At 43.0% G+C, this 288,358-nt stretch overlaps 4 protein-coding genes across 6 annotated transcripts in view; 1 reads left to right on the plus strand and 3 right to left on the minus strand.

Annotated features, from left to right (window-relative positions):
• Positions 1-14,427: 14,427 nt before the first annotated feature.
• Positions 14,428-194,955, minus strand: shank2b (SH3 and multiple ankyrin repeat domains 2b). The gene is made up of 27 exons (XM_052474714.1): positions 194,802-194,955; positions 190,591-190,811; positions 172,653-172,747; positions 155,973-156,200; positions 153,314-153,520; positions 149,631-149,702; positions 148,518-148,626; positions 147,803-147,954; positions 138,175-138,342; positions 133,894-134,010; positions 130,517-130,594; positions 127,724-127,790; positions 115,849-116,164; positions 107,028-107,188; positions 106,191-106,307; positions 93,397-93,478; positions 88,262-88,344; positions 86,718-86,842; positions 33,004-33,139; positions 32,001-32,087; positions 29,948-29,974; positions 25,277-25,404; positions 24,576-24,723; positions 21,872-24,305; positions 19,668-20,211; positions 19,456-19,555; positions 14,428-17,067 (listed from the first exon to the last, which is right to left on the minus strand). Exons 4-25 carry the CDS (start codon positions 156,189-156,191, stop codon positions 19,683-19,685), a joined length of 5,562 nt encoding a protein of 1,853 aa, XP_052330674.1. The 5' UTR covers positions 156,192-156,200; positions 172,653-172,747; positions 190,591-190,811; positions 194,802-194,955; the 3' UTR covers positions 14,428-17,067; positions 19,456-19,555; positions 19,668-19,682.
• A 1,180-nt stretch (positions 194,956-196,135) lies between these two features.
• acte1 (actin, epsilon 1) lies at positions 196,136-202,671 on the minus strand. The gene is made up of 8 exons (XM_035797997.2): positions 202,506-202,671; positions 201,472-201,623; positions 199,783-200,022; positions 198,317-198,401; positions 197,966-198,127; positions 197,426-197,617; positions 196,686-196,867; positions 196,136-196,463 (listed from the first exon to the last, which is right to left on the minus strand). Exons 2-8 carry the CDS (start codon positions 201,598-201,600, stop codon positions 196,320-196,322), a joined length of 1,134 nt encoding a protein of 377 aa, XP_035653890.1. The 5' UTR covers positions 201,601-201,623; positions 202,506-202,671; the 3' UTR covers positions 196,136-196,319.
• A 12,538-nt stretch (positions 202,672-215,209) lies between these two features.
• zgc:101566 (Transmembrane protein 263-B-like) lies at positions 215,210-270,364 on the plus strand. 3 transcript variants are annotated; one of them, XM_052474715.1, is made up of 3 exons: positions 215,210-215,358; positions 217,154-217,265; positions 268,476-270,364. In XM_052474715.1, exons 1-3 carry the CDS (start codon positions 215,287-215,289, stop codon positions 268,754-268,756), a joined length of 465 nt encoding a protein of 154 aa, XP_052330675.1. In that variant the 5' UTR covers positions 215,210-215,286; the 3' UTR covers positions 268,757-270,364. The 3 variants fall into 3 exon arrangements, with proteins under 3 accessions (XP_052330675.1, XP_052330676.1, XP_035653891.1); XM_052474716.1 differs by having other exon boundaries at positions 215,253-215,352; XM_035797998.2 differs by lacking the exon at positions 215,210-215,358 and adding an exon at positions 216,177-216,397.
• Positions 270,365-285,771: 15,407 nt separating this feature from the next.
• LOC118400719 (carbohydrate sulfotransferase 1-like) overlaps positions 285,772-288,358 on the minus strand; it is a 3,525-nt gene continuing 938 nt past the window's right edge. Inside the window, exon 2 of the mRNA XM_035797730.2 lies at positions 285,772-287,713. Within this exon, the coding sequence (XP_035653623.1) occupies positions 286,388-287,680 (1,293 nt within the window). The 5' untranslated portion in view covers positions 287,681-287,713 and the 3' untranslated portion in view covers positions 285,772-286,387. The remainder of the gene's footprint in view (positions 287,714-288,358) is intronic.

Raw genomic sequence — 288,358 nt, forward strand, 5'->3', positions numbered from 1 at the left:
ATCCTATCATAACCGCTACACACAGCCTACATCGTTGACCCCATATTAGCTAATATGCCATAGCCATATGTACTGTGTTAGTAAACCAGCTACAATCATGCAGTAACGTTAGTGTTCAGCCAGTAAGCAGATTAGCACTTACACCGGGCGGGCCCTGGTGGCAATAAATTAGTAAAACCAAAAGCTTACCTTGACTTGGAACAGTTCCAGTGTTGTGTTGGATTGTCATAGCCAGCTAGCTGACATAGCATCCCTCTGTTTGAGCAGGCTAAACTAGCTAGCTGCATTTGCTAGCTAAGTAAGTAAAACTAAAAGTGAAAAAATGTATGAAATATCTCTATCTTGCTTCTCCTTCATTTTTCTTGATCTCTCTTTGAGTCAGGTACTCACAATATGTTATGCACTGCAGTGCAAGCTAGCTGTAGTTTACACTTTCAGTACGAGCTTAAATTCTCTGATCCTTTGATTGGGTGGACAACATGTCAGTTCATGCTGCAAGAGCTCTGATAGGTTGGAGGACGTCCTCCGGAAGTTGTCATAATTACTGTGTAAGTCTATGGAAGGGAGAACCATGTATTGAAGTCAATGTACCCAGAGGAGGACGGAAGCTTGCTGTCCTCCGTCTACACCATGTTGCTACCCTACAGAGTGCTGTTGAGGCTACTCTACACCTTCATTGCAAAACCGTGTGTTTTATTCAATTATTTGGTGACATGAGATTAAATTTAGTATAGTTTTATCTAAAAAGGATCACTTTTAAAATGTTTTGCAATTTTTATTTTTATGAAATTCACTGAGGAGGATGGTCCTCCCCTTCCTCCTCTGACGAGCCTCCACTGGTTGTAACAGCACTTAATAAAGATTTGTGTAACACCTTGCCAGAGACTGGGAGCACTAACCCGGAAAAGAGTCTTTATATTCAGAAGAGGGTACATGGCATGGAAGGTTGTTCTGATGGATTGAATCCCAGTACAGTTTAGTTAGATTATATGATTGACAGTTGATAGTTCAGTTGACATTCTGATTCTTGTCTTGATTGCTCTTGGTTACAATTGGCCAGCCCGTGTGTTATGTAGTTTGTATGTATGCTTTTCTACAGGGAGACAGAGAAATAGCAAATAATAACAAGCAATAATTACAGTTTATCAATGCATAATTAGGTTAACTTAACTTCTATAATATTAATACATTGCAAGACCATTGGTACACTAAATTGGTAGTGGCTATTTAGTGTACCATATAGCATGTGTTGCATGCATCATCAAACACTAGGTGAAGCTTATACAGTTAGTAGGCAAGCAAGCCAGCACTATTAACTAAATAGCAACATTTGCATGAAAAACAAGTGCACGAAAGGTGCAAACAATGACATGTGTCGATTAACAACTACACGTAGCATCAATAAAACTGATCAATGAATCAAAATGTTTGTTTGACTTCGACTATTAGCGCACGTTTTAATTTACGCATCATCTCTTGGATTGTTTCGGAGAGTTTCGTCTGAGCATTTGGTGCTCTCACCTGTATGAGTTCAGGAAGAACCCAAACACAGGGGAGGTGCCTGCAAATGTGTTTGATACTTTACCACCTCCATGCCTCAGACTGGGGTAATGCTGAACAGTACCGCAGCACAATGTTTGAAGTTCACATTTTTCCGATAATCTAAACATTTGTCTTACGATATGGGGGCCCACATTCTTCATACGGCATGTGGCTGTGGTTGAGAGGGTTAAAATTCAGAAGAAATGTGCCATCTTACTTCCTTCACCCAGCAGTCTGGGGCTCAATTCCCACGTCCAACTTTCATTCCTGTTTCTTATCTGTCTAAACAAAGCACTGAAAAAATAAAGGTGGGATTTTACAGAAAAATATTCTCCTTAGGCCCTATTCAGACTTGCGATAAGTTTATTTAACATAGACTTTAAAAATGTTTTTACTTAAGTCTATGCTTCATTGAGTTCCTGTTAAAGTCTACTTATCTCAAGTCTGAATCGGGCTCCATTTGCTCAGTGTTACAAGGGTGGTTCAGCACAACAGTTCAGGCTTGAACACTGGCTGAGTAGACTAAGGCATATTGTTCACAAGTGGGAGACCAGGGTTCACATCCACCTCTCACACGAAGGCCCACTTTATACATGTTACCTCTGCTATAACTTACATAGCCCTAAACATTTTATTGTAACATTATTTAGGATCTCACAATGGGCCTGCCTATAATTAGTGGCATTTTCTACCCTAGGAAAAGTATTACATTCCCCTGTGTCTTCTTTAAAATGTTAATCAAAATATTGACTGAAAATCATTGTCAATAAACAGTTATACCTTAAACCATTGGCAATTTAAAACCATTTCATTGTATGAGACAGTCTTCCAAACCAGTATTTTACATGCACAAAAAAAATCTTAAAAACACAATTTATCAGATTGAAGCACTAAGTTGGGTCTCTTTTTCAAACACTTTCTGCGTATCATAACACTTACATTCAAACACCCTCCAAACACCAGATCTCATTTTAGATTTAAAACACCCTTACATTCAAAACACCAGATCTCATTTTAGATTTAAAACACCCTTACATTCAAAACACCAGATCTCAGTTTAGGTGCACTACTTTTCATGGTTTTTCGACACAGTGATGGTGGTTTGAGTCTTTCTATTTTAACAGTGAACAATAGCCTAACCAATCCACTGATAGCTAGGTGCTCCCCTTTGTAAAATGTAATAAGGTCCACCGTAAGAAAATATGAGCTCTGACTGTTGTATTTAGATCTCTCTGAATCTCTATCAAACAGGTGCATCCTACAAGAGAACCCTGACGTATCCCCCGCCTTTGATATTTGTCTCAAGTGCATTCCATTAAGGGTAACTATGTAGCAGCTCCTTCATTCAACTCATACACTCAACTCTAATTGATTGCACTAGATCTGTCACCTCAACCTTTGGTGTGATAGAATCAACTATTTCAGGAAACCCTTGTTAGTCACGCACAATGATTACAAGCATCATCGTTAAGGTCGCTCTTGTTAGTAGAGAATCTCACTTGCTTACGGCTTGTCATTAGTTATATGAGTTCACCTCAAATACTAAGATAGAGCTTTTCTTGTCCATGCGACCTGAGCAGGTAAAACTCTACTTGAGTATTTGAGTTGTCATTGAACTCGCATGACTTCAAGCTAAACAATGTAAGGGAGATTCCCTCCTAAAATGATTATCCCCAAGGCCCGAGGCTTAACATTTGGCCAACATTCTTACAATTAAATGGCAATTGAATAATATGATTTGCCTTCACATACGCAGTTCAAGCAGACAAAACACAAGTGAACAATTAGAACAAGAATTCAGTGGCCATGCCACAACATTATTAAAGACTGGAACTTTAACACTTTAGAGTGAAGCAATCTGATAGTTTCTTGTTCTTTGGTGCAATATTAAGTGGTTATACAATCAATAGAGCCACACAACACATTTTGTGACATGGTAGAGTGAACCCAAGAGCAGAGGATGAACCAGACCAGCAATCAGCGACTTGGAAAAAACCTAAATACTTGAGAACGTAACAATACAGGAAAAAACTCAAAAACTCAAAACACACTCGAAAACTAATGTGGGGGAAACATTCAGGGAACTGAATTCAAGAGCTAACAAAGGCAAACAGAAAACAAATAATGAAATGATAAGACACACCTGAGTAACAATGTATCTAAGGCAGTCTCTGGTGCCAGGAGGAACCATGACAGTACCCCCCTTCTAGGAGCAGCTTCAGCAGCGGAGCCATGACGACCACCACGTAGTCGGTTGAGGTTTCTAACAAGACCACGCCTGCTCCTCGGGACCGTAGCCCTCCCAGTCCACCAGATACTGCAGGGTCCCTCGGAACCGACGAGTCTCCAACAGACACCGGACAGTGTAGGCTGGGTGGCCATCCGCAAGTCGAGGGGGAGGAGGAACAGGTATCTGGGATCTGGGAAGCTGGAGACGATAGGTGACCGGGTTGATGCGACTCAGGATCTTGAATGGTCCTACGTAGTGGAGCGAGCTTCTGCGAATCCATCTTTAAGGGAAGATCACGGCTGGACAGCTACACTCGTTGACAAGGTCTGAAGAGCCGAAGAGGTCTTCGGTGCCGGTCTGCCTGATGTTGATGTCGAGCATAGGAGCGGAGTAAGGAGGATCGCGCTCTGATCCAGGTGCGGCGACATCGTCGAATGAACGCCTCGGCTGATGTCACCCCTGCTTCGGCCTCTTGGGGGCAGTGTGTTATGAGCATACTCCGCTCAGATGAGGTACTTGCTCCAGTTGTTGGTCTGAGTGGAGACGAAGCGACGGAGGAACTTCTCTAAGACATGGGATCAGCCGTCTCCACTGAAGGCAACTTGGGTAAGGCGATGAAATGGGCTACCTTGAAGAACCGATCGACGACCACCAGGATAGTGGTAAGTCCTTGAGATGGAGGTAACCCAATGATGAAGTCTACAGACAGATGAGCCCAGGGCCGGTTGGGAAGGCAGAGGATGGAGCAACCCAGCCGGTCGCTGACGTGAAGTTGGGTGAATTTTGGCCCATTCCTCCTGACAGAGCTGGGGTAACTGAGTCAGGTTTGTAGACCTGTTGCTTGCACATGCTTTTTCAGTTCTGCCCACAAAATGTCTATAGGATTGACGTCAGGGTTTTGTGATGGCTACTCCAATACCTTGACGTTTTTGTTCTTAAGCCATTTTCCCACAACTTTGGAAGTATGCTTGGGGTCATTGTCCATTTGGAAGACACTTTTGTGACCAAACTTTAACTTCCTGACTGATGTCTTGAGATACTGCTTCAATATATCCACATACTTTTCCCGATTCATGATGCCATCTATTTTGTGAAGTGCACCAGTCCCTCCTGCAGCAAAGCACCCCCACAACATGATGCTGCCACCCCTGTGTTTCACGGTTGGGAAATACTTATTTTCCACCATAATTTGCAAATAAATTCATAAAAAATTATACAATGTGATTTTCTGGATTTTTTTCTTCTCATTTTGTCTGTCATAGTTGAAGTGTACCTATGATGAAAATTACAGGCCTCTCTCATCTTTTTCAGTGGGAGAACTTGCACAATTGGTGGCTGACTAAATTATTTTTTTGCCCCACTGAATGTATATTTACCCCCAAAATATATGGGGGATTAGAAAAGATGCAGACAATTACATTGATGCAATATTAAAGCTGATCCACCCCTTTAAAAAACGAGTCTCACAGTGGTTCAGTGGAACCTGCAGTAGAATGAGTTTGATCTGACCCCTGACCCCTGACCGGAGCTAATGGGGCGTCCATCGAGGGCTTGAATCTGCAGAGGGATGGGACATTTCACACAAGGGGATTTGTAAATCTCTGGTGAAGTCTTGATTCATGAAATTATCTGCGGCCCCGGGTTCCACAAAGGCTTGAATCTGGTGCTGAAGGTTGTCCCAGTGGAGGATTGCAGGTAGTGACAGACGGTGTCTGGGTTGCCGGGAGGTAACTGCACAGCTCGCCAGGGTCTCTCCCGGTCCTGGCAAACTCTGGTGTTTCCCGTCAGCTCTGGGCATGTAGCACGGAGATGGCTGAGACCTCCGCAGTAGACACAGCAGCCTTCGCGCATGTGCCTGTCACGCTCCTGTGGACTCAGACGTGTGCGACCCAGCTGCATGGGATCATCCATGCTGGACTCGGTGGGCTTGGGGTGCTCAGGAAACCGGAATGCTGGAGTGTTGTCAAAAGGGCGCTCTCTCACCCGTTCTCGGATGCGGTTGCCAATCCTGATTGACAGCGTTATCATGGACTCGAGATCCTTTCCCAGTTCTCGAGCGGCAAGTTCATCCATGATGGAGTTAGACAGTCCCTGGTGGAAAGCGGTAACCAGTGCCTCCGTATTCCACCCACTCTCGGCGTCACCCACTGGTCTGGCCCCTTGGCGAAGGTTCAAATGGAGAACATAAACAACACAGGGAAACAAAAAACTCTAAACAACAAACACCAAACTCACGTGGGGGAAACATACAGGGACCCAAATTCAAGAGCTAACAAAGAGAAACAGAAAACACACCTCTCTTAAAGGGGAAACAATAATGAAATGATAAGACTCACCTGAGTACCATAAAAAGTCTCTAGGGCGGTCTCTGCCGCCCCCTGGTGCCAGGAGGAACCATAACACATTTAGAGCATTCAATTCCCACATTTGGTTATTTCAGTTGGTTTATCTAAATCAAATCAAAATCAAATCATAATCTAACCATCTAGCTTCTTCTGAGTTGAGTTCCACAGGTTTCCTTTTTTGAACCAGTATGTTTCCTGACTAGAAGCTGTTTCTGTCTTTGATTAACATAAATACACATATGGTAGTCTATGTGGCTGCCCTGCTACTCTCTGTCCACAATGCACCACTGTGCAAACAAATGTTGAGATTGACCCTGGTTGAAGAGACTGTATAGTTACTGTTTGCTACCTTAACCCCTTGTAAAAATGATGACCTGCCCATCCACTGAAGCCAACAAACGTCAGTCTAACAGTCTTTCATGGTCCATGGCATGGCATTGATATAACTGAACTGAAGAAATCCACTGGGGTTGTCTGGCTGCCAGCAAAAAAAACACCATAAGATGCAATTACATCTCTGGAGCATCCATGGGTTGAATGCTATTTTTAATCTTTCAAATAGTTTTAGCATTTGCTTTAGCCTGCCAGGAGTGCCAGAGTGGGAGGGGTTAGACTTTTTTGACTATCCAATTGGTTCTATTGTGCCAGGCATGCTCAATCAAGCACAGCTCAAGTATTTGAAATCATTTCGAATAGTATTTGAACCCTGGTCTGCTGTGGCGATAAACAGATAGCAGAGGCCTTAGGAAAGTTTAAATAGTTCATGTTTAATGGCACACATTCTACAGCCACGAAGGTCAACGATGAGGTCAGATATAATCAGTAAAACAACGAAGAGGTAGAATGCATTGTTTATGTATGGTTGAGAAATGTTAACTCATACAGATTTGAGATCCCACAAATCTCCCTGTTTGATCTTTTTCCACGAATTGGTCTTTTGGCCAATCAAATCAAGGCCATGTTTCCCAGTTGCGATGTAATTTAAGCATTACGATGATCGTACCATATGCATCCTTATTTACGAAGCAACTTATTAAGAGTGTTTCCCAAACAAGCACGTAGAGAACATTCGCAAAGTGCGTCATTAGACATGGGTCGATAATGATAGGATCGAAAGAAAAGCAGCTTTATCCATTCAGATCTTTCAGTGACATTAAAATGATTCCATAATACTGACGACAGATCAGCTCCTAGAGAGATATTACCACCTATATCTTTTGGGGTGGTTTATTATGCTTACCCAATAATAATGCACTAAATCACATATTGGGCACATCATTGCGCACATGTTGTCACACATCATGAAACACATTTAGGCAAAACATTTAAGTAGCCTAGTCGCAAAATAGAACTCAACTGACTATGTAGGCCGACATTTGATGTAATCACCTCTGTATTCATCTGAAGCATAATTTTGCCCTTCACTTGTTTGTAACAATTGCAAATACTTTGGCAACTTTGGATTTGTAGTCAACTTCGTTCTGAAGTTATCGGTAGTAACAGTCAGACAGACAGCATAAAAAAATAAAAAATCTTGATTATATCTTTAGTGGATAACTTCTATGAATAAAGTGTATCGTTATTTACGAGCCAACTTTTTCCCAAACAAGCAAGTGGAGAGAACGTTCACTGAGTGCGTCATTTGACCGTGTGTTGATATTGATAGGGTAAAAATCACTTGCAGATGTGCAAAGGGTTTTTATTACGAGCTCTGGGAAACACCACCGCTACTAAAGATACATCGTAAGAAGGTTCTAACGATGATCTTAATGCTAGGAAGGCTCTCGGAAACGAAGGCAATAATTAGGAAAATAAATCTGAATTGGGCTGCCAGTGTAAACAAACCCAGCCTTTAAAAGTTAGACACATGGTTTATGGCTAAGACTATGGGTTTATTATGATTTGGGGCTAAGATTTTAAAACCTAATTCATAATAGATATACTGTGTCCGTGTTTAAAGAAAATGTGAAATTAGACACGCTGGGACCAGCAGGCAGTCAGTCACCTGTGTGTGAAGTTATTCCCTTTAATCATAATACTCTTTCATCTTTTAGTTGAGGAACAACAGTAGAACCACACGTGCCTCTTTTCACGCAGTATACTTTGGACTGATTTCAAAATAAAGTATACCACCTTACCACCCAACACATTATTATCCTTAATCTGTCCAAATAACTCATCAATTCACCTCATAATGTTGAAATAGATGTTTCCTAAACCTCTATGCAGTCGGTTTATTTTCCACCAGTCTTTACTTCACTGCCTGGAAATAGAAGCATGGGATGCTATATATAAATGACTAATAACTCTTTTTCCCCCCCTTTCTTTTTTTTCAGATACTAAAAAAACATCTGTTGTCTGAACTTGTGGCGTGGGACCATGTTAACCAGTAGAGTATGTTCGGTTATCAGCTGTTTGTTTTCGAGATGAATGTGAATATGCCGACCCATATATTTCAACGTTTTCATTTTATTTCACTGAATAAACCAAAATCCATTTTTACCGACTGAATGTTGACTGTTCCATTGTCTCCAAGTCACATTTAAACATGTTATTGTTGGCGGTTGTGAATGCGTGTGCTGATAACTATTGTACCCTTTTTGAGGGAAAATGTACTTGCTACGATCGACTTCTTACCTAGCCATCTTAAGAGAATTGCACAAAGGTAGGTCGCTCTGGATAAGAGCATCTGTTAAATTACAGAAATGTCAATGTAAAAATGGGTTGGGGTGGGGGAGTTTTAATGCTGATATGAGAAACACAGGAAGTGGAAACATTAGGGCAGGGATTGTCAACAAGATTCAGCCCCAGGCCGTTTTTTTTTCGTGAGCTGGATCATAATAACAAATCATTTGTAGACAGCAAATTGATCGCCCCGGACATATATAACTTTTGACGAAAGCATATTCATTTCAAACATTGCTTACATTTGTATACGACCACATACAGTAGATCTCTCTATTATGTGAGGGAATACCTTGGAACCAATTTCCCAGAATGAAATCACTTGGAGCTGATTTGCTGGCATTTCTTACAGTGTTCTATGTCCAACAGTTGGGGAACCCTGCATTAGGATATTGCTTCAGTCACATTACTTTTACTGATGATATACATTTTTTTGACAAATGGAATTGTAAACTCCGTGTTTACAACCCACAGCCTTATAAAAACCAGCACTGCAGTGAGTGAGCTAACTCTGAGAGCCTTCTATGTTCCTGTCATTGTCCCAAAGGACTCTGAAGGAGGATGGGTTAGTGATGAAGTGAGTCCTTCGAAACAGCTGGATGTGGATGTAGGAACACACAGAGTGATCTGGCAGAGTTCAGCCAGCCTCCAGAGACTGCCGGGCCAGCCTCGGGTCAAAGGTCACTTAGAATGACCAATGCTAGCGTGATTCTGCGACCACCTCCTCACGCACATCATGGACTGTGTCCTAAATGGCACCCTATTCACTATATGGTGCAATACCTTTGACCAGCGCCGGTCAAGAGTAGTGTACTATGTAGGGAATAGAGTGCTATTTGGGACGAAGCCCATAATAGACTACAGCTCTCTCACCAAAACAAACTGTAGGCGTTCTGCTATTTTTAAACAGTCTAGGGATCCTTAAGTAAAATAATTTTGAGGTTTCAACATACACAGTAAAAACCGGGTTAATCAAATTAAAAGGCAGTGCTTTAATTTTGTTGAGAACATTGAGACCATGAATATACTATAGGTGAAAATCTAGATCTCTATGGTTGAGATTGGTTCAAGTGGCTCATTTGAATCACAAATTAGCCCTACAGCTGTTTAATGCAGTTTCAACCGGTATTATAATTTCTACATAAATGCACACTAATTGGTTTCCCCTCCTCTTGTGTACACACATTACAGATTAGTCTTGGTAATATGTTTCCTTTCCACTCCTCTGCAGGGTGTGTGTGTGTTCATGTGTGTGTGTGTGTGTGTGTGTGTGTGTGTCTATCCGCATGCACAATATCAGTCAAACGTTTGGGCACACCTACTCATTCAAGGGTTTTTCTTTATTTTTTACTATTTTCAACATTGTAGAATAATACTGAAGACATCAAAACTACGAGATAACACATATGGAGTCATGTAGCAAATCTAAATATATTTTTAGTTCAGAATATAATTATTCTGTTGGCTCCAAATGGACGATTACCCAGGTGCTCACACAAGGAGTAATTATCCTTCAATTAAAATGATTATAAATCAACAAATGTCACACTAAAATGTATATTACAGCAGAATAATATTAGATCACACACACACACACACACACACACACACACACACACACACACACACACACACACACACACACACACAGCCAAATACTTGCTTAATATTGGACAAAGGTGTAATCCTGAAATAATTTAAAAGGCATCATTGGAGAGACACTACAATAGCAACAGCTCAGTATATCAGAAGGTATAACTTTGGCACAGGATTAGGTTGGGTGAGTGGAGTACTGTATATCGTACCTTTGATCAAGCTGCAAGGGTAGTAGAGATGATGACCTATGTCCAAACCTCCTGTGGATTGCATCACATCCATATATCTAAATGATTGAACACTAGGCTGATCTCAGATCTGTTTCGGCTGTCTTGCCAACTCCGATAATAATTTTCAAGCCAATCATTAGCCCTGTTTATACCTGTTGCTAATATGGGTCCTTTGTCCTGATCTTGTCTACATTGTGATTGTGCCCACATTTCCAGAAATGTGTCTACACATTGTATTAAAATGTGTCTGTTATCCACCAACTGTGTCTGTGTTGTGACCAGATATCCTGGTCCCTTCCTTTATGCAAATTATTTCACAGCTATTTCTTCAAAATACTATTTATTTATTTGTTAGACAAATATTGATGTAATCAGTTAATGGTGCCACCTGTAAATGATTTTAGAGGGCGGAATAATGATGATTTAAATTGTTTCTCTGTCTACACTCGTAAGATATGCAGACGCAATACGCGTCTGACTACCTCCCGGAGGTGGGCAGGTTGATCTGATCACAATGTGTCTTCTGATTGTCTCCACCGGTCAAAAAATGTGGACAAAATCAGGACAAAGGAGACAAGTTAGAACCAGGTATAAAACAGGACTATATATATATATATATATATATTAGATTCTTCAAAGTAGCCACCCTTTGCCTTGATGACAGCTTTGCACACTCTTGGCATCCCTCAACCAGCTCCACCTGGAATGCCTTTCTAACAGTCCTGAAGGAGTTCCCACATATGCTGTGCACTTGTTGGCTGCTTTTCCTTCACTTTGCGGTCCAACTCATCCCAAACCATCTCAATTGGGTTGAGGTCAGGTGATTGTGGAGGCCAGGTCATCTGATGCAGCACTCCATCACTCTCCTTCTTGGTCAAAAAGCCCTTACACAGCCTGGAGGTGTGTTTGGTCATTGTCCTGTTGAAAAACAAATGATAGTCCCACTAAACGCAAACCAGATGGGATGGCGTATCGCTGCAGAATGCTGTGGTAGCCATGCTGGTTAAGTGTGCCTTGAATTCTAAATAAATCACAGACAGCATCACCAGCAAAGCACCCCCACACCATCACACCTCCTCCTCAATGCTTCACAGTGGGAACCACACATGCTGAGATCATCCATTCACCTACTCTGCATCCCACTAAGACAAGGCGGTTGGACCAAAAAATCTCAAATATGTACTCATCATACCAAAGGACAGATTTCCACCTGTCTAATGTCCATTGCTCGTGTTTTTTGGTCCAAGCAAGTCTCTTCTTATTATTGCTGTCCTTTAGCAGTGGTTTCTTTGCAGCAATTCAACCATGAAGGCCTGATTCATGCAGTCTCCTGTAAACAGTTGATGTTGTGATATTTCTTGTTACTTGAACTTTGTGAAGCATTTATTTGGGCCGAAATATTTGAAGCTGGTAACTCTAATGAACTTATCCTTTGCAGCAGAGGTAACTCTGGGTCTTCCTTTCCTGTGGCGGTCCTCATGAGAGCCAGTTTCATCATAGTGCTTGATGGTTTTTGCCACTGCACTTGAAGACAATTTCAAAGTTCTTTAAATGTTCTGCACTGACTGACCTTCATGTCTCAAAGTAATGATAGACTGTCGTTTCTCTTTGCTTATGTGAGCTCTTCTTTCCATAATAGGGACTTGGTCTTTTACCAAATAGGGCTAACTTCTGTATGCCATCCGTACCTTGTCAGAACACAACTGATTGGCTCAAACGTATTAAAAAAGAAAAGATATTCCACAAATGAACTTTTAAGGCACATCTGTTAATTGAAATGCATTCCAGGTGACTACCTCATGAAGCTGGTTCAGAGAATGCCAAGTGTGCAAAGCTGTCATCAAGGCAAAGGTTGGCTACTTTAAAGAATCTCAAATATAACATATATTTTCATTTGTTTAACAATTTCTGGTTACTATATGAATCCATATGTGTTATTTCATAGTTTTGATGTCTTCACTTTTATTCTACAATGTAGAAAACACCTGTAATGAGTAGGTATGTCCAAACTTTTGACTGGTACTGTATGTGTGCATGCATACGTGTGTGTATATGTGTACGTGTGTGTATGTACACCCATTGGGTATATAAAGGAACTTTCTCACAGTATCGCAATGGGCGTCCAGTTTAATGAACCCCAGCTGGACGTGCAGCTGTCCTTAGAGACCTGATGACCACTGAGGGATGACTGGCCTGCAGGGTGTGTGTGTGTGTGTGTGTGTGTGTGTGTGTGTGTGTGTGTGTGTGTGTGTGTGTGTGTGTGTGTACCTCGTGCCAGCAGAACCACTGACCAAGGCCACTCCAGGTCCCTGATTGGAACCCTCCAGTGGCTCAAGAGGTTCACCCCAAAAAAGCTACATTCATAAGTTATTACAGTGTAATTACAATTGAATTTGCATGTACTTTCAAAGTAAATGCCTTGTGAGGAAAAATAATCTCCTATTCTTCAGTGTAACCTATATCTGTGCGATATATTCCGTTAGGATTGAGTTCTTCTATCCTAATTTGTGCAAAAATGTAATGATGGATTGAAGGGCATTCAGGGGCAATTTGTCAGAATCATGATAACCACTAGAGGGCAGGATTCTCCATCTATATACAGGGCACCTAATTCTAGAAGGATAGAGTTCAGAATATAATTATTCTGTTGGCTCCAAATGGACGATGACCCAGGTGCTCACAAAAGGAGTAATTATTCTTCAATTAAAATGATTATAAATCAACAAATGTCACACTAAAATGTATATTACAGCAGAATAATATTAGAGCACACACACACACACACACACACACACACACACACACACACACACACACGCTGCCAAATACTCGCTTAATATTGGACAAAAGTGTAATCCAGAGATAATTGAAAAGGCATCATTGGAGAGACACTACAATAGCAACAGCTCAGTATATCAGAAGGTATAACTTTGGCACAGGGTTAGGTTTGGTGAGTGGAGTACTGTATATCGTACCTTTGATCAAGCTGCAAGGGTAGTGGAGATGATGACCTATGTCCAAACCTCCTGTGGATTGCATCACATCCATATATTTAAATAATTGAACACTAGGCTGATGTCAGATCTGTTTCGGCTGTCTTGCCAACTCCGATAATAATTTTCAAGCCAAACATTAGCCCTGTTTATACCTGTTGCTAATATGGGTCCTTTGTCCTGATCTTGTCTACATTGTGATTGTGCCCACATTTCCAGAAATGTGTCTACACATTGTATTAAAATGTGTCTGTTATCCACCCACTGTGTCTGCATTGTGACCAGATATCCTGGTCCCTTCCTTTATGCAAATTATTTCACAGCTATTTCTTCAAAATAATATTTATTTATTTGTTAGACAAATATTGATGCAATCAGTTAATGGTGCCACCTGTAAGTGATTTTAGAGGGCGGAATAATGATGATTTAAATTGTTTCTCTGTCTACACTCATAAGATATGCAGACACAATGCGCCTCTGACTACCTCCCGGAGGTGGGCAGGTTGATCCGATCACAAAGTGTCTTCTGATCGTCTCCACCGGTCCAAAAATGTGGACAAAATCAGAATGTGGACAAAATCAGGACAAAGGAGACAAGTTAGAACCAGGTATAAAACAGGACTATTGAGAGATGCAAAGCGACCATATGATTTACCATAGGCGTCGGCAAGACAGCACAAAACAGATCTGGAAGCAGAATAATTGAACACATCGTTAGAAGTCATTGCAACACCCACTGTATCAGTTGTCAATCAAACATGGACAAACATGTCCTTTCAAGACAAGAAAGCAATACAACATCAATGTGATCAAATATTGCGCAATATTACATTTATTAACCTTCATAAAATGTTGGTTTGTGAACTTAGGGGAAAGTGCAGTTACAAATACTTATGTTCCTTTGATCTCGATAATATTAATTTCTCTCTAAAGTAACTGAATTGTTTGTCGCATAAAATTACAGCAACATATATAGCATGAAAAGGACGTTGACAAAAAGCAGAGTGATTCTGTATCTATGAAGAATAAAACAAGAGGACATAACGCTTGGAGCTGATGCCTGTCGGTGTACGGCATCTTAACATGTCCAATGTAGCCAGACTGCATTGTACTACATTTCACCATTGTTTCCCAGTGGAGTGAAATAAGACCTGAAATAAAGCAGAATTCAGTCTGGATATCTATGCTATGTTCCATTGACAGCATACTACGGTGGCCCTACAGGGCAAAGTAAGGAAAAGTAGCTTTTAAAATGTTTGCCAAGGTACAGAAGCATAGCCCCATCTCCTGATTAATTGACTTTCCTTGAACCTCTTTGAGCCTCAGATGCCTTATTAAGTATATAGGTCTAGTCAGCTTCACTACTAAGCCTTTAGGCCTGTACATGACCTCAGTGCAACGTGCAGCCGTCAACTCTACTGTATATCAAATGTCACATTCAGTGGTGTGCTTTTCTCTTGGTCATATAGTGGTCATATAACGCTTTCTATAGCAAATAGTGTAGAAATGTACAGCCTGAGAATCTTCATTTATACACACGTGATGCAAAAACTATGCAAATCAGTTTATATCAGCTTTTAATAATTACAGAGGCTTTGTAAATACATGACTATCAATTGCTAAAAGTTTCAAATATGCTCTATAGGAATATGGATTATAACACAATTATTTATGTCAATTTTAAAAATAGAGAGACTTGAAATCCTGTTACATGTATAATTATTCCCCTGGAAAAGAATAAGAAAAACAACAACTTGAAACAGAATTGATATTATATTGCTTCTTAACCATATTTCTCTTCTTTTTTGGAAAACCTAACCACAGCTCAGGGTTGATATGGCAACAACACGGATAGGAATATATCCTAACATTAAATATCTCTGCGTAATCAAAAAATACTGTGCTCTTTCTTGTTCCTGTGGTTCTTAACATAAGATCTCATCTCAACGTGTGCCCGCGTGTCAACAGTGACAACTGACAGGTGACAAGTACCCCTCTGCAGCCTATCGCACTGGAACTTTTCTGTTATGAGGTCATACTACAGTCATCGGACAGTCGTAGATTAATACCGTACACATTAAGTATGCTTTAGGAAACATCCTTTTGATTGCGGAACATCACACTTTTTAACAACTTTTTTTGTTTTACAAAGTCATCAGACAGTCATATCAAAGTCATCAGACAGCCATATCAAAGTCATCAGACAGTCATATCAAAGTCATCAGACAGTCATATCAAGACATCAGACAGTATGTCGTCCCCCCCCCATCACATCATTAGATCACACACACATCCCACCCATACACTGAATTTGTTGTGCTCTGGGATGTCAATCCAAAAGAATGTTTCGTAAATACTGATGTTAGAATTTTAGCTAGCACCCTCATTGGGGGGGGGGAGTTTACACTGCAAACTGAGTGAAAAATACCACTTCAGAAAGAGAAAAAAACAGTGGAGAGAGTAAATTACATTTAAACTCATCAACATTACGACGAGCGAATCCCTGTCCTTTTGAACTGGCGATGGTATTGAGGAGACTTTGCCTTGAGAACACGGAGGGAAATGATGCTGCACTTCAGGACATTCTTATTCTGGTGATACTGTTTTGGATTTGGCCAGTTTCAGACGTGTTGTATAAAAGAGACCTGTCAACGAAGTCCAATGGCACATGGTTTAGCAAATGTCCCGTAGCTCCCATGTGTTCCAGAACAGCAGTCACTGGGAGTAAAAATCCCCCCTAAAAGCATCACCTAATTCTATAAAGAAGCTATCATCCTGTTGAGCTCTGTGGGTATCTACAACTTTCTTCCTCATCAACAAAACACATCAAAACACCATCATAGTATTTATTCTATCTCTAATACTTCAATAATCATACAACATTTCTAGCAACTTGATTCTTAGAGGTATCTGCCTCTCTTCGATTGCCAAACAAGTTGAACTATTCCTATTCTAGGGGAAGGGGAAAAGGAAATTCCAGCTTTAGTGTTTGTTCGCCTACTTCTTCTCATCGTTGCATAAACGTGACTGATGTTCGTCTTCAGAAACATGCCTATTCTGCAGTGTTGGTTTAAATTCCTTTTAAATTCAGGAAGTAAACTGACATTCTCTTCAATGCTTCTCTATGAGAAACATTTAGAATTGGAATTTCACTTTACTTCCTGAATTGAAATGAAATGGACCCCATCCCTGCTACTCTGTTGAACTAGGGTAATCCATTCCTGAGTCTTCAATCCCAAAGCCCTAAACGTCAGTTCAGGGTATAGTAATAACCTAATGTGATAATGTGTGTATTATTCCTCTCAGAGGACATAGAAGACTGCGAAAGAAAGGATGATGGTTGGTGATAACGATTGGAAAGCCCTGACTGCCAAGCTCTGCTCTCTCTGCCATGTCATGTTCAGAAGACAACAGTAGGGAGAGCTGTTGGCACACATTTCAGCTTCCTGTGGAAGACAGTATAATGATTTAGAAACTGAATTTACATTGTCAATATGTATTGTGTTCCACTTTCCATCCGCAAGTAAAACATAACTACAAACAAATATTAAAACTCCAAAGTATGTTGAAAACATGGCAAGTTAAATCTAAGGGCAACAACTTGCTACTGTACCTATTTTGAAATCCATCTGATGTGATCTCCCTTTCAGGAGTAGAAATGTGCAATATGTCGTAAAAAAACATTTGAACCATTTTCCGTGTTTTTATGGGTATTATAACGAGTCCACTTGTGGCGTATAATTTATTTGACTGAGACGGGCGCCGACATAAAGACAGCATCAATCTCAGATAAAGCATCCGAGAGAGCGAAACAGCGCCCCCTCTGTCTCAGTAGGTGCAGCCCACATATGTGACTGTGTCTGGAATTAAAGAGCATGGCATGTCATTCTCTTTTTTTGTTGCAAGATCTCATCAGATACATCGGCTACATAGAGTAAGACAGAGGAGCGCTGTCTCGCTCACTCGGATGCTTTTTTGGACGAATGCACGAAGGTAACCTATCTCTTGAAGTGATTTGCTGGACAATCGGATGAAAACATCATGACTGGTTGTGGTCATGCCACATTAAAAGGTCATACATTTTTACAGCTAAATGTCTTTACTATAAAAGCCCACACGAGCACCGCTAAAGTGGTCATTTGGACTGCTCATTCATTTAAAACATGCACTACTCCCCTTTCGTCCTTGACCTTTCCTAAATAAGTCTATAAAACACACTGTTGTTGTTAGAACCAGTTTTATCATGTCCCCCCCAATTGCCTACTGCCCTGCCGACAGTAGGGCCTGATCCCCTTCTCCTGATAGTCCCATGCCCAGTTGATAACCACCCCGATAACGGTCTCGAATCTGAACCTAAACTATACTGAAACTAATTTCACACATACCACAGACTCAATAAACGAAGTAAAGCACGATGTGGGGAATGGGTGAGTTGATGAGCGAGGGGAAGCGAACAATACATAATTATACAATCCCCAATTGTGAATGAAGAACAGTGCGGAACATTCTATTGTATTGATCTATTCCAATTATAACCTCAAAATAGTATGTACCCTATATCAGTTCACCGAAACCAAGCAGTCTTTTCAGTCCTATTCTGGCCTACTTGGAGTAAACAGCGAGAGCGTGCGTCATTTAAAATGGCAAGCGTTGCTACAAAATCTGAATGGAAAACGATTCAGATGGCGGGGAAGAAATGAATCACGATGAAATCTCTGATGATTATTCTTCTGATTCTGAGCCTCAGGCTGAATCTACACCTCCGAGGCGTAAAGGCCAAAAAAAAAAAAAAAAAACAGAATGGTGCACACTGAACAGGTGCCTGCGCCACCAACAAGTGAAACGGTGAGACAGGGGAGAGGAAGGGATGGCACCGCTTGGAAAAGAACAAGCCGGTGACAATGCTACAGGCCAAATAGCAGCACAAAATGTCGTCACTGAAAGAGCAGGCCTCAAGCGCTGTCGTTGTTTATATGAGATGGACATTCTCCAACTGACAATTGACCATTTCTTACGGCTGTCACCGACACTTACTGTATATCCATTGTAAAGTGCCATTATTGCTTTGCGATGATTTTCACTGTTTATCAAGCACACTTGGCGCTTATATGGTTAGGCTACTGATGTTTTCATCGTTTGACTGCACACCGCGCGTCTTGGTGGTTGGGGTGTGTTTTATTTTGTTGTCATAAAAATAAGCTGTTACCGCGTTCCCACACCTCTGCTTTCTGTTTCATAGTTGTAACAAAGGCACTCCACGAATACAATTTATTGTTTTTCTGTCGTTGTGTTTTTCAGCCTTTTACATACTGTATCCCACGGTAACATAAACTAATGAAAATGTGTTTTTTGAAATATATTTGTTGTATTCTAATGTTACTTAAGACCTCCATAAACACAAGCCAAATTATTATTTTGTCGATAGCATATATTAAATGTATTAATTACACTGTTAGAATGTTGCAGTCAGACTGACTGCTCAATTAGCTTGAGGGGGGTGGGGTGGGGGTGGGGGGTGTACCTTGAGGCCAAGCACTTACACACATAGGAGGTCCCGTAAAAAAAAATGTGCCCGGCCAACTGATTGGTTCTTCCACCCTTTTTTCCTGAAGAGATCAGTCTTCACATTCTTTCTAACAGAGATACAATAGAAAATGAAACCCCTGCAGAGCTGACTCTGGTTTTGCATTCAAATGAGGTTGATTTCAAAAGTCCTTAAGTCTCGTAGTGATTAGGCTGCCGTTCTGTTTGATAGTGTAGTGTATTTCACATCGCAGCCAGGTCCCTGTGTGTCTGCTTCCTTACTTTCTACTGACAGAGCGGCTGTGTCTCACCTGGGATCGCTCTATCCCACCCTGGGGGACTTTTGTGCTTATTCAGGAAACTGCAGTGCTGTTTCAAGTTGCAGTTTCTTCAGGATACATGAGGATATTCCTAAGTTTCAACAAAACAAGCATCGTCATAAGAATTATACAGTAAGTATAGTTTAAAATAAGTAAACGTAAATAAAACTATTATGTGAAGTTGTTGTGTTGGAGACAGAGACCTCTATCCTCTCTTCTCATCTGTCCATCAGCAGTTTCAAAGCTCTCTCTATGTTCATCCGATGGCCGACTCTGGTCACCCCGAGATCTATGAGGTCGTCCTTCTGCAGGCTGGGCAGATGGGAGCCCTCGATGTCGTTGTCCATGAAGGTGTCTCTGTGCTCTGCCAGGTTTAGGCTCTCCAACCAGTCGGCCACATCGTGCTTGCTCCACATCAGAACCGGCTTGGTGGCAAAAGGCTTGTTGGAGACTGCCTGCATGAGGGTGAGAGGGGAGGGTGAGCGGCTGCTCCCCGTGCCCAGGCTGAGAGGAGGGGTGGGCAGGCCGAACACATCCGAGAGGGTGGGGGAGGTTGCGGGGAGGGAGGAGGCACAGCCGAGGCCTGAGTCTGGAGGAGAGAGGATGGGGCTGGGGGCTCGGTGGTGGGGGAGACTCTCGGTCTCTCGTTTTGGAGATGGGGCCGGCACGCTCGGGCCGAGCTGGGCAGCAAAAGTGACTGTGGTATTCCGCTGTGTACCTGAGGCAAGGGACCCACCGTCTGGACCCCTACAGAAAGTACAGAACGCACCAGTTTAGAGGACAAGAGAGGGTGTTGTTTATCAGAAAATATTGAACTTAAACATTAGTAAGAGACGCTAAGTCAGCCTGACAAACAAACTGAAATATTCCACAACCACACCTGGATGCAAACAAACACAGTACATAACCCCTGTAGTATAGACATTCATCCACTAATCCTGCCCCCTCCCTCACGGACTGCTCTGACGGGGCCAGTAAGAGACGGACGCTTTGATGTCTCTCCTCCTGCGAGGGGACGGGAAGAAGTAGTCTACCTGACCTGACAGACCTACTGGAGAATAAAACAGTCTTTCCCTATACTACCCCAACTCCTGCAAAACTGCAGACTGGGAGTAGGCTACAGTGTGTGTTTGTTTGTGTCAGAGGAGAGGGAAGTAAAAGAAGTTAAGAATAAAAACAAAAGAGATACTGCATTCACTCCTTTGTAAGTAGGAAGTGGGGAATTCATTCCAAATACCAAATGAACGAACTGTGTTTTTCTTCTCATATAAAGTGACAGCCATTATTTTGAAAGCGTCAGAAGATCTCTATGCTATTCATCTATTCACACTATGAATCCGGTTGAATCAGGTTAACCTAATGTCTCACTCAGATCACACGGCAGGGATGTGCTCTGCTCTGCAGCATAGTCAGCTTGTAGCCACCACAAGCAGAACTTTGCTGGTATAGCCATGCATTTTAGGGTTAGCCTCGTCTGGTTTGCTCTGTAAATAACGGCAGCTTTCCATAATAAGTGCTGCTATCACAGGGGACTGCTGTGGTGAGGAACGCGCGGTGTCTAAGAAATGCCACGCAGGTTTAGGTAGGTAGCCTACTGTACAAAACAGATATATGCAATTTACACAAACGGACAAACGGCAACTATTCACACACCAAATAAACAAACGTACAGAGAAACCTGTGTAGCCGACAAAGCTGGTGACATAAATACACACGCAGAAATATGTTTCCACACTGGCAAAAACCGACCACACAATTACAGGCTACAATCGTACATCGCACACACACAACACCGCATAGCCTACATCTGTTGGAGCCTCAATGTATACACACTTCTAGTCTACAACGCCATTCTACTTTAGTAATCTGACGTGACTGGTAGAGGAATGAAGAGGAGGGTTAACTGAAGAGAGCCCCGGCTGCTCATAGATATCTCACATACTCTGGGTTTGTTGAAATGATAGATGATAAAGAGACAGGTTACACACACCATCCACCCCGGGTTTAAAGAGACTCTGGGTGGGTCTCAAATTGAACACTACTCCGTATTTCCCTACAGGCCCTGATCAAAAGTAGCACACTAAATAGGGAATATGGTGCCATTTGGGACGTAGCCTCTGTGCTATTTTGAACCGTGCTGCTTGTGACACACACAGTGACACATGGCACACCCCTTCCTTCGAAGCGCTGTGGCAGGTTTGGTCTCTATGATAATCAGACCGACATGACGTTGTTGCTCATCTACTCCTCAAGGCTGCTGCTCTCATTATTAGGTTGCTAGGCAACTCTTTTTGCTCTCCAGTAGAACACACACACACGCACGCACAAAAACGCGGACGCACACACAAGCATGCTTAGACACACACACATGCACGGCATGCACACACACAGCAAAAACAAAGATTACCTTGATCCAAAAACGGTCCTACATCCTGAGGAAGAAGAGTCTATCCCATCCCCTGGCTTTGGTGTCTTGTCCTTGTTCTGCATGTCATAGGGGTTAGAGCCTGGCGGGTCTCCCCACAGCTTTGAGGTCCTTTGCGTTGGTGTTCTGGGGGGCTCTGAGTGGACGCATGCCCCGGGGGGAGGTGGCGGGACAGAGGAGGGCGTTCCGAAAGTTCTCAGGTTCTCTTCTCTATCCATCAAGGAGGGGTCCTTGTAAAGTGCATTACTCTTGTTGGCGGCAGGTTGCCTGTTTTTTGGCTTTGAGGTCCGGTCCACCAAAAAGGCCTGTCCGTCTGCATAGACTGTGCAAGTGTTGTCCAGCATCTCGCCACCGTCTGACGACAGCGTAGAGATACTGGACACAGTGGATACAGTGCTCGTAGTCTCCATCTGAGGGTCTCCACTACTGCGGCTGTCGGGCTCCACATCGATCCCAGAGTCACTGATAGGCTCGTAGCTCTCTAGGACGTTGGGGGTGAAGCTGGGGGGCATACAGTTAGTGAGCACTGCAGGCCGTTTGATCATCGTCTGGTCAGGGTGGCTTGGGGTGTTACCGTGATGGGGGTAGAAGGGAGCTAGAGACGATGAGGCTCTGCCAGCGTTTCGATGCTGTTTGAGCAGTTCAGCGATCGCCCCCTTCTGGTCCTCTGGGATGTCGAAGCTGTTGGCGAACTCCAGCGGCGGTGGCAGTGGGTCAGCGAAGAAGTCATCGTCGATGTCAACAGAGGGAACGCAGGGCGGAGGGGGGATGCCGAAGGGGAGTTTGACCGGCTCATCTACTGAGGTGACGGTGATCATGGTCTTACTACCTCTGGGACCAGGGCCCATAGAGTGGGAGTTATGGGGGTTAGGGGAGGACATTTTGGAGTGGTTAGGCTGGTTGGGATCCCGGAGCTCGCTGGGGGTGCTGTCCGGACTCACTGCCCCGTCCCTGTCCCCCTCAGACAGGCTGTTCTCCTCAGACCTGGCTCCGTCAGTGGTGTGAACCATTAGCAGACCAGCAGACTTCTGCTGAGACGTGTCCACGTTGTCTATCAACATGTTCTTCTTCTCCTCTTCTCTCTCAGGCCGGGATAGACTCTTGTCCTGGTCTTTAGCCAGCGGGTGGTCGTATTTGGACTCTGTCTCGTACTTGGCCTCGGTCATCTGCCTGCGAAGCCCTGCCCTGCCTGGTCGACCCATGGTGGCCGTCGCGGAGAAACTCGCATCCATGCCAGTCCTTAGCTTAGTGTCGATGAACAGAGGCTTGTTCAGGTCAGGTTTGGGTAGCTCAGTCTTCAGTGGGAGAGGCTGGGACTGCTCTCTCATGGCCCGGTCCCGTGCAGCTAGAGCCAGTGCAAGAGGGGAGTTAGGGTCCAGAGGCTTCCCAGTTACTGGGTGGACATAGTGTCCGCTGCTGGAGGTGTAGGTCTTGTTTGGCAGACTGACTGGGCTGTGGTGACCAGTGCGGGTGTGGAGTGGCTCCCTCACCATGTTGGGCTCTGAGGTATTGAAGTTTGTCACATTGCCTCCTCCTTTGGGGATGTTGAGGAGAGAGGCAGGTGGGGCCATGATGCGGCGCAGGCGTTCATCACTACTGAACATCCCCTCGTCGATGGACTTGGAGTGGCGGAGGCGAGGGGTTGGGGCGGGAGGCGAGTCTTCATCACCCTGGTCGGTGAACCTGTAGGATGGGGAGTTCTGGTGAGACTCCACCATCCTCCTCTCGCGCTCTCGAACGGCGCCCGCCATGGCCGTGGCAAAGGGGCTGCTGGGGTTGTGTCCGTCGTCGGGCCGGAGCTGGTCGTGGGCACCAGTTTCTATCTCCATGCTGCTGCCCTGGCTGCTCTTACCACTGCTGGATGTAGACGGCTCCTTGATAATGATGGTTGGGATTTTGATGGTGCAGATCTTTTCAGGGCTGTCCTCGATCTTGTCCTGCTTCACCAGCATGCCCTTCCTCCTCTGGGGCTTGTTGGGGGCAAACAGCCCCAGGTTGCCCATCTTCCCCAGGTCTGAGTAGGGGTTCTCAGGGATCTGGGCCCTGCGGTTCAGGAAGCTCTGCTGGGCTGTGAGGCCCTGGCCTGGGCTGTGGCTTCCCTGTTGGTGGTGGTGGTCCTCAGACTGGTACTGTTCCGACTGGGGCTCTCTGTAGTACATACCCCCCTGCTCCCTCCACCCATCGCTGCCGCCTGCGGTGAGGTCCCCTCGCTCTGGGGCGGTGCCTTTAGGAGCAGAGTGTCTGATAATGCCGTAGCCTCTGCCCTGGGGGTTGGGGACGTTGTTGTAAGGGGGAGATGGAGGGGAGACGGCGGGTGGGGGTGGGATGTCTTCTGATGTGTCCGGCATGGAGAGGCTCCTGGTGAATTTCAACATGGGAGGGGTCAGAAACTGAGGGGTCTCCTCTTCTGTTATTCCTAAAAAAAAAGAAAAATACATGATTAATTACAATACATCGATGGCAATTATACAATTGAAACCATCAAGGGTGTGTGTGCAAAAAGGTAATTTCCTCATTATTTTGCTCTGTCGATTACAGGGATTCACCCACAGATGTGTGCATGTGTGTGTGTGTGTGTGTGTGTGAGTGTGTCCACACATTGGTTCTACATGTGTGTACCATACAGTATGTACTGTATGCAGGTTCAATATTTAGCCTTGACAGAAACATGTTGATATGTAGTTACCAGATGTTCCTATGGACTTCTGTCGTCTCATGGTCCCCTGTCTGTTTGGCACCCCCAGGTAGGGTCCTCGACCTCTGGGACTGCCTGGATCTCTGGGTTGGGTCTGGGTCTGGGTCTGCATCAACATATCCTGGCTCTCACACATGGACTGCAACACAGAGAGAAGACACTGGGTGCCTGGACTGATCTGTACTACATAGTATTAGAGGTATTTTTGAGGTACATTAAATCAACAATATCCAACTGTGTTTGTTAGTCCTCAACGTTGCAGATAAACTTGTGAAGGAAATTAAGGACAACAAAGAACAAGAAGCTGTTTAACCTTCATATACTCTTCTGAGACCAAGCAAATCAGGGAATGCAATTCCCATCAGGGCCATGTACAGCGTCTAACAAAGGAAGCCAATCATGCATTTATATTACCAGCCAGAATAGAGCAGTAACTTTCAATAGGCAATGGGTGCAGCCGCCAGAATTCTCTGAGCACTAACTTTAAAAAAAAAAATCCAGAATCCCCAGTTTTTCAAAAAATGGCTATTGATTCCCAGTTGGATTTTCAGTCCCAGCTGATTTTGGGAAAACCTGGGAAGTTTGGGAAATGTTCCAGTGTTTTTCAACCCTACTCAGCGTAGACCTTTCTGGTCTCACTCCTGTGCCACGCAGCCAACAAAATGTACACTGACGGTAGGGTTTATACCTACATTCATCTCGGGGCTCATGGCGAAGCACCTGCTGTTGGGCCGTGACTTGACTGTGTTAGCGACCCTTACGTCAGCATTGGAGTTCTCATACATAGGCTTCTGAGGAGGCATGTTCTCGTCCACTTTATCTGGAACACAAAGTAACACACACCTCTACTGTCAGTACAGGACACTGTAGCCTACATCTGTCTCTAAGCTAAAACGAGCATTGATCTCAGGCAATGGCAATCCAGGCCCGTAAGTAAGAACTGATATCAAACCGAGCAGAAAGGAAAAGAAAGAGAACAGAAATAGTCACACTGACATTGGTCAAAGTCAAAGCCGTGCAAGCTTCCCTTGCTAGCTCTACCTCCATCAGGCTTTTCCTTTTGTTTCTATGGTTTAGCTATCCTGGGTGCCAGTCTATTTCTGCTCTCTTTCCAACTCCTTCCCGTGTCCCAAACGGCACCCTACTTACTACACATAGTGCACTACTTCTGACCAGGGCCCATTGGTCTCGGGTCAAAAGTAGCGCAATATGTAGGGAACAGGGGTGCCATTTAGGACACAGCCCTTAAATAATATAATAATATATGCCATTTAGCAGACGCTTTTATCCAAAGCGACTTACAGTCATGTGTGCATACATTCTACGTATGGGTGGTCCCAGGAATCGAACCCACTACCCTGGCGTTACAAGCGCCATGCTCTACCAACTGAGCTACAGAAGGACAAGTGACAAGTGACAAGAAGTCGGTAAGATAGCACAAACAGATCTGGGAATATGTTTATGGTTCAGCAGCCACAGTACAACCAACATGCTAGTTTTTGTTTTGTTTTGTAGCTTTGTAGCTCCCATGCATGGGACAATTACTTAGAGTGACTGAGAAAACAATCCTCTTCTTTAGACTCTCATTATCGGAAGACTGATCATCTACAACAGGAATACAGTGGAAGAAAAGGCATTCAGATACGGACATGCATCCTTATTCTATAGCTAGTGATGAGTACATTCACACACACTTGTCCCTCAAGTCACTGCTGTCAAAACCTGTCAACGGAGGAGAGAGAAAGCTGTAGGCTACATACATCCCCCAAGAGCAGACGTCCCCACGCTGTAGTGTTTTTGCGGACATAGTATTTACTGTAGTGTTTTTGCGGACATAGTATTTACTGTAGTGTTTTTGCGGACATAGTATTTACTGTAGTGTTTTTGCGGACATAGTATTTACTGTAGTTTTTGCAGACATAATATTTACTGTAGTGTTTTTGCAGACATAGTATTTACTGTAGTGTTTTTGCAGATATAGTATTTACTGTAGTGTTTTTGCAGACATTACAGAAGTATTTACTATAGCGTTATTGTTTTATTCGCTTTGACATAGAAGTGGAGTTCTTTCTCCTTGAAGAAACCTAGTGGAGAAATACTGAAAGAGCAAATCATGTATCATAACCTCTAGGCAGGTAGGACTGAGGTCTGAACCAATAGTTCAGAGCTTTTGCTCTTTTCTATTTCCCTGAAAGGGAACACAATATATATATATTTTGTTGTTGCTATTTTACTAGGCAAGTCAATTAAGAACAAATTCTTATTTACAATGACAGCCTAGGAACAGTGGGTTAACTGCCTTGTTCAGGGGCAGAAAGACAGATTCTTTTACCTTGTCAGCTCTGGGATTCCTTTTGGTTACTGGCCCTAACAAATTGGGATAAGGGGGAAGGGAATGGGCAGAGTATAGGCAATTAAATACTTTAGTATTTACTATAGTAAAAAAAGCTGTTGTGTTTTTGCGGACATTACTGTAGTATTAAATACAGTCGTGTTTTTGCAGATAACATTGTAGTATTTACTATAGTATTTCACAGCATACTACACAATTCTATAGCAATAACTAAACATGATCAAAGGATTCTCAGTGTGTAGTATAGTATTCCATGGTACACTACAGTTTACTACATAATTCTATAGCAAGTACTGTAATATTCTGTAGTAAACTGTAGTTTTTTTAAATGTCAGTTTAGCTGGATTTTTGATGTTTGTTGTCTTTTTTTGCATTGACAGATACTGTACAGTAGAATCAGTGTATCGTAAATAATAAGCATGGTTGTTATTCTCGTTAAGCCTCCCTTAACTTCCCCTACACTTTTAGAAAAAAAAAGGTGCTACTGGTTCTACCTGGAACCAAAAAGCCCACAGACACCTTGGAACCCTTTTTTCTAAGAGTGTACATCTTAAGTATACATCTTGCTCTCCCTCTGTCTGCATACTAAGCTTGAACACATGCCCATGTGTGTGCTGTAGGATTAAGATGGAGAAGATTCCAAGGCTGACCCTCTCCTCTCCACCAACCCACCCACCAATCACGAACCCACCCCCTCTTCCTAAAGCCATATCTGCCTCTCAATTCAATTCAAGGGGCTTTATTGGCATGAGAAACACATGTTAACATTGTCAAAGCAAGTGAAGTAGATCATATGCAAAAGTGAAATAAACAATTAAAATTAACAGTAAACATTACACTCACAGAAGTTCCAAAAGAATAAAGACATTACAAATGTCATATTATAAATATATATAATGTTGTAACAATGTGCAAATGGTTAAAGTACAAAAGGGAAAATAAATATGGGTTGTATTTACAATGGCGTTTGTTCTTCGCTGGTTGCCCTTTTCTTGTGGCAACAGGTCACAAATATTGCTGCTGTGATGGCACACTGTGGTATTTCACCCAGTAGATATGGGAGTTTATCAAAATCGGGGTTGTTTTCGAATTCTTTGTGGATCTGTGTAATCTGAGGGAAATATGTGTCTTTAATATGGTCATACATTTGGCAGGAGGTTAGGAAGTGCAGCTCAGTTTCCACCTCATTTTGTGGGCAGTGTGCATAGCCTGTCTTCTCTTGAGAGCCAGGTCTGCCTACGGCAACCTTTCTCAATGACAAGGCTATCCTCACTGAGTCTGTACATAGTCAAAGCTTTCCTTAAATTTAGGTCAGTCACAGTGGTCAGGTATTCTGCCACTGTGTACTCTCTGTTTAGGCCCAAATAACATTCTACTGTGTACTCTCTGTTTAGGCCCAAATAGCATTCTAGTTTGCTCTGTTTTGTTGTTAATTCATTCCAATGTGTCAAGTAATTATCTTTTTGTTTTCTCATGATTTGTTTGGGTCTAATTGTGTTGCTGTCCTGGGGCTCTGTGGGGTCTGTTTGTGTTTGTGAACAGAACCACAGGACCAGCTTGCTAAGGGGGACTCTTCTCCAGGTTCATATCTCTGTATGTGATGACTTTGTTATGTTTTTTGCAGAATTCTGCATGTAGAGTCTCAATTTGGTATTTGTCCCATTTTGTGAATTCTTGGTTGGTGAGGGGACCCCAGACCTCACAACCATAAAGGGCAATGGGTTCTATAACTGATTCAAGTGTTTTTAGCCAGTTCCTAATTTGTATGTCGAATTTTATGTTCCTTTTGATGGCATAGAAGGCCCTTCTTGCCTTGTCTCTCAGATCGTTCACAGCTTTGTGGAAGTTACCTGTGGTGCTGATGTTTAGGCCAATCAGCAACCTCTCTCTCTCTCTCTCTCACTCGCTCTGTCACATCCTCTGGCTACAGTAACGCTGCAGTATTTATGACAGTAAGGAACACTGGTGGATTGATGAAGCCACTCATTCTAGGACACCTCAGTGTCTGGTGTCACCACACATTCTAGAAGCATTCCTGCAAATCTCCAGTGTTGTGGTTTAAAGCAGTGAACACAGAACGAGGCCAATACAGCTGAAGAACGTGTCTAAGAGTAGGAAGCTGCAGGACTGTAGAGACTATTCTTTTGCAGGTACTATGCTGTGCTGCTACAGTATATTGGACGACACACTATACTGTATGCAGCATTATTTCCATGGCAACACCTTGTTTCCGTATGAGTCAAAGCCTATCGGTAGTGGGCTCATTGTATAATAGTGTTGTGCCCTTAAAGTTAAGTCACAGTGTATTCTGAGAAGGTAGCTGGCTGCTCTTTGAAATGTGCAGCTGACTGTTGTGCATTACCTAGGCCCCTAGTTCTTATTCCATAAAGGTGTTTCAAATCCTTTTATCGTTACAGAGAACAGTGCAACTATTTCGGAAGGATAAGAATCCGTGGTGAGCTGAGCTCGGCATCCCAAATGGAACCCTATTCCTTTTGTAATGCACTACTTGTGACCAGGTCCCACGTCAAAAGTAGTGCACTGTAGAGGGAATAGGGTGCCATTTGGGATGCATGTGAGATCTCGGCTGTCGTTTTTTTCCCTGACCTTGCATAACTGTGTTTAAAAGAGGGGCAGAGCAATGAATAATTCATGGAAATAGCATTGCACTCTCACACCGAACTGAAGTACGTATGATGTGAACACTGTGAAAAGCTAAGGACATATCAAGTGTTGTGATGTGCTAACAAGTCTTTAAAAAGCTTCTAGTTCAGAAGGGCACTTTCTTATGTTCTTAATGTGCTTGCACGCCCGTTTACAACCCTGAGACGGCGAACATTAGTTGACCTTCATACCTGCCCGCTTACAGTTTTAGTAGAAACATGCACAAATTGCGTTGATAAAGAAATAAGGGATCTAGAGAAAAAGTGAAAAGTGCATCAAGCATTTTGTACTTTCCACGGGCGTACAGATAACATGTAAATGTATGAAGCATGCCGATCACACTTACCACCGGTCACTTTTTTCCTCAAAGTGGCTTAGAAAAAACGAGAATATACAAACGTATGTAACAAATGATGATCAAAAAGAAATCAACAAAAAGTATCTCTCAACAAGAACACAGGCTATTATGCAAAAAAAGAGTGGAATATTGACGTTTAAAGCAGCGTAATATAAAGACCACTACTCATCACTACTTTGCCAAATGTAAGCCATGGGGATGGTCAAAAGTATATGGACACCTGCTCGTCGAACATCTCATTCCAAAATCAAAGGGCATTAATATAGAGTCGGCCCCCCCCTTTGCTGCTATAATAGCCTCCGCTCTTCTGAGAAGGCTTTCCACTAGATGTTGGAACATTGCTGTGGGGACTTGCTTCCATTCAGACACAATACCATTAGTGAGGTCGGGGACTGATATTTGCCGATTAGGCCTGGCTTGCAGTCGGCGTTCCAATTCATCCCAAAGGGGTTTGATGGGGTTGAGGTCAGGGCTCTGTGCAGGCTAGTGAAGTTCTTCCACATGATCTCAACAAACCATTTCTGTATGGACCTCGCTTTGTGCATGGGGACATTGTCATGCTGAAACAGGGAAGGGCCTTCACCTTTGCCACAAAGTTGGAAGCACAGAATCGTCTAGAATGTCATTGTATTCCCTTCACTGGAACTAAAGGGCCTAGCCCGAACCATGAAAAACAGCCCCAGACCATTATTCCTCTACCAAACTTTAAAGTTGGCACTACAGTATGCATTGGGGCAGGCAGCGTTCTCCTGGCATCTGCCAAACCCAGATTTGTCTGTCGGAATGCATCCTAGGTTGAAACATTCAGTACCCCTTGGCCATGGGAAACCCATTTCATGAAGCTCCCGAACAGTTCTTGTGCTGACGTTCCAGAAACACAGTAGTGAATGTTTCAACAGAGGAGAGGTGATTTTTACGCGCTACTCACTTCTGCACTCGGCAGTCCCGTTCTGTGAGCTTGTGTGGCTTACCACTTTGCGGCTGAGCCGTTGTTGCTCCTAGACGTTTCCACTTCACAATAACAACCCTTATAGTTGACTAGGGCAGCTCTAGAGCAGGGCAGAAATTTGACAAAGAGACTTGTTGGACTGAGCTCTTCAGTAAGGCCATTCAACTGCCAATGTTTGTCTATGGAGATTGCATGGCCGTGTGTTCGATTGTATACACCTGTCAGCCACAGGCGTGCATGACATAGCAGCAGCCACAATTTTTGAAGGGCTGTCCACATACCTTTGTATATATAGTGCATTTTCGTAAAGCAATTGTATACATGTTTAAAAGCTTCTAAACATGACACCTGACAAATAGACATAGAATGATCAACCCTTTCATGCCATTTGTACGACCGGCCCTTCAAAAAACACCTACTGCAGAACAGTTATAAGCGACAGATGAGTCAGCAATAAGGTGAAAGCTTTTTCAAATGGTGAAGTTAAATCAAAGCTATTTACATACTTTATACGGCTCCGAGTTAAAACAATCAAACAATAAATGAAATGATTAAGTAAATGAATAATCCAAAGTTCATTAGGTTAGATGTATGATGACATAGAATGGAATTATGCAATTTTTATGATCATTCAAAGTAGTCAAAATGATCAGTCACGCTGCCTAATGAGCTCTTTATCACATTAGATGATTCCGCACTGTCGTTAAAATGTTTTCTCTTCAGATCAAATGGTACAGAGCAGAACACCTTAGAACACAATTATGCAAAGTGCATAATTGCCTATGCCCCCTCAAAGTCGAGTAAATATAGTACTATATTAAATGGAGGAAATTAACATTTAAAAATGAGAGAACAAAACTATTTTAAGACAGTTGCGAGCAGCTGTGACCAAACAGTAGCTACTGTATGCTGCGTACCTTTGTCCACTGTAGTCACAGGTATTGACAAACAAATCAGGAGGACATAATTACTTTAAATTTTTATCTTCCAGAGAATAACATCACTAAACAAACACAGAGAACAAACTAAGAGGATACAAAATGCATTTGACCTCTTGGAATTACAATCTCCCATGCACGGATGGTTTCTTACCAAGCTCCTCCAGCTCTGATGTCATGGATTTGGAGCGCATGGCCATGGACAGGGCAGTGGAGGGAGCCCTACGCGGAGGTGTGGGCACTGCAACAACACAGAAAAGCAGGGGTGTATTCAGGGTCGTGTTCTGAACGTTGCAGATAAAGATAGAATGAATAGAGCTGACACTATTCCCTATTCCATCTGACAAGAAAATCATTTCTGCTTTATGCCATAAGCCTATATTTCTACGTGAGCGTTCTGTAACGTTACATCATCCTGAACAAGCCCCAGATGAGAGAACGACAGTATACAGCTAGGCGTGTTAAAAGGTTCCTTTCCAAAATGCTTGTATGTGCTTCAGCAACGCTGAGTTGTTAATGTGACAACTTCACAAGTCTCGTAGGGTGACCCCAAGCAAGCAACCAAGTTCAGCAATCATCTAACAATATACCTTACAAATGCCCTTCAAAATATGCCCCTGACAGTTGATGTACATCAGCTTTGAAATGTTTTTACCTGTGCTGCAGTACAGGCAATTCTTTTGAATGCCCCCAACTGTAAAACCTCCGTCTTAACTTCAAGGCTGAAAATCAGCACAGTCATCAGGAAAAACTGCAATGTGGTCAATGCTCTTCTAGCTCGTCAGCTTCTAGCTTCCCGATGCACTACAGTACAGTACAGTACGAGGACGAGCCAAGACGGTTTAGAACAGACCTGGGTTCAAAAACTATTTCACATTTTTCAAATACTTTGAACGTTTGCTCTAGTCTGCCCAGAATGCGGGGTTCGCAGTTTCGGGCCTATCTATTGGTCAAGCACATATGAAGTATTTGTAATAATTTCAAATAGTATTAAACCCAGTTCTGGTTTGGAAGGGTGAGCTGGGAGCCTGACTGTGGCCTCACCCCAACTAATCAGACATTGATCCTGCTGGCAGGGTGTTGTAGGGCAGAGCAGCAAGGTGGGAGAAAGAGAGCGAGAGAGCGAGAGAGAGGTAGAGAGAGGATAAAAGGCTTACCTTTCTTCCTAGCCGTGTCATCAGGGTCCAGATTCCTGCTAACCGTCACCACTTTGATGATGAGCCGGTTTCCCCCGTGTCGGATCGTATTGACCACCTGTTTGTGGCCCACCTTCACCACATTTTCCTGGTTCACCTGCAATACAGAAGACAAGACACCTAGGGTACAGTCTACTTCGCTACATCACGCAATGACTGGGCAGAAACATAGCATCACAACCCTAAAATGCAGGTGAAACAACACGTATTCCCACGGCTGTTACATCTTTTAACAACAACTCACTATCAAGCTGATCTAATCTTCGCAAAGTCAACATCCCTTCATCACTCAATGACTGGACAGAAATATAAAATCACAACCTGAACTAAAGCCTCTTAGCCATTACGGTGTTTTGACATTGAGTGGTTCTGGACCAGTTCCAACAGACATTTCTGTGTACAGCACTCTGTGAACGACACAATGTCCATTCCTGTGCACTCTGTGAAAGGTCTGGTTGTCCATTCCTGTGCACTCTGTGAAAGGTCTGGTTGTCCCGCTTCTGATGCCGTCTCCGACTCACCTATGAGATCCACTATTTGAAACCTGACACCAAATTTGCACGGCGAGAAACACGTCACATTTCCTGGCCTATCTAGACAAAGGATATTTTTGCTCGGGATGTGGAGCACGCGGCTCCGACTGCGATTACAAGTGAAACGGAAGAGTCTAGCGATTTGAGCAAAAAGCAGTCTCATTTCGCTGTGATGTTCTCAGATGGATTTTAGAGCTTTCAGCATGAAAAAAATATGAATTTCATTTAGTAGAATTGAAAAAAAGACTTTCTCTTTTGTTCACAGAAGGACCAAAACCACTGTGCGATTAGAGCAGAAGTTGTAATGAGTCTACAGCCACTTGAATGGTGTCTCTGCATCCCTCAAGAGGACGTTTTGGAGAAAACTCTCTGTAGTCAGTTACGTGACGCCAATATTGTACTGTCATAAAGCATGATCGTATTTATTAGAAGGTTGTAAGACAGGTGGAATCCGATGGTAGATCATTTATCATTTCAATGTTACTATATCTAGAAGGCACTGCAGTCATTTCGTGTCACACCACTTTTGTTGAAGAGGAAAAACATCATATGTTGTACTACGTATTTGACCTTGTGTCCTCAAAAGTGAGTACACCTAAGCAATGTATAACTATTTGTCATCAGAAAGGTGAGTTCCAGAACTTTCTAAAAGTATGCAGCATTACTAGATATTGTTTATGGGCAAGTCATGAAAAAATAATTACCTTGGGGCATGTTCATTTAGGTGGCGATCTACATTGTCCCTTAACGTTCAATAAAGTATGCTATAACAGCTCCTTAACCACACGGATACAACTCTCCAACAAGTTGATCTGAACTTGGCAAAGTTATGAAATCAGCATCTCGTCGTGACTCAATGACTGGCCTGATATACTGTATAAAACCACAACCCTTAAAATAGAAATGCAACAACCCAGAAAAACATGGCAAAGTACTGAGGTCTGACTGACATTCAAGGTGATTAGATATCTTCAGCTCTATTAGCCGTGACATTTCTTGTTGTATGGTGTAGGCTAGGTTTCTCAGCATTTCCTGCTCAGAGGTATCTTGTGGTGATTCAGCCAGGTTTTATGTACTGTTCTCAGAACAGTATTTCATACTTGGAGGTCTCTGGTGGTGTTTCAACCATGCTGTATTACACTGTGCTGCTTTGTCTAATTAACGGTATATGGACTGTTCTCAGACCTGTATTTGCTGCTCAGAGGTGGTCACTTAGGTATTCAACCAGTCTGTAGTACCCTGTATATCATTATTTCAAGCCACTGAATCAGGTCCATTACTCTTCCTGTAACACCATGTTAAATCTGCAGTCAGTATTAACAGGCTGCTCTGCTCACTGCACAGGCCTGGTCAGTAATGGAGGAGGGGGTCCTTCTATTGATTCCACTTTGTCATCTGGCAAAGGCAAAGACACACCATGTTCACGTGTGCGTTTGTGGGATTTGGTTTATTCAGATCCCCATTAGCTGTTGCCGAAGCAGCAGCTATTCTTCCTGTGGTCGACACAAAAACATAAAAGACGACAAGTAACAAAACACTGATCGACCGACAGACAAGAACATTCACACAAATTGAAAATACAACAATATACAGACAATACATCTAAAGAATAATGTGTGTATATTGTGTGTGTTAGAGTGTCAGTGTGTGTGTGTGTGTGTGTGTGTGTGTGTGTGTGTGTGTGTGTGTGTGTGTGTGTGTGTGTGTGTGTGTGTGTGTGTGTGTGTGTGTGTGTGTGTGTGTGTGTGTGTGTGTGTTGTGTTGTGTGTGTCATTTCCCAATCCCTATAGTGCCATGAGATGTTTTTTATTAATTTTTTAAATGGAGTACATTTTGCTGTTTGCTTATGGCTCTGTATATGTGCATTGCCGAGAATTCGTTTTGGACATTGGGACTGTGAAGAGACCCCTGGTGGCATGTCTTGTGGGGTATGTATGAATGTCTGAAGAGACCCCTGGTGGCATGCTTTGTGGGGTGTGTATGTTTGTCTGAGTTGAATGTTATTTGATTATCTAGACAATCTGGAATTATAATCACAGTTATATTTATCATAAAAACTAGAAGAGAAGCAGTCAATCTCGAGTCAACCCTCAACCAGGAAAGACTGGCATGCATGTTGTTGATGTTAGTTCTGTATGTGCAGTTCAGGGCACGGCGTGCTGCTCTGTCTTGAGTCAGCTGCAGCTTTTCTGCACTTGACCATATTACCAGACAGCAATCAAGATGGAACAAGACCAAAGCCTGAACAATTAGTACAGTTGATTTTTGTGTCAAAAACGCAGACCATCTTTTTATAACATCTCTACAAGAACTTTGTCAAAATTACTTGACCATGATAATTGACCATCCAATTTTATACTTAGGAGTTTAGCTTCCTCAACTTGCTCAATGGTCACACCTCGGGCTGTGATGGTCATGACATTTTGTCACCCGGTGATAGTCATGTAAATAGCTGCCAGTCTCACGGTAATTGACCATTCACTAACATAAACACGTTTAGCATTTCCTGGCTTCCATGCATAGCCTACAAGCTACTGATGCAGACCATTGGAACATCTACATTTAATTAAAAAGTCTAATAAATCTATTTAAACAGGCCTACACCATCACAGCCCATTTCAGGAGAACAGAATAGTATATTCTGAGTTGTCCTTATGTTAGGTCGTGATCTGGCTATGCCGACAATATTTGCTTAGTATTCATTGGCATTATTTTATAGTAAGAAAAATACAATTGAACATTGCAGAATAAAATAGAAAGGTGAGGTGAGCACATGCGGCTTTTCTATGTTGAGCAGATAACAAAGAAAAATGTCCTCATATATGCTTAATGTAGAGTTATTTATGCAGCTTTAGTGATACAAACGTTAGGCTGTGTGTTTAGATTGTTAATACATTCGAAGGCTGCATGATGCGACTCTAATGATGATTTGAAAAAAGTCGCATGAGAGGCATGTGCTCTTCTCTGTTTCTTGCGAAGGCTGCACACACTTCATCAGTCTCTCATTCACAATTTGACTATCACTTTGTAATATTCTCACCCTTCAGACTAATCTCAATTTAATCTGTTTTTCTTTATACCTATAACCTACTAATAGCCTATATGTGTGGAATTATTTTTAATTTTCGAATGGCGCACAAAAACTAAATATGTCATCCATAGCCTGCACTCGAATAGTGAATGGAGGTTACACGTGGTTACAATAAGCCTAGGGAAAGCTAAGCTTCCCTAATGTAAAGTGAATTAAATTGCCAAAATTATTTAACCTAATTAGATTACTCCTTTCTATACAGAAATACATTGAATCATTCAAAATAGACTACTAGAGCTTGGTTTGGCCAGAGGATGAGTTGTGGATTGTTTTAAATCTGCCTTTCCTTCTACAGTGAGAAAGAAAGGCAGTGCACGCAAAGTAAAGAGATCAACCCAGGCATCTCGCAATATATTTCTAAATATAATCACGGGAAAACAGTTTGGAAAGAATATGGTTATTGCTGTAAAGGGAAGACAATGAAAACACAAATCTGTCTTTTAGTATTCAACATTTGCAAAATGAATTGTTTTAACAACAGTATAGCCTATCTTATTGGCACCAGCAGAGAGCATCGGCAATATCCCTGGTGATTCCCCGTGCGCATATTCACTATTTATCATTGCTGAGTCAGTGCTACTTCAACGTTTGTTTTTGGACAATACATGTCCTCCAGTTAAGATGGACGTCATATTGTATTTGTCTCCCCTTCAAGTCACTTTAATTGGTTTGTCAGTGTCAGCAAAGTAGGCTACCCTTTCATTTGTAGTATTAAAAAAGATGAATCTAATGTCTCCAGTCATCGAAAGTGTTGTAGAATTGTATTTATTTATTTTTTACCTTTATTTAACCAGTTAAGAACATATTCTTATTTTCAATGACGGCCTGGGAACAGTGGGTTAACTGCCTATTCAGGGGCAGAACGACAGATTTGTACCTTGTCAGCTCGGGGGTTTGAACTCGAAACCTTGCGGTTATTAGTCCAACGCTCTAACCACTAGGCTACGCTGCCGCCCCAAATGTGTTCATAAAAGGCCACATTTTCCCATGCAAAGAATGAAGAAATATATCTTATATAGTCTTTAACCTAGGCCTACTCTAAAATATACGCACTCAGACAAGCATGGAGCGATATAGTTTGCAAACAGTGATTGAGTTATATTATTAGCCTAAATTATGACTATCCAATCTACTCAATCACAATAGGGATAGCAGGCTATCTTACTTAAGTCTGCAAATGCGATGATGCACGTAATGCTTTATTATAAAGGTGCATTTCTATGGTGAAAATGTTCTTCCCCAAACTTGAAACTCACAGGCCTATGTAGGCCTATGCCAGTTAGGCTACACCGGTTGTAAAGTGGATTCATGTGCTTGATTTGAAGAATTGAGCAATAAATATAGCAGCAGGAGAAAGCTGGGATCCCCTTTTAAATAGTGGCTAGTCAAAACTCTGTTTTCACGCGCGATTGTGCAATTGGGCTTCACTGGGTTCTGTGCTCTCTAACTGTGTTCCAGGGGTCCTAGGTCTATAGGTCTATGGGCGATCATAACATATAGGCCTATGGTCAATCAAAACATATAGGTCTATGGGCGATCATAACATATAGGTCTATGGGCGTTCAAAACATATAGGCCTATGGTCAATCAAAACATATAGGCCTATGGGCGATCAAAACATATAGGCCTATGGGCGATCAAAACATATAGGCCTATGGGCGATCAAAACATATAGGTCTATGGGCTATCAAAACATATAGGTCTATGGGCGATCAAAACATATAGGCCTATGGGCGATCAAAACATAGGCCTATGGGCGATCAAAACATATAGGCCTATGGGCGATCAAAACATATAGGTCTATGGGCGATCATAACACATAGGTCTATGGGCGCTCAAAACATATAGGTCTATGGGCGATCAAAACACATAGGTCTATGGGCGATCAAAACACATAGGTCTATGGGCGATCATAACACATAGGTCTATGGGCGCTCAAAACATATAGGTCTATGGGCGATCAAAACATATAGGTCTATGGGCGATCAAAACATATAGGTCTATGGGCGATCAAAACATATAGGTCTATGGGCGATCAAAACATATAGGTCTATGGGCGATCATAACATATAGGTCTATGGGCGATAAAAACATATAGGTCTATGGGCGATCATAACATATAGTTCTATGGGCGATCATAACATATAGGTCTATGGGCGATCATAACACATAGGTCTATGGGCGCTCAAAACATATAGGTCTATGGGCGATCAAAACATATAGGTCTATGGGCGATCAAAACATATAGGTCTATGGGCGATCAAAACATATAGGTCTATGGGCGTTCAAAACATATAGGTCTATGGGCGAACAGAAAAACATATAGGCCTATGGGCGATCATAACATATAGGTCTATGGGCGTTCAAAACATATAGGTCTATGGGCGTTCAAAACATATAGGTCTATGGGCGATCATAACATATAGGTCTATGGGCGATAAAAACATATAGGTCTATGGGCGATCAAAACATATAGGTCTATGGGCGATCATAACATATAGGTCTATGGGCGCTCAAAACATATAGGTCTATGGGCGATCAAAACATATAGGTCTATGGGCGATAAAAACATATAGGTCTATGGGCGCTCATAACATAGGTCTATGGGCGATCAAAACATATAGGTCTATGGGCGATCAAAACATATAGGTCTATGGGCGATCAAAACATATAGGTCTATGGGTGATCAAAACATATAGGTCTATGGGCGATAAAAACATATAGGTCTATGGGCTATCAAAACATATAGGCCTATGGGCTAGGCTACATGCGACTCTGATTTGAAAAAGTAGCACAAAAAAAGGCATGCGACATTTATTGCCTTAGACTGCACACGCTGGGCATCATTCACAAGCCATGATGCATCATTCACAAGTGATAACATTGTCCCCTATCAGACTATTGATATTGTCTTTACATATCCTAAATGATATTGTTGTGGAATTAGTTTTGATTTAGAATGGACCACTATCGTGCGTCTGTTGGAACTGGAGTAAAGAAATTGAAAAAGCTATATTTTGGTTCCCTCTATAGCAACTGCCTCCGGGAACAATAAAAAAAACAATATTTACATCTTACAGTTAAATGAGAAAACGAGGAAAAGGAAGGAAACAACCATATGTACATAACTGCCAGGCGGCACAGTATTTGGAGTTTCAGTACAGAAAAATATCATAGCGAATGGAGGCTGCTTTTCCAGCGGTTCATTTCCATGCCAGCCAGGTAGGCAACTCCTGTAAAGCAATGTGCTTCATATTAGGAAAGATGAGAAATAAATATAGTAGGTCTAGCCACTAGAAAGCAAATGGGATCCTCTTTTTAATAAAGGCCATCAACAACAAAACAATTCTCCCGGAATTGCATAGCCTATAGAAATGTTGCGCAACATGAGCTCATGGGATCTCATGAAGTGTCTGATTTCAGTTTTGATTGCATTTGCATTGATGCCAAATGATTATAGAGGGATTAGAGGGACATGTCATTAGCGACAGGCAGTTAGCAAGTTTGGTAGGCTACTAATGACCGTTATTAGCATCAGAAGCACAGATTTGGAGAAGCCGAGTTACCGTGACTACACGTTCACCTGGAATTTGACTGTGTTCATGACTCGTAACAGCTGGTGTGGCAGTAATATGGTCACCATAACAGCCCTAGTCACACCCTTAATACACAACTCCAGTTGAGGTTTAGGCCTTAGAAAATGTTCTGAACCAAATACAATGCTTTTAGTTTTAGATGCCTTTAAAGCTGCAATATGTAACTTTTTGGGCGACCCGACCAAAATCATATACACTGAACAAAAACGCAACATGTAAAATGTTGATCCCATGTTTCATGAGCTGAAATAAAAGATCCCAGAAATGTTCAATATGCACACAATGCTATTTTCTCGGAAATGTTGTGCACAAATTTGTTTACATCCCTGTTAGTGAGCATTTCTCCTTTGCCACGATAATTCATCCTCCTGACGTGTGGCATATTAAGAAGCTGATTAAACAGCATGATCATTACACAGTTGCATCTTGTGCCGTGGACAATAAAAGGCCACTCTAAAATGTGCAATTTTATCACACAACACAATGCCACTGAAACAGGAACATTTATGTCTGTAATAAAGCCCTTTTGTGGGGAAAAACAAATTCTTATTGGCTGGGCCTGGCTCCCCAGTGGGTTGGCCTATGCCCTCCCAGGCCCACCATGGCCCCGGCTCTACCCAGTCATGTGAAATCCATTGATTAGGGCCTAATTTATTTCAATTGCCTGATTTCCTTATATGAACTGTAACTCAGTAAAATCGTTGCATATTGCGTTTCGATTTTTGCTCAGTATAGAAATATGAATTACAGATCTGCAAAGTCTAAGAATTGCTAGACTGGTCCTATGTGCGCTATTTCTATATTCCAATTCTTAAGTTCAGTTTTTGCTTCTTTTAACTTCAGTTTTGTACACCAGCTACAAACAGCTAAAAATACAATATTTTTGGTTACTTAAAATATATTTCACTATACAATACATTACATTCTATACAATACATTTTGTCACATACACTGAAACTATTATAATTTTAGCAACCAGGTAAAATGGTCCTTTACTATTTTTAGGCAGTGGAATTACTTTAGTTTCCGTCCACGCCTGTGGACACACGCTCCTTTAGGCTTTAGGTAAAGATATAGCACATAGAGTTGCTAATACAGTCTGCTACCATTCTTAATAGTTTACTATTATGGTTGTCTATACCTGGTGGGTATCACTATAGATGGATAAGAATCGCTTTCCCACCACTCCCATACCAACTTCACCAAATTCAAAAGAGCAATCCTTCGCTTTCACGATTAGATGTTTTATACAAAAAAATATGATGATTCACTGCTCAATGTTGATTATTTATTGATTTGCATCCCCATTAGCTTTTGTAGAAGCAGCAGCTACTCTTCCTGGGGTCCATTTTTTCCCACTTCACTAGTGAAATAAGAGTTGAACAGATTGGTAATATCGAAAGGTTTTGTTATAAATGACCCATCAACTTCACTGAACAATTGTGTTTTATGTCATTCATGTTGGTTTGGTGATCACAATATGATTTGCTGGTTTTAAGTATTAAACTTTCAAATAGCTCTTTGTTGACTGTTGCTGGGTGCTATCGTCCCCCATCAGCCCCGGCTGTACCCTACCTGCCCTAAGCTCTCTCCTGGCCCCCTAAGCCAAGTCTGAATTTCTCCTGCTAGGTGACCTAAACTGGGACATGCTTAAACCACCTGACCAAGTCCTAAAGAAATGGGACTCCCTAAATATTTCTCAGATTATTACCAATCCCACGAGGTATGACTCCAAACACCCAGAAAAGGCTACTCTTGATGTTATCCTCACAAATAATCCTGATAGGTATCAGTCTGGTGTTTTCTGTAATGACCTTAGTGATCACAGTTTTACAGCCTGTGTTCATAATGGCTGCTCAGTGAAAATGACCTGTCCTGGTTAGACAGACACTTGCTAAAAAAAAGTCAATGAGCAAGCCTTCATTCATGAACTGGCCTCTGTAAAATGGTATAGAATCAGCTGGATCCCCTCTGTCGAAGATGCTTGTGCCTTCTTTTTTTATATTTTCAGTGGTATTGTTAACAAACAACGCCACCATAAAGAAAATTAGAATTAAAAACAGGTTCAGCCCCTGGTTCGACCGTGATCTTGCAGAGTTACTCCACCTCAAGAACTGCATTTGGTGAAAGGCTCAACACACGCATACTCAGGCCAAAGTTAGTTACTTTAAGGAGCAGTTCTCGCCATGTGGGTCTAACCCCAAAAAGTTCTGGGAAACGGTTAAAGACCTGGAGAATAAACCCTCCTCCTCACAGCTGCCCATGTCCCTTGATGTTGATGATGTGGTTGTTACTGACAAGAAGCACATGGCTGAGCTCTTTAATCACCACTTCATTAAGTCAGTATTCCTATATATGACTCAGCCATGGGGAAAAATAGGAATTTTGCCCGTCCAACATTTCCTCATCTCCCACCCATTCGACTGCGACTATCCCCGATGCTTCTCCCTCTTTTTCCCCTGCCCCGCTACAAAGTTTCTCCCTGCAGGCAGTCAATGAGTCCAAGATGCTTGAGGAGCTCCTGAAACTTGACCCCCAAAAAACATATGGGTCAGATGGTTTAGACCCTTTCTTCTTTAAGGTTGCTGCCGCTATCATCGCCAAGCCTTTCTCCAACCTTTTTAACCTGTCTCTCCTTTCTGGGGAGGTTCCCATTGCTTGGAAGGCAGCCATGGTTCGTCCTTTATTTCAGGCTGATCCTAACTGTTATAGGCCTATTTCTATTCTGTCGTATTTATTTATATTTTTAAGTGTTGGAAATACTTGTCAACAATCAACTGACTGTCTTTCTTGATGTCTATAGTATTCTCTCCAGTATGCAATCTGGTTTCTGCTCAGGTTATGGATGTGTCACTGCAACCTTAAAGGTCCTCAATGATGTCACCATTGCCCTTGATTCTAAGCAATCTTGTGCTGCTATTTTTATTTACTTGGCCAACGTGTTTGATACGGTACAGCATTCCATTTTTGTGAGCCGGCTAAGGAGTATTGATGTCTCTGAGGGGTCTTTGGCCTGGTTTGCTAACTACCTCTCTCAAAGAGTGCAGTGTATAAAGTCAGAAAATCTGCTGTCTCAGCCACTGCCTGTCACCAAGGGAGTACCCCAAAGCTCAATCCTAGGCCCCATGCTCTTCTCAATTTACATCAACACAGCTCAGGCAGTAGGAAACTCTCTCCATTTATATGCAGATTATACAGTCTTATACTCAGCTGGGCCTTCCCCGGATTTTGTGTTAAATGCCCTCTATCCTTAACCTTGTTCTGAACACATCCAAAACAAAGGTCACGTGGTTTGGTAAGAAGAATGCTCCTCTCCCCACAGGTGTGCTTACTACCCTTGAGGGCCAATGCTCCTTATAGGACACATCACTGCACTCTACACTCCTCTGTAAACTGGTTATCTCTGTATACCAGTCTTATTTATAAAACCCTCTTAGGGCTCACTCCCCCCGATCTGAGATATCTACTGCAGCCCTCATCCTCCACATACAACACTGCCTGTCACATTCTGTTAAAGGTCCCGAAAGCACACACATCCCTGGGTCGCTCCTCTTTTCAGTTCGCTGCAGCTAGCGACTGGAACGAGCTGCAAAAAAAACACACAAACTGGACAGTTTTATCTCAATCTCTTCATTCAAAGACTCAATCATGGACACTCTTACTGAAAGTTGTGGCTGCTTTGCGTGATCTATTGTTGTCTTTACCTTCTTGCCCTTTATGCTGTTGCCTGTGCCCAATACTGTTTGTACCATGTTTTGTGCTGCTACCATGTTGCTGACATGTTGTGTTGCTACCATGCTGTGTTGTCATGTGTTGCTGCCTTGCTATCTTTTTGTCTTTAGTCTCTCTTTATGTAGTGTTGTGTTGTCGTGATGTGTGTTTTGTCCTATATTTATATGTAATATATTGAAAATTCCAAGAAAACAAAATCTGGAGACATATGTTGACATATATTATAGAGGCTATTTATACTGGAAATTGGTATACAACCCATGCAGACTGTATTTATAATTATATGACAATATTCTAGGTTGACTATAATTCCATTACAACATTTCTGATACATCACAAGCCTTACTATTATTTTCCTGCATATGCAAAATCTGGATAATGCCTCTACTGCCATTCATTCAAATTAGACTGTTTAGGATTTCTCCCTGACCAAGATGGCTGTCATTTTTTGCACTATTATGGAACTTTGAGGCTTCGTACATAGCCTCTATAGTAATTTAATATGATCTCTATGGATTCAATACATTTGGAATGCACTCTAGTTGATTGAGCAATAACCTGAGTCATATTGCAGGCATTAGTTACAATTAGACGCGTCCTCTTGGTAGGATAGCTAGTTGCTAACCAGTCAATGTTCAGGTTACCCAGAAAATAGACATCTCTGTTGACATCACACGCATTATAAAGCATTGCACACATATTGTCCAAATACTGACTGTTAGCACTTGGTGGCGCATAGCAGCACCCCAAAGGCTTTAGATGAGGCAGGTGCAACCACAGCACTTCAACAACATTTGACGTGAGATCCTCTCTAAGCTGTACAGGAACATGGCTCTGAACACATACAGAAAAGCCTCCCCCATGTCTGTCTTTTCTGTAGATGTTATATCCTTGTATTGCTACTGCTGTATCATCAAAGGTATTATCTCTGTAGAGTTTCAGAGATGGACAGTATATGAATGTTATCTGATGTTAGCCAAGTTATTGATTTCGTGAACCTTATTTCTAAGGCTACCTATATTCATTTGGGCCACTCTTAGCCCTTTCCTGGGTAGCTTATGGGAGATAGACATGATATTTGTGTATGTGTGTCTGTGTTTGGCTGCGAGGAATTAATCTAGTCAGCGGTATTGTGAATTTACACCGGCCAATGCTTCTTCTCTTTATGTCACTGGTGATAAACAGATCATTACTGTTAAGTACATAAATCATGAGGGGATTGTGGTGCTGGAACTATGCAGCAATAAACGCTAAGGCTTGCCAAAGAGACTGTTCGTCTTATTGACACAGCATCTTTTAGCCTTCTGTTTAAACTGGTCAAAACCATGGTTGCGTCAAAATGGCACCCTATTCCCTATGTAGTGCATTACTTTTGACCAGGGCTCATAAAATATGGTTAAACTTGGATAGAATCCTAAGCACCAACACAAGAAGCCAAACACCAAGCTCTGACAACGTTCAAAAGCCTTCTGCACACAGCAAACTATCCCCCAGCTTCCAGCTAGGCTAATCACACACCCAGAATGCATTGTGCTGTAGCGAACCTCCATCATAAGCATGTACACCGAGTGTAGAAAACATTAGGAACACCTAATACTGCACCCCTTTTTGCCCTCAGAACAGCCTCAATTCATCGGGGCGTGGACTCTACAATGTGTCGAAAGCGTTCAACAGGGATGCTGGTCCATGTTGACTCCAATGGTTCCCACTGTTGTGTCAAGTTAGCTTGATGTCCATTGGGTGGTGGACCATTCTTGATACCCACGGGAATCTGTTGAGCGTGAAAAACCCAGCAGCGTTGCAGTTCTTGACACACTCAAACCAGTGCACCCGGCACCTCCTACCATACTCCGTTCAAAGGCACTTAGATATTTTGTCTTGCCATTCACCCTCTGAATGGCACACATACACAATCCATGTCTCAATTGTTTTAAAAATCCTTCTTAAATCAATAAGGGATCATAGCTTTCACCTGGATTCACCTGGCCAGTCTGTCATGGAAAGAGCAGGTTTTCCTAATGTTTTGTATACTGGAGCTGTCAATAGCATGCAAGACTATGATCCAACGTTGGACAAAAATTCCATTATAGTTAAAAACTAAACAGAAATCAGTGGCACTAAGACAGAGGGAAATTAGACAAATAGAATACTTAAAAATACTGATTTTACAAGAGATGTCACTCGTGAATACACGCATGAAAAACTGCTCCTACTAGCAATGTCTTCACTCATCCACTTCTAATAAACACACATTACAGCATATATTTTCTGCTTATATGGCTGACACTGGAAAACACAGAATAAACATGAGCTCTGGATGTTAAAGCCAACAATCTTCTCTCGAATCTGAGGTGCTGTCACAGACACATCATATCCAAATATTACCAAACAATCTCGACCCATTTACTCATAAAAGTTCTCAATACGCATCATGAATTACTCTTAAAGTTTCCATCGCCCCGCTGGACAGCTGATATTAAGAGATCTGTGCGACTGCATTATTGTGCCAAGCCAAAAGCCAGGGGAGTGTCTTCATCATAATAGGGACAGCAAGCAATGTATTGAAGCCAAGTGTCCTCACAACCCCGATCTGCCAAAGAAGTGTCCAAATGGCTAGGATGGGTTCTGACTTCTAGATATGAAATACAGTTAATCCTATGGAAAGGAGAAGGGCCACAGTCTTGTTTCTACACCAGAAGTTAATGGTTTATCTGTAGGAGGAATGTATATGGTTGCGGTCACTGATAAGGGCGGAGAGCTGTGGATCGGTGAGGAATAGGGGCCGAGGTCAGGTCAGGTCAGGTCACATTAAGGGAGTCACTTAACTCCCTGCCTAGCAATAAAGATGAAATGTTTAGAGGGAAAGAGGAGACTTCACCCAAATTGCAGTATATATACTTGTGCTGGTGGGAACATGTTTTTGTCTGTTCAGCTGTCTGACCCATTGGGTGAATAAACTTAGTTTGCGCTTTACTACTCGTTTGAGTTTTTACTCTTTATTTAGAACAGCTAGAAGGCTGTTCACACATGGTGTTGATAATGGATGGCCAGTTTGTTCGCCCATTTTGCTCTGAGAAGGTTACTCGAACAGAGTTTGAATTGTTGAAATCATAAAAAAACATGACTAGCGGTTATGCGAGCATAATAGAATGCTAAAGCTTCTATAACGCCAGTTCCACAGTCTCAGTGTGACAGACAATGCTGATCCTTTGGGGAAGGCGAGTCTCCTCACTGACCTCTGATTCCGCATTAAAGTTCAGAAGCCTTCTGCACACAGCAATCTATCCCCCAGCTTCTAAAGTGTCCAGAAAGAGGCTACAACCAAAGCTCATGTATTTCATAATGATGATGCCTCCATAACAGAAAGAGTCCCTAGAGTGACAGGATCATGCTCATTCCATGGGGAAGGTGAAATAGTCCTTACCCTCTGTGAACCTCTGCCTTATACAAGCCACCACCACGAATCCCCTAAGGACACAACCGCCCTAATGCTGCCTTCTCTACACCACCACAACTCCCAAAAGACACAACACCCTAATACAGGGGTGAAAGTAAGGCGGTACGGTCCGGTACAGCATCCCGGCAAAATAAACAGCGGGGTTACGCTGGAAGAGTAAAACATGAGCCCATCACAATAATAAATAAAAAAATGTCAAGAAAACTGTGGACTACTTTTAAAATCATTACCGCATGTCAGAGGCATGAAACATGAGCAAATGGACTTGAAAACGGGTGGTATGGTCTACACTCCAAAATGTGATGTGGTTTGAGGAGAACAATGATATTTTGTCAAGGCAGAGAAGAGTGGCCCGACACCGAGGCACGCACAGACAGCAGTGGACGCATACATTCTAGCCTAATGACAACTGCCACATTATTGCAACTTCTTGGTGTTTAGTGTCACAGATGATTCCTTCCGTTCGCCACTAATTTGGAGGCTGTAAATATGTTTTGGATAAACGTGCACGGATAGCCTAGTAAAGGTGCCCTTTGAGGTGATTTTTGACAATCAGATGAGTTTTTTTGCCACCATAAAAATAATACATTTTAAAAGGGAAATGACAATCTTTACAACTAGGCCCACAGAGATCCTATTGAATCAATAGGGATTCTATGTGTAGTTCTATGAATAGGCCCGCCCCAGGAAGAAGTATATTCTACGTTCACCCCTGCCCTAACATCACAACCCCCTAATTCCACCACACCATAACGAGATCTCAAATCAAATTGTATTAGTCACATGCGCCCGAACACAACAGGTGTGTAGACCTTAGTGAAATGCTTACTTTACAAGCCCTTAACCAACAATGCAGTTTTAAGAAAATACCTACAAAAAAGTAAGAGATAAGAACAATAAATAATTAAAGAGCAGCAGTAAATAACAATAGCGGGGCAATATACAGGGGGTACCGTTACAGAGTCAATATGCAGGGGGCACCGGTGTCGAGGTAATTGAGGTAATATGTACATGTAGGTAGTGTTATTAAAGAGACTATGCATAAATAATAACAGAGAGTAGCAGCAAAGTAGAAGGGGGGCAATGCAAATAGTCTGGGTAGCCATTTGATTAGCTGTTCAGGAGACTTATTGCTTGGGGGTAGCAGCTGTTTAGAAGCCTCTTGGACTTTGCGCTCCGGTACTGCTTGCCGTGTGGTAGCAGAGAGAACAGTCTATGACTAGGGTGGCTGGAGTCTTTTATCATTTTTAGGGCCTTCCTCTGACACCGCCTGGTATAGAGGTCCTGGATGGCAGGAAGCTTGGCCCCGATGATGTACTGGGCCATACGCACTACCCTCTGTAGTGCCTTGCGGTTGGAGGCAGAGCAGTTACCATACCAGGCAGTGTAGCAACCGGTCAGGATGCTCTCGATGGTGCGGCTGTAAAACGTTTTGATGATCTGAGGACCCATGCCAAATCTTTTCAGTCTCCTGAGGGGGAATAGGTGTTGTCATGCCCTCTTCACGACTGTCTTGGTGTGCTTGGACCATGTTAGTTTGTTGGTGATGTGGATGCCAAGGAACTTGAAGCTCTCAACCTGCTCCATTACAGCCCCGTCGATGAGAATGGGGGCATGCTCGGTCGTCCTCTTCCTGTAGTCCACAATCATTTCCTTCATCTTGATCACGTTGTTATACTTGCACCAAAAAGTCAGGTCTCTGACCTCCTCCCTATAGGCTGTCTCACCGTTGTTCGTGATCAGACCTACCACTGTTGTGTCATCAGTAAACTTAATGATGGTGTTGGAGTCGTGCCTGGCCATGCAGTCATGGCTGAACAGCATGGCGGATGTGTTGTTGCCTACCCATACCACCTGGGGGCGGCCCGTCAGGAAGTCCAGGATCCAGTTGCAGAGGGAGATGTCTAGTCCTAGGGTCCTTAGCTTAGTGATGAGCTTTGAGGGCACTATGGTGTTGAACCCTGAGCTGGAGTCAATGAATAGCATTCTCACATAGGTGTTCCTTTTGTCCAGGTGTGAAAGGGCAGTGTGGAGTGCGATTGAAATTGCGTCATCTGTGGCTCTGCTGGTGCGGTATGCAAATTGGAGTGGGTCTAGGGTTTCTGGGATAATGGTGATGATGTGAGCCATGACCAGACTTTCAAAGCATTTCATGGCTACAGATGTGAGTGCTATGGGTCGGTAGTCATTTAGGTAGGTTACCTTAGTGTTCTTGGGCACAGAAACTATGGTGGTCTGCTTGAAACATGTTGGTATTACAGACTCAGACAGGGAGAGGTTGAAAATGTCAGTGAAGACACTTGCCAGTTGGTCAGAGCATGCTCGGAGTACACATCCTGGTAAATCGTCTGGCCCTGCGACCTTGTGAATGTTGACCTGTTTAAAGGTCTTACTCATCATTGGTTGTGCAGAGCGCAATCACACAGTTGTCCGGAACAGCTGATGCTCTCATGCATGTTTAAGTGTTACTTGCCTCGAAGCGACCATAGAAGTTATTTAGCTCGTCTGGTAGGCTCGTGTCACTGGGCAGCTCTTGCCTGTGCTTCTCTTTGTAGTCTGTAATAGTTTGCAAGCCCTGCCACATCCGACGATCGTCGGAGCCAGTGTCGTGCGAGTCGACCTTAGTCCTGTATTGACGCTTTGCCTGCTTGATGGTTCGTCGGAGGGCGAGATTTCATATAAGCTTCTGGGTTAGAGTCCCGCTCCTTGAAGGCCGAAGCTCTACCCTTTAGCTCAGTGCAAATGTAATTCATGGCTTCTGGTTGGGGTATGTATTAGAGGTCGACCGATTAATCGGATAACGAACGCAATAAAGACCTGCCTCTCGTTGCACTCCACTAGGAGACTGCCTGTTATGCGAATGCAGTAAGCCAAGGTAAGTTGCTAGCTAGCATTAAACTTATCTTATAAAAAACAATCAATCATAATCACTAGTTAACGACACATGGTTGATCATATTACTAGATATTATCTAGTGTGTCCTGTGTTGCATATAATCTGACTGAGCATACAAGAATCTGACTGAGCGGTGGCAGGCAGAAGCAGGCACGTAAACATTCATTCAAACAGAACTTTGGTGCGTTTTGCCAGCAGCTCTTCGTTGTGCGTCAAGCATTGCGCTGTTTATGACTTCAAGCCTATCAACTTCCAAGATGAGGCTGGAGTAACCGAAGTAAAATGGCTAGCTAGTTAGCGCGCGCTAACTAGAGGGACGGAAGCTATACTGTTACACTGGCAATACTAAAGTGCCTATAAGAACATCCAATAGTCAAAAGTTAATTAAATACAAATGGTATAGAGGGAAATTGTCCTATAATTCCTATAATAACTACAACCTAAAACTTCTTACCTGGGAATGTTGAAGTCTCATGTTCAAAGGAACCAACAGCTTTCTCATGTTCTGAGGAAGGAACTGAAACGTTATCTTTCTTACATAGCACATATTGCACTTTTACTTTCTTCTCCAACACTTTGTTTTTGCATTATTTAAACCAAATTGAACATGTTTCATTATTTACTTGAGGCTAAATTGTTTGTATTGATGTATTATATTAAGTTAAAATAAGTGTTAATTCAGTATTGTTGTAATTGTCATTACAGAATTGTATTTTTTTTTATTTAAAATCGGCAGATTAATCGGTACCGGCTTTTTGGGTCCTCCAATAATCGGTACCGGCTTTTTTGGTCCTCCAATAATCGGTATCGGCGTTGAAAAATCATAATCGGTCGACCTCTAGTATGTATGTACAGTCACTGTGAAGACGACGTCCCCAATGACTGATGTGGTGTGCTCCTCAATTCCATCAGAAGAATCCCAGAACATATTCCAATGTGCGCTAGCAAAACAGCCTTGAAGTTTAGCATCTGCTTCATCTGACCACTTTTTTTGTAGATCGAGTCACTGGTGCTTCCTGCTTAAATGTTGGATTGTAAGCAGGAATCAAGAGGATAGAATTATGGTCAGATTTGCCAAATGGAGGGTAAGGGAGAGCTTTGTACACGTCTCTGTGTGTGGAGTAAAGGTGGTCTAGAATTTTTTTCCTTCTGGTTGCACATTTAACATGCTGATAGAAATTAGGTAAAACTGATTTAAGTTGCCCTGCATTAAAGTCTCCGGCCACTAGGAGCGTTGCCTCTGGATGAGCATTTTTGTGTTTGCTTTTGGCGATATACAGCTCATTGAGTGTGGTTGTCGTGCCAGCATCGGTCTGTGGTGGTATGGACACCGCTACAAAAAATACAGATGAAAACTCTCAAGGTAGATGGTGTGGTCTACAGCTTATCATGAGATACTCTACCTCAGGCGAGCAAAACTTTGAGACTTCCTTAGATATCGTGCACCAGCTGTTGTTTACAAATATACATAGACCGCCACCCCTTGTCTTACCAGAAGCTGCTGTTCTATCCTGCCGATACAGTGTATAACCCGCCAGCTGTATGTTATTCATGTCGTCGTTCAGCCACGACTCTGTGAAACATAAGATATTACAGTTTTAATGTCCCGTAGGTAGGATATACTTGCTCTCAATTTATCCCATTTATTTTCCAGCGAATGAACATTAGCTAGCAGGGTGCCACTCCTCGCCTAATCCTCACAAGGCACCCTGATCATTTTCCGCTAAATCTCTGTTTCCTTCTCAAGCGAATGACGGGGATCTGACGGGGATCTGGTCCGACCCACTGAAGAAAAACTCTGTCTAATCTGAGGCGAGTAATCACAGTTCTGATGTCCAGAAGCTCTTTTCGGTCATAAGAGACGTTTGGGCTACAGTGAGAGAGCAGGATACGGACAGGCTGAGACAGAGAAGGTATTACACACATGCGCACTTGCATATTAATTAAGGGGAGAGTGTTGCTCTGTGGTATGTATCCCATAAATCATTAAACCCTGATGAAATTAAATGACTATTTACCAGCATCAAGTCACACACACAGCATCAAGTCACATTATGATGGCTTGCAAAGTGATGTCTAATTCCTATATTAGTCCCACCCTTAAGCTCCATTATACCCCTCCCATACATCTCTGAACACCATCTGGTTTTGATTGCTATTTGCCATATATTTTTCAACAGTGCTGTGATGTTTCATAAGAGTTCTTTCTAAACCTTTCTATTCTCATAGTTTCTAAATTAAAGAATTACCTTTTTTCTATGAGTATTATTATATTGTTGATCGACTGACTGACTTTTTAAATCCCCCAGCAGTGCAATTTGCAGAGTTAAAATTCTTCTATTTATCTATGTGTTGCATGAAAGGTGAAATAAATACAATTGTGTAAATGTCTAATAGTTATGTCTAGATATTTTTTTAAAGCACTGGATAGCATAAAGACACTATAAACAAGGTCCCTGTGAGAGAAAACGTAGCAGTTTTAAAGCTAGTTTCCTGTAAAAAAAAAAAAAAAAAACATATTTTTTATTTTTTAAATTTTATTTCATCTATATTTAACCAGGTAGGCCAGTTGAGAACAAGTTGACATTTACAACTGAGACCTGGCCAAGATAAAGCAAGCAGTGCGACAAAGACAACAACACAGAGTTACACATAAACAAACGTACAGTCAATAACATAACATAAAAATATATATACAGTATGTGCAAATGTAGAAGAGAAGGGAGGTAAGGCAATAAATAAGCCATAGCGACAAAATAATTAATATTAAGCATTAACACTGGAGTGATAGATGTGCAGATGATGATGTGCTAGTAGCGATACTGGGGTGCAATAAGAGCAAGAGGATAAGTAACAATATGGGAATGAGGTAGTTTGGTGTGCTATTTACAGATTGGCTCTGTACAGGTACAGCGATCGGTAAACTCCTCTGACAGCTGATGCTTAAAGTTAGAGAGGGAGATATAAGTCTCCAGCTTCAATGATTTTTGCAATTTGTTCGTTGTTGGCAGCAGAGAACTGGAAGGAAAAGCAGCCAACGGAGGTGTTGGCTTTGGGGATGACCAGTGAAATATACTGTACCTACTGGAGCGCGTGCTATGGGTGCTGAGATAAGGCAGGGCTTTACCTAGCAAAGACTTATAGATGACCTGAAGCAAGTGGGTTTGGCGACGAATATGTAGCGAGGGCCAGCCAACGAGAGCATACAGGTCGCAGTGGTGGGTAGTATATGGGGCTTTTGTGACAAAACGGATGGCACTGTGATTGACTACATCCAGTTTGCTGAGTAGAGTGTTGTAGGCTATTTTGTAAATAACATCGCCGAAGTGAAGGATCGGTAGGATAGTCAGTTTTACGAGGGTATGTTTGTCAGCATGAGAAAAGGAGGCATTGTTGTGAAATTGGAAGCTGATTCTAGATTTAATTTTGGATTGGAGATGCTTAATGTGAGTCTGGAAGGAGAGTTTACAGTCTAACCAGACACCTAGATATTTGTAGTCTTCCACATTTTCTGAGTCAGAATGTCCAGAGTAGTGATGCTAGTCGTGCAGGAGAGTGTGGGCAGCAATCGGTTGAAGAGCATACACTTAGTTTTACTTGTATTTAAGAGCAATTGGAGGCCAAGGAAGGAGTGTTTGAACTGCATTGAAGCTTGTTTGTTAGCACAGTTTCCAAAGAAGGGCCAGATGTATACAGAATGGTGTCGTCTACGTAGAGGTGGATCAGAGAATCACCAGCAGCAAGAGCGACATCTTTGATAAGAGTCAGCCCGGGAATTTAATTCTGTGGCACCCCCATAGAGACTGCCAGAGGCCCGGACAACAGGCCCTCCGATTTGACACACTAAACTCTATCTGAGAAGTAGTTGGTGAATCAGGCGAGGCAGTCATTTGAGAAACCAAGGCTATTGAGTCTGCTGATAAGAATGCGGTGATTGACAGAGTGAGGTGTGGTTGTTTGACCACGGACCCATTACGCACGCACGCAAGCAATGAGGCAGTGATCGCTGAGATCCTGGTTGAAGACAGCAGAGATGTATTTAGAGGGCAAGCTAGTCAGCATGATATCTAAGAGGGTGCCCATGGTCACGGATTTAGGGTTGTACCTGGTAGGTTCATTGATCCTTTGTGCGAGATTGAGGGCATCTAGCTTAGATTTTTGGACGGCCGGGGTGTTAAGCATGTCCCAGTTTAGGTCACCTAACAGTACGAAATCTGAAGATAGATGGGGGGCAATCATCTCACATATGGTGTCCAGGGCACAGCTGGGGGATGAAGATTGTCTATAACCAGCGGCAACGGTGAGAAACTTGTTTCTGAAAAGGTGGATTTTTAAAAGTAGAAGCTTGAATTGTTTGGGCACAGATCTGGATAGTATGACAGAACTCTGCAGGCTATCTCTGCAGTAGATTACAACTTCGCCCCCTTTGGCAGTTCTATCTTGTCGGATGTTATAAATGTTATAGTTAGGAATGGAAATTTCAGTATTATTGGTGGCCTTCCTAAGCCAGGAATCAGACACGGCCAGGACATCTGGGTTGGCGGAGTGTGCTAAAGCAGTGAATAAAACAAACTTACGGAGGTGGCTTCTAATGTTAACATGCATGAAACCAAGGCTTTTACGGTTACAGAAGTTAACAAATGAGAGCACCTGGGGAATGGAAGTTGTGCTGGGGGCTGCAGGGCCTGGGTTAACCCCTACATCACCAGAGGAACAGAGGAGTAGGATAAGGGAATGGCTAAAGGCTATAAGAACTGGTCTAGTGCGTTTGGAATAGAGAGTAAAAGGAGCAGATTTCTGGGAGCGGAAGAATAGATTCAAGGCATAATGTACAGACAAGGGTATGGTAGGATGTGAGTACAGTGGAGGTAAACTTAGGCATTGAGTGACGATGAGAGGTTTTGTCTCCAGAGGCATCATTTAAGCCAAGTGAGGTCACCGCATGTGTGGGGGGTGGAACAAAAGGGCTAGCTAAGGCATATTGAGCAGGGCTGGAGGCTCTACAGTGAAATAAGACAATAATCACTAACCAAAACAGCAATAGACAAGGCATATTGACATTAGGCAGAGGCATGTGTAGCCGAGTGATCATAGTGTCCAGGTAGTAACAAGGCGAGCTGGAGACACGGCGATTCAGACAGCTAGCGGGCCGGGGCTAGCAGATGGGCCTCCAGGGGACGTCGCAACGGAAGAGCCTGTTGAAATCCCCTCGGCCAGTTACGTTAGCAGACCAGTCGTGATGGATCGGCGGGGCTCCGTGTTGGCAGTAAAGGGTCCAGGCCAATTGGCAAAAGAGGTTTTGTAGTCCAAGAATCAGCTGGTGATGACCGCTAGCAGTGGCTGACTACTAGCTAGTAGCTAGTTAGCTGGCTAGCTTCTGATGGGGGATCCGGGTCTAAAGTATAAATAGCAGATTCGTACCACATTGGGTGAGGTGGGTTGCAGGAGATGGAAATTGAGATAAAAAATATAGACGTAGAAAACTATATAGACATGGGACGGGACAAGACAAAAACAGACATCCAACTGCTACGCCATCTTGTTGTATAAACCATAGCGTATGACGTGTTTGTTACAGGTCCAAGGATTGAGACCAGGAAAACAGATGTTTCAGGAAAAGTTCTTAATAGAATTTAATAAACATATATTTCCACAATTGCTTTGTAGAAAAATAGAAATTCACAGTTCTCATGATCAATAGAAAAATATCTACATAAAAAAAAATGTACATTCCCATACTTTCATATCCTCTATGCAGTCCCTTTCTACAGTAGATATACAGTGCTGTGAAAAAGTATTTTTCCCCTTCCTAATTCTCTACTTTTATACTTTATACTGAATGTTATCAGATCTTTAACCAAAACCTAATATTAGATAAAGTGAACCCGAGTGAACAAATAACACAACAATTTCATACTTATTTAATCAACAAAGTTATGCAACACCCCCTGTGTGAAAAATGTATTTCCCCTTACACTCAATAACTGGTTGTGCCACCTTTAGCTGCAATGACTCCAATGAAACACTTTCTGTAGTTGTTGATCAGTCTCTCACGTCGCTGTGGAGGAATTTTGGCCCACTCTTCCATGCAGAACTACTTTAACACAGCAACATTTGTGGGTTTTCAACCATGAACAGCTCATTTCAAGTCGTGACACAAGATCTCAAATGGGATTAGGTCTGGACTTTGACTAGGCCATTCCAAAACTTAAAATGTGTTGCTTTTTAGCCATTTTCATGTAGACTTGATTGTGTGTTTTGGGTCATTGTCTTGCTGCATGACCCAGCAGAGTTCACAGATGGATGGCCTGACATTCTCCTGTAGAATTCTCTGATATAGTGCAGAATTCATGGTTCTTTCTATTAAGGCAAGTCATCCAGGTCCTGAGGCAGTAAAGCATCCCCAAACCATCACACTACCACCACCTTGTTTGACTTTTGGTATGAGGTTCTTACTTTGGAATGCAGTGTTTGTTTTTTATCCAGTCAAAATGGGACGCATGTCATCCAAAAAGTTGACTCAAGTTTTCGAAAGAGCACATGGAAGCACCTGGCTGATCATCACGTTTTTAGACAACATGGGTCCAGGACTTAATGTTAATAACCCTACAGGCACCCAGTAGATCTTATGGTGATGTGGTATTCATGGCTTTGACTTTGAAAAACAGATAGCATGGAATGCAGTGAGTGATTTGCCAGGGAGAGAGGTTGTGTGAAAGTGTCTACAGGGCCCTTACATTTTTTATAAATAGGATTGTGTGTCACTTCTGGTCACTTCCAGCAGAATTAACATGTGCACTGTACTAAAAGGATGCACACACACACAGTCATTACATAATGTTGAATGTTTGCCAGCCCAATCATTAAATAACACTGCTCAGTGAACTATAGAGACCCTCGGGTACCCCTGCCCAGACCACAGAGAAAGAGAGATGATCCATTTTATATTGATAAGAAAAGAACTTGAGAAAAACAACCCAATCCAGATACAGCCAATTCAAGGAAAGGAAGAGAGATGAGATCATTATTCATTGCTTGATTCATCACCCAGTACACAGGCTCAAATGCACAGAAACCACATATACTTCACCTGATGTCTAAAATATGTATCCAGGTTATGTGTAAAAATCCTTCTGAGACAACAGGTGTGTCTTGTGGTTATGGAGTCATACAGTGCAATCAGCTCCAGCTGCCAGGAGAGAATGGATGAGTTCCAAATGGCAACCTATTCCCTAAATAATTTTGACCAGAGCACTATAAGCCCTACATAGGGAATAGGATGCCAACAAACGTTTTCTTCCCTTTTGGACAGGGATGTTATCATGTAAGAGGGGAAAAGGCCAGTGGTTGGCAATCAATGGAGTTCAGGCTGTTTCACTGCGGTTTCACTGAGCCACTTCAGAGAGCGGGAGGGTTAACAGTGGCCAATCACCCACAGTCCCATTGCAATCCCATGATCAAGTGCAATCTCCTCTCTGCTATTCTATTCTTCAGTCTTCAGGGCAGGCAAAACTCTTTTGTCTTGAGTAGGCTAATTACCAAGTGCACAGAGGAGCTGCTGGGTGTGATTACTTATCTCCGTTCCATTTTAGAGCCTTTTCTGGGTGGCCTGAATTGGAGCTACCTCAGCTCAAAGCCCATGTATTAAGAGTAGGAGTATCGTACGTCAGGCACACACAGATAAGAGACTAATGAAGAGAGGAAAGGGATCCCCACACACTGATAACATTCAAGAGAAAGCAATTACATAACCCACATTAGATACTAGGTGATGTCATTGTCGAAGAGTAAGCATATGGAAACTTAAGAATAGAAAAAAACAAAGTATCAATGGTGTACCCAATACCTGACATGTAAACACCACAATACAACATACACTGAGTAAACCAAACATTATGAACACCTTCCTAATATTGAGTTGCGCTCCCTCCTTTTGCCCTCGGAATAGCCTCAATTTGTCGGGCGATGGACTCTACAAGATGACGAAAGCGTTCCACAGGGATGCTGGCCCATGTTGACTCCAATGCTTCCCACATCTTGTGTCAAGTTGGCTGGGCGTCCTTTGGGTGGTGGGCCATTCTTGATAGATATGGGAAACTGTTCAACTTGGAAAACCCAGCAGCATTGCAGTCCGGTGCAGCGTTGCAGTCCGGTGTGCCTGGCACATACTACCACACCCTGTTCAAAGGCACATATATTTTTTGTCTTGCCCCATTCACCCCCTGAATGGCACACATACACCATGTCTTAATTGTCTCAAGGCTTAAAAGTCCTTCTTTAACCTGTCTTCTCCCTTCAGCCTGAATACATTTGAATGTTTTCTAGACTCGGTGTATAATCTCTCGCTTTGGTTTGATCAGTGCACATCTGAGATGACCTTGAAGTGAATACCGTAAAATGTAGCTAATCAGCTGAGTTAGAAATAGTAATAGCATACTGGCTGAGTATACAGGCTGTACTACAGTATACATAAGACAATAAAGCAACATTCATGGCTTGGGACACACAGCGACACATCTCAATCACACGGTCACCGAACCCCAGCCACTCGCATACGTTTTAAAAAACACGTTCAGATTAGAGTACCCAGACCGTCAGAGAGACAGAGATTTACTAGCAGCACCCTCTCGGTCTCTAACAGCTGTCTGCCTCCCTTTTATCCATCCCAACGAGCCTAGGGACACAATGTGAAGCTGGTTGCTAGGTGACCATTGTGATGTATTACGACGTGCGTGAACCCTGGATGTCCAGCAGCATGTGCAGAGAACGAATGAACAGGTCCCCACCATCGCTAATGAGATTGTATTTACAAGAATCCCCATTACTCAATGAATAGGAAGTATAATGATTCTACTGGCTATTCATTGGGTAATAATGGTGATTCCTGTAAATGCATTGTCCTTTTTTCAGACTACATCTCCCACGTTTTCCCTTTTGGGGAATGTGTAACACTGAACAACGTCATCATTCTAAAAGCTCGGATTGAATTATTTCAAATACATTTGACTACAATATTAACGAATAAACAACTAAGAGACAGTTGGAAATGTTACTAATTCACTTTCCTCCTATCCTCAAAATAGGTTACACCAAGCAGGGATATTTACTTTAGTGACAGGTTGTGTGGTTATTAGGCCATGAGGTACCTCCAAGGCATGCCCTGCATTCTCTGGGCTACCGTCCACACTCTGGGCTACTGTCCATGAGATAGTCACGGTCACAGAGAAAGCAGAGCACCTCAGAGGGCTGAGAAGGGCTGGCTGAGTGTCATATCAATACAGTACCAGGTAAAGGGAGAGAATGTGCTCAACTCTTATCTTACGCTTATTTAAATCAATGAAATGGTGTTCAAAACATGTAACAAAAAGGCCAGTTGCAATTGGAGCTTTGTTTCAACTTTCTCACTCATCTACCAAAACAATGGTGGCTTTGTTATTGTTTCATCTTCTGATTGTACCTTTAAACAGTGAAAATACGTTCCTTCTTCACACACACACACACACACACACACACACACACACACACACACACACACACACACACACACACACACACACACACACACACACACAAAATGTGTTCCTGTAGGGAACGTAACATCAGTGCTAAACATAAGCTAGATTATAGGTTATTTCAAGCAGCTGCTGTGTTCTCTGTGAGAGGAGAGGGAGCCACACAGACAGATAAGAGCTCCTCATCCAACAGGGAGCTAAAGAGCATTGGAGGGCCACTGCTAAGAGCTTCTGTATTGTTGTGAGGATGCACTGAGGCTGAGTCCCAAATGGCATTCCCAAATGGCCCATAGGGAATGGTCAAAAGTAGTGCACTATGTAGGGAATAAGATGCCATTTGGGATGAAGCCTGAGTCCTTTTATCTACACTCTCAGAGAGAGAGGCTGTTCAAACAAACAATCCTTGATTGTGACTGCCTCACATCCGACCTGAACGTCAGGTGAATATGAATGTTAAATTGTGTATCTGAGCTATCTATTGTCACGCCCTGGTCGAAGTATTTTGTGTTTTTCTTTATGTATTTGGTCAGGCCAGGGTGTGACATGGGTTTTTGTATGTGGTGTGTAGCTTAGTGGGATTGTAGCTTAGTGGGGTGTTCTAGGTAAGTCTATGGCTGTCTGAAGTGGTTCTCAATCAGAGGCAGGTGTTTATCGTTGTCTCTGATTGGGAGCCATATTTAGGCAGCCATATTCTTTGGTTGTATTGTGGGTGATTGTCTTGATGTCCTTAGTCTGTGTTAGTTTGCACCAGTTAAGGCTGTTTCGGTTTTCACTACGTTTATTGTTTTGTAGAGTTTGTGTTTTGGATTTGTGTTACGTTGTGTAAATAAACATGGATCACAATATACGCACTGCAGTTTGGTCCGACTCTCCTTCACCATTAGAAAACCGTGACAGCTATGATACACTGAGTGTACAAAACAGAAAAAACACCTTCCTAATATTGAGTCGTCCGGTGCGCCTGGCACCTGCTACCATTCCCCGTTCAAAGGCACTTACATTTTTTTCTTGCCCATTCACCCTCTGAATAGCACACATACACAATGCATGTCTCAATTGTCTCAAGGCATAAAAATCCTTCTTTAATCTGTCTATAATCCCCCCCCCCCACACCACCACTTTTACAGGCTCATAACCAATTGTTTTTTCAAATTGTTTTTAACTCATTTTGTACATAATGTCTCTTATGACCGAGAAGAGCTTCTGGACAATTACTTGCCGATTACTCACCTCGAACTGGACTTGACTGAAGGACGACACGGATAATAGAGCTGGCTGGCTGGCTTTTCCGTACATCGGCAGGACAGAGCAGCTACATCTGGTAAGACGAGGGGCGGGGGTGTGTGTCTATTTGTCAATAAGTGCTGGTGCACAATGTCAAATATTAAAGAAGTCTCAAGGTATTGCTTGCCTGAGGTAGAATACCTCATGATAAGCTGTAGACCACACTATATACCAAGATAGCTATGGATAATATAGATGAAAACTATCTATTTACCACCACAAACCGATGCTGGCACTAAGACCGCACTCAACGAGCTGTGTAAGGCCATAAGCAAACAAGAATATGCTCATCCAGAGGCAGCACTCCTAGTATCTGGGGACTTTAATGCAGGCAAACTTAAATCCGTTTTACCTCATTTTTACCAGCATGTCACATGTGCAACCAGGCGGGAAAAAAAAAACTCTAGACCACCTTTACTCCACACACAGAGAAACATACTAAGCTCTCCTTCGCCCTCCATTTGGCAAATCTGACCATAATTCTATCCTCCTGATTCCTGCTTATAAGCAAAAACTAAACCAGGAAGTGACTCGCTCAATACGGAAGTGGTCAGATGACGCGGATGCTACGCTACAGGACTGTTTTGCTTGCACAGACTGGAATATGTTCCGGGAATCATCCAATGGCATTGAGGAATATGCCACCTCAATCACCGGCGTCTTCAATAATTGCATCGACATTGTCGTCCCCACGGTGACATACATTTCCAACCAGAAGCCATGGGATTACAGGAAACATCCAAATGCTAGAGCTGCCCTCAGACGAACCATAAATAGGCAAAGCGTCAATACAAGACTAAGATTGAATCCTACTCCACCGGCTCTGACGTTCGTCGGATATAGCAGGGCTTGAACAATATTACAGACTACAAAGGCAAACCCAGCCACGAGCTGCCCAGTGATGCAAGCCTACCAGATGAGCTAAATGCCTTTCATGCTCGCTTTGAGGCAATCATCACTGAAGCATGCATGAGAGCACCAGGTCTTCCGGACGACTGTGTGATCATGCTCTCTGTAGCCGATGTGAGCAAGACCTTTAAACAGGTCAACATTCACAAAGCCGTGGGTCCAGACATATTACCAGGACATGTTCTCAAAGCATGTGCGGACCAACAGGCAAGTGTCTTCAATTACATTTTCAACCTCTCCCCTGATTAAGTCTGTAATACCGACATGTTTCAAACAGACCACCATAGTCCCTGTGCCCAAGAAAGTGAAGAAAAACCTGTCTAAATGATTCCCGCCCCGTAGCACTCACGTCGGTAGCCATGAAATGCTTTGAAAGGCTGGTCAAGGCTCACATCAACACCATCATCCCAGAAACCCTAGACCCACTCCAATTAGCATACCGCCCCAACAGATGACGCAATCTCAATCGCACTCCACACTGCCCTTTCACACCTGGACAAAAGGAACACCTATGTGAGAATGCTGTTCATTGACTATAGCCCAGCGTTCACCATAGTGCCCACAAAGCTCATCACTAAGCTAAGGACCCTGGTGCCGTCCAATACAGAGGGTAGTGCGTGGGGTCCAGTACTAGGCAGTGTCAGAGGAAGGCCCCAAAAATGGTCTCCAGTCATCCAAGTCATAGACTGTTCTCTCTGCTACCACATGGCAAGGGGTGCCAGAGCGCCAAGTCTAGGACCAAAAAGCTCCTTAACAGCTTCTACACACAAGCCATGAGACTGCTGAACAATGAATCAAATGGCCACCCGGACTATTTACATTGACCCCCCTTTGTTTTCACACTGCTGCTACTTGCTGTTTATGATCTATGCATAGTCACTTTACAAATGACCATGACTAACCTGTACCCCATGTGTATATCCTCATTATTGTTGAGCACATTTCTTGCGTTAATTTTGGATTTTATTTGTATAGTTTTTTTTTCACTTTAGTTTATTTTGTAAATATTTTCTTGACAATTTATTTCAACTGCATTGTTGGTTAAGGGCTTGAAACTAAGCATTTCACGGTAAGGTCTACTACACCTGTTGTATTCGGAGTATGTGACAAATACAATTTGATTTGATTAATCTAGTGGTGGATTTAAGAAGTGGATTTAAGAAGTGAAATCAATAAAGGGATCATAGCTTTCACCTGGATTCACCTGGCCAGTCTATGTCATGGAAAGAGCAGGTATTCTTAATGTTTTGTACACTCAGTGTATATTGTCAATTGGTTAAATTGGAGCCGGAGTATATGTGGAGGTCCGTTTGGCCATGGCCGTTCAGGCCAGCAGCACTGTCATATTATCTTCACTACCAGAGCCATACATACATGTTTATGTAAATATACAGTTGAAGTCAGAAGTTTACATACACCTTAGCCAAATACATTTAAACTCAGTTTTTCACAATTTCTGACATTTAATCCTAGTAAGTTCCCTGTTTTAGGTCAGTTAGGATTACCACTTTATTTTAAGAATGTGAAATGTCAGAATAATAGTAGAGAGAATATTTTATTGCAACTTTTATTTCTTTCATCACATTCCCAGTGAGGCAGAAGTTTACATACACTTAATTAGTATTTGGTAGCATTGATTTAAATTGTTTAACTTGGGTCAAACATTTCAGGTAGCCTTCCACAAGCTTGAATTTTGGCCCATTCCTCCTGACAGAGGTGGTGTAACCGAGTCAGGTTTGTAGGCCTCCTGGCTCTCACACACTTTTTCAGTTCTGTCCACAAATGTTCTATAGGATTGAGGTCAGGGCTTTGTGATGGCCACTCCAATACCTTGACTTTGTTGTCCTTAAGCCATTTTTCCACATCTCTGGAAGTATACTTGGAGTCATTGTCCATTTAGAAGACTCATTTGCGACCAAGCTTTAACTTCCTGACTGATGTCTTGAGATATTGCTTCAATATATCCACATACATTTCCTGCGTTGTGATGCCATTTATTTTGTGAAGTGCACAAATCCCTCATGCAGAAAAGCACCCCCGCAACAAGATGCTGCCACCCCCATGCTTCATGGTTGGGTTGGTGATCTTCGGCTTGCAAGTCTCCGCCTTTTTCCTCCAAACATAACAATGGTCATTATGGCCAAACAGTTATATTATTGTTTTATCAGACCAGAGGACAATTCAAAAAATAATAATAATCTTTGTCCACATGTGCAGCTGCAAGCCGTAGTCTGGTATTTTAATGGTGGTTTTGGAGCAGTGGCTTCTTCCTTGCTGAGCGGCCTTTCAGGTTATGTCAATATAGGACTCGTTTTACTGTGGATATAGGATACATTTGTACCCGTTTCCTCCAGCATCTTCACAAGGTCCTTTGCTGTTGTTCTGGGATTGATTTGCACTTTCCGCACCAAAGTATGTTAATCTCTAGGAGACAGAACTGGTCTCCTTACTGAGCGGTATAACGGCTACGTGGTCCCATGGTGTTTATACTTGTGTGCTATTGTTTGTACAGATGAACGTGGTACCTTCAGGTGTTTGGAAATAGCTCCCAAGGATGAACCAGACTTGTCGAGGTCTCAAATTGTTTTTCTGAGGTCCTGGACGATTTATTTTGATTTCCCCACGATGTCAAGCAAATAGGCACTGCGTTTGAAGGTAGGCCTTAAAAAACATCCACAGGTACACCTCCAATTGACTCAAATGATGTCAATTATCCTATCAGAAGCTTCTAAAGCCATGACATCATTTTCTGGAATTTTCCACGCTGTTTAAAAGGCACAGTCACCTTAGCGTATGTAAACTTCTGACCCACTGGAATTGTGATACAGTGAAAAGTGAAATAATCGGTCTGTAAACAATTGTTGGAAAAATTACAGGCACAAAGTAGATGCCCAACCCGACTTGCCAAAACTACTATAGTATGTTTACACGAAATTTGTGGAGTGGTTGAAAAACAATTTAATGACTCCAACCAAAGTGAATGTAAACTTCAACTTCAACTGTACATCCACTATGTGCATTAACTAACCATATTACAACCTGCTGTGACCATATGGGCTTCCCACTTCCTCAGTAATTCCTTCAGCATTCACCTAAGCATATACAGCCACTTAATTTGACTGCTGTGTGTGTACCTCCTGGATAGGTTGGTGTTCATGCAGCTTGAATGCTCATTTGGACCAAATGTTGAATAATTCCGTTAGCAACGAAAAGCTGACAAGCTCACTGACAACAGTCCTCTGTTTACTGGGCTTTGACAGAACGCAGGGCTATGTGTCTATCTGGAAAAACAACCGAGGAAGAGTAGGCTACAACCGTGAGGAGACAATAAGCGGAGAGGCGAGAGAGGAGACGAGATGAAACACAGTACACTGAATTGGTGCATTCAATATACATATTCAATATACATACAGAGCATTCGTTAAGCATTCAGACCGCTTGACTTTTTCCACATTTTTGACTTTTTCCACATTTTGTTATGTAACAGCCTTATTCTAAAATGGATTAAATCGTTTTCTTCCTTTATCAACATACACACGATACTCCATGAATACTACTTTTTTTTTTTTGCAAATGCATAAAAGAATACAAATGGAAATATCACATTTACATAAGTATTCAGACCCTTTAATCAGTACTTTGTTGAAGCACCATTGGCAGCGATTACAGCGATTGAGTCAATGGGTCTGAATACATTCCGAATGCACTGTATACAATATACATATACATGTGGTGTTGGTATTTTCTTTCCAGCATACAGCTATCTGGTAGAGTGCTAAATTAAGGAAACACACTGTAACAGAGACACTCAGAGACCCAGCACCACATCACAGTGGACAGCATCTACAACTTGAGCTACTGTCACAGTGGACAACAGTGGATCACCAAAGTAACCTAGACTACAGTGTCACAATAGGTTATTGGGCTATATGCCTGGCACAACCAACTACATAGCAGCACTGGTCTGCTTCTTTAAATGAAGTCTTGGCTGGCCAACATCTGTAATAAAATGGAGCAGCTAGAACCAGAGGCCACCCAAAGAAAAACTACACTCCCTGGTACTCCCTGTATTGATCTGGTACTCCCTGGTACTCCCTGTATTGGTCTGGTACTCCCTCGTACTCCCTGTATATACTGGTACTCCCTGTATTGATCTGGTACTCCCTGTATATACTGGTGCTCCCTGGAACTCCCTGTATATACTGGTACTCCATGTATTGATCTGGTACTCCCTGGTACTCCCTGTATTGATCTGGTACTCCCTGTATTGATCTGGTACTCCCTGTATATACTGGTACTCCCTGTTTTGATCTGGTACTCCCTGTATATACTGGTACTCCCTGTTTTGATCTGGTACTCCTGTATATACTGGTACTCCCTGTTTTGATCTGGTACTCCCTGTTTTGATCTGGTTCTCCCTGTTTTGATCTGGTTCTCCCTGTTTTGATCTGGTACTCCCTGTTTTGATCTGGTACTCCCTGGTACTCCCTGTATTGATCTGGTACTCCCTGTATATACTGGTACTCCCTGTTTTGATCTGGTACTCCTGTATATACTGGTACTCCCTCTTTTGATCTGGTACTCCCTGGTACTGCCTGTATATACTGGTACTCCCTGTATATACTGGTACTCCCTGTTTTGATCTGGTACTCCCTGGTACTCCGTGGTACTCCCTGTACATACTAGTACTCCTTGTATTGATCTGGTATTCCCTGGTACTCCCTGTATATACTGGTACTCCATGTATTGATCTGGTACTCCCTGGTACTCCCTGTATTGATCTGGTACTCCCTGTATTGGTCTGGTACTCCTCGTACTCCCTGTATATACTGGTACTCCCTGTATTGATCTGGTACTCCCTGTATATACTGGTGCTCCCTGGAACTCCCTGTATATACTGGTACTCCCTGGTACTCCCTGTATATACTGGTACTCCCTGTTTTGATCTGGTACTCCCTGTATATACTGGTACTCCCTGTTTTGATCTGGTACTGGTACTCCCTGTATATACTGGTACTCCATGTATTGATCTGGTACTCCCTGGATAACACTGGTAGTCCCTGTATTGATCTGGAACTCCTGTATATACTGGTGCTCCCTGGAACTCCCTGTATATACTGGTACTCCATGTATTGATCTGGTACTCCCTGGTACTCCCTGTATTGATCTGGTACTCCCTGGTACTCCCTGTATTGATCTGGTACTCCTGTATATACTGGTACTCCCTGTTTTGATCTGGTACTCCCTGTATATACTGGTACTCCCTGTTTTGATCTGGTACTCCCTGTATATACTGGTACTCCCTGTTTTGATCTGGTACTCCCTGTTTTGATCTGGTACTCCCTATTTTGATCTGGTACTCCCTGTTTTGATCTGGTACTCCCTGGTACTGCCTGTATATACTGGTACTCCCTATATATACACTGGTACTCCCTGTTTTGATCTGGTACTCCCTGGTACTGCCTGTATATACTGGTACTCCCTATATATACACGGGTACTCCCTGTTTTGATCTGGTACTCCCTGTATATACTGGTACTCCATGTATTGATCTGGTACTCCCTGGATAACACTGGTAGTCCCTGGATAACACTGGTACTCCCCGTATATACTGGTACTCCCCGTATATACTGGTACTCCCCGTATATACTGGTACTCCCTGTATATACTGGTACTCCCCGTTGGTACTCCCCGTATATACTGGTGCTCCCCGTATATACTGGTACTCCCCGTATATACTGGTACTCCCTGTATATACGGGTACTCCCTGTTTTGATCTGGTACTCCCTGTATATACTGGTACTCGCTGTATATACTGGTACTCCCTGTTTTGATCTGGTACTCCCTGTTTTGATCTGGTACTCCCTGGTACTGCCTGTATATACTGGTACTCCCTGTATATACTGGTACTCCCTGTTTTGATCTGGTACTCCCTGGTACTCCGTGGTACTCCCTGTACATACTAGTACTCCTTGTATTGATCTGGTATTCCCTGGTACTCCCTTTACATACTGGTACTCCATGTATTGGTCTGGTACTCCCTCGTAATCCCTGTATATACTGGTACTCCCTGTATTGATCTGGTACTCCCTGTATATACTGGTGCTCCCTGGAACTCCCTGTATATACTGGTACTCCCTGTATTGATCTGGTACTCCCTGGTACTCCCTGTATTGATCTGGTACTCCCTGGTACTCCCTGTATTGATCTGGTACTCCCTGTATATACTGGTACTCCCTGTTTTGATCTGGTACTCCCTGTATATACTGGTACTCCCTGTTTTGATCTGGTACTCCCTGTATATACTGGTACTCCCTGTTTTGATCTGGTACTCCCTGTTTTGATCTGGTACTCCCTGTTTTGATCTGGTACTCCCTGTTTTGATCTGGTACTCCCTGTTTTGATCTGGTACTCCCTGGTACTCCCTGTATTGATCTGGTACTCCCTGTATATACTGGTACTCCCTGTTTTGATCTGGTACTCCCTGTATATACTGGTACTCCCTGTTTTGATCTGGTACTCCCTGGTACTGCCTGTATATACTGGTACTCCCTGTATATACTGGTACTCCCTGTTTTGATCTGGTACTCCCTGTTACTCCGTGGTACTCCCTGTACATACTAGTACTCCTTGTATTGATCTGGTATTCCCTGGTACTCCCTGTATATACTGGTACTCCATGTATTGATCTGGTACTCCCTGGTACTCCCTGTATTGATCTGGTACTCCCTGTATTGGTCTGGTACTCCCTCGTACTCCTGTATATACTGGTACTCCCTGTATTGATCTGGTACTCCCTGTATATACTGGTGCTCCCTGGAACTCCCTGTATATACTGGTACTCCCTGGTACTCCCTGTATATACTGGTACTCCCTGTTTTGATCTGGTACTCCCTGTATATACTGGTACTCCCTGTTTTGATCTGGTACTCCCTGGTACTCCCTGTATATACTGGTACTCCATGTATTGATCTGGTACTCCCTGGATAACACTGGTAGTCCCTGTATTGATCTGGAACTCCCTGTATATACTGGTGCTCCCTGGAACTCCCTGTATATACTGGTACTCCATGTATTGATCTGGTACTCCTGGTACTCCCTGTATTGATCTGGTACTCCCTGGTACTCCCTGTATTGATCTGGTACTCCCTGTATATACTGGTACTCCCTGTTTTGATCTGGTACTCCCTGTATATACTGGTACTCCCTGTTTTGATCTGGTACTCCCTGTATATACTGGTACTCCCTGTTTTGATCTGGTACTCCCTGTTTTGATCTGGTTCTCCCTGTTTTGATCTGGTACTCCCTGTTTTGATCTGGTACTCCCTGGTACTGCCTGTATATACTGGTACTCCTATATATACACTGGTACTCCCTGTTTTGATCTGGTACTCCCTGGTACTGCATGTATATACTGGTACTCCTATATATACATGGGTACTCCCTGTTTTGATGTTGGTACTCCCTGTATATACTGGTACTCCATGTATTGATCTGGTACTCCCTGGATAACACTGGTAGTCCCTGGATAACACTGGTACTCCCCGTATATACTGGTACTCCCCGTATATACTGGTGCTCCCGTATATACTGGTGCTCCCGTATATACTGGTGCTCCCCGTATATACTGGTACTCCCGTATATACTGGTACTCCTGATATACTGGTACTCCCTGTATATACTGGTACTCCCTGTATATACTGGTACTCCCTGTTTTGATCTGGTACTCCTGTATATACTGGTACTCCTGTATATACTGGTACTCCCTGTTTTGATCTGGTACTCCTCTTTTGATCTGGTACTCCCTGGTACTGCCTGTATATACTGGTACTCCCTGTATATACTGGTACTCCCTGTTTTGATCTGGTACTCCCTGTTACTCCGTGGTACTCCCTGTACATACTAGTACTCCTTGTATTGATCTGGTATTCCCTGGTACTCCCTGTATATACTGGTACTCCATGTATTGATCTGGTACTCCCTGGTACTCCCTGTATTGATCTGGTACTCCCTGGTACTCCCTGTATTGGTCTGGTACTCCCTCGTACTCCCTGTATATACTGGTACTCCCTGTATATACTGGTGCTCCCTGGAACTCCCTGTATATACTGGTACTCCCTGGTACTCCCTGTATATACTGGTACTCCCTGTTTTGATCTGGTACTCCCTGTATATACTGGTACTCCCTGTTTTGATCTGGTACTCCCTGGTACTGCCTGTATATACTGGTACTCCCTATATATACACTGGTACTCCCTGTTTTGATCTGGTACTCCCTGGTACTCCCTGTATATACTGGTACTCCATGTATTGATCTGGAACTCCCTGTATATACTGGTACTCCCCGTATATACTGGTACTCCCTGTATATACTGGTGCTCCCTGTAACTCCCTGTATATACTGGTACTCCATGTATTGATCTGGTACTCCCTGGTACTCCGTGGTACTCCCTGTACATACTAGTACTCCTTGTATTGATCTGGTATTCCCTGGTACTCCCTGTATATACTGGTACTCCATGTATTGATCTGGTACTCCCTGGTACTCCCTGTATTGATCTGGTACTCCCTGGTACTCCCTGTATTGATCTGGTACTCCCTCGTACTCCCTGTATATACTGGTACTCCCTGTATTGATCTGGTACTCCCTGTATATACTGGTACTCCTGTTTTGATCTGGTACTCCCTGTATATACTGGTACTCCCTGTTTTGATCTGGTACTCCCTGGTACTGCCTGTATATACTGGTACTCCCTATATATACACTGGTACTCCCTGTTTTGATCTGGTACTCCCTGGTACTCCCTGTATATACTGGTACTCCCTGTTTTGATCTGGTACTCCCTGTTTTGATCTGGTACTCCCTGTTTTGATCTGGTACTCCCTGTTTTGATCTGGTACTCCCTGTTTTGATCTGGTACTCCCTGGTACTGCCTGTATATACTGGTACTCCCTATATATACACACTGGTACTCCCTGTTTTGATCTGGTACTCCCTGGTACTCCCTGTATATACTGGTAGTCCCTGTATTGATCTGGAACTCCCTGTATATACTGGTACTCCCCGTATATACTGGTACTCCCTGTATATACTGGTGCTCCCTGGAACTCCCTGTATATACTGGTACTCCATGTATTGATCAAGTACTCACTGGTACTCCCTGTTTTTATCTGGTACTCCCTGGTACTCCCTGTATATACTGGTACTCCCTGTTTTGATCTGGTACTCCCTGTATATACTGGTACTCCCTGTATATACTGGTACTCCCTATTTTGATCTGGTACTCCCTGTTTTGATCTGGTACTCCCTGTTTTGATCTGGTACTCCCTGTATATACTGGTACTCCCTGTTTTGATCTGGTACTCCCTGTTTTGATCTGGTACTCCCTGTTTTGATCTGGTACTCCCTGGTACCCCATAGTACTCCCTGTATATACTAGTACTCCTTGTATTGATCTGGTATTCCCTGGTACTCCCTGTATATACTGGTACTCCATGTATTGATCTGGTACTCCCTGGTACTCCCTGTATTGATCTGGTACTCCCTGGTACTCCCTGTATTGGTCTGGTACTCCCTCGTACTCCCTGTATATACTGGTACTCCCTGTATTGATCTGGTACTCCCTGTATATACTGGTGCTCCCTGGAACTCCCTGTATATACTGGTACTCCCTGTATTGATCTGGTACTCCCTGGTACTCCTTGTTTTGATCCGGTACTCCCTGTTTTGATCCGTTACTCCCTGTTTTGATCTGGTACTCCCTGTATTGATCTGGTACTCCCTGTATATACTGGTACACCCTGTATATACTGGTACTCCATGTATTGATCTGGTACTCCCTGGTAATCCTTGTTTTGATCCGGTACTCCCTGTTTTGATCTGGTACTCCCTGTTTTGATCTGGTACTCCCTGGTACTCCCTGTATATACTGGTACTCCCTGTTTTGATCTGGTACTCCCTGGTACTGCCTGTATATACTGGTACTCCCTGTATATACTGGTACTCCCTGTTTTGATCTGGTACTCCCTGTTTTGATCTGGTACTCCCTGTATATACTGGTACTCCCTGTTTTGATCTGGTACTCCCTGTTTTGATATGGTACTCCCTATTTTGATCTGGTACTCCCTGTTTTGATCTGGTACTCCCTGTTTTGATCTGGTACTCCCTGGTACCCCGTAGTACTCCCTGTATATACTAGTACTCCTTGTATTGATCTGGTATTCCCTGGTACTCCCTGTATATACTGGTACTCCATGTATTGATCTGGTACTCCCTGGTACTCCCTGTATTGATCTGGTACTCCCTGTATTGGTCTGGTACTCCCTCGTACTCCCTGTATATACTGGTACTCCCTGTTTTGATCTGGTACTCCCTCTTTTGATCTGGTACTCCCTGGTACTGCCTGTATATACTGGTACTCCCTGTATATACTGGTACTCCCTGTTTTGATCTGGTACTCCCTGGTACTCCGTGGTACTCCCTGTACATACTAGTACTCCTTGTATTGATCTGGTATTCCCTGGTACTCCCTGTATATACTGGTACTCCATGTATTGATCTGGTACTACCTGGTACTCCCTGTATTGATCTGGTACTCCCTGTATTGGTCTGGTACTCCCTCGTACTCCCTGTATATACTGGTACTCCCTGTATTGATCTGGTACTCCCTGTATATACTGGTGCTCCCTGGAACTCCTGTATATACTGGTACTCCCTGGTACTCCCTGTATATACTGGTACTCCTGTTTTGATCTGGTACTCCCTGTATATACTGGTACTCCCTGTTTTGATCTGGTACTCCCTGGTACTCCCTGTATATACTGGTACTCCATGTATTGATCTGGTACTCCCTGGATAACACTGGTAGTCCCTGTATTGATCTGGAACTCCCTGTATATACTGGTGCTCCCTGGAACTCCCTGTATATACTGGTACTCCATGTATTGATCTGGTACTCCCTGGTACTCCCTGTATTGATCTGGTACTCCCTGGTTCTCCCTGTATTGATCTGGTACTCCCTGTATATACTGGTACTCCCTGTTTTGATCTGGTACTCCCTGTATATACTGGTACTCCCTGTTTTGATCTCGTACTCCCTGTATTGATCTCGTACTCCCTGTATTGATCTGGTACTCCCTGTTTTGATCTGGTACTCCCTGTTTTGATCTGGTACTCCCTGTTTTGATCTGGTACTCCCTGGTACTGCCTGTATATACTGGTACTCCCTATATATACACTGGTACTCCCTATATATACACTGGTACTCCCTATATATACACTGGTACTCCCTGTTTTGATCTGGTACTCCCTGGTACTGCCTGTATATACTGGTACTCCCTATATATACACTGGTACTCCCTGTTTTGATCTGGTACTCCCTGGTACTCCCTGTATATACTGGTACTCCATGTATTGATCTGGTACTCCCTGGTAATCCTTGTTTTGATCCGGTACTCCCTGTTTTGATCCGGTACTCCCTGTTTTGATCTGGTACTCCCTGTATTGATCTGGTACTCCCTGTATTGATCTGGTACTCCCTGTATATACTGGTGCTCCCTGGAACTCCCTGTATATACTGGTACTCCCTGTATATGCTGGTGCTCCCTGGAACTCCCTGTATATACTGGTACTCCATGTTTTGATCTGGTACTCCCTGGTACTGCCTGTATATACTGGTACTCCCTGTATATACTGGTACTCCCTGTTTTGATCTGGTACTCCCTGTTTTGATCTGGTACTCCCTGTATATACTGGTACTCCCTGTTTTGATCTGGTACTCCCTGTATATACTGGTACTCCCTGTATATACTGGTACTCCCTATTTTGATCTGGTACTCCCTGTTTTGATCTGGTACTCCCTGTTTTGATCTGGTACTCCCTGGTACCCCGTAGTACTCCCTGTATATACTAGTACTCCTTGTATTGATCTGGTATTCCCTGGTACTCCCTGTATATACTGGTACTCCATGTATTGATCTGGTACTCCCTGGTACTCCCTGTATTGATCTGGTACTCCCTGTATTGGTCTGGTACTCCCTCGTACTCCCTGTATATACTGGTACTCCCTGTTTTGATCTGGTACTCCCTCTTTGATCTGGTACTCCTGGTACTGCCTGTATATACTGGTACTCCCTGTATATACTGGTACTCCCTGTTTTGATCTGGTACTCCCTGGTACTCCGTGGTACTCCTGTACATACTAGTACTCCTTGTATTGATCTGGTATTCCCTGGTACTCCCTGTATATACTGGTACTCCATGTATTGATCTGGTACTCCCTGGTACTCCCTGTATTGATCTGGTACTCCCTGTATTGGTCTGGTACTCCCTCGTACTCCCTGTATATACTGGTACTCCCTGTATTGATCTGGTACTCCCTGTATATACTGGTGCTCCCTGGAACTCCCTGTATATACTGGTACTCCCTGGTACTCCCTGTATATACTGGTACTCCCTGTTTTTATCTGGTACTCCCTGTATATACTGGTACTCCCTGTTTTGATCTGGTACTCCCTGGTACTCCCTGTATATACTGGTACTCCATGTATTGATCTGGTACTCCTGGATAACACTGGTAGTCCCTGTATTGATCTGGTACTCCCTGTATTGGTCTGGTACTCCCTCGTACTCCCTGTATATACTGGTACTCCCTGTTTTGATCTGGTACTCCCTCTTTTGATCTGGTACTCCCTGGTACTGCCTGTATATACTGGTACTCCCTGTATATACTGGTACTCCCTGTTTTGATCTGGTACTCCCTGGTACTCCGTGGTACTCCCTGTACATACTAGTATTGATCTGGTACTCCCTGTATATACTGGTGCTCCCTGGAACTCCCTGTATATACTGGTACTCCCTGGTACTCCCTGTATATACTGGTACTCCTGTTTTTATCTGGTACTCCCTGTATATACTGGTACTCCCTGTTTTGATCTGGTACTCCCTGGTACTCCCTGTATATACTGGTACTCCATGTATTGATCTGGTACTCCCTGGATAACACTGGTAGTCCCTGTATTGATCTGGTACTCCCTGTATTGGTCTGGTACTCCCTCGTACTCCCTGTATATACTGGTACTCCCTGTTTTGATCTGGTACTCCCTCTTTTGATCTGGTACTCCCTGGTACTGCCTGTATATACTGGTACTCCTGTATATACTGGTACTCCCTGTTTTGATCTGGTACTCCCTGGTACCCCGTAGTACTCCCTGTATATACTAGTACTCCTTGTATTGATCTGGTATTCCCTGGTACTCCCTGTATATACTGGTACTCCATGTATTGATCTGGTACTCCCTGGTACTCCCTGTATTGATCTGGTACTCCCTGTATTGGTCTGGTACTCCCTCGTACTCCCTGTATATACTGGTACTCCCTGTATTGATCTGGTACTCCCTGTATATACTGGTGCTCCCTGGAACTCCCTGTATATACTGGTACTCCCTGTATATACTGGTACTCCCTGTTTTGATCTGGTACTCCCTGGTACTCCCTGTTTTGATCTGGTACTCCCTGGTACTGCCTGTATATACTGGTACTCCATGTATTGATCTGGTACTCCCTGGATAACACTGGTAGTCCCTGTATTGATCTGGAACTCCCTGTATATACTGGTGCTCCCTGGAACTCCCTGTATATACTGGTACTCCATGTATTGATCTGGTACTCCTGGTACTCCCTGTATTGATCTGGTACTCCCTGGTACTCCCTGTATTGATCTGGTACTCCCTGTATATACTGGTACTCCCTGTTTTGATCTGGTACTCCCTGTATATACTGGTACTCCCTGTTTTGATCTGGTACTCCCTGTATATACTGGTACTCCCTGTTTTGATCTGGTACTCCCTGTTTTGATCTGGTACTCCCTGTTTTGATCTGGTACTCCCTGTTTTGATCTGGTACTCCCTGGTACTGCCTGTATATACTGGTACTCCCTATATATACACTGGTACTCCCTGTTTTGATACTCCCTATATATACACTGGTACTCCCTGTTTTGATCTGGTACTCCCTGGTACTGCATGTATATACTGGTACTCCCTATATATACACGGGTACTCCCTGTTTTGATGTTGGTACTCCTGTATATACTGGTACTCCATGTATTGATCTGGTACTCCCTGGTAATCCTTGTTTTGATCCGGTACTCCCTGTTTTGATCCGGTACTCCCTGTTTTGATCTGGTACTCCCTGTATTGATCTGGTACTCCCTGTATATACTGGTACTCCCTGTATATACTGGTACTCCATGTATTGATCTGGTACTCCCTGGTACTCCCTGTATATACTGGTACTCCCTGTTTTGATCTGGTACTCCCTGGTACTGCCTGTATATACTGGTACTCCCTGTATATACTGGTACTCCTGTTTTGATCTGGTACTCCCTGTTTTGATCTGGTACTCCTGTATATACTGGTACTCCCTGTTTTGATCTGGTACTCCCTGTTTTGATATGGTACTCCCTGTTTTGATCTGGTACTCCCTGTTTTGATCTGGTAGTCCCTGTTTTGATCTGGTACTCCCTGTTTTGATCTGGTACTCCCTGGTACCCCGTAGTACTCCCTGTATATACTAGTACTCCTTGTATTGATCTGGTATTCCCTGGTACTCCTGTATATACTGGTACTCCATGTATTGATCTGGTACTCCCTGGTACTCCCTGTATTGATCTGGTACTCCTGTATTGGTCTGGTACTCCCTCGTACTCCTGTATATACTGGTACTCCCTGTTTTGATCTGGTACTCCCTCTTTTGATCTGGTACTCCCTGGTACTGCCTGTATATACTGGTACTCCCTGTATATACTGGTACTCCCTGTTTTGATCTGGTACTCCCTGGTACTCCGTGGTACTCCCTGTACATACTAGTACTCCTTGTATTGATCTGGTATTCCTGGTACTCCCTGTATATACTGGTACTCCATGTATTGATCTGGTACTCCCTGGTACTCCCTGTATTGATCTGGTACTCCCTGTATTGGTCTGGTACTCCTCGTACTCCCTGTATATACTGGTACTCCTGTATTGATCTGGTACTCCTGTATATACTGGTGCTCCCTGGAACTCCCTGTATATACTGGTACTCCTGGTACTCCCTGTATATACTGGTACTCCCTGTTTTTATCTGGTACTCCCTGTATATACTGGTACTCCCTGTTTTGATCTGGTACTCCCTGGTACTCCCTGTATATACTGGTACTCCATGTATTGATCTGGTACTCCCTGGATAACACTGGTAGTCCCTGTATTGATCTGGAACTCCCTGTATATACTGGTGCTCCCTGGAACTCCCTGTATATACTGGTACTCCATGTATTGATCTGGTACTCCCTGGTACTCCCTGTATTGATCTGGTACTCCCTGGTACTCCCTGTATTGATCTGGTACTCCCTGTATATACTGGTACTCCCTGTTTTGATCTGGTACTCCTGTATATACTGGTACTCCCTGTTTTGATCTGGTACTCCCTGTATATACTGGTACTCCCTGTTTTGATCTGGTACTCCCTGTTTTGATCTGGTTCTCCCTGTTTTGATCTGGTACTCCCTGTTTTGATCTGGTACTCCCTGGTACTGCCTGTATATACTGGTACTCCCTATATATACACTGGTACTCCCTGTTTTGATCTGGTACTCCCTGTTTTGATCTGGTACTCCCTGGTACTGCATGTATATACTGGTACTCCTATATATACACGGGTACTCCTGTTTTGATGTTGGTACTCCCTGTATATACTGGTACTCCATGTATTGATCTGGTACTCCCTGGATAACACTGGTAGTCCCTGGATAACACTGGTACTCCCCGTATATACTGGTACTCCCCGTATATACTGGTACTCCCCGTATATACTGGTGCTCCCGTACACACACGTATATACTGGTGCTCCCGTATATACTGGTGCTCCCGTATACTGGGTGCTCCCGTATATACTGGTGCTCCCCGTATATACTGGTACTCCTGTATATACTGGTACTCCTGTATATACTGGTACTCCCTGTATATACTGGTACTCCCTGTTTTGATCTGGTACTCCCTGTATATACTGGTACTCCTGTATATACTGGTACTCCTGTTTTGATCTGGTACTCCTGTTTTGATCTGGTACTCCCTGGTACTGCCTGTATATACTGGTACTCCCTGTATATACTGGTACTCCCTGTTTTGATCTGGTACTCCCTGTATATACTGGTACTCCCTGTTTTGATCTGGTACTCCCTGGTACTCCCTGTATATACTGGTACTCCATGTATTGATCTGGTACTCCCTGGATAACACTGGTAGTCCCTGTATTGATCTGGAACTCCCTGTATATACTGGTGCTCCCTGGAACTCCCTGTATATACTGGTACTCCATGTATTGATCTGGTACTGCCTGGTACTCCTGTATTGATCTGGTACTCCCTGGTACTCCCTGTATTGATCTGGTACTCCCTGTATATACTGGTACTCCCTGTTTTGATCTGGTACTCCCTGTTTTGATATCTGGTACTCCCTGTATTGATCTCGTACTCCCTGTATTGATCTCGTACTCCCTGTATTGATCTGGTACTCCCTGTTTTGATCTGGTACTCCCTGTTTTGATCTGGTACTCCCTGTTTTGATCTGGTACTCCCTGGTACTGCCTGTATATACTGGTACTCCCTATATATACACTGGTACTCCCTATATATACACTGGTACTCCCTATATATACACTGGTACTCCCTGTTTTGATCTGGTACTCCCTGGTACTGCCTGTATATACTGGTACTCCCTATATATACACGGGTACTCCCTGTTTTGATGTTGGTACTCCCTGTATATACTGGTACTCCATGTATTGATCTGGTACTCCCTGGTAATCCTTGTTTTGATCCGGTACTCCCTGTTTTGATCCGGTACTCCTGTTTTGATCTGGTACTCCCTGTATTGATCTGGTACTCCCTGTATATACTGGTACTCCTGTATATACTGGTACTCCATGTATTGATCTGGTACTCCCTGGTACTCCCTGTATATACTGGTACTCCCTGTTTTGATCTGGTACTCCCTGGTACTGCCTGTATATACTGGTACTCCTGTATATACTGGTACTCCCTGTTTTGATCTGGTACTCCCTGTTTTGATCTGGTACTCCCTGTATATACTGGTACTCCCTGTTTTGATCTGGTACTCCCTGTTTTGATATGGTACTCCCTGTTTTGATCTGGTAGTCCCTGTTTTGATCTGGTACTCCTGTTTTGATCTGGTACTCCCTGGTACCCCGTAGTACTCCCTGTATATACTAGTACTCCTTGTATTGATCTGGTATTCCCTGGTACTCCCTGTATATACTGGTACTCCATGTATTGATCTGGTACTCCCTGGTACTCCCTGTATTGATCTGGTACTCCCTGTATTGGTCTGGTACTCCCTCGTACTCCCTGTATATACTGGTACTCCCTGTTTTGATCTGGTACTCCCTCTTTTGATCTGGTACTCCCTGGTACTGCCTGTATATACTGGTACTCCCTGTATATACTGGTACTCCCTGTTTTGATCTGGTACTCCCTGGTACTCCGTGGTACTCCCTGTACATACTAGTACTCCTTGTATTGATCTGGTATTCCCTGGTACTCCCTTTACATACTGGTACTCCATGTATTGGTCTGGTACTCCCTGGTACTCCCTGTATTGATCTGGTACTCCCTGTATTGGTCTGGTACTCCCTCGTACTCCCTGTATATACTGGTACTCCTGTATTGATCTGGTACTCCCTGTATATACTGGTGCTCCCTGGAACTCCCTGTATATACTGGTACTCCCTGGTACTCCCTGTATACTGGTACTCCCTGTTTTTATCTGGTACTCCCTGTATATACTGGTACTCCCTGTTTTGATCTGGTACTCCCTGGTACTCCCTGTATATACTGGTACTCCATGTATTGATCTGGTACTCCCTGGATAACACTGGTAGTCCCTGTATTGATCTGGAACTCCCTGTATATACTGGTGCTCCTGGAACTCCCTGTATATACTGGTACTCCATGTATTGATCTGGTACTCCTGGTACTCCCTGTATTGATCTGGTACTCCCTGGTACTCCCTGTATTGATCTGGTACTCCCTGTATATACTGGTACTCCCTGTTTTGATCTGGTACTCCCTGTTTTGATCTGGTTCTCCCTGTTTTGATCTGGTACTCCTGTTTTGATCTGGTACTCCCTGGTACTGCCTGTATATACTGGTACTCCCTATATATACACTGGTACTCCCTGTTTTGATCTGGTACTCCCTGTTTTGATCTGGTACTCCCTGGTACTGCCTGTATATACTGGTACTCCCTATATATACACGGGTACTCCCTGTTTTGATCTGGTACTCCCTGTATATACTGGTACTCCATGTATTGATCTGGTACTCCCTGGATAACACTGGTAGTCCCTGGATAACACTGGTACTCCCCGTATATACTGGTACTCCCCGTATATACTGGTACTCCCCGTATATACTGGTACTCCCTGTATATACTGGTACTCCCCGTATATACTGGTGCTCCCCGTATATACTGGTGCTCCCCGTATATACTGGTACTCCCTGTATATACTGGTACTCCCTGTATATACTGGTACTCCCTGTATATACTTGTACTCCCTGTATATACTGGTACTCCCTGTATTGATCTGGTACTCCATGTATTGATCTGGTACTCCCTGGTACTCCCTGTTTTGATCTGGTACTCCCTGTATATACTGGTACTCCCTGTTTTGATCTGGTACTCCCTGTATATACTGGTACTCCCTGTATATACTGGTACTCCCTGTTTTGATCTGGTACTCCCTGGTACTCCGTGGTACTCCCTGTACATACTAGTACTCCTTGTATTGATCTGGTACTCCCTCGTACTCCTGTATATACTGGTACTCCCTGTATTGATCTGGTACTCCCTGTATATACTGGTACTCCCTGTTTTGATCTGGTACTCCCTGTATATACTGGTACTCCCTGTTTTGATCTGGTACTCCCTGGTACTGCCTGTATATACTGGTACTCCCTATATATACACTGGTACTCCCTGTTTTGATCTGGTACTCCCTGGTACTCCCTGTATATACTGGTACTCCATGTATTGATCTGGAACTCCCTGTTTTGATCTGGTGCTCCCTGTATATACTGGTACTCCCTGTTTTGATCTGGTACTCCCTGTTTTGATCTGGTACTCCCTGGTACTGCCTGTATATACTGGTACTCCCTATATATACACTGGTACTCCCTGTTTTGATCTGGTACTCCCTGGTACTCCCTGTATATACTGGTAGTCCCTGTATTGATCTGGAACTCCCTGTATATACTGGTACTCCCCGTATATACTGGTACTCCCTGTATATACTAGTGCTCCCTGGAACTCCCTGTATATACTGGTACTCCATGTATTGATCAAGTACTCACTGGTACTCCCTGTTTTTATCTGGTACTCCCTGGTACTCCCTGTATATACTGGTACTCCCTGTTTTGATCTGGTACTCCCTGTATATACTGGTACTCCCTGTATATACTGGTACTCCCTATTTTGATCTGGTACTCCCTGTTTTGATCTGGTACTCCCTGTTTTGATCTGGTACTCCCTGGTACCCCGTAGTACTCCCTGTATATACTAGTACTCCTTGTATTGATCTGGTATTCCCTGGTACTCCCTGTATATACTGGTACTCCATGTATTGATCTGGTACTCCCTGGTACTCCCTGTATTGATCTGGTACTCCCTGGTACTCCTGTATTGGTCTGGTACTCCCTCGTACTCCCTGTATATACTGGTACTCCCTGTATTGATCTGGTACTCCCTGTATATACTGGTGCTCCCTGGAACTCCCTGTATATACTGGTACTCCATGTATTGATCTGGTACTCCCTGGTACTCCTTGTTTTGATCCGGTACTCCCTGTTTTGATCCGGTACTCCTGTTTTGATCTGGTACTCCCTGTATATACTGGTACACCCTGTATATACTGGTACTCCATGTATTGATCTGGTACTCCCTGGTAATCCTTGTTTTGATCCGGTACTCCCTGTTTTGATCTGGTACTCCCTGTTTTGATCTGGTACTCCCTGTTTTGATCTGGTACTCCCTGGTACTCCCTGTATATACTGGTACTCCCTGTTTTGATCTGGTACTCCCTGGTACTGCCTGTATATACTGGTACTCCCTGTATATACTGGTACTCCCTGTTTTGATCTGGTACTCCCTGTTTTGATCTGGTACTCCCTGTTTTGATCTGGTACTCCCTGTTTTGATCTGGTACTCCCTGTTTTGATCTGGTACTCCCTGTTTTGATCTGGTACTCCCTGTTTTGATCTGGTACTCCCTGGTACCCCGTAGTACTCCCTGTATATACTAGTACTCCTTGTATTGATCTGGTATTCCCTGGTACTCCCTGTATATACTGGTACTCCATGTATTGATCTGGTACTCCATGTATTGATCTGGTACTCCATGTATTGATCTGGTACTCCCTGTTTTGATCTGGTACTCCCTGGTACTCCCTGTATATACTGGTACTCCCTGTTTTGATCTGGTACTCCCTGGTACTGCCTGTATATACTGGTACTCCCTGTATATACTGGTACTCCTTGTTTTGATCTGGTACTCCCTGTTTTGATCTGGTACTCCCTGTTTTGATCTGGTACTCCCTGCTCCATTCTTGTGTGCCTTATTTTATTACTCTTGTGTTACTACTTAATTAGTATTGTTATTTTTAAACTCAGCCTTATTGGGAAGGGCTCATAAGCAAGCATTTCACTGTAAAGTCTACACAAGTTGTATTTGGTGCATGTGACAAATAACATTTGATTTGGTCATCTTTATATCGCAAAGTCTTATCTTGCATGCCTCGCAAATTCACCAAAGTAGCCTAAAGTTTGCCTCTTCCTCACAGGTTTTATATATTTATTTTCCTAACATTAAGGATCTCAATTTTGTTTTAACATATTAACATTCACACTCCTAATAGTAACATATCACTGATAGAGTGAAGGGAATAAGAGACAGATCACTGATAGAGTGAAGGGAATAAGAGACAGAGTGAAGGGAATAAGAGACAGATCACTGATAGAGTGAAGGGAATAAGAGACAGATCACTGATAGAATGAAGGGAATAAGAGACAGACAGGCGAGAGGGGGTGCTTAGGCACGGTAGCATAGTGGTTAGAGCATTGGACTAGTAACCGGAAGGTTGCAAGTTCAAACCCCCGAGCTGACAAGGTACAAATCTGTCGTTCTGCCCCTGAACAGGCAGTTAACCCACTGTTCCTAGGCAGTCATTGAAAATAAGAATTTGTTCTTCACTGACTTGCCTGGTTAAGGTAAAATAAATTTAAAAAACTTCACCTACACGCACCCACAACACCCGACAGGCTTTAAACCCTCCATCCCCATCCCCGTTCCCAAAGCTATCCACATCTCAAGTATTGACTGGACCATTAAACAGGGGTTTACTGGCAGCCTGCAAGGACATAGGAGATGGTCTGTTGGGGATGACCAAGCAGAGCACCAAAACACACAAGAGTAAGCTGTGAACTCCCGAGACTGCCATTGTCCTCCAACCAGGGCACAGATTTGCTGTAATGTCATCATACTATTTGACAGGAATTTACTGTTGAGCTAAATAATGTAATATTTCATGGGCAATGCTGTACATTATTGGCTAGTTGGATGACATCAAATCAAGATCAAATCCTATTCTGAGGAATAATCACCAAAAAGACGGGAGAAGTGTGACAAATCTTAAAGCTTCCCATGATTAATAGACTGTAATAGCACAACAACAACTTTGAACGCAAAATGACAATTCCCTGGGGCTATCTCTAGCTTGACTATACAGTAATATGGGAAGTGGGAGGACGATATTAGTTTAGCTGCAAGAAATACACCACTGTACTCTATTCAAAACTGTTACAATGAAGTGTTTTGTAACACCAAAACTAGTGGCAACTGAGCTGCCACCAATGCGAAGGAGATGAAACCTTAACTTTGCTGTGGTACTGAAACACACCATCCTGAGACGTTTTTGAAACCATGCAGAATTAGATCCCCTCTCTTTTGGTGTCGTTTCCTCTTTCTGTAGCTTCTAAACACTGTTATGGTGTTTCACCTCCTGTCTAGTGAAGAATTAGATCCCGTCTTCTGGAATATTTTGATGTTTAACACTGATTTATGTATCTGGTCACTTGCCAGTTTAACACATTTTGGCAGGCATTGTTGAGCTCAGGGCTCAATTTGCCAGCAGTAACTAGAGGTTTTACATAACAAATGGCAGGATACTGTAATTACCTCTACCATTTAAAGATAGAAATGCAGGAATGGGTGGTCTCATCACTCAGCGTCATTTTGCCTGACGGTTTTGATATCCGTTCATCATGATCCATTGCGCCTCATGGCACAACGAGCTGCTTAATACTCATATTGAAGTATACGTTTCTCTCGTCAAACATGCAAACAACGTTGCGGAAAATACTCATTAAGTCTGAGCATTTTTTAAACACACACAACACTTTCAAAACAGAGCAAGATCGGAGATTAGAACCAGACATCCAATGAGTTAAATCATGTCCTCTGTCTTTGGTTGTCCTCATAAAAGACACTGACATTTGGAGCAACATTAACAAAACATTGAAATGACTTGCATTCATTTATATTAATTATATGTTGCTGTTTTTTTGTTTTGTCAATTTCAACTCACCCCATAATATATTTTTTTACAGTGCGGCTGTCTGGTTGAGTGTGTACAATTACAATGACGTTCCATTTCAAGTTTGAGGTTGAATTCCCACTTCTACCTGTCCCACTTTCACTCCTTACCCGTTTCCCTCTTGTTTCTAATCTGTCTAAATAAATAAATCACTGAAAAGAATGAAGGTGGAAAAAACCTATTCTCCATCGGCCCTTATCATCAATCAATATTCTGGCTATAAACCATTTGCATTTCTAAACCACTTGACTATATGAGAGACAGTCTGCAACAAAAAAAATATATTTTTTTTTGTGTGTGTTTTGAATAACCCCTTTGGGTGTTTCAGAGTACTTCTATTCTGTTTTTAAAAATACTTTCTGTGTATCAGAACACGTACACGTTGGGTTTACGTTCAAACAACTGCCAAAACACCACATCTCAGTTTAGGTACACTACTTTTCAGGGTTTCATTACACAATCACTGTGTTTTGACTGTCTATTTTTACAGTGTAGTTGATGTCCCCCCCTTGTTTTGTAACATCATCACCGTCCTGCTCTGACAGCTGATTTTAAAAACACAGGCTGTTCAGCGCCCAATGAGTCCATGAACACGGCGTCTGTATGCTCTAGGAAGACAGATGGCCAATCGTTATCTCCCCTCTATTCTGCCTTTTAGTACAAAATGACTTCCACCCGTCCCTGTTGAAGTAACCCTAGAAATACAATCTCATTGTAGTTCTGTTGAAGTAACACACTGAAGAACACCGACACGGAAGAAATCTAGGACGTGCCTATAAAACATTCACACAGCACACGGAGTATGCTGAGTTGGAGTTCTGAATTTTTCAAGCGCAAAATGCATTTGTTTTGCTGACATAGAACTGAAGTGACAGCCATGGAAAAAAAGGATGAACTGGAACGGACCTCTCCTCTCCCTAGTCTGTTCAAGCATTCATTCATTCATTCATTCATTCATTCATTCATTCATTCATCTCAACTACTAGACCAGAGGGTCTGTTCAACCACAACCTGTTGTGGTCAAATGTTAAGACAATGAAGTAAAGAAATAAAGAATTTAGGTGAGGCACTGTCCTGACAAAAGGAAGATAAATCCACAGCAAGAGGAGGTGAGTGCTACGCAATACTACAGCATGTGCTGTGTTCAAGTGGAAATCTAATCCATGGTGACTGTCTGAGTTAGCCTGGAATTTAACTGTTCATCCTGTTACGTTTGGGGAAACTACAGTGAAGCGGAACGTATCGGTTTGGATTTCAGGCTATGCTTGGGGATGAACTCAAATCGCCTTACAACCAAAAAAGACTGACAGACAGAACTGGACAGTGTACTGCATGGGAGTGACTCTGGGCACAACTCTGAGGACGTTACAGTAGTTCAGGAGGGGACCAGACAGCGCTTCAACCAACATGAGACGAGGTGCAGCCAGTAGCGTAGTATTCCTTATTTCAGCATTAACAGAACACAGATTTCTCATTAAGTATGTTCATGAGGAATTTTTCTGGAGCTTATCCAGACTTTTATAACTCACTTTTCGAGGTTCACGTCACTTGGAGGCAGAGAAAACTATGCCAGAATTGGCTGTTCTGTTCTGAAAGCCATTATTTTCTGGGTCAAACAAAACTCTAAATGCTAAATGGAGTAAACTACCCTAAATCCCAACAAAAGAGACCCATGCGTATGGAGCTTGTCGGGCCCACATTCATAAATGCTTTCAGACAGACCTCCCATCCAGTTTCAAAAGATACATAATCATCACAAATTCTTCACACTGAAAAGGAATCTTCCAAGTTCAGGAAGGAACGTTTGAATCCTCCCATCCCATCTCCTCGCCTCCCTCTCAACCGTACTGGAGAAGTAGGCCCATCAGACCCTCTTTTCCAATGCATTTTATGGAGGAGGCAAGGAGAGAGCACACAAGCCATCGAGGAGAGATGAATTGAGAAAGACTAAGTTTCCTTACCTCGATGAGGAAGTCTCCGTTGCGAAGCCCCGCCCGCCACGCAACCCCGCCCTCGTCCACAGACTCCAAGTACTGCAAGGCGGGGAAGGCAGGGGTGGGAGTAAACTCCTCGATAGGCGTGTCCGCTGGAGGGGTGGGTGAGCAGGGCCAGGCAACGTCCCAGGTAAAGTCAGAGAGAGAAGAGAAAGTGAGAAATGCAGGGAAGCAATGTCACTGGGACAGCATCATTACTGCACATATGTAATACAGGTCATTCAATTCAATTCAACACAACAGTGTAACGTGGAATGGACACCTTTGAATGTCCACATTCAAAACAGACACCATCTGGGAAATGGAAAACATGTTTTACTGGACCAAATAATATGACGACGTTGCAGACCGTGTTGCGTACGCGTGTACGCACAAACACATGGACATGGAAGCTGTGCGTGCATTGACGATATACGGCAACACACGCAGGAACCTCATTACAGCAATATTGCAGTAACATTTGTATTTAGACGGGATCATCCTAACGCAATGTAATAATCAGTAAGACACGGAAAACATGCATGTGGAAAACAATGGCAATGTAATCACAGCTTAGTGGCATAATCATGCTGTCTGGCCAGGGACAGCGACAGAGACTGTGGGCTAGGGCTGGGGCTGCAGCAGAGGTTTGGAGCTAGGGAGACGCGTCATTCACCCCTCCAGACCTGGTCCAAATACATTCCCTGCACTGACTGTGTACAGTTCAGTAGAGAGCTGTGTGTGCGTGTGTCTCAAACTGCAGATCTGACAAACTGCAGATCTGACAAACTGCAGATCTGACAGGATCGCATGCCATATACTACACACCTAAACCTATGCAAGTAGATTTTTTTTTTTTTTTTTTTACAAATATCAGCAAAGTCACGTCAAAGTTGACTTCAGTTTAGATGTTGCAGATTGCTACAGATGTCACATGAATACTGTGTGGCATCTTTCTCTTGCAGAACTGAAGTCACAGCACCTCCAAGAAACCGTTGGTGACAAGTGACACTTGCAATAAATCAGCCATGAAGAAAACTCCAAAGGCCGTTGTTAGTCTGCTCATTCAATACAGTAGCTTATGTTCATTTCTACTCTATAGAGCAGATGCAGAAACTCTGGGTATGAGATTTGAAATAATTGTCTACTTGATCAGGCACATATGTTTGTGACGGGGAAGCTGTTTAAGTCAACAGAATATCAGTAGTTATTCAGTTATTATAGGCTCTTACAGGCACCAATATTAAACTTATTATGGTGGGCACACAAAACATGATATGGGGCAGAGCTGACTTGAGAATGAGCTACAACACAAAAACTATCACACGGTCGTCAACAGAAGGGGGGAAGTATTGGAATTTCTATGGAAGGAAAGTGGGTGTTCAAAACTGCATGGGTGCATAATAAGCAATATGTGTGTGATTCTCATCCATGATGCAACGGAAACAAATATAGCAACGTGGACCGGGGACGACACATGAACACAACAAGGGAGAAACAGACAGACACTAAGTTAAGGGTCCGTCTCCTACCTTTCGCCCCTCGCAGCACAAACCCGAATCCCTCATTATCCTTCTTCTGTAGAACTACCGTCTTCTCGTCAATAACACAGTCGCTGTGGAGAAAATTGCGCGCAAAGCGACCGTTGTTACTACATCCTATCATCCGCATCATAGCCACAGCTGCTCGCCCCGAGTGCTTCATCATGACAGCTCGTCGGCTGCACACCGAATTAATCAATTATGGTAACGAGTGATGCTCCCTGCCTGTGTCGATGTGACAGCGACAGCGCACCGTCACAGTGCTCCTCCAAAGATTAAGTCCACCTTTGCCGAAAACGTTGAGGCAAAACAAAACAAAAAACGAGTGGAGCCGGAGACAGCGGAGAGAAAACATTTCCACCCAAAGGAGAGCAAAATCAAAAGCGGTTAACATTTGAAGAAACACAAAAAAAATGCTTCTAAAAAGCCAGCGGCTCTGGGAAGGAAGGATGGATGGAGGGAGCGGTGAGGGGTAGCCTATAGGGTGCAAAGCTGAGTGGATGAATGAACGAATTAATTAATGGATGAATGAAGATAGGCGATTTGGAGTAATTTATTTCAATTTAGTGGAAGCGACCACCCATAGCCTGCCTATGAAATGTATGTCATTCCTCAGTCATTCCTTTAGTGTATGCAACCTGGTCTCAGAGATTTCGTATTATTCTGTGTATACAGCAACATCTGGATGAACATCTGTATCATGGATGAAAGCTGAGAAGAGTTAGGCTATATTAGCCTACATATGTTTGCAAAATTGCATGCAGACCAACATGCAGTAATGTGATTTATTGGAGTAAATAGCCTTTAACTAAACAAATAATCATACCAATATTGTGCCAAAAGAAATAATACACAATTTGGTGAAAAGGTTTAAAAAATATATTTAAAAAAATACATGAAAAGCGCTCACTTATTATTTTCTCAAGAAGAATTTGCTGAATTTCATTCTCAAGAACCCCTGGAGTAGAAGTAGTTAACCATTTCAGATGCATGGACAATCTAAATGTCATTCTTCCAATCTAGTAGGCCTATGCTTGAATAAAAACAGTAGGTCAGCCTGATTGTCATAAACCAGGCTACAGAAGTAGACATCATTCCAGAATTAGTACTGTGTTCAATGCTTTGGTTGGCTTCCAAGGAGAAACTTGAAGGAAGAGCAGCAGAGCTAGCAGCGTGATTGTGGTGGGATGCTCGGTTGCCATGGTAACCCGTTCTACTTTGAGCTGGTGATCAGAATGGGGGCTAGTCATAGTATTCCAGGACCAAAGTGACGCTACAGGTCATCATAGTGCAGGGTTTCCTAAACTCGGTCCTGTGGACGCCAAGGGGTGCAGGTTTGGTTTTTTCCCTATCACTACACAGCTGATTCAAATGATCAACTAATCATCATCGAGCTTTGATCTTTTGAATCAGCTGTGTAGTGCTAGGGCAAAACCAAAATGTGCTTGGGGTCCCGAGGACTGAGTTTGGGAAACACTGTCATAGTGCAACAAGGTTATGGGAGATTCTGCAGAATAACTGCAGTGGACTGCAGTTGAACTGAAGTTATACTGCACTCTAACTGCAGTTACAATGCAAAATTACTGCAGTAAACTATTTTTTATTTATTTTGGATGCAGTATTTGCAGCACACTGCGGTCGTACTGCACTCTGACTGCAATCGTTTTGTAAGGGTGTTCCACATGTAATACAGGGATTACAGACCTTCAGGAAACAGAATCTAATCATCTATATTCCAATATCCTAGTATGAACCCAGAAGGCAGCCTATGTCAATACGTGAAGCAGAAAGGAGACAAATCTCAATGCAGACAGTATTTACCAAGCTAATCAGTAGTAGTCTCCTTTCTGCTACATGTATTAAGAGATTACACCGTAGCTTGAACATCAACAGACGTTTGAAGAGATTACATTCATTTATTGGAGCAGTGCAGTGCAACAATGCAACTGGTCAAGAGGACCAATCCCCAAATATGTTGTCCGTTAAGCAAACCAGAAGCCTGGCCAAGTTTACAGAGGCTCTGTCCCTATAGCCTGGTCCCAGATCAGTTTGTTTCGGGCTGAGTTGGCAAGGCCCAGATCTGCTATGCTATGCTGAGTTGGCAAGACAGCAGCAACAGATCTGGGACCAGGCTGAAGTCCCTCACCTCTGTCACCCCCCATGCCAGAGCAGATGAGCAGAGCAGCATGCAAACAGCCATCACAGCACCGGTAACAGGGACTGTCTGTGTGTCCATGACAACCTACTTTGCTCTTACACTGGCTGTACTGGTTGGTGGGTACAGTGCATTCGGAGAGTATTCAGATCTCAAGTTTTTCCACATTTTGTTACGTTACAGCCTTATTCTATTCTTTTTCCTTCATCAATCTACACACAATATCCCATAATGACAAAGCAAACAAAGGTTTTTAGAAATTTTTGCAAATGTATTCATACTAAAAAACGGAAATATCACAATTACATAAGTATTCAGACCATTACTCAGTACTTTGTTGAATCACCTTTGGCAGCGATTACAGCCTTGAGTCTTCTTGGGTATGATGCTACAAGCTTGGTAGACCTGTATTTGGGGAGTTTTTCCCATTCTTCTCTGCAGATCCTTTCAAGCTCTGTCAGGTTGGATGGGGAGTGTCACTGCACAGCTATCTTCAGGTCACTCCAGAGATGTTCGATTGGGTTCAAGTCCGGACTCTGGCTGGGCCACTCACGGACATTCAGAGACTTGTCCCGAAGCCACTCCTACGTTGTCTTGGCTGTGTGCTTAGGGTCGTTGTCCTGTTGGAAGGTGAACCTTCGCCCAACTCTAAATTCCTGAGCGCTCTGCAGCAGGTTTTCATCAAGGATCTCTCTGTACTTTGCTCCGTTCATCTTTGCCTCGATCCTGACTAGTCTCCCAGTCCCTGCCGCTGAAAAACATCCCCACACCGTGATGCTGCCACCACCATGCTTCACCGTAAGGATGGTGCCAGGTTTCCTCCAGACCAGAGAATCTTGTTTCTCATCATCTTTGAGTCCTTTAGGTGCCTTTTGGCCAACTCCAACTCCAACTCTGTCGTGTGCCTTTTACTGAGGAGTGACTTCCGTCTGGCCACTCTACCATAAAGGCCTGATTTGTGGAGTGCTGCAGAGAATGTTGTCCTTCAAGAAGGTTCTCCCATCTCCACAGAGGAACTCTGGAGCTCTGTCAGCGTGACCATCAGGTTCTTGGTCACCTCCCTAACCAAGGCCCTTCTCCCCCGACTGATCAGTTTGGCCGGGCGGCCAGCTCTAGGAAGAGCCTTAATGGTTCCAAACTTCTTCCATTTAAGAATGATGGAGGCCACTGTGTTCTTGGGGACCTTCAATGCTGCAGACATTTTGTGGTACCCTTCCTCAGATCTGTGCCTCGACACAATCCTGTTTCGAAGCTCTACAGACAATTCCTTCAACCTCATGGCTTGGTTTTTGCTCTGACATGCACTGTCAACTGTGGGACCCTATATAGACTGTGTGCCTTTCCAAATCATGTCCAATCAATTGAATTTACCACAAGTGGACTCCAATCAAGTTGAAGAAACATCTCAAATATGATCAATGGAAACAGGATGCACCAGAGTTCAATATCGAGTCTCATTCCAAAAGGTTCTGAATACTTCTGCGTTTTTCTTATTTTTTTCTTATACATTTGCAAACATTTCTAAAAAAAACTTGTCTCGCTTTGCTATTATGAGTTGTGTGTAGATTCATGAGGATATTCTTAATTTCTTCTTCATTTTACAAGAAGGCTGCAACGTAACAAAATGTGGGGAAAAAGGGAAGGGGTCTGAATACTTTCCGAAGGCAATGTATGTTAGTACTGTTGGATGGAGGAGGATATCTCTCTGTCTCTTCTCTTGGTCTCTCCATTAAATCCATCCGGTATGTAGGCTACTGCATGGGCTGCAATATAGTCTCCTTGGGATGTTCGTTAGTTAAAACATGTAGTTACCCCATGCTTTCTCATGTGGACCGTTCCCCGAGAAGAAGCTGAGGACATTGTGAATGGAGTGCTTTCTTTCCTAGGTACACTTTTCTTACTTTGTTACTGTTTGCATAACAGTCCCGGCATCGAATGCTCAAGTGCGAAACAAGCGAGGCCCCGAGCTCAAGCATTTCTTACATCACCATCCATCTGACAGTGAGAGGTTTCACACACACACACACACACACACACACACACACACACACACACACACACACACACACACACACACACACACACACACACACACACACACACACAATCTCCTCTCCTTTGGAGACAAACACATACATGCGCACACACACACTCCCACCCAGCCAATTTCCTTCTCAATGTTCTCCACTTGCACAAGTTTGCTTTGCCATAAAAGGCTTTGGCACAGTACACTCTTGGAAATAAAAAGGTCCTTAGGACTTGCATCTGTAGAAGAACACTTTACGGTTCTAGGTAGAACCCTGTCGCCCACAAAGAACCCTTTTAGAAGCTTTTTTTTCCCAGAGAGAAGGATCCAAAGAGTCCTCTCAGAGCCCTTTCTTGTGCTGTAATCAGTGGCGCCACAGATTAGAGTGCGGTACTACTGTAGATGATCTGGCATACAAAATGAATGCGGTTGATACGAATGAATGAAATAACTGAAATATGCACATGAAAGCCAGGTATAAGGGTAACATGCAATGTCCCATATGTGCTATTCCAAAACGAAAAATAAAATACATTAAATAAAGCCAAGTGCTGTGTACACTTGAGTTCACAATTCACATTCACCCCTCGCCTCATCATCTGGGAGGATTGGCTGACGAAGACCCCCCCCCCCCAGATGAATAGCTTACTACCGTACGTGCATAGTTATTTCCTCCATTCTTTACAATTGAATAAGGCCGGTGACGCTACTTCAGATCTGTAGTCTGAAGTCAGACACCAAACATTAGGGGTTATGTGTCAGCAGCATCTTCGTCACAGAAGCTATAAACGTCTGCAAAACTTCTCATATGCTATAGCAGTTTAGAAGAAGATATCACACCCTGTAGAGTATCATGGTTCCACCAATTTCCTCTGAACATCCCCTTGAATAGGCATTCGGAAAAACAGTAAGTAAACCAAGACCAATCCTGAAACCAATCCTTACCTTGACGCATCAAAGCTGTCGTAGGATCCCACAGTGTAGTGCCTGAAGAGCTTCCTCCTCTCAGCTCTGTCTGCCCTGGCATCTGCAGTACAGACAACAAAACAATCAGTAAAAGGGGTGAACAATTCAGTAAAGGGGTGACCATGACTGTTTTCCAAAAGGCACCCTGTCACCTACAGTATACAGTGCACTACTTTTAACCATGGCCCATAATAGGGTGCCATTTGGGACGCAAGCCATTAAGTCAGTGACGTGTAAAAGGGTGACCAATTCAACGGATGAGGCATCACATCATTTCCTGCCCTCCTCATGCTCTAAATGAACATGGATGACTGGAGTACGGTACTGTTTCGAAGTAAGAGGCAGAATATAACAGCTTTTCATTTTCAAAATGAAGCTTATGGAGAGATATAAGAGATATTTTATCACATTGAACCCTTCCAAATAAATAGGTCATTATCCATGTTTATTATATGTGGCGGTTGTGTTTATGAAATCAAATGGGTACGAGTACTGCGGCAGAAAACCGACAAACATTATGACCATTACGTCATAATTGGTTGTACCGTGGCGGAGATCTTTGTGGGCTATACTCGGCCTTGTCTCAGGATGGTAAGTTGGTGGTTGAAGATATCCCTCTAGTGGTGTGGGGGCTGTGCTTTGGCAAAGTGGGTGGGGTTATATCCTTCCTGTTTGGCCCTGTCCGGGGGTGTCCTCGGATGGGGCCACAGTGTCTCCTGACCCCTCCTGTCTCAGCCTCCAGTATTTATGCTGCAGTAGTTTGTGTCGGGGGGCTAGGGTCAGTTTGTTATATCTGGAGTACTTCTCCTGTCCTATTCGGTGTCCTGTGTGAATCTAAGTGTGCGTTCTCTAATTCTCTCCTTCTCTCTTTCTTTCTCTCTCTCGGAGGACCTGAGCCCTAGGACCATGCCCCAGGACTACCTGACATGATGACTCCTTGCTGTCCCCAGTCCACCTGGCCATGCTGCTGCTCCAGTTTCAACTGTTCTGCCTTACTATTATTCAACCATGCTGGTCATTTATGAACATTTGAACATCTTGGCCACGTTCTGTTATAATCTCCACCCGGCACAGCCAGAAGAGGACTGGCCACCCCACATATGCTCTCTCTAATTCTCTCTTTCTTTCTCTCTCTCGGAGGACCTGAGCCCTAGGACCGTGCCCCAGGACTACCTGACATGATGGCTCCTTGCTGTCCCCAGTCCACCTGACTGTGCTGCAGCTCCAGTTTCAACTGTTCTGCCTTATTATTATTCGACCATGCTGGTCATTTATGAACATTTGAACATCTTGGTCATGTTCTGTTATAATCTCTACCCGGCACAGCCAGAAGAGGACTGGCCACCCCACATAGCCCGGTTCCTCTCTAGGTTTCTTCCTAGGTTTTGGCCTTTCTAGGGAGTTTTTCCTAGCCACCGTGCTTTTACACCTGCATTGTTTGCTGTTTGGGGTTTTAGGCTGGGTTTCTGTACAGCACTTTGAGATATCAGCTGATGTACGAAGGGCTATATAAATAAATTTGATTTGATTTACGTCATTAAGAATTGTTTGAAGAAGGCCCTCTTAAGCCCTGAAAATAAGCAGAACATGTACCCGTACATGTACTGCTAGAAATAACTTCACTTCAATGGCGGCTACTACCAAAAGCGCACAACAGAGCCAGTCAGCCAGTGCCACAAACCACTCAGAACAAACAGATCCCGCGTCCCAAATGGTGCCCTATTCACTACACCGTACACTACTTTTCACCCGAACCTCATAGGGATTTGGTCAAAAGTAGTGCACTATTCAGGTAATAGGGTGCATTTTGGGACTCCATGCAGAGATGGAAGACGCCGTAGTGAGATTCATAGAGGCTCTGTCACAGAAACAAGCACTGCACCATATGGCACTTTATTCCCAGGTGCTGTCTCCCAGCAAATTGAATTATGCAATATAAGCCAGACCCTGAATGTACTCAAGCTGATCAAGCAGTCAGCCCAAGCCACTGTGGGTAGCTTTAAGCAGCACGTCATTGGTATAATGTTGGAACCCAGGCATGGATCAATATTGCCTAACAATCAGTGTAGGGAGGTGTGTAATGGCTTTAGAAAGAAGTGGCTGCAAATGCTGTAGTGGATTGACGCAAATTAAATAAGGGGACAAAAGTAAGGTGTGTGTGTGTGTGTGTGCGTGTCACGATTTCCGCCGAAGTCAGTCCCTCTCCTTGTTCGGGCGGTGTTTGGCGGTCTACGTCACCAACCTTCTAGCCATCGCTGATCCATTTTTCATTTTCCATTGGTTTTGTCTTGTCTTCCTTCACACCTGGTTCCAATCCCATCAATTACATGTTGTGTATTTAACCCTCTATTTCCCCTCATATCCTTGTCGTGATTGTTTGATTTTATGTTATGTGCAAGTTATGTTCTGGTGTGCGACAGGGTTTTGTTCCCACTTTTATTATTTTGTATATTTTGGTTTTCTGAGTTTTGTGAGCACTTATTAAATGACTCCATTTATAACAAGTTCGTTCTCCTGGGCCTGACTTCCCTGCCACCAGCACGCACCCATTGCAGAATCACCGACCTGAACTATGGAGTCAGCAGGAGAAGGTACCCCGGCCATTGAGGTGGAGGAGCGCGTCCAGGAGCATGCAGTTATGCTTCACCATCTTGGCGCTGCCATGGATCGCGTTGTCCAGAAAATGGACCGCTGGGAGAGACAGGGAGTTCTTCCAGCACCTTCACCAGCACTGTCCTGAGCGCCCCTTTCCCGCCTGAACCCAGCGGGATCTGTCTCTCCTTGCCCCAGGAGTACGACGGGAGGGCTGCGAACTGCCAGGGGATCTTATTGCAATTAGACCTCTATCTGGCCACCGTCCACACGGCTCCATCGGGCTGTGAGAAGGTGTCCGCCCTCGTCTCGTGCCTCACCGGGAAAGCTCTGGAGTGGGCCAATGCCGTGTGGAGAGAGGGAGATGCGGTGTTGGACCAGTTTGAGGAGTTCAACCGCTGTTTCCGGGCAGTCTTCGACCACCTGCCCGAGGGTTGAGTGGCGGGTGAGCGCCTCTACCATATGAGGCAGGAGACGAGGAGCGCCCAGGAGTTCGCCCTGGAGTTTAGGACCCTGGCTGCCGGCGCGGGATGGAACAACAGGGCCCTGATCGACTATTACCGCCGCAGTCTGCGCGAGGACATTTGTCAGGAGCTGGCCTGCAGAGACACCACCCTCACGTTTGACCAGCTGGTGGACCTGTCCATCCGACTGGACAACCTGCTGGCTACTCGCGGATGTTCAGATCGGGATCTGGTGGTTCCATCCTCCCGCACCCCCTCTCCGATACCCATGGAGCTAGGAGGGGCGGTGCGCAGGGAGACCGGAGGGGGTTCCCGCTCGTGCACCATCTGTGGCCGCAGAGGTCACACTGCCGGTTGGTGCCGGGTTGATTCCTCTGGGAATCGAGGCAGCAGGCAGGGCGCTCTGGCGTCATCCTAGGTGAGCCGGCACCATTCTCACCCAGATTCCCCTGTTGCTCATTGTATCTGTCACGTTCCCTGAGTTTTCCCCGCATTCCCAACATGTGCTTGTCGATTCAGGCGCGGCTGGGAAATTTATTGATAGAGCATTAGCCTATAGTTTAGGGATCCCCGTCGTTCCCGTGGATGTGCCCTTCCCCGTTCATGCCTTAGATAGTCAACCATTAGGGTCAGGGTTGATTAGGGTGGTCACCGCGCCTTTGGGCATGGTGACGCAGGGGGGTCATAAGGAGAGAATTAGTCTCTTCCATATTGACTCTCCTGCGTTTCCCGTGGTGCTGGGCCTACCCTGGTTAGCTTGTCATAACCCCACTGTTTCTTGGCCACAGAGGGCTCTCATGGGGTGGTCTTGAGAGTGCTCAGGTCGGTATTTAGGGGTTTCCGTTGGTGTCACTACGGTGGAGAGTCCAGACCAGGTCTCCACCGTGCGTATTCCCCCTGGATATGCGGAGAGGCGACTCAATTACCACCTCATCGACAGGGCGATTGTGCGATAGAGTTCCTAAGTGACGCTGCAATTCCCAGGAGTCACGTGTATTCCCTCTCACAGGCGGAGACGGAGGCTATGGAAACATATGTCTCCGAATCCCTGCGTCAGGGGTACATTCGGTCCTCCTCTTCACCCGCCTCCTCGAGTTTCTTTTTTGTGAAGAAGAAGGACTCTGTTTATACCAAGTTCGTCCTCCTGACTTCCCTGCCACCAGCACGCACCCATTACAGTGTGTGTGTGTGTTAGGGATAGCACAGAGAATAATTAACACTGGATACAATCCAAGTTGTATAGTGCACATACTGTATAGCCTTTCCTAAGAACACCCTTTCCTAACTGCAATAAACACCACCAAATATTCAGTATTTGACAAAAGATTAACTCTAAATATAGACATATAATAACAACAATAAGCCAATGTAAAACCAAAAGGCCCTTTTTAAACAGAAAACATTTAGCTGTCCGATAGCCATCCAAAAGCCTTTAGAAACTAGGATAATTAATTCAAAGGATGTGGAGATGTTCAAGATGTTGTCGAAGACCACAGTGAGTGTTATTTTGGCATTGTTCTGTAGGTTCTCTATGTTGATATGTGATGATATCAGTTGTCAGAAGCTGGGCTGCGTGGGACTCAACACTTTCCCCTCCAACCTACTTCCTCGTTGTCATAGTCACTGATTTATTTTCTAAGCACAGCCTCTTTGATAGCAGGGTGAGTTATATGACTTATATTATGTGCACGTATCCTCCATGTAGACAACATGTGATGTGGGCATTACCCTATTCAAGGCCTCTTCTAGAAAGTACACTATCCCACTGTAGGTCATCCCATCTGCTTTTTCATGAAAGTCCACTATTTTAAATCTCATAGACATCTGAAATGTACATCACGGCTTAAATCACCATCTTTAGTTTAAATTTTAAGTTCAAATTTTAAGGCTCAGATATAAAACTGCCAAGCTAATATATTCTGAGATATGCCCAGATTGTAGCCTATGCACACCATGGCAATGAGATAGACTAGTAAAAGCACCTTTTTAGCACAGGTTAAATCACCCAGCCATCCACAGTACTAATGAAACACCCCGTCAGTGGTGTTGCTCTGGCAATGTCCCAAATAGCAACCTATTCCCTTTATAGTGCACTACATAGTGCTCTGGTTAAAAGTACTGCACTATATATGGAATAGAGTGCCATTGAGAACAAAGCCCCTGTCAGTGTTGTGCTGTACAGCAGCCCCCCGTGTCTCTCTTACTGCATCCCCAAATGGTACCCTACAACCTGTCAGTGATATACACTTCATGACAAAAGTCATGAAAAAGTATGTACAATAGTATGTGGACACCTGCCCGTCGAACATCTCATTCCAAAATCATGGGCATTAATATGGAGTTGGTCCCCCCCTTTGCTGCTATAATAGCCTCCACTCTTCTATGAAGGCTTTCCACTTGATGTTGGAACATCGCTGCTGGGACACAGGAACATAAGCGAGTTTGGGCACTGATGTTGGACGATTAGGCCTGGCTCGCAGTCTGCCTTCCAATTCATCCCAAAGGTGTTCGATGGGGTTGAGGTCAGGGCTCTGTGAAGGTCAGTCAAGTTCTTCCACACTGATCTCGACAAACCATTTCTGTGTGATTCATCACTCGAGAGAACACGTATCCACTGCTCCTGAGTCCAATGGCGGAGTTTAGTTTAGTTTATTAATTCGACCATTTTAAAAAAACAAGCACACATAAAACTTAAAAGCCATACATGTACGTGAATAAAATCTTTGAGGATTTTATTTTATTTTACCAGGTAGGCTAGTTGAGATCAAGTTCTCATTTACAACTGTGACCTGGCCAAGATAAAGCATAGCAGTGTGAACAGACAACAACACAGAGTCACACATGGAGTAAACAAGAAACAAGTCAATACCACAGAAAAAAAGAGTCTATATACATTGTGTGCAAAAGGCATGAGGAGGTAGGTGAATAATTACAATTTAACAGATTAACACTGGAGTGATAAATGATCAGATGGTCATGTGCAGGTAGATATACTGGTGTGCAAAAGAGCAGAAAAGTAAATAAATAAAAACAGTATGGGGATGAGGTAGGTAAATTGGGTGGGCTATTTACCGATGGACTATATACAGCTGCAGCGATCGGTTAGCTGCTCAGATAGCAGATGTTTAAAGTTGGTGAGGGAGATAAAAGTCTCCAACTTCAACAATTTTTGCAATTCGTTCCAGTCACAGGCAGCAGAGAACTGAAAGGAAAGGCGCCCAATGAGGTGTTGGCTTTAGGGATGATCAGTGAGATACACCTGCTGGAGCGTGTGCTATGGGTGGGTGTTGCCATCGTGACCAGTGAACTGAGATAAGGCGGAGCTTTACCTAGCATGGACTTGTAGATGACCTGGAGCCAGTGGGTCTGGCGATGAATATGTAGCGAGGGCCAGCCGACTAGAGCATACAGGTCGCAGTGGTGGGTGGTATAAGGTGCTTTAGTAACAAACGCTGAACGCACTGTGATGAACTGCATCCAGTTTGCTGATTAGAGTATTGGAAGCTATTTTGTAGATGACATCGCCGAAGTCGAGGATCGGTAGGATAGTAAGTTTTACTAGGGTAAGTTTGGCGACGTTAGTGAAGGAGGCTTTGTTGCGAAATAGAAAGCCGATTCTGGATTTGATTTTGGATTGGAGATGTTTGATAGGAGTCTGGAAGGAGAGTTTACAGTCTAGCCAGACACCTAGGTACTTATAGATGTCCACATATTCTAGGTCGGAACCATCCAGGGTGGTGATGCTAGTCGGGCGTGCGGGTGCAGGCAGCGAACGGTTGAAAAGCATGCATTTGGTTTTACTAGCGTTTAAGAGCAGTTGGAGGCCACGGAAGGAGTGTTGTGTGGCATTGAAGCTCATTTGGAGGTTAGATAGCACAGTGTCCAAGGAAGGGCCAGAAGTATACAGAACGGTGTCATCTGCGTAGAGGTGGATCAGGGAATCGCCCGCAGCAAGAGCAACATAATTGATATATACAGAGAAAAGAGTCGGCCCGAGAATTGAACCCTGTGGCACCCCCATAGAGACTGCCAGAGGACCGGACAACATGCCCTCCGATTTGACACACTGAACTCTGTCTGCAAAGTAGTTGGTGAACCAGGCAAGGCAGTCATTAGAAAAACCGAGGCTACTGAGTCTGTAGATAAGAATATGGTGATTGACAGAGTCAAAAGCCTTGGCCAGGTCGATGAAGACGGCTGCACAGTACTGTCTTTTATCAATGGCAGTTATGATATCGTTTAGTACCTTGAGCGTGGCTGAGGTGCACCCGTGACCGGCTCGGAAACCAGATTGCACAGCGGAGAAGGTACGGTGGGATTCGAGATGGTCAGTGATCTGTTTGTTGACTTTGCTTTCGAAGACTTTAGATAGGCAGGGATAACACACAATAAAGTCTGGGACTTATTTCCATTGTGGTCCTCTTCATTGTGGAGCTACACACCACTCCAGCTGATGGTTGGCATTGCGCATGGTGATCTTAGGCTTGTGTGCGGCTACTTGGCCATGGAAACCCATTTCATGAAGCTCCCAATGAACAGTTATTGTGCTGACGTTCCTTCCAGTGGCAGTTTGGAACTCGGTAGTGAGTGTTGCAACCGAGGACAGACACTTTTTACATGTTATGCGCTTCAGCACTCAGTGGTCCCGTTCTGTGAGCTTGTATGGCCTACCACTTCGCAGCTGAGCCGTTGTTGCTCCTCGATGTTGTTTCCAATTCACAATAACAGCACTTACAGTTGACCGGGACAGCCCTCGCAGGGCAGGAATTTGACGAACTAACTTGTTGGAAAGCTGGCGTCCTATAACGGTGCCACATTGAAAGTCACTGAGCTCTTCAGCAAGGCCATTCTAATGCCAGTGTTTGTCTATGGAGATTTAATGGCTGTGTAGTCAGTTATATACACCTGTCAGCAACGGGTGTGGCTGAAATAGCCAAATTCACTAATTTGAAGGTCCACATACTTTTGAATATATAGTGTATGTTCTGTACCCACCATCTCTCATTCTGTCTCCCTCTCAATGCTGCTGCTGTTCTCTAGAGTGCAAACACACCTCTCTCTCTCTCTCTCTGCCTCACTTGCCTCCTCTCCTTAACACACGGAGAGCAGAATTAAAAAAGACTGCTTGACAAGAGCGTGCACTGTTCTGACAGCTGCTGACACTAAATCACATCACCACGGGGGGCACTGTAGCTAGCCTAGCCTAGCATAGCACAGTCAGTGGCTAGCTTGGTAAATCCACAGAGGCTCCAACCTGACTCCTGCGTTTCAAATGGATACTGACACAGGCCAAGGATACTATGTGTTTGGAATAGAAAACCTGCACCGTGGAATAGATTCGGCCCTGAATAGATTCAACACCAGTGCTGAACTGTACTGCATATGTTAGGTGTAATCAGATGTCTACATCCTTTGAGTTACTTCAACTGAGGAAGATGAATGCCTACATGTACAGTAAGGCCATACAGTAAAGGAACATACAGTGCAGCGCATTAAAATCATTATAATTTACCATTACGAATTCTTCCGCCTCCTTTATATAAGCAGCACTATACTCAACTTGAGAATAGAATTTACCCAATCCATTGTCCACGTAATAAACTCACACACACACACACTTCCAACTAAAAACACTGAAAATAACTAACAGAAATACCACCTACATATGCCTTTCTCCCTTCCAGGTAAAACACTTTCCGTTAGGATCCCAGAAAACATTTTGAACAATGTTCACAACCAGACTACACGCGAGATATGGTCCTCGCTTCAATACCCCCCCCCCCCAACACTCACACAGTGCTGTACCTCCAAAATGAACCTTCTTCCTGGATTTGGCAGTCTCTTCCATTTGCCCCCTTCTGTCCTCTCCTCAAATGCAGTGCTTCCCAGAAACGCTCACACCTCCACCTTCAAGTCCCCGTCCTAAGTCAGGATAGCTCACCTCTCCACCTCTAGTCCTCGGGTTAGAAAGCCTTTCGTCAACATCCCCAGAAAGTTTGACCAATCCCGGTATGTGAATATATAGAGCCCATAACCATGTCCATAGACACGAAGAGAACAACTCTATCTGGTAATGACAAAATCCCACGTAAGCTCCGTTCTTAGTGCAGAGAGAGAATGAGAGAGAGAAAAAAATTGTACAAAATGAGAGAGAGAAAAAAATCTTGCCAAGGCCCACTCCTTAGCAACCGAGCTTGTACAGTGTACAGAGGACGTTTCCATGGCAATATATCAATCAGGAATGTACATGAGTGTTACAGTAAAGGGTTCATCATGCTGGTACGACTGCATGATGTTAGTAACCAAACAGAAGCACAGGTAGCCACTACTATAATACTCAGATGGTCCTTCGGTAGTAATTATTGACCTCGAGCAATAACAATGTCTGAAATCCTCTGTGCTTTATCTTCCCTTCAGGTGTATGGAAACAGACGTATTTGTGAGGACAAGACTGGATGAAAAGTACCTGCTAATTATAGCCTCATCGACATTGCATTGTCAAATAGTGAATTATCATATCCTTCACAAACTGCATTTGTACAGTAGCACGTACTGCTATAATTCACAGATTCGGTCAAAATGTACTGATTGAGTCATTGTGACTCTGTCCAGTCACTGAGTACAGCAAGTAGGTCTTTCAGGATTCACAAATAAACAAAAGAAAAATCTGAACGTAACATGTAAAGTGTTGGTCCCATGTTTCACGAGCTGAAATAAAAGATCCCAGAAATGTTGCATATGCACACATTTGTTTACATCCCTGTTAGTGAGCATTTCTCCTTTGCCAAAATAATCCATCCACCTGACAGGTGTGGCATATCAAGCTGATTAAACAGCATGATCATTACACAGGTGCACTTTGTGCTTGGGACAATAAAAGGCCAATCTAAAATGTGCGGATTTGTCACACAATAGAATGCCACAGATTTCTTAAGTTTTAGGGGGGAGTGCAACTGGCAACCAGAGCTGTTGCCAGATAATTTTATGTGAATTTCTCTACCACAAGCCGCTGGCAAAACGTCATTTTAGAGAATTTCGCAGTACATCCAATCTGCCTCACAACCAAAGACCACATGTAACCACGCTAGCCCAGGACCTTCACAGGACCGTCTGTGACAAGCCACCTGGACAGCTGATGAAATTGAGTAGTATTTATGTCTGTAATAAAGCTCTTTTGTGGGGAAAAACTCAATCTGATTGGCTAGGCCTGGCTCTCCAGTGGATGGGCCTGGCTCCCACAATGGTGGGCCTATGCCCTCCCAGGCCCACCCATGCCTGCACCCCTGCCCAGGGCCAAGATCATTTATTTCAGTTGACTAATTCCCTGAAAATTGTTGCATGTTGTGTTCATATTTTTGTTCAGTATAGACATTATTGGACATTAAATACATTTAGGCCAAAACACATTTTAAGGGGTAAACACCAAAGCTAGCCTTCTCCTATCAAGAGACCTCTCCAGTCACTGCACATTGTTCTGATACTATATAAGCCACAGGTAAGTGTCTGGAACAGACAAACACACACTGGAACACATAAACACACACACACACACACACACACACACTGGAACACACACACACAAACATGAGGGTCTGGAACATTCAATGGCATATCAGTGTTCTGTCAGAGTGGAGTAGCAGGCAGAATGACATCATAATGACTCATATTGTGATGCCACACACGCGCACACACACACACACACACACGCACGCACGCACGCACACACGCACGCACACACACAAATACACACACACACCAGACCCTCCCAGCCAATTGCATCACAGATGGTTTGCCAATGCTTCTCAAGCCTGCCTGACTTCTAATTTAAAACATCATTAATTAATTTCTGTACACCACCCTCCTAACAGTCCATTTAGAAGACACTTTTATGCAAAATGACCTACAATAGTGACATCATATATTTTGGTCCCCGGTGGGAATCCTGTATATTATTTTGTTGTTCAAGAAGATTGATAAGACAGTGATGGCGAAAGTGGAAGCGTTGAAGTATCGCTTTATTCGACTGCTGCTTTTTATAATGTGTTATAAAACGGTTGTTTGGATCCTGGATGCTGATTGGTTGATATGCGGTAGTTGTGGAACAGCAACTCCCGCAAGATCAACCTGGACTCAGGCATAGACGTAACATAGTAAAAGTTCATGTCTCTCTCTACCCATAATCCAGAAGACACACTAGGAGAGGTCAGGGAACCAAGGGTGAAACACACAGGTTATAGCATGTATGAGGTCCGCACAACCGCTTCTGTACAGGCAAAGATAGGCTACCGTAAAATGCGCGTACCCTGTGGCTTAGCCTACTGGCTGTGGACTGTGTCCTTGCTGCTGAGGGCTAATTGTGTGTGTGCCCGCCATGGCCAGAAGGCCCTTCACATATTCAGAGAGAAGTAAGAGGTAGATGTGCATGCTAGCCGTTCCGGTAGACTTCCAGTCATTGCGCTGACGCCAGTGAGAAACTTCCTTAGAACCGCATGCAGAGACATACAAATGGTCTCCATGAGTCCATCTGAATTTGGGTAGGTCGAAAATGGTTTGACAAAATCTCGCACTATCCCTTTAAGCGTTTCAATAGCTGCCTTACTATTATGTCAGTACATCAGTGCAGCCGGATCATGCAATCATGGTGTGCTTTAAACTCAAGAGAGCCCTCATCCCCTCTGGCCTGAGCAGAGCTGCATGGCCTCATAAGCTACTGAATACTGGCTGCACTGATGTGGAAGGCATTTATTTGGACCAAAATAACTTTCAACAGAATGTTGCCCCCAGGAGCAAGGGGCACACGCAGACACACAGAAGCATACACACGCGCCGCGCACGCGCGCGCACACACACACACACACACACACACACACACACACACAAACTGTACAAAAATACTGTACATGCACAAATGCAAAGGAAGAAAGCAGTCTACCAGCCAACATCTCAGAACATTTTAACATTTTCACTACAGTACTACAGCTGCATTGTAGTCTAGTCTCAGGTATCAGTGTGGCTCTCTCTACCCATAATCCAGAATGACATACTAGGAGAGGTCAAGGAACCAGGCGTGAAATACACAGGTTACGCATGTATTGAACATGAGGTCCGCATGCCCGCTACTGTACAGGCAAAGATAGGCTACTGTAAATGCATGTACCCTGTGGCTTAGCGTACTGAATGCAAATGATCCACGCAAACACTGTGTTGTGAGAGAACGCATGTGTAGGCTGTGGACTGTGTCCATGCTGCTGAGTGCTAATTGCATTACCAGCCTGCCATGGCCAGAAGGCACTTCACATATTCAGAGAGTTATCGAAGCATAAGAGAGCTAAAGCTGAGACCGAGCACAGGAGAAAAATATCTCACAAGAATCTGATAGCTTTTTTCTTTGAAGAAACGGAGTGTGTGTGTTTGAATAAAACGATAGGTCACGAAATAACTCTTGTTATAAAGGTCCATTTCCTTCCTTCATTCATATAATGGAGCCCTATTGAGTTGTAGAGGAGGAGAGGGACGGGATGCGTGAGGCGAAAAATGAGGCCGTTTGGCATCCGACTTTACACTAACAACTGTTCTACCAATCAATAAAACATCAATCCTCGTGGCGCTGCGAGCGGAGATTTAGAAGTGATTTAGAACAGCGTGGTGATCTGTCTTGAGAGGAGGCTTCTCCTAGTGGGCCTGGCTAGGGATCACACACACACACCGAGGACTTACATGGTTTCTCCTCCTGGACTTGGTTAGGGATGTTCTCCTCCACACACTCTGCTGGGAACCACCCCAAGTTACCACGGGCACTGCCCTCCCAGAAACCATTTTCCCCTATGGAGAGCACTGAGAGGGGGAGAGAGAGGAGGGGAAGGGTGGGTGAAAAGAGAGAAAGAGTGAGGGTGGGGAAGGGGGAGTGAGATAAGGGGGGAAAGACTGTGTAAGAAAAATGTAAATAGTAGTATGTAAAAGAAGAATTGACTGCATTAGTCATTATTAATCTAAAAAGACCCCAGCTCCACTCCACCAATGTGCCCGTGGTCTCTTCAATGCCACTCCAGCTTACCCAACATGACAACCTGACAGGTAAATACTATGTAACCTTTGAAAAGGCACAACTGAATTTTAAAACTCAAAAAGCACAGAGGAAAAACACACCCGTGAACAATATAGTCCTTTTCCCTAAGAGAAAGCTAAAAATAACTAGAATAGAAGTGAGAGTAAATAACTAGAGTAAATACAATGCACTGCAGTCTTTTGCATAAGTATCTTGCTTTTAACTGTTTACTTAGTTGGGAAGAATCATTTAGCTAAATCTAAGCAGGTTACTGATAGACTTCTTAATGACATCCTTCTGAGTGGTTGCCTCTAATATCTCTCTCCCCAGTGCTTAAAGTGAAATGAAAAAGGTGCCGGAACTAATACAAATGTACTGTACCGGCGCCTATACTGTATTTGAGAGCCATTATACTATAAGAACGCCCAGTACTCAAGCAGTAGAAAATGTGTCCCAATTAAAACACTACTTCGCTCTGGGATACAGCATTGATCGACCTGGATGTTTACCTTTGACCTTGTCGTTCTTGTACAGGGGGATCTCTCCTTCGGCCTGTGGTTGGTAGGACTGGGTCACCACATAGTGCTTGCCTGGCACAGCACTGTACAGCTTACGCTTGGGCCCCTGGCTGTCTATGCCATCAGAGAAAGCTTCCCGACCCCTGTGTGGGCTGGAGAGGGAGAGGGGAAAAAGATTGAGGTTAGGGGAAGGTTAGTCCGTAGTCACAAAAATAGAAACATACTTTTTTCTGTGGTCACATACAGTGATTTTATTAAATGGAGCACAGCCTTTTGGTATAAAGCACACTTTAGCAGCCTCTGCCCCCTTTAAACGGTATACTGTGGGGGGGCATATTCGGGGAACAGGATAGGGAAGAGAAAAAAAGGCATAGGTACATATAAGGTACATATTTTCACATAACAGTGAAATTATATGGGTATGTATTTAGTAGGGCTCTATAACCGTGTAACTGCAGATTATGGATGAAGACCGTCATGAAAATAAAATAACTGTCATGAGTGTTTTAATAATAACATTATTCAAAAAGAAATATCATCAACTTCCTTTTAAAGTCGAAAAACTTTACCCGAAAGCAGCAAAGTAAAAGTAAGCTTGGTTTACATTATAACAGCCGACATAAGGAGAGACAAGAGGTGGAAAAAATATCATTTTGTTTGGAAAGAACAGCTGACTGAAGACGGGACACCCGGGCATTCAAAAAGCTGTCATGTGTGGTTGAGTCCAGTCATTATTTTGTGTTTATTTATTTTGTATATATTTATAACGGTGACCAATAGTTGTCAACAAAATTCCATGATCGTCACATCCCTAGTATTTAGTGAACTCTACTCTACTCAATGAGCAGCACATCATAGCAGCTGAGGAAATTCACTGACAGGAATGAAAGGTTGTACAATGGCCCCCTCTGTTGGACTGCTGTAAAACTGACGGCCTACAATGGGAGATCAGAGCTGGAACGGGCTCATTATCCACACTAATGACAGGAGTATCATCAAATCTGTGTTGATCATCCATTTGATGTTGATATATTCCATTCCCCACTCAAAAGTCTGACATTCGTTAGCGTGGAGAAGTGAAATATGTAGCAATTGAGAGACATTACTCTTTTTTTTTTTAACCAATTCTGCCTGAATGTTTACAAATCTCAGAACACCAGTACAATTTATCAAATGATTGGATAGTGCTTGGACAATATAATTACTAAGATGGTCCACTCGTATATGTTTACAATCCATTGGACATAGCTTTATATTGAAGCCTGAGGCAGTAACGAGACTCTCCTCTTTTGAATACGAATGCTCCTTCTAGCTAATTAAAGCAGCAAACTCTCTCTGTCCATTTGGTTGTTTGGAGTTGCTGTACAGTGTCTGGGTCCCTCAACAGGGGCCCTATTACCACTCCTATCCCAGCTTGTGGTCCAGACCTACTCTCTGCACACATCATCTATTCTACAACACAATGAGGAGAACAGGGAAACCAATCAGAGCTATTATCTGCAGAGCTCTTGGCATTCACTTGCTTTGTAGAGAGAAATGACACAGGGGCAGAGGATGTAGATGGAAACATGACAATGTCTTCTGCAATACAGTATGAAGTTAAGGGCCCCAAATTGAGATTCTCTTGTGTATTTAGCACAAGAGCCTTGTACAGCAAAGCTAATTTGCATAGAAAGTACTTTGTGGACTGTGTTTAGACTTAAAACGGGTAAACATTTTTCATCTGTCAATGTCACTGATATGAACACAGTGCAATTCAACAAGATCGACACCGAAAATGACAACACATGCTGTACTCATGGAGATGATGGGGATGGTGTACTGTAAACGTCTGACAACCAAGGCAGCAGCAGAGCAGTGATATGTGATGTCCTGGTATGTTCACTTCCTGTGCTCGGCCTGGGGGACGAGAGCCTACCCACCTCGCTGCCCCACCTGCTAGCCCAGGGAAACAGCATGACACACACACACACACAGCGATAGAGGCCAGCAGAGCGGCAGAGAGAGAGAGAGAGAGAGAGAGAGAGAGAGAGAGAGAGAGAGAGAGAGAGAGAGAGAGAGAGAGAGAGAGAGAGAGAGAGAGAGAGAGAGAGAGAGAGAGAGAGAGAGAAAGAAGAGAGAGAGAGAGAGAGAGAGAAAGAAGAGAGAGAGAGAGAGAGAGAGAGAGAGAGAGAGAGAGAGAAAGAGAAAGTGGGCCAGAGGAGAAATCCAGCTGTACATGCCCTCAGTGGCTGGTGCTTCATTAAGACTCTATAGAGACTCTGTCAAAGTCACAACCAAAGGCATCCCTCATGCTAACTACCTAGTCTAGCATCACTGTAGGTACCTAGTGTAGCACAGCCTCCTCCGCTTAACTGTAGGCAGGGACTATACCTTGTCATAGCTAATGTACCCGACTGCGTGAACGTAAATGGTTTTAATCGAGCATCTGACCCGGATTCCGCAGACCAAACGAACCGAGATTAGATTTCATACCAAGTGAATCACTATTTCTGTCGAAGTCACAGCCAAAGGCATCCCTCATGCCAACTGGATAGGCTAGCATAGCATAGCATAGCATAGCATAGCCTCCTATCCTTCACACTCTTAGAAAAAATGGTTCCAAAAGGGTTTTTCAGCTGTCCCCATAGGAACAGCCCTTTTGGGTTCCATGTAGAAACCTCTGCGGAAAGGGTTCTACATGGGAACCCAAAAAGGTTTTACCTGGAGCTAAAAAGAGTCCTATGGGGACAGCCGAAGAACCCTTTCAGGTTGTAGATTTTGAGAGTGTGAAGCAGTATAAGGGAAACCATGACACATCCATTGTCTGAGCAGGTGCTGACGAGAGCAAACTATCAAGACAAGTTGGAAAGAGACTCTGCAGAGTCCACACACTGAATACAATGCAGTGTGTACATTTGACCTTCATTTAACTAGGCAAGTCTGTTAAGACAAAATTCTTAATTACAATGACAGCCTACCGGGGGAACAGTGGGTTACCTGCCTTGCTCAGGGGCAGATTTTTACCTTGTCAGCTCAGGGATTCGATCCAGCAACCTTTCAGTTACTGGCCCAACACTCTAACCACTAGAGTACCTGCCAGCCCATAAAGCATGATAGGGTCTCACCAACAATACCGACATTCACGTTACGTAACACTTTTTTGTGTAACTACACCAACACGATTTGAGATTTTATTTGACTTAGTACAGATGTTACACACTTTATAGCCTATAAATGCATAGGCCCAAAGTCACTGCCATTCATTCACTGGTAGGTCGAAATCATAAAAACGTGACCTTTGTACATGGCAACATGTATGTGTGTGTGTGTGTGTGTGTGTGTGTGTGTGTGTGTGTGTGTGTGTGTGTGTGTGTGTGTGTGTGTGTGTGTGTGTGTGTGTGTGTGTGTGTGTGTGTGTGTGTGTGTGTGTGTGTGTGTGTGTGTGTGTGTGTGTGTGTGTGTGTGGAGATGGCAGACCACTGTGACTGACAGCAGCTCACTGCCTGTTTAACAGTCAAGCTGTCACATCAGATCCTCCAGATGCTTTCGTGGCTCTACACACACTACTGTGTCGAGCCGAGCCAAGCTGTCTTGAGCTGGCTTGGTTACACATCCACCATAGTTGCTGTAAATGTGCTGGAGCCAGCACAGTATGGTTGGGGTCGACACAATTGTGTGAAAAAAAATGTAATAGTTGGGGAAAAAAAGAGTGTCTGGGGGATCTGCTAGAATAGTGGGCATCAAACTTAGCAGTGTGATGCAACCAAAATGTGAAAATGGCACCGGATTGCTGCATGATGGAAAGACTATGGAGATAAGGTTAGGCTAACAAACAGGTTGGGGTACTTTAGTGTCTACATAGTTATAGTGTCGTGTAGGGTCATTAAATAGCAACGGGACACTCTTGCGTTGCCATATACCAAATAGGAAAAACACAAGGGTATTGTACTGCGCACGTGTGCTATGGACGGTATGAGATGTAAGATGTAAGAAACTTATGAACGGGATGAATAATAGATCATAAAAAAAACGCTGACGGTGTAAATAACCCAGTGAGAGGTTTATAGGACACAAGCTACCAACTACCGGCTAGATAACCGCCCTTGTTTACCACCAACCAACCATGGTTGATGACCTGTGTCCCAAATGGCACCATATTCCAATCCCTATATAGTCCACCACTTTTGACCACGGCCCATAGGGCTCTGGTCAAAAGTAGTGCACTATGTAGGGAATAGGGTGCTATTTGGGGCACAGACCTGGCTACCAGCTACCCGCCTCAACAAACTACAAAGAGCAAGTCCTTGTTTACCAGCAACCAACCCTGGTTGGCGACATGCTCAAACCCACCAGTCTGTGTTCCAAATGGCATCCTTTCTATATATATATATATATATATATATATATATACACTGCAAAAAATAAATAAAGGGAACACTTAAACAACAATGTAACTCCAAGTCAATCACACTTCTGTGAAATCAAACTGTCCACTTAGGAAGCAACACTGATTGACAATACATTTCACATGCTGTTGTGCAAATGGAATAGACAACAGGTGGAAATTACAGGCAATTAGCAAGACACACCCAATAAAGGAGTGGTTCTGCAGGTGGTGACCACAGACCACTTCTCAGTTCCTATGCTTCCTGTCTGATGTTTTGGTCACTTTTGAATGCTATAATAATATAATATATAATAATAATATAATAATATAATAATAATATATGCCATTTAGTTTTATCTTACAGTCATGTTGCATACATTCTACGTATGGGTGGTCCCGGGAATCTACCCTGGCGTTGCGCCATGCTCTATGAGCTACAGAAGGACCATGCTGGCGGTGCTTTCACTCTAGTGGTAGCATGAGACGGAGTCTACAACCCACACAAGTGGCTCAGGTAGTGCAGCTCATCCAGGATCGCACATCAATGCGAGCCGTGGCAAGAAGGTTTGCTGTGTCTGTCAGCGTAGTGTCCAGAGCATGGAGGTGCTACCAGGAGACAGGCCAGTACATCAGGAGACGTGGAGGAGGCCGTAGGAGGGCAACAACCCAGCATCAGGACCGCTACCTCCGCCTTTGTGCAAGGAGGAGCAGGAGGAGCACTGCCAGAGCCCTGCAAAATGACCTCCAGCAGGCCACAAATGTGCATGTGTCTGCTCAAACGGTCAGAAACAGACACCATGAGGGTGGTATGAGGGCCCAACGTCCAAAGGTGGGGGTTGTGCTTACAGCCCAACACCGTGCAGGACGTTTGGCATTTGCCAGAGAACACCAAGATCGGCAAATTCGCCACTGGCGCCCTGTGCTCTTCACAGATGAAAGCAGGTTCACACTGAGCACATGTGACAGACGTGACAGAGTCTGGAGACGCCGTGGAGAACGTTCTGCTGCCTGCAACATCCTCCAGCATGACCGGTTTGGCGGTGGGTCAGTCATGGTGTGGGGTGGCATTTCTTTGGGGGGCCGCACAGCCCTCCATGTGCTCGCCAGAGGTAGCCTGACTGCCATTAGGTACCGAGATGAGATCCTCAGAACCCTTGTGAGACCATATGCTGGTGCGGTTGGCCCTGGGTTCCTCCTAATGCAAGACAATGCTAGACCTCATGTGGCTGGAGTGTGTCAGCAGTTCCTGCAAGAGGAAGGCATTGATGCTATGGACTGGCCCGCCAGTTCCCCAGACCTGAATGCACATATGGGACATCATGTCTCGCTCCATCCACCAACGCCACGTTGCACCACCGACTGTCCAGGAGTTGGCGGATGCTTTAGTCCAGGTCTGGGAGGAGATCCCTCAGGAGACCATCCGCCACCTTATCAGGAGCATGCCCAGGCGTTGTAGGGAGGTTATACAGGCACGTGGAGGCCACACACACTACTGAGCCTCAGTTTTATGGACATTACATCAAAGTTGGATCAGCTTGTAGTGTGTTTTCCACTTTAATTTTGAGTGTGACTCCAAATCCAGACCTCCATGGGTTGATAAATTTGATTTCCATTGATCATTTTTGTGTGATTTTGTTGTCAGCACATTCAACTATGTAAAGAAAAAAGCATTAAATAAGAATATTTCATTCATTCAGATCTAGGATGTGTTATTTTAGTGTTCCCTTTATTTTTTTGAGCACTATATATATATATATAGGGCTCTGGTCAAAAGTAGTGCAATATGTAGGGAATAGGGTGCCATTTGGGATGGAGCCGTGCACAAACCCACCCCTCATACGCTGAACCAAAGACAGTGATTACATAAGGATGTTAAATTTGGAAGAGGCAGTCGTGGGCTGAGGTATTTATGCAAAACAAGAACAGGAAGAAAATAGGTCCTCCAACAGCAGCATCAGCCAATGGTTGTGTCTGAATATTGTCACAATGTGTCTATTTCTGATCTACTGCTATGCTGAGGCAAAAACAGATGAGTGTTCATGTAACACTCACTGTCATGGTAAATAATTGCTTCTTTTAAGGTATCATGTCAGGATATATCAGCGTTTCAATGAAACTATAACAAGCACCGAGTGGCTCAGTTAGTAGAGCATTGGCACTTGCAACGCCAGGTTTGTGGGTTCAATTTCCCCGGGGGACCAGTATGAAAAATGTATGCACTCACTACTATAAATTGCTCTGGATAAGTTGTTGGCTAAAATGACCAAATCAAAAACAGAAGGAATGGCCTATACATGTGAGCTATTTGTCATTTATCTTTCTAGGTACAGTATGTAAACCAAGATAGAGTGTCTACTACAGTTCCAAGTAAAGCAATAATCTAGGTGAATTATCTAATACAGTTAAAATAGCAGGCTCTAACCCTGAACAGTTATTTAGCACAAGTACTGTCTACGCCTTCGAACTAAATACAGAAAATAGTGTGTTTTATATTGGCCTCTGAATCACCGTTGTCCACACGGACAACAGGAGCGTAATAGCAAACAGCAATTATCAGATCACATCCGAAATACACTACAGCTGTTAGCGCTTTGCTTTGGTCCGCAGTTGGAGGACATCATCAAACACACCGTGGAGTAAGCTAGTGAGCTGCTAAAAACACATATGCACCATATGGCAGTAATGGCCATAGCAACCACTCCAGTAACTAGGGAGGAACTAACGGCGTCCCATTTGAACCGCTCTACTCCAGTAACGGTGCCAGTAATAATGTATTCATACACCAGTAGGCCTGCTGACCTGGCTGAGAGGAGGCCGAGTGAAGGCAATCACAACAACTCATTATGAATCCTGAACACGGGCTGAACACGGGCTGAACACGGGGCTGAACACGGGGCTGAACACGGGGCTGAACACGGGGCTGAACACGGGGCTGAACACGGGGCTGAACACGGGCTGAACACGGGGCTGAACACGGGGCTGAACACGGGCTGAACACGGGGCTGAACACGGGGCTGAACACGGGGCTGAACACGGGCTGAACACGGGCTGAACACGGGGCTGAACACGGGGCTGAACACGGGGCTGAACACGGGCTGAACACGGGCTGGGGGCTGAACACGGGCTGAACACGGGCTGAACACGGGCTGAACACGGGCTGCACACGGGGCTGAACACGGGGCTGAACACGGGGCTGAACACGGGGCTGAACACGGGGCTGAACACGGGCTGAACACGGGCTGAACACGGGCTGAACACGGGGAAGCTGAAGGGGAGAAAAAAGAAAAGGTACAATTTCCATGGGATCATTTGTTGTGTGACATCTGTCATATTCAGATTCAATTTAGATGAATTTCCGTTTTCCCTTTTAGGCGAGCAGTGAGTAATTGGCGTGGCCCACTTACTGAGCCTGCTCTGCTCTCCACAGACCCCCTGCTATGGTGAAGAGATTCACACGCTCGCACGCAAACACACGTCGTCATTGACGTGGACCAAAAAATGGTCTCAACTCAAATCTGGTGGTACATCCATGGTGACAATGACAGATGTGAAGTAGGAGGGTGGGGGGTATATGTGATGAGACCGTGATCTAGGGTATATCTGGGGTAGGGGGGGTTGGAGTGTCAAATTAAGTAAACCAACCGAAAGCAGTTTGCTGAAGTAGGACTGGGGTATTGTTCACGAAGAGTAACAGTTGTCACGATTGGCATTGGGAATCCGTACACATTAACCAAGTCGCAGTGGGACAGCTGTACTGCCAAGCCTCTCCTCTGTCTGCCTGTAATTCCTCTCACCTTATTCCTTGTATAGTGTACTACTTTTGATCAGGGCCTCACTCATCCCAACAGAACAAACCCATCCCTCCCCTGTCTGCAACAGAAACCCCCACTCCGACATTGCCACTTTCATAAGGGTGACTGATTGGACCGATGGTTGAGCACATCTAGAATCTCTACTCCCCAAGATGCAGTGAACACCAGGGACTGTTTTTGGGCCAACATCCACACACATCCATGAACACACATCCACACTCTCCTGAGAGAGACGGCTCAGACCTACAGTGAGCGCCACACATCTACCATCTCTATTCCCCAGGCTGCCATGTGGACCAGGGACTCATTTGGGACATATTTTCTGGGCCAAAATCCTTCTTTGTAACTGCACTCTGTTTGTAGAGGTTCTGTAAACTACCAAGGGCACTAATTGGAAAGTCACACCCTATAGCAGTCGCACCCTAAAGTTGGTGACATGGTTTAACTAAAAGGAGGTCTAGTAAGCCTGGGCAGCCCCATAACAAATCAGGGCCCGCCCATAAGTATTGAGATATCAATATGGGCCGGGCCCCACCCTTAAAAAAAACACGATTTAACTTTGGGCACATGCAAAAGAAGTTGGGAGCCCTCAAGAGCCAATGTATAACTCAAACCCTGGTTGGTGACTGACCTGGGCTGTCGCTGAGGGGTCTGTCTCCGTGCTTCCTCCCCCAGGCGCCCCAGAGAAGGTGAGCGGGGAGGGCGGGGAGCCCCCTTCCCCATGGTCCTGACTGTTCCATTGGGGCTGGGCATCTGCTGCTGCTGGGGCCGGCGGGGGGAGAGGCTACGCAGGGGAGAGTGGCTCGGGGACGGCAGGGGTGACCGGCTGTTCACGTTCAGGTTGTTGTCGCTGTTGGAGCGCAAGAGCGTCGGCCGTGGTGCAGCGAGTGTGCTCCGTGGGGCTTGCTTGCGCCGGGCAGGTTGGGCCGGCGCCTCACGGAAAGGCACTAGAGGGAGGGAGGGAGGGAGGGAGGGAGGGAGGGAGGGAGGGAGGGAGGGAGGGAGGGAGGGAGGGAGGGAGGGAGGAGGAATTAGACCAAGTTTCATTATGGTAGAATATTACGTCAGATTCTTCATTGTTCCTTTGAAACTCAAATAGAAGCAGGTCAGTAAGCAGAATACTCCACACACACGCACACGCACACACCTTCAATTAACAACCTTGAGGCATTAAGCATCTTGAGCCTCAATGAAGAGGCTATACCAGCCTGGCTGGCTGTGGAGAGGACTCTATTCAACACCAGCTATAATAGGAGCCTTGGTGGAATTCCCCTGTGTTTGAAGCAGCTCACAGTGCACAGCTGAAGCATGATTAATGATGATGTTTATTTCTCCGCTGCCTTCTAAACACCAAGGAGGAAGAGGAGGCTTATATACAGCATCCACATGATTTAACCCTGCAAAGACAGACCACTTAGTGAGAGAGAAGACACTGCTTTGTAAAACAGCCAAAATCACAGTACACCGTCCTAGGAAAAGGGTCATCTATTTAAAACATTTCCAAAAGACGTCTTACAAAAAAAGAAGTCTACGCATTCCCCCAGAGGAAGATTCAAATCCTGATTGCACAATGTAAAGCCGTGCCAGTGAACCTCCAAAACCCGGTGAAAATGATCCACAATAAAGTGTACGCCCGTGAGGCATAAAGAGAGGAAAGGGAAGGGAAGGGAAAGGAAAAACGCCCAACCCACCACTACCTGAACAAGACAGATCCCACACCCTTTTCACCTCTCTCCCAATAACCGGTGATATCTGAATGGCCTATCATCAACGGAAGAGAGGCAAAGCGAACAAAGTTATGGCGATATGCTTGGATCTGCTTTAACAAAGTGACATATCCTAACAAATGCGTTCTCTGGTGTGTCTGCATGACAGTTCAGTTTAACTCCATCTCTTCTGCAAGAATGGTCCGATTACATTTACAATTCGCCTGTCGCAAAAAGTCCGTTCACTTTGCAGAGTCAGATATTGTGAGTTGTCGACATTGATCATCATTCGTCAAACCAACCTACAGTGCCAACAACCTAGGTTGCACTCTACAGTATATCCGGTAAACAGACATTACTTTCCCAGGCTGTGTTCTTTGAAAACCGTAGGGCCAAAATAGTTAGCATCCTCTTGAGACTTTTTGAAGCGGTTATGAAAGCAGACATCAATATTTATATTAGCAAAACAAGTTAATACAACGGTGACTATTAGTGAGTCAACAATTGCCTTAGTTAATGAACAGTTGCTATGCAACTACATGCCGATTTTCTGTTAAGCTAGAACTACCATATCAATTAAAAGGCATACCACAACGTACAGTCTAGAACTCATTGTCTCAGCTCCTGTATGCCACACAAAACTTTCAATCACAAACTCAAAACATTGAAAGCCATCAACATCCTCCAAAATCAACTACAACAGCTCACCTTCTTTCTTCAAGGCATTCAGAAAAGACTTCATTTCCCCTCTTTTCCTTATTGCTTAAATATTCATGGGAATGTGGAGAAAGAGTGAATGTGAAATGTATCCGAGTTTTGTAGCGCGAAAAAGCAGCAGCGAATAGCTCCTTTGGTATAGCGAGTCACAATGGGAGGGAGAGAGATTGACTGGGCAGGGAGGAAGGCAGGGACGGAGCCAGGCAGGCAGGCACGCTGGTGACAGAGAGAGCCCACCCCACATGATTCTGCTTGTCACTGACTATGAGGATGGGTGCACAATGCACCAGATCCACACATATCCCTTTCCCCCTCGCTCTCTCACACACTTACACTCTCTCTTGCTCACAAACACACACAGTCTCTCTCTCTCTCTCTCTCTCTCTCTCTCTCTCTCTCTCTCTCTCTCTCTCTCTCTCTCTCTCTCTCTCTCTCTCTCTCTCTCTCTCTCTCTCTCTCTCTCTCTCTCTCTCTCTCTCTCTCATACACACTCACAGACACACACTCACTCTCTCGCACAGACACACACTCACTCACTTTCTCACAGACACACTCTCACTTTCTCACAGACAAACTCTCGCTCTCTCTTTCAGACACACACTTCTCTCTCACAGACACACTCTCGCTCTCTCTCACAGACACACTCTCGCTCTCTCTCTCACAGCTTCACCCAGGTTCACGGCACATAGACAAGCAGCACAGGATATCAGGCTGGACCCGAAGGAGCAAGAATATGTCCATTATTATAATCATCACGGATGGGGAGAATTAAACTAAACCACATCAACTATGATTATCATCATTAGCACTGCCAGCTGTATCAACTAGAGTAAGGGCTGTATTAACTAAAACTACTTCAATAACAAGTTAATGATTTTGCCATAGATGACAGGACGGGCACATTTTCAATATGTGACTGTCAAACATGGCGAAGAGATGCAATCGCTTGCAATCCCATAGCACCCAAATGAGACATGCAATGTTCAGTGGGAGATGGGATTTTAACCCTTGCTTTCGCGGGAACAGCTGTATTGGAAACAAACCCTTTGTGTTGCTAGGCAACCTTAGTGAGGAAGTCTAAATTTGTCACTTGCAAGTTGCTTGTTGGTTGTGAAAGGATCTGACTCCGTATGTATATTATGGTGTGGTTCCACCGCCCTTGCAACCAATCATTGACAGTACAAGACACATTCCAAATCCAATGAGAATGTGATGGAAATGAAGAAATGTTCTGATATTATAAAATGTTATAATGTCAGACTCAGCACCTCTTCAGAATACCTTTGGGACTTTCATTGGGGAAACAACATAATGAATTCAGAGCCTGGCATTTGGTAATACTCCTACCATCAACATTAACTAAAAATGTATCTCAAACCATTGGTGTGGTCATTGGTTGCCTAGCTAAATAAATATATAGGAATCAGTCCAATTAATGCAACATTTTCACTTACTCTGATGGTTCAGGAAATGATAATGACGGCTCTATCCCGTGCCGGAAAATGTGCTGTCTATGACGGATTACAAAGCATTATGACATCAAACCAGTTTCAAATCTAACATCTAAATGACTGTAGGCTATAGGGGAACTGTGGATGGGGGAATCCCTATGGATCACCCCTTCGCATCTACGGGATACGGATTGTAAGATACAGCGCCTTGCAAAAGTGTTCACCCCCTTGGCGTTTCCCCCATTTTGATGCATTGCAAATCCAATCAAATCAAATTTTATTGCAACCTGTAATTTAAATGGATTTTTATTTAGATTTCATGTAATGGACATACACAAAATAGCACAAATTGGCGAAGTGAAATGAAAAAGGAAAAAGAAAAAGTGGTGCATGTATGCAGTTTAAAAAATATATATATATTTTACCCCTTTTTCTCCCCAATTTCATAGTGTCCAATTGTTGTAGTAGCTACTATCTTGTCTCATCGCTACAACTCCCGTACGGGCTCGGGAGAGACGAAGGGTGAAAGTCATGCGTCCTCCGATACACAACCCAACCTAGCCACACTGCTTCTTAATAACAGCGCGCATCCAACACGGAAGCCAGCCGCATCAATGTGTCAGAGGAAACACAGTGCACCTGGCAACCTTGGTTAGCCCGGCCCGCCACAGGAGTCGCTGGTGTGCGATGAGACAAGGACATCCCTACCGACCAAGCCCTCCCTAACCCGGACGACGCTAGGCCAATTGTGCGTCGCCCAACGGACCTCCCAGTCAACGGACCTCTCTGATGGCACAGCTGGCACTGCAGTACAGCGCCCTTAACCACTGTGCCACCCGGGAGGCCCTGCGTGTATACAGTTGAAGTCAGAAGTTTATATATACTTATGTTGGAGTGATTAAAATTATTTTTTTCAACCACTCCACAAATTTCTTGTTAACAAACTATAGTTTTGGCAAATTGGTTAGGACATCCACTATGTCCATGACACAAGTAATTTTTCCAACAGTTGTTTACAGACAGATTATTTCACTTATAATTCACGGTATCACAATTCCAGTGGGTCAGAAGTTTACATACACTAGGTTGACTGTGCCTTTAAACAACTTGGAGAATTCCAGAAAATGATGTCATGGCTTTAGAAGCTTCTGTTAGGCTAATTGACATCATTTGAGTCAATTTGAGGTGTACCTGTGGATGTTTTTCAAGGCCTACCTTCAAACACAGTGCCTCTTTGCTTGACATCATGGGAAAATCAAAAGAAATCAGCCAGGACATCAGAAAAAAATAGTTCACCTCCACAAGTCTGGTTCATCCTTGGGAGCAATTTACAAACACATGAAGGTACCACATTCATCTGTACAAACAATAGTACGCAAGAATAAACACCATGGGACCACGCAGCCGTCATACCGCACAGGAAGGAGACTGTCTCCAAGAGATGAACGTACTTGGTGCGAAAAGTGCAAATCCCAGAACAACAGTAAAGTACCTTGTGAAGATGCTGGAGGAAACAGGTACAAAAGTATCTATATCCACAGTAAAACGAGTCCCATATCGACATAACCTGAAAGGCGGCTCAGCAAAGAAAAAGCCACTGCTCAAAAACCGCCATAAAAAAAGCCAGCCTATGGTTTGCAACTGCACATGGGGACAAAGATCATACTTTTTGGAGAAATGTCCTCTGGTCTGATGAAACAAAAATAGAACTGTTTGGCCATAATGACCATTGTTATGTTAAGAGGAAAAAGGGGGACGCTTTTTAAGCCGAAGAACACCATCCCAACCGTGAAGCACGGGGGTGGCAACATCATGTTGTTGGGGGTGCTTTGCTGCAGGAGGGACTGGTGCACTTCACAAAATAGATGGCAACATGTGGAAGGGAAATTATGTGGATATATTGAAGCAACATCTTAAGACAGTTGAAGCTTGGTCGCAAATGGGTCTTCCAAATGGACAATGACCCCAAGCATACTTCCAAAGTTGTGGCAAAATGGCTTAAGGACAACAAAGTCAAGGTATTGGAGTGGCCATCACAAAGCCCTGCCCTCAATCCTATAGAAAAAGCGTGTGCGAGCAATAAGGCCTACAAACCTGACTCAGTCAGGAGGAATGGGCCAAAATTCACCCAACTTATTGTGGGAAGCTTGTGGAAGGCTACTCAAAACGTTTGACCCAAATAAAACAATTAAAAGGCAATGCTACCAAATACTAATTGAGTGAATGTAAGCTTCTGACCCACTGGGAATGTGACCAAAGAAATAAAAGCTTAAATAAATCATTATTTCTACTAATATTCTCACATTTCACATTTTTTAAATAAAGTGGTGTCCTAACGGACCAAAGACAGGGAATTATTTTGAGGATTAAATGTCAGGAATTGTGAAAAACTGAATTTAAATATATTTTGCTACGGTGTATGTAAACTTCCGACTGTATGTATTCACTGTCACGGTCGTCGGTGGAAAAAGGTGCGGACCAAAGCGCAACGTGGTACTCGTTCATGTTATTTAATTCAACTGAACAACATCTAACAAAGAAACAAAAAAAAGCACAACCGAAAAACAGCTCCGTCAGGTGCAACACACACTAAACAGAACGTATAATCACCCACAACTCAAGGGTGAAAACAAGGCTGCCTAAGTATGGTTCTCAATCAGGGACAACGATTGACAGCTGCCTCTGATTGAGAACCATACCAGGCCAAACACAGAAATACCAAATCATAGAAAAAGGAACATAGACAACCCACCCAACTCACGCCCTGACCATACTAAAACAAGGACAAAACAAAAGAACTAAGGTCAGAACGTGACATCCACCCCCTTTGCTATGAAGCTCCTAAATAAGATCTGGTGGCACATGTCACATAATTAGTTAAATAAAGTCCACCTGTGTGCAATCTTAAGTGTCACATGATCTGTCACATGATCTCAGTATATATACACCTGTTCTGAAAGGCCCCAGAGTCTGCAACACCACTAAGCAAGGGGTACAACCAAGCAAGCGGCAATATGAAGACCAAGGAGCTCTCCAAACAGGTCAGAGACAAAGTTGTGGAAAAGTACAGATCAGGGTTGGGTTCTAAAAAAATATTAGAAACTTTTAACATCCCACGGAGCACCATTAAATCCATTATTAAAAAATGGAAAGAATATGGCACCCGAACAAACCTGCCAATAGAGGGCCACCAACCAAAACTCACAGACCAGGCAAGGAGGACATTAATCAGAGATGCAACAAAGAGACCAAAGATAACCCTGAAGGAGCTGAAAAACTCCACAGCGGAGATTGGAGTATCTGACCAAAGGACCAATTTAGGCCATACACTCCACAGAACTGGGCTTTACGGAAGAGTGGCCAGAAATATAAGCAGAATATTTGGTGTTCATCAAAAGGCATGTGGGAGACTCCCCAAACATATGGAAGAAGGTACTCTGGTCAGAGACTAAAATTGAGCTTTTTGGCCATCAAGGAAAACTCTATGTCTGGCACAAACCGAACACCGCTCATCACCCCGAGAACATCATCCCCACAGTGAAGCATGGTGGTGGCAGCATCATGCTGTGGGGATGTTTTTCATTGGCAGGGACTGGGAAACTGATCAGAATTGAAAGAATGATGGATGGTACTAAATACAGGGACATTCTTGAGGGAAACCTGTTTCAGTCTTCCAGAGATTTGAGACTGGGATGGAGGTTCACCTTCCAGCGGGACAATGAGCCTAAGCATACTGTTAAAGCAACACTCGAGTGGTTTAAGGGGAAATATTTAAATATCTTGGAATGGCCTCGTCAAAACCCAGACCTCAATCCAATTGAGAATCTGTGGTATGACTTAAAGATTGCTGTACACCAGCCGAACCAATCCAACTTGAAGGAGCTGGAGGAGTTTTGCCTTGAAGAATGGACACAAATACTAGTGGCTAGATGTGCCAAGCTTATAGAGACATACCCCCAAGAGACTTGCAACTGTAATTTCTGCAAAAGGTGGCTCTACAAAGTATTGACTTTTTGGGGGGGTTAATAGTTATGTACGCTCATGTTTAATTCTTGTTTATTTTACAATAAAAAATATTTTGCATCCACAAAGTGGTAGGCATGTTGTATAAATCAAATGATACAAACACCCAAAAAATCCATTTGAATTCCAGGTTAAAAGGCAACAAAATAGAAAAAATGCCAAGGAGGTAAATACTTTCACAAGCCACTGTAGCAACCTGACAACCACCAACCGCCGCTCTTCTCTCCTAGGAATAACATTAACTCTTCAAAACCTAAACATTTGCAATAAAACATCAACCACTCAATCAATCAAACACAACACAAATTAATGAGCAGCTTGTGCTGGAATAGATCAATCTCAAAGAGTGTAAAATACTGAGGAACCATCTTGTTTGAGCATCACAAACCCTGAGTGGTGGATCCATAGAGATAGGAAATTAGATAGAACACTTCTGGCATCCTCATGAATCACCCCATAGATCAGTGATATAGTAGATCATACAATGACACAAAGCGGTTAATTGTTCACAGGACATTGATGTAAACAACACTAATGAGTTAAAAATGTTTTAGGAAAACTAACCATCAATGCATAGATGTATACTATATACAGAGGCTACCTCCCTACCCATGAGTCTCCCATCATCATCATCATCATCATCATCATCATCATCATCATCATCATCATCATCGAGGAACCGAAGATTCAGATCCCCTAAGCTTATTATCACATGGATCTGGGAACCATGGCAACCACTGGTATGTGACAATGATTTACATAGTTGAATGTTGAACAAGGCAGATACTATAGGTTTTCATGTACGAAGAGGTGTCATGCCCATAGAGGCCACAAGGGCACATGCCCCCTCAGATGTCCGTTTTTTAAATAAATTAAATAAATTACAAAAATGCATTTTTAAGCTGACGTTTTATCATAATAATTTTTTAAAAGATGTGTAAGCTGTATTTTGCGGAGGCCGCACACTGACTGGAAAGAGTACCCCGCCTATTCGCCCTTCCAAGGTGCACCACAGAGGAAAGATATGTTAGGCAGGACTCTAGATACTACCTACACACTAACACATATTATACTGACTCCAACACACAAACACACACACACACACACACACACACACACACACACACACACACACAAACTTTCACACTCTCTTCACATACGCTCCTGCTACTCTGTTTATTATCTATCCTGATTACCTAGTCACTTTTACCCCTACCTACATGTACATACTACCTCAACTACCTCGTACCCCTGCACATTCACTCTGTACCGGTACTCCTGGTATACAGCCTCTTTAATGTTATTTTATTGTGTTACTATAGTTTTTGTATTTTTTTGCTATTTATTTTAATTTTAATTTGATCAAGCTATGTAGCATATTGATTCCTTCTTGATGAATAAATCAAATGCAAATGTTTTGTTGTTTCTCTGTAATACTAGCCACCTAGCAATTTTATGAAGTTGGATTTAGCTAGCCAGCTAGATATTTTCCAAATCTCCCGACCTCATGGCTAGCTACCAAGCCATTTCAGGCTATCAATCAAATTAGAGTAAGTTGTCAAACTATCTTAGCTGGCATGCCGACTTGCAAGGTTGCTAGACTTTAGAAAATACTAAAATTGCTTTAATTATTGTGTTACGATACAATATACCAGTGTGGCAGTTGTACTAAAATCCTAAAAGGCATAAAAGTTCATACCCTTTCCTGCAGTCAAATGACCAAATCGCCCTCTATTGGCCTCATGGGTGAAATGTTATTAATATTTTTCATAATTTTTAAATTTATAAACTCTTTTTATTATTCCAAAAATCCGTTTTTTCTATGCCAACTGATTTTGTTACATTTCAGTCTTCTGTGTTGTATATAAAGTGTACAACTATTGGGATGCAAACATTTTATACATTTCAACTCTATAGCTGACATGGTACAGGTGTCTTCTATTTTTAAGCTCATAATCGTGTGTGAGGTGTATACGTTTGTTTAAGACTACTAAGAAACACTCTGTGTGACCCTAGTTTAGCCCACTCCAGTAATAGGTTAGAGAATCAATGTGCAACCCCCCCCCCTCTCCATGGCCATATACTTCGTGCCCCATCTAAAATAATGGGTGCATGACGCCCCTGTCTGTAGGCATGCCGTTGTACTATATCGTACAGAGTAGTTATAAATGTACTGAGGTCCACTGTTACAAAGACTTTTCAGTTTGACTGTTTAGATCAGATAGAAGATGTTCAGCAATTTACAAAAGAAGGTTACAAAACATTAAGAAGCGATGACGGAATGGAAGACAGAGAGAACAAAAATACTCTTTGGAGGTTGAAAATGCATGACAACATGAGTTAGTGCAAGTGTCAGTGCCTATTTGGAGAGGAAAAGGCAGAAATGCTCCGGCAATTGCAGAGTAAGATTGCTGGCAGTAGCATTATGTTGACAGCATGCCAGAAGGCAGAGGAGAGTTCATAATGTCAAAACCCTGGCCTAAGGACATAGGAAAGACCTGACTCCAGCAGTTACAAAGTGACAAGCAAAGAAAGATTAGAGAGAATCCCCATTACCAGCACCTTAGGGCACCTGGCAGCTTCATTAAATAATATCCGCCAAACACCAGTCTCAACGTCAACAGTGAAGAGGCGACTCCGGAATGCTGGCCTTCTAGGCAGAGTTGCACAGGAAAAGCCATATCTCAGACTGGCTAATTAAAAAAGAAAATATTAAGATGGGCAAAAGAACACAGACACTGGACAGAGGAACTCTGCCTAGAAGGCCGGCCTCCCGGAGTTGCCTCTTCACTGTTGACATTGAGACTGGTGTTTTGCGGGCACTATTTAATGAAGCTTCCAGTTGAGGACTTGTGAGGTATTTGTTTCTCAAACTAGACACTAATGTACTTGTCCTCTTGCTCAGTTGTGCATCAGGCCTCCCACTCCTCTTTCACTTCTGGTTAGAGCCAGTCTGCGCTGTTCTGTGAAGGGAGTAGTAAAAAGCGTTACGAGATCTTCGGTTTCTTGGCAAATTCTCGCATGGAATAGCCTTAATGTCTCAGAACAAGAATAGACTGACGAGTTTCAGAAGAAAGTTAATTGTTTCTGGCCATTTTGACCCTGTAATCGAACCCACAAACGCTGATGCTCCAGATACTCAACTAGTCTAAAGAAGGCCAGTTTTATTGCTTCTTTAATCAGAACAACAGTTTTCAGCTGTGCTAACATAATTGCAAAAGGGTTTTCTAATGATCAATTTATCCTTTCAAAATGATGAACTTGGATTAGCTAACGTGCCATAACGTGCCATTATAACACAGGAGTGATGGTTGCTGATAACGGGCCTCTGTACGCCTATGGAGATATTCCATTAAGAATCAGCCGTTTCTAGCTACAATAGTCATTTACAATATTAACAATGTCTACACTGTATTTCTGATCTATTTTATTTTATTTGAAAGGACAAAACAATGAGCTTTTCATAACACAGACATTTCTAAGTGACCCAAACTTTTGAACGGTAGTGTACACTCTCAGAAAAAAGTGTTCAAAAAGGATATATTTGGCTGTCCCCATAGGAGAACCCTTTTAGGAACCAAATTGGGTTCTTCAATGGGTTCTCCTATGAGGACAGATGAAGAACCCTTTTTTAGATAGCACCTGTTTTTTCTAAGAGTGTCGTGTGAGGATAAGAGAGGATGGATGTGCCCTTTGTGAAGAATAGAGGGAGATTGTCCCATTCATATCACAGACAACCACTGGAACACTGTTCTTAGTTCTCAAAGGCATGCTGTCTTTTTAGGGGTATTCTATAGTGTACTACATACAGTACACATTATACAGCAAAGTAACCTATTATAGAAAATGACACTTTATACATGTGTGTGTTTGTGTGTTCATACATGTGTTCATGCGCACATGCGTGTGTGTATGTGTGCATGCAGGATGTGTGTGACGTGTGTGTGTGTGTGTGTGTGTGTGTTCTCATCCCAGTCGCTCTACTCTGCACTATGTAGGTCAGCTCCACTGTGTACTGTGGCTAAGTGTGGAAGTAGATGTGGGATTGGAGCAGAAGACAGACTGTCTATAGGTGAGAGGAACCACAGTGCAGGTCCATCAAACAGTAAACAGCAGGGCCCATTCAGAGAGGAAGATCTTTGGTCAACAACATACAACATTTATAAAGAAGCACATGAATTGGACATGACTTGAATCCCATTCAATACAACAGATTTGATTGCAACCATTTCCTAGCCTGGTCAACCATAATGACTGCTGTGCTCAATGGTTTACCAGTCTCACCATTTCCTAGCCTGGTCAACCATACTGACTGCTGTGCTCAATGGTTTACCAGTCTCACCATTTCCTAGCCTGGTCAACCATACTGACTGCTGTGCTCAATGGTTTACCAGTCTCACCATTTCCTAGCCTGGTCAACCATACTGACTGCTGTGCTCAATGGTTTACCAGTCTCACCATTTCCTAGCCTGGTCAACCATACTGACTGCTGTGCTCAATGGTTTACCAGTCTCACCATTTCCTATATTAGAACAAGAACGTATTTTCTTCTTCTCTTAAAATACACCCAGATTAGACACACATATAAGTGTTTAGTTCAGTAACTTACCAATGTCAGTCTCTTTGTGATTCTTGATTAATTCTGCCAATTCAAAGTTCCCCGCGATGATGGCCACCTGGAACAGAAGGATAGATTTGTCTTTTAGCACTTATCACAGTACCATTTTTAAATCAAGCAAAATGGCTGACCTATGGTATTCATAATTCAAAATGCCTGACTACCTGCTCTGATGGCCTCCCACATGCGGTGCCTCAGTTATTTGCCCGAAAACAACTTAATACCCATTGTCGAAGGACTCACTTTTATGAAATGCAACCTGAAATGATTATAGCTACTAATAATAACACAACAAACAGCAGCCCGCTAAGAGTTGTACTGTCGTGGGTGGCGGACAGCCGAGCTACAGCCACAGTGGGTGAGTCAACACATATCCAGCCAGTAGACCCTGCCGGCTCAGGCCACCTTTAGCTCGTCTTACATAAGTCAGGTCAGTGGAGTAGGAGAAACGACTTGAGTCTCTGGCTGCATCAAAGCAGGTCGACCATAGTTTTAGTCGCTGGAGACAGTCCATACAAAGTCTCCACCTGAATCATACAGTACCTCTCATGAACATCCAGCTAGTTCAGTCACGGAAAAGAACAACCGCAATCACAACTTGAATCGCTACTTATCATGGAAATAAACAGAATAAACTCATCCCTCCGTTGCAAATATAAAATTGCCTCCGTAATTGAAAAACAAATAGCATTTTTCCATGAATGATGCGCAAGTGAAAATTAGCCCAAAGTATACTTCCATTTTCAATAGCACAGCTGAAATGAGTGCAATGAACCTATCACTGGAATACAGCAATGACCTTACGGTAGCTACTGTATATTGGCTTGGAGTAGTAGGGCTGTAATTCAATGCCAGCTAGAGTGTGGAACGAGGCTGTATAATCTCCAGCTGATGGTTTCACGATGATGAGAGCCAGGAGGTCCTCTCTGGGGGTGACAACACATGTCATGACTCCTGCTTCCCAGCTCATCTCCCAGAAACAACCTTCTGCTACAGTATAACCACCATGACAGCCTGCTATAGAACCCATTCTGCTAAAACGATTATACCCAATCTTAACTCTGCACAGCAAAGTACACCATACGCGCTCCGCTCTCTGCTCTGCGGTCTGTTTACCTGGTCCCAAAAAAACGTATGGAGGTAAGTTATGAGGGCTGGGCAGAGAGGGACAGAGAGAAAAAAGACCACAGAAACAGAGAGCAGAAGGAGGGTGGGAGAGAGAGTGGGAGAGAGAGATGAGAGAGAGAGTGATGGAGAGGGGGGATGAGGAAGGATGTGAGGCAGGGGAGGATTACCTTGTCCCAAACCATATGGAGATAAGGTGAGGTATGACGGCAGGGTGTACTAGGAAGTGGAGCGGGATGTGATTTTAGGATGAAAGTGGGTCAGAAAAGAGGAGCAAGAAGTGAAGTGGTCCAATTTGCTCTGAATCAGTGATGCGTCCCAAATGGCGCCCTGTTCCCTCTATAGTGCACAACTTTTGATCAGGGCCCATAGTGTACTATATAGGGAATAGGGTGCCATTTGGGATGCTGCCCTTAATCTCAGCTGTTAAATTGTCACCATCAGTCAGCAGACGCCTGTTTAACTGGGAAGACTTAATCAGAATTTGATTGGGTGTGGTGAATGCGGTTTATGGACCCCTTCAAATTAGCTGTAATTAAGGAGTCACTGAGGCAAGAAACAATTTCAGAAGTATGAAGGGATGAATGAATAATAGAGAGAATTTGAGGACGCATCAGCGCTCGGCGGAAATGTACATTGCATAAACAGCAACACTCCACTGACTCCAACGTGATGCAAGAGAAGACAGTTGGCTCCGCCGGGGATCCAACCAAGTAATAGGAGTTCAGAGTAACTGAGGATGGGTTCAGACTGCTAAGAAAGCATGAGGAGGTAAAGAGGGGATTTGGTGAAAAATGTTCAACTTTGTACCATAAACGTACCACAATGGGAGACTCTTTCCCAGAATAAACTTTATTTGTGTTTGTGTGCTTGGTACTAATGTACCTCATGCAGTAGTTCTTATTTTGCCATGCTACTTAAATAGCAATATGTCTTAGCAGCTATATGGGCCTGCTGCCAGTAAAATAAAATAGGTCAAAACAAAGTCTGTGTGAATTCACGGCTCAATTATTTGTGGGATATGGAATTACTGTATCTGCATGAAAAGTAGTACACAGTTGGTACACAGAATAGGAATGATAAATGGGAAAAATAAAACATACAGTCAACTATAGCTGGAAAGCTATTTCGACATCCATTCGTTATGTTTTACTTCAACCCCCAAAATGCATCACACCTACAGTATGACTAATTGGTTTTTTGAAAATTAGAACACCGTGGAACGCTGACACGTGCATGTAAACAACCATTAAAACATGAATAATTATCCCAGGACCACTGACTGCTTGTTCACAGCGACATAAAAGACTACCATATAAGGAACCACTGACTCATATAGTGCTTTGCTTAAATCAGTAACAAACCTATTGCATTTCCCTTCTGAAACGGCAAGTGAACAAAATGAGACCGAAAACACAGACTTAAAAATAGTATCACATACTACACTACTGTAACAAGCTCTCTACTGATGTAATTCATCTGAGAAAAGAAGAGTGATGGAAACTATGGATGACCATTATATAGCATAACATATAGAAGAAGGAAGCAGTATACTGGCCGTGTGGCATGCTCGACTGGAGATTGGAATGTAGCCATCTATACTCGACAGCAAACCTTTACTGCGAGCAGTAACGGTTTGAGGTGTGAGTCAGATCATACCTGGAATGATGTCTGGCTTCTGTAGTTCTTCACTTCCTTGTTGGCACCACGAACAAGCAGTACTCTGGCACAGTGTTCCTTGGGGAGGATAAATACAATTAAAGAGAGAGAGAGAGAGAGAGAGAGAGAGAGAGAGAGAGAGAGAGAGAGAGAGAGAGAGAGAGAGAGAGAGAGAGAGAGAGAGAGAGAGAGAGAGAGAGAGAGAGAGAGAGAGAGAGAGAGAGAGAGAGAGAGAGAGAGAGAGAGAGAGAGAGAGAGAGAGAGAGAGAGAGAGAGAGAGAGAGAGAGAGAGAGAGAGAGAGAGAGAGAGAGAGAGAGAGAGAGAGAGAGAGAGAGAGAGAGAGAGAGAGAGAGAGAGAGAGAGAGAGAGAGAGAGAGAGAGAGAGAGAGAGAGAGAGAGAGAGAGAGAGAGAGAGAGAGAGAGAGAGAGAGAGAGAGAGAGAGAGAGAGAGAGAACAGAGTAAGACACTGTAATGGTTGTGACCAGGACCTCATTCATTTAAACTCCACTTCACCTCTCTATCTCTCTCTCTCTCTCTCTCTCTCTCTTTCTGCAGCCAGCTACTGTACAGTATTACCCTCTTCTGTACTGAGCCCATTAAACGAGAGAACCAGAAACCATCTTGCTCAGGCATTCCATTCCATCAACTGATCCAGACTGATTCCAGAACATTCCAGGACTGATCATTGTCCTGGAGCTGCAGCTCACCCTGTTCTGGCTGATGATGCCCTGTGTCTGTTACCAGGTAAAACCTCAGTTCTCCAGTAAGAATCTCAGTGCAGTGAACACACGTAGTGTAAAGATTGGTGAATAAAGAGATGGAGCTGTGGTAACTGTATGTGGCACTATAGCCTGCTGCTAGCTGGATTCTGCAGCCCACCCACGGAAGACTCCACGACAAACACACACACGCACGCACGCGAACACACATATACACGTGCCCACACACACACACACACACACATACACACACGCAAGCATACACACACCCATACAATCAAGCACACAAACACGCAGGCGCCCACACACGAACAGTGCCTGCACATACACACACAAACAAACACACACACACATCCCAGTTCAAGCTAATACTCCGCCTACTGGGCGATTCCACGCCAGCATGGCCTGCATTTTTATTTAGTAACTCACATTTCAGTTGAATGCGTTCAGTTGTGCAACTCATTAGGTATCCCCTTTCCCTTTCCATGCAAATGTTATCGGGAGGAAGGATGTTTAACATGCTTTTTACATAGAAAATCATGATGAAAGTGGCCATTTTAGGTCCTTTTTAGACCAATGCATGCCTCCTGTAAGACCTTATGGACCATGAACCATACCCTATACAGACAACATCTTGATGACATTGTACTCCTTATAGTGTGCTCGAAAAATATGGAGTAAGGCTTTATTCTGAAATCTAATTTTCATGTGAACTGAGTCAACATTACCAATATTAACAACATTAACCAATGGCATCCCTCCTGTAGGATTGCGTGTTCAGAAAATGGGTAGTGCTATCCGGGATCCATGGGACGTCCCTGCCCTACACCTTAACCCCTACTCTTACCCTAACCCTAACCTTAACCATAACCCTTACCTATAACCCTAACAATAACCCTTACCTAACCCTAACCGTAACCCTTACCTTAAACCGTTATAACTTTCTACTTAATTGTGTGACAGTGGAGTTGGACGTCCAAAGGATCCCTGCTAGCAATACCCTTCAGCAAATCACCAGCAGAGGGAGTTCCCGAATCCATTTTCCTAATCACTGTGTTGGTGGTGCTCATAAAATGTATCATAACTTTAAAAGTAGCAGAGAGCCCACTCTGGAAATTTGATGAACTTTTAAAAACAATCTGCCAAAAAAAATTATCAAAATCAAAAGGGTACTTTTGAGATATGAATATTCATAGTTTTAATGTTCAATAAATTCAGAGGCATCATGTCCATAGGGGGCACAGGGGCATGTGGCCCCCTTAGATTTATCTGGTTAAACATTTTGTTGTTGGAATAATACTAGCTACCTAGAAATTGTATGAAGTTGGCTTTAGCAAGCCCAGATAGATTCCCAATCTCCCAACCTCATAACTAGCTACCAAGAAGCCATTTTAGGCTATCAATAAATTAAGAGTAGCTAGCTTGTCTTGGCTGGCATTCCTGCTGGCAATGTTGCTAGACTTTAGAAAAGCAAGCGATTACTAAATGTACAGAATAAGACTCGTTCCTTTCAATCTGCTACCCAGATTTGAGCAGAGATGCAAAGAAGCATACTTAGCATGTTCTTTTTTTATATTCTACTGCCACTTGTCCTCAGATGAACAACAAATGATGCATAAAATATGGGGCAGACATCTATAATAATAATAACATTATGTGAAGGTTAAATCAGGCTGAGGTTGAAGTACAGTGAAGTTTATCCCTTCTAGTGGCTGTCAAAAGGGCGTCCAATCAGAAAGCCACTGAGATAAACCTTGCCCGTGTAGGAGCTGAGCAGAGCACTTGAGGAAAGAGACTGCAAAACACCAAACAATGGAGAGGGAATCATCTCTCTTTCTCTCTCTCTTACTCTTTCTCTATGTCTCTCTCATCATTCCTCACTCTCTCTCTCTAATGGCAGGAGAGAGTTTTTAAAATGGTATTTTTAAATATCTGCCATATCTCATGGGAGCAGTGAACCCTACAGAGAACAGGAGAGATATCACACACACACATCCCATGCAAAAACCTCCATCTGGAAAATGTGGGTGTGTTTGTGTGTGTGTGTGTGTGTGTGTGTGTGTGTGTGTGTGTGTGTGTGTGTGTGTGTGTGTGTGTGTGTGTGTGTGTGTGTGTGTGTGTGTGTGTGTGTGTGTGTGTGTGTGTGTGTGTGTGTGTAATGCTCATATGACAGAGTGGAGGGATGAACTATAGCCATTGACACAAGGGTCAACGCACACGCACAGTAATGAATGACATTTTCATAATTGTCATCATTCGTTTCCATCGATCTCTAAGCCCATATAGAACATGATAGATGGGTACATTTTCAAATGTTAAGACAATATTGACTAGTGTTCACCCAGGATTCATCCATCGCAGTGAAATGTATCATCAGCAGCGCATCCAGTCAATCTTTATCCATGTGACGAATCAACAGGATATGTATTCATCATCATGTCCCCCTTCGCTAATAATAGCATCATTTTCAGAATCGGGGTGAATTCCATTTCAATTCAGTCAAATCAGTTTACTTCTTGAATTGCATGAATTCAAATGGAATTGACCCTATGGGCCTGTACCAAAACAATATGCCAATTAAAACATTGTAGGTGGTAGAATATAAATCCCTCTGTACTGTTGATTGACAGCTGATTGGTGGTTTGTGTTTTCTCACCTGATTGTATAGAGCACAGATGTGTAGAGCCGTGTTTCCCGAGGCGTTCTGGACACCCATGTCTGCTGCGTAGAACAACAGGTGCTCCAGGTGCTGGACATGTCCATATCTACATGCCTGCCACACAAACACAGAGACCAGGTCAAATAATGTCCATACCTACAGGTCTGACATACAAACACAGAGACCAGGTCAAATCATGTCCATATCTACAGGTCTGTCATACAAACACAGAGACCAGGTCAAATCATGTCCATAACTACAGGTCTGACATACAAACACAGAGACCAGGTCAAATCATGTCCATAACTACAGGTCTGACATACAAACACAGAGACCAGGTCAAATCATGTCCATACCTACAGGTCTGTCATACAAACACAGAGACCAGGTCAAATAATGTCCATACCTACAGGTCTGACATACAAACACAGAGACCAGGTCAAATAATGTCCATACCTACAGGTCTGACATACAAACACAGAGACCAGGTCAAATCATGTCCATAACTACAGGTCTGACATACAAACACAGAGACCAGGTCAAATAATGTCCATATCTACATGCCTGCCACACAAACACAGAGACCAGGTCAAATAATGTCCATACCTACAGGTCTGTCATACAAACACAGAGACCAGGTCAAATAATGTCCATAACTACAGGTCTGTCATACAAACACAGAGACCAGGTCAAATAATGTCCATAACTACAGGTCTGACATACAAACACAGAGACCAGGTCAAATAATGTCCATAACTACAGGTCTGTCATACAAACACAGAGACCAGGTCAAATCATGTCCATAACTACAGGTCTGACATACAAACACAGAGACCAGGTCAAATAATGTCCATACCTACAGGTCTGTCATACAAACACAGAGACCAGGTCAAATAATGTCCATAACTACAGGTCTGTCATACAAACACAGAGACCAGGTCAAATAATGTCCATAACTACAGGTCTGTCATACCAACACAGAGACCAGGTCAAATAATGTCCATACCTACAGGTCTGTCATACAAACACAGAGACCAGGTCAAATAATGTCCATATCTACAGGTCTGACATACAAACACAGAGACCAGGTCAAATAATGTCCATACCTACAGGTCTGTCATACAAACACAGAGACCAGGTCAAATAATGTCCATAACTACAGGTCTGACATACAAACACAGAGACCAGGTCAAATAATGTCCATACCTACAGGTCTGTCATACAAACACAGAGACCAGGTCAAATAATGTCCATATCTACAGGTCTGACATACAAACACAGAGACCAGGTCAAATAATGTCCATACCTACAGGTCTGACATACAAACACAGAGACCAGGTCAAATAATGTCCATAACTACAGGTCTGACATACACACACAGAGACCAGGTCAAATAATGTCCATAACTACAGGTCTGACATACAAACACAGAGACCAGGTCAAATAATGTCCATAACTACAGGTCTGACATACAAACACAGAGACCAGGTCAAATAATGTCCATAACTACAGGTCTGACATACAAACACAGAGACCAGGTCAAATCATGTCCATACCTACAGGTCTGACATACAAACACAGAGACCAGGTCAAATAATGTCCATAACTACAGGTCTGACATACAAACACAGAGACCAGGTCAAATAATGTCCATAACTACAGGTCTGACATACAAACACAGAGACCAGGTCAAATAATGTCCATAACTACAGGTCTGACATACAAACACAGAGACCAGGTCAAATAATGTCCATAACTACAGGTCTGACATACAAACACAGAGACCAGGTCAAATAATGTCCATACTTACAGGTCTGACATACAAACACAGAGACCAGGTCAAATAATGTTCATAACTACAGGTCTGACATACAAACACAGAGACCAGGTCAAATAATGTCCATAACTACAGGTCTGACATACAAACACAGAGACCAGGTCAAATAATGTCCATAACTACAGGTCTGACATACAAACACAGAGACCAGGTCAAATAATGTCCATACCTACAGGTCTGTCATACAAACACAGAGACCAGGTCAAATAATGTCCATAACTACAGGTCTGACATACAAACACAGAGACCAGGTCAAATAATGTCCATAACTACAGGTCTGACATACAAACACAGAGACCAGGTCAAATAATGTCCATAACTACAGGTCTGTCATACCAACACAGAGACCAGGTCAAATAATGTCCATACCTACAGGTCTGTCATACAAACACAGAGACCAGGTCAAATAATGTCCATACCTACAGGTCTGTCATACAAACACAGAGACCAGGTCAAATAATGTCCATAACTACAGGTCTGACATACAAACACAGAGACCAGGTCAAATCATGTCCATAACTACAGGTCTGACATACAAACACAGAGACCAGGTCAAATAATGTCCATAACTACAGGTCTGTCATACCAACACAGAGACCAGGTCAAATAATGTCCATACCTACAGGTCTGACATACAAACACAGAGACCAGGTCAAATAATGTCCATACCTACAGGTCTGACATACAAACACAGAGACCAGGTCAAATAATGTCCATAACTACAGGTCTGTCATACAAACACAGAGACCAGGTCAAATAATGTCCATAACTACATGTCTGACATACAAACACAGAGACCAGGTCAAATAATGTCCATAACTACAGGTCTGACATACAAACACAGAGACCAGGTCAAATAATGTCCATACCTACAGGTCTGTCATACAAACACAGAGACCAGGTCAAATCATGTCCATAACTACAGGTCTGTCATACAAACACAGAGACCAGGTCAAATAATGTCCATAACTACAGGTCTGTCATACAAACACAGAGACCAGGTCAAATAATGTCCATAACTACAGGTCTGACATACAAACACAGAGACCAGGTCAAATAATGTCCATAACTACAGGTCTGACATACAAACACAGAGACCAGGTCAAATAATGTCCATAACTACAGGTCTGACATACAAACACAGAGACCAGGTCAAATCATGTCCATAACTACAGGTCTGACATACAAACACAGAGACCAGGTCAAATAATGTCCATAACTACAGGTCTGACATACAAACACAGAGACCAGGTCAAATAATGTTCATAACTACAGGTCTGACATACAAACACAGAGACCAGGTCAAATCATGTCCATAACTACAGGTCTGACATACAAACACAGAGACCAGGTAAAATCATGTCCATAACTACAGGTCTGACATACAAACACAGAGACCAGGTCAAATCATGTCCATAACTACAGGTCTGACATACAAACACAGAGACCAGGTCAAATAATGTCCATAACTACAGGTCTGACATACAAACACAGAGACCAGGTCAAATCATGTCCATAACTGCATGCCTGCCACACAAACACAGAGACCAGGTCAAATCATGTCCATAACTACAGGTCTGTCATACAAACACAGAGACCAGGTCAAATAATGTCCATACCTACAGGTCTGTCATACAAACACAGAGACCAGGTCAAATCATGTCCATAACTACAGGTCTGACATACAAATAAACGAACAGAGAGGTAAAAAAATATATATTAAAAAAGGCATGTCCATATCTACACGTCTGCCACAAATACATAAACAAAGAAAATGAAACAATCTATACCTAGCCTAGCTTTCATAAGGCACACCGGGACTATCATAGAAGATGACCAAACAGGAGTCGGTAGACTACGGATATTCTCAACTGTATCGTCTTTCTCTGCACACTAGATGTCAGTCAGAGTACCAACTGAGCTGAGCTATCTTACTGTTGTTTTTGCTGCTGATGGTCTCGCCAAGCTTGCTTCTCAACCAAAGCAATTCATAAAGTGAAACATCTACCAAAAGCGGAATTATATCTAGATAGCTTATTCAAGGGAGTCCATATAATTTCAATGGCTTGGCTAATTTGCATTAGTACTGTATCAGGCGCTGTAACTTGAGACTCTCAACTAAACCAGTATGTGGAACACTTGTATGTAAAACCCTTCGGGAAAGGGGGATACCTAATCAGTTGCACAACCAAATGCATTCAACCGAAATGTGTCTTCTGCATTTAACCAATCCTCTCTGAATCAGAGAGGTGCGGGAGGGTGCCTTAATAGACTTCCACGTCATCACGCCCGGGGAGTAGTTGTTGTTGGGGGTTAACTGCCTTGCTCAAGGGCCAAACGGCAGATTTTTCCACCTTGCCAGTTTATTGGCCCAAAAGGTTACTGGCCCAAAGCTCTTAACCGTTAGGCTACCTCTATATAAATCCAATCGATTATTACACCTGGTGTATCTCGTGCCAGCCGTTCTCGTCATGGCAAGAGATGGTGGCGTGGGCCCTCAGTAGCAGCTCACAGCAGCTTGGGTCTCCCTCCACCAAGACTGTATGGTAGAGGGGGGTGAGACTCTGGCTGTCCTTGTAGTCTGGAGATGCGCCCAGGTCCAGTAGAGCCTGAGGGGGGCGACAGAGAGTATTAGGGTGAGCAATTTAGGTTTAAATTGACGTTGCTGATCTTAGGTCAGTTAAAACATTTTTTCCACTAATGGTTAAGGTTAGGTTTGGGGAAGCTGATACATCCTAGATCTGTACACGGGAGAAACTTCAGCCCTGAGCTACACTTTATTTAAAGTAACTGTCCAATGTTTCCCGATTTCTATAAAAGATGACCCATAATTAATTTACAATATGAGTGAAATAGCTTTGCTTCCAAAAAAATGGTATTCAAGCAAGTTAAATAGCCGATTTTCTGTGTTGGAATGTTGTGGGCGAACCACAACAACAGAATGGTGTGGGCGTATACTGCTCATTAAAAACATTCATGCAGTAGCCCTCTTATTGGCCGGCTCATCCTCCTTAGGATGATGACAGGAGGAAATAGTACAAAAAATAAATAAACAGTCTGTTTTTTAAGTGTTTTTTTCTCCAATTTATACACTGAACAAAAATATAAACTCAACATGCAACAATTTCAAAGAGTTACAGTTCATATGAGGAAATCAGTCAATTGAAATACATTTAGTAGGCCCTAATATATGGATTTCACATGACTGGGAATACAGATATGCAAGATACCTTAAAAAAAAGGTAGGGGCGCGGATAAATAAAAAAAAGTCTGTATCTGGTGTAACCACCATTCACCATCTCCTTCGCATAAAGTTGATCAGGCTGTTGATTGTGGCTTGTGGAATGTTGTCCCACTAGTCTTCAATGGCTGTGCAAAGTTGCTGGATATTGTTCGGGAACTGGAACATGCTGGGTTACACGTCGATCCAGAGCATCCCAAACATGCCTCAGGATCTCGTCACTGTATCAAATAGCTAGTTAGCGGAGGTGCGCGCTGGTGGAGTTTCAATCGGTGACGTCACTTGCTCTGAGACCGTGAAGTAGTGGTTCCCCTTGCTCTGCAAGGGCCGCGGCTTTTGTGGAGCGATGGGTAACGATGCTTCGAGGGTGACCGTTGATGTGTGCAGAGCGTCCCTGGTTCGCGCTCAGGTCGGGGCGACGGACGTAAAGTCTATACTGTTACACATACAGAAAATGCAATTGTGTTCATTGTCTATAGCTTATGCCTGCCCATACCATAACCCCACCGCCACCATGGGGCACTCTGTTCACAATTTCGACATCAGCAAGCCGCTCGCCCACAAAATGCCATACACACTATCTGCCATCTGCCCGGTACAGTTGAATCCAGGATTAATCTGTGAAGAGCACACTGGAGAAGCGTGAGGATGAAGATCACGCAGATGAGCTTCCCTGAGACGGTTTCTGTGTAGAAATGATTTGGTTGTGCAAACCCACAGTTTCATCAGTTGCGAGGCCTGTTGGACATACTGCCAAATTCTCTAAAACAACGTTGGAGGCGGCTTATGGAATAGAAATGAACAATTTAAATATCTGGCAAAAGCTTTGGTGGACATTCCTGCAGTCAGCATGCCAATTGCACGCTCCCTGAAAACTGGAGCCATCTGTGGCATTGTCTTATGCTCACTAACAGGGATGTAAACAAATGAATGCACACAATTTTGGATTTTTTTATTTCAGCGCACGAAACATGGGACCAACACTTTAAATGTTGCGTTTATACTTTTGTTCAGTGTGGTACAGGATTGGTATTTGACGAGTCAACATTATTTTGGTAAGTTTTAACAGAATTTTAACTTCTAAACGTGACTGTCTGGGCCAGTTCGTCTTGTTTGTCAATGTTACAAGTGTTTGTCCTGTCAGCTCCTGCCTTTTCCCAGCCTCTCTATTTCTCGTCCTACTGGTTTTTGACCCTTGCTTGTCCTGACCCTGTACCCACCCGCCTGACCCTGAGCCTGCCTGCCGCCCTGCACCTTTGCTCCACCTCTGGATTACTGAACTCTGCCTGTCCCTGACTTTGAGCCTGCCTGCCGTCCTGTACCTTTGCTTCTACTCTGGATTATCAACCCCTATCTGCCTTGACCTGTCGTTTGCCTGCCCCTGTGGTTACAATAAACATTGTTAATTCACACAGTCTCCACTTGGGTCTTACCTTGATTCCTGATACATAACTGTGCACTCTCCTCAAACAATAGAATGGTATTCTTTCACTGTAACTATACATTGGACAGTGCAGTTAAATGAACAAGAATTTAAGCTTTCTGCCCATATCACATATGTCTATGTCCTGGGACATTCTCTTGTTACTTAAAACGTCATACTAATCACATTAGCGCACGTTAGCTCAACTGTCCCGTAGAGCAGTGGTTCCCAAACTTTTTATAGTCCCGTACCCCTTCAAACAATCAACCTCCAGCTGCATACCCCTTCTAGCACCAGGGTCTGCGCAGTCTCAGATGTTGTTTTTCTGCTATCATTGTAAGCCTGCCACACACTCTACGATACATTTATTAAACATAAGAATGAGTGTGAGTTTTTGTCCCAACCCGGCTCATGGGAAGTGACAAAGAGCTCTTATAGGACCAGGGCACAAATAAAAATATAATAATAGTCAATAATGTTGCTCTTTATTTAACCGTGGTACATATAAAACCTTATTGTTCATGGAAAATGGTGAATAATTCATCACAGGTTAATGAGAAAGGTGTGCTTGAAAGGAGGCACATAACTCTGCAATGTTGGGTTGTATTGGAGAGAGTCTCCGTCTAAAATCATTTCCCACACATAGTCTGTATATAGTTTTCATGCTAGCGAGGGCTGAGAATCCACTCTCACATTCAGTAGTCTGAAGTCAGAAGTTTACATACTCTTAGTCATTAAAACTCGTTTTTCAACCACTCCACAAATTTCTTGTTAACAACTATATTTTTGGCAAGTCGGTTAGAACATCTACTTTGTGCATGTCACAAGTCATTTTCCCAACAATTTTTTACAGACCGTTTATTTCACTTATAATTCACTGTATCACAATTCCAGTGGGTCAGAAGTTTACACACACTAAGTTGACTGTGCCTTTGAACAGCTTGGAAAATTCCAGAAAATGATGTCATGGCTTTAGAAGCTTCTGATAGGCTTTTTACACCTCTTAAAGGTGTATCTGTGGATGTATTTCAAGTCCTACCTTCAAACTCAGTGCCTCTTTGCTTGACATCATGGGAAAATTGAAAAAAAAAAATAAGCCAAGACCTCAGAAAAAAATTGTTGACCTCCACAAGTCTGGTTCATCCTTGGGAGCAATTTTCAAACGCCTGAAGGTACCACGTTCATCTGTACAAACAATTATACGCAAGTATAAACACCATGGGACCACGCAGCCGTCATACCGCTCAGGAAGGAGACGCGTTCTGTCTCCTAGAGATGAACGTACTTTGGTGCGAAAAGTGCAAATCAATCCCTGAACAACAGCAAAGGACCTTGTGAAGATGCTGGAGGAAACAGGTACAGAAGTATCTGTATCCACAGTAAAACAAGTCCAACATCGACATAACCTGAAAGGCCACTCAGCAAGGAAGAAAACACTGCTCCAAAACCGCCATAAAAAAAGCCAGGCGACGGTTTGCAACTGCACATGGGGACAAAGAGCGTTGGACAAATGTTCTCTGGGATGATGGAACAAAAAAATAGAACTGTTTGGCCATAATGACCATCGTCATGTTTGGAAAAAAAGGGGGAGGCCTGCAAGCCGAAGAACACCATCCCAACCGTAAAGCACGGAGGTGGCAGCATCATGATGTGGGGGTGCTTTGCTGCAGGAGGGACTGGTGCACTTCACAAAATAGATGGCATCATGAGGGAGGGAAATTATGTGGATAAATTGAAGCAACATCTCAAGACATCAGTCAGGAAGTTAACGCTTGGTCGCAAATGTGTCTTTCAAATGGACAATGACCCCAAGCATACTTGCAAATTTAAAGACAACAAAGTCAAGGTGTTGGAGTGGCCATCACAAATTGCTGTGGGCATAACTGAAAAGGCATGTGCGAGCAAGGAGGCCTACAAACCTGACTCAGTTACACCAGCTCTGTCAGGAGGAATGGGCCAAACTTCACCCAACTTATTGTGGGAAGCTTGTGGAAGGATACCCGAAACGTTTGACCCAAGCTAAAAATTTGAAAGGCAATTAATTGAGTGTATGTAAACTTCTGACCCACTGGGAATGTGATGAAATAAATCAAAGCTGAAATAAATAATTCTCTCTACTATTATTCTGACATTTCACATTCTTAAAAAAATATTTTTACTAGGATTAAACTTCAGGAATTGTGAAAAACTGAGTTTAAATGTATTTGACTAAGTTGTATGTAAACTCCCGACTTCAACTGTAGGTACGTGGTTGCAAAGGGCAGTGTCAGTGTCTTAACAGTGCGATTTGCCAAAGCAAGATACTCTGAGCACAGCCCAATGGCTTCTGATTAAATACATTTTTCAAAGAACCAGTTGTTACAATTTCGATGACGCTCTCTTATTCAGATATCGGTAAGTGGACTGGAGGCAGGGCATGAAAGGGATAACAAATCCAGTTGTCATCCGTTTCTGGAAAGTACCTGCGTAATTGCGCACCCAACTCACTCAGGTGCTTCGTTATATCACATTTGACATTGTCCGTAAGCTTCTTCGGGATCGATTAGCATGTGGTTGTAAGTGACAAGAAAATCTCCCAGGACATAGACATAAAGTATCTGGGTGTGATCAATGCTGAATAGGTATAGACAAAGAAGAGCTCTCTAGTAGGTACCAAAACATGCAAAGACCATTATCTCTAAAGTGATGTTACAAGTTTCTCAACTTCCAAAGCAGAATTGCACCACCTATCACACTTTCACAAAAAACATGAAGACATGGCTGAAGGTCAATCAGATTTGTGAACATAATCCCTCGCTGTGTATTGCTGCTTTCCATGTTGTCTGCTGTCTGTAGCTGCTGTCTGTAGTCTGCATGCTATGTCTTGCTTGTCCTATGTTGCTCTGCGTCTGCATGCTATGTCTTGCTTGTCCTATGTTGCTCTGCGTCTGCATGCTATGTCTTGCTTGTCCTATGTTGCTCTGTCTGCATGCTATGTCTTGCTTGTCCTATGTTTATCTGTCTGCATGCTATGTCTTGCTTGTCCTATGTTGCTCTGCGTCTGCATTCTATGTCTTGCTTGTCCTATGTTGCTCTGCGTCTGCATGCTATGTCTTGCTTGTCCTATGTTGCTCTGTCTGCATGCTATGTCTTGCTTGTCCTATGTTTATCTGTCTGCATTCTATGTCTTGCTTGTCCTATGTTTCTCTGTCTGCATGCTATGTCTTGCTTGTCCTATGTTTCTCTGTCTGCATTCTATGTCTTGCTTGTCCTATGTTGCTCTGTCTGCATGCTATGTCTTGCTTGTCCTATGTTTATCTGTCTGCATTCTATGTCTTGCTTGTCCTATGTTTATCTGTCTGCATTCTATGTCTTGCTTGTCCTATGTTTCTCTGTCTGCATGCTATGTCTTGCTTGTCCTATGTTTCTCTGTCTGCATTCTATGTCTTGCTTGTCCTATGTTGCTCTGTCTGCATGCTATGTCTTGCTTGTCCTATGTTGCTCTGTCTGCATGCTATGTCTTGCTTGTCCTATGTTGCTCTGTCTGCATGCTATGTCTTGCTTGTCCTATGTTTATCTGTCTGCATTCTATGTCTTGCTTGTCCTATGTTGCTCTGTCTGCATGCTATGTCTTGCTTGTCCTATGTTGCTCTGTCTGCATGCTATGTCTTGCTTGTCCTATGTTGCTCTGTCTGCATGCTATGTCTTGCTTGTCCTATGTTGCTCTGTCTGCATGCTATGTCTTGCTTGTCCTATGTTTATCTGTCTGCATTCTATGTCTTGCTTGTCCTATGTTGCTCTGTCTGCATGCTATGTCTTGCTTGTCCTATGTTTCTCTGTCTGCATGCTATGTCTTGCTTGTCCTATGTTTATCTGTCTGCATGCTATGTCTTGCTTGTCCTATGTTGCTCTGCGTCTGCATGCTATGTCTTGCTTGTCCTATGTTTATCTGTCTGCATTCTATGTCTTGCTTGTCCTATGTTTCTCTGTCTGCATGCTATGTCTTGCTTGTCCTATGTTTATCTGTCTGCATGCTATGTCTTGCTTGTCCTATGTTTCTCTGTCTGCATGCTATGTCTTGCTTGTCCTATGTTTATCTGTCTGCATTCTATGTCTTGCTTGTCCTATGTTGCTCTGCGTCTGCATGCTATGTCTTGCTTGTCCTATGTTTCTCTGTCTGCATGCTATGTCTTGCTTGTCCTATGTTTATCTGTCTGCATGCTATGTCTTGCTTGTCCTATGTTGCTCTGCGTCTGCATGCTATGTCTTGCTTGTCCTATGTTTATCTGTCTGCATTCTATGTCTTGCTTGTCCTATGTTCCTCTGTCTGCATGCTATGTCTTGCTTGTCCTATGTTTATCTGTCTCCATTCTATGTCTTGCTTGTCCTATGTTTATCTGTCTGCATTCTATGTCTTGCTTGTCCTATGTTTCTCTGTCTGCATGCTATGTCTTGCTTGTCCTATGTTTCTCTGTCTGCATGCAATGTCTTGCTTGTCCTATGTTTATCTGTCTGCATGCTATGTCTTGCTTGTCCTATGTTGCTCTGCGTCTGCATGCTATGTCTTGCTTGTCCTATGTTTATCTGTCTGCATTCTATGTCTTGCTTGTCCTATGTTTCTCTGTCTGCATGCTATGTCTTGCTTGTCCTATGTTTATCTGTCTGCATGCTATGTCTTGCTTGTCCTATGTTTCTCTGTCTGCATGCTATGTCTTGCTTGTCCTATGTTTATCTGTCTGCATTCTATGTCTTGCTTGTCCTATGTTGCTCTGCGTCTGCATGCTATGTCTTGCTTGTCCTATGTTTCTCTGTCTGCATGCTATGTCTTGCTTGTCCTATGTTTATCTGTCTGCATGCTATGTCTTGCTTGTCCTATGTTGCTCTGCGTCTGCATGCTATGTCTTGCTTGTCCTATGTTTATCTGTCTGCATTCTATGTCTTGCTTGTCCTATGTTCCTCTGTCTGCATGCTATGTCTTGCTTGTCCTATGTTTATCTGTCTGCATTCTATGTCTTGCTTGTCCTATGTTGCTCTGCGTCTGCATGCTATGTCTTGCTTGTCCTATGTTCCTCTGTCTGCATGCTATGTCTTGCTTGTCCTATGTTTATCTGTCTGCATTCTATGTCTTGCTTGTCCTATGTTGCTCTGCGTCTGCATGCTATGTCTTGCTTGTCCTATGTTGCTCTGTCTGCATGCTATGTCTTGCTTGTCCTATGTTTATCTGTCTGCATTCTATGTCTTGCTTGTCCTATGTTGCTCTGCGTCTGCATTCTATGTCTTGCTTGTCCTATGTTGCTCTGCGTCTGTATGCTATGTCTTGCTTGTCCTATGTTGCTCTGTCTGCATGCTATGTCTTGCTTGTCCTATGTTTATCTGTCTGCATTCTATGTCTTGCTTGTCCTATGTTGCTCTGCGTCTGCATGCTATGTCTTGCTTGTCCTATGTTTATCTGTCTGCATTCTATGTCTTGCTTGTCCTATGTTGCTCTGCGTCTGCATGCTATGTCTTGCTTGTCCTATGTTGCTCTGCGTCTGCATGCTATGTCTTGCTTGTCCTATGTTTATCTGTCTGCATTCTATGTCTTGCTTGTCCTATGTTTCTCTGTCTGCATGCTATGTCTTGCTTGTCCTATGTTTATCTGTCTGCATGCTATGTCTTGCTTGTCCTATGTTTCTCTGTCTGCATGCTATGTCTTGCTTGTCCTATGTTTCTCTGTCTGCATGCTATGTCTTGCTTGTCCTATGTTTATCTGTCTGCATGCTATGTCTTGCTTGTCCTATGTTGCTCTGCGTCTGCATGCTATGTCTTGCTTGTCCTATGTTTCTCTGTCTGCATGCTATGTCTTGCTTGTCCTATGTTTATCTGTCTGCATGCTATGTCTTGCTTGTCCTATGTTGCTCTGCGTCTGCATGCTATGTCTTGCTTGTCCTATGTTTCTCTGTCTGCATGCTATGTCTTGCTTGTCCTATGTTGCTCTGCGTCTGCATGCTATGTCTTGCTTGTCCTATGTTTCTCTGTCTGCATGCTATGTCTTGCTTGTCCTATGTTTCTCTGTCTGCATGCTATGTCTTGCTTGTCCTATGTTTATCTGTCTGCATGCTATGTCTTGCTTGTCCTATGTTTCTCTGTCTGCATGCTATGTCTTGCTTGTCCTATGTTTATCTGTCTGCATTCTATGTCTTGCTTGTCCTATGTTTATCTGTCTGCATTCTATGTCTTGCTTGTCCTATGTTTCTCTGTCTGCATGCTATGTCTTGCTTGTCTTATGTTTCTCTGTCTGCATGCTATGTCTTGCTTGTCCTATGTTTATCTGTCTGCATTCTATGTCCTGCTTGTCCTATGTTTATCTGTCTGCATTCTATGTCTTGCTTGTCCTATGTTTATCTGTCTGCATTCTATGTCTTGCTTGTCCTATGTTTATCTGTCTGCATTCTATGTCTTGCTTGTCCTATGTTTCTCTGTCTGCATGCTACGTCTTGCTTGTCCTATGTTTCTCTGTCTGCATGCTATGTCTTGCTTGTCCTATGTTTATCTGTCTGCATTCTATGTCTTGCTTGTCCTATGTTTCTCTGTCTGCATGCTACGTCTTGCTTGTCCTATGTTTCTCTGTATGCATGCTATGTCTTGCTTGTCCTATGTTGCTCTGTCTGCATGCTATGTCTTGCTTGTCCTATGTTGCTCTGTCTGCATGCTATGTCTTGCTTGTCCTATGTTGCTCTGCGTGTGCTCACTGCTCATTGATTGTCTGTATTGTAATTAATTTAAAAAACCTGCCCAGGGACTGCAGTTGAAAATTAGCCGGTTGGCTAAAACCGGCACTTTTACTAAAACGTTGATTAATGTGCACTGTCCCTGTAAAAATACAAATAAACTCAAACTCAATGACTTTCCCATTGTTCCTCGACTGCAGTGTATGATATACCATGTTGTAGCTCTGAGTCTTTACTCTTATCCAATGTAAAAAAAAAAAAACACACCATTTCAAATTTTGCTACATACGACCGACCAAATCCAGGTGGTTGTTCACATGTGTTATGCGTAGGACATTGTCAATTATGATTTCTACATGTGGGGTGTTGGTCAAGGGCTTGTCAGTAAGCATTTCACAGTAAGGTCTATACACTTGTATTCGGCACATGTGACAAAGTTGGATTTGATTTGTTATGGGATAGATTGTTCAGAAAAATCTAAAAAGGTATCAGCCGATACCAATTCTCTCTCTTTCCCATATCCTTGGTCATAACCCTTCTACGTTTGCAGATCTGAAGGGTCTGGAGAAAAGCAGTAGAGTGGCGGATGTTCCACTATGTTGCTTCAACCATACAGTTCTGTACACATCAAAGGGTAAGGCCAAGGGGAAGGGGTAGAGAGGGGAGTTGTGGCCCACTTTATATAAGCTGTAAAAGGCATAGAGATGCTGGATAACCTTCAGTGTGGCCTGATTCTTGGCCCTGACCGCATGGTGGAGAGCGGTCATCCCGTCTTGTGATCTGAAGTCCAGATGTGCTCCGCCTTGTTTCAATACAACGATGACCTGCTCCACATTGTAAAGGTGGGCTGCGAAGGTCAATGGAGTTTCTACAAAACAAACACACAACATGGCGCTGTTCAGTGTTACGGATATTACTTAAAAGGAGAAAACCCTGAGTTTATTGCATGAACATCATCAGAGCAAATGCGATGGGTAGGTTTCCTGGAATAGGAGGCTAGTTCAATGAAGAACGGGCTATCGAAATAACTTTGTAGTCCAGGACGAAACTTTGTCCTGGAAACCAGCCCTATAGGTCCTGCAGAATGAAGGTGCACAAAAACACAAGCAATTGTCTCAGTCTACTGTAGCCGTAAACTGAGATTTTAAAAACATTTGAGGTGAGCTGATCTCTAATTTCCTTTTTTCAGTAAACTAAGCTATTCATAATTTATCAGACACTGTTTACGTCTCAGCAGCTGCTGTATAATACAACATGAGGTGCACATCACATTATTGAGTAAGAGCCTAGGCGTGTGTGTGTGTGTGTGTGTGTGTGTGTGTGTGTGTGTGTGTGTGTGTGTGTGTGTGTGTGTGTGTGTGTGTGTGTGTGTGTGTGTGTGTGTGTGTGTGTGTGTGTGTGTGTGTGTGTGTGTGTGTGTGTGTGGCGTACCACCAGTATCAGGGTCTTGATAGTTGGGGTCGAGGCCTTTCTCCAGCATCTTTACCACTTTATCCAGCTGGAGATGCTGAATGTGGTCCATGAATTTCCTATAGTTGGCCTAGGAGTAGGAGGGGGCAGAGAAAGACAGAGAGAGAGAGAGCAGGGGGTGGGGGGTGATACAGGGACAGGGAGGTTGGTACAGTAGTGAGGTCAGATGATGGTTACACAGGTCTCTGCACTGCTGTTCTTCTCATGGTGCTTTCCCAGGGACCAGGGACACATGTGCTGCTTTCCAGGCCAGTTATAAATAGCTAAGAGAGCAGGTCCCAGAGCTGAGCTGAGCTGAACAGTGCCAGGCAGAGGGAGAGAGGCTCGCCTGCAGCCTTCAGGCAGGACAGAGACACTACAGGGGGACTGACGCTGACCAGAGCACTCTAACGCAGCCACAGTACACACACTTTGAACAACTCCAACACACACACACACACACACCACACACGCACACACACACACACACACACACACCACACACGCACGCGCGCATGAACACACATAAAGGAAGTGTGGACTTGAAAGAACAGGGGAAACAGCAGGGATGGAATTTGATGGGTGAATTATTTAGTGTGGCATTCCTTTTTGACCGAGAAGGACAGGGATAGAATTTCTCCTGGACTCAAGTCGTTTTCTGTCTCAATCCAATAATCCCTCCTGTTCCATGTGTTAAAACACATACCTGCTGAATATTGAGCCCATTGAAATGATGCACTTCGATAATTCACACTTTATATTCAGCTTGTAGCCGAATAGTGTATTGATTTGATCAGTATTACAGAGAAAGGCCCTGGGATGTTCTTTCGCTCATAATACAATGAAAGTCTCAGAGACAAGCTCCGTTAATAATATCATTTTTTCCACACGACTGTAATGACCTGAGCCGTACTCCACTGCGGCTAATATTGTCTTTTCACATTGGTTCCATCATTGACGGATATATAGTGTGAAAAGGGTCCAAGATATAGCTTTCACATGATCCAATACAATAAATGACATCAGCAATAGATATTCAAGGCACTTGAAAGAAGAAGTGAAAAAGGAATATGAAGCCTAATTTATTTTTCTCACCTGCGTGTGGATTTTGGCAATCTGCATTTCGTTTACATTGGGCTGCTGGTAGACCCTGCTCTTGTAACGGAACTGTAAATAGGAGAAGAGAAAAATGGTAACGCTTTACTTAAAGCCAAACGGTATAATCCACTATGATGTTGTTGTAATGCATTGTTAATACTATTCATGAGCTTCAACACCCTATAACGCCTCTTATAATCAACTCGTAATGATCCCGACTAACAAAACAGATATAATCATACCCTGCGGCGCTGATATTGGTGATCCGTATATTCAATACTAAGTAAAGTGTACAACTACCAGTAGAAGAAGCAGGCAGTAACTAAGACTTCAGTACTAGCGATACCAGGGGACCACTGACTGGGCTTATATAGAACAAAGCAGAGAGAGGGAGCCAAGAGGATTTTTTTTGTATCTATGGAAACTTTCACAGTGTGTTGTTGGTAGACCTTCCTCTTATAACAAAACTCCCCTTGGCCAAAAGAGTCAAAAAAAGATTACTTCCCAATCATACACAGGGCCCATATTCACAAAATCATCTCAGCGTACTGTCGGAGTACTGATCTAGGATCAGCCCCCCTGTCCATGTCATTGTTCTATAAAGACTCAGTTATGATCTTAAAGGCAAAACTGATCACCACTTCTCTTGAGACACTTTATGAATACTGCCCGAGAATGGGTGATCCGTATGTCTAATACTAAGTAACTAAGGTGTATTATACTAGAGAATATCACCCAGGCAGGCAGTAATTAAGTACTAGTGATACCAGGGGACTACTGACTGAGGCTATATAGAACAAAGAACAGAGAGAGGGAGCCAAGAATGGAGTTTCCCGCTATGCCGCCTCATCACAAATCCAGCTGAGCTGTTTGGGAAAACAAGACTTATTGTAGTGATGCAGTCCCTCGATCATTCATTAAGTGGCTGAATTTTCTACAGATGAGATTCTTTGATAATGATCAACCCGGAGAAGTGCTTATACAGCACCCCTGGTTGGGGTTCGAGCAGCGTGTCCAGTGCTGTGTTACTGGACTGCCGGGATGGAGCAGTGCTGGATGGAGGAAGTAGGGCACACACACACACACACACACACACACACACACACACACACACACACACACACACACACACACACACACACACACACACACACACACACACACACACACACACACACACACACACACACACACACACTCCATAACAACATTGTGCTCGCCTAATAAAGGTCTGTTGTCGAGCAATCAGTGACTTACGTTTGCCAATACAGGAGGACTGGACTTGAGGGATGGAGCCGTACTGGATTATTTAAGTAGGGCCTGCAATGCACACACGATTGCTCTACCACATACTTTATAGGGTAATGTTCTGAGCCAGGAGCGCATCTATTTGACAAGACGAAGATCCACTCTTTGATCAAAACGTAATAGCCTGATGAAGGTACTGTATGTGGTGAAGCAATCAGTGATGGATGTGCGTTTTAATAATACAGACTAACGTTGCAGCACTTTTTTTTTGTACAACCAGAGTTGGGATCCCTTTGCTGCCGGTGGGTGAGTTAGTCTGAGGGTTAGAGTTAGGACTCGGGCTAGGGTTAGGGCTGGACCTGAGGGATGGATCAAAGCAGTACTTTTACTGTACCTCCAGAGTTGGGATCCCTTTGCTGCTGGTGGGTGAGTTAGTCTGAGGGTTAGAGTTAGGACTCGGGCTAGGGTTAGGGCTGGACCTGAGGGATGGATCAAAGCAGTACTTTTACTGTACAACCAGAGTTGGGATCCCTTTGCTGCTGGTGGGTGAGTTAGTCTGAGGGTTAGAGTTAGGACTCGGGCTAGGGTTAGGGCTGGACCTGAGGGATGGATCAAAGCAGTACTTTTACTGTACCTCCAGAGTTGGGATCCCTTTGCTGCTGGTGGGTGAGTTAGTCTGAGGGTTAGAGTTAGGACTCGGGCTAGGGTTAGGGCTGGACCTGAGGGATGGATCAAAGCAGTACTTTTACTGTACAACCAGAGTTGGGATCCCTTTGCTGCTGGTGGGTGAGTTAGTCTGAGGGTTAGAGTTAGGACTCGGGCTAGGGTTAGGGCTGGACCTGAGGGATGGATCAAAGCAGTACTTTTACTGTACCTCCAGAGTTGGGATCCCTTTGCTGCTGGTGGGTGAGTTAGTCTGAGGGTTAGAGTTAGGACTCGGGCTAGGGTTAGGGCTGGACCTGAGGGATGGATCAAAGCAGTACTTTTACTGTACAACCAGAGTTGGGATCCCTTTGCTGCTGGTGGGTGAGTTAGTCTGAGGGTTAGAGTTAGGACTCGGGCTAGGGTTAGGGCTGGACCTGAGGGATGGATCAAAGCAGTACTTTTACTGTACCTCCAGAGTTGGGATCCCTTTGCTGCTGGTGGGTGAGTTAGTCTGAGGGTTAGAGTTAGGACTCGGGCTAGGGTTAGGGCTGGACCTGAGGGATGGATCAAAGCAGTCCTTTTTTGTACCTCCAGAGTTGGGATCCCTTTGCTGCTGGTGGGTGAGTTAGTCTGAGGGTTAGAGTTAGGACTCGGGCTAGGGTTAGGGCTGGACCTGAGGGATGGATCAAAGCAGTACTTTTACTGTACCTCCAGAGTTGGGATCCCTTTGCTGCTGGTGGGTGAGTTAGTCTGAGGGTTAGAGTTAGGACTCGGGCTAGGGTTAGGGCTGGACCTGAGGGATGGATCAAAGCAGTCCTTTTTTGTACCTCCAGAGTTGGGATCCCTTTGCTGCTGGTGGGTGAGTTAGTCTGAGGGTTAGAGTTAGGACTCGGGCTAGGGTTAGGGCTGGACCTGAGGGATGGATCAAAGCAGTACTTTTACTGTACAACCAGAGTTGGGATCCCTTTGCTGCTGGTGGGTGAGTTAGTCTGAGGGTTAGAGTTAGGACTCGGACTAGGGTTAGGGCTGGACCTGAGGGATGGATCAAAGCAGTACTTTTACTGTACCTCCAGAGTTGGGATCCCTTTGCTGCTGGTGGGTGAGTTAGTCTGAGGTTTAGAGTTAGGACTCGGACTAGGGTTAGGGCTGGACCTGAGGGATGGATCAAAGCAGTACTTTTACTGTACCTCCAGAGTTGGGATCCCTTTGCTGCCGGTGGGTGAGTTAGTCTGAGGGTTAGAGTTAGGACTCGGACTAGGGTTAGGGCTGGACCTGAGGGATGGATCAAAGCAGTACTTTTACTGTACAACCAGAGTTGGGATCCCTTTGCTGCCGGTGGGTGAGTTAGTCTGAGGTTTAGAGTTAGGACTCGGGCTAGGGTTAGGGCTGGACCTGAGGGATGGATCAAAGCAGTACTTTTACTGTACCTCCAGAGTTGGGATCCCTTTGCTGCTGGTGGGTGAGTTAGTCTGAGGTTTAGAGTTAGGACTCGGACTAGGGTTAGGGCTGGACCTGAGGGATGGATCAAAGCAGTACTTTTACTGTACCTCCAGAGTTGGGATCCCTTTGCTGCCGGTGGGTGAGTTAGTCTGAGGGTTAGAGTTAGGACTCGGACTAGGGTTAGGGCTGGACCTGAGGGATGGATCAAAGCAGTACTTTTACTGTACAACCAGAGTTGGGATCCCTTTGCTGCCGGTGGGTGAGTTAGTCTGAGGTTTAGAGTTAGGACTCGGGCTAGGGTTAGGGCTGGACCTGAGGGATGGATCAAAGCAGTACTTTTACTGTACCTCCAGAGTTGGAACCCCCTTGATGCTGGCGGGAGTAGGGTAGTCTTTGAGGGGGCGCTCTTCGTCCAGGAAGCCAGACTTGCGGCCCTCCACAGCGGGCTGAAACAGGCCATAGTTCAGCACGTCCCTCAACGTCTGGGTCAGTGTACACAGGATCTGCTGTTTAGCAACCCATACGGTGGCCTCGGGTTTAAACCTCATACATGTCTGCTCCAAAACAAAGACAAGATATGCAAAGATCATGCTAACATTACCAAACCTGGAGTTTAAACATACATTTCTGCTCCAAAACATTAGAGGACAGGTGGCGTTGGGTTTAAAAAGCATACATTTCTGCTTCTAACACACACATGCAGATGTTCCATGCTGGCAGCAGGTGGTAACAGATGGACCTGGACAAACAATAGCACACGTCTCACTGCCAGTGAGACAATGGCTGTGAATATAGTATTATATTTACAGTAGAATAGACTAGGAAGTCCTGTATAGAACAGTATGGAAATGTCTACGAATGATATTCTGTTTCAGTAATTAGCTAGCCTCTTCCCAAAAGAAGCTGGACAAAAAAATGAGCATTCCATATTCATGAAGTCATTTGGCAGAGGTGCGCACTACACAGTATTGGTGGAAGGAAACAATAACTGGAATTAGCTCAATCAATTAGTGAGGATTATAGCAATGGATTATGCTGTTATCCAGAAAATCCTAGTGGGTTTAATATGAGAGTGCATGTTCATTTCTGATAAGGAATTTGGAAAAACAACAGCACTTCTTCTCAGCAAGAAAATATGTGTTTTGTGGCTGAATAACCAAGCTACCAATTTTCAATTGCTTTCTTTCTCCCTCTGACATACAGAGCCTTCAGAAAGTATGCAATATGCCTCCACTTATTCCACATGTTGTTGTGTTACAGCCTGAATTCAAAATGGATTAAATGATACATTTTGACACCCATCTACACCCAATGCCCCATAACGACAACGTAAAAACGTGTTTTTAGAGGAATGTCGCAATGTATTGAAAAGGAAATATAGAATATATATCTCATGTATGTAAGTATTCACACCCCTGAGTCAATACTTTGTAGAAGCACCTTTAGCAGCGATTACAGCTGTGTGTCTTTCTGGGTAAATCTCTAAGAGCTTTCCACACCCGGATTATGCAACATTTGCCCATGATCCTTTTCAGATCATTACTAGACAACTATTTTCATGTCTTGCCATAGATATTCAAGTAGATTTAAGTCAAAGCTGTAACTCAGCCATTTAGGAACATTCACTGTCTTCTTGGTAAGAAACTCCAGTGTAGATTTGGCCTTGTGTTTTACGTTATTGTTCTGCTGAAAGGTAAATTAATCTACCAGTGTCTTCACCATGCTCAAAGGGACATTCAATGTCTGCTTTTTATTTTATTTTTTACCCATCTACCAATAGGTTCCCTTCCTTGAGAGGCATTGGAAAACCTCCCTGGTCTCTGTGGTTGATTCTGTGTTTGAAATTCACTGCTCGACTGGGGGACCTTAAAGATAACTGTATGTGTGCGATACAGAGATGAGGTAGTCATTCAAAAAACATGTTAAATAACATTATCGCACACAGAGTGTGTCCATGCCATGCATTGGGTGACTTGCTAAACACATTTTTACTCCTGAACCTATTTAGGCTTGCCACAACAAAGGGGTTGAATACTTATTAACTCAATAACATCTCTGCTTTTCAGTTTTTTATTAATTTGTAAACAAATAAAACAAAAAAAAAAATCATAATTCCACTCTGACACTATGGAGTATTGTGTGTAGGACAGTGGAATAAAAACTCAATTTCATCCATAATCAGTCTGTAACACAACAAAATGTGGAAAAAGTCACGGGGTGTGAATACTTTCTGAAGGCACTGTATCTATCTAATTGCTTGGCTGAGAACAGTCTGACTTTCAGTTTATACATTATACAGTACATAGCAATTGTAGGTTGGCGTAAATATCCCACGATTGCTATGACCTCGTTTTTTTTTTACAGCTTTGTGCTTTACTTACAATTTTACTAGCCTAGGGTTCAGTCTTTCATATAAGCAAAACGCAGTAACAAACTGCAGAAACAACTACCGGTATGTCGTAATTCCAACCAGCATGAAGCATCCCAATTATTTTTCTACTCTCATTAGCACTGATTTCGCAGATAGCTGCTGTTTTTTTTAAAAGATGTTTTACTTGTAATGATTGTGATGTGGTCGTTGTTCCACACCTGGCCATGATTACAGACACCTGTGTGTGTCCTTCCAAACGATATAAACTAGTGACCTGCAGTGTTTGTCATTATACCCTGATGAAGACAGCTTGTCTGTCGAAATGTTGGTTATTAAATGATTGCTTTTGAGCTCATAGTGTGAGGCTCTCCTTTTCTTTTTCAAGTTTCTTCATTGTTTGAACTATTTTAGTCGAATGCACTGATTGTATGTCACTCTGGATAAGGCTGTCTACTAAATGACTAATATGAAAACTCATATTAATTACTAATACTCATGGATTGCTGTCGGTCAGTTATGACAACACAAATGGAAAGTGAAAAGTGCTTATGTTTTGACTTCGAACTGGATTTAGATAGCATATTCCTGCAGTATGATAAGAAAAACAGTTTAATGAGACAGAAGTGTATACTCACAGACTGCTGCAGGTCAGGGATGACCACACAGAAGACCAGTGACTCCCTGCGGGCGGCCTTATCCTTCTCTGCCCTCCTGTCGGTCCTTCTGCTGGCCCTTTCCCCGCCAGGTCCTCCATGGCCAGCCTCCTCCTTGGAGCTGTCTGTCTCAAAACCTCCAGACCCGTCAGAGACACTCTGGGCCATTTCTTCCTCACTGGACGTAGGACTCCGAGGCATGATTGTCTACTGGAGAGAAGAGACAGTGCTACTCAGTGTACATTATACAGTATATACTACTAACACACATACAGTTGAAGTCGGATCAGTCTTTCACAATTCCTGATATTTAATCACAGTAAAACATTCCCTGTCTTAGTCAGTTAGGATCAACACTTTATTTTAAGAATGTGAAACATCAGAATAATAGTAGAGAGAATGATTTATTTCAGCTTTTATTTCTTTCATCACATTCACAGTGGGTCAGAAGTTTACATACTCTCAATTAGTATTTGGTAGCACTGCCTTTAAATGATTTAACTTGGGTCAAAAGTTCCGGGTAGCCTTCCACAAGCTTCCCACAATAAGTTGGGTGAATTTTGGCCCATTCCTCCTGACAGAGCTGATGTAACTGAGTCAGGTTTGTAGGCCTCTTTGCTCGCACACTCTTTTTCAGTTCTGCCCGCACATTTTCTATAGGAATGAGGTCAGGGCTTTGTGATGGCCACTCCAATACCTTGACTTCGTTGTCCTTAAGCCATTTTGCCACAAATTTGGAAGTATGCTTGGGGTCATTGTCCATTTGGAAGACCCATTTGCAACCAAGCTTTAACTTCCTGACTGATGTCTTGAGATGCAGCTTCAATACATCCACATAATTATCCTGCCTCGTGATGCCATCTATTTTGTGAAGTGCACCAGTCCCTCCTGCTGCAAAGCACCCCCACAACATGATGCTGCCACCCCCGTGCTTCACGGTTGGGATGGTGTTCTTCGGCTTGCAGGCCTCCCCCTTTTTCCTCCTAACATAACGATGGTCATTATGGCCAAACAGTTCTATTTTTGTTTCATCAGACCAGAGGACATTTCCTCAAAAAGTACGATCTTTGTCCCCATGTGCAGCTGCAAACCGTAGGCTGGCTTTTTTCTGGCGGTTTTGGAGCAGTGGCTTCTTCCTTGCTGAGCGGCCTTTCAGGTTATTTCGATATAGGACTCATTTTACTGTGGATATAGATACATTTGTACCTGTTTCCTCCAGCATCTTCACAAGGTCCTTTGCTGTTGTTCAGGAATTGATTTGCACTTTTCGCACCAAAGTACGTCCATCTCTAGGAGACAGGACACATCTCCTTCCTAAGCGGTATGACGGCTGCGTGGTCCCATGGTGTTTATACTAGCGTACTATTGTTTGTACAGATGGACGTGGTACCTTCAGGCGTTTTCAAATTGCTCCCAAGGATGAACCAGACCTGTGGAGGTCTACAATTGTTTTTCTTGGCTGATTTATTTTGATTTTCCCATGATGTCAAGCAAAGAGGCACTAATTTTGAAGGTAGGCCTTGAAATACATCCACAGGTACACCTCCAATTGACTCAGATGATGTCAATTAGCCTATAAGCATAATTTTCAGGAATTTTCCAAGCTGTTCAAAGGCACAGTCAACTTAGTGTATGTAAACTTCTGACCCACTGGAATTGTGATACAGTGAATTCTAACTGAAATAATCTGTCTGTAAAAACTGTTGGAAAACTGACTTTTGTCATGCACAAAGTAGATGTCCTAACCGACTTGCCAAAACTATAGTTTGTTCACAAGAAATTTGTGGAGTGGTTGAAAAAAAAGAGTTTTAATGACTCCAACCAAAGTGTATGTAAACCTCCGACTTCAACTGTACAAGCACTGAAGGTCTGGCTACGAGGCATGCTGGACTCTACTGTGGTCGGGCTAGGGATAGAGGACACAGTGTTATAGGGCTTCATTATACTGTAACCGACCCCAGATACACACACATTGACACAGTGTACTTCACACATAAAAGACTAACACACAGAAACACACACACACACGCCACCTCTGGACTCAACGTTGCGCTTCGAGGTATGATACCGTAGGAGAGAATAGAGGTGAGAAGAGGGAGGAGAAAATAAATATTACACAGTGTACTTTATACACATGTACACGCACAAAAGTTCTGGTCCATCTCCTCCTCACTGGACATTAGGCAACGAGGAATGATAGCCTACTGGTCAGGCCAGCAAGAGAAAAAGAGGAGAGGAGCGAGAGAGGGAGTGAATGGAGGACACAGTGTTACCTAGAAATCTGTACAATTACAGACACAGATACACATACAAACACAGTGTACTTCCCACACAGACACATGCACACAACGTCGCACACACAACGTTGCACGCACACACACATTGCACGCGCACACACACACACACACACACACACACACACACACACACACACACACACACACACACACACACACACACACACACACACACACACACACACACACACACACAGTGGAGTATCTCCTTCTCACTGGACGTCAGGCCTGATATCGGACTGTGGTTGGGGGAGGGAGAAGAGAGAGGAGAGATGAGAGAGGAGAGAAGAGACAGGGTCACCCAGATCCATACATTTATTACAACGTCACACGCACACATACAAACAGGACTGTGATAATGCTATATCCCAATTATCTTTCTTTACTCCCAAAGTGTGCACCTGTTCACTTCCCTTCACTGAAATGAAAGGAATTTACTGGAATAAGAAATAAGGCGGAAACCTCCACTCACCCATGTCTCCACCAATCCAATGCTTTCAGATTTGTGGGAAGTAGTGAACGAGTGAGTGCACACTGCAGGAGAAAGTGTCAATTGTCCAGAGACGATTTTTAAGAATTGTTCAGCAGTCTAATGGCTTGGCGGTAGAAGCTGTTGAGGAGCCGTTGGTCCTAGACTTGGTGCTCCGGTACCGCTTGCAGTAAGGTAGCAGAGAAAACAGTCTGGAACTTGGGTGACTGGAGTCTCTGCCAATTTTATGGGCTTACCTCTGACACTGCCTATTATATAAGTCCTGGATGGCAGGAAGCTTGGCCCCAGTGATGTACTGAGCCGATTGCACTACCCTCTCTAGCGCCTTACGGACAGATGCCGAGCAGTTGCCATACCAGGCGGTGATGTAACCGGTCAGGATGCTCTCGATGGTGCAGCTGTAGAATCTTTTGACGATCAGGGGACCCATGCCAAAAAATAATTGTCTCCTGAGGGGAAAAAGGTTTTGTCGTGCCCTCTTCACGACTGTCTTGGTATGTTTGGACCATTATAGTTTGTTGGTGATGTGGACACCAAGGAACTTGAAACTCTCGACCCGCTCCACTACAGCCCCATTGATGTTAATGGGGGCCTGTTCGGCCCACCTTTTCCTCTAGTCCACGATCAGCTCCTTTGTCTTGCTCACATTAAGTGAGAGGTTGATGTCCTGGCACCACACGGACAGTTCTCTGACCTCCTCCCTATAGGCCATCTCATTGTTGTCAGTGATCAGGACTACCACTGTTGTGTCATCAGCAAACTTAATGATGGTGTTGGAGTCATGTTTGGCCATGCAGTCGTGGGTGAACAGGGAATATAGGAGGGGACTAAGTACACACCCTTGTGGGGCCCCAGTGTTAAGGATCAGCGTGGCAGACGTGATGTTGCCTACTCTTACCACCTGGGGACAGCCCGTCAGGAAGTCCAGGATCCAGTTGCAGAGGGAGGTGTTTAGTCCCAGAGTCCTTAGCTTAGTGAGCTTAGTGATGAGCTTCGTGGGCACTATGGTGTTGAACGCTGAGCTGTAGTCAATGAATAGCATTCTCACATATGTGTTCCTTTTGTCCAGGTGAGAAAGGGCAGTGTGGAGTGCGATTGAGATTGGATCTGTTGGGGCGGTATGCGAATTGGAGTGGGTCTCGGTTGTTTGGGAGGATGCTGTTGATGTGAGCCATGGCCAGCCTTTCAAAGCACTTCATGGCTACCGACGTGAGTGCCACGGGGCGCTAATCATTTAGGCAGGTTACCTTCGCTTCCTTAGGCACAGGGACTATGGTGGTCTGCTTGAAACATGTAGATATTACAGACTTGATCAGGGAGAGGTTGAAAATGTCAGTGAAGACACTTGACAGTTGGTCCGCGCATGCTTTGAGTAGAAGTCCTGGTAATCTGGCCCAGCGGCTTTGTGAATGTTAACGTGTTTAAAGGGTTTGTTCACATCAGGTACCGAGAGCGTTATCACAGCTATCCAGAACAGCTGGTGCTCTCATGCATGCTTCATCATTGCTTACCTCAAAGCTAGCATAAAAAGGCATTTAGCTCGTCTGGTAGGCTCGTGTCACTGGGCAGCTCGCGTCTGGGTTTCCCTTTGTACTGCGTCATAGTTTTCAAGCCCTGCCTCATTCGATGAGCATCAGAGCCGGTGTAGTAGGATTCAATCTTAATCTTAATCTTGTATTTACACTTTGCTTGTTTGATGGTTCGTCTGTGGGCATAGCGAAATTTCTTATAAGCGTCCATATTAGTCTCCCGCTCCTTGAAAGCAGCAGCTCTAGCCTTTAGCTCGATGCAGATGTTGCCTGTAATCCATGGCTGGTTGGGAAATGTACATACAGTCACTGCGGGCACGACATCATCGATGCATTTATTGATGAAGCCGATGTCTGAGGTGGTGTATTCCTCAAATGCTATTAGATGAATCCCAGAACATATTCCAGTCTGTGCTAGCAAAACAGTCCTGTAGTTTAGCATCCGCGTATTCTGACCACTTCCGTATTAAGCGAGTCACTGGTACTTCCTGCTTTAGTTTTTGCCTGTAAGCAGGAATCAGGAGGATAGAATTATGGTCAGATTTGCCAAATGGGGGGCGGGGGTGAGCTTTGTATGCATCTCTGTGTGTGGAGTAAAGGTGGTCTAGAATTTTGTTTTCCGTGGTTGCAGGTAAAAATGTGGTAAAACTGATTTAAGCTTGCCTGCATTAAAGTCCCCGGCCACTAGGAGCGCCGCTTCTGGGTGAGCATTTTCTTCTTTGCTTATGACCTTATAGAGTTGGTTGAGAGCGGTCTTAGTGCCAGCTTCGTTCAGTTGTGGCAAATAGATGGCTACTAATAACACAGATGAGAATTCTCTTGGTAGATAGTGTGCTCGACAGCTTATCATAAGGTACTCTACCACAGACGAGCAATACCTCGAGACTTCTTTAATATTAGACATCGCGCACCAGCTGTTATTGACAAAAAGACACACACCCCCACCCCTCGTCTTACTAGAGGTAGCGCCTCTGTTCTGCCGGTGAATGGAATATCCCGCCAGCTCTATGTTGTCCATTTCGTCGTTCAGCCACGTCTCAGTGAAACATAAGATGTTACAGTTTTTAATGTCCCGTAGGATAATCTTAATAGTAGGTCATCAATTTTATTTTGCAAAGGCTGCACATTAGCTAGAAGAATGGAAGGCATTGGGAGTTTGCTCGCTCGCCTCCGGAATCTCAGAAGGATCCCCAATCTACGCAAAAGGTGTGGATCTGGGCCTGTTCCAGTGAAAGCAGGATATCCTTCTCGTCGGACTCATTAAAGGAAAAATCTTTTGGACATACTTTAGCGAGAATGAAGCCTCTTCCTCTATGGTTCACACACACACCAAGCCCCTCTCCCTGCCTCTTATGCCAACAAAGTTGAGAGATCTTCCTCTCCTACAAGTGGATTCAACTATTTCAGCTATTTGCATTTGAGGTTTGGTCAAACAGAATCGGTCATAAGAACACCAAAACACATTGAGCATTTTTTTTAAACTTTAAGAGTAGTTAACTCTTCTAACGATGCCCTTTTTACGTCTCAACTACTAAAATTGTGCGCAGAGCAGACACTACTGAAGCGAGAGTATTAATGAGCATTAATTCTGGAAAATGAATGTCCAGTTTGTTGTGCACAGCATTGGGGTACCACGTACCGCTAGCAGCATTTTATCCAAAGACTGCTATACTAGCAGTCTGTTTTATAAATGTGCAATAAGCATAAAACACAATTGTATAAGGAATTGGCAACTCGTTCTCATTCTGAGAAATGAGGTAGGTCATTTGATTTCAACATCTGAACAAAGTGGACAGGCTAACATGCCTTTAAAACAGTTGGAGACAGACTGAAGGGTGTTTTCATAACAATTCAACTGTTCAACCTTGTTAGCTAGCAAATAGATCCAAGTTTACTATACTTGAAATATAAAGATTAGCTGGCTAATCCCTAGCACGTGGGCTTGAGAGATTGTTGATGAGACCTGTGTCTATAGCCTAACACCTGCTTCAAGATGTTAGTCATTATTAGTCAATGTGGTTCTAGTTTAATTCTTAACAAAAAGAGCATTTTCAAAGACAGACTTGAAAGCCAGATTAGTGATTATTGCAACACCAAAAAAGCAGGTTCAACTATCTTGATAAAATAAAATAAATTATTAGTGGGTCTTATGGCTGTGGAAGGCTTACAGTGCATTCAAAAAGTACTCAGACCCCTTCACTTTTTCCACATTTTGTTACAGCCTTATTCTAAAATGGATAAATCAATCTAAACATTAAATGACAACGCGAAAACAGATTTTTAGAAATATTAGCAAATACAAAAACATTCAGACCCTTTGCTATGAGACTTGAAATTGAGCTCAGATGCATCCTGTTTCCATTGATCATCCTTGAGATGTCTCTACAACTTGATTGGAGTCCACCTGTGATAAATTCAATTGACTGGACATGACTTGTAAATGCACACACCTGTCTATATAATGTCCCACAGTTGACAGGACATGTCAGAGCAAAAAGCATGTAATGAGGTCAAAATAATTGTCTGCAGAGCTCCAAGACAGGATTGAGTCGAGGCTCAGATCTGGGGAAGGGTACCAAAACATTTCTGCAGCATTGAAGGTCCCCAATACACAGTGACCTCTATCATTCTTAAATGGAAGACCACCAAGACTCTTCCTAGAGCTGGCTGCCCGGCAAAACTGAGCAATCGGGGGAGAAGAGCAGAGTGACTATGGGGTTCTTGGTCATCTCCCTGATCAAGAGCTCCAAAGTACCTCTGTGAAGATGGGAGAATCTTCCATAAGGACAACCATCTCTGCAGCACTCCACCAATCAGGCCGTTATGGTAGAGTTGCCAGACGGAAGCCACTCCTCAGTAAAAGGCACATGATAGCCCGCTTGGAGTTTGTCAAAATGCACCGAAAGGACTCTCAGACCATGAGAAACAAGATTCTCTGGTCCGATGAAACCAAGATTGAACTCTTTGGCCTGAATGCCAAGCGTCACATCTGGAGGAAACCTGGCACCATCCCTATGGTGAAGTACGGTGGTGGCAGCATCATGCTGTGGGGATGTTTTTCAGCTGCAGGAACTGGGAGACTAGTCAGGATCGAGGGAAGGATGAGTGAAGCAAAGTACAGAGAGATCCTTGATGAAAAGCTTCTCCAGAGCGCTCAGGACATCAGACTGGGGCGAAGGTTCACCTTCCCACAGGACAACGACCTTAAGCACACAGCCAAGACAATGCAGGAGTGGCTTCGGGACAAGTCTCTGAATGTCCTTGAGTGGCCCAGCCAGAGCCCGGACTTGAACCCAATTGAACATCTCTGGAGAGACCTGAAAATATCTGTGCAGCAACGCTCCCCATCCAACCTGACAGAGCTTGAGAGAATCTGCAGAGAAGAATGGGAGAAACTCCAAAAATACAGGTGTGCCTATCTTGTAGCGCCATACCCAAGAAGACTTGAGGCTGTAATTGGTGCCAAAGGTGCATCAACAAAGGGTCTAAATAGTTACGTTAAATGTGTAATACATTGGCACATTTTTTTTGCTTTGTCATTATTGAGTATAGATTGCATAGATTGATGAGGGAAAAACTATTTTATCCATTTTAGAATAAGGCTGTAACGTAACAAAATGTGGAAAAAGGGATCTGAATACTTTCCGAATGCACTGTATAGCCTTTGTATCACTTCACAAGCCCTGAACTCATTCGATTATTGATGACTGTTTTGAAATTGAGTGTTTTTGACCTTTAATTGTACAACGTTTATCTAGACAAACTAACTCAGAGCATACCCTGGCCAGCTGGCAAGTGTCTTCACTGACATTTTAGAAATGCCCGAAGCGCACTCTGGCATTCCAGATTGAATTTACGAACACACCCGATGTCATAAAACGTCTAGCTAGTAATTTGTTATGCTAACAAGCTAGCAAGAGGTTGCATAGCAACAGCATCAATGTCCGGTAGACATGAGTAGCGCTACGCTAGTATGATCAACTGAAAGGATACCGTTTGCTACAGTATACTGTATTGTTTTGCACACTTTGTACAAAATAATACAATGCAATACTACAGGATATTTCTTATCGTAGCTCTTTATTAGCTAGCTTTAACTGGCATGTTCACGTATCGCCAACCAGGATCAAACTGCCCGTGACCTAACCATTTGGGTGGTCTTAACCAATCATAGCACGGTAAAATGCATCCAATTACAATTCAGTATGTTTACACATATGAACATTACATCCCCCTTCTTTTAAAACAAAAGAAAAATGTTTACATATTCTAAGCGTTTCTTTTGAATACATGCTGTGTAGTTTGAACTCAAGGTAAGTAACCATTTATTGCATACTACACCAACTGAATCAACATAGACTCTGTGTCACGACTCCTACCGAAGGTGACTCCCCTTCCTGTTCGGGTGGCGCTCGGCGGTCGTCGTCACCGTCCTACTAGCTGCCTCTGATCCCTTTTCCCCCCTTTCTGTTTATTAGTTGCACCTGTGTTTAGTTTAGGCTAATTGGCTTTATTTACTAGCCGGCCTGCCTGCTGGTTGTGCGGGATTATTTCAGTGTACGTGTGTACACGGCTGTAGGTTGCGGTTGTCCATGTGTTTGTATTTTGCTGGACTGTTTAAGTTCCCCGAGTTTGGGGCATTTGTTTGGGTCGGCATCGTTTCACTGTTGTGCTGCATTAAAAGTAGCGCTACCCTGAACTCTCTGCTTCCTGACTTCTTCCTCCACTACACCCCAGGCGTTACACTCTGAAACAATAATCCAACTTACTGTTACTTTTCAAACAAGGGATTCTCAGCAACTCAGCTTTCACTGTAGAAATAACATCTTAACATTTCAAACAAATACAATACCAAAGCATTTCAAGTGAACTTTCAATAACAAGTTTACAGTCTGGAACTCTTTCAGGGCAGCGATCCGCCTACACCCTTTGACATTTCACAGGCCTAGGACAGCTCTGGGCTTGACCTCTCTTCCTGACCTTGTGCGATATGATGCTGAGCATGCTTCTGTGTCAGTCAACAGTTCTTGTGATGTATGAATGGTGTATGTTGTAATAATAAAAATAATAATATATGCCATTTAGCAGACGCTTTTATCCAAAGCGACTTACAGTCATGTGTGCATACATTCTACGTATGGGTGGTCCCGGGGATCGAACCCACTACCCTGGCGTTACAAGCGCCATGCTCTACCAACTGAGCTGCAGAAGTGCTGTGTGTGTTTAGTCCATCACGCTCTCTTTCAGGGGAACAGTTCATCTCATCGGTGTGTTGTTCTTTTGTGTTCAGTAGGTGACGACGTGGTATGAACGTTCAGTGTCAGCTGGCTGGATGACGACTGTCGGCCTCCAGAGGCCACGCTCCTGGATTCTAACTGACTCTCCGTCGATCAGTGGTGGCAGTGGTCTAGCTGACCTGTCGTAGTATCGCTTTTATTGTTGTTGTCTCTGTACACGTGTTTCATGCATTTCCTTGTAGCTGACGACCTCAGGTTGCAGCTGCTGGTTGCTGCTGGGAAGGATGGAGCGAAGTCTGCAGCTCATCAACAACTGGGCTGGTGATTTGAAGTTGTCAACTGGAGTGTTGCAGTATTCAAGGAGACTGAGGTAGGGGTCTGTCTTGTCTGCTTTTGCTTTGTCCATGAGTGATTTACCAATCTGCACAGATTTTTCAGCAAGGCCATTACTTTGAGGGTAATGTGGGCTTGTGGTGACATGTGTAAACTCCCATGCTTTTGTGAAGGATTCAAACTCAGTTGATTTTTAACAGGGCCCATTGTCAGATATTAAAGTCTCTACAATGCCATGCCTGGCAAACTCTGCTTTCAGCTTGGGTATCACAGCTGCAGATGTGGTGCTGTGAAGCTTGTCGAGTTCTAAGTATCTGCTGCAGTAGTCCACTGTTACAATGTAGTCCTCTTTGTTCCAGGTGGACAGATCGGTTGCCACGACCTGCCAGGGTCGGTCTGGGATACAGTGAGGTAACATTGGCTCTTTGGTGTTTGAGGGGCGTCGTTCAAGACGCGTTTACCAACAATGTCCTCTATTTGTTTGCACATTCAGCGCCAAAACAAAATGTCCCGTGCTCTCTGTCTGCACTTTTCCATGCTCATGTGTCCAGCATGGACCTTTGTCAAAATCTCTTCTCTGAGACTGGTAGGAATAATGATTTTCTCGCCTTTGAAAATTATTCCGTTGATCTGTGATAGTTCATCACAATGGTCCAGAATTCTGAGACGCTGTGAGGGCATTTTCTCCTCTCCTCAGGCCATCCATCCTGTAAGACTTTCCTCAGCTGTGCGAGTTGTGAGTCCTTTTCTGTTTCTGCTTGGATCTCCTTCAGTTTTGTGTCACTAACTGGTAAGTTGCTGTACACAGTGTGCACTTGCATGTCCATGCCTTCACTGAGGCTGCTGTCCTTATAAGTAAGAAACTTCCTGGAGAGTGTGTCTGCGACAGGGATGTCTTTGCCTGGACGGTGAGTAATTGTGAAGTCGTATTTTTGTAGTTGAAGGATCATTCTCTGCAGCCTTGGTGGTTTCCTCATAATTGACCCAAGGGTCTTGTGGACGGATTCCACAATGACTTGTTGTCCATATATGAACTGATGGAAACGTTTACATCCGAACAGTTTGGCGTAGAGCTCCTTTTCGATTTGAGCGTAGTTCATTTCACAGTCTGTGAGAGATTTGGAAGCGTAGCCGATAGGCTTTCCTTCTTGCAATAGCGCTGCACCTAGTCCATACTTCGACGGGTCCACTTGGAATCTGAGCTCTTTGTTGGGGTCGTAGTAGGCAAGGATTGGTCCTGGTTCTCTTGTGATCAATTCTTTCACATTCTGGAAAGCAATGTAGTGTTGCTTGTCCCAGAGAAACTCACTGGACCGCTTTAGCAGTTGACGCAGGGGTGCATTAGCATTGGAGATGCTGGGTGCGAACTTGGCTAAGTAGTTGACCATGCCAAGCACTGGTTCCAGCTCTGCACGGTTCTTTGGTGACTCCATTTATTTTATGGCTGAGATCTTCTGTGGATCTGGCTTGATTCCAGTCGCTGTGAGAAGATGTCCGAAGTAGCTGACCTCTGTACTGTGCTCTTCTCAGGGTTGAGCCGGACTCCTCTCTCGCGGGACCTTTGCAGCATCGCGCTGAGATTTCGGTCGTGCCCCTCTTTGGTTCGCCCATAGACAAGGATGTCATCCACAATGGCCAAAACTCCGTCGAGGCCTTCGTACACTTGGTCGATCTTTCGCTGAAACTCGTCTTGGGCTCAGATAATCCCAAAAGGCAGGCGACGGAACCTGTAGCGTCCAAACGGTGTGTTGAATGTTGTGAGCTTAGATGACTCTTCTGTGAGCTTGATCTAGCGTCCATGACACTGAAGTAGTGTGCTCCCGCTAGCTTGTGTGTGATGCTATCTAGAGACGGTAAAGGGTAATGGGGGCGTTTGATAGCCTTGTTCAAGCCTCTTGGGAGCTTGCCTGTGCGTGGTTTCTCTACCAACACTAATGCGTTTACCCAGTCAGTCGTTTCTGTAAGCTTGGTGACTATGTCAGATTGCTCCATGCTCTCCAACTCTACCTTCAGACAGGCACTGAGAGCAAGGGGAATCTTTCTCGGTGGGTAGACTACAGGGGTTGCGTCTGGGTCAAGGTGAATGGTACATTCTCCTGGGAATAATCCTATTCCCGTAAAAACATCAGCAAACTCCTCCAGTAAATTGTCTGTCTCTACTGGTGCTGTCACTGATAACACTAGCTTGATGAAGTCCATGTCTAAACATGCTTTAAGACCCCAGCACTGCAGGTGCTCTAGTGTCAACAACATAAAAGTCCAACATCATGTCACTTTCCTTGTATTTGCATTTGAAAGTGCATGTGCCTTCTACTGGGAGCTGTTCACCACCATAACTAGTCAGTCTGCGCGTGGTGGGCTGTAGCTCGCACTCAAATGTCTAGCAGTGGTACTTATTCAGAGGAATCATGTTTACTTGTGCACCAGTGTCTAGTTTGAACTTTAGCTCTGTGCCTTGTGTTCCTGTCTCAATGTCAGCAAAGGCTTGCTCTGTCTCAGATATTTGACTTTTCTGTGTCACTGAATCAATAAACAGTTCATCAGCGTTTGACTCTTTGATTGGCATTTCATCTTCACTCACTGTGTGTACTGTTTTTCCACAGTAAGCTCTGCACACTTTTGCAAAGTGATTCCATTATCCACATTTAATACACTGTTTGCCTTAAGCTGGGCAATTTCCTTGTTCGACATGCACTTTGTATCCACAATATCCACATGTTTTGAGTCTGTGTCGCTCTGTTTTGGAGTTATGTCTCTCTCAGTACTAAAACGAGCTCTCTGTGCACCGGTGGTGTGCTTTGATGTCTGCCTGACTGCGTGCACTGCTTGTTCACGTGATGCGCTCGTGCTGCCGCGTGAAATGTCTTTCATCTGAGCCAGTGCTAGCTCGTGAGATCTGGCTATGTCGATAGCTTTATCCAGCGTTACCTCAGACCCAACATTCAAAAGTTTCTCTCTATCTCCCGGTAAGTGTATTCCAAATACAATACGGTCCCTGACCATCTCATCATTGTTTGCATAATCACAGTCTTTCACAAGCAGACGCAGCTCTGTCACAAACTGTTCAAAAGACTCGCTAACTCCCTGTACTTTCTCATGGAATTTGTACCTAGCGAAAATCGTATTGGTCTTCGGCGCAACATATGCTTCAAAATGATCCTAGTATGTTTTCAGTACCTTTCATTCAGCCTCGGTAAGTGTCCATGTGTTGAAAATATCTCTCCCTTTTTCACCGATCCAGAGGAGCAGGTAGCTGCATTTTCCCTCTTCTCCTCTGTCCTTCAGAGGACCCGTGAACATTAGCTCCACATGATGTTTGTACTTACGCCATGCATCGGATAAGTTTTTAGACTCCCAGTCCATTCGAGGTGAAGGAACTCCAGAAAAATGCATCTTTTAAGACCTTTTACTCTGACACCATGTCTTGTTTTGCACACTTTGTACAAAATAATACAATGCGGTACTACAAAATATTTCTTAAGGTAGCTCTTTATTAGCTAGCTATAACTGGCAAGTTCATGTATCCCAACCAGGATCAAACTGCCCATGACCTAACCATTTGGGTGGTCTTAACCAATCATAGCACAGTATGATATGGCGGTAAAATGCATCCAATTACAATTCAGTATGTCTACACATATGAATATTACATATACTAAAATGAACTAATAGTATGTAGCATATAGTCATTAAGTATGTAGTATACAGTATGTTAGTATGGGTATTCGAACAGACTGTCCTCTCTGCTACCGCATGGCAGGCAGTACTGGAGTGCCAATTCTGGGATCAAAAGGCTCCTACACCCAAGCCATAAGACTGAAAAACAGTTCATCAAATGCCTACCCGGACTATTTACATTGACCCCCTTATTTTATTTAACATTTTTTTTGCACTGACTCTCTTGCACAGGCTCGATGTACACTCACTGGACTCACTCACTAACCACACAATCACACATAGTACACTGACACTCCAACACACACACACACACACACAAAACACACACACTTGCATATTGACGCCCTGCACACACACATATACAGTACATTCACATTCCTTCACACTCTTCACATACACCGCTGCTACTCTCTGTTTATTATCTATGCATAGTCACTTTACCCCTACCTACATTAACTCGAGTCACCAGTACCCCCTGCACATTGACTCGGTACTGGCACCCATATTCGTTATTGAAATGTTATCGTGTTACTATTTCTCCTTTAGTTTATTTAGCACGTTTTTCTTACTTACTTTTTAAAACTGTGGACTGTTGGTTAACGTCTCGTTGAGTAAGCATTTCACAGTATAGTCTACACCTGTTGTATTCAGCGCATGTGACAAATACCATTTGATTTGAAAATGCATAATGATGAGTTTGTAGTTGTCAAAAACAGACTTGTCGAAAAGGTTAAAGGTCAGTGGTGAAACGTCACAACTCGGCAACTCGGGTAACAACATTTTCTCTGAGCTTCCCACTTGAAATTACGACTAAGAGCATTCAAGTGAAACTTTCCAGGTGGAACTACGAACTTCCGATAACTTTTTTATTTATTTATATTATTTATTTCACCTTTATTTAACCAGGTAGGCTAGTTGAGAACAAGTTCTCATTTGCAACTGCGACCTGGCCAAGATAAAGCGTAGCAATTCGACACACACAACAACACAGAGTTACACGAGGAATAAACAAAACATACAGTCAATAATACAGTAGAACAAAAGAAAACAAAAAGTCTATATACAGTGAGTGCAAATAATCTTTTTGGAAAAACTGAACATTTGCTATCTAACTGAGAGTCTCCTCATTGAAAACATCCGAAGTTCTTCAAAGGTAAATGATTTTAATTGAATGCTTTTCTTGTTTTTGTGAAAATGTTGCCTGCTGAATGCTAGGCTTAATGCTATGCTAGCTATCAATATTCTTACACAAATGTTTGTTTAGCTATGGTTCAAAAGCATATTTTGAAAATCTGAGATGACAGTGTTGTTAACAAAAGGCTAAGCTTGAGCGCCAATATATTTATTTCATTTCATTTGCGATTTTCATGAATAGTTAACGTTGCGTTATGGTAATGAGCTTGAGGCTATAATTACGATCCCAGATACGGGATTGCTCGTTTCAAGAGGTTAAGGAAATAAATAGGCCATGGTGACAAAGTAATTACAATATAGCAATTAAACACTGGAATGGTAGATCGGCAGAAGATGAATGTGCAAGTAGAGATACTGTGATGCAAAGGAGCTAAATAAATAAATAAATAAATACCAGTATGGGGATGAGGTAGGTAGATAGGTGGGCTGTTTACAGATGGGCTATGTACAGGTGCAGTGATCTGTAAGCTGCTCTGACAGCTGGTACTTAAAGCTAGTGAGGGAGATGTGAGTCTCCAGCTTCAGAATTTGCAATTCGTTCCAGTCATGGGCAGCAGAGAACTGGAAGGAAAGACAACCAAAAGAGGAATTGGCTTTGGGGGTGACCAGTGAGATATACCTGCTGGAGCGCGTGCGATGAGTGGGTGCTGCTATGGTGACCAGTGAGCTGATATAAGGCGGGGCTTTACCTAGCAGAGAATTGTAGATAACCTGTAGCCAGTGGGTTTGGCGACGAGTATGAAGCGAGGGCCAACCAACGAGAGCGTACAGGTCGCAATGGTGGGTAGTGTATGGAGCTTTGGTGACAAAACGGATGGCACTGTGATAGACCGCATCCAGTTTGTTGAGTAGAGTGTTGGAGGCTATTTTATAGATGACATCACCGAAGTCGAGAATCGGTAGGATGGTCAGATTTATGAGGGTATGTTTGGCAGCATGAGTGAAGGATGCTTTGTTGCGATTCTAGATTTAATTTTGGATTGGAGATGATTAATGTGAGTCTGGAACTGCCTGATAGCACGGGAACGCATAATTGATCGCTGATTTTTAGGTCTTCTCACCTCCACCGGTGATGTCCAAAGATATCCGTTAGGTGTGCGTGCTCAGTAGTAACGTTAAGGGGTGTTTCCATAATAGCTTACATATTTAACAAATAACAATATTTGATATTATCTTTTGATATATTGGACATTTAGTATTGGCCATTTGTATAGAACCTAGTGAAAGGAATTGATAATTGGATATGTATGTATTGGAATACCTGTTCGGGAACATTTTGGATTATCCAGCGCTCTCTTCAATTCTGACCACCAAAATCTGCGATATCAGATGTCATGTGACAGGAGCCCTCCACACACACACACACACACACACACACACACACACACACACACACACACACACACACACACACACACACACACACACACACACACACTTTGCAATATTGTTGCCCTAGTTTAGAGCTCTGGATGACACACAGGATGACACACATTCACACACTACTACCGGTATCCTGAATTCGAACAGGCACTGCTTTAAAATTGGATATTGATAATGCTTCAAAATACATTTTACAATAATGCTTTGCAAAACCCTAATTCTGTCTAACAGGGAAGTTTTTCAATTAGAAAATGCTGTATGTGGGATAGATTTGTATACTGGTTATATTTGACCGATACCACTTTACACAGTAATTGAGACCCAAGTCATTGCGTGTTTAAAATGATTCCACTATCCTTCCTTTTGTTCATTTCCTGCTCATTTCTCTCACTTTGTGATGCCGGGTTCTCATTGTCCTTGACTTCCCTTTTAGAGCTCTGTGCTGAGAGCTTCTCAATCACTGCTCACAAATGTAATTTAAAACTGAGTTGTGAAGTAAAGGAAGCAGACCAGAAGCTCACCTTTTCTACTTGTTGTTTTCAGACAGCCAAGAAACTGACGGACAGCTTGAAATCAAATGCCATGACCTTGGCAGTACCAAGTGGTGGGATCCATCCTGCAATAAGAGAATAGCAATGTGAGAATAGCATCTTAAAAACAAAATTTGCCCGAGGCCTCCTACAGTGAAACCGCTGAAATTCACTACTTTCATTCATATGCTTGCTCTGCAATCATATTTAGCCTCACATTGAAGTGTTTTACTATGTTCTTCTCAAGTAGAGCATGAAACAATTTGATATAAAAAGTTGTATTCATGAGTTTTATTGACAAATGTCAATAAACAAGTAAGGTCCGCCAATCAAGAACCTGATAAAAAAAATGCATTTATAAGAATGTTGTAAGTACAGAAATTGTTTTCTCAGTGGGAAATGAATATCCAACTTGTCAGTGACAACTGCGTGGTCATAATAGTTTTTTCGCTCAAACCGTTGTGACTTTACAGTCCTTTTTTGTGATCCAGTAAACACTCTACGTTGTGCTTCTCCCTCAATCCAGTCCAGTCCAGACGAGGCCACGGCCACAGTCGAAAAAAATGACGAGCTCCATAAAAAGTGGTCCAGCAGCACATAACCTCCCTAGAGCATGTTCCCCAGACAGCCACATCATTCATCATGACTGTCTGTTTTCTCCACTTCCTCCTTCCTCCAGCCAGACCCCTCCAATCACCACGGAAACACACACACACACACACAGACCCCTTTGAATCACCACGAGACACACTAAACCCAGAAGGAAGGAAGTATCGTGTTGGTTTGTTTAACGCTTGCTTAGCCCATAGGGTCTTGGAGGCAATTAAACAGTTGCCTAGCGCAGCAGGTCTGACACACTGATATACCTTAGATATTACATGGGTGTTCCAGCACACTGCTCAAGCATGCTGGGCCCAGAAAGAATCTCTGCAAAGTGAAAGCCAATGCCAGACAGAACCATTGGCAAAATGTCGAACCCAAGGTAGCTAAAAGTATGACATGTAATGTAAGACGATCTTATTCAAAATCTCTAACTTTCAATCCATGCAGTGTGATGAGATCAAAAGTGGGCACTATAACCGAACCCTGTACTTTTAAGTCCTGGTCAGTCTTGCATCTAGCCCATTTGCTGTGTACTGAGCTCTAATGAGAGCCCCAGTGGATGGGATGGGGATCAGCTGGCCAAGCTGGGACTCGGTAATGAACTCAGTCATGCAAGAGAGGATATAACACTCCAAAATGCTAATCTGACACGGTCAGGGACCATAACATCCCATCCCTGGGAGGCTCTACTCTGCTGGATCCAGGGACTAGTTTCACCTCTCAGTGACCGTACCTCTTACTGTGATTGGTGTATAGCGCTGCAACTGTTTACAGTCGTTTTTTTGTGATCCAGTAAACACTCTACGTTGTGGTTCTCCCTCTGGTGTACAGTCTCCTCTACAGTGAGCTGTTCTAAAGATCTACTGTGTCCCTGTTGGTGTCATTAACCTGCAGTGAGGTTGAGCACCAGGGACCTCTCTGTCACACAGGGTCACACAGTGTGGCCCCTGACTGTCCTCTAGGATCAGGGCCAGGGGCAGCACCAGAGGGAGTAACTCAATCATATTAAGGTGAACAAACCTCCAGTATACACAACCAAAGGTGGAATTGGGAAGGAACTCTTGGGAGTTCCCAATGTGAAATCACGTTTGACATGTTTTGTAAGGAGAGAAATTATGCGATTTTTGCATTCCCAGAGTGAACTTTTGTCCAATCCGCACCTGAACACCTTGACTCCAGATGGTCTGACATATTGGCTTTAGCGTCCAGCATCCGTCTGACTGCCTGAATCAGGTCAGAGTTGTCAAGGACCTCTCTCATACTGTAAACAATTTTGTAATTCACATGGGAATGGGCTATATAACATACATTTCATGCCACGGTATATTCCAGATTTATTCACAACTCATTTCTATTTCACAAAAGAAATAGATTAAAATAGCATGCAGTACATTTGCCATGCTATCCAGCTGCAAAGCACCCTTAGGGGTGAATGTCAGTGAAATAGCAATCTTTCTAGGACCACAACGAGGACAGTGATGGGTTTAGCCACTGAAAAAGACACTCAAATCAGAGAGGAGAGCGTTCTCACCATGGCCCATTAGCATCAGAGACCTCTGTTATTTCAGACCCCCTGGTTGGACAGCGTCTTTAGGAAGGTTTGACGAGATTTTTCGGATGACTGCCTTGCCTGGTTCACCAATTACTTTGCAGACAGAGTTCAGTGTGTCAAATCAGAGGGCATGCTGTCCGGTCCTCTGGCAGTCTCTATGGGGGTGCCACAGGGTTCAATTCTCGGGCCGACTCTTTTCTCTGTATATATCAATGATGTTGCTCTTGCTGCGGGCGATTCCCTGATCCACCTCTACGCAGACGACACCATTCTATATACTTTCGGCCCGTCATTGGACACTGTGCTATCAAACCTCCAAACGAGCTTCAATGCCATACAGCACTCCTTCCGTGGCCTCCAACTGCTCTTAAACGCGAGTAAAACCAAATGCATGCTTTTCAACCGATCGCTGCCTGCACCCGCATGCCCGACTAGCATCACCACCCTGGATGGTTCCAACCTTGAATATGTGGACATCTATAAGTACCTAGGTGTCTGGCTAGACTGCAAACTCTCCTTCCAGACTCACATCAAACATCTCCAATCAAAAATCAAATCCAGAGTCGGCTTTCTATTCCGCAACAAAGCCTCCTTCACTCACGCTGCCAAGCTTACCCTAGTAAAACTGACTATCCTACCGATCCTCGACTTCGGCGATGTCATCTACAAAATGGCTTCCAACACTCTACTCAGCAAACTGGATGCAGTCTATCACAGTGCCATCCGTTTTGTCACTAAAGCACCTTATACCACCCACCACTGCGACTTGTATGCTCTAGTCGGCTGGCCCTCACTACATATTCGTCGCCAGACCCACTGGCTCCAGGTCATTTACAAGTCCATGCTAGGTAAAGCTCCGCCTTATCTCAGTTCACTGGTCACGATGGCAACACCCATCCGTAGCACGCGCTCCAGCAGGTGTATCTCACTGATCATCCCTAAAGCCAACACCTCATTTGGCCGCCTTTCGTTCCAGTACTCTGCTGCCTGTGACTGGAACGAATTGCAAAAATCGCTGAAGTTGGAGACTTTTATCTCCCTCACCAACTTCAAACATCAGCTATCCGAGCAGCTAACCGATCGTTGCAGCTGTACATAGTCTATAGGTAAATAGCTCACCCTTTTTCACCTACCTCATTCCCATACTGTTTTTATACTGTTTTTATTTATTTACTTTTCTGCTCTTTTGCACACCAATATCTCTACCTGTACATGCCCATCTGATCATTTATCACTCCAGTGTTAATCTGCAAAATTGTATTATTCGCCTACCTCCTCATGCCTTTTGCACACATTGTATATAGACTGCCCATTTTTTTCTACTGTGTTATTGACTTGCTAATTGTTTACTCCATGTGTAACTCTGTTGTCTGTTCACACTGCTATGCTTTATCTTGGCCAGGTCGCAGTTGCAAATGAGAACTTGTTCTCAACTAGCCTACCTGGTTAAATAAAGGTGAAATAAATAAAAAAATAAAAATGTGGCTCACATTACAAGCACAACTGTGTAACCATGTAGACCTAATTTCCACCACGCATCAGACTTTACGAACATGTGTTTTCTTAAACTCAATATTATCATAAAACAGACAAAAAATACAATCAGGAATCAGGAAACCGTGCCTTCATGAAGCACAAACCCATATCAAATACTGTATTTCTTCTCCATGCTAACAATATTCAGTGAATTTGATCTAGGCTGTTTTTATGTATTCTGGACGAAGCAGACAGACATTGTCAGTCCCCAGGCAGTGATAGGGAGAAACATCACTCAGTGTCACAGTGGATGGAGGCCTAATGATATTGCTTCTCGGTCAGTTTGTTTCCTATGGACGACTGGAACGCGTCACTAGCTATGCCACAGTAAGTAGGGCAACACACATAGGATTGTTTTAGCAGGCCAGTCAGAACATCTTGGTCTCAGATGGGTGTGTAAAATGCCAATACTGTTGGTTGAACAGTTTATCGCATCACTGGCTGAACAAATGAATAGTTTAGTTTGCTAGAAAAGGCTGTCCACCTTAAAAGTATGCCCGTCAATTATTCGTATTACCAGGGATGGGCAACTTTGATGGGGGTGGGGGACACAAAACATCTGAACTCATCATGAGAGGCCGCAGTTGACCACCACAATTCTACACATTTTGCCATAGGGGGGAGAGAAATGTTTGCAGTTTTAATATGATATCTGAATGAGACTGACTAACAAAATCAATGGGGGCGAGGGGGGTGACTTAGGGCTTATGCTGTGCAGTGGGCTGCGACATTCAGTAGAGCTGAGTCAACACAGAACTACACAACATTTCTATCTGAGTTCTAACCTGGTCCCAAAACTCTTTTGCCGTCTTGCCATGACCATAGGAGTTGGCAAGACAGCACAAACAAATATGGATCTAGGCTAATGATGTTCCACTCTCCAGGGGCAAATCCCTGATATCAAGAGAAGCACATTTACGCTCATCTCCATTCCTGTCAATCGCAGGAACCAGATTCACCAGCCCGTGACTTTACTAAACATAACAGAATTGCGACCCAAGTCTAAGAGTCAATCCGGAGACATGGAGACACTCAGCCAGGTGAAATTAACTGTCCCATGGATACAAAAGGGTAATGAATAATTTATAAACCTCTCTCAGTGTAAGGGAATTGCCAGAGCCAGGAAAGCCAGGGTATCACGAGGAGATGAGAGTGGATTTAAACAGAGTTTCTTGTGTCTCTGTGGTTATGCTTTATTATATTATACCTTCTATCTGGCTCTAGATTACACTCTTCTCTATCATACTCCACTTAAGTGGAGAACAGGTAGGTGGCAGGTAGCCTAACGGTTTAGAGTGTTGCTGGTTCAAATCCCTAAGCCAAATAGTTGAAAAAAATCTGCCAATGTGCCCTGGAGCAAGGCACTTAACCCTAATTCTGGGTTTTCCAAACTTGGTCCTGGGGACCCCAAGAGGTGAACACTTTGGTTTTTGCTCTAGCACTACACAGCTGATTCAAATACTCAACGAATCATCAAGCTTTGATTATTTGAATCAGCTGTGTCGTGCTCGGGCCAAAATGTGCACCCCTCTGTGTCCCCATGACGGAGTTTGGGAAACACTGTCTTAATTGCACCTGTAAGCCACTCTGGATAAGATCGTCTGTGGATAAGAGCGTCTCTGCTAAATGACAAAACATATATATATATTTTTTATATATTTAAAAAAAATATGTAGGCACAGAGAACAGAAAATAATAGTCTGCTCCCTGTGAGCATGGCTGTTATAGTTACCACGATCCTTCTATACCTTCAGTGTACCAACTGGAGTGCCAGTTGGGTTGTTTTTTGTTGTTGACTGTTCTATTTGAATCATATTTTAACCCAGGTCTGCTATGGAGCATGAGCAACCAACCGTGCTAGGTCTAGGATCCAGCTGAAACAGCTCTACCCATGCGAGGCGCACAGGTTGACACCATTTTCATACTACACATAGTTGCTGGAACTGTGCTGGAAAGGGCAACGTGAAAAAGAAAACGTCATAGCCAGCACAGCCTTACCCATTGGAGGCACACGGCAGCTTTAGAAGGTGCTCTGCTCTTGTCTCCATCCAGATGATATATGGATCTGCTCATCTGCTCTGCTATCTTTGCATTATTGATAAGGAGTGTGGTGAATGAGATTATTAATAGATTTAAAGTGGAACTTACAGCATTTGAGCAACATGTTATTAGAATCTGCTCATATACACCTCCATGAAGAATATGACCATTTTCCGACTAGCTAGCACATAGATATGGTCATTTTCACATTTTTCATAAATTCATAGAATGTTTGGGAATTACATGTAGTAGGGCATTTGTGAACATTCTATAGCAATGTACAGTGGGAAACCAGGCGTTGCATTTGGACAATTAATAGACAGACCACTGTCCAGGACCGGAGTCTACGCAGACTGGTGCGCCCAAGCCAATCAGAGAGACAGTAGGCCTATATGCAAATAAGCTATTTGCAACAAGGGCTTGCCATCATTTCCTTTGAACTGGACTGTGTGTTTACAGGCAGTAGCAACTTTAGATCATTAGAACGCATTCGCCAAAAACCACAAAATGCAAAGAAAACACAACGAATTCGAGGACCAGACAAAGCCTATTTGTTTTCACAAAAAAAGTGCAACTGCGACCCAAACTGGTCATTGTTTTATTTGAAAAACTGGTCATTGTTTTATTCTGGAGAAGCTTTTCATCAAGGATCTCTCTGAACTTTGTTTCATTCATCTTTTCCCCGATCCTAGTCTCCCAGTCCCTGCCGCTGAAAAACATCCCCACAGTATGATGGGGCCACCACTATGCTTCATCATAGGGATGGTGCCAGTTTTCCTCCAGATGTGACGCTTGGCATTCAGGCCAAAGAGTTCAATATTGGTTTCATCGGACCAGAGAATCTTGTTTCTCATGGTCTGAGTCCTTTAGGTCCCTTTTGGCAAACTCTAGGTGGGCAGTCATGTGCTTTTTACTGAGGAGTGGCTTCCGACAGGCCACACTACCATAAAGCCCTGATTGGTGGAGTGCTGCAAAGATGGTTGTCCTTCTGGAAGGTTCTTCCATCTCCACAGGGGAACTCTGGAGCTCTGTCAGAGTGACCATTGGGTTCTTGGTCACCTCACTGACCAAGGCCCTTTAGTATTTGTATTTATTTCACCTTTATTTAACCAAATAGGCAAGATGAGAACTAGTTCTCATTTACAATTGCGACCTGGCCAAGATAAAGCAAAGCAGTTCGACACATACAACGACACAGAGTTACACATAGAGTAAAACAAACATACAGTCAGTAATACAGTAGAAACAAGTCTATATACGATGTGAGCAAATGAGGTGAGATAAGGGAGGTAAAGGCAAAAAAAGGCCATGGTGGCAAAGTAAATACAATATAGCAAGTAAAACACTGGAATGGTAGATTTGCAGTGGAAGAATGTGCAAAGTAGAAATAAAAATAATGGGGTGCAAAGGAGCAAAATAAATATAATAAAATAAATGCAGTAGGGAAAGAGGTAGTTGTTTGGTCTAAATTATAGATGGGGTATGTACAGGTGCAGTAATCTGTGAGCTGCTCTGACAGCTGGTGCTTAAAGCTAGTGAGGGAGATAAGTGTTTCCAGTTTCAGAGATTTTTGTAGTTTGTTCCAATCATTGGCAGCAGAGAACTGGAAGGAGAGGCGGGCAAAGAAATAATTGGTTTTGGTGGTAAACGGAGAGGTATGCCTGCTGGAGCGCATGCTACAGGTGGGTGATGCTATGGTGACCATAAGATATGAGATAAGGGGGGACTTTACCTAGCAGGGTCTTGTAGATGACATGGAGCCAGTGGGTTTGGTGACGAGTATGAAGCGAGGGCCAGCCAATGAGAACGTACAGGTCGCAATGGTGGGTAGTATATTGGTCTGGCACGGATATAAACGGATGGCACTGTGATAGACTGCATCCAATTTGTTGAGTAGGGTATTGAAGGCTATTTTGTAAATGACATCGCCAAAGTCGAGGATTGGTCGGATGGTCAGTTTTTTGTATGGTCAGTTACGAAATAGGAAGTCAATTCTAGATTTAACTTTGGATTGAATATGTTTGATGTGGGTCTGGAAGGAGAGTTTACAGTCTAACCAGACACCTAGGTATTTGTAGTTGTCAACGTATTCTAAGTCAGAGCCGTCCAGAGTAGTGATGTTGGACAGGCGGGCAGGTGCAGGCAGCGATCGGTTGAAGAGCATGCATTTAGTTTTACTTGTATTTAAGAGCAATTGGAGGCCACGGAAGGAGAGTTGTATGGCATTGAAGCTTGCCTTGAGGGTTGTTAACACAGTGTCCAAAGAAGGGCCAGAAGTATATAGAATGGTGTCGTCTGCGTAGAGGTGGATCAGACATTCACCAGCAGCAAGAGCGATATCATTGATGTATACAGAGAAGAGAGTCGGTCCAAGAATTGAACCCTGTGGCACCCCCATAAAGACTGCCAGACCCTCCGATTTGACACACTGAACTATATCAGAGAAGTAGTTGGTGAACCAGACGAGGCAATCATTTGAGAAACCAAGGCTGTCGAGTCTGCCGATGAGGATGTGGTGATTGACAGAGTCGAAGGGCTTGGCCAGATCAATGAATACGGCTGCACAGTAATGTTTCTTATCGATTGCGGTTAAGATATCGTTTAGGACCTTGAGCATGGCTGAGGTGCACCCATGACCAGCTCTGAAACCAGATTGCATAGCAGAGAGATTCAAAATGGTCGGTATTCTGTTTGTTGACTTGGCTTTCGAAGATCTTAGAAAGGCAGGGTAGGATAGATATAGGTCTGTAGCAGTTTGGGTCAAGAGTGTCCCCCTCTTTGAAGAGGGGGATGACCGCAGCTGCTTTCCAATCTTTGGGAATCTCAGACGACACGAAAGAGAGGTTGAACAGGCTAGTAATAGGGGTGGCAACAATTTCGGCTGATCATTTTAGAAAGAAAGGGTCCAGATTGTCTAGTCCGGCTGATTTGTAGGGGTCCAGATTTTGCAGCTCTTTCAGAACATCAACTGACTGGATTTGGGAGAAGGAGAAATGGGGAAGGCTTGGGTGAGTTGCTGTGGGGGGTGCATAGAAAAATGCTTATTGAAGTCTCAATTATAGTGGATTTATCAGTGGTGACAGTGTTTCCTATCTTCAGGGCAGTGGGCAGCTGGGAGGAGGTGTTCTCATTCTCCATGGACTTTACAGTGTCCCATAAATTTTTTGAGTTAGTGTTGCTGGAAGCAAATTTCTGCTTGAAAAAGCTAGCCTTTGCTTTTCTAACTGCCTGTGTATAATGATTTCTATCTTCCCTGAAAAACTGCATATCACGGGGGCTGTTCGATGCTAATGCAGAACGCCATAGGATGTTTTTGTGTTGGTTAAGGGCAGTCAGGTCTGGAGAGAACCAGACGCTGGTTCTAAATTTCTTGAATGGGGCATGCTTATTTAAGATGGTTAGGAAGGCATTTAAAAAAAATGGAAAATAAAAATTGATTGCTTAGTTTTGCCGTGCGGCCAGCTCTAGGAAGAGTCTTGATGGTTCCAAACTTCTTCCATTTAAGAATGATGGAGGCCACTGTGTTCTTGGGAACTTTCAATGCTGCAGAAATGTTTTGGTACACTTCCCCAGATCTGTGCCTCGACACAATCCTGTCTCGGAGCTCTATGGACAATTCCTTCAACCTCATGGCTTGGTTTTTGCTCTGACATGCACTGTCAACTGCGGGACCTATTACAGTGGGGCAAAAAAGTATTTAGTCAGCCACCAATTGTGCAAGTTCTCCCACTTAAAAAGATGAAAGAGGCCTGTAATTTTCATCATAGGTACACTTCAACTATGACAGACAAAAATTTTAAAAATCCAGATAATCACATTGTGGGATTTTTTATGAATTTATTTGCAAATTATGGTTGAATGCAGCATTGCTGTACGATGTACTCAAAATGTATTGTAGTTGAGTAGCCAACCTAGCCTACTGCTCAAATCTTGCTCTAATAGGACTATATCAAATGTCAAACTCATTCCACGGAGGACCTGGGTGTCTGCGGGCTTTTGCTCCACCCTTGCACTTGATGTACTTAAGTAAGGAACTCCCCTCATCTGGTTGTCTAGGTTTAAATTGAAAGGAAAAAACAAAATCTGCAGACACTCGGCACTCTGTGGAATGAGTTTGACACTGGCCTACATGTTTCTATTTTGCATTTTGTTGCAGGTTTAGTTTTTTGCTTATTCATTGTCGAACTTTAAAAACAGAAGGCGGAATGCACAATTTCAGTAGCCTAGCTAGGACTGTGGCATGTGTCTGTACACTTTCCCACCGTTTTGTGCTGTAAACAGGACACACGAAAACAGCGCAATTGTTGAAGTTGAATTTACCTATGCAGGCTGTAATTTCATAAAGTATATGACTCAACGGCTGACTCATCTAGACTCGCTTGTGTGTCCTATTTGGCCCATGTGCGCTAGCCTATTAGCCACATTATGACTGACTTGTGATCTTTGCCCTTGCTAGTTTGATTGTATTGACATTCCCAGCCTTAATTACAGTCGCCCGTTTTTGTACAAAATATGGAGTAATTAAAACTGAAACGGTGCATCACGAATGGGTGACAGCAGCAAACAATGTACCAGGCCGCTGTGATTTAAAACCTGATAACAATATTTTTGGGACTACTAAAAAATGTATTGGTGAATTATATTCATTATATTATTCTGCCAAAAATGCCTTACTGTATCTATTTTTAAAACCTCTCATAAAGTTGGGGTTGAAGCATAAACTGGGAATTTGATATTTTTCACTGATATTATGATTGTGAATATTTCATATCTGCAAAGTAGTTCAAACTCTGTCAGTTCCCCTTTAAATATTGATCAGCTCTTTCCTTCATTAGCAACATTACATTACCCTGCTGTGGCAAAGGAAGTCTTGTGCGATGGAAATTATGGAGGTATGTAAAAGAACAACATTGCATGACTATATTGTATGTATTAAGCCTGTCGTGTGTGTGTTGTGTGGTGGGGCTGGTTAGAGTACTGGGCACAAAACACTTATTACGCAAAAACTTATGAAGCATCTTATGACGAAAAAGAAGATAGTTCATTGCAAGTGCAATTCCTCAACAGTTTTCTTATGAACTTCTCAAATATATTGGAACGACCCTGGGTTTATAAGCGCGGAATTCGACTCTGCCTCACGAGCATGCTTTTGTGGCACAGTTGATAGCACGCCGGACCTCGGGCTAGAAGGTCGAGGGTTCAAGACCTGCTCCCTGCTGTTTCATTACAATATTCTTACAAATCTTCTTAACGTGTTTGTTGCTAGGCAACCGTTTCAACTAGCTATCTAGCTAGCAATGGCAATCATGTCAGTATGTCAGCAATCAGCCTATTTCTCAATGAGATCAATGTTCTAAAACATGTTCTAGGGTTTAAAATAATAAATACTGAACATTTCAGATCAAATTTGTGAATGAATTAAACATGTTCAATTGCTTTCATGAGCTCTTTCTCTCACTGCCTTGAATTTAATACAAGGGTCATCAGGAATCAAGGCAAGACCCAAGTGCAGACTGTGTGAAGTAACAATGTTTATTGTAACAACAGGGGCAGGCAAACGACGGGTCAAGGCAGGCAGGGGTCGATATTCCAGAGTAGAGGCCAAGGTACAGGACGGCAGGCAGGTTCAGGGTCAGGTCAGGCAGAGGTCGGTAATCAAGAGGTGGAGCAAAGGTACAGGATGGCAGGCAGTCCCAGGGTAAATGACAGGCAGAGTGGTCAGGCATGCGGGCTCAGAGTCAGGACAGGCAATGGTCAAAACCAGGAGGGCTAGAAAAAAAGAGACTGGGGAAATGCAGACAAACAAGGCGAACTGGCAACAGACAAAGAACACGGGTATAAGTACCCAGGGGATAAGTGGGGAAGATGGGCGACATCTGGAGGGGGCGGAGACAAGCACAAGGACAGGTGAAACAGATCAGGGTGTGACAAGGGTTTAGCTATCTTGGTATTTCAAATAACAAGAAATTAGATTCTTGAAAATAAAGTTAACTTTTTGCTAAAGAAGAAACATAAGAAATAGCGCAATAACATTTCCAATAACCTTTGAGGAATAACACGTTTGCTTAACTTTCTTCTTAAGTCTATAGTTAAGGGAAAAATAGCAGTTAGCAGGATTGGTGGGTCCACTGCGGGACAGTTGAGCTAACGTAGGCTAATTCAATTAGCATGAGGTTGTAAGTAACAAGAACATTTCCCAGGATATAGACGTATCTGATAATAGCAGAAAGCTTAAATTCTTGTTAATCTAACTGCACTGTCCAATTTACAATAGCTATTACAGTGAAATAATACCATGCTATTGTTTGAGGAGAGTGCACAGTTTTGAACATGAAAAGTTATTCATAAACAAATTAGGCACATTTGGACAGTCTTGATACTACATTTTGAACAGAAATGCAATGGCTCATTGGATCAGTCTAAAACTTTGCACATACACTGCTGCCATTTAGTGGCCAAAATCGGAATTGCATCTGGGCTGGAATAATACATTATGGCCTCTCTTGCATTTCAAAGATGATGGTACAAAACAAAAAAAAGATTGGTTTTGTCTTTGTATTATATTTTACCAGATCTAATGTGTTATATTCTCCTACATTCCTTTCACATTTCCACAAACTTAAGTGTTTCCTTTCTAATGGTACCAAGAAAATGCATATCCTTGCTTCAGGGCCTGAGCTACAGGCAGTTAGATTTGGGAATGTCATTTTGGGTGAAAATTGGAAAAAAAGGGGTCCGTTCCTTAAGAGGTTTAAGAACCAATTTGTTCTTAAGAAGTTTTTGTGAATCTGGGCCCTGGACTGTGACAATTAAGGTAACCAGGTCGCAGTTGTAAACGAGAACTTGTTCTCAACTAGCCTAACTGGTTAAATAAAGGTGAAATAAAATATAAAATAAATATTGTCTCTGTATAATGGAGTGATGAAGATGTATTAGATTTGTATGGTAGAAAGAAAGCATCTATTGGGGTGGGGAAAAAAACTTATGCTGTCTGAGGGCATCTAAGTGAGCTGTGGGGGACCTACAGTGCCTAGTTGAAGGTTACACACCCCTTGCACATTTTGCTGCCTAAAAATGTAATCAAAAGTTGCTTGAATTAGATTTTGATTTTACTGATGTACACAACCTATTCCATATTTTAAAAGGGAAATAAAAATTATAGAAAATCTTCCAAATTAATAATAAAATACAAAAACAAAGATGTCTTAATTACTTATAACTTCACACCGTGGTAGAAACACCTTTGGCAGCCATTACAGCTGTAAATCATTTTGAATAAGATTCTACCAACTTTACACAACTCCTAGGGAAACATACAGTGTACCCATTGTTTTAGTCCAAATTTCTCAAGATCAGTACAATTTGGTTGGGAGTCATTGATTGACAGCAATTGTCAAACCTTGTCTGATTGACTTTTTGGCCTAAATTAAAAGCCACAGGCTTGGGTCAAATCCAACACTACACAACACAGAGTGAAATCCTTTGTATTTTCGAAGTATTGTGGTGGCAGCATCGTGTTATGGGGATGCTTGTCACCAGCAGGGACTGGGAAGTTTATCAGGATTTGATTTAATCTGTATAAATAAAGCTTGATTTGTCAGGATCAAAATAAATATGAAAGGAGGAAAGCTCCGTTAAAAAGTTTGAGGATAGCCTTCAGTCTTCTGAATACCTAACCCTGGGATTGCGTTTTTAATGCCAAGGACACACCAGAATGGTTTTCCAATAGCTGTTGAGTGTTCCTGGATGGACCAGTCTCAGTGATGACCTAAACCTGCTCGAAAAAACTATGGTTATATGCTGCCCTAAGAGTTGTACAACGTTGGTAGAATCTTATTCAAAATCATTTACAGCTGTAATGGCTGCCAAAGGTGTTTTCACCAAGTATTAACTCTGGGGTGTGAAGACAAACTCAATCAAGAAATTCATTATAAACAAATTATATAACTGTTCTTTCACTTTGATAATGTGGAGTGCGTTGTGTAGATCAGTAGGAAAAAAAATAAAATGTATTCCCTTTTTGGATTTCATTTTAAGGCAGCAAAATGTGAAGACGAGTGTAAGGGATGGACTGTAGGTCTATGTGGAGAATTATCTAGATTGTGTGATTATGTTATATGATAGAAAGCATCCAGTGTTGGCGGAGAAACCCTTAAGTTACGTTGTTGTGTAATACATTCTAAGTGAGCTGTAGAGGTCAGGTAGTGGGTGTGACATCCATCCGTTTGTCATAGCGATGCAGAACCACCAGGATTTCCTACAGATTAAAGGTGCCATCCCGTAAAACCCTCTCCTCTCTGCCTCTGTTGCTATGGAGGCCATGCTTGGAAACCCCATAGGACCTTCCACCCAGTATAACAGTGATGGGAAAAAAAATGTCTCGCCTGCGTAATATCGCATGCTTGGAAAAATGCTGCTGTCCTAAAAACTCATTGAAGAAACAAATCTATTATAGCCGTACTGTGAATTCCTGGTAGGCTGCATGGTCTGCTGGGAATAGTAGACTTAGAGGAAGTAAACCAGATATATGCATTCAAAGGAGAAACACCCCACTGAGCACAGATGGCAGTTCATCTATTTTTGATTTACATTTGGTTGAGTTGTCAACTAGCGTGAATTCAATGTGAAAGTAATCATTGGATTTAGGTTCAAAGTTGGTTGGGAAAAAAAATGTGAATTTCCCTTTACGTTGGTGACTATTTGCAAGTTGATTGATTCCAACATTGATTCCATTCAGACTTCCACATTCATTCAACATCATCACATAGATTTTTGGGGGGTTGAAATGGAATGGAAGCAATGATGATTCAACCAGTTTTTGCCCAGTGGGACACACTTTGCTGAGTGAGTGAATGAATGTATCTAACAGAGGAAGGATGTTCCTTACACCATGTACTGCTGTGCTGCCTCCCTTTAGTGTGCTACTCCCTGTACTAAAGCCAGGTACTGCTCCCTTCCTTAAATTTTTGATGGTAATGCTCGAATGCTACAACAGAAAATGGAACAGAAACTATGTGCACATGTGGTGTTCAAAACGTAATGCAAAGGATATGTACAGTACTAAATAAGTAACCAAATGAACACATTTCCCCTCAGGGATTACTAAAGTATTTAGCCTCCTAATGGTGGTGTTGGTATACACTCCTCGAGAAAAAAAGGGTTCCAAAAGGGTTCTGCGGCTGTCCCCATAGGAGAACCGTTTTTAGTTCTAGATAGAACCATTTTTTTGGTTCCAGGTAGAACTCTTTTGGGTTCCATGTAGAATCCTCTGTATAAAGGGTTCTACCTGGAACCAAAGGGGTTCTTCAAATGCCTCTCCTATGCGGACAGTTGAAAAACCCTTTTTTGGTTCTAGATAACACCATTTTCTTCTAAGAGTGTACAGTTTTCCCATTTGTGCTTAGATAAGGATGGGACAGATAGTGACTACGCTCTCTGTAGCTGATGTGAGTAAGACCTTTAAACAGGTTCACAACATTCACAAGGCTAGGGACAATCGTCCTATAGCACTCACATCTGCCATGACATTTTTTGAAAGGCTGGTCATGGTTCACATCAACACTATCATTCCAGACAGCCTGGACCCACTCCAATTCGCCCCAACAGATCCACAGATTACTCACTTCCTTTTGCACTCCACACTGCTCTCTCCCACCTGGGCAAGAGGAAAGACCTATGTGAGAATACAGCTCATTGACTACAGCTCCACGTTCAACACCATAGTGCCCTCCAAGCTCATCACTAAGCTGGGACTGAACCCTGGGACTGAACACCTCCCTCTGCAACTGGATCCTGGACTTCCTGATGGCCCGCGTCCAGTCCAGCTGAACGTGGACTACAGGAAATGGAGGGGCCGAGTATGCCCCCATTCACATCGATGGGGCTGTCCTGGAGCGTGTCGAATGCTTCAAGTTCCACGCTGTCCACATCACTAACGATCTATCATGGTCCACACACACAAACACAGTTATGAAGAGGGCACAGCAACACCTCTTCCCCCTCAGGAGGCTGAAAATACTTGGCATGGGCCCTCAGATCCTCAAAAGGTTCGACACCTGCACCAATGAGAATGCACCATCTTGAATGGCTGCATCAGCGCTTGTTACGGCATCGGACCTCAAGGAGCTACAGAGGGTAGTGCATATGGCCCAGTACATCACTGGGGCCGAGCTCCCTACCATCCAAGACCTCTATACCAGGCAGTGTCAGAGGAAAGCCCTGCAAATTGTCAAAGACTTCCGCCACCCAAGTCATAGACTGCTCTTTCTGCTACCGCATGGCAAGCGGTACCGATGCACCAAGTCTGGAACCAACAGCACCCTGAACAGCTGCTGACTTAAAGCCACAAGACTGCTAAATAGTTAACAAAATAGCTACCAGCATTGACGCATTTTGCACAAACTTTTTTTTGACTCATCACATCACATGCTGCTACTGCTACTGTTTATTATCTATCCTGTTGCCTGGTTACTTTATTCATAGTTATATGTGAATGTCTGCCTCAATTGCCTCGTGCCCCTGCACATGGACTCGGTGCACCGTGTATATAGCTAAGTTATTCTTACTCATTGTGTATTTCTTATTCATTTTATTATTATTACGTATTACGTTATTACTTTTCTATTATTAATCTATTTGATAATGAAATGTGGTATTAGCATTTCTCAATTAAGGTCCTCCGATCCCTTCAGTACTTGTATACCTGATTGTGCCTGTTTGTTCAACATCAACGAGGTCTACAATGGCACTACTTGCATTGGGGAATGAACTTCACATCTGTTAATCATTGTAGTCTTCTGAAATTTGGTATTAATGATATTGAAAGTGAATACATAGGGAGATTGGGGGAGAAGCTTGGAGACACTGTCCTGGCTATAGAGATAGTGTTATTTGTAATTCTATGGCTCTGGCGTGCAAACAGCTCACAGCCTGGAAGCTAGCCCAGTGACTTTGAAAGGACACAGATAAATGTGTCAATAAGCTATAAGTTGTGTGTTCCTCCACACCCTGCCAGCTAGCCAGTCACATTTTACTCTCTTTCTCCCCTCTCCGACTATATCTCTCTCCATCTCTCTCTCTCCCCCTCTCCCTCTCTCTCCCTACCTCAGCCACACCAATGCTTTCGATTGATTATTCATCATACAGATTGAGTAACAAAACACACTCTGTCCTCATCACCTGTGGCAGATTTATAAACCTGGCAATAAAAACATGTACAAATGACTCAAGCCACCCTCCCGATATGACAATGAGTGAATGAACTACAACATTGAAGTTGTTAAAGGGAGGAGAAATGGGCAGCTGCTTCGGCCAAAGGACATAAACAACATACAAAGTGAATACATCCCAAATGGCACCCTATCCCCTACATGGCCCATAGGGTCCGGGTCAAAAGTAGGACAGTATACAGGGAATAGGGTGCCATTTGGGAGAAACCCAGTATCTCAAGGTGAGATAGTTTTCTGTACAACAGTGTTCACCATCATTGACAGAATGGTAGATGGTAAGTGATTTCATATTTCTGACAATAATTATTTAGAAGTAGGCTAATATTTGACTTATTTACATATGGGGGGAAAAAAATCATTGCATTTGACAGATTGTGATATTTCATTGGGCTATTTCCTTTATAGTTTGTTTGGGTACTCTTGTTAGGAACATAGCATACCGTAATATCACATGAGTGAGCTTGAAAGTGTAATTGGTAAATTGTCATTACTGCTGAAGATTCAGTAATTGAACAATTAGGCTAATGGCCACACCCACGTTTTTACTGCAAAGCCAGCAATGCCATAAAGTATTATAATTTACTTAAAATGTCAAATCTATTGCAAAAGCATAAACTGCTACACGGATTCATTGCTTGATACATGTTGATTGATCGAACTTCTTTTAAATACAGACCTTTGACATTGTACCAAGCAACAGCATTGGACACAGAGAACATTTTAATTGTCATATAATTATATTACGTAGTTTTTAAAGTGACCAGGTAGCCCCCAAACTATAGGCTATTTAAAACAGCCTTTTTGCTAGGCTACATCGAAGTTCATTTGTCAGAATTTGACTAGAGCAATGTAAATGTAATTATTCTGTAGGCCAATTTCAACTTTGAGACCCAAGTCCCTATTAACAAACCCTCTGCGTCTTCTTTTTATAAATACGCGCCGTGCAGGAAACAATAGCCTTTGCACTTACCTTGGGTTGATTGGAGCCGGATGTACGCGACTTGTCCCCCTCTACTTCTCCACCTTCGTTTGGAGGGAAAGCAGAAACTGCCAAAGGTGATTCTCCGCAGCGTGGACCGGGTAACCCGAGGGTAACGTTATTTTCCGTTTTCAATATCCTTTTCAGAAAGGGAAAGTGGTGTGTGCACTACCGTACATCTGCTGAGCTCGCTTGCCCGCCGCCCGGGATATCTGGGGGGAAATGGTGTAAAAGGGTTTGGAAACATGCGGATGATAAACATTACCGAGCAGAGGAGAAGAGAGGGAGCAGAGAGAGAGAGAGAGGGAGGGGGGGTTCACGGTGGAGGAGGGGTCGTTATTGCACCTGTCTTTCCACCACCGCACAGCTCAGCTACAGTAGAGTATGGACTTACTTAACATCTCCACCCTAATAATGCTGGTTTGTAATGGTCCTAGCTATTCCCACATGTTCTGTTTTACACAGATAGACGATTCAAACTGCATCGTTACATATGTATCAGTAACCTGCTGGGGATAGTATCCATGAGGTCTAATAAAGGTTAAGAATATTCCCTGCAACCGTATGTTTTCATCTCAAATCAATATAAAACACTGCTTTATGTGTTAGTCTATTAACATGGTTGTAAATAATAGTCAATATTCAAGACTGGTGCTTGAATCATAGAACTGACCACATTAAAATAATTATCTGCAACCATGTTTTATTTTATTTTAGTTTAAAAACATTTTACTGCATTGGGCTAAATCAGGGGCAGATGTAACAGAATAACTTTACGTCCGTCCCCTCGCCCATACCCGGGCGCGAACCAGGGACCCTCTGCACATCGACAACAGTCACCCTCGAAGCATCGTTGCCCATCGCTCCACAAAAGCCGCGGCCCTTGCAGAGCAAGGGGAACTACTACTTCAAGGTCTCAGCCGTTTCACATCCGTTACACAGACACAGTCTTTTAAAGTCTTTAAACTAATCTACTTTAAAACACCCATGGTTATGGGCTTTAAAAAAGACCCCTGTACCATGTCAGATATATAGCTGAAATGTATTCAATTTAGAGTTTGCATCCAAATATTTCACTTTACATACATCACAGAAGACTGAAAAATAAGACAACTTTTTGACTTAGAAACACCAGATTTACATCTGTTTAAGTATTTATTAATTATGAAAATATGAATAACATTACCCCCGTGAGGCCAAAGAGGGCACTTTTGGTCATTGACTGCAGGAAAGGTTCTGCCGGTGATGGACCAGATTGAAAAGGTGTCTGCCTCTGTGGTTTCTCTCTCTTCCTGTGTGATTCCTTCCTTTCTGTTGCGGTTCGAGGAACGCAAATCATTTTGCCCCTCCCTCCCCGATGCCTCCACCTTCATTTGTCTTTGACTCCTCTACCCAGCTAGGAGAGGAGAGGCGAGCCAGAAGTGGGACAGCAGCTTGCTGGACTGTCTGGCTGTAGAATTACGTTTGGCATCATAACCTTGTGTTACAGTAGCTCCATCTTATGTTACAGTAGCTCCATCACAAATCACAGCCACTCACAGAGCAAGAAACTGAGAAATATGCCTGGGGGTTGTTATAATAAGAAATCATACAGGTGAAGAAAGTTCATGTCTGTCTGGCTGCTTAAAAAAAAAAGATGACCAAACAGCAAAATATGTCGTTTCCCCATCCTTCTACGGGTTCTGGATCCTTTGCCAGCCTTTTCCATGCTCACGATATTGTGGCTCTTGTCTACCACACACATCTATAAAAGGGAATGGGTTTGTCTAGAGATATTAGGGTACAGAAGCACATTCTATACAAAAATGAACAGATATTTACCCCCCCAAAAAAAACAATTGTTTTGACATGGTACTTCCATAGTAATAACCAATTAATTATACTGTGCCTTCAGAAAGTATTCACAACCTTTGTTGTGTTACAATTAAAAAATGGATTAAATTGCGATGTTGTGTCACGGATCTACACACAATGTCAAAGTGGAATGATGTTTTTAGAAATGTTCGCAAATGAATTAAAAATGAAATGCTGAAATGTCTTGAGTCAATATATATTCAACCCCTTAGTTATGGCAAGCCTAAAAAAGTTTAGGAGTAAACCATTGCTTAATTAACAATACTTCACATACTGTGATAAGTTGCATGGACTCACTCTTTATGCAATAATAGTGTTAAACATGATTTTTTGAATGACTACCCATCTCTGTAAAATACCAGGGAGGTTTTCCAATTCCTCACAAAGAAGAGCCCCCTCTTGGTAGAGGCCATTAATTTTTTTTGTACCCTAAAGTAAACATTGCATAATCATTTGTACAATGAAAGGATATTTTGTCTTGAAGACAATGTTCATTTGCTTTGACTCTAGTGTTCTATTTGTGCATTCGCAGAGCACAACAAATAAAAGCAGCAGATAAAATGTTATCGATCACATACTGTAGACGTGTTGAGCAGATGTTATTGCGGTTGTAGTGAAATGCTTGTGTTTCTGTCTCCAACAATTTCACAACAATTACACACCTTCTCCACTGCAGTCCCGTTGATGTGGATAGGGGGTACTCCCTCTGCTGTTTCCTGAAGTCCACAATAAGCTCCTTTGTTTTGTTGATGTTGAGTGAGAGGTTATTTTCCTGGCACCACACTCCCAGGGCACTCACCTCACCCTTGTAGGCTGTCTTATCATTGTTGGTAATCAGGCCGACTACTGTTGTGTTATCTTCAAACTTGATGATTGAGTTGGAGGTGTGCGTGGCAACGCAGTCATGGGTGAACAGGGAGTACAAGGAGAGGGCTGAGCACGCATCCTTGTGGGGCCCAAGTGTTGCGGATCAGCAAAGTGGAGGTGTTGTTTCCTACCTTCATCACCTGGGGGCGGCCCGTCAGGAAGTCCAGTACCCAGTTGCACAGGGCGGGGTTCAGACCCAGGGCCTCGAGCTTAATGATGAGCTTGGAGGGTACTGTGGTGTTGAATCCTGAGCTGTAGTCGATGAACAGCATTCTTACATAGGTATTCCTCTTGTCCAGATGGGATAGAGCAGTGTGCAGAGCGATGGCGATTATATCGTCTGTGGATTTATTGTGGCGGTAAGCAAATTGGAGTGGGTCTAGGGTGTCAGGTAATGTAGAGGTGATATGATCCTTGACTAGTCTCTCAAAGCACTTCATGATGATAGAAGTGAGTGCAACGGGGCAATAGTCATTTTGTTCATTTACCTTAGCTTTCTTGGGTACAGGAACAATGTTGGCCATCTTGAAGCATGAAGGGAACAGCAGACTGGGATTGGGAGAGAATATGTCTGTTAACAATTCAGCCAGCTGGGCTGCGCATGTTCTGAGGACGCGGCTAGGGATGCCATCTGGGCCGGCAGCCTTGTGAGGGTTAACACGCTTAAATGCCTGACTCACGTCGTCCACGGAGAAGGAGAGCCCACAGTCCTTGGTAGCGGGCCGCATTGGTGGCACTGTGTAATCCACACAGTTCTTCTCCCTAAATTCCCTTTCCCCTCCATATCACATTCACTCCATTACGTTCCGACCGCTTCCTCCACACATGTGCCAAGTGCACACACAAGCTCCCTTTAGGCCTACAGGAATGACTATAAAATCTAACTGATGGGATGGGATATACAAGCTACATTCATTGCCAAATGATGACAGTTTTATCTGGTTGATTGAAGTAGGAGAATATGTGTTCCAACAATGAGCTGCAGTTTTGGGAATAATTGCGTCCTGTCTCTATTCAGCTTAGGCTATTTTGCGAACTGCTAGTGCCATTTAGAATTGGTTATCTTCCCCATACTCAACTGGTGGACCACGGCCCGGAGCCGACTCCTAGTTTCATGTAAACACAATTAAGACATGGAAAAATGTGTAGAATTGCAAGAAATTATCTTTAAAACAGCAAAACAAATATTTGCCCTACGCAAAATGTGTGGAATTTAGCAAATTTGCTTTGAAACTTAGTAATCTTCTTCAGAAACATTAGTTTGAGAGAGACAAAGAGCGTGTTTTCATCAGAATCATGAAGCATAGGCCTACTCATCAAACAGATGTCGTGGCCATCACCATGCAGTGTTCAATGTGGAATTGTTAATCCATTTTGAAAATCCCAAAGAACAGGCAGAATAAACTAAATAGAACGTCTGTATATCGAAAAGAAGACAGATGTTTGGTTTGTAACCCTGAAAAAATTGTCTTTCAACTCACCAAATTGAGCCCTGTTTAAAATGACCACTCTTTGAGAGTAACTGTTTCAGACGAGAGATGCACATCACATTATTTGAGCTGTTCTTGCCATAATATGGACTTGGTATTTTACCAAATAGAGCTATCTTCTGTATACCAACCCTACCTTGTTACACAACTGATTGGCTCAAACGCATTAAAAAGAAATTCCACAAATGGACTTTTAACAAGGCACACCTGTTAATTGAAATGCATTCCAGGTGACTACCTCATGAAGCTGCTTGAGAGAATGCCAAGAGTGTGCAAAGCTGTCAAGGCAACGGGTGGCTACTTTGTGAAGAATCTCAAATCTAAAATATATTTGGATTTTTTTTAACACTTTTTTGGTTACTACGTGATTCCATATGTGTTATTTCATAGTTTGTCTTAACTATTATTCTACAATGTAGAAAATAGTGAAAATAAAGAAAAACCCTTGAATGAGTAGGTGTATCCAAACTTTTGACTGGTCCTGTAGATAAATGTGCACATATTTTTTATCCCCAGGGCTGGCCCTGGTAAAACGTTTATTTTATAGTACTCAAGTACTCAAATAAAAATAATGCGAGTACTCAAACAGTCAAAAAATATCGAATGACAATCCCTAATCGTGTTCCCTTTAATTGGCAGGAAATAACATGTAGCTCCAGGATGTCGTTAAAAAAAACCATTTATGGTACATACAGACTCTGTCCTAGATTGTGCTGGCCTGTTTTCTTCTCATGTTGCGAGGATAGATCACAGTGCATGTATGTCCACACTGCTGCTACATTTGTTGGGCTCCAAATCTAACCTACTGTATAGTCCCGGTGAACAAATCTTCTCTGTCTGTTGCTATATCTGTTGCCTGGAACCCCTTTGCTGGTGTTTGTCATCATATAGTATGCAAACGATCCACATAGGACGCCGAAGAGCTTACTGAACGTGTTGCATGACTTCACCGCCATCCAGTGGGTGTCTTGTGACATTACATTTCAGCGGTACACCGAATCTACGTCAAACCAAACCACTCCATTTTATGTGTTGTCGTAATGTAAATGTACGGAGTCCACTCAGATAATAAGTTTGACAGAGCATTTTTTTTTTTTTTTTTTTGACAGGACTTTCAACGGGATATGTGTAAAGCATACCCCAGAATATCTTAACAGTGGAATGAAAATTCTGTTATGCTCAATGCTCTGTTATATCTAGTCACAATTTGTCACCACACATGTAATTGTGGGAAATGTAAACAATATTTTTTTTTATGCAAAATAGTCCTGTGATAATTCCTGTATGTTCTGTTATGAGGTCACATAGGCAACTGCACAGGGAAGTCAAAAGTCAGAATTGATTTATTTAGCAATATCCTGATCGTCTGATGGCTCATAATACAGATTGTCTTTGGGAACGTTGCACAAATAGTAAACAATTACAATGGGTTATTTGTGGGGATTAGAGACACATGACAATAGACAGAGAGCAAATATTTAGTTGACAGTTGACAGTTGGAGAGATACTTTAGAAGCACTTCCTGTGGACGATTGATGGTCCGGCCTCCTCATACTCGTCTTTGCTGATCCACATGGCCTGGAAGGTGGACAGGGAGGCCAGGATGGAGCCGCCGATCCAGACTGAGTATTTACGCTCAGGGGGGGCAATCATCTACAGGGAGCGACAGTCAGTGGTTAGGGCAGAGTCAAATGTTGTCTATACAAAGTCGTGTCTATCCTAACCAGCCTTGCTGCACCAAAGGTACTTTGAGACCACAAAGTACTTCGTCCTCAAAGTACTTTGAGGTACTTCACTTATGCATACTTTCTCTCAGTAATTGTGATGGTGGTGTGGTTAGGTCGATTGTCCATTATTGTAGAGAATTCTCCATACCTTGATCTTCATTGTGCTGGGGGCCAGGGCTGTGATTTCCTTCTGCATGCGGTCACCGATACCTGGGTACATGGTGGTACCGCCGGACAAGACATTGTTGGCGTACAGGTCCTTACGGATGTCAATGTCGCACTTCATGATGCCGTTGTATGTGGTCTCATGGATACCAGCGGACTCCATGCCTATGGGGATAACAAATAACAGTCTTTACACCCACATTCTGTAGCTCAGTTGGTAGAGCATGGCGCTTGTAACGCCAGGGTAGTGGGTTCAATTCCCGGGACCACCCATACGTAGAATGTATGCACACATGACTGTAAGTCGCTTTGGATAAAAGCGTCTGTTAAATGGCATATTATTATATTATTATTTGAACTCCATGCAGGACAATAGAGAAATAGGAACGTTGGATTCTGAGTCTTGTCATGTGTAGTGAGGCCCCATGGGGAAAGAGAGGAGAATCCCAAGCTTATACTTAGTTCATAAGCATCATGTAAAAGATGATACATAGGGTATATCCTTAATGAATAATACATTTGGTTACATAATATGGACTACTTTTCTTCCTGCTATCCTGCATAATCTTTTCTACATTACTTGTGCTACAGCACAGTAGATCTAGCCTGGTCCCAGATCTGTTTGTGTTGTCTTTACAATGGCAGGAGTTGGTGAGACAACACAAAACTGATCTAAGTCCAGGTTATAGAACATTGTGTAGGTGCAAGGATTTGGATACTGACCAATGAAGGAGGGCTGGAAGAGGGTTTCTGGGCAACGGAACCTCTCGTTACCGATGGTAATGACCTGACCGTCGGGCAACTCATAGGACTTCTCCAGAGAGGAGGAGGAGGCAGCGGTGGCCATCTCATTCTCAAAGTCCAGAGCCACGTAGCACAGCTTCTCCTTGATGTCACGCACAATCTCTCTCTCAGCTGTTGGGATGGATAAAATAGTCTGTTACCCACCACAATAGACAAACAAGGTAACAACTGTTACATTTAGGGAAATCAAACCTACGGTGTGTGTCAATATTGACAACTTTGAACAGACTCCTCAGCTAACAGTACAATAAATGGCTGCAGTTACTCTATTTTGCCAATAGAAGGCACTGTAAGTTTATGAGCAACCAACAGTGGCAAGGTTCAGTTGAACTAAACAGGTGTCATTAACGCTACATGTTAACTAGGTGAAAGGCTACATGAATATTCAAATGTAATGAAAAATAAGTCAAATACTTAAATTCAAATGTATATAGTTCTACATTGATATTCTATCATTACCGGTGGTGACGAAAGAGTAGCCTCTCTCAGTGAGGATCTTCATCAGGTAGTCAGTCAGGTCTCTGCCAGCCAAGTCCAGTCTCATGATGGCATGGGGCAAGGCATAACCCTCATATACGGGCACGTTGTGGGTCACACCATCGCCAGCGTCCAGCACAATACCTGCACAGGTCACACAGACACATTAGTACAGACACACCAACGAGCATCACGGTGGTCAATGCCAGGGTTGTCGGTTTGATTCTCAATGGTGCTACATATACTAACGTGTGATGCACTCGCTGTACTGTAGGTCATTTTTTTACTGTCATCCATTTTCGGGTGGATCAGTGTTAGGAGGCGCGTGCTCACCTGTGGTACGGCCAGAGGCGTACAGGGACAGCACAGCCTGGATGGCCACATACATAGCTGGCACGTTGAAGGTCTCAAACATGATCTGCAGTAATGAAGGAGTCACCATGAGTCACTGAGAAATGTCCCACAAGGCACAGACGTCAGTCAGTTCATTGTCTAGTTAATTGATAATGCCAGAGAAACCGGTGTTTGGAGGACATATACCGTGCCAAACAAACACCGGCTTTGAGGGCATTATCACTTTTATTCAACGGGTTACCAACGTATTCAAATAGTAATTGACATATTTTCAATAAATGGAATTTCTTCATAGCCTTTCATCCTTCCACAAGACGGAGTACCGACACAAAGTCTAGTGTTGCTAAAGACGCGTTCGGTCTTTTTCTTCAGTATCTATGAATACGACCCAGATGTTTGTTCTAAGTGTTTCCTTGCTATACTGCCTGGCAATGCTCTTATCCCTTGCTTGCTAGCTAGCCAACAACAGCTAACTTAGTCACATCAAAAAAGTGCAGCCAGAATAACAGCAAAGTAGCTGCATTTGCATTTGTTTAAGCTGTTTTCTGCTGACATTTATTTAGAAACATCCATAACAATGAGCTAATGAGGTGCCATTTTTCCTGGCATAGCACATGTGCACACTCGTCAGGACACTGTTGTTCAGAGGAGCTAGCCAACAACACAGCTACAGTAACACAATCACTTCAAATTTAATCTGTAAAGACTGCGTTACATTGTACCTTTTTTCAATTGAAATTTTTGTTGTTGTATATATATATATATATATATATATATATATATAAAAATGATGGCAGCTGATTCATTATTTCGACTGGCTGAAAAACGCTGCCTGCCTGCCTGTCTGTCTCGTCCCGATTTATTACATTACTATGGGACAGCAGGTGATCGAATTTGAATATTGAAACAAATGTTGCAAATGTCGGAGAGACAGACAGTAAGGTTTATACAAATCTCCGCTGTTGAAAACAAAATCTAGATGCTTTTTATAATGGAGATGAAGTTTATAATTTGCCTGGCTGGGCTGATGAGACAGTGGATTGTGCAGTCAGATGGAACAGAGTAAATAGGCATTTTAACATCATAGATTTAGCTGGTGGCAACTAGACACCGGCTGGAATCTGGTTTTAATCAATCAGCATTCAGGATTAGACCCACCCGTTGTATAATTGTCAACTAAGGTGAATTCAACAAAACATTTTACCTTGTAATTGGATTTAGGATAAAAGTTGGGTAAGAAAAAGACAAAATGCCCTTATGTTGATTACCTTTTGCAAATCCAATCAGTTTTCCACATTGATTCAACGTCATCATATATATTTTTTAGTTGAAATGACGTGGAAACAATGTTGAGTCAACCAGTTATTGCCCAGTGGGATATTTTTCATTAAACTATATCATAAGACTGATGGCTAAGTGTTTGGGTTTAAGGTATTAGCGCCCACCTGGGTCATCTTCTCTCTGTTGGCCTTGGGGTTGAGTGGGGCCTCAGTGAGCAGGACAGGGTGCTCCTCAGGTGCCACACGAAGCTCATTGTAGAAGGTATGATGCCAGATCTTCTCCATGTCGTCCCAGTTAGTTATGATGCCGTGCTCAATGGGGTACTTGAGGGTCAGGATACCTCTCTTGCTCTGGGCCTCGTCTCCAACATAGGAGTCTTTCTGACCCATACCCACCATCACCCCCTGGGGAAGAGACAGACAGGCATGTGTTATTCACATGAACAGAAGGTACAGACATGAACAACAGCCACATACTGTATTGATTTGTGAAATAGAGCTACAAATGACACACATTTAGGGTCTGTTTTCCCGGACCCAGATTAAGCCTACTTAGCTAAAAAAAAAACATGCTCAATGGAGAATCTCCATTGAAAGTGCCTTTTATTCCGGGACTAGACTTCATCTTTTTCCATGAAACTGGCTCAAACTCTAGTCTGATTTCCAGTCTGTTTGTGCTATCATTTAAACTACTTGTCACTCATTGTCATGCCGTGTTTGGCTTGACATTGATAGCAATGTAGTTGGTAAGAGCATAAACAGATCTTGAACCTGTGTGGAATGTTTATTGTTGGACATAAGATAATGTAAAAACACCAGGAAATCAGCTCCAAGTGATTTTTATTCCCGATCAAAAATAAACGCAACATATAAAGTATTTTTCATGAGCTGAAATAAAAGGTACAAAAAATGTACAAAATGTACAAAAAGCTTATTTCTTTCCAATTTTGTGCACAAATTGGTTTACGTTCATGTTAGTGAGCATTTCTCATTTGCCAAGATAATCCATCCACCTGACAGGTGTGGCATATCAAGAAGCTGATTAAACAGCATGATCATTACACAGGTGTACCTTGAGCTGGGGTCAATAAAATGCGCAGTTCTGTCACACCACACAATGTCAAGTTTTGAAGAGTGTGCAATTGGCATGCTGACTGCAGGAATGTCATTTAGAGAATTTGACAGTATGTCCAACCGGCCTCACCACCGCAGACAACATGTAACCATGCTGGCCCAGGACCTCCATATTTGGCTTCTTCACCTGCTGGATTGTCTGAGACCAGCCACCCAGACAGCAGATGAAACTGAGGAGTAGTTCTGTCTATAATAATGCCCTTTAGTAGGGAAAAAGTCATTCTGATTGGGTGGAACTAGCTCCTGAATGGGTGGGCCTATGCTCTCCCAGGTGCGCCCGCCCTGGGAGATCCATAGATTGGGGCCTAATGAATTTATTTTAATTTGACTGATTTCCTTATATGAACTGTAACTCATTAAAATCATTGAACTTGTTGCATGTTGTGTTTATATTTTTGTTCAGTATAATTTAAGAAATCCGTTCCCAAGTATTCCCACCAATAATAGAGAGAAACGCGATCGTATATAAACGTAAGCAATGAAATGATTATGTTTTAGTCAAACATTATATCTGTTTGGGCTTCTTGCGATCAATTTGCATGTTCCGGCCCCCGTGACTACTCTCCAGAAATAATCAGCCCGCGGCTGAGTCGAGTTGTTGATGATCCCTGCTGTAGGAGCAATGACCAACTAACAATAGTGTAGCAGCTCAACTTCAGGAATGACCCTGTGAATGACATGAAGAGGTAAAATGGGGGAGGGAGTGAGATGATGTCTCACCTGATGACGGGGGCGCCCCACAATGGAGGGGAACACTGCCCTGGGGGCATCGTCACCGGCGAAGCCAGCCTTCACCAGTCCTGAGCCGTTGTCGCATACCAAGGCTGTTGTCTCTTCCTCGTCACACATGGTTGAGTCCGGTTACTGTGGGCCTACACACACACGCACACACACACACACACACACATACACACACAATACACCAGTTGTCACCAGTAAGTCAAGTATGTCAGAGAGCAATGTGTTTCACACATGGCATATGGCCATAGCAAAATGAAGTGTTACTGCATTAACAGTTGCTGCCATTCACACTGTGAGCTTATTCTGTAGCACTGTCTGTCTAGTCTCTTCTTGTTGTTTGTTCATATATGCCATGCTAGCTCCATAACTCACTTTTTGTTTGACAAACAAATTTATTGACTGACTTACTGTTTATAATTGTAATGCACACAACAGAGGACAGTGCTACATTTTGATTGCTCTAAGTGCTTAAACGTATTCCTGTAGTGGTCCTAATCCCAGACTTTAAAGCACAATAGCAGTTTTAAGAATCTTAAAGCAGGGATCTGTATTGCATTTTGTATCAACTTTTTATTATTTGTAATCATGAACTCAATGCAACATAAAAATTAATTTGCTATTTAGTCTTAGACGTTTATCGGGTAGAAATGTGGATTCATACATCGCTCTTTTTTTTACACATTTATCGGTGAGAAATGTTGCTTCAGTCATCGCTCTTTTGAAACATTTATCGGTAAGAAATGTTGCTTCACTCATTGCTCTTTTCTCTTGTCCACTCAGGTCTGTTACATACTGTATGTTACAGTTGAATGTACTGTATCTTACATATACATGGTAATGTACAGGAAATGCACTGATAACGCACTAATTGGATGTCGCTCTGGATAAAAGAAGAGTGTCGTCTAAATGACTAAAATGTGAATGTATTACTGAATGATAAATGATTATGGTAATAAGAGAATCCCATCGAAACAGGTTCATGAGAATTGCATGTGTGCAGGAGAATGACTTACCCTGGAGAGCTGGACAGGAGGCGGTGTGTTACAGTCCCTTGAGACAGAGAGAGGAGAGTGCGCCTGGCTCACCTGCTCTCTGAATTTAAATAGGAGTACACAGGACCCACGCCATCACATACCTTCAAGACCTCGGGCCTTTTTAGGAGACATGTCACCCTTACAAACCAATGCGGAACTGAAAGGTAGAGTTGCCCTGTCCCACTACGGTTGTCACACACATGCACGCACACACGCACGCTCAAGAGTCTCATTTGGCTAATTTATAGCTGGGAGGTGGCACCGTGGTCTATTGTTGGAGGACTGGAAGACAGGTTGATGATGCGTTCGCAGAGAAAGGCATGTTGGAGGTCACTATAAATAAAGTCCGGTGCATCAGTCATAATGGAGACATGGCCCCTTGTCTATCTGACTGACGTTCAGACACAGCGTTACAGCCAGCCAATCAGGGCATGCCATGAAAAATGACAACCAAAGCCTCCGTGGACCACTAGCAGGCCTTCAAAGGAAGTTTCAGAGCCTCACCCTGAATGGGAGTGGACAATAGTCATACACAAGACTGTTTTCACCAATAGAAATTTAGGACAGTCTTCACCAAACCAAAAAGTCAATCTCTAGTCTGGTCAGTGTTCAATAACCAGAGAATGTCCCTCAGGGTTGGGATAATACCATTTAAATTACGTTTATTCAATTCAGTCACGTCGATGAGGGAATTTCAGTTTACTTCCAAAGTTGACTAAATTGAAATGGAATTGATTCCAACCCCGATGTTCATACAGTAAAAGGATTGTCCTCATGGCCTGTCATTTTAGTAAGTCTTTACACAGTGGTAGAACACAGCAGACTGGCCTCACTGACCACAGTGTAACCTGGTTTCCCAGTCCCATTGATAACCACATACCTGAGGAAGTGGTTCAGAAGGGGACGACCAAAAAAGCAAGTGATTGTTTGAATGGTGTGGATAGGAGGGGAGTCCACAACACTTCTATTAAAAGGAGTGGCCATTCAGTTACTGACGAGAAGACAATATTCAGATTAGATTCTCTATTGCCAGACACAGCACAGTGCTCCAATCCACAGAGACATGGAGAACGTGGGAAAATACTATTCAGATGAAGTAATAGTAGGAAGTTTAAGGAACAGGTTTAAGTAGAAAAGGGGTATTGAAGGATAAGTATAAGTCAAGCACATTGAGCCACACACATACACTAATCAGTTGGCATAAGGTAAGATTGTTCGCTAGCATAGAAGGTTCATAAAATTAGATTGCAGTTAGGATAGTACGGTCATGTTATTTTAGAATGTGATCCAGCCAAGGTAGTTACACATTAGGTTTACTTGCATCAGTGTTTTGGGCAGCCAGATGTGGCGGAAGAGAGGTGGTTGTTATGTGAGCTTATGGAGCATTGGGCTAATACCCTTCTTTTAACTCTGTCCTTGGCTATCTTATAGCCTCAGATACTTCCTTGCTGTAGTTTACTTTACATTATTGGCCTGGATGATTCAACACATGAAATGCTTAGCCGAGGTACATTTCCGTGTTCAAATAAATCCATTCCAAAAGTCTTGTTAGTGTTTTGCATTCAAGGTCAGGATTTTATGTAAGGGTATTAGCATACAGCAGTGAATTCACTTGAAAGTGACATCCGGCGTACAACTTATCCCTCAACATTTACGGGACCGCCTAAAGTCATGGAATTTAATTGTAAAAAATGTATTACTTTTTAATGTGTGGCGAACACCACTGGTCATGATGTTTTCATCTGATTGTCAAACAAATCAGTTCAAAAAGCAAGTTTGTCGACTCCAAAACAAGTCCAGCATCCGAACGGTGCACTGTGCACCTGCCATTTGAATGGAAAGGGACATCTACTACAAACACCAAAAGTTTAATGACATTCAGTCTACAAAGTGGTGTCTATTCATTGATGCCTAACAGTGAAAAAATGAACGTGGAAAATTATTCATAATAAATGTTACTTCAATTTGCAACCGGCTGAATCAATTTCACCAGAGAAAGCATCCGAGCGAGGCAAACAGCGCTCCTCTGTCTAAGTATCTATAGCCCACGTGTCTGATGCTGTCTTGCCAAAAATAATATGACATGTCCTACTCTTTTTGTCCAGACAGCATCAGATACATGGGCTACACATACTAAGATAGAAGGGAGCCGTTTCCTCGCTCGGATGTTTTCTCCGGTAAGATTGAGTCTTGTTGTCAAAATTATCAATATATTCAGAGACGACCTATCAGATCTCAGAATATCTGTGGGGGCCACTGGGGTGGCCAATCAGATTTCAGGGGGTGTCATCCCCTGGACACACCACTGACACCAGCAGCCCAAGTTCTAACATTAGATTAGACCATTCGATTTTGACCCCGAGGTTGTTAGCCTCGTAAAACAGACTGACCGCTGCGATCACCATTGTTTTACTTCAGTCAGGTTGACCAGGCATGGTGTGGAACCTCTTTCATGACTTACTTACTCTAGCAATGGTCATCAACATTGTTAAAAGGTTTGAAAAACAATTCTAATAAATGCAACAGTTAGACAATGGAGGAAGATACTCCACACCTTTTGATTTAAAAAAAATCCATCAGGTATTGAAATCATTATAGCACTGTAACGTCTGCTTCCAACTCACAATCTCAAACACGTAGATCTGCTGAACGCAGCTCACTCTCCAGATCCCAATCACCTGAATTATGATCACCTGTTCACACACCTGTATGTCATTATCACGCACTATTTAGTTCAGTTCTTTGCACCCCATCGTTGTGATGTATTGTAACACTTCTGGAGACTTATATTTCCCGCACTAACTTTAAACATTAGCTATCTGAGCAGCTAACCGATCGCTGCAGCTGTACACAGCCCATCTGTAAATAGCCCACCCAATCTATCTACCTCATCCCCATTTTGTTTTTATTTAATTTTATGTTCTTTTGCACACCAGTATTTCTCCTTGCACATCACCATCTGCTCATCTATCACTCCAGTGTTAATTTACTAAATTGTAATTACTTCGCTACTATGGCCTATTTATTGCCATACCTCCTCACACCATTTGCACACACTGTAAATATATATTTTTTTCTATTGTGTTATTGACTGTATGCTTGTTTATTCCATGTGTAACTCTGTGTTGTTTGTGTCGCACTGCTTTGCTTTATCTTGGCCAGGTCGCAGGGTTAAATGAGAACTTGTTCTCAACTAGCTTTCCTGGTTAAATAAAGGTGAAATTAATACAAATATTCTGAGTGCTGTGTTTCCTGTAATGTAATCCTCCAGTGTATGATAGTTTTGGCCTGCCTCACTAAACGATGCCTTTTGCCTATTCTCTGCCTGTACTTTAGCCTATCGGATTTCCTGTTATCAACCTCTTGCCTGATCTCCCGGATGACGTTACTAGCCTTTTCCCTGCCTGTACGGTTGCCTTTTTGGACCCCCTGTGTATGAGCTTCTGGTTTATTTGATATTTCGTGTTATAATAAAGAAAACTATATGTTCCAAATTTGCATAAATACACAAAAATACAATATTTGCATATATGGAAACATTAACGTAAAGGGGTGGCAGGGCTGCAACCACAAAAATGACCTGCACTGTCTTGATTGCCTCAATAATTACTGTTGTCACGTTCTGTTGCATAAGTCGACAGCAGGGTACCCTCAGCTTAAAAATCAACACGCTTGGCTCTAGATTACACCTATCTATACATTGTTTGCAACATAAGACCGCTATAATCCGAGTGTTCCTTTTTGGAAGTTCCTTTAAAAATTTCAGCTCGTCTAATTTGTAAACATTAAAACTGTATCAAGTGATAACTTTTTCCAGCCATTACCGGGGTGTGTTTGACAGGCCATTACAAACATTTCCGCGGGCGTAACGCTAGCAGAAGAAGAAAAAAACGACAGGCACAAAAAGCACGAGTACGGAAGAGGTGAAGGAGTCAAATGAAACCAATCAATCCAGCGAGATTTGAGTGACAAGTGGAATTTGCACCCCTCAAGACAGGAAATAGATGGCTGGGGAAAAAAGAAAGCTCCTCAGGTGGACCTTTGCATGCTTAAGTACATAAAGCCTTGACCTCTTACATTAGAGGGTGACACCTGGCCACATTTTGCTCTCCTGTCCCCTCCTGTAGGAGTTATATCTGGGCCTTGACCTTTCCCTGAACACAGGACCTGGTCCTTCATTTTGCTGGATCTTTACTACAGTTTTCAGCTGGTTCTCTAAAACAGTAACTACTAGCGTCTCTTTGGTAGACAAAATACACACAAACGCGCACAGTAGCCTATTGTTTAATGAGGATTCCTCTTGTAGAGTCCTATTGCCATGAGATCATGTGACCAAAGTCCAACTTGTAGCACGGCCAGCCCCTCATAGTCAGCATTCCCTCCCACTAGAAATAGCACTGCCATTATTTCCTCAAATGGTTTCCTAGGATAGGAACAGCTTAGTGGTATGAGCACTGAGCATTAGAGTAGCCTGTGTTGACTGCCTTCGTTATTGGAATTTGAAAATGAATTCAAATCTACAGGTAACTTCCAAAATAAAGGAAACACCAACATAGTGTGTTAATAGGGCCTTGGGCCACCACGAGCCACTAGAACAGCTTCAATGCTCTTTGGCATAGATCCTACAAGTTTCTGGAACTCTATTGGGGGGATAATATATAATAATATATGCAATTTAGCAGACGCTTTTATCCAAAGCGACTTACAGTCATGTGTGCATACATTCTACGTATGGGTGGTCCCGGGAATCGAACCCACTACCCTGGTGTTACAAGCACCATGCTCTACCAACTGAGCTACAGGACCAACTATGCATACCATTGTTCCATGAGAATTTTCCTAATTTGGTGTTTTGTTGATGGTGGTGGAAAATGCTGTCTCAGGCGCCGCTACAGAATCTCCCATAAGTGTTCAATTGGGTTGAGATCTTGTGACTGAGACACACACACACTCCCTTTAAACACCTCTTTCAAAGTCACTAAGATCTCTTCTTCTAGCCATGGTAGCCACAATAATGGGCAACTGGGCATTTTTATACATGACCCAAAGCATGATGGGATATTAATTGCATAATTAACTCAGCAACTACACCTGCTTCTAATATACTTTGTATCCAAAGTTCAAGTGTTTCCTTTATTTTGGAAGTTACCTGTACTTGGTCAAAGCACAATGGTGAATGGTTTCCCTTGGAAAATGTTGGGAGTTTTTTTTCTCCTAGACTGCAATGGTGTTTGGAATTGGGATGGGCTTTTGGATCTGATACATAGTGGTATGGACCAAACGTATGGACACAATGCCACAGAAAACTTGTCAATCATCATGAATCAGTTACTCAGAAATGCTGATTTAGTGTAAAGACAACCAGAGAGACTCACAATACAGCGTGGTTTAAAACCAGTCAAGACCAGACGTACAAATACATCATTGGTCAACATGCAGTGCACACTGACATACCACTTGTTGTTTAAATATAACCTCCATTACGTAACTTTATGGGAGACAGTGAGAGAAACCTTGTCACGGCCGTTGAATGAAGAGGACCAAGGTGAAGCCTGGTGAGCATTCATATTCTTTTTATTAGAAAAGGCGCCGAACAAAACAATAAACACTACAAAACAAACCGTGACACTAACAGCTATATGCCATAAACAAAGTCAACTTCCCACACAGAAAGGAGTGAAAAGGGCTACCTAAGTATGGTTCCCAATCAGAGACAACGATAGACAGGTGTCCCTGATTGAGAACCATACCCGGTCAAAACATAGAACCACAAAATCATAGAAAACGAAACCTAGAATGCCCACCCCAAATCACACCCTGACCAAACCAAATAGAGACATTAAAATGCTCTCTTCGGTCAGGGCGTGACAAACCTATAGGTTTCATCTTATTGGCTGAACTTTCACCTTTAGACTGGTGACCTTACAAAGATAAGAAGACCGAATTGATTGTGTACGGATTCTTTGGTGGGTGAGTGGGCCCTTCCTTACATGGTATCGTCTGTGTTGACATCTCTGCGAAGCCGTATATTGTAGGATATTTTGAGGGGATTCCCATTGAATGCAACATTGCATTAGCATGCTGTATAACATCCAAAAGGTGCAAGGGTGCACATGACCATTCTCAAATACATGTCTTAATCTGTTATACTTTACGTATTTCCACATTGTACTGTATATGTATTTACCTCCTAGTGAGCATACTGGAAAAGCATGAGTATGCCATGGGTCCCAGGGCCACCACTCAGAGACACCGATGTTACAGTAAAGACCAGGCAGGTCCAGTAATCCAATAAGATGATTATCACGAAAGCCGTTAACTCACTGCAAGCTCATTAAGCTAAATTAGATCAAAGGGACCTAACTCTCATTCACAACATTGCCGAAGGAATATCATGTCCATAAATCAAATAATATCTACAGTAGGAATCCTGAGAAGTATTATTCATTTAGGGGTGGAAATGATGGCCTTCCTCTCCCTGCCTAAAGCTATCAATTAGTGTTGTGTGATAGAGGGGTTACCAGCCGATCATTATTAGTCGGTCTTACTTATTGTGGGGGGAGCTTCTCTTCAGCTTGGGGGGGCTAAGAATAGGTATCGGTAATAGAATAGGTAATCAGAGTATAGGTACTCAGGTCTCTCTGGGAGCTTATAGAATGATAGGTAAACTTCACAGAACCATGGGGGAGATTCCATTACCCAACTTTTGAATGTCCCCTCATGCACTCATCATCAATGCAACATGCATTTAGAAAATGGAAGTATGATGAACTAGCATAAAAATCTGAAAACAGTCCATGGTTAAGATGAAATGACTGTCAGAATAAACTAACTTAATTTGAAATCCAGGGCCCACGGGCACACTGCTGTAATTAATGATGCAGAAGTTTGAATTCTTAATAAGTCAGTCAACATAATTTGCATGCAAACGTGGCTGTTTTTAGAAGCCAGGTATGTCACATTGAATCCACAGAAATCATGAGAATGTGGCATGGATAAAGAACTCTCTAATGAGTGAGCTTTTGCCTACTACTAATTAAACACCCTTACGTCACATTATACACTTGGATAAGTTTGAGTTGTTTTCACATTACAAAGTGGTTTGTCAGTCTCGTATAATCCCTTCACATACATACATGCCATGAGGTTTACTTCTTAGGTTAGTACAGTAGGAAAGTCAGGTGAGGTCAACCTTGACCTATTCAATTTCAAACAAGGTAATGACCCATTTGGGTCCAACTTTAAATTATGTTCAGCTTAGAAGGTCTTCATAAAGCCTTCATAAGCACTACATAAATGTGTTACCAAGCTTATACAGTATAACCGTATGTCATGCTTTATAAATGGTTAATAAAATGTTCCATAACTTTGTGACATAATTACCCATTTCAAATGTGACATTTACATTTACATTTAAGTCATTTAGCAGACGCTCTTATCCAGAGCGACTTACAAATTGGTGCATTCACCTTATGACATCCAGTGGAACAGCCACTTTACAATAGTGCATCTAAAATGTCGAGTAAGATATAAACATGTGCTTTATAAAGGGTGATGTGCTGAAGGATGGCATATTCTCTAAAGGGATGTCATGTTAGTCACATTACACCTAATCTTGTTTGCAGACAATACCACCTAAATGTGCGGAAGGTCTGGTGGACCAACCAATGCATCAACTGGTCCTTCATTAGTTTGGGTTAGGTTTAAAATCACATTTTAAGAAGATAAATTGTGGGAATGGGCAGGGCTTAGCAATAATTATGACTTTTTGACTGTGTTAAAGATTTAGTTTTAGTATAACTCTGACTTATGTGATAAGTTTGTCTCTCCTCATTTGATAGTAAAGAAATGAACCACCACAATGTTCACTCCCACTAAGGCCAACTTTGAATGGTTGATATCTCAGACTTATATGTGCTCTGTATGCAAAATCCCTGGGACAACGTTACACCAAGAAAGACGTACCTTGATGGAAGCCCCCAACCTAAAGAAATCCAAAGTGTCTGTCTTCTGGTACCAAGTTACATGTTCCTCTGTACACAAACACGCACACAACAAAAACAAACTTTTCACGTGGTGCTGGGCCCAGTCAGGTCTTTGACACATTCACTGACTCCCTCTCTAAAAGATCAGCCACAAAATGTTGGCACCATTGTAACCGGTTGTAATCGAGCCCTGGTCTCCAGCATAGAAACAGAAGAGGAATACCTGGTGCAGTAGTCTCAGGTTGGACTACTCTAAATCATCTTGGCTCTGACACACACACACACAAACGCAAGCTTTGCAGGTCCATTAAACCACTTAAATGCCTCTCACACCCTACAGTAGTCTGTGAATCATGAAAGGAACTTCATGAATAAGCAGAACATTAAAGACCTATTTATTGACACTTTACGTAGTGTCCTGTAATGCTTAGTTTGAAATGAGACACCTTTGGTCATTCATAACACATCCATAAAGTCTCTAGATAGCATGACGCTGTACTTAATTTAAAGCCAGACCCCTATGGTCATTTATAACATATACATGAATGCCTTATATCACATGACGCTGTACTTACTATAAAGTCAGACACCTTTGGTCATTCATAACACGTACATAAACGCTTACTGATGTAAACAGAAATGTACACTTTACAAAAATATGAATGGAACATGTAAAGTGTTGATCCCATGTTTCATGAGCTGAAAACAAAAATACCAGAAATGTTCTATGTGCACAAAAAAGGTTGTAACATCCCTGTTAGTGAGCATTTCTCCTTTTGCCAAGATAATCCATCCACTTGATAGCTGTGGCATATCAAGAAGCTGATTAAACAGCATTATCATTACACAGGTGCACCTTGTGCTGGGGACAATAAAAAGCCACTTTAAAATGTACAGTTTTGTCACGCAACACAATGCGACAGATGTCTCAATTTAAGAGGGAGTGTGCAATTGCCATGCTGACTGCAGGAATGTCCACCAGAGCTGGTGCCAGAGAATTGAATGTTAATTTGTCTACTATAAGCTGCCTCCAACGTCATTTTAGAGAATTTGGCAGTACTGTATGTCCAACCGGCCTCACAACCGCAGACCACGTGTCACCTTGCCAGCTCAGGACCTCCACATCCGGCTTCTTCACCTGCGGGATATTCTGAGGGGGGGTGGTTCTGGGCTTGGCTGCCAAGTGGGTGGGCCTATGCCCTCCAAGACCCACCCATAGCTGCACCCCTGCCCAGTCATGTGAAATCCATAGATTAGGGCCTAATGAATTTATTTCAATTGACCGATTTCCTTATATAAACTATTACCCAGTAAAATGTTTGAAATTGTTGCATGTTGCATTTATAGTTTGGTTCATTATTTTAACACTTAGGGAATTATCACTAACTGCTAAAACAAATAAGCATTCAAGACATGTTTAAATCAAACATATCCTTTTATATGTACATTTTTAAATCAATACAAATACATGAAGTTTCAAAAAGTCCAGAAATGCAATTACATTGAACATGACACGGGGCTGTGAATAGTGCAGCCTGTCCCTGACCTGGCGGACGAATGGCTCCTTCCTCTCTTCCTGATGGAGGTACTGCATGTTGGTTCCAACCTTGAAAGTAGCAACAAAGAAAGTTAGCAGGGCTGTTATGAAATGCCTTTGTCACACCACCTGGATAAGGGCGATTCTGTGCTGCGCCAGAAACTATAAATGGGAAGATGGGAAACTACATTCAATTCACATTATTTTATTCCTATTTCATTTACAAATAACATGACTTGACTATGAGACATGGTTGTATCTAGGGGGATTTATATTTAACTGAGCCTGCTAGCTAGCTACATTTTGGGCAGCTAGAAATTGCTGTGAAGTTACCAGTAGAGATTTTAGCATGTAAATCTCAGTAGGGTAAAAACAAAATGCCACCAATGTCACTACACAACACAACAGTAATCAATACATTAATTGCACTGTAACGGTGACAAACGGTGCCCTCAAACTGTTAGGGCCTACATAAAGCTGTCCCTACAGCAGAGATTTCATTTCAGCACCATGGAGTGAATCATTACCACCGCTACACCTGGCCATCAGCGGAACCTTGTCTGGCAGCGAAGCATTTAATTCAGCCTCATTTACTGCCTTTTAAAAAACAACTACTTACAATTGAGATGTATAAACTATGGCATAAGTGAACGACGAGCAGTTAAGAGGCAATCCGTAATTCCGATGAAGGCATTAATGAGCGCATTAACATGGACGTAGTCAATATAACCATTTGACTTTTGAAATGTACAGTGACAGAATTCAGAACATGGGCCGTTCTTACAGTACTCTCCCAGTACACCAAGTCAGAACCATTGGATAAATAAAGGGGGCATATAAGCAGACAATGAAAGCTCTTACAATATTGAATGATTACATTTCTCTAAAACAGGCTATGGGTGTGCAGCACCAAGTCAGAACATTAGGGTAAGTTATGAGGGGGAAAGGGACCAAATTATTAGGGTGATGCATGATGGGCTTTCAAGAAAACTGGGAACTCTGAAAAAAACAAGATTGAGTCATGATGTCAGTGACCTTTAGCTGGAGCTCTAGAAAGAGGCCTGAGTTCCCGACTTGGAATTCTGAGTTGGATGACCGTTCAGAACGTATTTTCCCAGTCGGCGCTTGTTTTTTTTCTTCAGAATTCCCAGTTGTCTTCAAAGTTAGTTCTTACTTCAGTATTTACGTTTCAACTTTCAACTTTTTTTGTCCCAGAGGGAAATTGGTTTTGCAGCAGGTGAGACATGAAAACATATCAAATCCACATGGATCACAATGATAGACAATGACAACAACACAATGATACTGAATACAAATCACCCAGTTCATCAGTCATGGGCTGACAGCCATCAATATAGATGTAAACAATACTAATAATCAACATTAGCATTTACAGCAGCACAAAAAAACAATAGTAGGCCTACAAAGCACATGCTCTTTGCACATTCTAAAATCATCCCATCAACATTGTCATCAAGAATATGCTGACCAAAAAAATCACGTCATCATCGCCATCATCAAAACAACATGTCATCATCACCGGCAACATCAACATCATCATGATCATCCCCTTGTCATTAGGACAGACTAGCCAACTTCCTCATCTTCACTCTATTCTCCAGGAACAGGTTTGGAGTGCCCTGGTGGGGAGTCAGCACAGTCAGACATGATGGATTTGGCCTTCCTCACCACTTGTCTGGATCCAGTCTTCTATATATATCACCTGCACTGTAAATAAATACCACCTATTTTGCACCTGATCAACTAAACAGTCTGCCGGGCCCCTCATTCTATTCCGTTCCATTTTCTAGTCACCTAAATTATACACAGTGGTTCCTCCTTTATTAAAAGTTGTGAGCTTACACCCCAGCGTCACGGCTTCATTGACACAGACCACCACAAGGGGGATTTAGAGCACTCATTATGCATTTGGGTCCCAAGGATTTATATGACCAATCATATCGAGGGGTTCCAATGACGAATTTGACGCGAGCCACCCGTCCCTGGTGACTTTCTTCAGCAAAGATGGTTGACAAAACATTAAGGGGGAAGCAAATGTAAGTAATTATAACGTCATAACGAGTCAAGCAAAAAATATACAATTGAGAGGAATATGTTAGATAATGTAGAGACAAACGATTGTGTATATTTTTTGTCATAAAGTTAATTCATGAAAATCGCAACAAAAAAAACAAAGAGCTGATCATGGACTACAGGAGACAGATCAGAGAGCACGCCCCCATCCACATCTGCAGGCCACAGTGGGGAGGGTCAAAAGCTTCAAGTTCCTCAGTGTGCATGTCACAGAGGACCTGAAATGTTAAATTGTGAGCAAGGCCTCAAAAAAGCTTTTTATACCAGAGCTGCGAGAAAAGTTCTATATATCATTGAAACAATGTTGCGATTGTTTGTAGGAATGCCAACAGGTGTGGTTCCCGTGGGGGAAGATTCTATTGGGGAAAGGTTCCTGTGGGGGTTGCCATGGAAGCCAAGAAGGGGGGTGAGATGTGTGTGCTCAAACTCACATGCATGTGGTGGTCTGGAAGAGGAAGTGTGTCCCTCTGATGAATGGGCATGTGCCAAATAGGGCTATCTTCTGTATACCACCCCTACCTTGTCACCACACAATTGATTGCCTCAAATGCATTAAGAAGGAAAGAAATTCCACAAAGGAACTTTTAACAAGGCACACCTGTTAATTGAAATGCATTCCAGGTGACTACCTCATGAAGCTGGTTGAGAGAATGCCAAGAGTGTGCAAAGCTGTCAAGGCGAAGGATGGCTACTTTTGTTTAACACTTTTTTGGTGACTGCATGATTTCATGTGTTATTTCATAGTTAAAATGTCTTCACTACTATTCTACAATGTAGAAAATAGTCTAAATAAAGAAAACCTTGAGTAGGTGTTTTCAAACTTTTGACTGCTTCTGTACACTAACACACACATATATGCCCATACTCGCAACATATGCAGACACACACTCACACCCACACACACACACACACACACACAGCCGATGCTGCTGTCCCATGTATATAGACATTCACACTGGACACTTCCTGTTTCTTTAATACTGTTTTTCACAGTGTGTTTATATCCGAATGTAACGGGTGTGAAACGGCTAGCTTAGTTAGCGGTGCGCGCTAAATAGCGTTTCAATCGGTTACGTCACTTGCTCTGAGACCTTGAAGTAGTAGTTCCCCTTGCTCTGCGAGAGGCCGTGGCTTTTGTGGAGCGATGGGTAACGATGCTTCGAGGGTGACTGTTGTCGATGTGTGCAGAGGGTCCCTGGTTCGCGCCCGGGTATGGGCGAGGGGACGGTTTAAAATTATACTGTTACATTGGTGCCGTGACCCGGATTACTGGTTGCTGCGGAAAAAGGAGGAAGGTCAAAAGGGGGGTGAGTGTAACGGATGTGAAACGGCTAGCTTAGTTAGCGGTGCGCGCTAAATAGCGTTTCAATCGGTTACGTCACTTGCTCTGAGACCTTGAAGTAGTAGTTCCCCTTGCTCTGCGAGAGGCCGCGGCTTTTGTGGAGCGATGGGTAACGATGCTTCGAGGGTGACTGTTGTCGATGTGTGCAGAGGGTCCCTGGTTTGCGCCCGGGTATGGGCGAGGGGACGGTTTAAAATTATACTGTTACACGAAGACGTGGACTTTTTAATATATCTTCTACTGTACATTGCATGTTTGATACACTGTTTATACAAAATGTGTATTTATATACTTGATTCTTGACATAGCTCATTCTAATATATATACTACTGTATATATAATTCTTAGTATATCTTTTCAGTGTATGTATTTGTATTAGTATTTTCAGTGTATGTATACTGTAATTGTATTACTGATACACAGTTACTTGGGATTGTTAATTGGATTCGTTCTAACGTTCTTGACTTCGTGTTTGTAGTTTTGGATTATTTGTGCACTTGTTTGACATTTTACTGCACTGTTAGAAGGTAGTAAAATAATAATTTCGCCGTTATAACATTTGCTAAACTGTGTACGCGACAAGTAAACTTGGATTTGATTTAATAATGGACCATTATGCTGCTCGTTGAATTATTTGATTCGATGCTACCCCCTTGCGACTGAAAATCATCACAAGTTACAGAAGAAGAATTCCGTAAACATCCCAAACGTCACTTCCGGTTATTATTTTGACAGCAAAACACTGCAACATTTTGCAATACTAATCTCTGGTCCCCATTATATGGGTATTTTTTCTTTTAACACCTTTTGTGTTTTTTTGCGTCACATTTATTAGTTCATTTTACTTGTGTGGTGGAATTGGCAATATTCGGAAAGAGATCAGTATTCTGGTTCTAGCTAGCGGAAGATGAAGGTGAGTAGGGGATGATTTCGTTTTTGTTGAAATCGTAAACTAACGTTAAAGGTTTTGGTGTGGAAATCTGTGCTGTTCGCATTAACGATCAATAAAACATTGTTTTTATTGCCATTGTATTGCAGACGTATCACATAATTGTACAAATGTTGGCGTCCTGCACAGAAGAAAATGCACATCGTGTAGCTACGACATCACTCGAGTCCCTCCCCCTGCATAGCCTACTACAGTAGCTTAGTAGTGATGCTCTTTCAGTGAAAAACAAGAACCCGTTTGCTACGTGTGTCGTGACTCCACGGCTGCAGAACATGTTGCTGGTTACTTTGTGTTGTTGGTTACAGCAACACGATTACACAGTAGCCACTTTGACATGATGCTGTCAGAGTATTCCAGCTGCCTCTATTGTCTGGCCAATGATGTGTGTCAGTGTAATAGGATTATTTTGTTGCCTAGAGCCACCTCATCATTCTTTATTCTATTATTTTATATTGTTTTATATTATTATATCAAACATAAAGTCTTGATATTACATTAAAAAAATATATATATATTACTTTCTTATACTACATTTATTTAGTTCATCCCCAGTACTATCACCGTAGACATACTGCATACTATTGTTTATGTTGTGTGAATGATGTCCTCATCTGAACTGGTAAATATGACTATATGATATATAACAGTCTGATATAATGTTCTGTATTCAGTAATGCCTATGTGGATGCAATTCTCACACGGTCTTGTCTTGTCCCGTAGGTCCCGAGCGATGAAAATGAGGTGGTGGAGGAAGGCAGTAGCAGTTCAACACCGGTAGACGACTCCGACAACGAGGAAATTCCACCTTATCTACGCGAAGAACCTCCTGAAGGTAGTTTCATGGTCTTCTTGTTCATATCCAAGTTTCAGTTGAAGTTTACTATTGAAATATCGAGAAAAAAAAAAAAAAGATTATTGTGCGTTTTTTTGTCCTGGTGAACGTTAGAAACATGGGGTATTATTTATATTCAATCTCTGACACTGATGTTTTATAGAGATACAGCTTAGATATAACCTGATTCATCTTACCAACTAGCTAATTATTAGAATGCGGTGCGCTAGATTCAGGTTGGAGGGAAAACGTACAGGACAGGAGCTTTCCGGGAACAGGGTTGGAGAGCCCTGGCTTACATGAATGAATGTCCACTCTTGAACGGTTGTAACAACAGTTTATATTTGCTCAGAGACCGCGTCCGTCTTTAGGTTGGAAAGAGTCACCAGCTCTGTCATTCAGCTGTTCATGGGTATCAATCGGATCATACAGTATCTGATGATGCAGTGTGGCCTAGTGGCCTGTAGAGTGGCATATTGGCCAACAGAAGGTTTTGAACATCATTTAATGATAGAACATAAAGGTGGCAGTAGGTGGCAGTGAAAACATATACTAAGATCTAGGCTCTCTCTGTGATGTGTGGTGCGTATACAGGCTACACGTATAAGGTCATTACTTCACATTTACCCCCGAATTCAACCAATTTTTACGTACTAGAACCATGTGTTCCTAAGCACACAGCATGAGGTGTTTGAACCAAGGTCTGCTGTTAAGATGAAGACATACGTCTTGCTCGCACACTGATGCCTTCCACAGTCTCGTCCCGACACATTGCATCAATCATATCTAGCCTAATTGTGCCTGTTAATATTCAACTTCAATGGAAAGAAATGTGGTCCTTATTCACCTCATTGAGGTGAAACGTGTATTGGTCCTAGTGGGAGAAAATCTTGTATCGGTTAGTACATTTTAGGAAACATGAAATGGAATATGAATATAAACTCTGCCTTCATCTTGTTTTTGAGAAAAGTATTATGCCTCTATTTTTTTATGTAATTTATGGACACGACACAACACCTAGATTATGTTAATTCTCTCCCTGGAAAAGAGGACAACACTATTTTTGGCCAAGGACTGTAAATAACTGCAACCTGACTCACCAAAGCATTTACTACGGCATATTTGGAACAATATGTTGCTATAATTTACAGAGGCATTGCCAGAATGGGAGGCTATTATACAGTGCATTCGGAAAGTATTCAGACCACTTGACTTTTTCCACATTTTGTTACGTTACACTCTTATTCTAAAATGTATGAAATAAAATAAAAAATCTTCATCAATCGACACACAATACCCTATAATGACAAATATATATATATATTTTTTTGCAAATGTATTAAAAATAAAATCAGAAATACCTTATCTACAGAAGTATTCAGACCCTTTGCTATGAGACTCGAAATTGATCTCAGGTGCATCGTGTTTCCATTGATCATCCTTGAGATCCAACTTGATTGGAGTACACCTGTGGTAAATTCAATTGGTTTGACATGATTTAGAAAGGCACACCTCTGTCATAATAAGGTCCCACAGTTGACAGTGCATGTCAGAGCAAAAACCAAGCCATGAGAACAAAGGAATTGTCCGTAGACCTCCGAGACAGGATTGTTTCGAGGCACAGATCTGAGGAAGGGTACCAAAAAATGTCTGCAGCATTAAAGGTCCCCAAGAGACCTTAAAGGTCCCCACTATGGCCTCCATCATTCTTAAATGGAAAAAGTTTGTAACCACCAAGACTCTTCCTAGAGCTGGCCACCCGGCTAAACTGAGCAATAGGGGGAGAAGGGCGTTGGTTAGGGAGGTTACCGAGAACCCAGTGGTCAAACCTCCAGAGTTCCTCTGTGGAGATGGGAGAACCTTCTAGAAGGACAATCATCTCTGCAGCACTCCAGCAATCAGGCCTTTATGGTAGAGTGGACAGACGGAAGCCACTCCTCAGTAAAAGGCACATGACAGCATGCTTGGAGTTTGCAAAAAGGCACCGAAAGACTCTCAGAGCATGAGAAACAAGATTGTCTGGTCTGATGAAACCAAGATTTAACTCTTGGGCCTGAATGCCAAGCGTCACATCTGGAGGAATCCTGGCACCATCGCTACGGTGAAGCATGGTGGTGGCAGCATCATGCTGTGGGGATGTTTTTCAGTGGCAGGGACTGGGATACTAGTCAGGATCGAGGCAAAGATGAACGGAGCAAAGTACAGAGGGATCCTTGATGAAAACCTGCTCCAGAGCATTCAGGACCTCAAACTCGGGAGAAGGTTTACCTTCCAACAGGACAACAACCCTAAGCACACAGCCAACACAACTCAGGAGTGGCTTCGGGACAAGTCTCTGAATGTCTTTTAGTGGCCCAGTCAGAGCCTGGACCTGAACCCAATCGAACATCTCGGAAAATAGCTGTGCAGCGACACTCCCCATCCAACCTGACAGAGCTTGAGAGGATCTTCAGAGAAGAATGGGAGAATCTCCACAAATACAGGTGTGCCAAGCTTGTAGCGTCATATCCAAGATGACTTGAGGCTGTAGTAATCGCTGCCAAAGGTGCTTCAACAAAGTAATGGGTAAAGGGTCTGAATACTTATTATGTAAATGTGATATTTCCAGTTTTGTTTTTGTATACTTGCAAACATTTCTAAAAACCTGTTTTTGCTTTGTCATTATGGGGTATTGTGTTTAGATTGATGAGGGGAAGTACAATATTTAATACGTTTTAGAATAAGGCTGTAACTTAACAAAATGAGGGAAAAGTACAGGGGTCTGAATACTTTCCGAATGCACTGTATGTAATTTGTATGTATGTATTTTTAGATATAGGCCTATTATAAATGTGTATTTTATTGTTGTGTCACCAGAAAACTTTCCAAATGCATTGCATATGGTGATCAGTCGCTATTAGGACATAATTATGTAATACGGCCTGAGGGGTGTGGTATATGGCCAATATACCACAGCTAAGGACTGTTCTTATGCACGATGACACAATGTGGAGTTGTTGGGTCTTATTGCTATTATTAACTGGTTACAAACGTAATTAGAACAGTAGAAATAAATATCTTGTCATACCCATGGTATACGATCTGATATACAGTACCACGGCTTTCAGCCAATCACAATTCAGGGCTCGTACCACCCAGTTTATAATATTGCTTTTGGCTTTAATCCAATATTGAAAGTAGTGCATTGCATGCCAGTTGTTATGAGCTTGGTATGGGTATTATAATTGCAAGTTCCTGTACATGCCTGGTACATAAACTAGGCTACTTTATATCCCTATAGTTACCTTGTGAATATGAACTGTTTTCTACATCCTATCACTTTCAGTGCCTCACAATCTCCCAGCAAGGAGTCATGTTTCACCCATCATTCAGTCTGCAAGAGTTGAAATTAATATTTCTTTCAAGGTCTTTCCCACTGTAATTTCAGAAAAAGCCTGTGAGGTAAATGTACGTCTTTCTTGGGAGGAGAGGGACTTAATGTGATTTTCTACTTTACCAGTTTTCCATTCTACCCTGCTGCAGTTGAGAGCTCGTCTAAGACCCGGTACAAATCTGTATTCTCTGGACCCAAACAAACAGGATTAGAACAGAAAATGCCCAACAGGATATGCGGTGCCACGTTAAAACACAATCAGAAGCAGTCAGTGTAAACAGAGGAGGCTTACCCTAAGAACTCATCTGTGGAATGGGGCGGCAGGTAGCCTAGCGGTTAAGAGCATTGGGCCAGCAACCAAAATCTACTGTTATGCCCATGAGCAAGGCAGTTAAACCCCAACAACCACTGCTCCTCGGGCGCCGACGTTGATTAAGGCAGCCCTCCCCACCTCTCTGATTCAGAGGGGTTGGGTTAAATGCGGAAGACACATTTTGGTTGAATGCATTCAGTTGTGCAACTGACTAGGTATAGTGATATCAATGATATCGTTTCAGTCATAGAAAGGCCTGGACATTAGGCTCGATTATTTACAGTGGTTGCCATTATAATGCACACCAGATAGAATAGGCCTTGTTGTTAATTTAAAAAATATATATATCGGATGCAATTGTGAACAGTAACCATGACAGGCATGAAATTAATCTTATTGGCCAATTATATAGTTCACTGCAGCTCAAGGACTCCATGGAATGTGAAGTTTGGAGATGTCCATGTACATTTGATGTTCTTCTACAGTATGAGTACGATACCCATTTGAAAATCAGTTGTCAATTATTGACAAAGCAACTTGAGTCAGTCATTCTCACAATTGACAGTCACATACTGTAGTGCCAGTAGAAGCCACCACAACACAACCTGCACATCAGAAAAGCCAAAATCACAGTGCTTGTTTGTTCCTTGTCATAACTTCTCACCAAAGTTGCTCCTGAAGGGTATCGGCTAGAATTCCATCTGTTACGAGTTATTAATAGGACCAAATGAAGTTTTATTGACTTTTTGTCCCTGTTTCTCCTGTCCTGTTTGTTGGTGCAGTCGAGGCTGCTCCATCATGCTGACAGATCCAGTACACATCAGGGGAGGACTGTGATGTGCTGTGTAACTGTGATGGATGGACTGTCACACAGCTGAGCTCTCAGCAACTGTGTGTGTGTGTGTGTGTGTGTGTGTGTGTGTGTGTGTGTGTGTGTGTGTGTGTGTGTGTGTGTGTGTGTGTGTGTGTGTGTGTGTGTGTGTGTGTGTGTGTGTGTGTGTGTACAGTGGGGAGAACTGGTATTTGATACACTGCCGATTTTGCAAAGCATGTGGACGTCTGTAATTTTTATCATAGGTACACTTCAACTGTGAGAGACGGAATCTAAAACAAAAATCCAGAAAATCACATTGTATGGTAAGTAATTAGTTTGCATTTTATTGCATGACATAAGTATTTGATCACCTACCAACCAGTAAGAATTCCGGCTCTCACAGACCTGTTAGTTTTTCTTTAAGAAGCCCTCCTGTTCTCCACTCATTACCTGTATTAACTGCACCTGTTTGAACTTGTTACCTGTATAAAAGACACCTGTCCACACAGCTGTGTAAGGACATCAGGGATAAAATTCTAGACCTGCACAAGGCTGGGATGGGCTACAGGACAATAGGCAAGCAGCTTGGTGAGAAGGCAACAACTGTTGGCACAATTATTAGAAAATGGAAGAAGGTCAAGATGACGGTCAATCACCCTCGGTCTGGGGCTCCATGCAAGATCTCACCCGTGGGGCATCGATGATCATGAGGAAGGTGAGGTATCAGCCCAGAACTACACGGAAGGACCTGTTCAAATACCTGAAGAGAGCTGGGACCACAGTCTCAAAGAAAACCATTAGTAACACACTACGCCGTCATGGATTAAAATCCTGCAGCGTACGCAAGGTCCCCCTACTCAAGCCAGCGCATGTTCAGGCCCGTCTGAAGTTTGCCAATGACCATCTGGATGATCCAGAGGAGGAATGGGAGGACGTCATGTGGTCTGATGAGACAGAAATAGAGCCTTTTGGTCTAAACTCCACTCGCCGTGTTTGGAGGAAGAAGAAGGATGAGTACAACCCCAAGAATACCATTCCAACCATGAAGCATGGAGGTGGAAACATCCGTCTTTGGGCCATTTATCGTGAGATCTTGTCCAACAATCTCCTTCCCTCAGTAAGAGCATTGAAGATGGGTTGTGACTGGGTCTTCCTGCATGACAATGACCCGAAACACACAGCCAGGGCAACTAAGGAGTGGCTCCGTAAGAAGCATCTCAAGGTCCTGGAGTGGCCAGTCTCCAGACCTGAACCCAATTGAAAATCTTTGGAGGGAGCTGAAAGCCCGTATTGCCCAGTGAGCCCCAAAACCTGAAGGATCTGGAGAAGGTCTGTATGGAGGAGTGGGCCAAAATCCCTGCTGCAGTGTGTGCAAACCTGGTCAAGAACTACAGGAAACGTACGATCTCTGTAATTGCAAAGGTTTCTGTACCAAATATTAAGTTCTGCTTTTCTGATGTATCAAATACTTGTCATGCAATAAAATGCAAATTAATTACTTACAAATCATACAATGTGAATTTTGGATTTTTGTTTTAGATTCCATCTCTCACAGTTGAAGTGTACCTGTGATAAAAATGACAGACTTCTACATGCTTTGTAAGTAGGATAACCTGCAAAATCGGCAGTGTATCAAATACTTGTTCTCCCCACTATATATATATATATATATACACACTCACTACTCCCCCCACAAAGTCCTATTCCAACAGCCTGTCCACCTGTGTCTCTGCTTCGCTTCTGATTAGTAGAACACCTCCAAGCTCCAGCCTTCTGTCTGACTCACTCCCAGGCATCACAGATTCACAGCCTTGATCTTATCCCAGTAATACTGGAGCACTGGCATAGGCAATATTCATAGACACACTCACGTGGCTCTGAAAGCGTGACAATCGGGTTGCTTTAAATATGGGTTTGATGCTTGCTGTGATTATCATCAGTATTTTTTTAAATTATAGAGCCATTAACGTTTTCATAATAATATAATCAAGCAGACGTTGATCACTTTGTCTTGTAATGGAGGGGCTATGGGTTATGTTGCTGTTGCTCATACTTTACATCCTTTATGCTGCTGTGAGTGTATCCATATCCAACACAGTGAAGTGTGTGTGTGTGTGTGTGTGTGTGTGTGTGTGTGTGTGTGTGTGTGTGTGTGTGTGTGTGTGTGTGTGTGTGTGTGTGTGTGTGTGTGTGTGTGTGTACGCACGTATCCATCTCTAACACAGGAAGAGTCGGGGGGGAAGACTAAACCTTTCTTTGTTTAATGAGCAGGAAACACACACTCACACACACACACACACACACACACACACACACACACACACACACACACACACACACACACACACAAAGCAAACATAGTGCTCACAGATAGATTATTTCTAGTTCCTAAGGCTATGCTCCATAGATAGACCCTGTTTGTTATTGTCAAATCCTGTGATTGTGTGAAAGTTCTGTGTGGATGCCATCTGGAACTGTCTCCATCCACATTATGTCTGTATCCAAAATGGCACCCATATTCCCTACACTGGACTGTATATAGCCATAGGGTTCTGGTCAAATGTAGTCCACGACATAGGGAATAGGGTGTCATTTCAGACTCAGCCCGTGTCTTCCTGCTTCCAGGAAAACCTCACTTCCAATTTGTGTCACCCCTATGTGTTGTCAGCTCATTGGAAATGGTTATCTGACCATAAAATGCACTGTCATTCTGAAGTGCCATACTGTTGGGTGAGGAGAAAGCTTCTCAGTCCATCACTCACGATCAACATCTCTCATCTGACTGCTAGTTGGATTTACCGACTGGCCTGAGTAGTGTTGCACTGTAGACCTGTACCACGGTAATATCACGGTGTCAAAATGTCATGATACTTATGATACCAACATTTTAGAGTACCGTAGTACCGTTTCAAATGATACTACCGACTTTTTCAGCTCAACTGATCTAATGAACCTGCTTGCACCTGTTAAAAAAAATTAATTAAGTCCGTTTTGTTTATAAATTCAGTTGAATTTCAGCAACAGCCACTAGTGTCTTGTTCGGGTAGGTCCAATAATATCCACAGCTGTAATCAGCCAGCTGCATCCCCTACCAGCCCTCAAAGCTAATTTATGCGTGATCAGAAAATCTGGTTGTATGCTCCGTATTTTCTATTTGATTTCTTTAACAAGTCAGTTAATGACGGCTTACCACGACCAAACCCGGACGACGCTGGGTCAATCACTCCCAATCACAGACGGATGTGATACAGCCTGGATTCGAACCAGGGATTGTAGTGACTCCTCTTGCACTGAGATGCAGTGCCTTAGACCGCTGCGCCACTCAGGAGTCCAAACTCGAGAGGGTGTGGCGTAATTGCGGAGCTTCTGGTGGCATGCCAAATTGAGCTCTGTACCTCATTGCTGTGCGCCTCCCAAATGTTGTAAAAATTCAGAGTGCTCTGTATAGCTCCCCATTGACAAGATAGGTTGACAACTTCCTTCACAATGGCTCTACTCAACAGCTCTGAGCTGCTCCGCGAAGCGCAATAAGTGTGAATGCCCAACTTCTGCAGAGGCCATATCACTCACTGTAAATCCTGCACGGCCAATGCAGAGGTGGGATTGACCATGCAATCCCTTTCACTCGCCTGATCCTCTCCGTCCGCTCTTCACGGGAAGCTATTACTCCGGTCAGTTTAAAAAATATCTAATTTAGCAGTGATGGTGAGAGCGGGGATGCAGACTTAGATTTGTACATTTGTTACATTCGAGCAGCGCGCAAAGTGAGCAATGTTGATGCATTGTTGATGCATTGTATCATTTCATCGCCTGTTATAACCAAGAGCACAGACCGGTCAGAGTAGACTTTGCAAGTGCACTGTCATGCAGCCTCTGAGTGTCAGAGGGAAAATGGCTTGCTTGCAGCTTTAAACCAAAGAAAATGTCTGGTCTCTAACCTAAACTGTTAAAAACAAATATGACTCATATTACCAGAGATGCTTTTTGTACTTTCTATCGAGATTCGTGTGCATTTTATATAATTTCACAAACCATGTCGCAGGCCGTTATTGGTTTGATAACATGACTGAACAACATTGTTTGTTATCTTCTATCTCAAGGCCATCAGACCGTTATAGCCATCACTAGCATATAGTGATGCTGCCTATATACACAGACTTGAAATCATTGGCCACTTTAATAAATGGAACACTAGTCACTTTAATAATGTCACTTTAATAATATTTACTTATCTTGCATTGCTCGTCTCATATGTACAGTTGAAGTTGGAAGTTTACATACACCTTAGCCAACTACATTTAAACTCAGTTTTTCACAATTCCTGACATTTAATCCCAGTAAAGATTCACTGTTTTAGGTCAGTTAGGATCACCACTTTATTTTAAGAATGTGAAATGTCAGAATAATTGTAGAGAGAATTATTTATTTCAGTTTTTATTGCTTTCATCACATTCCCAGTGGGTCAGAAGTTTACATACACTCAATTAGTATTTGGTAGCATTGCCTCTAAACTGTTTGACTTGGGTCAAACATTTTGGGGAGCCTTCCACAAGCTTCCCACAATACATTGGGTGAATTATGGCCCATTTCTCCTGACAGAGCTTGCTCGCACACATTTTTTCAGTTCTGTCCACACAGGATTGAGGTCATGGCTTTGTGATGGCCACTCCATTACCTTGACTTTGTTGTCCTTAATTCATTTTGCCACAACTTTGGAAGTATGCTTGGGGTCATTGTCCATTTGGAAGACCCATTTGCGACCAAGCTTTAACTTCCTGACTGATGTCTTGAGATGTTGCTTCAGTATATCCACATAATTTTCCAGCCTCATGATGCCATCTATTTTGTGAAGTGCACCAGTCCCTCCTGCAGCAAAGCACAAAGTGCAATCTTTGTCCCCATGTGCAGTTGCAAACCGTACAGGCTTTTTTATGGCGGTTTTGGAGCAGTGTTTTCTTCCTTGCTGAGCGGCCTTTCAGGTTATGTCGATGTTGGACTTGTTTTACTGTGGATATAGATACTTTTGTACCTGTTTCCTCCAGCATCTTCACAAGGTCCTTTGCTGTTGTTCTGGGATTGATTTGCACTTTTCGCACCAAAGTACGTTCATCTCTAGGAGACAGAAGGCGTCTCCTTCCTGAGCGGTATGACGGCTGCGTGGTCCCATGGTGTTTATACTTGCGTATAATTGTTTGTACAGATGAGCGTAGTACCTCCAATTGCTCCCAAGGATGAACCAGACTGGCTGATTTCTTTTGATGTTAATTAGCCCATCAAAAGCTTCTAAATCCATGACATCATTTTATGTAATTTTCCAAGCTGTTTAAAGGCACAAATAATCTGTCTTTATGCAACTGTTGGAAAAATGACTTGTGTCATGCACAAAATAGATGTCCTAACCGACTTAACAAGAAATGTGTGGAGTGGTTGTAAAATGAGTTTTAATGACTCCAACCTAAGTGTATGTAAACTTCCGACTTCAACTGTTTGTACTGTATTCTATACTACTCTACTGTATGTCAAAGCTCAGGGGAAGACCCAGATGCAGACAGTTTCAAAGTAACAAAAGGTTATTCCAAAAACGGAGGCAGGCAAACGACAGGTCAAGGGCAGGCAGAGGTCAGTAGTCCAGAGCAGAGTCCGAAGGTACAGAACAGCTGGCAGGTTCAGGGTCAGGGCAGGCAGAGGTCAATAATCCAGGGTGGTGTGACAAGGTACAGAATGACAGGCAGGCTCAGAGTCAGTGCAGGCAGAATGGTCAAAAACCAGGCAAGCTAGAAAACAGGAACTCGAGACAGCCAGGAGCACGGGAAAAAACGCTGATAGGCTTGACGAGGCAAACGAACAGACAAATGGAGAACACAGGTATAAGTACACTGGGGATAATGGGGAAGATGGGCGACACCTGGAGGGGGGGTGGAGACAAGCACAAAGACAGGTGAAACAGATCAGGGTGTGACACTGTATCTTAGTCTATGCCTCTCTGACATTGCTCGTCCATATATTTATTCTTAATTCCATTTCTTACTTAGATTTGCGTGTATTGGGTATATTTTGTGAAATTGTTAGATATTACTTGTTAGATATTTCTGCACTGTCGGAACTAGAAGCACAAGCATTTAGCTACACCCGTGTATGTAACCAATACATTTGATTTACCTTGCTAACAACCTGGCAACTTGACAGTAGGTTTAGGCTAATTTGATTCGCACAGGAAGAAAGGAAAAGGTTCTGCTACTCATGAAATGCGCTTCAACGATAGGATTTACATAGGCCTAACTATATCAATAATCTATCTCTTTCTGGTGCTCCTTACACTTTGTTTGGTGCTAAACGTTTTTACATTTGGGAACAGTGTGTGTGTTTGTGGGATATAGAGAGTGGTGTGTGTTTCTGAAAGTGAAGGAGACCAAGAGAGTTTGTGAGAAAGGGAAGGAGAGTGTATGTCTGTTAACTGAAGGTTTCACGCAGTGTTTTCCCATTACTGACATCATTTTGCATGTACATTCCTTCCTCCTATTCCTCCAGCCAAATCACAGGTAGGCCTTTGCAAATATGAGCAAATATATTCTTTTATACACTGAACAGTGTGAAGTTAAATTAAATGTGTTGTAATGAGTCGAAGTGTGAATTTCTGTGACAGGTTTTTTGGCGAGTGTTTAGAAAATGTGAACAAGCATCTGGGGGATGGGCCGAACAGGATGCTAGGCCACTGATTTCTTCCCACCGTTGTATTGCGATACAACTCGGTATCATGTCGCGACACTTGGCCTGGTATCATATCTTTTGTAAAATGTTGGTATCTTGCGACAACACTATATCAGAGCTTGGGGAGGAGGACCCAAAGCATGCATGCACGCACACGCACTCAGTGTTTAGAATTCTGTTTGGACATCTGCCCTACATTATAACAATATCACTCATCTCCCCCATTCAAGTATGGAACACACACACCATGACGGGGAACCAGAGGTTTCTGTTTTGCTCAGGTGTTGTGGACAGGGATGGTGAAAGTGCGTAAGCATCTGCCTCGAATTCCAAAGGTTGCAAGTTTGAATCCAGTGATAGAAAGTTGTTTTTGAGATTGATGTTTTAAGCCTATCCCAAACCTTAACCCTTAACCTTAACCATTCTGAGTTAATGCCTACACTTAACCTTAAACCCTTTGAAATTTGACATTTGCAACAACTTCGCCATTTATTTGGTTTTTTTTTACGTTTGAGAAACATGGATGAATGTCTAATTCTGACATGAGACTGCAAGAGCTCGTTGAGTTTTATCCCCGGGGAAGGTACAAATAGAACACAACCGCATCATGGTTTATCATTAGGAAAATCCCCCTCCCCCTTGAGGGCGCTGCAGGGGTGCGTGACACACCACTGCTTATAAGTTAACTATCTAAGATGTGCCAAATAAATGATGTCCAGTTCAGGGCTCCAGTTATGCATTTGGTTTGCTAACTTGCTAGATGGTAAGATCAAGCTTCTTTCTTATGTTTTTTTTTTACAGCAGAGACAATCAATCCCCTCCCTGGATCAAGATCCCTGTTGCCTAAATAGTTTTGTGCATCAATATAAATAGCGCCTTTTGTGTGCACTTCCAGTAATACCATATATCCCGGTATGACGGTATGAATATCTGGATACCCCTCAATCCTTATTTGTATCCCATTTGACTGCAAAAGAGGTATTTCTTGAATGGTTTTTCATATCTCTGTTTTGCTGTTAAATCATTCCTCCCCCGGGAGTCTTGTCAGATGCTACATGCTTTTAGGAGCAAGCGAGACATTTTAAGAAAATGATGAAAACAACATTTTCTGTCTCTTGGAGAGAGGATGGAAATGTCTACTTGTCAAATATGAACAATTTAGATTAAAGGCCCAGTGCAGTCAAAATTCAGTTTTTCCGGTGTTTTATTGTACAACAGCTGATGATACTAACACTATAAAAGTGTGAAAACATTTGATCAGTGTTATTTCCAGTTGTTGGTTGAAAATACAATCTACACAGGACCTTCTAATCATCAAGTTTGCGTGGGCGGTAGTTTCGGTCTTCCACCCATGGTGAAATCACCATGCGGCAAATTGGTTAATAGACCAATAAGAAAGAGTTCCAAACCTCTCTGAAAAACAGCTTGTTTCAGTTTTCCCCTCCCCACTCAGACTACTCCTAGACAGTCCTAGCAAAATGATTGCCTGAGAAATCGGTTTTTGCCCCCCCCAAAAAAGCTATGTTTTCCCATTATAATGGAAACCGTACTTAATTGTTACAGAGAAAGGATTTGATATGAATCTAAAAACTACTGCATTGGGCCTTTAAGAAACGCAAGCTGTTTGTGTTGAAATTTGTGTTGTGAATGTTTCACGTCCAATTATATTCCACACTGTGTTATTCTCTTATCAGCTCCTTTTTGTCAGAAGGCGTACATTCAGAATGTGGTGGGGCTGACAGGTTGTGAGAAGAGCTCTCCTTCCTCACTGGCTGCTGTGTTCAAGTGACTGGCAGACTCTCTGTAGCTCACTTTCTGCACGAACAATGAAATTCAGCAAGGCGCCAAGCCTGCCATCTGCACAGGCAAATTATGACACTTCATTACTTTATTGGCCCATCTCTCTTTCCTCTCTCTCTCTCTCTTTGTCTTTTTCATTCTCGTTCCCGTTTTTTCTTTCTCTTTCTCTCTACCCCTATCTCTCCCTGACACTTATCGTATATATAGCCTACCTTTTGTGGTGTAAGGAATCAGGGCGTGCACGATAAAGGATCAAGTCCGAAAGAGAAGGGGTTAATCTAGCCACATTTCGGGCTAATATTCCACTCTGTTTCTGCTCTACCACCATGTCTACAAGCAGCTGTGAGTGTCCTATGTGCCGGGTGGAGAAATAGCCTAAACTGTCAAGTACCCACAATGGTGGGAAAGGAGGACAAGAGGCCAGTGTCACTTAGCCTGTGTTGTTATGTGGAGGTGGAGGTCAGCAGAGAGAAATGAGGAGTGTGCTTTTAGCCAAGCTCCTCTGTCTGGTCTTAAAACTGGCTCAGCTACTCACATTTCTAGTCTGCCCCAGGTGCCTGGATATCAAATAAATAAATCAATGGTTTCAGAGGAAAATGTTTGGCCCTCTTTGGTTTTCAGGACCACAAGGGGATGCTAGCCGTCAGAGATGGTACAAACATTACCATCAACCAACCGGTTAGAAGTTATGGCCAGATCACAAGGACAACCTTTGTAAGCGAGATAGCCTTGGCTGAGATGAGAGCGGAGTACTGCTTTCACTTTGGTCCTCTTTTTTTTTCCAGGGACACAAGGGATTGGTCAGGGAGACATGCTACAAACATGATAATCTACCAGCCTGTCTAAACACCTTCACTCTTCAACACTGCCTGTATCTTCTGTTCTGCCATATGGCTGTATTACAAGTAGATACAGTAGGTTAGAGAACCTTGGCTCAGATGACAGCATAGCTTACACTGTAGGCTTCCATATCTCCAAGCCAGCACCACATGCCTTTGTGTGTGGAATTATTGAAAATTATCTTGACCTGTAACCTCTGACCTCTCACCTTTCCATTGAAACCTCCAGGTGTAACTCCATGCACTATGCAGTTTAGTGCACATCGTGATCATAGACAAGAAACATAATATTGGAAATAGAAATGGAAACGACGTCTTAATATGTCGACTAGTTAATATTTTTGCATTTGTTGAAAACATTTCATTGGGCTTCATTTTCAGTCAACTAGACTGGATGTCGATCGGTAGTACTTTACTTTTTTATATATATTTTAGCATTTTAGTAATTTAGCAGACACTCTTATCCTGTGACTTAGGAGTTAAGTGCCTTGCTCAATCGACAGATTGTTCACCTAGTTCACTCTGGGATTCAAAGCAGCGACCTTTTAGTTACTGGCCCAATGCTCTTAACCACTAGGCTACCTGAGGCCTTTTTCTTGCTCTTAATAAATGAGCCCATTTAACGAGCTACACAACATGACCAAACGTATGTGGACACCTGCTCGTTGAACATCTCTTTTCAAAATCAAGTCGGTGTTCCAATTAATTCCAAAAGAGTTCGATAGGGTTGAGGTCAGGGCTCTGTGCAGGCCAGTCATGTTCTTCCACACCGATCTCGACAAACCATTTCTCTATGGACCTCGCTTTGTGAACAGGGGCATTGTCATGCTGAAACAGGAAAGGGCCTTCCCCGAACTGCTGCCACAAAGTTGGAAGCACAGAATCGTCTAGAATGTCATTGAATGCTGTGGCTTTAAGATTTCCCTTTACTGGAACTAAGGGGCCTAGCCCAAACCATGAAAAACAGCCCCAGACCATTATTCCTCCTCTACCGAACTTTACATTTGGCACTATGCATTGGGGCAGATGGCATCCGCCAAACCCAAATTCGTCCGTCGGACTGCCAGATGGTGAAGCGTGATTCATCACTCCAGAGAACTAGTTTCCTCTGCTCCAGTGTCTAGCGGTTGCGAGCTTTACACCACTCCAGCTGACGCTTGGCATTGTGCATGGTAAACTTAGGCTAGTGTGCGGCTGCTCGGCCAAGAAAACAAATTTCATGAAGCTCCCGAAGAACAGTTATTCTGCTGACGTTGCTTCCAGAGATGGTTTGGAACTCGGTATTGAGTGTTGCAACCGAGGACAGACAATTTTTTGGGCGGTACACACTTCAGCCCTTGGCGGTCTCGTTCTGTGAGCTTGTGTGGCCTACCACTTCGGGGCTGAGCCGTTGTTGCTCCTAGACGTTTCACTTCACAATAACAGCACTTACAGTTGACTGGGGAAGCTCTAGCAGGGCAGAAATATAAAAAACTGACTTTTTGGAAAGGTGGCAACCTACAATGGTGCCATGTTGAAAATCATTAAGCTCCTCAGTAAGGCCATTCTACTGCCAGTGTTTGTCTATGGAGATTGCATGGCTGTGTACTAAATTTTAAACACCTGTCAGCAACAGGTGTGGCTGAAACAGCTGAATCAATTAATTTAAAGGGGTGTCCACCAGTGGAGTCTGCCGAAGGGAGGACGTCTCATAATAATGGCCAGAATGGAGGGAATGGAATGGTATCAGACACGTTTTTGTTTTGTTTTCATGTGTTTGATGCCATTACACTCTCATTCCAGCAATTATTATGAGCTGTCCTCCTCTCATTAGCCTCCACTGGTGTCCACATACTTGTGTGTATATATAGTGTATCTTTTGCAGAAAATTAAATATTGAGGATCTAAATTACCAGGTCAGCTTTCAACTCTGGCTTGATCAAAGGAAACGATCTGCCTACTATTAGATGCTATAGACAGACAGATACACAGATAGTCAACCAGTCTGCCCCTGGTGAGAGAACATGCTGGAGCATGCTGCGGCCTCCTGAACACTGGCAGGCTGGCCCATCAACATATCCTCATCCACTCTGTCAGATCTAATCTTAAATGTCTTGTTTTTCCCTCTTTCTCTCTCTCTCTCTGTCTCACTCTCTCGCTCTCTGTCTTGGTCTCTGTCTTGCTCTCATTCTTTCTCTCTCTCTCTCTCTCTCTCTCTCTCTCTCTCTCTCTCTCTCTCTCTCTCTTTCACCACTCGTTCTCTCTGTCTCTCTGTCCCCCCCACTCACTCTGTCTGTCTGTCTCTGTGTGTGTGTGTTACACACACTACCCATCCAAATGTAGCCATACATCCCAGAGGTAAGCATTAATACCCTATCTGGCTGCCGTGGAAACGATTCGGAGGATGGATGGATGTCTCTGTTAGATCTCCCCGAAGCACAAACACTGACACAAGATTGTGTGTGTGTGTGTGTGTGTGTGTGTGTGTGTGTGTGTGTGTGTGTGTGTGTGTGTGTGTGTGTGTGTGTGTGTGTGTGTGTGTGTGTGTGTGTGTGTGTGTGTGTGTGTGTGTGTGTGTGTGTGTGTGTGTGTGTGTGTGTGTGTGTGTGTTATGCAGGCTGGAGGAAGGAGCTGAACAACTTAGATTTTCTTCCATAAATCCCAGCAGATGAGGGATTGGGTCCTGTCAGGGCCAGCAGAAATTCAGCCTTATTTCTCATCTTGTCTGTCAGTCAGTGTCAAGAGTGGGCTGAGGGGAGAGGCTCAGGGAGGGGAGAGCTGGACTTAGAGCAGGCAGTCTGGGATTTGGGAAGCTGTTCAATGGTTATTTCAATTATTGATGTAGACCAATTGATTCTTGGAGAATTTAACCTACAGTGAGCTCCAAAAGTATTGGGACAGTGACACGGTTTTTGTTGTTTTGGCTCTGTACTCCAGCACTTTGGATTTGAAATGATACAATACAGGTTAAAGTGCAGACTGGCAGCTTTAATTTGAGGTGATTTTCATCCATATCGGGTGAACCGTTTAGAAATTACAGCAGTTTTTGTACATAGTCCCCCCCCATTTTAAGGGATCATAAGTATTGGTACAAATGAACTTATGTGTATTAAAGTAGTCAAAAGTTTAGTATTTGGTTTCATATTCCTAGCATGAAATTATTACATCAAGCTTGTGACTCTACAAACTTGTTGGATGCATTTGCTGTTTGTTTTTTGTTGTGGTTCAGATATATATTTTGGGGGGTATGATAACCTCTCTTGTTATTTGTAGCGGTGAGAGGTTAGCATGTCTTGGGGGTTTGATAACCTCTCTTGTTATTTGTAGCGGTGAGAGATTAGCATGTCTCGGGGGTATGATAACCTCTCTTGTTATTTGTAGCGGTGAGAGGTTAGCATGTCTTGGGGGTATGATAACCTCTCTTGTTATTTGTAGCGGTGAGAGGTTAGCATGTCTTGGGGGTATGATAACCTCTCTTGTTATTTGTAGCGGTGAGAGGTTAGCATGTCTTGGGGGTATGATAACCTCTCTTGTTATTTGTAGCGGTGAGAGGTTAGCATGTCTTGGGGGTATGATAACCTCTCTTGTTATTTGTAGCGGTGAGAGGTTAGCATGTCTCGGGGTATGATAACCTCTCTTGTTATTTGTAGCGGTGAGAGATTAGCATGTCTCGGGGGTATGATAACCTCTCTTGTTATTTGTAGCGGTGAGAGGTTAGCATGTCTTGGGGGTATGATAACCTCTCTTGTTATTTGTAGCGGTGAGAGGTTAGCATGTCTTGGGGGTTTGATAACCTCTCTTGTTATTTGTAGCGGTGAGAGGTTAGCATGTCTTGGGGGTTTGATAACCTCTCTTGTTATTTGTAGCGGTGAGAGGTTAGCATGTCTTGGGGGTTTTATAACCTCTCTTGTTATTTGTAGCGGTGAGAGGTTAGCATGTCTTGGGGGTTTGATAACCTCTCTTGTTATTTGTAGCGGTGAGAGATTAGCATGTCTTGGGGGTTTGATAAACTCTCTTGTTATTTGTAGCGGTGAGAGGTTAGCATGTCTTGGGGGTATAATATCTGTTTATCTGTATCTGTTTCACTCATCATTCACGATTCATTCAGGACTCTCCATAATCATGGTAGCATCCACATTCATGTAGGCAGGTTTAGAAATCATATTCTGTTCTTATTTACAATAAAAGTGACTCCAGAATGACACAATACATTATTTACCATTAATTTCTATTTGGCACAGAATAATCTGAAACGCAAGCAAAAGCAAACAGCAAAATGTGTCGAGTCACAAGCTTGATGTAGTCGTTGTGTGCTATGAATATGTGACCAAATACTAAAAGCTGTCATATGTAACTTTTTGGGCAAGGTGACCAAATTCACATAGAAATGTGAGTTACAAGGATGTCTTTCGCATTGACAGCAAGTCTAAGAAGCAGTAGATCTGTTCTATGTGTGCTATTTCTATGCTTCCCGTTCTTAAGTTCCATGTTTGCATCTTTTACTCTCAGTTTTGTACACCAGCTTCAAACAGCTGAAAATACAATATTTTTGGTTATTGAAAAATATTTCACAGAGGTTTAGATGGTACAATGATTCTCTACTTGCTTGTTTTGAAACATTAACTTAAATTAGTGAACTATTAGAATTTTAGAAACCAGAAATGGCTATTTCTGCATATTGCATCTTTAATTTTGTACTACTTTAATACACATACTGTATAAGTGAATTTGTCCCAATACTTTTTGTCCCCTAAAACCGGGGGGCCTATGTGCCACAAGTGCTGTAATTTCTTAACAGTTTACCCGATATAATTGAAAATGCCCTCAAATTAAAGCTGACAGTCTGCATTTTAACCTCAGAGTCATTGTATAATTGTAATACCTTTGGAGTACCACTGTCTGTCTTTATCATAACCCAAAATATAAGGTTTCATTACTGTAGCCACATTCCTCAATTATGTACCAAAACAAGTGGCGGGGTCCCTATTTGTTGTTTTTTGAATCACAGACTGTTGCTTTAAACCAGGCTTCATGTGGATGAAGAGCCAGGGGAAATGAAATGACACAAAGTCCACAGCCTACCAGTGATATTACAAAAGAAAACAGGATGAATCACACAGTTGATGATTCAATAAGATTCTGTATAGTGGTTGCTGGTTGACAAGACATTTGATCTACCATGATTACTCTATTGTTTTCCTTTCGAAGGCTAGATTCTAGTTTCAACCATGAAAACAGAGGAATCAAATACAATTACATGAAATTGTATTAGTCACATGCTTCGTTAACAGGTGTGGACTAACAGTGAAATGCTTAATTACGGGCCCTTCCGAACAATGCAGAGAGAAAGAAAATAGAGAAATAATAGATAAGTTAAACACGTAATAGTAAAATTAGTAATAGATACTCGACGAGTAATGATAACTTCGCTATAAACAAGGAGTACCCGTACAGAGTCGATTTGCAGGTGTACGAGGTAATTGAGGTAGATACAGCATGTACATTTATTTAGGCTTGCCTTAACCAAGGGGTTGAGTACTTATTGATTTCAGTTGTTCATTTTTAAGTAATTTTAAGTAAATAAAATTCCAATTTGACATTATGGGGTATTGTGTGTAGGCTTATGACAAATCTCTGTTTAATCCATTTTAAATTCAGGCTGTAACGCAACAAAATGTGGAAAAAGGTCAAGGGGTGTGAATACTTTCTGAAGGCACTGAAGGAATCATTTTACCAGCAAACTGTAGCCTTACAGCAAACTTGGCCTCTAAAGTAGAAGTTGTGTGCTTGGATGGGAAACGGTTTTATCTGACTACTATCTGACTCAGAATATGGTGATTGTTCGTCAAGCTGTTTGTGGATGCATTATCATTCTGTTTCGTTACAGTAGCCTACAATAATTCATCATAAAGAACATGATTCCTATTGTCTTACTGCAGAACAGGCTTTGTACTACAGTATGTTATATTCTCTCTAATACATAAGAGGCTAGTTTTCATGTTTGGTTTCAGCATAACTAGGCATTCTACAGTATATGAGCACTCTGAGAACAATGGTTTATTTCTGGCTTCCATAGAAGAGTGTGCGGTCATACTCACGTCCTTAAAAACATAGGTGCCGGGCTAATAAAGAATACTAGTAAAGAACAAGAAGGCCTGCACACTGTTAATGCTCCCACTTTATGGACAAGGTTTAGATCTGAAACGGATCTTCGTCAGGTCAAACAAACCAACTGAGTGCTCTCCTCCTGAACAATATAAACATTTCACCTTATATGACCATTACGCACAAAACAATTTGTGTATGTCTGATCATTTGATATCAGTGAGATGTGTATCTCTAATAATCTGATATCAATGAGATGCGCATATGTAGTAGTTACAGAAAATAATATACTGCATAATATACTGCAAAATTGAGTAGGAGACCTGGAAGGCAAGACCAATCAAAGTGACATCAAAATGTATTTGTCACATGCACCGAATACAACAGGTGTAGTAGACCTTATTGTGAAAAGTGTTAAGTAAAAAATAGATAAGTAAAAGATAGAAAATAAATGTAACAACTAATTAAACAGCAGCAGGAGAATAACAATAGCGAGGTTAAAGGTACAGAGTCAATGTGCGGGGGCACCGGTTAGTCGAGGTAATATGTACATGTAGGTCGAGTTGAAGTGACTATGCATAGATAATAAACAGAGAGTAGCAGATGCGTAAAAGAGGGTCTGATTAGCTGTTCATGAGTCTTAGGGCTTGGGGTTAGAAGCTGTTAAGAAGCCTTTTGGACTTAGACTTGGTGCTCTGGTACCGCTTGCCGTGCGGTAGCAGAGAGAGCAGTCTATGACTAGGGTGGCTTGACAATTTTTAGAGCCTTCCTCTGACACCGCCTGGTATGGAGGTCCTGGATGGCAGGAAGCTTGGCCCCAGTGATGTACTGGACCGTATGCTCTATCCTCTGTAGTGCCTTGCAGTTGCCATACCAGGCAGTGATGCAACCAGTCAGGATGCTCTCGACGGTGCAGCTGTAGAACCTTTTGAGGATCTGAAGAGTCCATGCCAAATCTTTTCAGTCTCCTGAGGGGGAATAGGCTTTGTCGTGCCTTCATCACAACTGTCTTGGTGTGTTTGGACCATGATAGTTTGTTGGTGATGTGGACACCAAGGAACTGGAAGCTCTCAACCTGCTCCACTGCAGACCAGTGGATGAGAATGGGTGTGTGCTCGGTCCTCCTTTTCCTGTAGTCTACAATAATCTCCTTTGTCTTGATCACGTTGAGGGAGAGGTTGTTGTCCTGGCACCACACAGCCAGCTCTCTGACCTCCTCCCTATAGCCTGTCTCATTGTTGTTGGTGATCAGGCCTACCACTGTTGTCTCATCGGCAAACTTGATGAATGGTGTTGGAGTTGGGCCTGGCCTTGCAGTGATGAGTGAACAGGGAGTACAGGAGGGGACTGAGCACGCACCCCTGAGGGGCCCCCGTGTTGAGGATCAGCATGGTGGATGTGTTGTTACCTACCCTTAGCACCTGGGGGTGCCCGTCAGGAAGTCCAGGATCCAGTTTCAGAGGGAGGTGTTCAGTCCCACGGTCCTTAGCTTGGTGATAAGCTTGGAGGGCAATATGGTGTTGAATGCTGAGCTGTAGTCAATGAATAGCATTCTCACATAGGTGTTCCTTTTGTCAAGGTGGGAAAGGGCAGTGTTGAGTGTTGTTGAGTGCCCCAACAGATCTGTGGATCTGTTGGGGCCGTATGCAAATTGGAGTGGGTCTAGGGTTTCTGGGATAATGGTGTTGATGTAAGCCATGACCAGCCTTTCATGGCTACAGATGTGAGTGCTATGGGTCGGTAGTCTTTTAGGCAGGTTACCTTAGTGTTCTTGGGCATAGGGACTATGGTGGTCTACTTGAAACATGGTGGAATTACAGACTCAGTCAGGGACAGGTTGAAAATGTCAGTGAAGACACTTGCCAGTTGGTCAGCGCATGCTCGGAGTACACGTCCTATTAATCAATCTGGCCCTGCGGCCTTGTGTATGTTGACCTGTTTAAAGGTCTTACTCACATTGGCTACGGAGAGCGTGATCGCACAGTCGTCTGGAACAGCTGATGCTCTCATGCATGCTTCAGTGTAATGTAGCTCGTCTGGTAGGCTCGTGTCACTGGGCAGCTCGCGCCTGTGCTTCCCTTTGTAGTCTGTAATAGTTTGCAAGCCCTGCCATATCCAATGAGCGTCGGAGCCGGTGTAGTACGATTCAATCTTAGTCCTGTATTGATGCTTTGCCTGTTTGATGGTTCGGCAGAGGGCATAGCGGGATTCCTTATATGCTTTCGGGTTAAGAGTCCTGCTCCTTGAAAGCAGCAGCTGTACCCTATAGCTCAGTGCAGATGTTGCCTGTAATCCATGGCTTCTGGTTGGGGTATGTACGTACGATCACTGTGGGGACGACATCATCGATGCACTTATTGATGAAGCCATTGACTGATGGGGTGTACTCCTCAATGCCATCGGAAGAATCCCGGAACATATTCCAGTCTGTGCTAGCAAAACAGTCCTGTAGCTTAGCATCTGCTTCATCTGATCACTTTCTTATTTAGCAAGTCACTGGTGCATCCTGCTTTAGTTTTTGCTTGTAAGCAGTAATCAGGAGGATAGAATTATGGTCAGATTTGAAAAATGAAGGGCGAGGAAGAGCTTTGTACGCGTCTCTGTGTGTGGAGTAAAGGTGGTCTAGAGTTTTTTCCCCCTACGGTTGCACATTTAACATGCTGGTAGAAATTCGGTAAAACCGATTTGAGTTTCCCTGCATTAGAGTCCCCGGCCCCTAGGAGCCCCAACTCTCGATGAGAATTTTCCTATTTGCTTATAGCCGTATGCAGCTAATTGAGTGGGGTCTTAGTGCCTCCATCGGTTTGTGGTGTTATATAGGCAGCTACAAAAAATACAGATGAAAACTCTCTTGGTAAATAGTGTGGTCTCCAGCTTATCATGAAGTACTCTACCTCAGGCGAGCAAAACCTCGAGCCTTCCTTAGATTTTGTGCACCAGCTTTTCTTTACAAATATACCGCCACCCCAAATATACCTCCACCCCTTGTCTTACCAGAGGCTGCTGTTCTATCCTGCTGAAAAAGCTGTGCCCTGGAATAGCGTTCCAGAGCCTGATATGGTGCCGAGAATGAATTGTTAGAGCTAAAAATCACATTTTCCTGTCTTCTCTCATTGTTTCAAACTTAAAAATAAAAAAAATCTCCCGTTTTAAATGTTTTTTCTGCTCCTTTTTATTTGAGTACGCAGCTTTGCTGATGATATAGCCCGGAGCCAAAGCTGCTGGCGCATCTGGCTGGCAGGAATTATGAGGAAATATCCATCAGGGCAGAAAGAGAAGACATTGTTGGATCTGCTGATTAGTGAGGGGGGGGTGATACGTAACTGTATCGCAATATTATTTTGGACGATATTATAACGTAATACTTTGACTCCATGTATCAATTTGTAAAAATATATACAGTTCCAGTCAAAAGTTGGACACACCTTGTCACGCCTGCTCCTGCTCTCCGGCTGCCCCTCATTAAGCACACCTGTCCCCATCATTACGCACAACTGCGCATATTGGACTCACCTGGATTCCATTACTTTGTTGATCATCATCTATATCTGTCTGTTCCTCATTTGCTCCCTGTGTCAGCATTGATGTTTATTTTTCCCCTAGACGCTGTCCCTGTTCTGTTTCATGTCTGTAACTTATTAAATGTTCACTCCCTGTGCCTGCTTTTCGAGCGTGATCCTCATACACCTACTTTCCAGGGTTTTTCTTTATTTTTACGATTTTCTACGTTGTAGAATAATAGTAAAGAGAAAAACTATGACAAATACATATGAATCATGTAGTAACCAAAACATTTTTAGCAAATCAAAATATATTTGAGATTTGAGATTCTTCAAAGGAGCTACCCTTTGCCTTGATGACAGCTTTGCACACTCTATTCCCTCAACCACCCACTGAGGGTGGTTATAAGAATCTAAAATCTCAAATATATTTTGAGTTTAACCCTTCTACATGATTCCATATGTGTTATGTCATAGTTTTGATGTCTAGCATTCTATAACGTAGAAAATTGTAAAATTAAAGAAAACTTGAATGACTCAAATTGTATTAGTCACATGCGCTGAATACAACAGGTGTAGAACTTAGAGTGAAATGCTTACTAACGAGCCCCTAACCAACAATGCAGTTAAAAAAAAATATGATTCAGAAATTAAAGTAACAAGTAATTAAAGAGCGGCAGTAAAATAACAATAGCGGGGGGGTCAATGCAAATAGTCTGGGTGGCCATTTGATTAGATGTTCAGGAGTCTTATGGCTAGAGCGTAGAAGCTGTTTAGAAGCCTCTTGGACCTAGACTTGGTGCTCCAGTACCACTTGCCGTGTGGTAGCAGAGAGAACAGTCTATTACTAGGGTGGAGGCTAAGGTAGGGGCTGAGTGAGGATCTATATACTGTACAGTAGAGGTCTCCTGGGCTTATTATCCACCATGGTCCCAAGTTACATTCCCTCTCTCACACACACACACACACACACACACACACACACACACACACACACACACACACACACACACACACACACACACACACACACACACACATATAGAATTGTGAGTATTTCCGATGGAAGTAAAGTATGCCCATATACAATGCCTTCAGAAAGTATTCACAACCCTTGACTTTTTTCACATTGTGTTGTGTTACAGCCAGAATTTTAAATGGATTAAATCGAGATTTTTTTGGTCACTAGCCTACCCATAATGTCAAAGTGGATACATGTTTTTTTTTATTTTTTTATTTTTTACAAATTACTTAAAAATGAAGGACAATAACCTAAAACGCAATGCCCAATATACACTAGAGTTGCTTACCAAGAAAACAGTGAATGTTCCTCAGTGGCAGAGTTACAGCTTTGACTTAAATCTACTGGAAAATCTACGGTAAGACCTGAAAATGGTTCTCTAGCAAATATCAACCGCCAATTTGATAGAGCTTGAAGAATTTTGAACCCGCAAGTAATTTTGGGCTCTCATGATGAGTTCAGATGTTTTGTGGCCCCCACTCCCATCAAAGTTGCCCAGACCTGATGTAAGGAATAGGGTGCAATTTGGGATGCATCCCACGCACTTCACAAACCACTTATCACCATAGGTAGTGAGTGCCCTTCTGATATGCAGCCTTGGGGTATCACTTCACTTTCATTTTTGAAATCATTTTCAGAATTTAACTTTGGGGACACTGATGATATGGGATGTGTTTTTCCTGGGTGAATGTTGGATGCCCACAGGAAAATAGTTTGACTTAATAGGGACAGCAGAGCTTACTTTCAACACCATTTACTCTATGGATATTGACAGTGTACTGTAGCTTACTTTCAACACCATTTACTCTATGGATATTGACAGTGTACTGTAGCTTACTTTCAACACCATTTACTCTATGGATATTGACAGTGTACTTAGTTTACTTTCAACACCATTTACTCTATGGATATTGACAGTGTATTGTAGTTTACTTTCAACACCATTTACACTATAGATATTGACAGTGTACTGTAGTTTACTTTCAACACCATTTACTCTATGGATATTGACAGTGTATTGTAGCTTACTTTCAACACCATTTACTCTATGGATATTGACAGTGTACTTAGTTTACTTTCAACACCATTTACTCTATGGATATTGACAGTGTACTGTAGCTTACTTTCAACACCATTTAAATATATATAATAATAATAATAATAATATATGCCATTTAGCAGACGCTTTTATCCAAAGCAACTTACAGTCATGTGTGCATACATTCTACGTATGGGTGGTCCCGGGAATCGAACCCACTACCCTGGCGTTACAAGCGCCATGCTCTACCAACTGTGCTACAGAAGGACCACATATTGACAGTGTACTGTAGCTTACTTTCAACACCATTTACTCTATGGATATTGACAGTGTATTGTAGCTTGCTTTCTCATTCGGGCTATGGTAATTTCACCAGTCATTAGGCTGCATGTTTCCTCAGCCCCTCTAGGGGGGGGTGAGACCTGCTGTAGATTTGTGGGAATCAACCAGGCCGCATGTTTCCTCAGCCCCTCTTGGGTGGGGTGAGACCTGCTGTAGATTTGTGGGAATCAACCAGGCCGCATGTTTCCTCAGCCCCTCTTGGGTGGGGGTGAGACCTGCTGTAGATCTGTGTGAATCATCCAGGCTGCTAAGGTGCAGAGAGATTTTTAAAAATGCAAATATGAGCAGAACTTCGGTACACTTGGTATCAGTGAGTGAGAGCTTCTTACACCTAATTGGAAGAACCTCCCTCCTTGTTATAGAAATAGCAATATCTTTAAGAATATCTTAACCTTTTCATCAAACCCTTGAAATGTCATAGTTCTGTGGCATATATCAAAAGGCAAAGTGACATTTTATTCATGACTGTGGAATTGGCTTGGTCTTTAATGCTTTTGTTGGAACGAGCAAAGTGCTATTTCACCATAAGGAGTCGAGAGAGAGGTGAAGTGTTATTATTTTGTGGCTTGCTTCAGAAGATGACAAACAAGAAGATTCTTTGAGGTTTGGGCTGAAGAGAATAAATTATTTAGAAGCTCTGTGAGGAGAAACTTGAGGTCTTTATGCTTGTAGGCTGAATAGCAGAGTTTTAAAGATGCAGTCCGGGATCTTAAGCACAACAAATTGGTAACATATTGCACAAATTTGATTCGTTAAAATATCACACGAATTGCAAAATGTATATGATATATCACACAAAATGAATAACGGGGTCCCGTCTTGGCTCGTGAGCACCACTTTCAGAACTACTGTCTGAAATTGTACACAATTTTGAGAGTGCCATCTTTAATTCTAGAATCTTCTAAAACATTTGTTGAAATTCTGTAATGATTGAGCGATGTTTTATTGTTGTTTTTTGACAGGAGTGCTGCTGGCTGGAACACTAGCCACACACACACACACACACACACACACACACACACACACACACACACACACACACACACACGCACACGCACACGCACACACAAACTCCTACCCAGATTCATGAGGTCATTTACCACAGGCATTTTGTGATAGACCGACCTATTATTTGACTGCCTGCTTGGTCTCCCCACTGCCGTAGATTGCTAATTGTTGAACAGTGATCCGTCTTAGACACTTATCTACTTCTACCCTTATCTACTCATTAACAATGTAATGGCAGTTTACTAGAAGACAGTCTGATAGGTGGGAGGTGGGAGAGAGTGGGGGGTGGGGGGCTCTCTCTTGTCTTTCTGCAGCAGACAATATGGTGAGCAACATGTTTGGACCATGGAATCGCAATGAAATCACAGTAATGAATTGCAATACATATAGAATCATGAGAATTGCGATTACGTATCGTAAGTATTGTGATAATATCGTCCCTGGCAATTCCCAGCCCTAGGAGGTTGTTTTGTTGGGAGTTACAGTGAGTTATGCAGCCTTGAGGAGAGGAGTGTGGGGTCGAATGCAGAGTCATGAGGGCAAATATAAGGTGACACGATCGGTTTGTCTGATGTTTGTACACGTCTCCATCACCCTGCCCTGGTTATCCTTAGGGCTGACTGGCCCTGACTAGCCCTGCTGTCTGTGGGGACCATGTTCAGTTAGCAAGCTAGGCACGTACACTGGCTGTCAGCAAAGCTTGTGCGTGTCTGTGTGACTGACTGTATTACCCATTTCAGACAGAAGATGTAAAAAAACAAAAACAAAGTCTATGTTTATATCACCCCCTTTCAAACAGCCTCTTATTTAACAATTTCCTGCAGGTATACATACCCACTGATATGTATAAAAGGGGTAATTGGCAAATTGGGAAGGGTGGGGTGTTGTTAACTGTTTACACTCATACTCTATACGGGTTGAAAATGGCAGATTTGGGCAGTTAATAAGCTCCTAAATAATAACGTTAATGACTGTACAGTATCATGCTATACATGACGTCAGAGCTCTTTGACAGTGCTGTATTGGTTTTGACTGATAGCCAAGCTGAACTTGAGCAACACGCGCAATGAGAAGACGCCCCTATCCCTTCCGGTAATTGGGCAACGCTTTAGCACATTTTTTGGTTGTCTGAGTGAGGGAAATGCTGTAAAGTAAAAAGGACTCTGTGTGTATTTTTGAAAGATAAGACGTTGAGGATTTATAATCAAATACCTCTTTGATGTCGTACAAGCAAGCCAAACAGCCGTGCAAATGTGCACTTCACGTCTCCATATCATAAGGCTCATACAGTGTCAGCGTTTATGATCACTTTATGTGATGTACAGTTACAAGATGACATGGCGTCATACCCTGGGTTGTTCTGAATAGAAGAAGCCCATGTTTGTTTATTGTGAAGAATTTTTTTATTTTTTTTATTGCCTTTTGACAGGTAACACTGTAGGATCGTATTTTATAACGTAGCTATGTTGGCAATAGAACAAGCTTTCAAATCATTCCCACCTGACCCAGATTGTGTTTAATAAATGGACCGTTTTTGGATTGCCTAAGCCACAACAGTAATTGCGGGATTGTTCCAAACGAAACAACTACAAGTTGTTTCTTGCTCCAATTCCTCAACGGAATAGCTCGGAGAGCTCAAAAAAACGTATCTTATAGTTGAAGACTCTTCTTTGAGTCATAAAAGTGCATCGAAATTGCTTAGGAACTGTGCACACTTTGTGGCCACTTGGAGACACCAGTTATTCCTCTCGCTCAAATCCTTGTAGTTGTTTTGTCTTATGTTGCACCCATTCCACATTTTCCAGCAATATCATGTTATTGAATGTATCAGATTTCGTTATCAACAAATGCTGCAAACAAAGTCCAGTAAATGTCAAATGAACATAAAAACAACAGAGTAATGTTTGGATTCAGTCTTGTGTCAGGTGAACCGTTGTGTCCTCACCTTTGGATGTGTACTAACATTGTCCCATTATCTCCAAACTGTTCCCTTTCAATTGCTACCATGGTTATGCGTATGCCTTTCATATTTCTTCTGAGAGAAACATTTCAATGTAGCCCGATCCATGCTATTTCAGTATCCTATATTATAAGGAGCTTACGAAGTCAAGCCTATTGCTCAGCCTATGTTTAGAGATTGTTTCTATAATACTGAGTGTGCAAGCGGCAAGTCCATTTTTTAAAATAAAGAATGCAGTCCGGTATAAACCCGGTCGGATCTGGCCTTGCTGCGAACATGAGAGTCTAGCCGAGTAAGTGTCCTATTTGAAGCCGCTGTAGGTAGGTCAAATCATTCCTATGTCAAATCGAATTGTATTGGTCACGTACACACACTGTGCCCAGCAGATGTTGTTGCGGGTGTTGCGAAATGCTTGTGTTCATAGCTCCAACGGTGCAGTAGTAGTATATAACAATTCACAACAATACACACAAAACTCAAAGTAAAAGAATGGAATTAAGAAATGTATAAATATTAGGACAAGCAATGTCAGAGTGGCATTGAATAGATTACAGTAGATACATATGGAATTAGTAAACCAGTATGTAAATATCATTATTAATGTGACGAGTGTACCATTATTAAAGTAACCACTGATTCCGTGACTATGTACATAGGGCAGCAGCCTCTAAGGTTGAGTAACTGGGTGGTAGCCGGCTAGTGACAGTGACTAAGTTCAGGGCAAGTACTGGGTGGAGGCCGGCTGTGATGGCTATTTAACAGTCTGATGGCCTCGAGATAGAAGCTGTTTTTCAGTCTCTCGGTCCCAGCTTTGATGCACCTGTACTGACCTCGCCTTCTGGATGATAGCAGGGTGAACAGGCAGTGGCTCGGGTGGTTGATGTTCTTGATGATCTTTTTGGCCTTCCTGTGACATCGGGTGCTGTAGGTGTCCTGAAGGGCAGGCAGTGTGATCGGTGATGCGTTGGGCAGACTGCACCACTCTCTGGAGAGCCCTGCGGTTGCGGGCAGTGATACAGCCCAACAGGATGCTCTCGATGGTGCATCTGTAAAAGTGTGTTAGGGGCCAAGACAAATTAGGGGCCAAGACAAATTTCTTCAGTCTTTTGATGTCAAAGAAGAGCTGTTGCACCTTCTTCACCACACTGTCTGTGTGGGTGGACCATTTCAGATTGTCTGCGATGTGTACGCCGTGATGTGTACGCCGAGCAACTTGAAGCTAAGCAAAACAGAGTGAGTTTTTAAAGTGTTGGCTCGCGTCCCATTTGGCACCCTATTCCCTTTGTAGTGCCTACATTTGCTCTGTTCAACAAAAGTAGTGCACTAAATAGGGAACAGGGTGCCTTAAAGTGTTACTGTAGCACCGCTCCAAGGCATTTGAGTGAGAAACGCATAATTTCAGTTGCTAGGTCGAGATGCTTGCAGCTAGCTTTTAATTGCATTTCATATATGAGGTATGCTGTGCGGTGGAGAAGGTCTGAGTTCACTGAGACTACAGTCATCACCTCAGTCAGCACTGCTCAGCTCCGCATTGCTTTGTCTTCCTTGAGACAACACTAATTAAGAAGCACTGAGAGAGAAGCTGAGAGAGATGCTCGGCTCACTCTGGGGTGATGTGGAGGAGGCTGTATGGTGACAAAAACAGTCGGTGAACTGTCATTTTATTTTCAGGTAATTGAGAAACAGTGTGGAATAAGCAAAGACACTACAAACTAGGATATCGAGAAACTTCCCTCCAATAGAAATCCTTGATCATGCTCATAGGCGATGTCATTTTGACGCTGGCTAGCAAAGCTAATGTGCAGAAATCAGGTCTGACGGTCGTCTCGTGCCGACGTGCAAGGCACTCCTTTGATATAAAGTTGTTTTTGACTAAAATTAATACGTATCACTTTCACGAGGTTGGAGTAACAACATGTTCAGCTACTTCAGACATTGGCTTGAAACTAGGTTTTGGCATTAGATTTGGAGAAAATGAACAACTAAAGAAAAATATATAAAATCTCCCATTGAATCCCCAAACCCCTGTCTGGTCTGTCGAGTCTTCTTCACAAGGTGTTTCTCTGAACTATGGCAATGTTTGGGCCTCTGGGTTTAGAAATTAGTCTTACAAATTGTGAACAAATGTGTTATTTGGGGTCTATTTTGGTTCTAAAATGTCCAATCTCAATCTTATATTTAAATAACAGGTCTATTTATTGTCAATTTTTACCCCCATTGTCTTTTAGATGAGGTTGATAGTCGAACCAATTAGGCTGTGTTTACACAGCCAGCCCAATTCTGATATTTTTTCCCACTAATTGATCTTTTGACCATTCACATCATATCTTTTTCAGAGCTGATCTGATAGGTCCAAAGAGCAATTAGTTAAAAAAAAAAAAAAAAAAAAATATCAGAATTGGGCTGCCTGTGTAAACTCAGCCTAAGACACAGAACCAGTATATTATTCCTTAAAGTAGACATAACAGTTATTATATTACATTAATTCTGGGGAAAAAAATGATGGTGTTTGTTGTGTACTTACAAACTATTTCCAGGTTGCTGGGTACACCAACAGCCTGTATCAGATGCAACGTTTATCTTTTTCTCCTGTTATCTCCCCCAAACGAGACACTGAGGTGAGGTGGTAGTCTCCACTGTAGATCTCCCGAGGTCCCGACTGCTCTCCTTGTTCACATAGACTACTGTATGTATTTACCTTGAGGCTTCCTGCCTTCCCTCCTCGCACCTCGTCCCAAATACTCAGAGCTAGCTGTTGATTGAGAGAGCAGTATTGTATTGATATCATTCTCTGTTTCACATCCTTGTGTACAGAATTGTTTTAACACTAAAGCCGTGTTCGAGAAATAGGACCAGTCTGATCCAACAAAAGACTGTGATTGTGAAATGGTTTGACGAGGTCCAGGCAGGGCGCTAAACGCAAAGCCGTGTGGGTCGTGAAAGCCAAACACCTTGTCTGAGAGCATCGAGCGAGTGTGTGTGTGTGTGTGTGTCTGTGTGGGTGCAGAGGAATCCAGCTGTTCTTTTGGTGATTTGTTATGGACCAGTCAAGTGTAAAGTCATACTTACTTAAACACGTAAGGATATTAAAGGATCAGAGAGTCTAGCTGTATTTTGCACAAAGCTCTCAAATAAATAAACACAGAAAAGTCCTGGTTAGCTTTTTAAGCTGCAATGCAGGCCCAGGACGAATGGCATCTGCTATGTTAGTGATGGGGGGGATTGATTGTTACATATCGGGATATTATTCTTGATGATATATCGTATCATTTTGACAATGGCACAATATTGTTCTTGCACTTGGTGTCTGTTCCTGCACCAAAACTCCAGTATTTGTCCTTTGTCCTTATATTTCCATTACTGATCAAGTCTCGTTATTATAGCTGTCTTGTCGACACTTCAGCAGACTAGGGTGACCAATATGTTTGGGACATCATATCATATCAGCACCTACGTATCGTGATAATATTGTATTGTGAAGTCCCTGGCCATTCCCAGCCCTACTCAGTATATAACCTTGTCTCCTATTGTCATTGTCACCCCAAAACACTGTTGGCCAAAACAGACCACAAATATCTGGGACCAGGTAGATAGATCGTGTCTGTTATAGCAGCATGCATGAAGTTCTTGGTTGTGTAATCACTTAGGAGCAGGCCTGGGATTCCCATTAAGATGTTATGAGGTGCGTAATCAAATCAAATCAACTTGTATTAGTCACATGCGCCGAATGCAACCTCACAGTGAAATGCTTAATACAAGCCCCTAACCAACAATGCAGTTTAAAATATACGAATAAGAAATAAAAGTAACAAGTAGTTAAAGAGCAGCAGTAAAATAACAATAGTCAGACTACATACAGCGTGTACCGGTACAGAGTCAATGTGCGGGGGCACCGGTTAGTCGAGGTAATTGAGGTAATATGTACATGTAGGTAGAGTTATTAAAGTGATTATGCATAGATAATGACAGAGAGTAGCAGCGGCGTAAAAGGGGGTGGGAGGGCAAAGAAAATAGTCTGGGTGGCCATTTGATTAGATGTTCAGGAGTCTTAAGGCTTGGGGGTAGAAGCTGTTTAGAATCCTCTTGGACCTAGACTTGGTGCTCTGGTACCGCTTGCCGTCCGGTAGCAGAGAGAACAGTCTATTACTAGGGTGGAGGCCAAGGTAGGGGCTGAGTGAGGATCTATATACTGTACAGTAGAGGTCTCCTGGGCTTCTTATCCACCAGGGTCCCATGTAACGTTCACACACACACACACACACACACACACACACACACACACACACACACACACACACACACACACACACACACACACACACACACACACACACACACACACACACACAAAGGAGAGAGATGATGCCATGCCACGAGCAGCAGTTCCCTGTATGCTTATCAGTGCACATTAAAGCTAGTCTCTAATGGTCTAGTGTGTGTGTGCGTGCCTGTAATGGTCCATCTGAGACTTGGTAGTCTCCACACTGCAGTATCTACATGCTGCAGTCTAGATCCTCTTCCTCCTCATCCCAAATGGGACCCTATTTTTTTACCAGAAACTATGGGGCTATATAGGGAATGCTATTATAGGGTGCCGTTTGGCACGCTGCCCTATTCCCTGAGACTCAGCAGAGGCTGAATTAGCCTGCAGGCTGCTATAGCTTCCTCCCCTGTTAGAGTTTAACTGCCATGCAGATATTATACCCTCAACAGGTTTATTGTCATTGTCCTAAATAGTACCCTTTATCCTATACAGTGCACTACTTTTGATTGGAGCCCTGGTCAAAGGAAGTCCACTACATAGGGAAGAGGTTACAATTTGGGAGGGAGCCATTTGTCTTTTTGTTTTATGGGATTATTATTTATGGCAAGCATTATGGTAGGCATACCTTACCTCTGCAATATACTGGCCCCCTGAGAGGAGCTCCTTACTAAGAAGAGACAATGATGTGTCCTAAATGGCACCCTATTCCCTACATCCCTCAAATTCAACTGTGGACCTCAAAGCCAGTTCACTGCTTTTAAAGAAATGGATCCCCTCTATCCATGGACTGATTTAGACCTGAGACACCAGGTGGGTGCAATTAATTATCAGGCAGAACAGTAGAACAGCAGGCTTCAGACCTCATAGGGTAAGAGTTTAATAACCCTGCACTATATTGTACACTACACTACCATAGGGCTCTGGTCAAAAGTAGTGCACTATGCAGGGAATAGGGTGCCATTTAGGACACAGTCAAAGGAGGGTTTTAGAGGTTGTTCCAGCACACAGGCAGTGAGGGAATATTTGGCTCCATCAGCAGCTTGGTTTATTATCGGTCAATGAAATTCGGTCCTATGGATGGTATATAGGCCTAGATTTGATGTATCTCACATTCTCACTGCAGAGGATGGAAAGGATGCTGTGTAGAATTAGTGGGTTGGTTCCGAGTTGAAACCCTGTGTAGGTTATATGTGACCGATCGGCTTGATTCAGTCTTATGTTGCAACATTTGAAATGTTGTTTTTGACATGAGATAAAAGTAGAGACTCGGAGCGAGAAAATGCAGTTGAGGAACAATGTGATTATTATTTTACAAGCTGTGAATGTCTGAACATTGCACCCAAAAATAAACTGGCCACATTCTGGACATAACTTTGTAAGGACTGCGTTTGTGCAAAATGTTTCTTTGGAAAAAAAAAAAAAACAGTGTAGCCAGCTCAAAAGCTGATTGTTGCGTCAATCGAAACTGGACGTTCTAAATAAGCGCTCTAATCCCACCGGTTTGAGCATGCGCTCCAGGGACCACTGTAGATTAATCACATCCGTTTGTTGGTATGTGTGAAAAGGTTAACGCCCGCCCGCTTAAGCCGTCAACCAGCCGCACCAATGTGTCGGAGGAAACACTTCAACTGACGACCGAAGTCAACCTGCAGGCGCCCGGCACGCCACAACAAGCCAAGTAACTTTTTTCTCTCTGCATATTTGTAATCAAACGCCATCATTTTCTCCCTCTCCTTAGCTATCATACTCGAATTCCATCGGGCATTCCACTGGTTTCAAAACCCCAGAAAGTGGAGCAATTCTCATCTCTCAGCATGTCCAGCCCACCCATTATCTCAGCCAATCATGGCTAGCGGGAAGGTTCCTGCCTTTTTTCGGTGGCTAAACCAACCTGGCTCGTAATTTAACAATTTTATTCGTATTTACAGATAGCATACACATTTGTTATTAAGGTACATGAAAGTTCACATTTTTTGGAAGGGATTTCTGCCCCCAAAAAACACATTTTGATTGAAGAAAGTTTACGTTCAAATGGCTCTCCTGTGAAGTAGTGCTTGACATATGCCTAGATTCCTGAAACGAGTCACATATAGTAGCTACTACTCTTAAACCATATTGGTTACCATCTACCGTAGTGTCCTTCGCTTTATTACAGGTGACAGTTTCAATTCTCATCACTGCATCCTATATCAGGTTGGCTGGACCTCTCTAAAGTCCCATAGATCACTTCATTACTCACTTCTTGTTCACAAAGCTCTGCTCCACAAACTTCCAACATACCTCCCTTCCCTGTTGAAATATAAAAATATGAGATACCAAACGGTTTGGTAGCTCCACCTTTAGTTTTAACGCACCTCCGTTATGGAATACCTTACAAAACAAATGACACATTCCCTGGTGCCCATCAGGTAGTTTAAAACTCTGTTGTAAAATGTGTTTTTGCAATTGTGTCAATTGACACAATATTATACAGTAACTTATTGTAATAGCATGATGTAATGTATTTATAACGGTCTTGTAGTTTTTATCTTTTTTTGTTGTTGTGTTGATGAATATTTTTTTTTTCTCCCTCTGGGCACCATTGCAAATAAGACACTGGTCTCAATTGGGCTCCCTTGAGTAAATAAAAGTAAGTAAGAAGAGATCGCCTACTGCTGTGGTGCATAATCGGGTTGTAATTGAGCACGGCTATCCATAGGGGCCAGAGCACTGCCTCAGCCGCCTCCATAGAAGGACCTTCAAACCCTCACTGGCCGGATTCTACTTTGATCCTGAAGTTGCACAGGAATAGGGTGCCATTTCAGACACTTTAAAGTCCCTTGCCTTCTTCCCAGTTGAACACAAGGATGCGGGCTTATTGGGTTCCTCAGGGAGCAGTACCATAGCTGTTCTTCAAAAGCTCAGAGGCTCAAAGGTATGATATTCTTAGTTCTATCGTGTGTTTCTGTGCCTTTTAGCGTATTTCTTAAAAAGTCGCTGTGTGCACTCCACAATACTTGCACAATTTTGGAATAAAAAAATCAACACTGCACTTTTGACTTTTTTGGGGGGTCTGATTTAAGGGTTTACTGTACAATACTGTACAATGATTGTGTGTGGGCCTGCTTAAAGTGTCTTCTGGGAAAGGATACGCTTATTGTGATTACCTCTAATTACATTTGAAATTCTTCCAGAAAAATGCATACTGTTATTATTCAAAACAAAACCCGGCGGTAAGGGAAACTATGCGTTGGTCTGAAGCCGAGAAATAAAGGAAATTCACATGAGCACAGCATTTACCTATTCCACCCATGCTCTACCAAGGTTTTCCAGCATACAGCTTTGAACTGCACCAGTAGCTATGTTGGTATTGTATCTTAGACTATGTGTAGGCAGGTTGCTTCGGCTGTTTGCCTTCTCAAACTGTTTATAATTTATAGTCTTAGAAGAGCAAGGTATTGGATTCTTCACACCCTACACTATGACCATTATGCAACCTTTTCATGCTTTTTTAAATGATGTGAAAGCAAGCTTTGCTTTTATACTTACAAGACCATCAGGCTTGATTGAGCTGTTTTGTCTTGTAGTAATGTGGTGTCTTCCTGTATTTTACCAAAATATCCTAAAAAAAAATATTTTTGGTCAGTAGGTGCCCAACATAACAAAATTGTTTTATAATTTTTTATAGCAGTGTACTGTAAAGTTTTCCCTCGTCAATTTACACACAATACCCCATAATGACAAAGCAAAAACAGATTTTTAGACATTTTGGCAAATTATTATTATTTTTTTAATTCCTTCAACGTCATGGCTAGGTATTTGCTCTGACATGCACTGTCAACTGTGGGACCTTTTATAGATAAATGTGTGCCTTTCCAAATCATGTCCAATCAATTGAATTTAACACAGGTGGACTCCAAGTTGTTGAAACATCTCAAGGATAATCAATGGGAACGGTATTCACCCGAGCTCAATTTCGAGTCTCATAGCAAAGGGTCTAAATACTTACGTAAATAAGGTCTTTCTGTTTTTCTATTGTATTGTGTGTGTGTGTATTTTTGTATTTAATCCATTTTAGATTAAGGCTGTAACGTAACAAAATGTGGGGGGAGATGTGGAGGTCCTAAATATTTTCTGAAGGCACTGTACATCTCCAGGGAGTTCATACCCAGGCAGAATTCCTGGTAGGCCTACTCTTAATGATGTAGAACGTTAGGGTGTTGCTTAGGAAGTGTAAGGTTGTGACATTCTACTATATCTCACCCCTCAAGGATGTGATAACACCGGGCGTTAGTGACAGTTGGTGTTAGTGTGTCTTGGCCTCCGTTATTGTTAATGAGAAGCTTCTACGTTTGAAGATTAGACAGCATAAGGAGATCTAGGGCACACCTCCCAAATGACACTCCGTTCCCTATATAGTAGTGCACAACTTTTGACTCGGGCCATGTGAGTGAAGGGCTATGACAGACCTTCCACTATCCAGAGGTGCAGGTTGACGTGGTGAAGAGAATGACTGTGTGTACACCAGGGGGTCCACAGAGAGGCTTCTTTCAGCCACAGATGAAGACGTCTATAAATAGCATATGGTAACGGCTCTGCCAACACACTTGGCACAGCCTGGGAAAGAGAATTTGTTGGCGTGCCTACACATTAATACGCAGTTGGTTTTTATATCTGTACCTAATGCAGATAGGAAGCGACTGGAAATGTGGTTTATTGACTGTTGAATAGTATTCCAGGTAGTTGTTGAACAGTAAGGCTCCTTCACTTTCTTTATTTTACTGTTACAACAGTTTGAACAGGGGCCTGTTTGTCCTATGCAGCTTTTTTTTAGCAGAGAAGTGAAGGGGCCTGCGTGTATAATGTTCGTGTTCTCTGTCAGATAGGGGTGGGTCCGATAGCCTAGTGGTGGCCCCTTGAGGAGCAGAAGGGCTAATCGTTCTATAAAGTCATGTCGTTAGTGTAAAAAGGAACGACGTGAAAAGCTCACCACTCACTCCTCGCTAGCTACGACATTAGGGAATTCATGTTTGTCAAGCCAAAGGGGGGTTGGGAGGGGGAATGGGGGGCTGAAAGACATACAGTTCTGTCACCTCAATGTTATGCTTCGATTGAGACGGGAGAATATACATCACTGTGTCAAATCATGCAAGGACGGGATAGGGGGTACTTTATCACCCAGGGTGAAGTGGTACATTATATCTGTGCTAGGAAGTAGGTGATGGGCTGCAAAGGCCGTTTTTCTTTACTGTACAATGAAGTAAACGGGCTGGATTTACCCAAAAATGAAGATGTATTAATCAGGAAATGAATGTGACTTCACTAAACACTGGAGACATTATTTAGCATGGTACTTTCCCCCCCAATTTCTATATATTATTAGCATGACGTTAAAATGTACACATTGCCAAAGCTCGCTCGCTCTCTCTCTCTCTCTCTCTCTCTCTCTCTCTCTCTCTCTCTCTCTCTCTCTCTCTCTCTCTCTCTCTCTCTCTCTCTCTCTCTCTCTCTCTCTCTCTCTTCTCTCTCTCTCTCTCTCTCTCTCTCTCTCTCTCTCTCTCTCTCTCTCTCTCTCTCTCTCTCTCTCTCTCTCTCTCTCTCTCTCTCTCTCTCTTCCAATTCAATTGACTTTATTGACATGGCAAGTTCATTATTACTTACTTACATTGCCAAAGTATACATATCGAAAAATAAAAATATGTATTTAAATATAAAATATATATATTTATATATAAATAAATGGTGGGACCAACAGCAATAATAATAGTAGTAGTGGACATGGGATTACCATTAACAACAACTACAACAACAATATTAATGAGAACAACAATACATTTACATTACATTTACATTATATTTAAGTCATTTAGCAGACGCTCTTATCCAGAGCGACTTACAAATTGGTGCATTCACCTTATGACATCCAGTGGAACAGCCACTTTACAATAGTGCATCTAAATCTTTTAAGGGGGGTGAGAAGGATTACTTTATCCTATCCTAGGTATTCCTTAAAGAGGTGGGGTTTCAGGTGTCTCCGGAAGGTGGTGATTGACTCCGCTGTCCTGGCGTCGTGGGGAGTTTGTTCCACCATTGGGGGCCAGAGCAGCGAACAGTTTTGACTGGGCTGAGCGGGAACTGTACTTCCTCAGTGGTAGGGAGGCGAGCAGGCCAGAGGTGGATGAACGCAGTGCCCTTGTTTGGGTGTAGGGCCTGATCAGAGCCTGGAGGTACTGAGGTGCCGTTCCCCTCACAGCTCCGTAGGCAAGCACCATGGTCTTGTAGCGGATGCGAGCTTCAACTGGAAGCCAGTGGAGAGAGCGGAGGAGCAGGGTGACGTGAGAGAACTTGGGAAGGTTGAACACCAGACGGGCTGCAGCGTTCTGGATGAGTTGTAGGGGTTTAATGGCACAGGCAGGGAGCCCAGCCAACAGCGAGTTGCAGTAATCCAGACGGGAGATGACAAGTGCCTGGATTAGGACCTGCGCCGCTTCCTGTGTGAGGCAGGGTCGTACTCTGCGGATGTTGTAGAGCATGAACCTACAGGAACGGGCCACCGCCTACATTAAATACATTAAAGCAATGGTAGTAGACCAGTGTCAACATGACTGAGAAGACACATGATGTGGTATGAAAGAAAAAACAAAACAAGATGGGAAATATTATCAACATTACTTTGCCCTTTTCACTGGCTGTCCCTGAGGTTGTGGCAGGAGGACAGCTGCCAAAACTGCACATTTTGGCTTTTCACCTAATGAATACAGGTATTTGATTTTTTTCTTCATCTTTCATAGTTTCAAATTCTTTGGATTGAATTATAATTTTGGGAAAGAAATATTCTCTTAGGTCTGAGTATTTGTTACAGTGTCATAGGAAATTCAGCTCTGTCTCTACCTTTCCCCTGGAGCAGAGTGAGCACAGCCTGTCCTCTCTGGGCAGCCAGGTATGTCTGTGACGACCGGCCTCTATAGCCAGACTGTCCTCTCTGGGCAGCCAGGTTTGTCTGTGACGACCGGCCTCTATAGCCAGACTGTGCTCTCTGGGCAGCCAGGTTTGTCTGTGACGACCGGCCTCTATAGCCAGACTGTGCTCTCTGGGCAGCCAGGTTTGTCTGTGACGACCGGCCTCTATAGCCAGACTGTGCTCTCTGGGCAGCCAGGTTTGTCTGTGACGACCGGCCTCTATAGCCAGACTGTGCTCTCTGGGCAGCCAGGTTTGTCTGTGACGACTGGCCTCTATAGCCAGACTGTGCTCTCTGGGCAGCCAGGTTTGTCTGTGACGACCGGCCTCTATAGCCAGACTGTGCTCTCTAGGCGGCCAGGTTTGTCTGTGACGACCGGTCTCTATAGCCAGACTGTGCTCACTGAGTCTGTACCTAGTCAATGTTGTCCTCAGTTTTCTATCAGTCACAGTGGTCAGACAGTCTGCCACCATGTACTGTCTGTTTAGAGCCAAATAGCATTGAAGTTTACTTTTTTTTGTTGTCTTTCTGAGTGCTGTCCTGAGGCTCTATGGTGTTGGTTTGGGTTGGTGAACTGAGCCTCAGAACCAGCTGGCTGAGGGGACTCTTCTCTTGTTTCATCTCTTGACATGGTAGAGCTGAGATGGTTGTAAAATTTGATGACTCTTTTTTTCTATTTGAATGAGGAGGGAGTATCGGCCCAATTCTGCTCTCCATGCGTTATTTGGAGTTCTTCTTTGCACTTGCAATACAGTCTTGCAAAACTCTGCATGCAGTATTTCGATTGGATGTTTGTCCCATTTGGTAAATTCATTATTAGAGACTGGACCCCATACTTCACTGCCATATAGAGCAATTGGTTCTATAACTGATTGAAACCCTTTGAGCCAGATTCTAATTGGAATTTCGATTTTGATGTTCCTTTTAATGGCATAGAATGCTCTTGCTTTGTCTCTCAGCTTATTCACAGCCATGTGAAAGCTACTTGTGTTGCTGATATTTAGTCCTAGATATGTGTAGTTTTTGGTGTGTTCTAATAGAACTGTGTCCAAATAGAATTTATATTTGTCATCCTGATTTCCGGACCTTTTTTGGAATATCATTATATTAGTTTTTTTTAGGTTAACGGTCAGAGCCCAGGTCTGACAGAACCTGTGAAGACGATCTAGGTGCTGCACCAGGTCATCTGCGTACAGCAGACACTTGATTTCAGTGTTGTGTAGGGTGATACCAGGTGCTGCCGATTCTTCTAATGTTTTTGCCAATTCATTAATGTAGATGTTAAATAGTGTTGGACTTATTGGGCAGGCCTGTTTCACTCCCGGTCCCTGAGAGAAGAAGTCTGTTTGCTTGTTGCCAATTTTAACCGCACATTTGTTATTAGTGTACATTGATTTAATAAAATCATATGTTTTCCCTCCAATACCACTTTCTATTAGTTTATAAAAAAATACCTTTATGCCAAATTGAATCAAATGCTTTCTTGAAATATACAAAACACAAGTAGGTTTTGCCTTTGTTTTGGTTTACTTGTTTATCAATTAAAGTGTGGAGGGTGTAAATGTGGTCTGTTGTACGATAATTTTTTTGAAATCCAATCTGGATTCTTGCTGAGGACGTTGTGTTCGTCAAGGAAATGATGTAGTCTGCTATTTATAATACTTTAGAGAATTTTTCCCAAGTTGCTGTTAACGCAAATTCCTTATTATTTGGGGTCAAATTTGTCTCAATTTTTATAGATTGGTGTGATCAATCCCTGGTTCCAAATATTGGGGAAAATACCTGCAGTGAGGATAATGTTGAAGAGTTTGAGTATAGCCAATTTGAATTTGTCTGTATATTTGATTTAATTTAAAATACCAACAGCAACACAGGCCTTTTTGGGTTGGAGAGTGCATAGTTTTTCCAATAATTATTAGTCTGTAATTGGGGTATCCACAGGATTCTCAAATCAAATAAAATTGTATTTGTCACATACACATGGTTAGCAGATGTTAATGCGAGTGTTGCGAAATGCTTGTGCTTCTAGTTCCGACAATGCAGTAATAACCAACAAGTAATCTAACTAACAATTCCAAAACTACTGTCTTATACACACAAGTGTAGGGGGATAAAGAATATGTACATAAAGATATATGAATGAGTGATGGTACAGAGCGGCATAGGCAAGATACAGTAGATGATATCGAGTACAGTATATACATATGAGATGAGTGTAAACAAAGTGGCATAGTTAAAGTGGCTAGTGATACATGTATTACATAAAGATGCAGTAGATGATATACAGTATATATGTATACATATGAGATGAATAATGTAGGGTATGTAAACATTATATTAGGTAGCATTGTTTAAAGTGGCTAGTGATATATTTTACATCATTTCCCATCAATTCCCATTATTAAAGTGGCTGGAGTTGAGTCAGTGTGTTGGCAGCAGCCAATCAATGTTAGTGGTGGCTGTTTAACAGTCTGATGGCCTTGAGATAGAAGCTGTTTTTCAGTCTCTCGGTCCCAGCTTTGATGCACCTGTACTGACCTCGCCTTCTGGATGATAGTGGGGTGAACAGGCAGTGGCTCGGGTGGTTGTTGTCCTTGATGATCTTTATGGCCTTCCTGTAACATCGGGTGGTGTAGGTGTCCTGGAGGGCAGGTAGTTTGCCCCCGGTGATGCGTTGTGCAGACCTCACTACCCTCTGGAGAGCCTTACGGTTGTGGGCGGAGCAGTTGCCGTACCAGGCGGTGATACAGCCCGCCAGGATGCACTCGATTGTGCATCTGTAGAAGTTTGTGAGTGCTTTTGTTGACAAGCCAAATTTCTTTAGCCTCCTGAGGTTGAAGAGGCGCTGCTGCGCCTTCTTCACGATGCTGTCTGTGTGGGTGGACCAATTCAGTTTCGCTGTGATGTGTATGCCGAGGAACTTAAAACTTTCTACCCTCTCCACTACTGTTCCATCGATGTGGATAGGGGGGTGTTCCCTCTGCTGTTTCCTGAAGTCCACAATCATCTCCTTAGTTTTGTTGACGTTGAGTGTGAGGGTATTTTCCTAACACCACACTCCGAGGGCCCTCACCTCCTCCCTGTAGGCCGTCTCGTCGTTGTTGGTAATTAAGCCTACCACTGTTGTGTCGTCCGCAAACTTGATGATTGAGTTGGAGGCGAGCGGGGCCACGCAGTCGTGGGTGAACAGGGAGTACAGGAGAGGGCTCAGAACGCACCCTTGTGGTGCCCCAGTGTTGAGGATCAGCGGGGTGGAGATGTTGTTGCCTACCCTCACCACCTGGGGACGGCCCGTCAGGAAGTCCAGTATCCAGTTGCACAGGGCGGGGTCGAGACCCAGGGTCTCGAGCTTGATGACGAGCTTGGAGGGTACTATGGTGTTAAATGCCAAGCTGTAGTCGATGAACAGCATTCTCACATAGGTATTCCTCTTATCCAGATGGGTTAGGGCAGTGTGCAGTGTGGTTGAGATTGCATCGTCTGTGGACCTATTTGGGCGGTAAGCAAATTGGAGTGGATCTAGGGTGTCAGGTAGGGTGGAGGTGATATGGTCCTTGACTAGTCTCTCAAAGCACTTCATGATGACGGAAGTGAGTGCTACGGGGCGGTAGTCGTTTAGATCAGTTACCTTAGCTTTCTTGGGAACAGGAACAATGGTGGCCCTCTTGAAGCATGTGGGAACAGCAGACTGGGATAGGGATTGATTGAATATGTCCGTAAACACACCAGCCAGCTGGTCTGCGCATGCTCTGAGAGCGCGGCTGGGGATGCCATCTGGGCCTGCAGCCTTGCAAGGGTTAACACGTTTAAATGTTTTACTCACCTCGGCTGCAGTGAAGGAGAGTCCACAGATTTTGGTAGCGAGAGGCCGCATGGCCGCGTTTTACTCACCCCGACTGTAGATCCTGTCACATACCTCTTGTGTCTGAGCCGTTGAATTGAGATTCTACTTTGTCTCTATACTGACGCTTAGCTTGTTTGATTGCCTTGCGGAGGGAATAGCTACACTGTTTGTATTCGGTCATATTTCCGGTCACCTTGCCCTGATTAAAAGCAGTGGTTCGCGCTTTCAGTTTCACGCGAATGCTGCCATCAATCCACGGTTTCTGGTTTGGGAATGTTTTAATCATTGCTATGGGAACGACATCTTCAACGCACGTTCTAATGAACTCGCACACCGAATCAGCGTATATTCGTCAATGTTGTTGTCTGACGCAATACGAAACATATCCCAGTCCACGTGATGGAAGCAGTCTTGGAGTGTGGAATCAGATTGGTCGGACCAGCGTTGGACAGACCTCAGCGTGGGAGCTTCTTGTTTTAGTTTCTGTCTGTAGGCAGGGATCAACAAAATGGAGTCGTGGTCAGCTTTTCCGAAAGGAGGGTGGGGCAGGGCCTTATATGCGTCGCGGAAGTTAGAATAGCAATGATCCAAGGTTTTGCCAGCCCTGGTTGCGCAATCGATATGCTGATACAATTTAGGGAGTCTTGTTTTCAGATTAGCCTTGTTAAAATCCCCAGCTACAATGAATGCAGCCTCAGGATGTATGGATTCCAGTTTGCAAAGAGTCAAATAAAGTTTGTTCAGAGCCATCGATGTGTCTGCTTGGGGGGGAATATATTCGGCTGTGATTATAATCAAAGAGAATTCCCTTGGTAGATAATGCGGTCGACATTTGATTGTGAGGAATTCTAAATCAGGTGAACAGAAGGACTTGAGTTCCTGTATGTTTTTGTGACTACACCACGTCTCGTTAGCCATAAGGCATACGCCCCCGCCCCTCTTCTTACCAGAAAGATGTTTGTTTTTGTCGGCGCAATGCGTGGAGAAACCAGCTGGCTACACCGACTCCGATAGCGTCTCTCCAGTGAGCCATGTTTCCGTGAAGCAGAGAACGTTACAGTCTCTGATGTTCCTCTGGAATGCTACCCTTGCTTGGATTTCATCAACCTTGTTGTCAAGAGACTGGACATTGGCGAGAAGTATACTGGGGAGTGGTGCACGATGTGCCCGTCTCCGGAGTCTGACCAGAAGACCGCTTCGTTTCCCTCTTTTACGAAGTCGTTTTTTGGGGTCGCCGGCTGGGATCCATTCCGTTGTCCTGGGTGAAAGGCAGAACACAGGATCCGCTTCGCGAAAGTTATATTCTTGGTCGTACTGATGGTGAGTTGACGCTGCTCTTATATTCAGTAGTTCTTCTCGACTGTATGTAATGAAACCTAAGATGACCTGGGGTACTAATGTCAGAAATAACACGTAAAAAAAAAAAACTGCATAGTTTCCTAGGAACGCGAAGCGAGGCGGCCATCTCTGTCGGCGCCGGAAGTAACTATTAACTATTCTGATAGTCTTTGACTGCTGATTCAAGGATTTGTCATTTTTCTCGTATATTTTTTTGTTCTGGGCTCTTTGTTATATTGCTGTAGAGGTTTGCAACGTGATTTCTCCACAAATCCCCATTTTTGAGCGCCAATTCCTCATGATGAGGTTTGTTTAATTTATTCCAATTCTCCCAGAAGTGGTTTGATTCTGTGGATTCCTCAATTCCATCCAGCTGATTTCTAATGTGCTGTTCCTTTTTTGTTCTTAGGGTGTGTTTGTATTGCTTCAGTGTTTCCCCAAATTGAAGCCGTATATTTTTGTTGTCTGGTTCTCTGTGTTTTTGAATAGATATATTTCTCAATTACTTTCTTAGATTTTTGCAATCATTATCAAACCATTTTTCATTATCTGTTATTTCTGGTTTGATCTTATGCTTCTTTAGATTAGCCAAGGAGGCTAATTTGTCAAATATAAAGTTTATGTTCCTAAATTGACACCTTCATTGCTGTAGGAGAATGTTAAGGCTAAAAAGTTGTCCAGGAAAGATTGTATTTTTGGGCTACTAATTGCTTTTTGGTAGATGTCTGTACTGTTTGCACTCCATCTATAGGCCTGTTTTGTACCATGTAATTTATTGGGCCGTGATGCTTCATGGTTGGGTTCTGCTCCTTTCAGATACACTGATTTTACTGTGGTCTGAGAGAGGTGTTAGTGGGCTGACTGTGAAGGCTCTGAGAGACTCTGGCTTTAGGTTGGTGAGGAAGTAGTTGCTGCTGCCAAGGGATGAGCTGTAGGTTTACCTACCAAAAAGAGTCCCCTCTCAGCCTACTATTGACTATGTACAGACCCAGTGTTCGACAGAGCTTCACGAGATGTACTCCGTTTTTGTTTTTCACTTTGTCATAGTTGTTTCTGTGGGGGTATGTGGGGAGGGAAAGGTCTCTCTCTCTCTCTCTCCTACGAAGTTACTTTTAAAAAGCTTTTTCTGTCCACATTTTATGCCACATTTTAAAGCCTTAGCCTATGACTCAGTCATCTGTAAGCAGTGGCAACAACCATGGACATGCATTGTGATTCACTACAGCCACAGACCTTACATAGACCAACAACACCATTACCCATTTTATAGGTGCCTTTTATTTTCCCCAAGCTGTAAAGCCAAGTTTCCACTAATAAACGTTTTATACCAACAGGCTTGTGGTGGATGACAGCTTCAATAAAGTGTATATAGTTGTATTTAAGGTGCTGGGAATTGCCAGGGACCTCACAATACGATATTGTCACGATACTCACATGTTTTACATTTGACATTTTAGGAGATGCTCTTATCCAGAATGACAGTTAGTGCATTCATCTTAAGATAGCTAGGTGGGACGACCACATATCCCAGGCATGGTAAGTCCACTTTTCAGAAATAAAGTAGCAATCAAAAAAGTCAGAGCTAGAAGGGTGGGGGGGAGTCAAGTACTCAGGACTTGTCTTTTTTATATATATATATACTGGACAAAAAATGTACATGCAACAATTTTAGTAAGTGACAGATCATATAAGGAAATCAGTCAATTGAAATTCATTAGGCCCTAATCTATGGATTTCACATGACTGGGAAGGGGCTCAGCCAATCAGAATATGTTTTTTTCCCCGCAAAAGGGATTTTTTTACAGACAGAAACACTCCTCAGTTTCATCAGCTGTCCGGGTGGCTGGTCTTAGACGATCCTGCGGGTGAAGAAACCAGATGTGGAGGTCCTGAGCTGGCGTGGTTACACGTGGTCTGCGGTGGTGAGGCCGGTAGAACGTACTGCCAAATTCTTTAAAATGACGTTGTTATGCGGCTTATGGTAAAGAAATTAACATTCAATTATCTTACAACAACTCTAGTGGACATTGCTGCAGTCAGCATGCCAATTACATGCTCCCTCAAAACTTGAGACATTTGTCGCATTGTGATGTGTGACAAAACTGCACATTTTAGAGTGTCCTTTTATTGTCCCCAGCACAAGGTGCACCTGTCTAATGATCATGCTGTTTAATCAGCTTCTTAACATGCCACACCGTTCAGGTTGATGAATTATCTTGGCAAAGGAGTAATGCTCACAGGGATGTTAACATTTTTGTGCACAAAATGTTAGAGAAATAAGCTTTTTGTGCGTATGGAACATTTCTGGGACCTTTTATTTCATCTCATGAAACATAGGACCAACACTTTACATGTTGCGTTTATATTTTTGTTCTCTGTGTGCGTGCAACAAGATCTTAACCCAGTTGAACACTTATGGGAGATGCAGTAGTGTCGCCTGAGACAGCGTTTTCCACCACCATCAACAAAACACCAAATTATGGAATTTCTTGGAAAAGAATGGTGTCACATCCCTCCAGACACTTGTATAATCTATGCCAAGGCACATTTAAGTTGTTCTGGGAGCTTGTGGTGGCCCAAATCCTTTTTAAGAGACTTTATGTTGGTGTTTCCTTTATTTTGGCAGTGGCCTGTATATTGTAATATACACGGCATACGCCAAAAGTATGTGGACACCTGTTCGTTGGATGTCTCATTCCAAAATCATGGGCGGGCATTAATATGGAGTTGGTCCCCCCTTTGCTGCTATTCCAGCCTCCACTTTTCTGGGAAGACTTTCCACTATATATTGGAACATTGCTGCAGGGACTTGCTTCCATTCAGCCGCGAGCATTAGTGAGATCGGGCGCTGATGCTCTGCAATTTTAGGCCTGGCTCGCAGTCGGCATTCCAATTCAGGTCAGTGCTTTCTGCAGGCCAGTCAAGTTCTTCCACACCATTTCTTTATGGACCTCGCTTTGTGCATGGGAGCATTGTCAAACTGAAACAGGAAAGGGCCTTCCCAAAACTGCAGCTACAAAGTTGGAAGCACAGAATTGTCTAGAATGTCATTGTATGCTTTAACGTTAAGATTTCCCTAGGGGGGGCCTAGCCTGAACCATGAAAAACAGCCCCAGACCATTATTCCTCCTCTTCCAAACTTTACAGTTGGCACTATGCATTGGGGCAGATAGCGTTCTCCTGGCATTCACCAAACCCAGATTTGTCCGTCAGACTGCCAGATGGTGATTCATCACTTCAGAGAACACATTTCCACTGCTCCGGAGTCCAATGACGGCGAGCTTTACACCATTCCAGCTGACGCTTGGCATTGCGCATGGTGATCTTGGGCTTGTGTGTGGCTGCTCGGCCATGGGAACCGATTTCACAAAGCTCCCGACGAACAGTTATTGTACTGACGTTGCTTCCGGAGGCAGTTTGGAACTCGGTAGTGAGTGTTGCAACTGGGAACAGACGATTTGTATGCGCTGCGTGCTGCGTGCTACAGCACCTTTCTGTGACCTTGTGTGGCCTACCACTTGGCGGCTGAGCCATTGTTGCTTCTAGACGTTTCCACTTAAAGTTGACTTGGGCAGCTCTAGAAGGGCAGACATTTGATGAACTGACTTGTTGGGAAGGTGCCACGTTGAATGTCACTGAGCTTTTCAGTAAGGCCATTTACTGCTATTGTTTGTCTTTGGAGATTGCATGGCTGTGTGCTCGATTTCATACACGGGCCAGCAACAGGTGTGGCTGAAATAGCTGAATCCATTTATTTGAAGGTATGTCCACATACTTTTGTATATATAGTGTACAGTTGAAGTGGAGTTTTTTCAACCATTCCACAAATTTCTTGTTAACGAACAATAGTTTTGGCAAGTCGTTTAGGACATCTACTTTGTGCATGACACAAATCATTTTTACAACAATTGTTGACAGACAGATTATTTCACTTATAATTCACTGTATCACAATTCCAGTGGGTCAGAAGTTTACATACAGTAAGTTGACTGTGCCTTTAAACAGCTTGGAAAATTCCATAAAATTATGTCATGGCTTTAGAAGCTTCTGATAGGCAAGTTGACATCATTTGAGACAATTGGAGGTGTACCTGTGGATGTTTTTTTAGGCCTACCTTCAAACTCAGTGCCTCTTTGCTTGCCATCATGGGAAAATCAAAATAAATCAGCCAAGATCTCAGAAAACAAATTGTAGACCTCCACAGGTCTGGTTCATCCTTGGGAGCAATTTCCAAATGCCTGCAGGTACCATGTTCATCTGTACAAACAATTGCACAAAAGTATAAACACCATGGGACCACGCAGCCATCATACCGCTCAGGAAAGAGACGCGTTCTGTCTCCTAGGGATGAACGTACTTTGGTGCGAAAAGTGCAAATCAATCCCAGAACAACAGCAGAGGACCTTGTGAAGATGCTAGAGGAAACAGGAACAAAAGTATCTATATCCACAGTAAAACGAGTCCTATATTGACATAACCCGAAAGGCCGCTCAGCAAGAAAGAAGCCACTTCTCCAAAACCACCATAAAAAAGACAGACTAAAGTTTGCAACTGCACCATCCCAACCGGACAAAGATCATACTCATGTTGTGGAGAAATGTTTGCTCTGGTCTGATGAAACAAAATAGAACTGGGATCATAGGATGACCATGTATGTGTCTGGAGGAGAAATTTAGGGGACGCTCTTATCCAGAGCGAAGAACACCATCCCATGACATCGTGGAAGCACGGTACAATGGCTGCATCATGTTTTGGGGGTGCTTTGCTGCAGGGGGGTCTGCTGCACTTCACAAAATAGATGGGATCATGAGGATGGAAATGTATGTGGATATATTGAAGAAACATCTCAAGACATCAGTCAGGAAGTTAAAGCTTGGTTTTAAATGGGTCTTCCAAATGGACAATGACCCCAAGCACACTTTCAAAGTTGTGGCAAAATCAACAAAGTCAAGGTATTGGAGTGGCCATCACAAAGCCCTGACCTCAATCACATAGAAAATCTGTGGGCAGAACTGAAAACGCATGTGCGAGCAAGGAGGCCTACAAACCTGACTCAGTTACACCTGCTCTGTCAGGAGGAATGAGCTAAATATCACCCAACTTATTGTGGAAGGCTACCTGAAAGATTTGACCCAAGTTAAACAATTTAAAGGCAATGCTACCAAATGCTAATTGAGTGTATGTAAACTTCTGACCCACTGTGAATGTGATGAAAGAAATAAAAGCTGAAATAAATCATTCTCTCTACTATTATTCTGACATTTCACATTCTTAAAATGAAGTGGTGATCCTAACTGACCTAAGACAGGGAATTTTTACTTTGATTAAATGTCAGGAATTGTGAAAAACTGAGTTTAAATGTATTTGGCTAAGGTGTATGTAAACTTCCAACTTCAACTTTATGTGAATTAGGAAATTAATACAATATGAGCGATTTAAAGTGAACTCTTAGTCCACACAAGTCCCCATCATCAGATTTGTATCAGTCAGGCCATGTAATAGACCTTATTTGCTTTAGGTCAGACAATAATTATTTACAATAATGAGTGATACAGTCAAACACCAATTCAACATTCTCCTTGTGTAAGTAAGTGGCAGATATCTGACATTAATCTTTGTATTGAGATTCTAGGTAGAACTATTATTAAAGAGAGGCTCTGTGTCCCAAATGGCACCCTATAGTCCCTTCATAGTGCTTTCCTTTTGTCCAGATCCTTTTTGGGGCCTGGTCAAAAGTTGTCGACTATGTAGGATAGGCGTTGGAAATGCAGGATGATGGATTGGCGTATGGTGGTCCTCGTTGTTCCTCTGAGGGGACTGGAAAGATCACCTGCTTTGTTTTCCTCTAACATCTACAGCCATAGAACACCCCTGAAGAGGACTAATGGGAAGGTTTCACCTGGCACTTTCTTTCAGGCACCTAGACACAAACTATGAATCTATAAATAAATAAATAAATAAATAGTCATATTTTTTTCTCTCCCTCATCCCCCCCCCCACCCCCCTCCCAACCCTCCCCCCTCCAGACGGCGAGAAGGACCACCCTAAGACCGAGGCGGGGGTCATCTGGAGGGTGACCGGCGGTCTCTTCAACATGACCAGAGGGGCGGTCGGCGCGACATGGGGAGGCGTGGCCTGGGTGGGCTGTAAGAGCTATGACATCACCAAGACGGTGGTGACCAGCGTGCCGGCCGCCGGCGTGGGATTAGTCAAAGGGGGCGTTTCCGTGGTGACGGGAGGAGTTGGAGCAGTAGGGTCCGCAGTAGCCAGTAAAGTGACACCGAAGAAAAAGGATAAGTCGGATTAGGCCTAGACCCAACTACCACCCCAATCTATGTGTCCTTCATTATCTGTCTGCTGTGCATGGGATCCATCTGGTTACTGATGGTAACGATTCAGAGTTGAGATAAGCCCAAGTACCTTGGATTTCCACGTAAATCATTCAACGACATCAATGGGGAAACTTGCGTGAAAAGCCGAGTTAAGCTTGCGGATCTCAAGTCAGTTTTATTATCCAGTTTTATTATCTTTACGTTGGTATGAAAACCAAGTGAAAGGTCCTTTTACACAGCTTAATTTCACCAGTTTGACATCGGTGATTGGAGAACACACACCAAAAAAGACGTGTGTATGTGAAGATGTACAGAGTGTGTATTATAATAGATATGTGAATAAAAGGTACGTGGATCCTATTGATGCAGATAGAGAAGGTAGGAGAGGGACTTTGCAGTCTTGAAACTCCATTGCAACTTGGATTTTATTTTATTTTATTGTACAACAGGTGAGGGGATTTTTTTTTTTTTTTTGGGAGTTGGAGACCTGTTAAATAAAGCGTGTTATTGCATAGAAACGGATCTAAAAACATCCTGAAAGACACCTTTTTGTATACATGTTACTTATATCAGCAGAGGTCCTGGGGTGTTTAAAGAAATGAAGCACCATTTCACCACCAACGAAACACACGTACGTAAGGTCAAGGGTCATAGTTCATGCCTGCATGGCAAATGTCACCCTATTCCCTTTATAGTGCATTACTTTTTACCAGGGCCCTCTTGTTTAAAAGTAGTGCGCTATATAGGGAATAGGGTGCCATGCGGGACTCATGCTATTTCATTCACTTGTATGGACTTTCCTCAAATCTATATGTATGTGCCTACCTGTACAATGTACACACATTAGATAGATAAGTACTGTTAGTTGATAGTTCACACTGACATTCCCGGAGTATGAGGGCCAGTTGAAAACGAACCTGCTTTTTCTTTCCACGAATCCCATTCACTTCTGGGTGCCAATATGTTTGGCATGAAAATGAGTTGACAAGATGCCAGAAACAGATCTGGGTACAGGCTAATTCATTTCCACATGGTTTACATTGTTATCATAGTGCTGAATTACTGTCCATTCTGATGAGACATTAGGTGTACACCAATCTATTTTTTGGTTATCTTTTTGTTCTTTTTTTTTGTATTTCAATGTTCACTAGAAAGAGAACACTCTTGGCATGGTATTTCAACGCCCTTACTTTAAGCACCGCATGCTTCCTTTTTCCCTTCTTCCTGTTTATTATTACCACAAGTCTTGCCTATTTCATTTGATGCTTTTTCCTCTTGTCCTGTCTATTTACTGTTTTCCTCGTCTCTTACTTCTGCTAGTTAATATATGTATTGGGGACTCTGTTACTATAACCTGAAGTGTGTTCCAAATTACACCCGCTTCCCTATTTAGTGCAGCACTTTTGACCAGGGCCCATAGGGGCTTTGGTCAAAAGTAGTGCACTGTGTAGGGAATAGGGTGCAATTTGGGACGCATACCTGGACCTTTAAGACCTTTAAGTAGATTTTTCTCTATGATAGAACTATTTTTGCAAAAACTGATGCTGTATTCTATAAATAAAGCTACTCTGTATTTGAATTCAGATTGTTGCATTTTATTCGGTTGCTAAAAGAGGGTACTACTTTATGTCTGTATGTATGACCCTCTGCCCTCTCTCTACCCCAGCCTCACCCTCCAGTTATAGGTCCAGCTGATAGCAAGGAAATCAATGACATGTATTGGAAAAGCAGAGAAATTTGTCAGAATATTCCAAAGTCTGCTTTTGTATTACATAGTATCTATTTCCTTGACTCATATCTCAGTAAGCTTGACTTCCTACTTCTGCTGGTGTTGAGGACTTTTCTCTACCTTCTACTCTCCTTATACTGTAGTGGCCGTTTGCTGTGTACAAGGAGCAGTAATAGGAGATGAGGATAGATGTTCAGGTTGGGTTGTTTTCAACCACTCCAAAGGTGTGAAATAATGTATTTTCCAGTTTCTATTTCATCCGTATGTGGATGTTCGGTTGATTTCGGCTTCGGTCATGCCTCTATAATCTGTTCAGTGACACATGGCAACAGTCAGCACTACACCTATTACAAGTCTCTATGGGCCCTGGTCAAAGGTAGGGCACTATAAAGGGAATAGGGTGTCATTTGGGACATTTGGCTCAAGCTGTGCTCCATCATCTCTCCCCTGTGCTGTGCACTTCACCAAATCACCTAGGCAAAGGGAAGAGTTGGATCTATCTCTGATGTTACTGTCAGCCCTCGTCTAGCAGCTGTGCCTCTTACTAACATGGTCTCCGCTCCTGTCCAGAGTGATGGAGGGGGTAGGAAGTACTGGTTATTGCCCATAATTGCCCAAATTAAATGGCCATAATCGGATCCTACAGAGATGCATACAGAACCACAGTATTTAATGCTTGCTATCACCCCCTCAGAGCAAATCATGTCGACTTGATAGGTCGTATCAGTGCTCAAGCATTGAATACGGTCACACTGTCTCCCTATTGGTATAATTTATGCCCATTTAAACAAAGGGAAGTTCAAGTATACCTTTGTACTTGAGATCCCTTTGAACTTGAGATCCTTTTACACAAGCTCCTCACCCCTGAATGAGACATGAGCTCCCCTAAATGCAACGAATGTCAAACTTTGGGTGTGGTCTCTAAATAATGCTAATTTAACCGTTCTCCTATTGGTAAATATGTTTTACAGTGGTACATATGAAAATAAGAGCTTCCAAATTAAACGAACACCCCCACCCCCATGGTTTAAACCACCTGGTTCTCCAACTGGCGGCCCTCGGGTTGAATTTGGCACGGTGATGGTTTTATTTTGCCGCCAAAGTTTTCTGAACAAAATAAATATACTTTTTTTCTTTCATTGTTGTATGTAATAAACTGTAAAAACACCAGGAAATGAGCTCCAAGTGATTTTAATTTAAGAAATCTGTTCCCAAGTATCCCCACATATAATAGAGACACGTGATCATATAGAAATGTAACAAGGTTTGAAATTATTATGTTTTAGTCAAACAATTCCTTTTGGGATTCTTGCAGTCTAATTTGCAGTGTACAAATTATTCGTAATTATGTTTAGGCCCCTTGACCACCCGCTCAAGAAAAAAAATCTACCCGCGGCTGAATCTAGTTGATGATCCCTGGTTTAAACCATTTATTTCTACGTGACTGCACAAACCGTTTCCCTGTCCAGCGCTGTCCACTCAGTAGGGCTGAATTTCAGCTGAGCACCTTTAAACACATAGATCTTTTTGTTTCTACTTGCTCATTTTTTCCCACTTGTTTGCCATACACCCTCCTTAAGGATCGGTGTCCCGCTAGCGGGAGAACTTCCGGTGAACATGGAGGGTGCGCAATTCAAATAAATAATCATAAATCTTATGGATATTAAACATTTATGTACATATAAGTGTCTTATTTTGGCTGAAAGCTTAAATTCGTGTTAATCTAACTGCACTGTCCAATTTATAGTAGCTATTTGAGGACGGCGCCCCACATCAAAATATTTTTCCACCGACAGGTTTCATACATATGACGATAAAATATTCAATTACTTTTTGGAAATCTTCCTCTGATTTGTCATCCAAAGGGTCCCAGTTATAACATGTAGTGTCATTTTGTTAGATAAAATCCTTCTTTATATCCCAAAAAGTCAGTTGAGTTGGCACCATCGATATGAGTAATCCACTTGTTTACCTTGCAGAGAAAGGAACAAGTCAAAATACATTTATATTTACTCCTCAGATACCCTAAAATGTAATCAAACTCATAATAATATTAATCATAATATTTCTTTCGGAAGAAGTATGTTCAATAGGAAACCGATTTTAGCAGGTGCGTAATGTCTTCATGGCGCGCGCAACCATGAATTTCCAAGACTGTGTCCCTCTACTAAAACTGTTATTTCTTATTTGTTTTTGAAGTTACAAGCCTGAAACTTTGAACAAACACTGCTGACAAGCTGAGAAAGCCATAGGAATTGCATCCAGGGAGCTAATTTTCATTTATCTCTTGCCTTTCTAAGAGGAAAACCTTCTGGTTGGTTTTTCTTTGGATTTTCTCCTACCATATCTATTGTGTTGTATTCTCCTACATTATTTTAACATTTATACAAACCTCAATGTGTTTCAGGGCCTGAGCTACAGGCAGTTTACTTTGGGCACGTCATTTAGGCAGGAAGTGGAGAAAAAAGGGTCCTAGACCTAAGTTATTTTTAAAACATAGCCTATGCCTCTATTCCAATGCATTAGATTTATCCATTGATTTATCATTGTTTGCTGTTGTCAGTCAGCTGTTTAGAGCGCTAATTGCTTTATTTTTCAGGTGCGCTCGGGTATTGGTGTTCTCTGTGCCGTCCATAGCTAAAAGATGTAGACCATTTATTTAGCTTTTATTTTCTATCAATATTAGTTTTTTTTCCTGGATCAACTGATGATTGTATCACTAGACAACTAGCCAATAGCTAGACATCAATGCGCATCTAATCCATCCAACATTAATGACAGTAGGCCTATAGTTGACTCTTTCGGTTAAGAAGGATTTGATTTTGCAATGGCATAGGCTTAAATTATTAAGAATTTGTGTGCCCATGAGAACTGTTCACGGCAAGACATAATGAAATGTTACATAGGCAAAGCCACACTTACAGTATCACTGCTCAGGCTAAGACCCAGATGCAGACACAGGAGGCGGATAGTACGAGTCTCAGAGTTTATTGCAGTACAAGGGGCAAGCAATCGTTGGGCAAGGCAGGCAAATATTCGTAATCCAAATCAGAGTCAGTCAGGTAAAGGATGGCAGGCAGGATCAGGAAACAGGAGACAAAGGGCTGTGAGACAAAGGTTTAACTCTAGATACATGGAGAGTGGAAAGTATATGGAGGGTGCGGAGCAACAGAAGGTGAACAGCAGAAGGACTAAGAACCTTAGAGATCGGGAAAGGACTGATAAAATGGGACGGAACGTTTGCAGGAATCCACCCGAAGGGGCAGATCCCGAGTAGAAAGTCTCTAAACCCCTGCCCAAGACGGAAGCGGGGAGCAGGGGTCCGGAGGCGGTTTGCCTGTCGTTGAAACCTGGAGGTGGTCTTGAGAAGAGCGGCCTGGGCTCTCTTCCAGGTACAGCGACGGGTGAACATCTGGAAGAAGGTATGCTAGCCACTTGCTCCGGGAAGAGTGGGGGCTGAAAAGGCGAGAGACCGGTAGCAGAACAGGGAAGGGTGTTGCAGGCTTATTCCACCCACACGAGTTGCTGGCTCCAGGTGGTGAGATTGGGGGAGATGAGGCAACGAAGAGTCTGCTCCAGGTCCTGTTTGGCTCGCTGCGACTGGCCGTTAGACTGGGGATGAAAACCAGAGGATAGGCTGGCCGACAACCTAATGATGGTGCAGAACACCCTCTAGAACCGGGATGAGAACTGAGGACCGTGATCGGAGACCATGTCGACCGGAAGTCCATGGATCCGGAAGACGTGCTGCACCATGTACTGGACCGTCTCCTTAGCTGTGGGAAACTTAGGAAGAGGCGTAAAATGGGTGGCTTTGGAAAACATATCCAATCCACCACCGCTCTCACCTTGTAAGGGTCCATCTGAATATGCCCTGCAGTGATGACGTATCCAAGGAAGGAGATGGTGGAGTGATGAAACTCACATTTCTCCGCATTCACGAAAAGCTGGTTCTCCAGGAGATGCTGGAGGACCTGTCGGACATGGAGGACGTGCTTTTGAGCTGATCCGAGAATAAATGAGGATGTCGTTGAGGTTGACAAACACAAATTGGTTCAATATGTCACGGAGCACATCATTGACCAAGGCCTGGAACACTGTGGGAGCATTGGTCAGTCCAAACGGCATCACCAGGTGATAGATGGTCCGAAGGTCCAACTTGGAGAAGATGACCGCCCCCTATAGATGGCATGATAGCCGAGGAGATGAGTGGTAGCGGGTAATGTTTTTTAACCATAGTGTCATTAAGACCCCGGTAGTCGATACACGGATGCAGGGTCTTGTCCTTCTTCTCCACAAAATAACCCTGCTCCTGACCTAACAGGGAATAAAGGGCCGACGCGCAGGAAGAAATGTGGTACGGGCAGAGGTGAAAACCTCACGTAAGTCCTGGTACTCTGTGGGAACGGTGGAGAGATCTGAGGCTTTACCCAAACCCGCAGGGAGACATCCCGGGGCAGGCTGCGCCGACTTCAGACAATGTGTGTGGAAAAACGTACTCCAACCCGTGATGGAATCCGTAGTCCAGTCAATTAAGGGGTTGTGCCTCTGGAGTCATGAGAACCCCAAAATCATGGGTATATGAGGAGACGCCTGGAGCAGAAACTGCAGAGACTCACTGTGGTTGCCTGACACTCGCAGGCTGATAAGAACCATATTGTGGGCAACTCTGCCAATAGAGTGCCAATCCAGCGCTCTGCTATCCATCGGGGTGGAAAGGGGTTGGCTGGAGATACCCAGCTCCGACACCAGGGTAGTGTCCATAAAGTTCTCGTCAGCCCCAGAGTCAATGAGCATTCAGATGGATTTGGACTGGTCTCCCCACAACAGGGTAGCATAGAGGGGGTTACGAGTAGTGAGAGATTGGAAACTCCCAGTATGGCTCACCAGTGTACTCGTACCTACTGATGAGCCTGGTCTTGTAATGGGCAGGTAGATAAGAAATGAGCCGTAGCTCCACAATACAGACAGCTTTTGGTGTTCAGTCTGTGTAAACGCTCAGCAGGAGACAATATAGCTCTGCCCAGTTGCATGTGCTCCGGATGAGGCGAGTCAACAGCCCTCTGTGATTTCCGAGGGAACTCGGGGGACACCAGATTCTCTTGGAAATGTAGACATCAGGGATTCCTTGGAGGCGATGTGGAATTAGAGGACGAGCGAGGACAACAGGTAACAGACCCCCTCTCCCTCCTACGTTCCATCGATCCGAATGGTCAAGGCTATGAGGGAGACGAATTCCATGGGCTGCGAGCTCATCCTTAATCACCTCCGATAATCCGTGACGGAAGGTGTCGAACAGGGCTTCCAGGTTCCAGTCGCTCTGCGGCTGCGATGTGCCCTCCTGGAGATCAGCGTTATCAGGTACGCTGTCTTCGAGCAGTCCGAGGGGAATGAAGAACGCTGCAGCTCGAAAATGAGGGAGCACTGGGAGAGAAATGGGAGAGAAATTGTGACTCCTTGGGAGGAGACAGCATTGCAGAGCTGGTCCGAGTCTGCTGGATCAGTCATGGTCAGTTCGTACTGTCACGGCTCAGGCTAAGACCCAGATGCAGACACAGGAGGTGGCTAGTACACGTCTCTGAGTTTATTACAGTACAAGGGGTAGGCAATCGGTAGGTCAAGGCAGGCAAATACTCGTAGTCCAACTCATAGTCAGGCAGGTACAGGACTGCAGGCAGGATCAGTGTCAGGACAGGCAGAAAGTTCCGAAATGGGGAGACTAGGAACACACTGGTAAGACTTGACGGGACAAGACGAACTGGCAACAGACGACCAGAATACGCAGGTATAAATGAGGTACACATGAGGTAATGGGAGACACCTGGTGGGGGATAGGAGACAATCAAAAGACAGGTGAAACAGATCAGGGTGTGACATACAGTGCGTTTTCCGAGATCTCCAAGATCTAGGAATCATTCAGGTTTTAAGTTCAATGTTCTAATTCATTTGTTGAATGCTTAACCTCTAGCGACGAGCAATCCCGTATTCGGGAGCGTAATCATAGCCTCAATCATATTACCATAACGCAACGTTTCCTATTCATGAAAATCGCATGAAATGAAATGAAATAAATATATTCAAACACAAGCTTAGCCTTTTGTTAACAACACTGTCATCTCAGATTTTCAAAATATGCGTTACAGCCAACGCTAGACAAGCATTTGTGTAAGTTTAGCATGGAGTTTAGCATGGCATAATGCTATGCTAGGCTGTGCTGGCAGCAGGCAACATTTTCACAAAAATAAGAAAAGCAACCAAATTAAATAATTTATCTTTGAAGAACTTCAGATGCTTTCACTCAGGAGACTCCCAGTTAGATAGCAAATGTTCCTTTTTTGCAAAAATAATCTTTTTGTAGGCGAAAAACGTCACGTTTGTTCATCCTGCTTGGCTGAGAAATCGACAGAAAAATACTATAACGCATTAGCATAACGCAACTTTTTCTATTCATGAAAATCGCAAATGAAATTAAATAAATATATTGAAACACAAGCTTAGCCTTTTGTTAACAACACTGTCATCTCAGATTTTCAAAATATGCTTTTCAACCAAAGCTACACAAGCATTTGTGTAAGAGTATTGATAGCCTAGCATAGCATTAAGCCTAGCATTCAGCAGGCAACATTTTCACAAAAACAAGAAAAGCATTCAAATAAAATAATTTACCTTTGAAGAACTTTGGATGTTTTCAATGAGGAGACTCTCAGTTAGATAGCAAATGTTCATTTTTCCCAAAAATATTAGTTGTGTAGGAGAAATCGCTCCATTTTGTTCATCACTTTTGGCTAAGAAAAAAAAAGGAAAATTCATTCACGACAACGCCAATTTTTTTTCCAAATTAACTCCATAATATCGACATGGAGATTACGCAATAATTGCAACAGAGGACACCAAGCGACCACCTGGTAAATGTAGTCTCTTAGGGTCAATCTTCCAATGATATGCCTATAAATGCGTCACAATGCTGCAGACACCTTGGGGAAACCGTGGAAAAGGTAAGCTGACTCCTAGCTCCTCCACAGCCATATAAGGAGTCATTGCCATGAGGCGGTTTCAAAAAATGCGGCACTTCCTGGGTTTTTTCTGTAACATCAGTTCTGTGGCACTCGCAGACAATATCTTTGCAGTTTTGGAAACGTCAGAGTGTTTTCTTTCCAAAGCTGTCAATTATATGCATAGTCGAGCATCTTTTCGCGACAAAATATCTTGTTTAAAACGGGAAGGTTTTTCATCCAAAAATTAAAAGAGCGCCCCCTATATCGAAGAAGTTAATAATTACAAATAACACTGTCATAAATGTAATTAATGTAAGGAAAGAAAGGTAGTGTTTAATGTCACATGATCTGTGAAGACTCAACTCATGAATTATGGACAACTCATGAACTAGGGTGTAAACATGTGTTGGTTCAACTCGTGTATTATACTGAATGTAGTCAACCTGTTCTGCGTTTGTTCATGTGTGTAAAATTGCCTCAGCTGAGAGGGTAGGTTACTGGCAGTGGCGTAGGCCTAGTGCAGGGTAAACGCAACTAAACGTAGTTTACCTACCTTTTCCAGAAAATTGCACTGAAAGTATAGGGACTTTTTCCCTGTGACTGTAGCCCAGTGTAATACATTGACTGTGTGTGTTAGGGTGACCACCCTTTTCCTCAGGACAGTTTCAGTCCCATTTCAGGTGTCCTGACTTTTTTAGGCTACAAAAAAAGGTCAATTTGTCAGGGAGACACTTCAATTAATGTAAGCCTCATCAATGGCATTCATCAAATGTCATTAGGCACACGTGTTTGGTGTTTTGTAACTGATGTGTTTTTCCATTCATCAAATGGTGTGATTGTACACGCATTGCACTGTTTGGATTATTTTAGAGTGGACAACATGCGCACAGGTAGTCTACTTTCTGAGGTGATTTGTTTGACAATAAAAGGAAAGCATCACGACTGATTGTGTTCATGCCACATTAAAAGGTCATTCGTTTTTACTATTAAATGATGTCTTTATTATTAGGCACCCCTTTTGGGTGTTAGAGAACATGCATGGAGTAAAAACATGCATTATTTTCATTGGGAATGTTGTGAAGTAAAAGTTATAATAAAGTAAAGTACAGATACCCCCCAAACAACTACTAAAGTTTTACTTTAAAGTACACCTTAGTTTGAGATCCTTTCACAGTTTAGGGACGTGCAAGTAAGCCTTGGTTTGAGATGCCTTTACAGTTTTAAAATATATAAAAGACCAGTGGTATAAAAGACCATTGTTACTTCGTACAGAAGCTTTTGTTAAAGTATCAGCAATCTTTGCCCATGACTACTGTACCAGCCAGCTAGGGTAGGCTTTGCTCTTTTTGGGCATCTCATTTACTTGCAGAGTTGAAACAGAGGAACGAAACTAAGAAAATAACAGAACTGTATCTCTGTCAACCTGCAAAGAACTGTGATGCAATCATTGTGAGTACATATTGTTCTCCTCCATTCATACTGTAGTACAGCTCTCTCTTTCTCTCTCTCTTCCTCTCTCTCTCTTCCTCTAGCTCATTCTCTCTCACCCTCTCTTTCCCTCGCTCTTTCTCATTCTCATCCTCTCTCTTTCTTTTTAACTCTCATTCTCAACCTCTCTTGGTGGTTTGGCAGGAATATACACAGATGATTAGAGACATTTCAACAACAACAAAAAAAAGGTTAGAGAGAATGGATGGATGGGATCCTGAGGGCTTTTCACTGTGGCAGAATGGTAATCTGATTTGCCATGTGCGTGCTCATCACGACAGTCCCAAAGTAATTACTTTAGTATTGGCAAGATTGGGATGTTGACAATTCTGAGTTATTACAGCAAAATTGAAAGGAATTGAGTCACTATCCCCTAACAATAAGATTTGTTCAAATAATACTCAATCAACGTTTTAAACCCACGAAAGCATACTACTGAGAATAAGGCAGTTTATTTGCTTTGCATTCTAAGAAGAAAAAATACAAACTAACACCCTACCCCGTTGCCTTTCTTGCACTAACACTTGCGCGTGTCATTTTTTACTAGCGCTGACTGCTTTATTGAGGAAAAGTGGTACTTATGACTGTGATATGTAGTTGTCTTACCTATCTACCTTAAGATAAATGCACTAACTGTAAGTGGCTCTGAATAAGAGCATCTGCTAAATGACTCAAATGTAAATGTATTTGTAGCTAATATGGATATTGGAACATTACCTCTGTCTGTTGTACTGCACACAACATATCAGTAAATAGCCAGCATAAATATATCTGAACTCGGGCTATACAGTATATTGTCTTGATAGAAGGATAGAGTGACCACAGGGCTGTGGATTGCTGCCTCTGCACACTTGTTTATAGATGAAAAAGCAATACATGTTGGAGTGGTCTGATAATGTGTGTTCATTTCAAAGTAGAAGGGGTCTTTCGAATTGAGGCACTCTGCACAGACATAATCTGTTCCCAGACCAGCAACCTTATAAACAGTTTCTTTGAGGAGTAAAGAACTCAACTTTATGAGTGACACCCCCTTAATATCTCAGAGAATATTCAACGGAGGTTGGGAAAGGTCAGTTCCCTGCCTGTCCTTGTCACTGTTTTATACAAAGCAATAACGTTATTGTGACAGCAAAATTATACATTTCTGTAGATTTTTTTTAAAACTTAAAATATCTATTCTATTCCTTCCAGAAACCATAACACCCACTAGCCTGACAATGTTGTGAAGACAGCAGCTAGTTTAAATCTTACTTAGTGCTTCCTGAGACAAATCAGCAACAGCAGCTGTCTCCTATTGCCTGCCTGCTCCAAATCGTCAATAGATGTCCTGGAAGTCTAATTAAACAATTCCAACACCTCGCTGACATTTGGTCAATCCAGGCAAACTCCAGTCTCCAGTCTCTGTCCTTAATGGTACCATATTCCCTAAATAGCGCACTACTTTTGACCAGAACCCTATGGGCCAAGCCTGGAATTTCGTGATTTTAGGGGCAAGGCCATTGGCCTTCAAGAGGTGCCCGATCTGCCATGCCCATTGAATCAGATGGCTTATTCATCACAAAACCATCTGATGTTGGCAATTATTTTAATGATTATTTAATTGGCAAAGTGGGCAAACGTAGGCAGGAAATGCCCATGACAAACAGTGAGCAATTATATTAATATATAAAAAAAAACAAATAATGAAAGAAAAGCAGTGCAAGTTTGAATTTTGTAAAGTTAGTGTGGGAGAGTTGTAAAAATTATTGTTAACGATCAATAATGACAAACCTGGCATTGACAACTTAGATGGAAAACTACTGAGGATGGTGGCTGACTCTAATGCCACTCCTATCATATTTTTAATCTGAGCCTAGAGGGAAGTCTTTGCCCTCAAACCTGGAGGGAAGCCAAAGTAATTCCGTTTCCCAAGAGTGGTAAAGCAGCTTTTACTGGTTCTAACAGCAGACCTATAAGCTTGCTGCCAGCTCTTAGCAAACTGTTGGAAAAAACTACTGTTAGATTTCGGTGCAGCCTTTGATTTTAATGACCATAACCTGTTGTTGAAAAAAACTTAAGTGCTATAGCTTTTCAACCTCTGCCATATTGTGGATTCCGAGCTATCTATCTAATAGAACTCAAAGGGTTTTCTTTTATGGAAGCTTCTCTAATGTCAAACATGTGAAGTGTGGAGTACCGCAGGGCAGCTCTCAAGGCCCTCTACTCTTTTCTATTTTTATCAATGACCTGCCATTGGAATTAAACAAAGAATGTATGTCCATGTATGCTGATGATTCAACCATATACGCATCAGCAACCACAGCTAATGAAGTCACTGAAACCCTTAACAAAGAGTTGGTCTGTTTTGGAATGGGTGGCCAGTAATAAACTGATCCTGAACATCTCTAAAACTAAGAGCATTGTATTTGGTATAAATCATTCCTTAAGTGCTAGACCTCAGCTGAATCTGGTAATGAATGGTGTGGATGTTGAAAAAGTTTAGGAGACTAAATTACTTGGCGTTACCTTAGATTGTAAACTGTCATGGTCAACATATATATTCAATGGTTGCAAAGATGGGGAAAGGTCTAGCCGTAATAAAGAGATGCTGTGCTTTTTTGTCACCACACTCCAAAAAGCAGGTTCTGCAGGTTCTATTTTTTGTCTAATCTTGATTATTGTCCAGTCGTGTGGTCCAGTGCTGCAAGGAAAGACCTAGTTAAGCTGCAGCTGGCCCAGAACAGAGCGGCACATTTTGCTCTTAATTGTAATCAGAGTGCTGATAAAAATACTATGCATGCCAGTCTCTCTTGGCTAAGAGCTGAGGAGAGACTGACTGCATCACTTATTCTTTTTATAAGAAACATTAATGTGTTGAAAATCCCAAATTGTTTCCATAGTCAATTTACACACAGCTCTGACACACACACTTATCCCACCAGACATGCCACCAGGGTTATTTTCATAGTCCCCAAATTCAAGAAAAACACACAGTATTATATAGAGCCCAGATTGCAAGGAACTTCCTTCCATCTCATGTTGCTCAAATAAACAGCAAACCTGGTTTCAAAAAACAGATAAAGCAACACCTCAAGGCACAACTCTCCCCTATTTGACCTAGATAGTTTGTGTGTATGCATTGATATGTAGGCTACATGTGCCTTTTTACAAATGCATGTAGTTCTGTCCTTGAGCTGTTCTTGTCTAATGATGTTCTGTATTATGTCATTCTGTATTATGTTTTGTGTGGACATGAGGAAGAGTAGCTGCTGCTTTTGCAACAGTTAATAATGGGGATCCTAATAAAATACCAAACAACCAATCTGCTAGGGCACCAAGGCCAATTCCAGTAAATGAAATAGCCAATTAAATGTATTTAAAACCCGAAAAACAGTAGGTACTCTGTTAAGAAAACCATAGTATATGTAAATATCCATACATGTACATGTGTAGGTGATAGCCTATGCGTATTGGCTACTGTCTGTCATGTTCAGACCGATGCTGACATGAGGGAGGCGCCTGGAAATGTAGCCAAACTTCAATGAGACTTTTAACTATATATATATATATATATATATATATACTAAACACCAGTCATTTTTGAATAATAATGTAGGATCGTTTTTGATATCTAAATGCTTGATTCTGTCGACATACTTGAGTCACTGTTCATTCCAACGGGAGAGAAAGACCCGCGGCACTGCAACATCAACCACCTTGCACTTGTTGGTGCGTCTTTTGATCCTCCCCCTTTCTAACATTTCTGAAGGATATTTTCGTCTCCGTCATATGCCGCTTGTATTTCCAGTGCACTTTTGAGAACGGTGTTTTCCCCCTATGTCGAGGTTGTATTCATTTGGGATCTATCGCATCCCAGAGTATGTTTGTAATATTTGTTTCCTGCACAGAAGGACACGCTGACCAATAGAATAGGTCAACATTTGTACTTTGGGGGATAGTAGATTGACATAGGCTAGTGCCCTTGCTGTTCGTTAGGCCTACTCATCTTGTTGGCTGACGAAAGTACATGTGGGCAGTTCTTCTAACATCTTCAATATGCGCCTTGGAATTCGATCAGGAGGATGCGCGCCGTTGCATCCCGGATGTGTCTGTCTCAACTGTAGCCTTCGTCGGAGCTGAGAGAGCCATGGAACCAATGTTCCCTCTAATTATTTAGCGAAAGACACAATCCTCACATTAACAACCCATACTTGTTGATGCGTCTTTTTTGATCACCCGTCTTTTTTTTCTGAAGGATTTTTTTTTTCATCTCTTGCATTTCACGTGCACTTTTGAGAATGTTGTTTTTCCACTAATTGCATTTTGGGAACATTCGTGTTCATTGCCTTACTGCCCTGTGCGGATGGCTGCGTTTATAATGTGAATAAATAGCCTAATCGTTTATCAACATTTTAAGATAAACATTCTGATCTGTTGCATCAGCCGCATTGCTTTACTTTTTGTTATGTCAAGGTTGTATTAATTTGGGATATAGACATTTGGGAAGCAGAAGAAGCCTGAAGGAGGGGAGATTACAAACTTGGTTTAAAGAGAGAGGAACTTGTGCATTTCAGGTAAAATAACAACCCAATGTTTATATCACAGGACAAATTATCTAGCAACAGCAAGCTAGCTAGCTATTGCCATAAATGCTTTTCGACCTGTCCCCAAATTAATATAATTGTTTCAGAGTTCGTTTTGATATTTCAACCCGCATGTCCGCGTGTGCGAAGGTGCATGCGGACGCACGCGCACGAACGGTCTGGTCAGCATGTGTACCCGCTTTAACTTACAGTTTTAACAGTGGCCAAGAAGGCTACTGTGGCTATTTGATCATAATGTGGGCCTCCTAGATTGGCCCAACATTAAACAAAAATCAATGGAGAAAATGCATCCCATAACATTTGAACATGTTAATAGCTGTTTTATCACAGTAGTAGCCAATGTCTGGTGTTCAATGGAGGCCTACAATCCATGAGACTTAAAAAAAAAACAATGCAGGGCTTGACATCAACATGTTTATCCACTTGTGCTTCAGACATGGTGACTGAAAATGTTGTAATGTTGTTTGATGCAAGAAAACACTTAACAAAATATAATGCATTATTATTCCCATACAATTATTATAGAGAATCAGAAAACTTATGCCAGCCTCTGCCTATTGGCTACATAGCTTATTCAAGCCTGTCTCAAAATACAATACTGCCCCTTTAAGACAAAAAAAGCTCTCTACCTGACTAGCTTTTCAAAGATGTTTAGAAATGTACTCGTTTTGTGCTCTTGTAGAAAGCAATCACTCCCCTATTGCTGACTACTACAAATGATCTATAACTGGGCTTATAACTCACTAACTAGCAAAATATATGAACAAAAGTTGGACAAGTGGCTACAGCTCTCACTTTGATCTCAAATCATCTCCTCACGACCGCTCATGCTGTAAACACAGTCCAGTTCGTTGTAAATGGCACAGAATCGTACTCCGATGCATTCTGCCTACAACAAAATCTCGAGTTTGTTTTGTTGTTGTTATGTTGCATTGAAAGTGGGTAATATTGTGTTGATTCGATCACACTTGCCCCAGTAAAGGGAAACATTGATAGTGTTTACAGGGAAAACAGTAGTCACCAACTTTTTTCAAGATCACTTTCTGAGTCAAAATGCAAGATGATATCTACTGCTCAGAATTTATTTTAACATGACTTAAAAAATGTAAGCCTATGCAACATTAACCAATTAAAAACAGACCTGTAGCAATTAGGTTCGTGCAGTAAGCTAAAGATAGGCCCATTACATTATCACAGCATATTAGCTTTGCTTGAATTGCCCTGCCAATGCATTGTTGTTCAGGACATTTTTTAAATTATATTTAAATTATATTATATTTATATGATCACACCCGTAATAGATCCGTTGTTTTATTACTTGTGAGCCACAGCTGAGTGAGCTATAATTAACTTTTTATTTGTATTTTACTGGGCTGATGGTGCCTGCATCTGATGGTCAGTCTCAACAGAGGGCGAGAGCAGCAGACTGAGGGTCCGCTTCTCAACATCCCTCCACTCCCCCTTTCCACCACTGACACTGACCAAAAAGGGGACACCGTCTTCCAGCTGATGGCGAAAACTCGAGACGCACAGCATTATTTCTGCCTCATGCACAAATTCATGTTGTTACTCCTATGAACAGAGAAAGTGAAATATTCCTTGATATTAAAAAAGACTCAAGAATAATAACAACACAACCCTATCGATACACGTTCCTACTCATTCATTACTGCTGCAGTGCTTGTTGTAAGCGATGGGTGGAAATAGGAAGAATGCTAATTTTAAGGCTTATAAAAGTGTTGAATACAAAGTGTTGAATACAAAGTGTTGACAGCGCTGAGTAAGAACATAAACATGAACTCACTCATTAAAACAGAAGCTCGTTGCTGTGTTCGTTGACAGTCTCTCTCTAGTCATTGTTTCAAATGAATTTGAAATCTCACAGCTACAACTTTGCTGTAGCTTTCTTTTATGCCTGCTTTGTTACTGCAGACACGGTAATCTGAGTCATCCGATTGGCCGGCGGTAGGTCTATAGTGTACTTGAAAACACATGAAATGGTTAACAATGGCAACAGTTTGCCTACCCGGTGCTCAGGGCTGCTGAATCAGGTGCACCTACCGCCAACAGCCTGAGACGAATAAAAAAAAAATGGGAACACAAATGCTTTTTTATTGGGTCTTTTACAGAAATGTTTTTACCATCGACTAGGAGTTCCTTGGTCAATAGTAGTGTACTATATAGGGAATAGGATGCCATTTGGGATGCATTCATTGTCAAATCACTGGTGTCCTGCACTTTGGTGATCTTTGGTGATTGTGTGTTGACAACCCTCAGTTAAACTATAATAACATGATTAAAGGGCTACTCCCTGATTCTTACTCTAAACCCTCAATAAAATGTAAACAACACAATTAAGGTTGACCTCAACATTCACATTTTTATTGCATGGTTGTTATCATATGCCTACACACACACATCAGCATTTATCAGTAAGGTATGATTAGGTACAATCCCTAACAATGTTGTAAGGTAGGTCCAGTTTCCTTGATGTACAAATATCAACATTCGCTTTTGTCAATGCAACAGCCAGCATTCAGGGATCTTAAGTAGGATGGTGCTTTACTATAAGTTTGTTCATGTCAATTAAACCTAACATTACTTACTGTCTCTTCGATATCGCTAAAACATTGATACTGATATCCCCAAAGAGCATTCCTACATTATGTTTTTTGTGCTCTTCTGAATGTCTTGACTTGAATCTTACCACAGGAGTCTTCAAGGTTTCTGAGGTTTAGTGCAAATCTGAGAAGAAATTAAGGCAACAATATAAATATATCAAAAATAGTTGTCATGATAGACCTTGCTTTGCTACAAAAAAGGTAAAAAAGTTTTGTCCTCGATGAGAGTCAGAGACAGATTTTTCAGCTCCTCAGGGGAGCTGACAGTCTTATAACCAAGCTCCTGTAGAACTTGCTGACACACAGTCTGTGTGTAATCAACCATGTCATAAGACAATTTGAGCCTCCAGCTTTCCGCATTGGCAGCTGAGTCCCGAACAGTGCCGTATTTATGCTTGGCGGACAGATCGTTGCTTCCCCTGGTGTTGTTCTGGATCCAGTCGCCTACGTTCTTGTCCATGATCAGACCCAGGTATTCATAGATCTCCTTGGTCTTCTGGAGAGGGTTCCTGGCCAGGTCCTCATACCTGACCAACATGTACCTCCCTTTGAGCCAGGGGGGCCTGCTAAGGCCCGTTGTCACAGAACCCAGGAAGTCCTCACAGACCATGGTGAGCTGGGTGAGGTCCAGGTTGTAGGGCCTCCTCCCAGTGGCCCTCCAGATCCTCCAGAGTCTATAGGTGTCCCTGAAGGTCTCGATGCGGGAGGCCAGAATCCCTCGGGGATCCCTGACCAGCTGGATCACCTTGAGGTTGAGCCTAGGGTCCTCCACCAGAGCTCTGAGGTCACTCACCTCCGGTATCCTCACTGTCTTGATGGCCACATGGCGCCTCTCACGGCAGGTGTCCGACGCCAGCGTCATGTTGAGACCGCCACACCTCCTGACGCACTCTCCTTCATCAATGTTCAACTCTCCAGGACTAAAGGCGTCGCAGACGGGCAGGGAGCACAGAGCCTTACTTGCTCCCCTCCGGAACAGCTTGTCTGTGCTGTGATTGGCTGGCTGGGGTTTGATGTAGCTCTCCAGGAAGTAAAGGTCACAGTCGTAGAGGCTCCGGAGCAGGTCCCTGCTGGCCCCCAGCATCACCCTGGTGTCGCCTGCCGTCCTGCTGTGGGACAGGCGGGGGAGCAAGGTGGTCTGGACATGGTAGAGCGGCTCAAACAGATAAAACACATCCTGGTGCTGGTTGAACAGCTGACCCACGAAGGAGCTGCCGCTGCGGGTCGTGGCCAGGATGAGAACGTGGGTCTTCCTGGAGACGTTGGAGGTTAAGTAAAGGAAGTCGTCACAGATCCGCTGGTCAAAGGACGAGTCCACCGCATCCTGCCACAGCATGCCGCAGTTCAGAGGGTTTGAGGCTGTCACTGGACACATCTGGAATGGCTTGGCTGTGAACGTCCTGATGGCTGTGTACTGGATCGCTATGGACAGTAAGGCTAGCAGAATCACAGCCTTCCAGGAACATTGCATGGCTGAATTCATTCATTTAGATAGATGATACAGTCTGTTCAGATCCTGTTGGAGCAAAAATACAAAATAAATAATACGATAATACTTTTAGAACGATTATTCGTGCTGTATAGAATACCCACACAGACAGAAAGGAGCAGCAAAACAGCTTACATTATATACAGTCTCACTACAAAATAAAAAAAAGTTAGCGTTTTGAATCCCATAGATGTTCTTCCTAGACAGTTACTGTGGTGACCTTGCAAAACGAATTGTAATTGTTGTTTTGTAGAACTGTAATAAAGGAGTTACCTTCATGTAATACTGTCAAATACATAAATCAAACCCAAGTTGGATGTTTTGTTGTAATAGTTGTTATGTTCCATAGCCTTTCTGTCCTTTAAGCAGCAGGCAACCCCAAATGACAGTTTATGCATTCAGACAGCTTTACAACTAACTTCAAAGACTCTAGGACGCCTCGGGTCTAAGATTCCACAATGTAGATTCTAATTTACATAATGGTCATATTTGATGTAGATTCCACCTGAAAGAACTTCGCCATCTTCAGATCTCGAACGGCAGTAGGCCTAATACAATCATGTGCTATTTATACTGTAAGCTCTTCTATAGTCGACTACTATCTCTAATCCCTATACTCCACAGATAAGAACGATGGTTTTTAGCTTGAAAAAAATGAATTGATCTAAATTA

Source organism: Oncorhynchus keta, chromosome 22 (genome assembly GCF_023373465.1).
Source record: "Oncorhynchus keta strain PuntledgeMale-10-30-2019 chromosome 22, Oket_V2, whole genome shotgun sequence".
NCBI classification, from domain to species: domain Eukaryota; kingdom Metazoa; phylum Chordata; class Actinopteri; order Salmoniformes; family Salmonidae; genus Oncorhynchus; species Oncorhynchus keta.

Coding starts and splice junctions, on each gene's coding strand:
- shank2b (XM_052474714.1), bottom strand. CDS start 156,191: ATGCCTCGGAGTCCTACGTCCAGTGAGGAAGAAATGGCCCAGAGTGTC. Junction 153,521..155,972: donor TCCCTGACCTGCAGCAGTCT/GTGAGTATACAC, acceptor GTTTTGGAGCAG/ACATGTATGAGGTTTAAACC. Junction 25,405..29,947: donor GAGGAAAAAAGTGACCGGTG/GTAAGTGTGATC, acceptor TTTGTGTTCCAG/ATAAAGTGGACGAGAACATG.
- acte1 (XM_035797997.2), bottom strand. CDS start 201,600: ATGTGTGACGAGGAAGAGACAACAGCCTTGGTATGCGACAACGGCTCA. Junction 198,402..199,782: donor ACAGAGAGAAGATGACCCAG/GTGGGCGCTAAT, acceptor TCATTACTGCAG/ATCATGTTTGAGACCTTCAA. Junction 197,618..197,965: donor CTACTCTTTCGTCACCACCG/GTAATGATAGAA, acceptor CCATCCCAACAG/CTGAGAGAGAGATTGTGCGT.
- zgc:101566 (XM_052474715.1), top strand. CDS start 215,287: ATGGGTAACGATGCTTCGAGGGTGACTGTTGTCGATGTGTGCAGAGGG. Junction 215,359..217,153: donor TGGTTCGCGCCCGGGTATGG/GCGAGGGGACGG, acceptor CTTGTCCCGTAG/GTCCCGAGCGATGAAAATGA. Junction 217,266..268,475: donor ACGCGAAGAACCTCCTGAAG/GTAGTTTCATGG, acceptor TCCCCCCTCCAG/ACGGCGAGAAGGACCACCCT.